Below are 288,358 nucleotides of genomic sequence, written 5' to 3'. Positions count from 1 at the left end.
AAGTTTCGTGCAAATCCATTCAGCCGTTCGGGCTAAAAGTGAGGCCAACCGCCCTATGGAAAACTCAATGTTAAAAACACGTTTTGGGACCCCCCTTTTTTCTCGGCCCCCCCTTGACGAACCCCCCCCAAATTTTCAGGGGCTGCTCAGAAACAAAATGTTCCATTTTCCTGAAAATTTCAGCCAATTCCGTCCACAAACGCCAAAGTTATTAGACATAGAATTTTCAAAAATCCCATAGAGAAAAAATCCTAACTATATATACCTACTGGCGACCGCCAGTAGGTATATATATATATATATATATATATATATATATATATATATATATATATATATATATAATTGCATATTCGTTACCCTCAAGACGACGCGCCCGTAGTCCAGAGCCATCACTCCAAAGGAAAAACGGAAGACCCAGATGCAGTGAGTTACTTTATTTCTTAGCACGCCACGGCAGCATAACGTTTCAGCCTACACAGAGGCCTTGGTCACATGGCGCACAGACAGAGTTACGTGAAATTTAAAGTGCAAATGCATTCAAAAGACAACAATTTGATTGGTTAACCAATTTCAACCTAGGGGAGTGTCCTTAAAGCCATACACAGCGTAATGCGTTTCCTGTTGGACTACAAATTTATCTTTTTTTATCAGCTATTGCATTGATAAATGTTTTAAATATATATATATCCGACACACTAAACAATTATTTACATATAAAAATATACTATCATAATAGAAAAATATATATATATGTCTATCCAAAGTATTTCATATATTTACAACTATTTACATAATGTGCAAATAATGATTACTGTTTTAAAAAATAAGTTAATGTGTACAATTCATTATCTCAATTGCTCGGATATATGTGCAAAATACGCTGTTTGCTGTATTAGCAGTTTGTGCTAAACCTGACAAATTTGGAACCCATTGGTAAAATCCAAGAAATGCCATTTCAACATCAATGGTTAGCACAAAACAAAACCCCTCTTACGTTGTAAGATTAGAATGCATTACTAAACAAGTGATTAAAAACAAATGTTTTAGCTCAGTTAGTTTTTTGCTTTATATTCTTAACCAGCTATACCTCCAGGTATGGAACACAGTTTCTTAACGGATGTGGATCAAACAACTAAGTTCTTTCTTTCATGTGTGTTTGTCCTGGCCAACTACAATTAAACTTATAAGGGACATAATTACTGAAGCCAATATGCAAATAGGAGAGATGGAAGAAGATAGTCTGAGAACTAGAGGCAAGTGTAAAAATCCTCAGTGGAATTGAGACCATTAGGAGCCTTACTATCCATTTCAAGGATATATCTAGTCTCAAGTGCTCTTAAAATACCCTCTCTATTGCCGCCTCTCCTAAGAGGACCAACACAGTCTATGGCAAAGTATCTAAGGAGTCCACTTTTATTGTTGTGGAATTCCCTAAAATGCCGGGCCACTGGATATGCGGTATCATTTGTGTTGATGGCCCTTATGTGCTGGAGTACCCGCTTGTGCACCTGCAATTTGGTGCTACCAATGTATTGCAGACCACATGGGCACTCCAGCACATAAACCACATATTCTGTCTTACATGTCAACTGTTTGTTGATTTTCCTTGGCACTGAGGAGAATGCTGTTAGGTACTCTGTTTTATTCAGCCCCTGTGAGCATGCCTTACAGCTGGAGCACTTTTTGAAGCCTCGACTTGCTGCTAGCCAGTTTTTGGGTGGGATTACCTCCGGACTCGATTTGACTAATGCATCATTTAATGAGTATGCTTTGCGGTAGGTAATAATTGGCTTGTTAGGCATGCGTTCTCCTATCACCGGATCTAGTTTAACCAGATCCCAGTGATGGTTGATTATTTTACGTAGTGCCATGTGTTGACTATTGTAAGTCCAGATAAGTCTGACTGGTTGGTTGGCCTCATCTTTACCAGCCCTGTCTTTTTTCTTTTTGTGGATCAGTGCATCACTGCGAGACAGGCCATTTGCTTTCCTTATAGCTGTATCAATAAGGTTTTCTGCATAGCCCCTAGCCAGAAACCTTCGTTTGCTGGCTGCCTGTGCTGTTTTGCAGTGAATATCTGTACTGCACACCCGCCGAATTCTGAGCATCTCCCCATAGGGGATGCTCCGAATTAGGTGAGGCGGGTGGTGACTTCCTGCATGCAGGATAGTATTTCCTGCAGTCGGCTTTCTAAAGAGCTTTGTTTCAAGCCTGTCCTGACTGACCTCCAAGGTTATATCCAAAAAGTGGGCTTCCTTTTGACTGATATGTGATGTGAAAGACAGATTGAAATCATTACTGTTCAAGGCAACAATGAAATTTTCAGCTTCTTCCCGTGTTCCCCGCCAGATCATCAAAATATCATCGATGTATCTATACCATCGTATGATATTGCGAGAGCACAGTTCATGGTGAATACCATTGAGGACCTGTCTCTCCCAGTATCCCATGTGAAGACAGGCATAACTGGGAGAGAAGCAGGCCCCCATGGCAACGCCCCTGACCTGCTGATAATATTGGTTCAGAAACATGAAATAATTGTTGTGCAAGCAAAAGCTAATCATGGTGAGCAGCATTTTGTTATGCTCGACCAATTCAATTGGCCGCTTCCCCAAAAAGAACTCAACAGCCCTTAATCCATCTGCATGCACAATACTGGTATACAGTGATGACACATCCAAAGTAATCAACCAATAGTCACTACGCCATTGCAATTCTTCCAGCTTCCTTAGGAGGTCACTGGAGTCTTGAACATAAGAAGGAAGTGCCAACACATGTTCTTGAAGAAACAAATCAATGTACGCAGTGGCTTTTTCCAACAACCCCCCACACGCCGAAATAATTGGTCTTCCCGGCGGCTTAGCTGTGTCCTTATGCACCTTGGGAATTAGGTACAACACGGGGGTGATAGGGTGATCATTCTTTAGACATTTAAGTTCATCCATGCTTATGAGTCCACCAGATCGCCATCCCATCAATAGCGAATGGAAGTCTATTTGTGCTTTTTTAAGTGAACCCACATCACAGTGTCGGTAGCAGTTTGGATCATTTAATTGGAGGTAGGCCTCTTCCAGATATAATTTCCTTGGCCAGAGCACAATGTTGCCTCCCTTGTCGGCCTGTCTCACCACTATATTGTTGTCTTTTTGTATTTTTTTGACCAGATTCTGATATTCAATGTTGCCCCTTTGTCTGTGAAAATCAGATTTGAGAGTTTTTACATGTAACGCCTTCACTTCCTTGATAATTGCATCTTGAAAAATGTCTATATTATCATATGGTGTAATGGGGGTAAATGTGGAACGAGGCTTAAATTCACTCAGTCCTCCACTGTAGGTCTGGGCCACCTCCTGTGTATTTTGGGAACTTGGGGCTTCTGCCCGCAACATTTCCAGATCTTGTATCAGGGGGATGTCATTTGCTACTAACCCTGAAGTGGTTGGTGCCATCACAGACTTTCTACAAGTATTGCGTGTTTTACTGTTGGAAAAATGCTTCTGTAATTTAAGCTTTCGTGTGAATTTAAAAAGATCGATCCTTGTATCCACATAATTAAATCTATTCGGTGGACTGTATGATAAACCCCTTGATAAAATGTCAATTTCCAAGTCAGTGAAGAAGCTATCCGTTAAATTTAACACAGAGAGTCCATGCTCCACCATATCAGAAAGTTTATTTGTTTGTGGCACTTGTGTTATTACTTTTTGTTTGAGTTCCATCGCCTTAGATTTCTCCTCTTGGGTTTTGCGTTTTGCGGAGCTTTTCCTACGCTCTCGTCGCCTTGTGTTTGGGGTTTTCTTGGGCGCAGTGTTTCGCGCCTGTCCTGCCGGATACATTCTAATTCCTGTTCCAGAGTCAATCGTGTAAACCCCAAACGGTCTGAAATTCTCACTGCTTCTGTTTCAGACCCACTGTCGATATTGGAACTCAGATCAATGCTACTTGAGCCATCAGGGGAATTATGACGCACGTGGGTCATTGCTCTTGCCGAGCTCTGTCCTGCCTGCAAATCTGATGATTTGGATGCTTTAATTGCGTCATATTTGCGAGCGAAAGTGAAGATGCGACCTTCACTATAGTCGGTTTTGTCGCGCTGGAATTTGAAGGCTTTACGCTTTCGAATAATATCCTCCTCCTTTTGTACTTTCTGCTCCATTATTTCCCGATGCTTTTTACATGCCAATGTATTTTCCACACTATCTGCACATAAATCAGTTATTTCCTTCTCAATTGCATCAATTTGTTCTTGAATATTTGCTCTGTCCCTTTCCGCATGGCGTACCAACAGTGTCACCAAGCGTCTTGATGAATCTAGGCTCCACTCTGCCCAATCCTTCAATAAGAGAGGGTCCATATATTCATAGGTTGGAGCAAGCATTACTCTCAGCCCCCTCGGTATCCGGTTCACATCAAGATACCTACTGAGGGAGCGGTGCTCCCACCATTTGGACTGCTCTCGCTTTGACAATTTTTCCAGCAATTTAAATTTTTCACGAAGGCTAGGAACCCCACTCACATCCGGTTCCTCGGAGGTGCTGGCTGCCGCCTCCCCAGCCGGGGAGTCATCAAAAGCCTCAAGAGCCGCAACCTCTCTCCCTTTGCGTGCGCCAGCTGCCATGGCGTATACTCTGATTTCAAATGTCAATATCGTACTCACTCAGTACGGGGATGCCGCCTCAATCGCCGCTCGTCCTCCGACTGCGCACCAAACTCCTCCACCGGGACAATTCCACAGCCGCTGTTGTTAGAATGCAGGCGCACCAGTTCAGGACAGCCGTCCTAAACAAACACCCGACAAACACGACCTCAGCTTTTTTCCGCGGTCCCGCGGTAATATATATATATTACCTACTGGCGATAGCCAGTAGGTATATATAGTTAGGATTTTTTTCCTATGGGATTTTTGAAAATTCTATGTCGAATAACTTTGGCGTTTGAAGACAGAATTGGCTGAAATTTTCAGGAAAATGGAACATTTTATTTCTGAGCAGCCCCTGAAAATTTGGGGGGGTTTCGTCAAGGGGGGGCCGAGAAAAAAGGGGGGTCCCAAAACGTGTTTTTCCCATGCAATTTTCCATAGGGTGGTTGGCCTCACTTTTAGCCTGAACGGCTGAATGGATTTACACCAAACTTGGCAAAATTGTAGGGACTGGTAGCCCGATGTGCCTTTGCTATGTCTCAAGATATAGGCTCCAGTGGTTTTTACGAAAATTAACTTTGAAAAATATATATTGGGCTACATTGGGCTATATATATGTTGGAGCCCAAATGTAGCCCAATGTAGCCCAATGTAGCCCAATGTAGCCCAAAGATGGCCACCAGAGACAAAAAAAAACAAATGTAGCCCAAATATCAGCCAGATGTAGCCCAACTATAGCCCAATGACAGAATGTCCCAGAGTGTTCTAAAGAACAACTAGAGTGCTAACAGTCCTACTTATTACAAAGGTATGGCACACCTGAAGCCATCTTGATTGGAATAAAGTGGTAACTCTTAAAACATTTAATTTAAAAAGGAACAAAATGAGGGGGTTCATTTTGCCATAGAAAGTATGATTAGCGAATATATGACGTAATCCCGCATACCATCAGTCCGCAAAAAAAATCCCGCATGTACTATTAGGCCGCCAATTAAAATAACGAAAACTTTTAGAACGAATATGCCTTTAGCATACACTAAACAACTAAACTACCCTAAACCCTAAAACACTACCCCCAGCATGACCCTACACTACACAAACAGTACAACACTACCCTAAACCCTAAAACACTACCCCCAGCATGACCCTACACTACACAAACACTACAACACTACCCTAAACCCTAAAACACTACCCCCAGCATGACCCTACACTACGCAAACACTACAACACTACCCAAAACCCTAAAACACTACACCCCAGCATGACCCTACACTACGCAAACACTACAACACTACCCTAAACCCTAAAACACTACCCCCAGCATGACCCTACACTACACAAACACTACAACACAACCCTAAACCCTAAAACACTACCCCCAGCATGACCCTACACTACACAAACACTACAACACAACCCTAAACCCTAAAACACTACCCCCAGCATGACCCTACACTACGCAAACACTACAACACTACCCTGAACCCTAAAACACTACCCCCAGCATGACCCTACACTACGCAAACACTACAACACTACCCAAAACCCTAAAACACTACACCCCAGCATGACCCTACACTACGCAAACACTACAACACTACCCTAAACCCTAAAACACTACCCCCAGCATGACCCTACACTACGCAAACACTACAACACTACCCTAAACCCTAAAACACTACCCCCAGCATGACCCTACACTACGCAAACACTACAACACTACCCAAAACCCTAAAACACTACACCCCAGCATGACCCTACACTACGCAAACACTACAACACTACCCTAAACCCTAAAACACTACCCCCAGCATGACCCTACACTACGCAAACACTACAACACTACCCTAAACCCTAAAACACTACCCCCAGCATGACCCTACACTACGCAAACACTACAACACTACCCAAAACCCTAAAACACTACCCCCAGCATGACCCTACACTACGCAAACACTACAACACTACCCAAAACCCTAAAACACTACCCCCCAGCATGACCCTACACTACGCAAACACTACAACACTACCCAAAACCCTAAAACACTACCCCCAGCATGACCCTACACTACGCAAACACTACAACTCTACCCAAAACCCTAAAACGCTACCCCCAGCATGACCGTACACTACGCAAACACTACAACACTACCCAAAACCCTAAAACACTACACCCCAGCATGACCCTACACTACGCAAACACTACAACACTACCCAAAACCCTAAAACACTACCCCCAGCATGACCCTACACTACGCAAACACTACAGCACTACCCAAAACCCTAAAACACTACCCCCAGCATGACCCTACACTACGCAAACACTACAACACTACCCTAAACCCTAAAATACTACACCCCAGCATGACCCTACACTACGCAAACACTACAACACTACCCAAAACCCTAAAACACTACCCCCAGCATGACCCTACACTACGCAAACACTACAACACTATCCTAAACCCTAAAACACTACACCCAGCATGACCCTACACTACGCAAACACTACAACACTACCCTAAACCCTAAAACACTAGCCCCAGCATGACCCTACACTACGCAAACACTACAACACAACCCTAAACCCTAAAACACTACCCCTAGCATGACCCTACACTACGCAAACACTACAACACTACCCTAAACCCTAAAACACTACCCCCAGCATGACCCTACACTACGCAAACACTACAACACAACCCTAAACCCTAAAACACTACCCCCAGCATGACCCTACACAAAACAACCACCACAACTCTACACTACACTAACACAACACTACACTACACAACACTACACTACACTACACAATCACTAACCCACGAAAAAATTAACACAAACCCACTTACCTCTCTCGTCATCGTGGTTTTCACAACGCAAATGCATTTACCATACATGCCTTTAAAACGTAATTCTTTGTAAAGGCATGCGCGATAAATGCACATGCGTTTTGAAAAAATGCGGGATAATGGTATGCGAGGTCAATGACCTTGCGGGATAATGGTATGCGGACTGAAAGTCTGCGGGATAAAAAATGCGGGAAAATGGCTGCAAACCATGATTAGCAGCAGACTTCCCTGGTGAGCACTAGCTTTACTACAGTGATCTAATGAGCAACTAGAGTGCTAACATTCAGAATTTATGGCAAATGTGTGACACATCTGAATGCCTTCTTGATAGAACCAAAGTAAACAAGCATTGAAAATGCAATAGATCTCGCCCTCGTTTAAGTTAAAGCCATTCTGTTTGTAATGAGGTGGCTTTTTAGCTTTGCTTTTATTAGTGTTTTTAAAACTTTCATGTAAATAACATGCATATGTATGCATATATGTATATGTATGCATGCATTTATATTTATATAGATATGCAGATTATATATGTTTATATATGTATATTACCTACTGGCGATAGCCAGTGGGTATATATAGTTAGGATTTTTTCTCTATGGGATTTCTGAAAATTCTATGTCTAATAACTTTGGCGTTTGTGGTCGGAATTGGCTGAAATTTTTCAGGAAAATGGCACATTTTGTTTCTGAGCAGCCCCTGAAAATTTGGGGGGGTTTCGTCAAGGGGGGGCCGAGAAAAAAGGGGGGTCCCAAAACGCGTTTTTCCCATTCATTTTTCCATAGGGCGGTTGGACTCACTTTTAGCTCGAACGGCTGAATAGATTTACATGAAACTTGGCAAAATTGTAGATATGGTTTGCCCGACGTGCCTTTGCTATGTCTCAATATATGTGCTCCAGTGGATTTTGAGAAATTAACGTTTAAAAAAATATATATATCTGTGACAGCGCTCCGGTTAGCGCCCCGGTTCGCGTACCTGACGCGTAACGGAACTTCGCGAAGCGAAGCTGATTGGCTCTCCGGTGTCTGTCAACATTCTAAACAGTCCGTAGCGGCCGCCATCCTGTCTCTCGGTACGATCGAGAGACAAGATGTGGTGAAAAACGAAGGGGGAAATGAAGGAAAGGGGGCAAGGTAGACCACTCCTGACCCCCTAGGATTGATGAGGGGGATATTAAAGTGCCCCGCGGGGCAAAAAAAAAAAATATATTTTTTTGCGATTTTACGCCGTAGAGGCGCGTCCCGGTACGCGAACCGGGCAGCTCACCGGGCAGCTAACCGGGCAACTAACCGGCAGCGTAGCTGTCAACATTGTAAACAGTCCGGAGCGGCCGCCATCTTGTCTCTCGGTAGGTTCGAGAGACAAGATGTGGTGAAAAAAGAAGGGGGAAATGAAGGAAAGGGGGCAAGGTAAACCCCTCCTGACCCCCTAGGATTGATGAGGGGGATATTAAAGTCCCCCGCGATTTTTCGCGGTAGAGGCGCTTCCCGGTACGCGAACCGGGCAGCTAACCGGCAGCGTAACGGGAGTCCGCCATCTTGTGTTTTTGGAGCGTCCGGTTCGCGTATCGGGTAGCGTCCCGGTAAGCGTAACAAGGGGAAAACCAAGAGAAACAGTAACAAGCATTAGAAATGCAATAGGTCTCGGATTTTTTTGAGTTGGAGGTAATGGCATTGTAAATGGCAATGTCTTGTAGCCATGTGTTATGGAGTGTATGCATGTGGTGTGTAGTGGAAATATGTGTGTTGGATTGGACTAGTAGCAATGGTGCATGCTGCGCTTTAGATGAATATTTTTAAAAGTAAGTGCAGCATAGTGCGATTGCTACAATAGTTAATTGTAGATGCGTTAACAATTGATGTGTGCACTGATGGGTGGTGGTGTGTGTGCCTGTAGAAATTGTGCACTGATGGCTGGTGGTATGTGTGCTTGGTGGAAGCATGCAGTGCCGGGTGGAGGTGTGTGTGCCTGGTGGAAGCGTGCACTGACGGCTGGTAGTGTGTGTGCCTGTTAAGTGTACAGAGATAGTTGGTAATGTGTGTGCTTGGTGAAAGGGTGCACTGACGGCTGGTGGCAAGTGCGCCTAATGAAAGTGTGCACTGACAGCTGGTGTTGTGTGTGACTGGAGAAAGTGTGCACTGACAGCTGGTGGTGTGTGTGTGTGTTTGGTGAAAGCATGCACTGACATTTGGTGTTGTGTGCGTGGTGGAAGTATGCACTGACGCATGGTGTGGTTTGTGCTTGGTGAAAGCGTACATTGATGGCTGGTGGTGTTTGTGCTTGGTGAAAGCGTGCACTGATGGCGTGTGGTTGTGTGTGTAGTGGTGAGTCTGTGGGGGTGAGTCTGTGGGGGTGAGTGTGTGGTGGTGAGTGTGTGGTGGTGAGTGTGTGGTGGTGAGTGTGCGGTGATGAGTGTGTGGTGGTGAGAGGCTGGTGTGTGTGGTGTGTGTGAGTGTGGTATGTGTGTGTGGTGTATGTGTGTGTGGTGTGTGGTTTTTATGTGTGTGGTCCTATGTATGTGTGTGGTGAACTTAGTTTTAATGTTTGTCTCCTGCACACTCACACAGTGTCCCTACACACATACACTGCTCACTCTGCACATCCACACTGTTCATCCTGCATAGTCACACACTGTTCATCCTGGACACTCACACACTTTGCACCCTGCACACTTACACACTGTTCACCCTGCATACTCACATACTCACATACTGTTTACCTTGCAGACTCACAGACTGCAGTCACTGTCACTCTGCAGTCACTGTTACTCTGCAGTCACACTCACACTGCAGTCACTCGGCAGTCACTCTGCAGTCACACTCACGCTGCAGTCACTCTGCAGTCACACTCACTCTGCAGTCATTCTGCACTCGCACTCACTCTGCACTCACTCTGTACCTGCACTCACTCTGCACTCACTTTGCACCTCCACTCACTCTACACTCACTCTCCAATCACACTCACTCTGCAGTCACTATGCAGTCACACTCACTGCAGTCACTCTGCAGTCACACTCACTCTGCAGTCATTCTGCACTTGCACTCACTCTGCACTCACTCTACACCTGCACTCACTCTGCACTCACTCTGCACCTGCACTCACTCTACACACACTCTGCACTCACACTTATTCTGCACTCACTCTGCACTCACATTCAGTCTGCACTCACTCTGCACCTGCACTCACTGTGCACTGACTCTGCATCTGCAATCACTCTGCACTCACTCTGCATTCACTCTGTACTCTGCACTCACTCTTTCTGCACTCACACTGCACTCACTCTGCACCTGCACCCACTGTGCACTGACTCTGCATCTACACTCACTCTGTACTCTGCACTCACTCTTTCTGTACTCACTCTACACTTACTCACTCTGCACTCACTCTCACTCTGCACTCACTCTCACTGTACACTAATCCCACATACTGCTTACTCTGCACACTCACACACTATACGTAAAATATGTGTTTGTAACTTTGATTTACAGTCTGTGAAAAAAAACACTTTTTGCAAGTAAAAGTTGTTTATTGATATTCGAAAAGGAAAACGTTTTCATTGACACAGTTGTAGGTAAGATCAGACATTATTAAATGTATCTATTGAAATATTGCAACTGTATGACTGTGCACCTGCACTCACCCTGCACTCACTCTGCAACTGCACTCACTCTGCCCCTGCACTCACTCTGCACTCACTATGCACTCAGCACTCACTCTGCACTCACTGTCACTCTGCACTCATTTTGCACGCACTCCGCACTCACTCATACTCTGCACTCACTCACTCTCACTCTGCAGTCATTCTGCACTCACTCTGCACTCTACTGCACTCTACTGCACACTGCACTCTACTGCACACTGCACCCTGCTGCACTCTGCACTCTGCTGCACTCTACTGCACACTGCACTCTACTGCACGCTGCTGCACTCTGCTGCACTCTGCACTCTATTGCACACTGCACTCTGCTGCACTCTGCTGCACTCTGCTGCACTCTGCACTCTACTGCACTTTACTGCACTCTACTGCACCCTACTGCACTCTACTGCATTCTACTGCACTCTGAACTCTACTGCACTCTGCACTCTAATGCACACTGCACTCTGCACTCAACTGCACTCAACTACACTCAACTGCACTCTACTGCACTCTACTGCACGCTGCACTCTACTGCACGCTGCACTCTACTGCACTCTACTGCACTCTGCACTCTACTGCACGCTGCACTCTACCGCACGCTGCATGCTGCACTCTACTGCACTCTGCACTCTACTGCATGCCGCAATCTACTGCACGCCGCAATCTACTGCACGCCGCAATCTACTGCACGCCGCACTCTACTGCACGCTGCACTCTAATGCACGCTGCACTCTACTGCACGCTGCACTCTACTGCACTCTGCGATGGACAGCGGCAGGCGCGATACTTACATTAGATCTCCAGTGGGGGAGGAAAGGAGCTGCAGTCTGAAGAGGACTGGCAGGCTGGTAAGAATATCTAGGACTGGACCGCAGCATCGTGCTCACAAGCTTGGATTTCTGTACTTTAGAAAGTTACTGTGCTTCAGCCTTTGTGGCACTGAGCACCAGAGGCTCATAGTACTGGTGCTGCACACATGTGTTACAACAGTGAAATGTGCTGCGAAATCTAAGTTGGCCCTGTCTATATTCGAATATTACCCCTGCAGGTTACTCAGATCTCTGTAGCAGGCACTTGACCCACCGAGTTGTCCGACTTCTATTGTAGCATGCTGGTACCCTTTCCCAGGCTCCTGATAAACTCACAAAGCTCCACCTTGAGGGAGGATTTAAATTGTGGGATTATGAAATGTCCTTACAAGAGCACTGAATGCAAATAGGAATGCAAAGACAGGGCCACCGCAGGCACGTACTTACATGTGGGTGGCACCGTGGCAGCGCACATCCTTCCCTGCCCTGAGACGTCAGCTAAGTGAGCCCGGGTTCCTACGGAATGAACTCCCAGGCCGAGACATGTAAAGTAGCCAATACTGGGCGCGGGAGACTTACATCTGGGATGGGGGAGCTGTGGGGGTGTTGGAGGGGGGCGCTAGCGGCAGCTGCCAATGTACCGACCCAGTTCCATATATGCTGCTTAACACGGGTATACGCTTGCTTCTAAGCGCTCCCACCTTTGCCAGAGATCGGGGACAAAGGAGGGGTGGGCGATGTGTCCAGGATCACACAGTTTGAACCCGTGATGATCAATACAAGCGTTTTGGGGCACAAGGCTATGGCGAGGTGTGAAGGGAGCACTGATACAAATGTTGCATGGTTGTACATACATCAACAAATGTACTATTGCCACCTGAGTTGAAAAGTGCTGTGCTGCTTACCCTCTCCGATAACACCCTCAAATAAGTATAGAATGTAGCTGACCTGATTAAAGCAGGACCAGGTGCTGACCATCCGATTTCATAATCATCTGTAAGAAATATGGTGCTCCTGTCATTTCCAAACTTTCATCCACATTAGTGTGTGTCTTAAAAAAAAACGTGTCTTACTTGACATACCTTGTGATAGCGAAAAAAAAATAATCCAATGGTCTGGAAAATAAACAGTCCTTCACACGCTCGTGAGAAATAGTGCCTTTAAAAAAACAACAACATATATTCATGAATTGCCGTGAATAATTCGTAAGCCTGGACCATTAATTTTGCCAATACCTTATAAATGCCTCATGAACGTACCTCAGCGAATCTGTATTAAAGCGGTGATCGCATCTTGCAAAAAAAGGAAGCTGCGCGCTGAGCGCTGCAGAATTGTGAACGCGCCCGGCCATCTCAGTGGGTGGCACGGAGCGGTGGGCAGGTCTGCACGTTCCAGGGGCTCGTATGAAGCATCTCCCTGCAAAGCATGGCGCGGTGGCCTCGTCCGGGCGGTGCATGCGTGCACAGCGGGAGGCAAAGGGTGCGCCGGGATTCAATGCATCCGAGCGGGAGCATCAGTAATTACACAGCAAGCGACCCCCCCCCCCTCCTCCAGATTACACAAAAACAGACCAGTCATAGTTTCCAACCACAAGTGTGCCAAGCTGCGGCGGGGCCCCGGGCTTCCAGGACCGGATTCAAACCGCGGCTGCAGGCGGGGAACAATGCAAACTACTTCCCATGTACTCTTTGCAACTGGGCGATTGTGCGTTCATGCACGGCCCCACTCGCTTCCTTTTTGTTATTTTACTTAATAACTGCGGTGCAGTGTGTGTCTTAAAAAAAACCGTGTCTTACTTGACATACCTTGTGATAGCGAAAAAAAAATAATCCAATGGTCTGGAAAATAAACAGTCCTTCACACGCTCGTGAGAAATAGTGCCTTTAAAAAAACAACAACATATATTCATGAATTGCCGTGAATAATTCGTAAGCCTGGACCATTAATTTTGCCAATACCTTATAAATGCCTCATGAACGTACCTCAGCGAATCTGTATTAAAGCGGTGATCGCATCTTGCAAAACAAGGAAGCTGCGCGCTGAGCGCTGCAGAATTGTGAACGCGCCCGGCCATCTGTATTCACTAACGGAGGCACCCTGACAGCTCCTAATTATAATTAATGTACTTCTTTGCGCGAGCACGCACGAAATATGCCTCAAAATGGCGGAACAAAACTACATTTACCCTATCACTTCAAGCCTATTAAAAAGAAAACACAAGGAAGACGAATCACTGACCAGATGACAGAAAACGCTAAGGAATGTCTGGAATTTCTCTCTCCAAGGCCCTCTTCTTCTTTTTTTTCTCCTTTAACATTAGTTCTCAAACTCCTCCCAGTTTCACTGGGAAAGGAGTCCGAGCCCTAAAAAAAAAATTAAGGGAATAGATTTCCAGCAAACTTGGCAAAATTGTAGGGACTGTTTGTTTGATGTGCCTTTGCAAGGCCTCAAGATATGTGCACGTGTGGATTTTGTCTAATTAAGGTTAAAAAAATATATATATATCTGTAAGCGTGCTCCGGCACGCTTACGTTACGGGTTTTGTTTGCGCTGCAGAGCCGATACGTCACGGTTATGCGACGCGTCATGAGGCGTCTCACGTGGCTACGTGATACGTCACGTAATAAAGAATATATTTTACAGCTATAGATATTAGCTTTTAAAAAACCAATGAAATTCACTGAAAAAACCATAGGTTATAGACCATATATAGTTAGGAATTTGCATTTACAAAACCTTGAAAATTCACTGAAAAAACCATATGTTAGAGACCATATATAGTTAGCTGGACATTTTATTGACATAAAACCAATGAAATTCCATATATAGTTAGTTGCACTAACTATATATCGCGCACCCGCAATCCACTGCTGATGATGTCACATATTACATCATTCATGACATGGTCAGTGACATCACTGATGACATCACTGATGACATCTCAAATGACATCACTGATGACATCACTGATGACATCTCAAATGACATCACTGATGACATCATGACACACCAATACCAGTTACTACATACGCACTCACTGATTCCTACTTCTACACACACATTCACTCATTCACCCATACAATCACTCATACATACAGTCACTCATTATTACAACACTATCATATGCACTCATACACCTATGCAGACACTCACACACTGCCACTCATCCATGGAGTTACTCACACACCTAGTCAGTCCTGTAAAGAATCAATCACACTTCCATTTCCTCATCTATACAGTTAAACACAGAACACCATACTTCAGTGACATCACTGATGACATCACTGATGACATTTCAAATGACATCACTGATGACATCATGACACACCAATATCAGTTACTACATACGCACTCACTGATTCCTACGTCTACACACACATTCACTCATTCACCCATACAATCACTCATACATACAGTCACTCATTATTACAACACTATCATATGCACTCATACACCTAGTCAGTCCTGTGAAGAATCAATCACACTTCGATTTCCTCATCTATACAGTTAAACACAGAACACCATACTTTTCACACATATACTAACACATACTTACTCTCTTATACAATCACTGATACAAGTACACATTGATATGCACAGAGTCACACACCTCCCAGCCAGCCACACACACACTCAGTCTTCCATACATCCACTCATTCTTCAATATGTAAAACATATTTAAACTTTACAAAAACACACAGACACTAGATGATGTCATCAGTGATGTCATTTGAGATGTCATCAGTGATGTCATTTGAGATGTCATCAGTGATGTCATCAGTGATGTCATTTGAGATGTCATCAGTGATGTCACTGACCATGTCATGAATGATGTAATATGTGACATCATCAGCAGTGGATTGCGGGTGCGCGATATATAGTTAGTGCAACTAACTATATATGGAATTTCATTGGTTTTATGTCAATAAAATGTCCAGCTAACTATATATGGTCTCTAACATATGGTTTTTTCAGTGAATTTTCAAGGTTTTGTAAATGCAAATTCCTAACTATATATGGTCTATAACCTATGGTTTTTTTCAGTGAATATATATATATATATATATATATATTACCTACTGGCGGTCGCCAGTAGGTATATATAGTTAGGATTTTTTTGAATAGGGATTTCTGAAAATTCTATGTTGAATAACTTTGGTGTTGATGGACGGAATTGGCTGAAATTTTCAGGAAAATGGCACATTTTGTTTCTTAGCGTCCCCTGAAAGTTTGGGGGGGTTTCGTCAAGCGGGGGCCGAGAAAAAAGGGGGATCCCAAAACGTGTGTTTAACATTGAGTTTTCCATAGGGCGGTTGGACTCACTTTTAGCTCGAACGGCTGAATGGATTTCTATGAAACTTGGCAAAATTGTAGAGACTGTTTGCCCGATGTGCCTTTGCTAGGTCTCAAGATATGTGCTCCAGTGGATTTTGAGAAATTAACGTTCAAAAAAATATATATATCTGTGACAGCGTCCCGGTTAGCGCACGGTTCGCGTACCAGACGCGTAACGGAACTTCGCGAGGAGAAGCGGATTGGCTCTCCGGTGACTGTCAACATTCTAAATAGTCCGGAGCGGCCGCCATCTTGTCTCTCAGTAGGATCGAGAGACAAGAGGTGGAAATAAACGAAGGGGGAAATGAATGAAAGGGGGCAAGGTAGACCCCTCCTGACCCCCTAGGATTGATGTGGGGGCTATTAAAGGGCCCCGCGGGGCCAAAAAATAAAATAATTTTTTTTGCGATTTTTCGCGGTGGAAGCGCTACCCGGTACGCTTTTTAGAGTGCTTTGAGGTAGGGTAGCTCTGAATAGAGCTGTTGTGTTGTGTGGGTGATGTAAGTACCAACATGTAGGTACCAATGAAGAGTCTACAATTCAATGTACACCGTCTCCTCTGTAGATATTTTGTATGTTCTAATATGGGTTATTTAAATGTATATGTGTGGAAAAGCACTTCATGCTTTAAAGCAATTGTATTTTTGAACTGATTGTTCTTTCCTCTTAGTCCTCCTCTTTGGTTTTTTTTTCCCCACACTCTTCTTCAGTATGATAGTTGATAAATTCGTTCCCTCAAAAAATTTATATACATAAAAAAATTATATTAAATACATATAAAATATATTTTACCTTTAAAAGCAGAATACATTTTACAGCTTTTGATATTTGCTATTAAAAAACCATTGAAATTCACTGAAAAAACCATAAGTTATAGACCATATATAGTTAGGAATTAGCATTTACAAAACCTTGAAAATTCACCGAAAAAACCATAGGTTATAGACCATATATAGTTAGGAATTAGCATTTACAAAACCTTATTTTACTCACACAAAACCATTTAAATTCGCATATATAGTTAGTTGCACTAACTATATATCGCGCACCCGCAATCCACTGCTGATCCTGTCACATATTACATCATTCATGACATGGTCAGTGACATCACTGATGACATCACTGATGACATCTCAAATGACATCACTGATGACATCACTGATGACAACATCCAGTGACTGTATGTTTCTGTAAAGTTAAAATATGTCTTACATATTGAAGAATGAGTGGATGTATAAGTGTCTGGATGAATGATTTAGTAGGTGCATGACTGACTGTATGAGTGAGTGATTAAATGTGTCTCACTGAGTGCATGGGTTAGTGACTAAACTGTCTTAATTGGTGCATCATTATGTCTGTTGTTCTGTAAACTGCTGCATGTGTTGATCAGTAGCTATATGAGTAAGTTTATGGGTTATTGATTGGTTGCCCAAGTATTTGTATGGGAGACTGAGTGTGTGTGTGGGTGGCTGGGAGGTGTATGACTCTGTGCATAGATGTGTGAGCAGTTGATTCACTAGATGTATGGGTTCAAAAGTGCATGTGGAAACAGCTGTATGGGCGGTTGACTGTGTGCATGAGTGTATTGGTGAGTGAATGGATATCTCAGTGCTACATGTCAAAGTAAGTACATATGTAAAACACAGTACATGTGAGAGTTGACATATATAAATAACTGTGCATAAGAGCCAGTGAATGTGTGAGTGGCTGTATGGATCATTGTGAACTTGTATCAGGGATTGTATAAGAGAGTAAATATGTGTTAGTATATGTTTGAATAAGTAAGGTGTGTATAACTGTATAGTTGAGGAAATGGAGGTGTGATTGATTCTTTGCATGACTGACTAGGTGTGTGAGTAACTCCATGGATGAGTGACAGTCTGGGAGTGTCTGTTTACACTGAGTGTATCTAAGGTTATATTAGAGTCTGAAGAGGTTCATCGTATTATCACATGAATGATGTCATCAGTGATGTGATCAGTAATGTCAAATGAGATGTCATCAGTGATGTCATTTGAGATGTCATCAGTGATGTCATCAGTGATGTCATTTGAGATGTCATCAGTGATGTCATCAGTGATGTCATTTGAGATGTCATCAGTGATGTCATCAGTGATGTCACTGACCATGTCATGAATGATGTAATATGTGACATGATCAGCAGTGGATTGCGGGTGCGCGATATATAGTTAGTGCAACTAACTATATATGCGAATTTCAATGGTTTTGTGTGAGTAAAATAAGGTTTTGTAAATGCTAATTCCTAACTATATATGGTCTATAACCTATGGTTTTTTCAGTGAATTTTCAAGGTTTTGTAAATGCTAATTCCTAACTATATATGGTCTATAACCTATGGTTTTTTCAGTGATATATATATATATATAGATATAGATATAGATATAAGTCGCAAACAGTTAACAACTTTATTTTTTGGTTTTTAGGGGGAAGATGGGCAAAAGGGGACAAAGCACAGGTACACAATGCATCAGCAAATTCATGTTACAAAGGTAATCATACACGTGAAGTGTGACGAAGTCTAATTTGCAACAAAAAGGCATTCCAAGTGTATTCTAGTAGGCTGGCAGTGACAGTTATTATTTTGAGAACTGAGCAGTACTCAGAGATCTAAGAATCGAATGTAGGGCAGGTCTCTAGTTCTCTATACACAACCAATTGTTTGCAATCATGTGGTTTTCGACTATGGAGCCTTTTCACGAAGCCATCTTCTATTACGTAAAATAGTACTCTTGCAGAACTCTTTTATGTACTATTACAAACCTTTGTTAATTGACCCCAAAACATTTAAAATGGGAATTTTCATAAACGATTGGTACTTTATTGGTATAGTATGACCTCTTTACACTTTTACTAATATAGAGTTGGACGATTCGGGGCTGGTTGATGAAGCCATGTAAGAGAGTGTGTAAAAGAGTATTTCTGTAGCACTGCTTCCTGTACTCTTAAATACTTTTGTGAATTGGCCACTACGTTCTTAATTTACATATGTTTGAAAGAGTCCAAATACTATTGTATTTCGATAGTATGTCATGAGCCACTGCTCGCAACCACTCCATTGCACACAAACGCCACACCCCGATCCACCACAAATGGGAGGGTTGTGGGATATCAATTGTGAGCCTTGCAGCAAAAAGCGTAAAAGTATGAAGGTGATTAAGTTGCAAATAGGCTCTATCTTAACTATAGGAGCTTGTGCTTAACTGAAACACTTGTATATATTGCCGGGGTGGCTCTTCCGCTATGGCAGAGGAGCATCGCCCCACTGCTGGAACCAGCAGATGCATGTAAAATAAAATAATACAGCAATTAATAAAACTGCTATATTTTCATTTTATTTTACATCGGAGCAGTAGCCGAGTCTTGAGGGTGAGGCCATCATCGGAGGGCGTGCAGAAGGAGGAGTGGTGGGCAGAGGGCACTGCAAGTGTGCTTGTCGATTTTGCCGGCTGTCTTAGGGCGTCCACACCGACGTGTGCACTTGGATATCTCCAGGCTGTTGCTTGGAAATATTAGCAGGGCTCAGGTTCACTGGCTCCCAGTCCCTGCTGGAGCGTGAAACCAGCCGACTCTGCCCAATCCTGGCACTTCTCTCGGGGTAATACCAGCATGAGAGCAGTGTCTGGATTGGCGCAGGGGAGTCTGGGAGCCTGTGTGTGCATTGTCGGGAGCTGAAGAGACGGTGGGCTACAGGCTGCAGTAAGTTTTATTTTTATGTTTTTTTCTGTCCCCCACGCTGCCTCACCTCTTTTCCCTGCTAGCAGCCGCCATTAGTATAGTGTTCTTGAATCACTTTCAAGAACACCCATCCTTTGTTCCAACCAATAGGACTGGTTTGCGTTTTGCTTGCTACCAGTGCCTTACAGAGCATAACATAGCGTAGTATTACAAAGCCTGCTGTGATGGAATCTAGCACAGGAGGACATCTTCCTTGTACAAAAGAAACTCAGAAACATCTGTAATAACAATAAATATAATGTACAGTACTAGTTATTTTTCCTTTCAGGAAATATCAATTATTCAACTGGCTTCGAAATAAATAAAAGATACTTGAATGTTTTTCATTTACCTGTAAACAACAGATATGTGTGATTGATTCTTTTGATGGAGAATGTATTTAACTAAAGAGGAAATTAAGCTTCAGAGCATTCCTAATTAATTAGAGTGGACCAACTTACCATCAGTGGTAGGAGATACCCATACCCGCACCCCTCGCGCACCGCTACAGCAGCACGCAGTGGGAGATGGACATTCAGACCTCCTGGAGCACTCGGGTAGTCCCTTCGAGCTCACTAACGCTGCTGTTGCTTGCTTGTCATGTGAAGGCAGATCTGTAGAATGCCCCTGACTTCCCTAGACATCACCCTGGTAGCATGTGCCTCTGTCCTCTGTACATAGATGAGGAAAAGTAACGAGAGAATTTGCTTAACCTCTTCGATGCTCATGACGGCTCCCGGCCGTCATGAGTCACGGTGGCCGTGTGCTGTTGACGGCCGGGAGCCGTCATGACCACGCCCGCGATTGGAATGTCAGCACTGCGGCGGAATTTGCGCCGCAGTGATGAGGTTAATACAGTGCTGGCCCAGGGTATACTTGGTCCTGAACCCTCCCCCAACACAGGAGCTGGGAAATGTAGAAATGTATAGGATTACAGCCTGTAAATAAGATAGGCAACGCTTTGTAAAGTCTCCAGTGACCATGTACACTTTCCGTAGGCTTTTTGTTTTATATATATTTGCATATTAGATTTGCGCGTGGGTACAACATGGTTAGTGGTCCTAAGTCCTAACTTTGGGCAATTTGCCAGCAGGTCCTTGTGATGTCCATCATGCTGAGAAACCTGGCAGTCTTTTACTATTCAATAAACTGAATTAAGGGTCACAACCTCGGACTTGCCCTTTGTGACACCTGGTATCACAGGTGGCAAAATCAGTGCCCAGAACAAAAGCGTAGCTTGCTGTTATGGTCGTTGGAGCTCTGCTTTCCTTGTTTGCTGCTCATTTTTTATATTACACTAATAGTTAATAATACTTTATCATTCACTGTGAGTGTAATAAAAAATGGAGCACCTGGTGCGGGAATTAGGTTTTGTTGATAGCTAATATAAGTAGATTTTTAAATGCATGTTGTATGCATGTAGCAGGTGCAAGTTTATGTGTGAGAGACAGAGTGTGTATATGTGAGTATGCTGATCTATACGTGTAAGCATGTCTTGTGTGTGTGGGGACGAGAAAGTGATTGGATGCAAGTCAGTGACAGGCAGTGAGGGACAATGACTTAGATTGTTTCTGAGTAAATACTTATGAGTGAGTCAGAGTGAATGACAATGAGTGAGAGTCATAGTAACTGCAAGTCAGTCAGAGTTAATGAATGGGAATGAATGAGTATGAATGAGTGTGAGGGAGAGTGAGAGTGAGAAACAATGAGTGACAGCAACAGTGTGTGCTAGTGATTTTAAATGTGGTGTGAGTGAGCTTGAATGAATGAGGGCGAATGGGTGAGTGAAAGTGACACTAAGAGAGTAAGTGAGAATGAAGGAGTGAGTGTATGAGTGAGTGTGATTGAGTAAGGAAGTATGCATGGAACATAAGAGTATCCCCTGGCATATAGATAACATTAATGGAAAAATTATGACGCAAGCATATTGCATGTAGTTTTAAGCATTCGAAGCACCTGTGGCTTCTGAGGGGCAAAATGCTGCCATGAAATAATTAAGGTAATTTTTAGGTCTCGCTAGACCTATAGTAAACACTAATATGGAGTGTAATTTCTCTTGTTGCTCGCCATTGGTTGATTCTGGCATAAGTCTTTTTATCTGGCTTATGGTTGGCTTTTGATCCCAAACGTCACTTCCGTTTTGCCTTCGTTTTGCAGGAAGCAGCACCGACCAACTACAGTATACGTCCGTTGCTGGCTTTTATGTACTCATTTAGGGACTACTTGTTTAACCTCTGGTCCCTGGTCGTTCTAAACAGCTGCTCTTCGCCCCTTCTCGGGCTGCAGATGCCCCCACCTCCCTTCTGCATGGCACTGCTGATTCGCCACCCCTTGTTTTTATTTACAAGCACAACGTATTATTTTTTTACTTTACATCAGAGCGCGGCGCCCACTTTAGGGACACCTCGATCCATTTATGTATTTATTTTACACCGGTGCCCCTGCGCCAGTGCTTCTTATACCCGGGGAGGGATTTGCACGTCCAGCTTTCCGCCCTATACATTTTGTAACAAAGGCATTCTCAATTCAATGGCTGCCCTCCGCTGGTGCACAGCAGCCGGTCATTGCAGGGTCCTGGCTTCACAACCCCTGCTGCTTAGCAGTCTTGTTGCACCTCACTCACCCTCCTCCGCATACCAGCATCTGGGGGACAGCCATGTTCGTAACTGAATCTTCCTATAAGTAAACGCACCCGGCTCCTCGAGCCGCCCCCTTTGGATAAGTTTGTTGTCATTCCTGCCCTAGACGCCTCTCGCACTTTTGGGGGAGGTAAACGCTGAGGCCCTCTCACGCCACTGCAAGCATGATCTCCTCCCCACAGGCATCTCTGAGCTGTAGAAGTCACAGCAGAGGCACCCCCCACATGGTCGCACCACCCGAAACCCAATAAATTCAGACCACACAAGGCCGCAGTTTATTAGGCATTTCCAACTTACAAGCGACCCTTTACACACCATTATTTTGTCCGGCGAGCCTGTGTCCTTACACCATCCGCTCTGCACTGTGCCCTACATTCAGTGCAGCTATCTTTGCCAAGGTGACCTATCACCATCCCTAACCCCATTTGCTCTGCACTGTGCCCTACATTCAGTGCAGCTATCTTTGCCAAGGTAAACCCATCACCTGGGGACGCACCGTTTCCTTTCTCTCCGGGCAAGCTTCTGCTTCTAGCCCGACCAGGTACCCTTTTACTTCCGGTTGCCATGCACTCCTTGAGTAAGCGTCTGCTTCAACCCAACTGGATGACCCTTTTCGCTTCCGGTGCCCACTCACTCCCAGGTAACCAGCCGGTTGCCACCCGGCCGGGTGACCTTTCACTTCCGGTGTCCACACATTTCCTTCCGGGTAAGCGTTTGTTCCCAACCCAGCCGGGGCCTCTTCCCTTCCGGTGTGTACCCTCTTGTTACCTGGGCAAGCCGATGTGCTTCCCGCCCGCCAAACCTGGTTGGCTGTTCCCCCACCCATATCTGCGAGGTGCCCCGGTAACCGGTACCCCAACTTCCTCCATGTCACAGGCTCTGCCCTCTATGGTGTAATTGTTTACTTCCGGTTCAGCTGAACACAGAGGGCTCGGGGAGCTAACCAGTGACCCCCTGGGTCCTGACTGCCCCGTTTGCGGTCTGTGCCCACTTCGCAACCTGCTTTTTGTACTATTATTGGATCGCTTTGTACGTACCGCCTGCAGTCCCTTCTTCCGAACCAAAGGACCTCTTGCAAGTCCACTATGTCTCTGTGACAAATCTCACCTCCTTCTCCAGCCCCCCCCCCCCTGAAATCTTGTTCCTCAGCGGGTGGGTGGACGGGTCTTCTCCTGACAAAATTCCCCAGAGAAAGAGGACCTTGTGCCCGGTGCCTACATTTAAATACCCCTATCTCCCTACCACATTCCTAACCCTAGATTTATGACTACGCTGGCCCAGCCCTATTATGTATGGGCCCGCTCTTTCTCCTTCCTTGTCTCCCTTCCCTTATCTCCTGCCAATCCTCTCCATTGGTGTTCGGGTTCTGCTTCCCGGGGGTGGCCTCCACTCAGACCCCCGGTCCAGCCACTATCCCCCTCCCCCTGGGGCGTGGGGGGCCGAACCAAGGGGCACTACGTGCTGTCAGCCCGCATTTGTGGAGAGGAGGCAGTGAAAACGTACAGTCACTTGAATGCTTCCATGGAGCGGATCATATCTGCCAGCAATCCGTTGTGTCCGGCTGTGTGAGGCAGCTTTTGGGGTTCGGCGTGTCTGAGAACCGTACCTCAGTCTGTGTGTGTCACAGTGGTGATTAACTGTTCATGTGTTTGTCCGTGTGTGTGTGAGACAAAGAGAGATTTATTCTATCTGTCAGTGCCTGTCGTACGTGTTGGTAGAGTTCAGTGTCCTCCAGCCTGTGTGTGCAGAAGCAGTGATGACGTGTGTTCTGCGCGTGTGTTTGTAGTGTGAAATGTGCCCTAGTACGCTTCTAATCGTGTTTTTGTGTACAGATTACACTGCTCAGGAATGTGATCACAAACAGGGGCTCATTGCCTGCTTTTACAATCCATCAACTCCCTTAGAGTCTTAGGGGGAACACAGGTATAGGCCGCCCCCCACTCCAGCAGTACCAAACCAGATTGTGACCTATCCCTCAAGACACTCTTATTTTGCAATTAAACTCCAGGAACCATGTGGATGCGTGCACAATAGTATCACTACCCCTTCCCTATTATATAGAGGCTCTTAGTTCCTGCATAGGTGTCAATCTTTGTCAAAGTTAAAATTTCCAAACAACCATCACCCAAACCACAAAAAATTGTGGAGAAAGAGAGTGAGCCCCTCACGGTAGAACCGCCAATGGGGTTTTCTGGCTAGTGATTACCAGTGTACCCACTTATCATCATAGGTAGCTCACTCTCATGAAAGTGGAAAGAAAAAGGCACAAACACAACGAAGAAAAGGACAAACCCCATATAATAATCCTTTTGCTTCACAACAGTCAAGCAATGTACTGAGTGTTCGTGACACAGCGAATAACAAGTACCAATCGCTGTTTAGTGTACACATTCACCATTAACCCCAGTGAGAAAAAGAAAAAGTGAATCTCACAACATTAAAATTGCAGAACTCACTGGCCCCTCATGCTTTTATTCTGGGCTGTGAGTACTCCAAATTAAAACAGACTCACATTAAACCATGTTTGGTGTGAGTCTAGGTCGCCGACATGTTTCGTTGCTAAATTTTACGCAACTTCGTCAGGGCAAACAGGGGTTCTCCGCTTCTCAATTCCACTTATGTATTATTGTGACCTGTGATGGTTTTTAAAACAATTTGACAAAAAAGTAAAAATAAAGATGTTATAAGCCAATATGTCCAGAACCTGAAAAGCCCATCGGCCAGATCAGGTACAGAACAAGAGTTAAAAGAGTTACACGGTGTGGCACTTAGATCGTTTACAGCATTTTCACCTGGGGGTTGCATCTCTACTGCATACCTGCTACCTCTCTCAGGTGGACTTCCGTGTCAACAAGATCACGTGTCCTACTGGAAACCCGCCTCAGTCCAGGCTTCTGTAAAGATATGTGTGTAAATACATAGGTGAGGAAATGTCCCTTACACTCCACTACACGATATGCCCCTGGAGGCTGCTGAGCTGTTCCTTACAGTGTCTCTCACAAACTGCAGGTTGCTTCTCGCACCTACTTAGAAACACTACATATCACCAACTTTGTTCACTTCATTGCAAAAATTCCCGGACTCAAGCAGCCCCCACAGCACTACCTACTTACACAAATGCAGATATGCACCAGATTGACTCACTGGCCACACCCGCAATCTGTACAATCCAGAATACCGGCATAATCTCAAACCACATCCAAGCAAACTTATCTCAGATATGCCGACATCTGTTTCAAAAACAATCAGGGGCATAGAGGTCCTGTCTCAAACGGCACGCCCGTCTTACCCGTGCCGCTATACAAACGCTCGGTCACTCAGCCACGGTTCTCCGCGTCTGCCGCTGGGCTGGTTTACTTACACGAGGCTCCACCCCTGGTGTCCCGTGTCACGTGTTGCCACTGGTCACATGGTATGTTAGTTTACCAGTGCAGCAACGATCTACGGCGGCCATCTTGGAGTGGACCCTATACCACTACCCAACACCATAACGGAACAATCACTTCGAATTTATTAAAATAACACAGGGAATTCAGTGTCACCATCGCGTTGTTATCACATTGTAGACAAGTTGCCGTTCGCTCCTATCTAACGTGGAATTCATTGCGCAATGTATTTAGAAGTGGCAAATGGTGCGTAATATATTTTTAAAAAACGGTAACTCATGCCATTCAACTCAGTAAGTACTACCACTCTCTAAGGGCACAGAAGTTATTCTATGCTGAACTGGGATTGTTTTACAGTCAATCCCCAATGGTCAACCCTCCCAAAACCAATGAAGTGGAACTCACTATGGGCTCTGACTCGGTCAGGGTTCTGCACATGATGGTTAAAACCAGTGGGAAATATAACCAATTCCACAGCGCAGGTACTCGAAAGGACGGTACTTCATAGTGTAAGGAGGGGGCCTAGTGTGTATGTATAGGGATCACCTCCGGCTAATCTTATTCCATTCAATGGAATCATTTAATCCCACCTGATCCACTTGTTCCTGATAGATCCATTGGCCCTCCTTACGGGCCAGAATGTTCTCTGCATTATGGCTATTGTAGATCTTTAGGATCCTGTCCTGCGTCACTGAAGTGTTGTACTAAGCGTGTGGTTAGTTTTTTCGCTTTCAGGGTGCTTAAATGTTCTTGAATGCGCACCTTTACCTTTCTGGAAGTCAGTCCAATTGCTCAGTATGTAGTTTGACAAAAACAACTAAGTTTTTAGGGTTTTCAGCTGGAACGTGGCTGGAATAGCCAGGAAGCTCGCCCTGCCCGACTGGAATGCTCTCGTGGAGGAGTATTCGATTTGCATCTTCCAGGAGACGTGGAGTAGGGAGCCCATCCACAAGGCAGGATACTCCTCTTACTCCACTCCAGCTGTCTATCCAGAAGCAGGTAGGGGACGCCCCTCCGGTGGTCTCCTCGTCTGGGTGGCTACCTCTTTAAACTGTAGGGTAGAGATCCACCAGACCAACAGTCCTGATCTCCTCAATATCACCCTGAAAGATGCCCGGGGTCGTCCCATTCTGAATATTTATAACATCTATGCACGGGGCACAAAGGGTGGTAGACAGTCGCCCACAATTGCCCTATTGGAGGGCTTGTTAAGGACATCTCCTTATAAGTCATGTACCTTGGTTGCAGGTGATCTAAATTGTACGTTCGAGCCCTTGGATCTCGAGGAGGAGGATCAAAAAAGAGGGATCCCAGTCCTAGAGCTAACCCCGATTAAGAGGTGGACTGAAGTGGCACTTCAGATCAACACCCTTACTGTGGAGTTTGATCTGAGGGCGCTCAATGGGAGGTCATGTTCGGATAGGGCGGGCGTCCACACCTACAATAGGCCCAAGCACACGTCAAGAATTGACTACATCTTGCTCGACGTGTGTTTATGGAGGTCGGCGAGGGACATGGTAACTATTCCGTCCGTCGAGAGCGATCACAACTTGCTCTCGCTGACGCTGACTCCATGGTGGTTAGACAGCATAGGGGGCCCTTTTCCTATTGCCACTGCCAACTCTGGGTGTACATCTGTTTCGCATTGTGGCAGGCGGCTGAAGTGGCCAAAGCTCAAGCTCTCTTCTGAGAAGGTTGAGGCAATAACGCTACTCCTGGCGGCAGCCCAACGTAATTTGGTTAATCCCGAGGGGGGCCCAGTGGGGGTATCCGGGAAGTTCTGTGACCTGACCAAGGCCTTAAGCAACTTGTTTATTGCACCAACTAGGCATAAGGGAGCCAAAACAAGGCCATTGAGAAGACAGGGCTGGTATACCCATAACTGCAGAGTAAGGAAGAAAATGTTGGTGGAAGCAGTTAAGTCAAAAACCTAAACCAGGATTAGGGAGGCCAGGAAGCTCTACTCCCAGAGTTTACAAACAGCAAAAAAAGAATGGGTGGAAAAGTTTTGGGCGAACCTTCTGGCCGCCAGCAAAGGAAAGGATGCCAGGGCTTCTGGAACCTGGTGGGATCTAGGAGCCGACCTGATGACACACTGAGGACTTGTACCATCCCGTCCCAGACCTGGTCCAACCATTTTGGGGCTTTATATTCCCCGGTAGAAGGACCCCTTAATGAGCCAGTTTTACCCTCCACCTCGGGATGGGATAGTATCCTTGACTCTTTCACCGTCCAGGAGGTAGCAAATGTAATAAAGTCTGTGGTACCCTTGAAAGCAGCCGGCCCAGACGGGCTTCCAGGGGACTTACTCAGAGCTTACCCGACTGAATGGGCCATTGTGATCTCCACCCTTCTGAATGCCATCATGGAAGGTGGACCTGTCCCAGAATCTTGGAAGGGGGCGGAGGTCGTCCCCATATTTAAAAAGGGATGTCGGGAAAACCCAGGGAATTATAGGCCAATAAGCTTAATTGACTCGACACAAAAAGTGGCGGGGAAGGCGATTTTAGGGAGGATCCTCCACTGGGTGGATGAAAATCGTATTCTATCTGACTTCCAGGCAGGATTCCGCTCAGGAACGGGCACTATAGAACAAGTCTTCAGACTAATGCTTCTGCACTGGAAGGTGGTGGAGCTGGGAAAGGGCAGTCTCTATTTGGCCTTCATCGACCTAAAGACTGCCTTCGACCTGGTTCCCAGGGAGGAACTTTGGAGGGTCTTGCAGGGTCTTGGGTTGCCCCCCTACATTCTGTCGCTCCTGATAAAACTCCATACTGATAATTATGCCCAGGTGCGGTGGGGTCAGAATGGGGAAACGACCGAAAGGATCCCGGTGTGTAGGGGCGTCCGCCAGGGCTGTGTCCTGGCTCCCACCCTATTTTCCTTGTACATAAACGGTGTGGTAGAGCATCTGCTTCAAGAACCAGCGGACGCACCCTCCCTGGGGGGCGTACGGATCCCCACACTGTTGTTTGCGGACGACACCCTCCTCATCGCCAAGACTCCACAAGGTCTCCAGAAGCTTTTGACCCGATTCCAGGACTTTTGTTTGGCAAGGGGACTGGTGATCAATGTGTGTAGGAGAGTAGGGTCTGCAATCCTATGATCACCCAGATTTTTGCTTTTTGCTGCACTGGTTTACGACTTTCCCTGGCTGTGGGCCTGCTAATCAGACCCACAGCCTAGCTGTTCTCTCTATCCAAATTGTACTCAGGTACTGAATTGGCACTGGGCCCTCTCCAAGTCCCTGTACCCAGGGCTGAGGTGTACCCAGAAGTCTCCCAGGGGCTGAAGCATGTATTATGCCACCCCTGGGCTGACTAACTAAACTGACACAACTGGCTGCACGACAGCTGGGGCAAGGTGGTGTACTCACCCTTTGCTTTAGATATAGTATACCTATATCTAACCCTAAAATGGACACACAGATCTCCTATCAGTCACTCCTATGGCAGGCCTTAACAATCCTGAAGGCAGAGTGCTTGGAATCGTGTGAGATGGTGCTCTGGCATGAGCTGAGCCTGTCTGCGGCTTTCGGGATCCATCCCTTAGCCGTTTCCATGATATCGCATACCATATACTCTTAAGTGCATTATAATCCTCGCGGTTATATGCCAACTCTGGTATCGCTTTATCAAAACATGTCGAGTAAGGTGTCATACGAATTGGAATACTAACCCCTCGCCAATTCTGGCGACGGGGTTAGCATTCCACCCTTCTAGAGGGACACGACATGTATGTAACCCCTAACCCCGGTTAAAGTCAAACAGAGCCTCAGCTCCACAAAATGGATGCTGCCACCGAGACACAAGTCTGCCCTCCTGCTGCTGGGAGTCCTCCCAGAGCAGGAGATAAGGACAAAGGGTTTCCTGCCAGGGGCGGTGCCAGCACCGTCCCAGACAGGGTTTTGTGTATTGTAGGTAGGCAGGGCTTTAGAGGAAGGTGACTGCACGTGGCACCCCGGTGCTCACTGTGCATAGGCTGGCTGGAACCAGTTCCAGGGTCACTCCAGACCCTGTGCTGGGGAAAAGCCCGCCAAGGAAGTGGGTGTAACCACCCCCCTCCTAGTCCCACCCCTAGGGCAGGACTTAGTCGCGTGCCAGCCCCTTTTTACAGGATAAAGGTAGGAACTGGCCCCCTTCCAAATCAGATCATCTTTGAATCCTGAAACTACTTTCCACGAAAGGAACTCAAGACTTCTTCCTAAGATTTCTCCCTTGTGACTAAGGAGTAGTCACCCTGCATCCGCAGGCACCATCTTAAGAACACTGCGGTCTGCTGCAAGTCTCTCCTCCGGATCAAGACTGCCCAGCTCGACGAGAACCGGCTTCCCTGGCACCTCTGACCTCTACCTACATCATCAGTCACGCTGAGATTCGTGGGTGTGACGAGACCTCGAGGGACCGGCCATCTTCAAGACTGCACGACTTCTGCACAGCAAGCCCGCCGAGTAATTTCCTGGTGAGTGCTTTGGGGTCCGAGAAGCCCCGACCCTGAGCAGCTCCAGCACCGAAGTGCAGCCTCCCAGCATCTCCACGATCTGCGTGGGGCCCTTCTGCTTTTTGCTGCTCACCGCGTTGTTTGGCTACTAGCCCGCTGGCTTGTGGCCTTCTGAACGACGCCCGACGACATCACTGCTGCTAGTCTGGTTGCTCCAGACTGGCCCTTGCTTCCCTCCATCGGAGAAGTACCCTGGACCCTCCTGGTCCGGCTAAGACGCCATTTTAGGTCCACCGCGTGGGCCTTGCATTTGCCAAGACTTGTTGCCCAATCCTGGGTCCTGCGACGTCGACAGCAAGAACCTTCGTGGGACAGCTCGCACCTCCATCCTGGTCACCGACAACGCCTCCTGGTCCGAGAGACTGCAGAGCCCAGCAGCGCCCACTCACCTGACTGCGGTGACTTCGCCCGGTGCCATCCTGGTGCCCACTTAATCACTGGCTAGTGATTCAAGAACTTGGTCCCCTCTGCTTTCAGGTTTTCTTCTTCCTTGATCCAGGCTTGGATCCATCGAACTTTTCTTCACTGGTCGCCTGCCAGCAACTTCCTTCTTCCAGGCTCCTGGTCCGGCAACGAGATTCCCGACGTCTTTTCAGACCTATGCAGCTGCAGCCCCTGGGCTAGGTAACTTCGGCACTTCGGTGTCCCAGCATAGCCTCACTATCCTAGGGTCAGGATCCACTGTCGTTTTCTTCCTACCAGGTCGGGTTCGCCCGTGAACACTAACTTTGCCTTTACTAGCTTCCATAGACTTTGTCCCGCATCCCGCGTGAGAGTGCACACTCTGCACCCGAGTCCCCTAGGCCTCCTAGAAGTAATCTAACGATTCTATAGTCAAGTCCTAGCGATTCCAAAGCCTATTAGTACTGTACTTACCTGCTAGTAATTTCGCATTCCACTGTTAGAGTATATGGTTTTTCGTGCCCCTCGGGCATTTGTGTATAACGTGCTAACTTAAGTATTTTCGTAAGAGTTTTGTTGTGTGCCTAGCACCCTGTCCTCATAAAGAGTACAGGGTTGTTGTGATTCTAATAAATACATTGTTTATTTTCATAACACTTGTGTGGTGTCCTTTCACTGGGTGTTCAAGGGGTAATGTGATGGTAAAACAGCTGGCTTAACACGCCCTCTAGAGTCTTAGCCTTAGACTGCTCGTATCCATGCTACTAGGATAGCTGGTCTATAAGGTTGACTTACAACCAATCATCAATAAGGGTTGTTTGGACTGATATATAGTGATCACTAGAATAGTGAACACTGCACATCAGGCCAACTTCTCACATTGGTGAGCAGCGGTTGGGATTTGAGCTTGCTGTTGTTTTACCACACATGCCCTAAGAATATCTTGTGAAAGATCACATAAGTACTAAAGGTACATATAACTTAGCTTAGAATACTCTGAGTTCTACTGAACCAGCTGTTGTAGCTCCTAGGGCCTAGCACACCCTAAACTACAACTCTAGCAAGGGATCAGTAGGCAAACATATAGTGTAGGTAAGTGCACCACTTACACCTCACTAGAAAAGCATGTCTACCCAGGGAGATTCTACTGAGACTCCCTTGGTCAGTGTTGACCCTCCACAGGTCACTTCAAGATATGCAGCTCTCAGTTTCCAGGAGATGAGACAAATCTGTGTCTCCAGAAAACTGAAGCAGGGGTCTAACCCCACCATTCCCTTTTTAATAGGTCTCTTAGAGACTTATGATGCGAGAAAGCTTTCTCAGCTAGATGGGAATATGCCAGCCTTAGAGGGAACCTCTGGGGATCCAGACCTCCCCAACACTGCTACTGCAGTTGAGGAGGAGGAGGATCAGGAGGAACTCTCTGGGGATGAGGTAGACAAAGGTCTTGAGGTAGTCAGAAGGCTAACCAGGACCAACTTAGACTTACTTGGGCTAGGATCTGGGGGACCCCCAGTACTAACCCGAAGTGGGCCTAACCTTGGAGTTAGGAGAGATAGATCTCTTTCTAGGGACTCCAATAGATCTCTGCACTCTAATGCCTCTTCTCAGGGGAGAAGGAATCCTCCACAGAGGAGATTTACTTCCCCTCAGAGAAGGGAGCATGAAGCTAGGATGAGACAAGCTGAACTGAGGATTGAAAGGGAAGAAATTGCCCTGGCCAAAGAGAAGCTTGCCCTGGCAAGAGAGCAGCAGATGAGTGGGTTAGCTCCCACTGGTGGCAGCAATCTCCCAAGAGATAGAGAGAAGGGTTTAGATACTAAACACCTGACTAAAATAGTGCCCCCCTTTAAGCAAGGGGATGATATCCAGAAATGGATGGCTGCTCTGGAGAGGGCCTGCACTGTGCAGTGCATTCCCCAGAGTCAGTGGGCAGCTATACTGTGGCTCTCCTTTGATGGTAAAGGTAGAGATAAGCTCCTCACTACAAGAGTAGAGGATGCTAACAATTACCAGGTCCTGAAGAATACACTGGTTGATGGGTTTGGTTTAACCACTGAGCAGTACAGGTTGCTGTTCAGAGACACCCAGAAAACTCAGTCTCAGGACTGGTCTGACTTTGTGGATTGTGCCACTAAGGCTTTGGAGGGCTGGTTGCTGGGTAGCAAGGTTACAGATTACACAGGATTGTATAATCTAATGATGAGAGAACACATTTTAAACAATTGTCAGAACCAGTTGTTGCACCAGCACCTTGTTGATTCAGATCTGACCTCTCCCCAAGAATTGGGAAAGAAGGCAGACAAATGGGTCAGGACAAGGATCAAGCAGAACCAGAACCAGAACCAGGGTGGTCAGAAGAAAGCAGACCAGAAGGGTAATGTTAAGAATGAGCAAAATGACCAGAAGTCTTCACCAGGTCCCCAACAAACCAAAGAGGGTGGGGGCCAGGCTTCCCAGAAGAAGAAGACTCAAGAAGGCCAGTCAAAAAGGTGGTGCCAGTACTGCAAAAGTAAATCTCACTGGTTTAGTGAGTGCACCAAAAGAGGAGGACAAGCTCCTGCCACTACAGCCCCTAAGGCAACTGCACCCCCTAGTACAGTCAGTAGTGGTAGTGTACCTCCCAAGGCATTAGTTGGGTTAACCTTGGGTACTGAGGGGTCTGACAACTTAGTTGGCACACTCACTCAGGCTGTCCTTGTCTGTACAGGGGATATGGATATGTCCCCTGAAATAAGTCCCAATACTTTGGGCAAATACAGGCAGACACCTTTGATAAATGGCAAAATGGCTCAGGCCTATAGGTACACTTGTGCCAGTGTCACCATGGTGACACCTAACTTTGTGGACCCTGGACAGATCATGCCAGGTACTGATTTCCTGGTGACCAATGCCAGCAATGTCACTACTAGTCATAGTGTGGCAATTGTGGCTTTCTCCTGGGGTGGAGTGAAGGGACAAAAGAAAGTTGTAGTCAGTTCAGACCTCCCAGTTGATTGTTTGTTGGGCAATGATTTGGAGTCATCACAATGGTCAGAAGTGGAGCAGAGGACTCACATGGAGATGTTAGGCTTGCCAGCACATGTGCTTGCTGTGACTAGGTCACAGGCCAGAAGATGCCCCACTGAACAGGTGCTGGATCCTGAAATGATGGACCAGACACCTTCCAAGAAGAAGAGCAGTAAGGGTAAGGCTTTGCCTTCCCCCTTACCCCAGGTTGAGGATCAAGTCTCTGAGGAGGCTGATCTGAGAGAACTGAGGGAAACTGAGCCTAAAGAGCTTGAACTTGATCAAGTTGAGTTTCTGGGCTCAGGGGGACCCTCCAGAGCAGACCTGGGGAAGGAACAGTTGAGCTGCCCTTCCCTTGAACCCCTCAGACAGCAGGCTGCTGCTGAGGCTGCAGGGAATGCCACAGGTGCCCACAGGGTATACTGGGAAGATGGACTCCTGTACTCTGAGTCAAGAGACCCCAAGCCTGGTGCAACCAGGAGGCTGGTCATCCCCTTGTCTCTGAGAGGTTTCCTTCTCACCTTGGCCCATGAGATTCCCCTTGCAGGTCACTTAGGTCAGACAAAGACTTGGGACAGGCTTGTCTCACACTTTCACTGGCCCCATATGAATGAGAATACCAAGGAGTTTTGTCGCTCCTGTGTCACTTGCCAAGCCAGTGGTAAGTCAGGTGGCACAACAAAGGCCCCCCTCATACCACTACCTGTGGTGGGGGTTCCCTTTGAAAGAGTGGGGATTGACATTGTTGGTCCAATGGAACCCCAGACAGCATCAGGGCACAAGTTTATACTGGTGGTGGTGGATCATGCCACCAGGTATCCTGAAGCTATTCCCCTTAGGACCACTACAGCACCTGTAGTGGCAAGAGCCCTAGTTGGAGTGTTCTCCAGAGTGGGTTTCCCTAAGGAGGTCGTTTCTGACAGAGGTACAAACTTCATGTCAGGATATCTGACTGCAATGTGGAAGGAGTGTGGTGTGAACTACAAGTTCACCACACCCTACCACCCACAATGCAATGGGCTTGTTGAGAGATTCAACAGGACCCTGAAAGGGATGATTCATGGACTACCTGAAACTCTTAGGAGAAGATGGGATGTCCTGATCCCCTGCCTCTTGTTTGCTTACAGAGAGGTCCCACAGAAGGGGGTTGGCTACAGCCCTTTTGAGCTTCTGTATGGGCATCCTGTAAGAGGACCCCTGTGTTTGGTGAAGGAAGGATGGGAGAGACCTCTCAAAAAGCCTGCAACCAACATAGTGGACTATGTACTTGGTCTCCGCTCCAGGATGGCTGAGTACATGGAAAAGGCATCTAAAAACCTTGAGGCCAGCCAGGAACTTCAAAAAGCTTGGCATGACCAAAAGGCTGTTCTGACTGTGTACCAGCCAGGGCAGAAGGTGTGGGTGCTGGAGCCAGTGGCCCCAGCAGCTCTGAAAGACAAATGGTCTGGGCCCCACACCATCATTGAGCAAAAGGGAGAGGTTACCTACTTGGTGGACCTTGGAACTCCCAGGAGCCCTCTCAGAGTGCTCCATGTTAACAGGCTCAAGGCATATGTTGACAGGAAGGACATGAGCTTGCTCATGGCCACAGATGAGGGACAGGAGGAAGAGAGTGACCCTCTCCCAGACCTGCTCACTCAGAATCCTGATGATGGATCAGTTGATGGTGTTGTCTTTTGTGGCAGCCTCACTGAACATCAGCAACAGGATTGCAGGCAAGTTCTGCAATCCTACAGACATATGTCTCTGACACCCAGCCAAACTGATTGGTGTACCCATGATGTTGACACTGGAGACAGCCTGCCTGTCAAGAGTAAAATCTACAGACAGCCTGATCATGTTAGAGACTGCATCAAAACTGAAGTGCAGAAAATGTTGGAGCTGGGAGTCATTGAGCCCTCAGATAGCCCTTGGGCTAGCCCAGTAGTTCTAGTGCCAAAGCCTCACACCCAGGGTGGTAAGAAAGAGATGAGGTTTTGCGTAGACTACAGAGGCCTCAATGCAGTCACTAAGACTGATGCCCACCCAATACCAAGAGCTGATGAACTTATAGATAAATTGGCTTCTGCCAACTTCTTAAGTACATTTGATTTGACAGCTGGGTATTGGCAAATCAGGTTAGCTGAGGAGGCCAAACCCAAGACAGCATTTTCTACCCCTGGAGGGCATTATCAATTTGTGGTAATGCCCTTTGGACTGAAAAATGCACCTGCCACCTTCTAAAGGTTGGTGAATCAAGTCCTCACTGGGCTGGATGACTTCTGTGCAGCATATCTAGACGATATTGCTGTCTTTAGCTCCACCTGGGAGGATCACCTGGTCCACCTGAGGAAAGTGTTAGAGGCCCTGCAAAAGGCAGGCCTCACTATCAAGGCCACCAAGTGCCAGATAGGGCAGACACAGGTTGTATACCTGGGCCACCTTGTAGGTGGAGGCCAGGTTCAGCGACTGGAGAGTAAGATACAGGCCATCAAGGACTGGACTCCTCCAATCACCCAGACTCAGGTTCGAGCTTTCTTGGGCCTGACTGGGTACTATAGGAAGTTTGTCAGAAATTATGGGTCCATAGTGACCCCTCTTAATGACCTGACAAGCAAAAAGATGCCAAAGAAAGTTCAGTGGACAGCAAGCTGTCAGAAAGCATTCAATGACCTAAAGCAGGCCATGTGCACAGCACCTATCCTAAAGAGTCCAGATTACTCCAAGCCATTCATTGTCCAAACAGATGCTTCTGAGTTGGGTGTGGGGGCTGTTCTGTCTCAACTGAATTTTGATGGTAATGATCAGCCTATTGCTTTCATTAGTAGGAGGTTGACGCCCAGAGAGAAAAATTGGTCAGCTATTGAGAGGGAGGCCTTTGCTGTGGTCTGGGCCCTGAAGAAGCTGAGGGCCTACTTGTTTGGCACTCACTTCACCATTCAGACAGACCATAAGCCCCTCTTGTGGCTAAATCAGATGAAGGGTGAAAACCCCAAACTGCTTAGGTGGTCCATTTCCCTACAGGGGATGGATTTTACAGTGGAGCATAGACCTGGTACTGATCACAGCAATGCTGATGGGCTCTCCAGGTATTTCCACTTAGAGCAAGAAGACTCACCTGGTCAAGGTTAGTTTATTGTCCCAAAGTTTGGGGGGGGGGTCATGTAGGAGAGTAGGGTCTGCAATCCTATGATCACCCAGATTTTTGCTTTTTGCTGCACTGGTTTACGACTTTCCCTGGCTGTGGGCCTGCTAATCAGACCCACAGCCTAGCTGTTCTCTCTATCCAAATTGTACTCAGGTACTGAATTGGCACTGGGCCCTCTCCAAGTCCCTGTACCCAGGGCTGAGGTGTACCCAGAAGTCTCCCAGGGGCTGAAGCATGTATTATGCCACCCCTGGGCTGACTAACTAAACTGACACAACTGGCTGCACGACAGCTGGGGCAAGGTGGTGTACTCACCCTTTGCTTTAGATATAGTATACCTATATCTAACCCTAAAATGGACACACAGATCTCCTATCAGTCACTCCTATGGCAGGCCTTAACAATCCTGAAGGCAGAGTGCTTGGAATCGTGTGAGATGGTGCTCTGGCATGAGCTGAGCCTGTCTGCGGCTTTCGGGATCCATCCCTTAGCCGTTTCCATGATATCGCATACCATATACTCTTAAGTGCATTATAATCCTCGCGGTTATATGCCAACTCTGGTATCGCTTTATCAAAACATGTCGAGTAAGGTGTCATACGAATTGGAATACTAACCCCTCGCCAATTCTGGCGACGGGGTTAGCATTCCACCCTTCTAGAGGGACACGACATGTATGTAACCCCTAACCCCGGTTAAAGTCAAACAGAGCCTCAGCTCCACAAAATGGATGCTGCCACCGAGACACAAGTCTGCCCTCCTGCTGCTGGGAGTCCTCCCAGAGCAGGAGATAAGGACAAAGGGTTTCCTGCCAGGGGCGGTGCCAGCACCGTCCCAGACAGGGTTTTGTGTATTGTAGGTAGGCAGGGCTTTAGAGGAAGGTGACTGCACGTGGCACCCCGGTGCTCACTGTGCATAGGCTGGCTGGAACCAGTTCCAGGGTCACTCCAGACCCTGTGCTGGGGAAAAGCCCGCCAAGGAAGTGGGTGTAACCACCCCCCTCCTAGTCCCACCCCTAGGGCAGGACTTAGTCGCGTGCCAGCCCCTTTTTACAGGATAAAGGTAGGAACTGGCCCCCTTCCAAATCAGATCATCTTTGAATCCTGAAACTACTTTCCACAAAAGGAACTCAAGACTTCTTCCTAAGATTTCTCCCTTGTGACTAAGGAGTAGTCACCCTGCATCCGCAGGCACCATCTTAAGAACACTGCGGTCTGCTGCAAGTCTCTCCTCCGGATCAAGACTGCCCAGCTCGACGAGAACCGGCTTCCCTGGCACCTCTGACCTCTACCTACATCATCAGTCACGCTGAGATTCGTGGGTGTGACGAGACCTCGAGGAACCGGCCATCTTCAAGACTGCACGACTTCTGCACAGCAAGCCCGCCGAGTAATTTCCTGGTGAGTGCTTTGGGGTCCGAGAAGCCCTGACCCTGAGCAGCTCCAGCACCGAAGTGCAGCCTCCCAGCATCTCCACGATCTGCGTGGGGCCCTTCTGCTTTTTGCTGCTCACCGCGTTGTTTGGCTACTAGCCCGCTGGCTTGTGGCCTTCTGAACGACGCCCGACGACATCACTGCTGCTAGTCTGGTTGCTCCAGACTGGCCCTTGCTTCCCTCCATCGGAGAAGTACCCTGGACCCTCCTGGTCCGGCTAAGACGCCATTTTAGGTCCACCGCGTGGGCCTTGCATTTGCCAAGACTTGTTGCCCAATCCTGGGTCCAGCGACGTCGACAGCAAGAACCTTCGTGGGACAGCTCGCACCTCCATCCTGGTCGCCGACAACGCCTCCTGGTCCGAGAGACTGCAGAGCCCAGCAGCGCCCACTCACCTGACTGCGGTGACTTCGCCCGGTGCCATCCTGGTGCCCACTTAATCACTGGCTAGTGATTCAAGAACTTGGTCCCCTCTGCTTTCAGGTTTTCTTCTTCCTTGATCCAGGCTTGGATCCATCGAACTTTTCTTCACTGGTCGCCTGCCAGCAACTTCCTTCTTCCAGGCTCCTGGTCCGGCAACGAGATTCCCGACGTCTTTTCAGACCTATGCAGCTGCAGCCCCTGGGCTAGGTAACTTCGGCACTTCGGTGTCCCAGCATAGCCTCACTATCCTAGGGTCAGGATCCACTGTCGTTTTCTTCCTACCAGGTCGGGTTCGCCCGTGAACACTAACTTTGCCTTTACTAGCTTCCATAGACTTTGTCCCGCATCCCGCGTGAGAGTGCACACTCTGCACCCGAGTCCCCTAGGCCTCCTAGAAGTAATCTAACGATTCTATAGTCAAGTCCTAGCGATTCCAAAGCCTATTAGTACTGTACTTACCTGCTAGTATTTTCGCATTCCACTGTTAGAGTATATGGTTTTTCGTGCCCCTCGGGCATTTGTGTATAACGTGCTAACTTAAGTATTTTCGTAAGAGTTTTGTTGTGTGCCTAGCACCCTGTCCTCATAAAGAGTACAGGGTTGTTGTGATTCTAATAAATACATTGTTTATTTTCATAACACTTGTGTGGTGTCCTTTCACTGGGTGTTCAAGGGGTAATGTGATGGTAAAACAGCTGGCTTAACACGCCCTCTAGAGTCTTAGCCTCAGACTGCTCGTATCCATGCTACTAGGATAGCTGGTCTATAAGGTTGACTTACAACCAATCATCAATAAGGGTTGTTTGGACTGATATATAGTGATCACTAGAATAGTGAACACTGCACATCAGGCCAACTTCTCACAATGTGGATAAAACAAAATACCTGATCATGCATCCACCGCGGAAACCAGGACGCCCTCCAGTCTTGAACTCTGTCCCTCTTGAGAAAGTTTCCGAGTTTGACTATCTGGGAATACGCCTGTGCGACACTATGAGCTGGACGTCACATATCAACAAGATGGTCCTCAGCCACAAAAGGGTAGGGGGTGCATTGCTAAGGGAGTATCGCGCCTCTTCCAAACAGTGTGTGGCACCCGCAATTGACATTTATAAAGCAAGAGGAGTTACTTCCGCACTTTATGGGGCGGAGCTATGGGGCCTTTGTAACTTGGAGTCCCTATCCAAGTCTGAGAGCAAATTTTTGAAAGACCTACTTGCTCTCCCCTTGAGCACTCCCACAGTCCCGGTATGCTTAGATGTGGGCTGCAAGTCGATCAAGGACCAGGCTCGACTTCGACCATTGCTATTATGGGCTCGTTTGTGGAGGGTTCCAGAGCTAAAATCATATGCTGACGGGCTGTCCGAGGTGATGGAAATGGGGGGCTGGCACAAGATCAAGTGGCTGAGGGAGATAAAAAACCTCTTGGGGGAGTTGGGGTTGGGAGACTGCTGGGTTACAAAATCTGCCCCACCCAAGGTTATCCTGAAAAAACTGTATTGGGACTGGGTCTCCTCCCAACTTATTGGTAACCCACGCCACTGCAATTCGACCGCAGCATTTCTTAGAATGAAGGACGTGGTGGCATATGAACCCTATCTGGATTTGATCACCATGCCAGTTGATAGGGCTCTTTACTTCAAGTTTAGAATAGGCACTCTCCCGATTGGGGACTTCTTATCCCGATAGAAATCGCCAGTGCAGCTATCGCCCTTTTGTGCCTTCTGCCCTACAAGGCCTGAGACGGTGGCGCATATCCTCTTTGAGTGTCCAGTCTATATTTGTCCAAGGAGGTGCTGGCTCAAACCCCTATTTAAACGCCTAGGGACACATGAACACTTGGTGGCGCTACGAATTTTGTTAACTGACACTTCACCTCTCATAGTTTGTGGTGTCTCCAAATTTTTTAAATGGTCTTGGATACTTCGCAGAAACAGATTGTCTATCTCAATTTAATCTAGTTTTAACTAATTTATTCCATGCATCAAATCGCATTTTTACTTGATCTTAACTTTTGAGACTTTTGTATTGTTTATCTGCAGTTTCCATTTACATGTAATGCTTTTAAGATACAATTGAATATCGAAATAAAGCTTTCAACAACAAAAAACAACTAAGACCGTTGTTTTGAGGAATGGAAGAGTCTGGCATCTTACGAGGTTTAGTAACTGTAACACTGTTAATGTGATTTACAGATTAACCTGTAGATGCGGGCTCCATTATATTGGACTGACTTCCAGAAAGGTGAAGGTGCGCATTCAAGAACATTTACACTGGGGGGTCCTTTCGAGTACCTGCGCTGTGGAATTGGTAATGTTTCCAACTGGTTTTAACCATCATGTGCAGAACCCTGACCGAGTCAGAGCCCATAGTGAGTTCCACTTCATTGGCTTTGGGAGGGTTGACCATTGGGGATTGACTGTAAAACAATCCCAGTTCAGCACGGAATAACTTCTGTGCCCTTAGAGAGTGGTAGTACTTACTGAGTTGAATGGCATGAGTTACCCTTTTTAAAAAAATATATTACGCACCATTTGCCACTTCTAAATACATTGCGCAATGAATTCCACGTTAGATAGGAGCGAACGGCAACTTGTCTACAATGTGATAACAACACGATGGTGACACTGAATTCCCTGTGTTATTTTAATAAATTCGAAGTGATTGTTCCGTTATGGTGTTGGGTAGTGGTATAGGGTCCACTCCAAGATGGCCGCCATAGATCGTTGCTGCACTGGTAAACTAACATACCATGTGACCAGTGGCAACACGTGACACGGGACACCAGGGGTGGAGCCTCGTGTAAGTAAACCAGCCCAGCGGCAGACGCGGAGAACCGTGGCTGAGTGACCGAGCGTTTGTATAGCGGCACAGGTAAGACGGACGTGCCGTTTGAGACAGGACCTCTATGCCCCTGATTGTTTTTGAAACAGATGTCGGCATTTCTGAGATAAGTTTGCTTGGATGTGGTTTGAGATTATGTCGGTATTCTGGATTGTACAGATTGTGGGTGTGGCCAGTGAGTCAATCTGGTGCATATCTGCATTTGTGTAAGTAGGTAGTGCTGTGGGGGCTGCTTGAGTCCGGTAATTTTTGCAATAAAGTGTACAAAGTTGTTGATATGTAGTGTTTCTAAGTAGGTGTGAGAAGCAACCTGCAGTTTGTGAGAGACACTGTAAGGAACAGCTCAGCAGCCTCCAGGGGCATATCGTGTAGTGGAGTGTAAGGGACATTTCCTCACCTACGTATTTACACACATATCTTTACAGAAGCCTGGACTGAGGCGGGTTTCCAGTAGGACACGTGATCTTGTTGACACAGAAGTCCACCTGAGAGAGGTAGCAGGTATGCAGTAGAGATGCAACCCCCAGGTGAATATGCTGTAAACGATCTAAGTGCCACACCGTGTAACTCTTTTAACTCTTGTTCTGTACCTGATCTGGACGATGGGCTTTTCAGGTTCTAGACATATTGGCTTATAACATCTTTATTTTTACCTTTTTGTCAAATTTTAAAAAAAACCATCACAGGTCACAATAATACATAAGTGGAATTGAGAAGCGGAGAACCCCTGTTTGCCCTGACGAAGTTGCGTAAAATTTAGCAACGAAACATGTTGATGACCTAGACTCACACCAAACGTGGTTTAAAGTGAGTCTGTTTTAATTTGGAGTACTCACAGCCCAGAATAAAAGCATGAGTGGCCAGTGAGTTCTGCAATTTTAATGTTGTGAGATTCATTTTTTCTTTTTCTCACTGGGGTTAATGGTGAATGTGTACACTAAACAGCGATTGGTACTTGTTATTCGCTGTTTCACGAACACTCAGTACATTGCTTGACTGTTGTGAAGCAAAAGGATTATTATATGGTGTTTGTCCTTTTCTTCGTTGTGTTTGTGCCTTTTTCTTTCCACTTTCATGAGAGTGAGCTACCTATGATGATAAGTGGGTACACTGGTAATCACTAGCCAGAAAACCCCATTGGCGGTTCTACCGTGAGGGGCTCACTCTCTTTCTCCACAATTTTTTGTGGTATGGGTGATGGTTGTTTGGCAATTTTAACTTTTACCTTGTGTGTACTTTGACAAAGATTGACACCTATGCAAGAACTAAGAGCCTCTATATAATAGGGAAGGGGTAGTGATACTATTGTGCACACACCTACATGGTTCCTGGAGTTTAATTGTAAAATAAGAGTGTCTGGAGGGATAGGCCACAATCTGGTTTGGTGCTTTTACAATCCCCTTGCTAATTGAACACCCCCTCCCCTGATCAAATAAGACCCCTCCCTCCCCCACCTTTCGCCTGCCTTCACAGCCGGGAGCGCAGCCTCTTAACAAGGCGCCCAGAAGCTGCTGTCCTGCATGGGTCAGGAGAGGCATCTGCGCACTTTATCCCCCTCCCTATCTCCTACTCTTTCTCTCTCTGTTACTTTAATTGCTTGCTATCATTCTCCTTTTCTCTCTCCGTTCTTCTCACTTTCTGTCCCTCTCCACTTCTCCTCTTTCTGTTACTCTCACCTTTTTCTTTCCCTCCCCATCCTGCTGTCTCCCTCCACTCTCCTTCCTCAACTCTTTCTCTCCACTCACGTGTTCTCTTCATTACTTGCTCGTCCTCTTCTTTCTAACTCCTTCTGTCAGTCTCTCCTTTTTAGGTCTTGTTGTAGCCAATGCGCTTTCGCATTGCTTCTGCGAGAAATTATGTAGGGGCTCCAGAAAAGCCTAACAAGAGGGCTTTGGAATGCGAATTATCGCCAGTGCATGAGCCTCACCATTTGCTTCCCCCCCCCCCTCATCTGACTTCAAAGGCTGCAGTTCCCCCGCCCCCCCATCAGACTTGAAAGTAATGCACTCCCTGCTATCTTCTTCTTTTATGCCTACACTCGCCACGCATTAGCTAATGCTCACCAGTGGGCCTTTTGCCCCTCACTAAAAGCTCCTCTCCTCACGTCTCTTTCTCGGTCTCGCACCCACGCTCTTTCTGTTACTCCTTGCTCTCTTTATCTCCATTCCTCCCCTATAGTTCTCTCTCATTCTCGTGCTCTCCCTCACTCTCCCCGTAACATCCCTCTTGCTAACCTACTTTCCCTTTCAATGCTGAATATTGAAAAATATAAGCAGTCATCAGGTGCTTTTAACTCAAATTTTTTCCCTTTCTACATACACACCACTCGTGTGTTATTTTATTTCTCCTCCTACCCCTCTCTCTACGTCTCTTTCTTGCTCTCGCACCCACGCTCTTTCTGTTACTCCTTGCTCTTCCTCCAACTCCACCCTCCAACTCCAACTCCACCCTCCAACTCCACCCTCCAACTCCACCCTCCAACTCCACCCTCCAACTCCACCCTCCAACTCCACCCTCCAACTCCAACTCCAACTCCACCCTCCACCGCCAACTCCACCCTCCACTTCTAACTCCAACTCCACCCTCCAACTCCACCCTCCAACTCCACCCTGGGCACCACTCGGGGACACCACCACATCACTCGGGGACACCCCCACATCACTCTGGAACACCACCACATCACTCAGCCCAACCACAGCATCACTCAGCACCACAACAGCACTGTCCTTGCTTGCTACCAACAAGCATGGCCATAGCCAATAGGACTCGCATTAGGAAAGTGTAAGCTATTGGCTTTGTGAATAACAATGCTATTAATTTATATATTTTCAAAGCCAACACATTAAAAAAAGTGTCATTTACAATACCAATAGCTCACACTTTCCTAATGCGAGACCTATTGCATTGCAAATGCTTGTTTACATATAGGGGCACCAAGAGCATCTTTTGAGAAAATGGGATCAACTCTGCGGGAGCGTCAGAATTCTTTGGCTCGACACACCATGAAAGGGCTTCAATATTTAATGAGAGCAATTTTCATTAAATATTCAAACCTTTGATTCACATAAATGTAACACATTTTTATGGGGCACATGCATTAAGCTATTTACCGGTCGCAAGCGGGCCGATTCGCAGAATTGACCTGTTTGCGACCTGTAAAAAGGCATTTCCGATGCATCAAACCAAAATGCTTTCGCAAAATAGGTAAATACAATTTTTGCGATACCTATTTTGCGAATGCAGGTAGGGAATCGCAATTTGCGATTTCCTAAATGCAATGCAAGAAGCATTTGAAAAATGCGAGTTTGCATTAAGGATTCGCAAATTACCATCAACTTCAAGTTGATGGTAACTTGCAAATCCTTAGAAAAATGCACAAAATTGCATTTTTCAAAGTGCCATGTGGCGCACACACATGCCCTTAGGACATGTGTATGCACCACATGTGCACACTTATCTGTTTTGGGGGTGCATCAGAGGGGCCTTAGGCCCTGCCAGCACCCTTGAAATTGCATTCGCAATTTGCGATTACCTATTTGGTAATCGCAAATTGCGAATGCTTTCCCATTCATTCGCATTTCGTAATAGCGAATCGCAATTTGCGATTCCCTATTAAGAAAGGTGTACGAATCGCTATTTTTTTGTGATTCCAGCATGCATAAGGAATTGTGACTCCTAAATAGCGATTCGTTAAAAATCGCTATTAAGGAATCGCAATTCCTTACCTTGATGCATGTGCTCCAATATGCATGTTTATTTTTGTCTATGGTACTATGACATGCAGTCACATGAAGTGACCACACCCCACTGTCATGAGTCTGTGATGAAGTAAAAAGCCCTACATAACCCTGGGCAGTGGATGGCCTTCGGAGGGACAACAAATTACAAACATCCACTTAATGGTGACAGAATTGCTAGAAGAGTTCAAAAATGCACCGGAATCCACCGGCCTAAATTAAGCACTGACTGGCAGGCAAGGCTTGGAATGATCTTCCTATTTCACTTGCTCGATCGGGGGTGAGACACGCTGCAGGAAAGAATTAAAAACTCATTTATGCTTGTTGGACTGATTGGGAGTGCTAAATGAAGCGTTGGCTGGGTAGCACCAGGACACTTCAGCAGGGTGGCTGCACGCTTCATTTATTCATTCATTTGATGCACCTGATGTAAGCGATCAACCCCCAGATGCATCAAGAACCCATTTTGCTATTCCTTAATAGCGAAAAATAACGATTCGCTATTAAGGAATAGCAAAATGCAATGCATGAAGAAATCACTAAAAAAATAGCGATTTCTTAAAATTCCTTAATTGCGACTCTCAAATTACGAGTCGCAATTAAGGGATACCTCCCCATTCATTCCTATGGGCCTAGAGGCCCATAGGAATGAATGGGAAGAAATTCTCAATTTGCGAATTGCAATTTGCGAATCGCAAATTGAGAATGCGATTTCAAGGGTGCAGGGGTGTCCAAAGGACACCCTGTTGCACCCCTGAAATTGATCTGTGCACATATGTTACGCACACACATGCCCTTAGGGCATGTGTGTGTGCAACATGAAACTTTGAAAAATGCACTTTAGTGAATTTTTCAAAGTTTTTGCAAATTACCATGAAGTTCAACTTCATGGTAATTTGCGAGCCCTATTAGCGAAATAGCTATTTTTTAAACTTTAATGCATTTAAGGAATCTCAATTTGAGATTGCAAGTAATCGCAATTTTGCGATTTCCTAATTTACGATTTTTGCATTTGGGATGATGCATCCCAAATGCAAAAATACCGGTTGCAAAGGGGCAGATTCTGAGAATCTGCCCCTTTGCGAGCGGATTTGACCTTGATGCATCTATGCCCAAGTCAGGAAGCAGTACAGGAACTGGAGGACAGCATCTTTGGAGGTATTTTGTAGACGGCTCTGCGGACAAGACAAGGAGCTTGAAATTGAATTCTGGTCTTACCAGCTGCCAGTAGAGAGTGTGGTGTGTCTCTGAGACGTGATCAAGTCCCTTGAGGCCACAGACCAGATGCACCATCATGTTTTGAATTCTCTGGAGTTTGGCAATATGGTACTCTGAGGGGCAAAGTAGAGGGTGTCTCTGCAGTCTAGACAGACAGTATTCTAACACTAGTTAGGGGATTAAAAAAAACATTAAAATGTTTCTCAGTTATCAAAAAAAGGACAAAACATGATGTGCAGGTTTTCTGTATCTGGGTATCCAGGGATAGCTTGTGGTCGAACTAGAAGCCCAGATGTTTAACTTCGTCGGCCAGGCTGTGAAGATTGCCCAACAAAACAGGCCAAAGGGTTGGCTCCAGACAGAGGGATTGTCCCCAATAAGGAGAACTTCCATCTTGTTCCTGTGTGTATCCAGTTCCGTTTTTTTCTTGTAGCCCTACATTTAAAATAGAAAAAAATAGTTTCTTTCAGAATGTAAAGTAATAGAAATAGGTCTGCGTTGCCCTAATGGTTAAAAAATATGCAACATACATATTCTAAATTCTAGTAATTTAACGCGCCTTTAAAAGAATTCACAGAGAATAGCTAAACTGCTAATTCAGCAGGAAATGCTGTCTAACAGAAGGAACAGGATAAAACCAGTTCTCTCGGGGACCATCCCTAGGAGGAAATGATTCCTGAAATAGGCTGCTTCTCCTGCAGTGATGAAGCTGATAGAAACAGGGTGAGCCATTAAGCCACAGGCAACCTGGGTAGTAATACTCACAAAATACATGTTCCATATGAGAGTAATTCAATTTTAACCTGTCAGAGTGCAAAATGCACAGTAGCAATACATTGGAAAGCCCATATAGTCCATAATCACTGAGTTTCTTCACCAGAAACAACATATTTTAGAAAAATCAATATGAACGCAGGAATTGTGGCAATACAGTGCATACGGCACAGTACATACAGTGACTTAGAGCCTCATTATGATGTTGGTCAGAGCTGCCTCTGACTGACTTCACTGCAGTTGTGCGGTCGCAAGCTACCATTTTACAATGGTCCGCAGCACAAGCTCCCATTGTAAAATCAAAGCTTTTGCACATCCCTGCCACATGGTGCAGGGATGTGAAGGGCCATGACCTGAGGGCCAGGGGAGAAGCGGGCCCTGTTAGGGGCCCCCAAAGTCGCTTTCCAACAGCCTTTCCATGTCAGAAAGTCAATATTTAAAGTCTGTTGGAAACTGACATCCTAATCCCGACGGCGGAAAGACTGTCCTTAAGGGATTATGAGCGGTTTCCGATGGCTGACACCGGGCTCCTTGAAACAGGAAGGGACAACAACACACAGTTGTCAGAGCAGCAATTGCAAGTCAGTACTGATCTGAATCAGATATTTGCCACACTTATACATCCACAAGCTTCAATCAACAAACATACCGGACTGATGCATAGGTTACCCGCAGCGGCCACCTATGCATCAGGCAATTAACAAACTTAATTGTCTATAGATTCGAAGACACACATTCTTGACGTCATGCCTTGTGGATCACTATTCGTGTAACAGAACTTAAAACTTTTGGCGACTTAACATCAGGACCTAAAACGTTAACCAAATTATCAGGTTGGACAAACCACTGCAGCAACAAGCTAAGCAGACTATGAGCATAAGAAATACCACACAAGGCACTGAAGGGCTCCTCGAAGCTGCCAGCGTAGTGAAAACCACAGACTGTGCATCTCTCTACATCACCACTTCATCCCCACAATGCTTATCACTGCATCCCAGAACGATAACCACACCTTGGTTGAAAAACGTCCCACACAGAATCCAAAAACACCCTTCAGGCATGTAATCAGTAGCCCACATAAGGGTAGTAAGCGTTAAATAAATGCAGCAATTCAATAAAATTGAGGACCCGTGATAACCTTCTTAACTCAGAATTTTTAGAGTGAAGGGGTCACGTTTGTTGTTTATCCACAAGAGGGCAGCACGAACCTAAAAAAAGACACAAACGCAACTATAAATGCTTCAATTTCCAAATCTAACCATTCTGTACAAAGGTACAATCTCAAAGTATTTTAATGTTTCTGGTGCCTGCTATTTGAAGATGTATGTATTTATTTCATGACATGGTTTTGCTGCCTTGTAATAAAATCGTATAATGCCTAATTACCAATGCCATCCTCTATGAGTAATAGTGTACGCTCTGGAAGTTTAAAAGTAAGTCTCCAAACTTAGTTTTAGCATATCCAGACATCTAAAGTACCAGGGTGTTTGTGTTCTTGATCTGTCTCTTCAAACTTCCAAATGCCCCTCTGAGGTCAGTGTAAGGCAGAGGCACCATTGTAACAATAACACCCATATTACAACCTTGGTGCATGCCACGCTCACAGTAAATATTGAGGGGCTTATTTACAAGCCCCTTGCGCCACTTTTGCGTCACTTTTCCCATGTTAAAAATGACGCAAAAGTGGCGCAAGGGGCTTGTAAATCTGCCCCTGAAAGTGCAAGGAATGGTAGATTCCATATTTTACACACCATTCGTTTTCCCCATTCTGAGATCTGCAAAATCAAAACAACGCGTATTTGCCCGCGCAATTTGCACCCGATTTCTTCTAGCAACAATGATATGGCCAAAGCACAGGATTTGCAAAGAGAGCCTGAGAGTTTTGCACGCCTATCTCCTCTGAGCATTTTAACATTTTCCAACTCTAATGCTATTAAGGTGCCCTCCAGAAAGGCCTGACTCTCTGAATCTGGTATGTTAAGGTGTTTCTTTAACGAATAATTTACAAAATATTGTGAACTATGTTGATGCAGTGAAGAGAAGTAAAAAGGAAAAAAAATGATAATAATAAAGTTACTATCGTTTTATTTATGGTTTTTGGTTGCTGGAGCTGGTTTTAGGACGAGGCGGGCTTAGGGGCTCAGGGTGGGAAAAGGAGAGGACTGTGCACACTAGGTTCCTTATTTATGAGAAGTGACGCATCGCTGCCTGAAAACAGCAATGTGTCACTTCTCAGTACGGCTTCCTTGAGACATGCAGGATGTGTCATATTTACTGTATGACGCATCATGCCGCAGTATTTCTGATGTATCTGTAGGTGCAAAAGTGACACATTGCTGGGGTGTGTCTGAAAACAGACACAACTCCAGCAATGGAGCAATGTCCTTTCACATGGGGCAAGCCCCTTGTGAAGAGGCCTTCGTCAGTCTTATGCCTGCTGTGAGGCAGGAGTAAGATATTGACGCAATGGCTTCCTAGAAGTGGGCCACTGAAATCTCATAGATTTCAATGCGTCACTTCTACGAGGCTTTATTGGGGGGGAACTCCCACCTTGCTTACATTACACCTGGCACAGGTATAATGCGGCGCAGGTCTTTACAAAGTGACGCAGCTGCCTAGTTGCCTCACTTTGGAAACAGGGCTCAACATGGCACATTTTTTATACCACTTGTGCGTCACAAAAAGTGATGCACCGGCGGCGTAAAAGTGATGCAAGGCCTCATAAAGAAGGCCCTAAGTGCGCATGACTGCTTGGGCGGCTGTTTTAGGCTGGCCAAGCAGGCAACCACACTTTGCATATTCCCCACCAGGCTGTAATGGACACTCTTGGTGGGAATATGCACTGGCTCCCTGTTCGAGACTGTGCGCCGATCCAGCGCCTTCAATGGCTCCAGCCCCCTGGGATATGTGCTATGGAATAAATGGCCAATCCAGCCATGCACACCAGACAATCAAGACTTTTAAAGCAGTGACAATCCGAAGTCATCCTATGCTGTTTTACGCCTATAATGTGCTTCACACAAGTACAAAACATTTTAAAGCAAGCATTGGCAAAGCCAATAGATCTCGCCTACGGAAGAGTTATTGACTTTGGCAATGTGTTTAAACCATTTTGTACACCAGTGTGGCTGCTCTTCAGCACAGCTAAAGGTTAGGGGCAGATTGGAGTGAAGCTGATTGAGGTAGAGAGGTATGGAGTAGATTAGAGAAGTGTGGAGTGGGGTAGATTGGTGTAGAGTGGAGTGGGGAAGATTGGGGTAGAGAGGAGTAGGAGTAGAGTGGGGTAGATTGTAGTGTGGTAGATTAGATAAGAGGTGTGTGCCGAAAACGCATCCTTGGTTTGATGATGCCTGCAAGAAATTAAAAAAGGAGCTTCTTGCGGCAATCAAATCGAAAGATAAAGCGAACATTAGGGCTACTAGACTGATGTATAAAAAGGAGCTGGCTAGGGGCAAGAGAGAGTGGGAAGAAGCCAGGTGGGAACAATTGAGGGGTGCCCTCGCGACAAAGGATGCAAAATTATTCTGGGCACTTGTTAACTCTGGCGCGAGAGAGGGAGGCGAGACTCTTTTACCAAATATTGCTCCCTCAGTGTGGAAGGTGCATTTTGCTGCACTCTACACTAGCCCTGTGACTGACACCCCTGAATATTTAGATAGGACCGGGATATTAGAGCCAGATGGTCCCCTTTGGACTTCCCCAGTCCTAGGCCTCCCGCACGAGTGTCGACTGCGGGGGGCCTCGGGCTTGGGACACCAGACAGATCAGTGGGATATCGGGGCGAGGGTGGCCTCTGGAAGTGTTTTGAGTATCTCACTCAAGGAGGTAGAATTTGCGATTACTAGGCAACTCCCTAATAAGGCACCAGGCTATGACAGGATACCAGGTGATCTCTTTCGCTCTCAGCCAAAAATTTGGGCACCGTACTTGGCCGTATTGTTTAATGCGGTCCTTTTGGGAGCTAAGTTACCGGATACCTGGGCGGGGGCTGATATCGTCCCCATTTTTAAGAAGGGCTGCCCTCTAGTCCCCTCAAATTATAGGCCGATTAGTCTCCTGGATACCACTCAGAAGCTAATGGGCCGGATTCTTCTGGATAGAATACTGGGATGGGCGGAGGAGCATAAAGTAATGACTACCCTCCAGGCCGGCTTTAGATCCGGGATCTCGACCCTGGACCAGCTTTTTAGGCTGCAGGTCCTTTTTTGGAAGACAGTAAGTGTTGAGGGTGGTAGCCTCTACCTGGTCTTCGTAGACCTGCGGGCCGCTTTCGATCTTGTGCCCAGGGATAGTTTATGGAGGGTTTTGAAAGATCTAGACCTCCCGCCCTATCTGTTAGATGTCCTGAAGCGTTTCCATGCAGGGAACTATGCCCAGGTCAGATGCGGGAAGAACGGGAAATTATCAGCCCGCTTCCTAGTAACTAGAGGCGTACGCCAGGGCTGCGCCCTGGCACCTACACTTTTTAGTCTCTATATAAATGGCCTGGTGGGTGAACTAGACAACGTCAGGGATAGTGATGCCCCTTGGTTGGCGTCAGGTCAGGTGCCTGCTCTGATGTTCGCAGACGACACTCTATTGTTGTCTCGAACATCAACGGGCATCCAGCGGGTCTTGGATGGTTTTGTATCATTCTGCGCCTCGCGGGGACTCGAGATTAATCTAGAGAAGACGAAATTTATGATTTTCGGTCCCCCGAAACGCACCCGTCCTAGCCCTGTACTAAATGGCACCCCGCTTGAAAGGGTGAGGACCTTTGTATATCTGGGTGTCACCCTGACTGAAGATTTCTGCTGGGGCCCACAGGTAGCCAGGTCTGCCCTGAGGCTTTCGCAGATCGTAGGGGGAATTCGCAAGTTCCAGAGTACAACCCAATTCAAGCCAGTCTCCCCAGCGTTTGAAATCTACGGTGCTCAAGCCAGACCAGCTGTAATGTATGGTGCAGAGCTCTGGGGTCATACGCGTATATCAAGTCTCCTCAGGGTTGAGCAGGCCTTTATGAGGAACTTGATTGGTCTCCCCCAGAGTACTCCGCTCATACCCTTGAGACTAGATCTGGGTTTAGAGCCCATTTCAGAACTGTTAGCGGCTCGACCGCTCCTGTATTGGAGAAGGCTCTGGACAGTACCCGAGCTTGATGATTATAGAGCTGAGTTCTCCGCAGTTTGGGGGCGGTTGAAGAGCAAAAATATACCCTGGCTATCCCATATTAAAGCTGTTGTATACCAAATAGGTTTGCCCCAATTATGGGAGACCCCAGAGGAGAGTTGTCCAGCGGTCCGGAAAACTGAGCTGCTGGCCTCCCTGAGACAGTATAATCTAGGTTTGCTGCATTGTTCGTCAACTATGGGCAGGTTGTCTACAGAATTTCTGCAGGTTAAACTTGTGCCCAGGAGGTAGGAATTCATGGATTCAATACAACCTCCCACTGCAAGAAAACTATATACACAATTAAGACATGGCTGTCTGCCGATTGGGGCACTGATTTTGCAAATGGGCGGGACGAGAAGAGGGAATATGCCCAGTTTGCAACAACAGTAAGGAAGATATGGTTCATGTCTTGTTCTTCTGCCCTGCCTACAGTGCAATACGGAGATCTTGGCTGGCTCCGTTGTGTAGAAATTTGGGTTTAAAACAATGTGCTCAGGCCTGTAGAATTTTAAGATTTGATACTTCACCCCCTACTGTGTTCTCGGTCTCCCGCTTTTTATATGGTATGTGGCGTAGAAGGTCTACTCTGATTAATCGTGTTAAATTGTGATCAAATGAATTTACCTCCATGAACCCGTGGTAGTGATACTGACAAATGCTCAGACCCGCGCACCTTTACGGATTTAATCGCCTGGAAACCACACCGCCTCATTGATGTGCCCTTTAAAAATGTAAAACAATCTGGGATCCAAGGCCCACCAAGACGATATTCACGCTGCGAAATTCATACAGTGCAAGAGTGATTTCCACAGCTTAGACGACGTTGTAAAGGTCAACGCGCTCCCTGTTTTTTCAAAAAAAAGTCTTGAAGGATTCGATTTATCATGCCCTGATGAGAGTCCTGCGATTCAGACAGTGGGACTCGAAACACGTAGGCATTCATCCATCTAAGACATTCAATGACAGTTACAGCTGACGGTTACATGTCAGTTTTTGTCCTGTACCAAAAAAAGACATTTTGAGAATCTAACAGGGCGTCTGGCAGCAGCCTAAAACTCCCTCTGTTCGCCCCACATAAACTATACGCATGATTGAAAAAATTCTTTTTCACTGTTTTGGTAATTTCTTCTACATATACATTTGTGATTTTGAAACACATTTGTTTTTGTATAATTATATGTTCACTTTTCATGTTTTTCACTGTACCAAATATTAATTTGTTGTATAGGATGTTGAAAAAGGTATGGCAATACGTGAAGTTGACGACGTTTTTGCTCTGCCTTAAAATGTGTTTGAGATATGACTGAAAAGAAAAATGACACAAAAATAATTGTTGGGATTTACTAATAAATTATGTTTATCCTTGTTCAAAAATCGGTTGTTTGAATTCATATTAGAGGTCTAGGTAAACCCCCTTGTTTGAGAACAAATGAATTTACCGTCATCCTTCATTTGATAACTCATTGTTTAATATTTTTTTTAACCATGGTTTTTAACTATTTATGACTTCTATGTATTTTATCTTGTATGTACATATCTTATTTGTGCTTTTATGGCCTTCGGCCGAAATAAAGTTATCAAATTGAATTGGTAGATTAGGGTAGATTAAGGTAGACTGAAGAGGGGTAGATTGGGGTACATTCTACAGACAGAGTGTGGTAGACTGGAGTGGGGTAGATTGGAGTGGAGTGGAGCGAGATACACTGGAGTGTGGTAGATTGGAGTGGGTAGATTGGAATGGGATAGATTCGAATGGGATTGATTGGAGTGGGTAGAGTGGAGTGGGATACATTGGAGTGGGGAAAGAGTGGAGTTGGCTAGATTGAGTTGGGGTATATTGGGGTGGATTGGGGTAGACTGGGGGCGAGAGGGGTAGATTGGAGCAGGGTGGGGTAGATTGGGGTAGACCGGAGTGTAGTGAGTAGATTGAGGTAGATTGGAGTGGGATAGGGTAGATTGGTATGGATGGTGGTAGACTGGAGTGGAGTAGATTGGGGTAGATTGGAGTGATGTATATTGAGGTAGATGGGAGTGGGTAGTTTGGAGCAGAGTAGCATAAATTGGAGTGGAGTCAAGTGGTATAGATTGAAGTGCAGTCAAGTGGGGTAGATTGGAGTGGAGTGGGCTAGATTAGGGTGGACTCAATCAGACAGATTGAAGTGGAGTGGAATGTGTTAAATTTGAGTGGGATAGATTGAAATTGATTAGATTGGGGTAGATTGGAGTGAGATAGATTGGTATCTGGTAGATTGGAGTGGGGTACATTGAGTTAAAGAGTAGTGGGGTAGATTGGAGTGGAGTGCAATGAAGTAGGTTGGGTGGATTGGAGGAGGTAGGTTGGAGTGGGGTGGAGCGGAGTGTACAGGGGGTGTATAGGGGTAGGAAGGAGTGGGGTGGGGTAGATTGGAGGAGGTAGATTGGAGTGGAGTGGAGCGAAGTGTACCGGGGGTGTATAGGGGTAGGAAGGAGTGGGCTGGGGTAGATTGAGGTAGACTAGAGTGGGGTAGGTTGTGGTAGATTGGAGTGGGGTTTATTTCGTTAAAGTGGAGAGGGGCAGATTGGGGTAGAATGGTGTGGGGTAGATTGGAGTAGAGTGGAGTTAGATTGAAGTGGAGTGGGGTAGACTGGGGATAGTGGGGTGGATTGGGGTAGATTGGAGAGGAGTGGAGTAGATTGGAGTTGGATACATTAGGGTGGAGTGGAGTGGAGTGGGGTAGAGTGGAGTGGAGTAGATTGGAATCAAGTAGGGTGGATTAGGGTACATTAGAGTGGGGTCATTTTGAGTGGGTTACATTGGAGTGGGGCAGTTTGGGTGGATTAGTGTAGGGTAGATTAGAGTAGAGTGGGGGTAGATTGGAGTTGAGTGGGGTAGATTGGAGTGGAACAGATTGGAGTGGTATAGATTGGAATGGAGTGGGGTAGATTGGAGTGGAGTGGAGCTGGGTAGATTGGGGTAGATTGGAGTGGGGTAGAGTGGGGTGGGGTAGATTGGAGAGGAGTAGTGTAGATCGGAGTTGAATGGGGTAGATTGGGGTAGAGTGACATGGGGTAGACTGGACTGAAATGTGGTAGATTGGGGAAGATTGAGTGGAGTGGGGTAGACTGGAGCGGAGTAGTATAGATTAGAGTGGAGTGAAATGGAGTTGGGTAAATTGGGTTAGATTTGAGTGGATTGGGGTAGATTGGAGTGGATTGGGATAGATTAGAGTGGAGTGGGTAGATTGGAGTGGAGTGGGGTAAGTAGTGTAGGGTGGAAGGGTTTAGAGTAGAGTGGAGTGGAGCGTCATTGAGTGACGTGGAGTTTCTTATAGTAGAGGGGTGCAGAATGGAGTGGCATGTCGTAAAGTTGAGTGAAGTGTCAAAGAACTGAGCGGCATGGGAAAGAGTGACAGAGCATAGAGAGGAGTGGTGTGGTGTAGAGTTGAAATTTTTATAGTGGAGTAGTCTAAAGTGGAGTGTAGTGGCGTAGTGTGGAGTATGCATGATGTTGTAGGGTTGTGCCATTACAGAAAAAACATTTGCAATTGAAATGAACATTATATTTGCACATACAGTTTTACTGAGCACACAGGATTAAAATATTTGTTTCCACCACACTTCAGTATTACAAAAAATGTGCTTCATTTCTACTTCCAAATTCTGATGTAGTTGGAAATATCAGCAGAGTTCATTTTTTGTTGTGTACTGAGAAATATACCACCTTACAGCATGGTTACTCAGCAGGATGGATTGTATCTCTCACTTTCAAGTCCTGTAAAGAAAAGTAAACACAGAGCTACTTCGTAATATAGAACCTGACATTTGACCTCTGTCTTTGAATGCATAGCAAATGTGACAAGATGAGGACAAGATTTAAAGGCCTGTTTACAGAAAGAGAGTACTCGGAAGGATACATTAAACAAGAGATGCTCGTGGGAGGGACCCGTTCAAGCTGGGTAGCCTAAAACAAATAAAGTCAGCAAATAGATAGCAAGCAAATGTGAGCTACAAATCACAAAGCCAACATTAAGCAATGGGGAAATGCATTCCCAGGGAAGCCTTCCGAGTTCCCACAAGAAGTCGTAAGCAAAGCAGACAAGGCTTCGACCTAAAATGCCTGCAAGCAAAAGCAAAAATTGTAGTAAAACATATATTAGCAAGCACTTTGCACTTTAATAAAAAAATAATAAAGTTTTTAGTGACAGGCTTAGAGTGTTATTGGAATGGAAATAGCCTGATGAACATATAGAGTAGCTGGGTCTCAGATCCTGCGGACAAAGCCGAAATGTAAATACATTTCATTCGTCTCTGCCCTTCTCCATGCCTGGTCTCTCTGCTTGGAACACTCTGGTGGCTCACCTCTTTTGCCTGGCTCAGCACACTCTGCAAAGAGTTTTTTACTCTGCATCCAAGTGCAATATGACAAGTAAAACCCCATTTTCAGCTGCGTAGAGGCAGACCAATTGTTTCAAACACATAACATATATTCTGAGTGGGTGTTTGGGTTGACTCCTTGCTCATTATTGGATGGCTTTGTTGTCTATCTTAGTTGTCTACTTTTGATTCAATCACTTTCCCGCTTATTCTTGTGTTTGTTCTGCCAGGAGTATTTCAGTCTCGTAGTATCCGAATGGATGAATTGCATCCCTCCACAGCATGCTCGAGGTGGCTCTTTTTAGGTATGGCATTAGCAAACATCTTTTGATTTTACTACAATTACATGTGTAATATGATTACATATAGGGGCTTTCATTCTGCCTCCTTCATCCATTGGTCTGTTGTTGTGTCATTCACATTTTAGTTCCGCCTACTACAGCATATATCATGGGGCAGTGGGCCAGCCAACTTCATCCATTGGCTAACTTCCCTGTGAGTGACAGCATCTGCTCTTTCAATGGAGCGCATCCTCACCCAAAGTAGTTACCTTCAGTGCCAATGTCTACTTGGCAATGTCTGCTTTTTGAGACCACAATGTTTTTTGCTTTTAACAATGTTTTTTTCATATTGGTGAGGGCTAGGCAGTTCTCCCAACAATATTATCTTACAAAAACCATGTCAAAAGAAAACAGGCTTTGGGAAAGGCAACAGGCTGGTAGCCAGCATCAGACCTAGTGGCTTTGCCAATGCTTGTTTTATTTTCCATGGGGAAGTCATTAGGAGTGCATGTATTTCCTTTCTCTTGCTCCTTGTTTTTCTCTCCCCAAATGGCCTCTTTGCTTCCCCCTCCCAAATGCCCCACGACCTCTTCCTTTTGTTACTTATTTTCTTATTTATTTTTTCTTCCTCTCTCTCCCCATTTTTACTTCTAACATGTGCTTAATTTTGCCTGCCCGCTCACCCATTTCCTGATGCGTCCGACCCTGTATGCCTTACCGCTCCCCATGTTATTTACTTATTTGCATGTGGTTCCAATTGTTGCAAAGAACTGAAGAGCTGCAGAGCTGCAGAGCCACTCATAATCTTTTTTTCATGCTTAGGGCACACTTCCTACTCGCTTTATACATTTTAATTTACTATTCTAACATGGCCGTCCACTATGTTAGAAAAGTAAATAAAATATGGTTGCCATGTATATAGCTGCACATTTTCATAATTTCTGCGTAATTATGAGTGGCATTACATGACTATAAGTGACACTATCTCGCAAACAAAAATCAAGCAATGTAGTTGAGGGAAACATATAAATATCAGAAATTACACCCATTTCAGCAACGAGAAATTCTAAGAAGGTCTTAAAACTGCTGCAAAGCACAAGCAATGGAAGGGCACTAACCTGGTGCACTTGTAACCTGATCTTACTGTTAAACAAATGTAGACTGCCAGACATTGACTGCAGTCAGTGCAAAAGAGCTGTAACTTTACTTACAGACAGTAACAGGCCGAATGATGAGGCGCTCCTCTAAAAGTAAATTAAATAAGATGGTGACACAGACTGACTGCTGCAGACAGACTAGGGACTGCAATGCAAAGCTCAGCAGCTGTAATTTCACTTACAGTACTGGCAGGGGCATAACACAGGCCCCCGCCCCACCACGGGGGGCCTCCGAGCTGCAGAGGGCCCCCTCAGTACAGTACTCTCAAGAGCTCCTGATAAAATCCGGAGCGGGCCCCTCCGTGCACCTTGCAGGGGGGCCACCTCAAATGTTGTTACGCCACTGAGTACAGGGTGAATGATGACGTGCTGTGTTCCTCTATAAATTAAATTAGGTTCAATGAGTGACACTTACTTGTCATCGAGCACCACGACAGATGATACGGGCAGGCCGTGATGTCCCCCGGGCACCGGGCAGCACCACAGTCCAAAGGAATCGACTCACGGGGCACTCATGGCTCCGGTCACTGGACTGTAGTGCAGGGTGGCCACAGTGGCGTAACGAAACTTGAGGGGGGCCCCCTGCAAAGCACATTGAGGACCCCCCACAGCGGGCCACCCCACCACCTACCACTTTGCCCTACCACGGGTCAAAATTCAGGACAGGAGGTCAAAATTCAGGACATAACTTCTGGACAAAAGTTAAGTTTTACAGACACATCAGAGGAGGTCGTGCAATAGTATATAGGTAAGCCCATCCATATCCAAACATATTCAACCATTTGCAAACCTATCCATCATGTATCCTTCCATCTATCATTTCACTCATCCAGCCCTCCATCCACCCTTTCACTCATCCATCCATTATCCATCCATCAACCCTTTCACCCTATCCATCTGTACACTCACCAATCCACTCTTCCACCCATCCATCCATCCATTCACTCATCCATCCAGCCATTTACCCTTTCACCCATCCATCCACCCTTTCACTTACTCATACATCCACCCAGTCCCTCATCCTTCCACCCATTCACCCTTTCAGTCATCCATCCATCCTCACTTTCTCTCTCCATCGACTCTTTCACTTTGCCATCCTTCCTCCCACCCATCCACCCATACATCTACTCACCCACTCATGAACCCATTCATTGACCCATTGCTCATCCATCCTTTTTCTCATCCATCTATCCTTTCACTCCTTCACTCATCAATCCATCCTTTTGTCCATCTCCCCTCCCTTTCACTCACTCATCCATCCTTACATCCACCCTTTCACTCATTCATCCATCCATTCACCCTTTCACTTATCAATTCATCAATCCATCATTTCACTCATCCACCCACTCACTCGCTCATCATCCACCCTTTCACTCATCCATCCATCCTTTCACTCATCCATCCATCCTTTCACTCATCCATCCATCCTTTCACTCATCCATCCACCCTTTTACCCATCCATTTACCCTTCCACCCATACATCCACCTATTTACTTTTTCTCTCATCCATCTTTCCACTCACTCATCCATCCTCTCTCATTATCCATCTATTCAACCTTTCATTCATCTATTCACCCTTTCACTAATCCATCCAGCCATCCACCCCTTCACCTACTCACTTGCCCACCTTTTCATATTAATTATGAGCTGAACCTTTGTCTGCAGTGTTGCAGACAGAAGAGGCCTATCAAGAACTTCGCCATAGTTCCTAATTCAAGGGGCAGGGTTCGGTGGGGGAGGGTTCACCATGCCTCTGCACATAGGCAATCTGGAAACCTGTCATGAGTCATGCATGAAGCACAGTGCCAGGCCATGAGGTGACAGTGACATGGTGTTGTTTCTGGGGCTTTAAGTGGGATGATGAGTATGGGGGGGTCGCTCCAAAGTTTGTGTTCAATGTAATTAGGGACGTGGCTATAAACACCTAAGCTAAAAATATGTACTTAGAATAGTGTACCACCCACCTCCCCTGGGGCTCTGCAGGCAACAAAGCACTGCCCATCTCCCCTGGGGCTCCGCAGGCAACACAGACACCACCCACCTTCCCTGAGGCTCTGCATCCAGCACATACACTGCCCACCTCCCCTGGGGCTCTGCAGGCAACACAGACACCACCCACCTCCCCTGGGGCTCTGCAGGCAACAAAGCACTGCCCATCTGACCTGGGGCTCCGCAGGCAAAACAGACACTGCCCACCTCCCCTGGGGCTCTGCACCCAGCACAGACACTGCCCATCTCCCCTGGGGCTCCGCAGGCAACACAGACACCACCCACCTTCCCTGAGGCTCTGCACCCAGCACATACACTGCCCACCTCCCCTGGGGCTCTGCAGGCAACACAGACACCGCCCACCTCCCCTGGGGCTCCGCAGGCAACAAAGCACTGCCCATCTGACCTGGGGCTCCGCAGGCAAAACAGACACTGCCCACCTCCCCTGGGGCTCTGCACCCAGCACAGACACTCTCCATCTCCCCTGGGGCTCCGCAGGCAACACAGACACCACCCACCTTCCCTGAGGCTCTGCACCCAGCACATACACTGCCCACCTCCCCTGGGGCTCTGCAGGCAACACAGACACCGCCCACCTTCCCTGAGGCTCTGCACCCAGCACATACACTGCCCACCTCCCCTGGGGCTCTGCAGGCAACACAGACACCGCCCACCTCCCCTGGGGCTCTACAGGCAACACAGACACTTTCCACCTCCCCTGGGGCTCTGCAGGCAACACAGACACCGCCCACCTCCCCTGGGGCTCTGCAGGCAACACAGACACTGCCCACCTCCCCTGGGACTCTGCAGGCAACACAGACACTGCCCACCTCCCCTGGGGCTCTGCACCCAGAACAGACACCACCCACCTCCCCTGGGGCTCTGCAGGCAACACAGACACCGCCCACCTCCCCTGATGCTCTGCACCCAGCACAGACACTGGCCACCTCCCCTGGGGCTCTGCAGGCAACACAGACACCGCCCACCTTCCCTGAGGCTCTGCACCCAGCACAGACACTGGCCACCTCCCTTAGGGCTCTGCAGGCAACACAGACACCGCCCACCTTCCCTGAGGCTCTGCACCCAGCACATACACTGCCCACCTCCCCTGGGGCTCTGCAGGCAACACAGACACCGCCCACCTCCCCTGGGGCTCTGCAGGCAACACAGACACTGCCCACCTCCCCTGGGGCTCTGCAGGCAACACAGACACCGCCCACCTCCCCTGGGGCTCTGCAGGCAACACAGACACTGCCCACCTCCCCTGGGGCTCTGCAGGCAACACAGACACTGCCCACCTCCCCTGGGGCTCTGCACCCAGCACAGACACCACCCACCTCCCCTGTGGCTCTGCAGGCAACACAGACACCGCCCACCTCCCCTGATGCTCTGCACCCAGCACAGACACTGCCCACCTCCCCTGGGGTTCTGCAGGCAACACAGACACCGCCCACCTCCGCTGGGGCTCCGCAGGCAACACAGACACTTTCCACCTCCCCTGGGGTTCTGCAGGCAGCACAGACACTTCCCGCCTCCCCTGGGGCTCTGCAGGCAACACAGATACTGCCCGCCTCCCCTGAGGCTCTGCACCCAGCACAGACACTGCCCACCTGATGAGTTCAGGCCTCAGCAAGGCCCAAAGGTACCGAAAGGGTTCGCCCTTCTGTGTACAAAGCCCTTAGACTTACAAATGAAGTTGGCAAGGAAACTGGAAATACAAAAACATAGTTTAATAAACCTTTAAAGGTGGTGATACAACCTCCACAACACTTCTACAGTATTGTACAGAGTAGCACACTGAATACAAGCACATGGCCCCTTTTATACACAGTGGAAGGGGTTCAGCTTACAGCTTAGACAGAGGTTACAACCACGTAAGGACATTTCCAAATATATCAGTGGGTGGAGCTAACAGTATTTCTAGAACATGGGAGGGCTATGCTAATAAGGAACAACTGTTACTTCTGCTGAGCATGCGCTATACTCTCAAGAAGGACTAATAATAACTGTTGCTAGGTAGAATCCACAGTGTAACTGGCAGAGAGGTAGGACAATCAGAACATTGAGCACATGGCAATGTAGGGCATGAAAAATGGCGGACTCGAAATACAAAATGGAATCCCTATACTAGATATTTGGACTGATGCATTATGGCTTCACCTAATGCTTAATAATACCGTTGTTTTATTTACAACAGACGACCCTTTCAGCGTTAGCTGAAGCCATTCCATTTCATAGGGTAGTCATCAAACTCATCTTGAATGTCAATGCTCATAATGTTAGAAATCTCTTTAGTTAGACTCTTTTGATAAGCAGCTTTGGAAACAGCTTTCTTATTGGGTATACAAGAGGTAATGCAAAGAGAACATATCATAGGACCACATTGAATACACATACAGCAAGTGAAAAGAATTACTACTATTATACAAAGGCCAGTGAGGATCCCCCATGTAGTAAATAAGGTCCAAAACCAACTAGAGAAGGTCCATGTACCATTATCTACATGTATGTCAGCAGCTATTTTATGCAGTTTATTTATGGCATTATAAACAGAAGGCGAGTTGTCTGGGATGAAGACACAACAGCTACTTCCAATAAGTCTACAAGCTCCTCCTTTTTCTGCTAATATGACATCTAACACCATTCTGTTTTGCAGGGCAACAATTCTAGTAATTTGCAACTCTTCAGTTACGTTTCCTAGTGCTGCAGCAGTTTGGTTGGTCACTGCCTCTACAACTCTAGTTAATCTTCTTATCTTTCTACTGTTTAGGGCAGCTCCAACAAAGAAGAATAAACCTAGGTTAAAATCTACATATTGCTGCAAACTAGTGTCGGTCTGGTCCACATCATCAATAGATAAAGTACGTTTGTATCTATTCACAGTGGCATTATTCAACAATTTCAAGTTTTTATGATAAGTGGCAGGTGCTAAATACACTGGTGGTAATAAAAACGATACATAGCATACTCCTGACCAGCCAGCTGGTAATCGATAATATCCTCTATTACCGCATACAAAATATGTATTATGGGATGCTAAAAATGTGCTATTATTCAGACCATCTATATTTAAGATTTTAATACAATCACTAACACCTACAGGGATGTACCCAACACTTTGTACGCATAAGTCCGCTTGTGCTTGTGCAACTGAGATCACAAATTTTTCACTTTCGACAGTGTCTCTAGTGTTCGTAAAAATGTAGGGAGTAGACTCATTGTCCGGTCGATATTCTTCCCACTCCCATATAGTTCCATTGGCTTGTGGATAGCCTTCTTTATTCTGGTGACATTCTTTATTTAATCTAAAAAGTAATCTTCCAACAGCAGGCTTTCTTGTGGCAAATAGAAGAGTATACCAGGCACGACAAGAACCATTATGAGAGAAAGGGAGAGGTATAAACGGTGTTCCCCCCTTCTTCTGGTGCGCTGGCATCATACCACATATCCAGCAATTTGTTTCATTTTTAGCAGTGTGGGTATGATGTAGCATCTGAATGAAGGTGACCAGCCTGACTCCTTGTGAAGCGGTCGCTCCACCCTTCCTCCCGACCTCGTAGCGCTTTAGTGGTATCGTAGCGCTGCTTCTCCTCACTGCCACACTTTTAATCAAATTGATTTGGAACCCGGTCTGTAGTGTTAGCGCTCCGCACTGCTTACATTGTGTTTATTATTTAAATTGTGCCTGTGTGCGTGGCGCTGCTTCTCCCCACTGCCATACCTTTAATCACATTGATTTGGAACCCGGTCTGAGGCATAGTGCTCCGCATTGCTTGGTTTGGTGATTTCATTTATATTGTGCCTGTGTGCTCCACCGCTAGATCGCATTACCCGCATTGCCGCCCTGAGCACAATTGCTGCCTGATTGCGCCCATAGCGTCCTGTTGTCCTTTTTGTTGTTGTTTGTCCACCATTTTGTTGTGCCTGCAGCCCGTCCCTCCCCCTACGCTCCCGCCTCCTCCCAGCTCCCCCTCCCACGCTCCGCCCCCCTCCACTTCTCTACTTATGACAGATGCATCAACGCGCAGCGTCCACGCGCTGCGGCCGCGCCGAAGGTGCGCCAAAGGTAAGCCCGTCTACCCCCGTCCGCGCCTTGACCGCGCCCAGAGCCAGACCCCCTGGTCCCCGCTTCACCCATCCTCCCCGCATTACATACAACGCCTCCTCCCTCCTTGCTCTCAACCCCGGACGACTCACTAACTGCGCCCAAGCAGCACCAGGACACACCCATGGACCCTTCACCTGCCACTCCTGCAAATTCACCTGCGCCAAGTCCCAAACCAAATGGAGAAACACCAAACAGAGAGCCAACACCAACCACCTCAAATGCATCCTTCTCAACACCCGCTCGGTTCACAAACACGCCATCGACCTTTGGAATCTACTCGACACCATTTCTCCGGACATCGCCTTCCTAACAGAAACCTGGATGAACGCCTCTTCAACTCCAGACATCACCATAGCCATCCCGGACGGCTACAAGATCATCCGTAAGGACCGCCCCATCCAAACAGGGGGAGGCATCGCCATCGTCCATAAGAACTCCATCCGCGTCTCAACCAGCTCAGATGACAACCTCACTATCGCCGAACACCTTCACTTCCAGATCCACACCGACCCCAAGACAACACTCAGAGGCACCCTCCTCTACAGGCCACCAGGACCCCGTACAAAATTCAGTGAAGACATCACTGACTTTATCACCCCACACGCCCTCCCTTCGGAAGAATACATTCTACTGGGAGACCTCAATTTCCATCTGGAAAAGAGCAACGACAGTAACACCACCACCCTTCTGGACAATCTCGCCAATCTCGGACTCAAACAACTTGTTAACACCCCCACACACTATGCAGGACACACACTCGACCCTATCTTCACTTCCAGCAAGCATATCTCCTTCACTCATACCACACCCCTCCACTGGACGGACCACAGCTGCATCCACTTTATTTACAATAAGACCTCGATCCACAACAACCCTCAACCAACTCTGCGAAGAAATTGGAACAAAATCACCATCGACCAGATCTCAACTTCGCTTCTTCAAAAAACCCCTGCCTATTCAACGAACCCTAACCAAGCCGCCATCAACCTCACACAATGGTTAACCCAAACCGCCGACAAATTAGCACCCTTGAAAAAACATCAAATCAAGCAAGGAAGCAAGAACGCCCCCTGGTTCAACGATGACCTTAAGAAATCCAAGAAGCTCTGTCGTTCCCTTGAGAAAACTTGGAAAACAGACCCAAACACTATCACCCAAACCGCCTTCAAAAACGCCACCCGCAAACACCACCAACTAATCCGGACAGCCAAGAAATCAACACTCAAAGACCGACTAGACAACAACGCCCACAACAGCAAGGAACTTTTCAACATCATCAAAGAATTCACCAACCCCACCGCCAACTCTGACGACATCACCCCCTCTCAAGTCCTCTGCGACTCCCTGGCCTCATTCTTTCATGATAAAATCGCCGACATCCATAACAGCTTTGACAACCAACCGGTATACCAGTCCACTCCACTCACCTCCGAACCGTTACCTCCTCCGAATATCCTTTTCGAAAGGAACCCAATCACCACAGAAGAGACCATTCGCCTGATGAACTCCATCCACTCAGGATCCCCTACAGACCCATGTCCCCATCACATCTTCAACAAAGCAGACTCCATTATCGCACCCCATCTCCGAGATATCATCAACTACTCCCTTAACTCCACAACATTCCCAGAAAGCTGGAAACACGCCGAACTCAGTGCCCTTCTGAAGAAACCCACAGCGGACCCCACCGAACTCAAAAACTACCGCCCCATCTCGCTCCTCCCATTCCCTGCCAAAGTCATTGAGAAAGCCATTAACAATCAGCTCGCCACCTTCCTCGAAACCAACAAATCACTCGACTCCTCACAGTCTGGCTTCCGAGCCAAACACAGCACCGAGACCGCCCTCATCGCAGCAACAGACGACATTCGAACACTACTGGACAACGGAGACACAGTCGCCCTTATCCTCCTTGACCTCTCCGCAGCCTTCGACACAGTCTGCCATAGCACCCTGATACAACGCCTCAGAAACATCGGAATTCAAGGAAAAGCATTGGACTGGATCATTTCGTTCCTCGCTGGAAGAACTCAGAGAGTCCGCCTCCCCCCTTTTAAGTCAGAGGCCACCGAAGTCATCTGCGGCGTCCCGCAAGGATCATCACTCAGCCCCACCCTATTCAACGTCTACATGAGCCCCCTCGCAACCATCGCACGTCAACACAATCTCAACATCATCTCATACGCTGATGACACTCAGCTGATCCTCTCACTCACCAAAGACCCAACCACCGCCAAAACCAACCTACACGAAGGGATGAAAGAAGTAGCCGAGTGGATGAAGCACAGCCGTCTGAAACTGAACTCGGACAAAACGGAAGTCCTCATCTTAGGCTCATCCCCCTCCACCTGGGACGACTCTTGGTGGCCAACGGCCCTAGGAAAAGCCCCCATACCGACGGACCACGCACGAAACCTGGGCATCATCCTGGACTCCTCACTCTCGATGACCAGACAAGCCAACGCCGTCTCATCTTCATGCTTCAACATCCTACGCATGCTCAAAAAAACATTTCACTGGATCCCCACCGAAACAAGAAAAACGGTCACCCACGCACTGGTTACAAGCCGTCTGGACTACGGAAACACCCTTTATGCCGGTTCCACCGCGAAACTACAGAAAAAACTCCAACGCATCCAAAATGCTTCAGCCAGACTCATACTAGACATCCCCCGCACAGACCACATTTCCGCTCACCTGAAAGACCTTCACTGGCTCCCCGTCAACAAGAGAATAACGTTCCGTCTCCTCACCCACGCACACAAAGCCCTATACGAACTTGGACCTGATTGTCTCAACACGCGCCTTTCCTTTTACACCCCCACCCGCCAGCTGCGTTCGTCCAACCAAGCCCTCGCCGCTGTTCCGCGCACCCACAAAGCCACCATGGGAGGAAGATCCTTCTCCTACTTAGCGGCCAAGACCTGGAATTCCCTTCCCATCCACCTCCGCCTTACTCAAAACCACCTAGCCTTCAGAAAACAACTTAAAACATGGATATTCGATAAGTAAACCTCCCCCCCCTTCCTCAAGCGACCATGTGCCATTTGAACCATAGGTTGGACAAAAGCTGTGGGCAACTTCCACCTATCCATTTGTTTGTTGCGCCAACAACCTTCATCATCCAGTTCTCCATTTTCAGACCATTGCTCTCGTTCTTTATCAGAAGCAACTCTCTGTATTTCCCTCACTTCTTTCCTAGCATCATGCCATCGTTCTGCTTGTGACTTCACAACATACATTGAAGTGGAGTCAGGTCTCATTGCAGTTTCTCGTGCTACTTGGTCAGCGAAAGCATTTCCTTGCCCTACTTTGTCAATAACTTTCTTATGTGCACTGCATTTCACTATAGCTATCTTCTTAGGAAATGTCAGGGCAGTCAAAAGATTGTGCACCAATTCTCCATACATAATTTGTGTTCCGTGTGATGTCAGAAAACCTCTTTCCTTCCAGAGCAGGCCAAAGTCGTGCGCTACTCCGAAAGCATAGCGGCTATCTGTATAAATATTCACACACAACTCTGCACTAAGCTCACATACTCGTGTCAATGCTATCAGCTTCGCTGCCTGGGCTGATTTCTGTGGCATGCGTGCTGTTTCCACGATGGTATACAAAGTAGTGATGGCATATGCTGCCGAAGTCGTACCATCCGGTAGCTTCAGGCAGGAGCCATCCACCCATAATTCTCCATCTACATCTGAGAAAGGCGTATCCTGGAGATCGATACGACCCTTTGTCTGTTCCTCAGTCACAAAAATACAACCATGTGCTTCTTGTGCCTCAGGCTGAGTCATCAGGAATGGTAACAATGTTGCTGGATTTAACGTAGCACATCTCCTCAATGTGATATGGGGAGCCAGCAACGTTAGTTCATATCCGGTCAGACGGGCACTTGTTAAATGCTGCGTCTTTGTTTGATTCAAAAGGGCATCAACAGCATGGGGAACCAACACTAACAGCTTGTGAGATAACACTATTCCCTCACTCTGACGTATTGACACAGGTGTCGCTGCGACCGAACGAAAACACCCCGGCAATGCCCGAGCGACAGGATCGAGCAATGCCGAGAAATATGCACACGGACGCTGCCTGTCCCCGTGCATCTGTACTAACACAGATGACGCACATCCATCTCTCTCATGTACATATAATGTGAACAGTTTCGTGTAATCAGGAGTGCCTAACACTGGTGCTGAACAAAGGGCCTGACGTAACTGTTGGAAAGCGGTTTCACATTCATCTGTCCAAGGAAGGGGAATTGGAGTGTCTTTTGTCAATAGCGCTAACAGTGGTTTGACTATATGTGAAAATCCCAGTATCCACTGCCTACAAAAGGACGTAAGACCCAAAAATGCTCGAACATCTTTCTGTGTAGAAGGTGTTGGTGTGTCCAGGATGGCTTGGATACGATCTGATGTAAGTGCACGCCCCTCCTTAGACAAAAGGTGGCCTAGGTAGGTCACCTTAGGTCTACAGAATTGCAATTTCTTCTTAGATACCTTATGATTGTGAGAAGCCAAAAAGGAAAGCAAGGACAACGTACAAGTCTCACATTGCTCAGGGGTGTCAGCAGCAAACAAAATGTCATCGACATATTGAATAAGCACTACCCCCTCAAGCAAGACAAAGGAATCCAACTGTCTTTTCAATGCCTGACTGTAGATACTAGGGCTCTCAGTATAGCCCTGTGGAATTCTACAAAATCTATACGATCGATTATTCAAAGTGAAGCCGAAAAGGTAACGGCTATCAGGGTGAATAGGGATCGAAAAGAAGGCGTTCTTCAGATCGACAACCGAGAATGTTGTCGCTGTTGGTGGGACCAAGGTAAGGAGTGTCGTGATGTCAGAAACAACAGGGTATTGGGGCACCACTATCTTGTTCACCTCCCTCAAATCAATAATAAATCGATATACCCTGGTATCAGTGTCTTTCTTCAAGATTGGTAAAATAGGACTTTTACAAACATTGTATGGGACTTCTTCCACCACCCCCACTCGGATGAGATCCTGCACAATCTGTATGAGCGCCTCCTCACCCTCCTGTGAAATCCTATATTGAGGCAGGCGTGGTAACACAGCTCCTTCCTTCACACTAATGTGAACCGGAGGAATGACCTTCTGTCCCACATCAGTGTCTGAAGTAGCCCACAACGTGTGAGGTAAAGAGGCTAATGCAGCACTTTCAGCGACCATACACTCTCTTTTGCAGGATAATTGTCATTTAAAATCACGCGTACTCCTTCAGGGGAGCAGCGGATTGTAGCTCTAAAATGTTTCAGCATGTCTAGACCCACAATGTTGTCAGGCGTGTTTGAGGAAAGCAAGAATGGACATGGTGCTGTAAATTTGTCGACATGAAATGCAAGGGGTTGGGATAATGGGCTAAGAGAAGGTGTTCCATCGAACCCTACAGATGTGATCGTTAAGCCAGACAGGGGAGCCCTCGGAACCAATTGTTTAGACAAAGCGCTACGAGTAGCCCCTGTATCAACCAAAAACTGATCAGTAGAACCCAAAACATGTGCTGTAACATAAGGACCCCTCTGATCTACTGGTACTTCAACTGATTCCTCCCCCCATCCTACGCAATCCTATGCATATTGGGAATCATGACTTTCGGGGTGCACATAGTCAGACATCTGATACTGATTTCGTCTATCAAAGGTATTAGACCCTCCTTGTTGTTGCTCCCTAGATTCGAATCTAGCCCTGTCATTTAGGTTACCTCGTGGTCCAGAAAACCCCCCACGATTTCTCCCAAAACCTCTACCCCGTCCCATAGCCCTGTGTTCTCGCGCTAAAGGACACTCATTGGCCCAGTGGCCTCGTTGCTTACAATATGCACATTGATCTTTAGCCAAGTCTGTGCGGTTATATGTAGAATCATAAAAACCCCGACCACCTCTATTATTTCCTCTCTGGGGTGGTCCATACACTTGTGCTAACATAACTTTTGTTTTCAAATCCTTAGATTTCTTATCTTCATTACTTTTTGCTTCTAATTCCTGACGCTCGTAATACTGAGCCATTGTCAGGAGGGATGCCGGAGTCGAAGTCGTCCAGGAGCTTTCACTCGCTTTCAACCGAGCTGCTACTCCCGGTAATAAATTCGAAACATATTTGTCTACAAACAGATGTCGACCCGTGTCATCCGTCAGAGACTGACCACTGAAATCGTGAAAAGTTTCTTCAAATCGCGTAAAGAAGTCAGAAACTGATTCATCTGTCTTTTGCTTGCAAGATGCTAACATAGTCCAGTCAATCTTTTTAGGGGGAATAATCATCTTCAATTTAATCAAAATAGCAGCAGGGAGGTCTAGAATGAGCTGGGGTGGTTTCTGCGCAGGTTTCCTAGCTCTGTCCTCCTCCTCAATGTCTTCCCATTTAGCTTTAAACGTCACTAAATCATCAATTTTCCGTACTGATCTCCACATGTCAGAGGGTAATATAAGACCAAAGAATAAATCAACGTCAGCTAATGTCATAGTACAAGAATTCAAAGCCCCCTCAACTTCCTCATAAAAGGCAGCAGGATTTTTCCGTGGGTCAGGTAACGCTTTCTTTAAGGCCATAACATCCGCTCTATTCCAAGGAGTATATACCCAATTATAGATAAAATACCCTCGGGCATCAGCTGAATCTTTATCTGAACTAGTACCCGCTCCTTTAGGAGGAACATACAAAGGCGCTGCCTCTCGCATAGGTTTAACATGCACAATATCGACCTTATCTGAAGAAAAGATGATTGTTTCCCGTCGCCACTCAAACCCGTCTCTTTGTCGTCCACCGTCTTTTGTCGTTTTTCTTCTCGTAACCGAGACGCCTCATCCCGCAATACGAATAACCGTCGAACTGCATCAGCTGCCTGGGAAGGAGAAAAGAGACCTTTACGCAATTCTTTCTTATCTTGTATTATGTCATCAGGTTCAAGAACAGGAGAATATTTTCGAAAAGCCCCGACTACTTCATCAGAAAAGGTTTCAAGAAAATACATTTTTTCCCTGTACGGCCATTTTTCAAGAGACAACAATATTTCAGCAAGAAGAATTGTACCCTTAAGAATACGGTAAGAAATTTGTCGGAGCTCCGCCATACGATCAGATGTTAGCTTAGACCGCGTGTCTACCTTATCTTTAAATGATCCAGAATCCTCATCTTCCCCTTTCGGAGCAGACGGGCCAGCATACGGAGGCGGAGAACGATCTAGTAATGAAAAATCATCATCAGAATTATTAAGGACAGGATAAAGAGGCCGACGAATGGGATATTGGCCAGATATCTGCAATCTACGTTCCTTTTCCCGTTTTTCTTCCGCGTCTTTTTGTTCACGTTGTCTCATTTCTTGTGCCTTCTCACGCACATTCTTCCTCTGCTCTTTCTCAATCAGCGCATGTTCACGTTTCTCACGCTCACGTACTTCTTTCACCCACATTCGCACACTCTCAAACATATCTTGTCTCGCTCGGCGCTTACACAGGCACTGTTCCACATACTCAGTTTTGCGCACATCAAACGAACCATACAAAGGCCATCTCAACTCAGGATCCTTCTTGGTATACTTCCTCCACAATGTGCTGTACATTATAGGGGAAAGACCAAACTTAATATACATGTCCCTATTCGGCGTCCCTTCTGGGGGAGCCGGCTGCGATTCTTCAAGACTTAACCGGTTTCCACAGCAGCACCACTTACGTAGTGCGCTAAAAGCAGGCATGCTAGAAATAGTGCGAAATACGCAATATTATACCAAAAAAAATGGCACTTAATCGTTGCGCCACTCACAACCATATGTTGGAGAAAAATCTCCACATTGCCTGCCTAAATGTGTTGCAACGCATATATACCCATATTCATAATCATAATATGATCGATCATCCAAACATCTCCATATCCATATTCATAAGCCACAGCAAGCGTATCCTAAAACTGCCTTGCTAATCACTGGCTACCATAAACACTCACAGTAATTACCATACATTGGTCCTTACCAAGCACGAGCGTCCAGATTCCACTTGCCAAGTTCAACAATTTGCTCAAACAGCTTATCCACAGCAAACCGACAGAAGAGGGCTCATTCGAAGACCGGCGCCACCCAGATGGTCAGATCGGAAGGAAGGAAGAAATACCTCAGGATGCCAGGACTAAAGACGCCGCTGGCAGTGATCACTTCCCCGGCAGAGTTCCATTCCTTCGTCACGACCAGTCCTTCGAGCCTCCGAGTCGCCGATGAGCCCCACGTGACGGGCGCCAATTGATGAGTTCAGGCCTCAGCAAGGCCCAAAGGTACCGAAAGGGTTCGCCCTTCTGTGTACAAAGTCCTTAGACTTACAAATGAAGTTGGCAAGGAAACTGGAAATACAAAAACATAGTTTAATAAACCTTTAAAGGTGGTGATACAACCTCCACAACACTTCTACAGTATTGTACAGAGTAGCACACTGAATACAAGCACATGGCCCCTTTTATACACAGTGGAAGGGGTTCAGCTTACAGCTTAGACAGAGGTTACAACCACGTAAGGACATTTCCAAATATATCAGTGGGTGGAGCTAACAGTATTTCTAGAACATGGGAGGGCTATGCTAATAAGGAACAACTGTTACTTCTGCTGAGCATGCGCTATACTCTCAAGAAGGACTAATAATAACTGTTACTAGGTAGAATCCACAGTGTAACTGGCAGAGAGGTAGGACAATCAGAACATTGAGCACATGGCAATGTAGGGCATGAAAAATGGCGGACTCGAAATACAAAATGGAATCCCTATACTAGATATTTGGACTGATGCATTATGGCTTCAGCTAATGCTTAATAATACCGTTGTTTTATTTACAACACACCTCCCCTGGGGCTCTGCAGGCAGCACAGACACTTCCCACATCCCCTGGAGCTCTGCAGGCAACACAGACACTGCCTGCCTCCCCTGGGGCTTTGCAGGCAACACAGACAGGGCCAGATCCCCACATACTGCTGTGTGTGATGGGCCCTCGGTTCTGAAGCAAAGAGCTTCACCATCACCACTGACCCACCCCACAGCATCCATGGCTCCTCTCCATAAGGGGCGGATTCAGTGTCTGCCCTTTCACCCCACGCCCTGGCCAAGCCCACGGTACACCCTGCTCTTGAGAAGCATCATTAACTGTGACTTACCCGCCAGTTTAAACATTGTGCCCCTCTACCCTAAGTAGTCTTTCTTTAGTCTTTGAATAAATGTTGTGCATGCTCTGTTGCACTGGCTGCATCGACAAAGTCGTTGTCATGAGTACTCCTCCTTTCACTTAATAAATGTGTGCAATATACTTAAGGCCCAAATTTGTTTACTTTCAACTTGAAACCCATGGACAGGATGTACTGCCCTGCAATATTTCAGTGTTGAAAGTTACCATGGCAAAGTGGTTCTTTTCTGAGAACCTTTTTTGACTGTGCGCATGTCACAGGCACAGCAGCACACAATGCACTGTCCCACAAGGAGACAAATAGCTGCAAAGACTGGAGCCTTCTGGTAGCAATCGAATGATGAGGTGATCGAGGGAGGCTAAGAAGCCAAAGAACAGACAGGGAGGTGAGGCTGAGCAGCATAAGACACACTATATTTGTTTTACTTTTATTGCCGGCCGGGCCCCACCATGATGCCCTCCCTGAATCCAATCCAAATTATCTGACAATTCTGATTACCACCCCACCACCCACCGAGACCCCGGTGGCCTCGCCGCCACCCACAGACACTTACCTTGCACTTGTCGCATCACCTAACCCCCCGGGCCCCAAATTTATGAACATGTTATATCTGCGCAGCTCTACAGACAAAAGCTCTTAGAAACACAGTCTGGAAACCTATTACAGAGGTGAGGGGGACAAAATAAATCACAATAAAGGGGGCCCAGGTGGAGAAAGGAAGAGAAAAATAGGGAAAGTGGAAGAGAGAGAGAGAGCGAGAGAGAGAGAGAGAGAGAGAGAGAGAGGCATGAAGGAAGAGAGAAAGGAAGGACATACGAAAATAGGGACTGAACTGTTACAAGAAGGAAGGGTCAAAAGGATTTTAGACTAGAGGCAAGGATGAAAATATTGACGGATTGAATGGTAAAAGAATATTTACATGATAGGGTGAAAGAAAGTATGGAAGAATTGATAAAACATAGGATGAATGTGTAGTTGGAAAGAAACCTGATTGAAGAGTGAAAGGATGGGTGTGTGGATTGATAAAAGGAGGGTGAAATAATGGGTGGATGCATGAAAAAGAATGCATGGATGGGTAAAAGGATGGATGAATGGTTGGAAGGATGGTCGAAGAATGTAATGATAAAAGGGTGGATGGGTGAAAGACTTAAATTCTTCAGATATTGATAGACAAAGGACGGATGAAGGTTCCTCTTCTTGATTGGGAAGGGCGTATTTGCTTCGCTCTCCCAAAGACATTCGAGGCATACATCGAAGTGAGGGTGTATTTTAAATGTCTGCCTACACCCTTGTACTATTTCCTGCATGGTACTGAGAGAGCAAGCACACCGAGTGAGCAAAACAAGCGGTCCCAAACTTACCTATCATTTTTCATTTCCTTCTTTGCCTCTGCCTTGCTTCTTTCTCCTCAAGTGTCGCCTTTCTCTGTTTCTTTTTCTCTGAAATGTTATAGTTTTTACAGTCATCCCTTATTTACCCCCGTCATCTTTTCGATCATATCTTGCCTCCTCACTATGTTAGCCTTCTTTGAAATTGACAGCCCCCTTACCTCTCACTTCATTCTCTTTCATGTTATTTATGGGCGTGTGACGCTGATGCTTCTGTGCAGTCTCAGATCAAAGCTAAAAAGGCGGTACACTGCAGTTTAAATATCTTAATGTGACAGAACGACGATGGCACCGGGGAAAGCTCACTGCCCCCTCCCGCCGAATGAGGGGGCCCTGGAGCGCGGGCCCCCCCGCACCGGGGGGGCCTGTGTTACGCCCCTGGGTGGCCAGGATGCAGTGCTAAGGCACAGTGATGCGGCCCACCTCACTGAAATGCGTAAGTCTAACCCCTGATGCATGGTACTTAGCAGGGCTGCATGTATCACAAGGCATGTAGACCCACAGTCATGACGCATGTGTTCTCACACATCAGGATGCATGATGACCTTCATGGAATGACCTTTCAATAGAAAACCGATCTCAATATTGCTGGTCACGGTGCGTATGCGACTTGACACACGCACTCACATGACCACGGCAAAAAGCATTCTCAACGCCAATAACTTCGAATTTTAGAACTGAAACCTATAATGCTTATGTTCATACGGTTTCCTCTCTCTTTACTTCTCCAGCTGACGTAGCTAAATGGCCGCATTATTGCAATTTGACTTTTACTAAATAGTTTTTTCTTCTCACGAATCTGTATATAAGTAGTAAAGTTCAGCCATGAGTACACGCAGAACATTTCAGACTGACATAAATGCATGCCCTGAGGATCTCTATCCCTAGACAGCATTGTTGTTTTAGAAAGGAAAATCCTGTTGGAAGGAGCGGCTGGTTAGCAGGAACATTAGTGCTAAATTTAGATGACCTTTGTCAAAAGATGAATGTAAGCCCATATTAGGAAAAGTTTATGTGCAGTTGCAGACAGAAATAAAGTTTAGACCACTGTTCAGTTAAAGATCTGACTTCGTATAGGCTGAATTTAAAGCGCTGACTTCGTACAGGCTGAATTTAAAGCGCTGACTTCGTATAGGCTTACTAGACAATACTTCTCTCCATACCGGTCCTGGAGGGCCGGATCCATGCCAGATTTTGTGCATATCCCCATTTAGATACATGTAGTTATTTTAGAAATCTGGCATGGATCCGGCCCTCCAGGACCGGTTTGGAGGAACCTGCAAATCAGAGATCCTTTGCTTACATGTACTGCATGAATGGAAAAACTCGACTTGTGTCAGATACAGCCTTCTATCTTGCTGACCTCTCCATTGGCCCTTCCGCCATAATATTACACATACGTGAAGCTCGCTTCTTTTAATTTATTCTGAAAGAATTCTTTAAATATTATGTGATGAGGAACATGCTTGCACTTTCGAGACTGATTCTCTCTATTAACGTAAAATGTAATTAATATAATTCCACCTGTCCCCATTTATGAACCTGTTTGATTTACACCAGTCCATAAAGTTCTCACTTAGTTAACGGGCATGGAGTCTTTGTTTTGAAATATTGATTCACTTTAGGATGGATGAGGACAGTCTAGGTCAGAACTTCAGAGGCGCACAAGTGGCAAATTGCCACGGCGCCTTTGCCTCACCCGTTTCCTATGAGGCAGACTGAAGAACAAAAAAGGTTATAGGCCCAATGTAAACCCACTTGACTCCCGATCAAAAACAATTGTGAAAGATGACCTGTATGTAACCATTTATGAGTCGATGAAATGATAACAGAAGGGATCTGTCAAACCCCAAGATTAGGTCCTGATGAAGGCCTGGACCCTTAAGGGTAACAAGAGCCGAAACATGTTGACTATGACTTTTAGCACTTCCGGACAACATCACAACCTCACTTTTTAATCTCTTCCCTATACACTTCACTCATATTAAACATCCCTTTTCAAGTGTAGGAGGTAGTTTTGGACACCACTGCATGAATCCCACCAGTAATTTCCCTCGGTGGAGGCGGTACTCACGTAGGGAAGCGAGTACCTAGGTGAAAAACACAATGATGACGCCTCCCAACACAACACCATAGCCGTGATTACTTAACACCACCAGTGATCAATACTGGTTGATGGTTTCAGGTCGGCACTATAGACACCCAGACACATAAAAACAGGTTGAGTTCACTCCCCTTTTGATTATTGACTTTACCGCCTATGGCAGGGAATTATTTTATTGGTTTTAACAAGAAAATTGGCACAGGGACATGAACGTTCACATATTTTTCTTTGTTCAGCCAAAAAAATAGTTGACAAGGTTTTTAATTTGCGGTGAAGTGTCCATTGGTTTAATCTTGAGACAGTGATTGCCCTTTATGAAAATAAGTCAAGTGCTTAACAATCTTGTATCAGGGGGCACTTGTTTATGATCCTAAGACGAGAGCAGCTGTCCCAATAGTCTATAATCTGCCATCTGTGTTAATGTCCCACTGACTGCTGCTGCTATAATGTGTGATTTGCATTCTAGTGCGGTGATGTGAACCACCACACTGAAATGCGTCACTCTAACGCCTGATGCGTGGTACCTGGCAGGGCTGAAGGTGTAGAGTAGCACCATCCAGGGGAATGGTTGTAGGGGGCGCTGTTTGCATCCCCACTATTGATGAGTATTATGGCTTAGTCCAGTGACACACCGAACAATTTAAAAGAAGTGTGGTTTGGGGGACATAAGAATAAAGTAATAGAGCTGTGTACTAAACAGTGGTCTGTGTTTCCTTGTTGCATAAAAGCAACATTTGAGACTAGGATGGGGAGTGAGCCCCATATAGAAACATCACCTGCCAATGTTGCACCAATTTCGCTGACATCGGCACAGTGCCTCCACAGTGCCCTTACCTACAGGTCTACTGGCGAGGGGCATACACGGATAGTGCCACCCTTCATAAGAGTGTGACACTCAAACCCTACATTGCTCAGGTAGGCAGCAGGTGAAGAATGCTGCAAGAACCCAGTGAGCCGTAGTTAGGACAGCGGTCGCAACAAGAACAAGTGTGTGACTCTGTAGCAGCAAAGTCTCTGTGGTGTAACCGAGACACCGTCAAAGGGTGTCAGAGGCACTGAAATGCACAACTCTGCTATGTCGCTGAGAGGAGGCCTCGTCCTCTCGGCGAGTTGATCAACATCACAGGTGTCCCATGACCTTGATAAGCCCAGCAAGCAGGGTTAGGGTGACCAACCGTCCGTAAATTTCACGGACAGTCCGTAATTTCGGCCATCTGTCCGTTGTCCGTGAAGTATTCTTTAACGGACGCCATTTGTCCGTAATTTTAACTGGTGGCACAACCGGCACAGCTGGCCCCCACCTCCCTTCTTGACTCTAATGCTGTTTAGGTCGGGTGTGACAGACTCCGATGCTGTGTGAAAGCTCAGATACTCAGCAGCATTGGAGAGGCACAGCGGGGTGGCAACCCTCACACCTTCAGCCCTTGATGAGCTGTTAATAGGTGCCTGAAGGTGACTGAGAGGCGGGAGGGGGGGCTGCAGCTTCGGGAGCAGGGGCATCTATTCAGATGCAAACAGTCCTGCTGAATGCATCTTGTATCTGCAATTGGTGTGAGACATTCTCCCTTTCTGCCCAGGGCCCCAAACATCCTAGAACCGGCCGAGGCAGCACGTGGTTCTCTTCACAGAGCTTAAGTAGTCACTAAATTGTAAACAAACCTCGATTCTTCAAACATGCAGTCTATATTGTAATAAAATAAAGAAATGGCACAATCGCACCCACACTGATTAACAAAGTATGGAGGACAATCAGTTAAATCAGTTCTCTTGGAGTATCTCCTTTCAGTACTGTACATCAGTGTGGGAGGGGGGCAAAACTAACATTTTGGAACCGGAGCCTGTCTTCTCGTTGTCTTGTCCAGGAGGAGGTGGGGAGCCCTCCCCCACCCTGGAAGAGACCAAGGTGATACTAGAATACTGCATACCCAACCCTGTTCCCACCCAGGGGGATCCTGAGTTCCCATGTGGTGGCTCCTGCCGTCTCCCCGCCTGTGATGGCTCCTGTCCCCCCCTGTGGTGGATCCTGTCTCTGCCCTGGGCGGCTTCTGTCCTAGTCCTGGGATGGCTCCTGCAGCGAGGGTGAAGTTCTTGATGGCCCTCTTCTCAAAAAGGCTCAGCTCAAAATTAATATGAAAAGGTGGGCGAGTGAGTAAGTGAAGGGATGGGTGGATGAATTAGTGAAAGGGTGAATAGATGAATGAAAGATTGAATAGATGGATAATGGGAGAGGATGAATGGATTGATGAGTGAGTGGAAGGATGGAAGAGAGAAAAGGGAAATAGCTTGATGTAGGGGTGGAAGGGTAGCTGGATGGGTAAAAGGCTGAATGGATGGGTGAAAGGATGGATGAGTGAAAAGGTGGATGATGAGTTGGTGGATGGATGAGAGAAATGATGGATGGATTGATGAATTGATAAGTGTAAGGGCGAATGGATGGACGGATGAGTGAAAGGGTGGATGTAAGGATGGATGAGTGAGTGAAAGGGAAGGTAGATGGACAAAATGATGAAAAGATGAGTGAAGGAGTGAAAGGATAAATGGATAAGAGAAAGGATGGATGAGTGATAGGGTCAATGGATGGATTCATGAGCGGATGAGTAGATGGATGGATGGGTGGGTGGATGAATGGAAGGAAGGATTGCTAAGTTTATGTTTAGGTTTATGTTTATTGGATTTGTATTGCGCGCAAATACCCGAAGGTGTCTCGGCGCATAGGATTATCGAGTGGACATTCAGGACGCTGAAGGCAGTCATTGGTTGAAGAGCCAAGTTTTCAGTTGTTTCCGAAAGATAAGAAGCGTGGGGCTGGATTTGATGGAGAAAGGGAGGGTGAAAGAGTCGATGGAGAGAGAAAGGGAGGATGATGGATGACTGAAAGGGTGGATGGGTGGAAGGATGTGTGACTGGGTGGATGGATGAGTAAGTGAAAGGATGGCTGAATGGGTGAAAGGGTAAATGGCTGGATGGATGGGTAGAAGAGTGGATGGAAGAGTGTACAGATGGATAGGGTGAAAGGGCGGCTGGATGGATAATGGATGGATGAGTGAAAGGATGGATGAAGGGATGGATGAATGAAATGATAGATGGAAGGATACATGATGGATAGGTTTGCATTGGCTGAATATGTCTAGATATGGCTGGGCTTACTTATATACTATTGCGCGACCTCTGATGTGTCTGTAAAACGTATCCAATTGTCCTGAAGTTTTGTCCTGAATTTTGACCTCCTGTCCTGAATTTGTGTCCTGAATTTTTACCCTTTGTCCTGAATTTTTACACTCACCGTCCTAAATTTGCACCAATGCCAGTTGGTCACCCTAAGCAGGGGGCAGGCACAGGCTGTAATAGAAATTAAAGAGACCCAGTGAAAATGCACAAGAGACTTTTCAATAAAGTGAATCACACCAAGCAGTGCCTTATTTGGGGTCACGTTGCCGAATTGTTGGCATTCCAAGAAAACAACACTGCATAAAGACCCACATGGAGCGGTGACATTTGGAGGATTGCTGGCAGGATTTGGAACCTAAGTAAAGGAGTCCGTCTCCGGGCACCAATCACGCGCACCCAGTGCAAGGGAGGTGGAGAAGTTTGAAGCAGCCAGGAGAGGCCTCTGAGCCAGTGACTGGGGGACCCCCATCAGTGTGCCTAGAAAAGGCCAACAACATGGCTGCTATACCACCCACCATAGCATGCTTGGTGCAAGCCCAAAATGGAAACTGTGGATAGTATGTTTAGACATGTACTTTGCCCAAAAGCAGTAGAGGACAATCAGAAAGCCCTTTCCTCTTGCACCTAGTCGGGGCAAACATTTATAAGCTGTTGTGGAGCCTACTGTAAGCCCCACACGTCCACCACCATCGTTGATGCTCACAATGCACACTTCGTACTCATTGGCAAATTCAAATTATGAAAGGTTTTTACTGTGGCAGACAAGGCTTGACCTGAAGAGTCCATTAAGTCTTTTTATGCCCAACTAAAGAAGCTCGCTAGCACCAGGGGGCATATTATCAAGGGATTTTTTGGCTTTAAAAGCAGAGGAAGCGGAGATAAAATTATCTCCCTATCAGCAACAGGGTGCTAACACGCAAATTCGCATGTTAGCACCCTTTTTCTCTACGCTTCCCCTTGCATCTCTAATGGGATGCAAAGGGGGCGTTCCAGAGAAAAATAATAGGAGAAATGTTGTTAAGTGACATTTCTCCTATTATCAAGGATTTCGCTAACCCTGTTAGTGATTAAATAAAAGCAGCGCTAACCGCGGTTAGCACTGCTTTTTTTACACCTGGTATTTTCCTGACTTAGCCATGATATCCTATAGAAGGTGGATATCATGGCTAAGTTTGTGAGCCCCTATCATCAAGCTAACGCCAAACTTCGAGAGATTATCGTTGGTTTTCCAGCGATAATCTCTCATTTGGCAGTCAGCGCGAGGATTTTTATCACTTCTGAGATAAACCTTGCCAATAGCAAGTTATCTCTGCGATAATTTCCGGCGATGCTTAGCGTTACAAAATTTGTTGCTAAGCATCGTTAGCGATAAATATCGCTAATCGTTGGTAATACGCCCCCTGTACACTCCGAAATGCGAACAAAGAAATCTGTGCACAGATCACACAAGAGTAAGCATCAGAGGAAACTATAGGAGCGGGTATTACAGGAGGCAGGCAAACCTCTGTTTGGATGAACCAAAGAATTATCCAAGAGAAGAGCCATGCACATGGCGCATCCTGAGTAAACCTATGAAGAGTGAGCTGGACCACCAGATCTCCAAAGGAACAGGAGGGAAGGAAGGGGACAGTCTCATTGGCCCTGTGGGCACTGCAGGAGACCATTGACACAACAGGGAGAATTCCCTGCCATGGGCAAATGATGCTAAGGATATGGAAAACCCACCCATTTCACAAAGGTGTGCCAGACCCCCGAAAAGCAAACAGTGAGAGCCTTTGTCCTCTGAGAGATGGAGGCAGTTGACCCAGACATGGATTAAGACGAGGGCGAGGAAATTGAGCACATTGTGCATGCCTTCGACCGAGCCACAAGAAAATCCACTAGGCCCCTAGATGCCAGGTGCTGATCAGGAAGACGTCGGAAACAACAGCTGCATCAGTGTAATGGCCCTGAAGTTATATAATACTTTGGAAGAACAGCCACGACTGCAACCAACGCAGGTATAAGTGTGGATGTTTGATGGTACAACGCGGTACATAACACCGCGGTACCATCACAACGCAGGTTTTACAACGCAAGTCGTTACCACGACTTGCGCTGTAGGGTGCTGGACTTAGGAATAGTAAGATTTACTATTCCAACACCAGCCTATGTACAGTAGGGAAGGTGTTGGAATAGTAAATCTACTATTCCTTAGTCTAGAGCGCCCTCCAGCGCAAGTCGTGGGAACGACTTGCATTGTAAAACCCGCATTGTAATGGCACTGCGGTGTCATTACCGCGTCGTAATGGTTGTTTACCGTAAGTGTGCGCCAATGGACACCTGAAAATTATGCCATTGGCAGGCATGTTTATCACTAACAATCAGCATAAAGCAAGTATCAAGAGAGCCAAAGACTACATTATGAAAGGAGCCCAGGGAATGTTATTGAGTTGTCAGACTGCCAAGGAGCTTCAACTCATCAAATCTGCTTTTCAAGTGCCCGTCATGAAGTTAGAGTAACTCTATGAATAGACTTTGGAGAGTTCCAAAGCCGAATAGGCTTTGAAGAGTTCCAAAGCCTATTCCGAAGCATTGGGTGCCTCACAGGAAAACAAGTGCAGCTACACATCAAATTTTACAGCTCAGCCTACAGCCTTAAGACTTTGGTGACTGGGCTTCCACCTTTGCCCTAGGGTGGAAAAAAACCTCCAGAACTCAAGGAAGCTGATATAACGGAGGCAGTGAAGAGGCCCACCCTGTAGATCTCCCTCAAAGTAGTGACTCATAAGCCAAAACAGCCTGGTGAGGTAAGGTTGTGTGTGAACATGTGGCTCCCAAATGCAGTGATGAAAAGACAACTCACCACGACCGTGGTCGACATTGTAGGACAACTAAAATAGAGCCACTAACAGTCTGGATACAATCAAGTCTTATTGGCTTCAGAATCTCATTACATTACTAATTTCAACACATCTGGCCCTGAGTCGATACTAATGGCTGACCTTTGGCAAATAGAGTGCTACTTGAGTGTTTCAGAACATGGTGAGAGAAGTGCAATCAGGTCTGAAATGGATACTGAATGGGAGCGACGATATACTAGTACATGCCTCCTCTCTGGAAGAACACTAGTTGGGGTAACACGAGTTAAAACGACTCCAAGACAGTGGCTTCACTCTTCACCCTAAGGACAAATGTGAATTTCTACAGTACTCCATCAGTTTCTTTGAGTACCAGTTTTCTATTGGGGGATCGCCCGGACCGTGACAGAGTATGAGACATCAAAGCGGCCAGTCCGCCCTCCACAGTCTCCGAGGTGAGGAGTTTTCTGGGGATGGTGAATTATAGTGGTTGCTTTATATGAAATGTACTTCCCTCGCAGCCCCCCTTCATAAACTAAGAAAATCTACCACGTTATGGACCTAAGAGAGGGTGCCCAGGAAGAGTCCATCCAGAAAACAAAAGAAGCTCTCTCAGCAGAGACCACGTTGATGTACTTTGACCACACTAAGGAGACTGAGTTGTTAGTAGACACCTGCCCAACATGGGTCAGCACAATGCTGTCTCAAAGCAGGGCTTTGGTGAGTGGACTCAGGTAGCATATGTGACCAAGCCCTTACCCCAATGGAGCAATGATATTATCAGATAGAGTAGGAAGCCATAGCAATCCATTGTGGATGGGGCCAGTTTCATTTGTGTCTTTATGGCCAACATTTTACTGTCAACACTAACCATAAGCCCCTTACTCCATTGTCTAAAGGCTCTGCATCCAAACCTCCTCCTGCATTGAAAAATGGGTACTGCAATTGCAGGTGTACTCATTTAATGTGGTGCATAAACCATTGAGCCAAAACTCTGCAGACTATTTGCCCCACCATGTTCAAGCAGCAGCAGCTGAAGAAGGACATCTAGCTTGGGACATGGAAGAGTATGTGAGAAACACTCCAGACTACAGCCCATTCATCTACCGGACATTGTTAGCCCCACGACTCAAGATGAGTGTCTCAAAGAGGCGCTGAGCACTCTGTGGACTGACAACTGGGCTACACTAAAATGACATCTGGTGCTGGGGACTGCAGGAGCCAGCAGACATTGATCTCCTTGCTTAATGTGAGTCAATTCAATTCAATTCATGAAGCTTTATTCGGTTCATACAAAATGACCATAAAAGCACAAAACATATAAAATACAGTTATTACAAATTTCACACACTGTTCTTAAAATAGCATACTTTTACGTGCCTTTATACACCGATTTAAAAAGGTAGCAGTATAAAAACAAATATCAGCAGTCTCCATATTAAATAACAAACTCATTGCCTGGTTAGCTGTACATACACCATATTTAACAAACATGGGTTTCAGATAGGTTATTCTAAAATTCTTGTACAGTTTACAAATCAGTAAAAAGTGCAGAGTGCTTTGTTTGGTGACGCCATCACTAAGGCACGGCCCAATTGGATGTTTTTTAAGATTTGGCAGGGCCACTAAGTGATGTGCTACACCAAACCTCAGCCTGGTTAGCACAAACTTATGAGATGGCCTAGTCACCATGGCTAAATAACATGGGAAACCTTCATTCGCATTGTATTTACTGTAAAACATGACTGTGGACAATGATCCATAAGCAGAAACCCGTTTCCCTGCCTTTTGGGCCAGGAATGTAGTTTTTAGCTCAACTTTGGAGATCTTAGATGTGGCACTAGGGTCAGTCAATACATTTATATTAAATATTTCTAAATAACAGCCAGCAACATACTTTAACCAAGGGATATTGCGAAATGTATCAAGTGATAAACAATCCTCGATTATAGATCTATTGAAAGACTTTTAATCCTGAAGCCAAATCGATCGCCATAACATAAGTGGCCTCATGGATAATAGATCTTCTAAAAAAGGGATGTCCAATTCCCGATGGATCAACTCAGTGGGGGCGGATATAGGTAAACATAAGAGTTTTTTTAAAAAGGAGTTCTCTGTGATTGCAGGTTATGATAACATGCATGACCCCAAACACCCGCTCCGTACATTGCAATGGTGACACATCGTGCTTGATAGATATTGAGCATATCCCTTGTCCGTCTGTCACCAACGTTTGCCGCAAATCTAAAAACACCATGTGTGTTTTTCGCCATTTTGTTGCTGATATTATTAAATTCATTAGTCCGCTTTCTGTCTTTCGAGAAGGTTAAACCAAGATAGAAAAATTTGTCCACTTCTTGCATCTTTTCACCCTCAATAAAAAAGGCATTAGAGGTTTTACTTCTGGCCCCACAAGTCATTGTATGCATTTTCCCCTTGTTGATAGACAGTTTTCTATCCTTAATAAAGGCAGAAAATCTATCGATCAGACGCTGTAATCCAAGGGGTGTTCTTGAGAGCAGGACAGCGTCATCAGCGTATAATAACACTGGAACAGGAACGCTTTTAATTTTAGGGGCATTAGCATTTACAACCTTTAAAATGGAGTCTATTTCATTAATAAAAAGTATAAAAAGTAGGGGGGCTAATACGCAGCCCTGCCTAATCCCACGTTTAACCCTACATTTCGGGGTACATTCTCCTTTAGTGCCATAGCGCACACATGTTTCTAGTTTTTTGTACAATCTAGCAAGAAAGAAGATTATACCCTCAGGTGCACCGAACTGTAACAGGGTTGGCCACAATAAAGAGTGGTCAACCATATCGAAAGCGCTGCTTAGATCTGCAAAGCAGAGATATAATTAACCCTGTTTAGCTTCAGTGTATTTACCTATTAGTAGATCAAGATTTATACACTGGTCGAGTGTACCCCGACCCTTCCTAAACCCTAACTGACTATCGGCCAGGACGCCCTCTTGCTCGACCCACTCTTCTAGTCTGACCAGCATAACTCTACTCATGATCTTAACTGAGGAGTCTAGAAGAGAGATGGGGCGATAGTTTTTTACATCAGATCTACTGCCCCTTTTTTTGAATCGGGATTATGATGGATTCCCCCCAGGTTTTTGGTGCCACTGTACATACTGCTACGTTAAAAACAATGGCCAAAAGAGGGCTCCACATCTCTGGGGCTGCTTTATAAATGTCTATCGGGACCCCATCAGGTCCCTGGGCTTTGCCCCCCTTACTAGCACCAATGCCAAGCTCGACCTCTTTAACGGTTATGTCCAGTGGGATGGTTGGCCATCTACCCGGGTTGTTGTCAACACAGTTAGATGAGCCAAAAATTTGAGAAAAATGCAAGACCCAGTCATCACTAGGTACGTTAGATGTTAGCTCAGGTATGTTTTCCTCCTTAAGAAATGCAGAGTTGACTGTTGTCCAAAACAGTGTGCTATTAGATAGCTCTGCCGCTTCATTAAGTGAGTCCCAAGCCTGCTGCTGCAGCTCACCCTTCCTCCTCTTCAGTGCTTGCTTGTACTCTAGTCTTATTTTAACAATTGGGCCGGGGTCCCTTGGCTTTATTGCAAGAGCATGTTTTAACATAATTAATAAACTGGTACATGTATGGTCAAACCATCCCGGTCCTTTTCTACATTGGGCGTTTTTAGGTCTAGTGAATCTGGCATCGATGGATTTATTGATACCATAAAAAGCAATTAAAATCCGTTCGTGATCTGTGTCATTATCAAGAATAAGTGTAATATCCGTCAAATTTTCTTTGACGATAGAGCCTAACTGTTCTTTAGCCTTCTCCCCTACCCATCTTATTCTAACTCCGTTAGGCCGGTGTGGCTCCACGTTAGCAATAGTGGTACCTGCCTCGACAGTGCTACTCCCCCACAGGGTACATTCCAATATTATACGATTATGGTCACTTAAAGAAGTGACCTCGATCCTGGGGGGGGCACAGTATGGGGAAATATTAGTTGAGATGATTACATGATTGATAACTGAACTGCTCGACTTGTTCTTAAAAGTAGGGATAGTCTGACCCAGATCATCTTTAACAAAATCTAGGATTTCCAGGTCATAGCAGCCCATAAGCTTATGTAATAATTTGACATAACTATTGTGTCTGAAATGCAAGTCGTCCAAACCAGCGTTATTAATAACCCCACAGACCTTTTGTGCCAACAGTTCACACAGCGGTGAGTTAAAATCACCCACCCAAATAAAATCAAATGAAGCATTTAATTCTGCGCAAAAATTATCAATTACACTAGCCAGATTGTTGACTACTGTTGTCCTGGAATTATCAAACACATTGTTGTAGTAATTAACAAGTAATATATTACGCCCTTTGTCCGCAATGAGCCAAAGAATCTATACATGCGCACCCATGCTCAAATACCTTTTTACTACAATTTTTCGCTTAATAGAGACCAAGATCAAAAGGCCACCTTTTGCTCTCCCTGAAGTTGACTCTTGTGCCACCAAGCTATAAGAAACAAACCCCTCATAATTTACTTCTTCCCTACACCACGTTTCCTGAAAGCAAAGAATATCATGACTATTAATAAAGCTTTTCCAGCCCAAAACTATCCCCTTGGACTTTAGTCCTGCAATATTCCAGCTTACAATAGTAATACCATTTGGATGCATAGTATTTAAAGCAGCCGATGAAGCGATGGCATGTGTACCATCCCCCGTCCTCAAATTACCATTTGGTTTGTCCCCACAGTCATTGAACACTATTGGATCACCCGTCAAAAGTTGATCTGTGACTGTATGCAGGACATATGGTTCGATTGCCCAACTATTTGTAATCGCCCTTACAGGTAACCCACTATCCTGGTTATGTCAATCGTTAGAATCCAGGGAGCTTAAAGCTTGGTACCTGTTTGACAAAGTTACTTCAGGAACAGGGCGATGAATAGGTGTAAGAGGTCTACTTCTACTAATGTCGTGGGGCGCTTTAATAAGATGGGAGTAGAAATAGCCAAGTGGGCGCACACATACACTATTCACGTCATATACTAGGGAGGCTGCTCTTAACAAGGCTGTTGCAACGTGTTGAGGATGTTTAAAGTTAATGATAACACAATCACCCCTACATGTCTTTCTAGAAGGGCCAATCAAATTAACCCTTCTAGTAGATAATATTTGATCAGAGTAGGTGATTGGAAAACCGCATTGCTTATTCAGCCATGAAACTGTTTTATTTTTTAAGTGATTCATGGGATTCCTGGTGGGACTGAAGGGGATGATGATCGATAGATGTGACATTGGTTAAAACAACCACATAGGGTGCACAATCAGGGGGGAGATTAATAAAGCGGCTTTTCTTTATTTCTCTAAATCCCAGTGTGCTCTCTGGTGGCGCTATAGCCTGCTTATTCTGGCATGTAATTGGTATTGGATCGGGCATAGCAGGTTCAATTATGCTAATTCTCTCACTAGGTGTATTTAATAAGCTTTTACTGGTTCCACGACCGTCTTTATCGGGGCCCTTGGCAGCAACCTTAGAACTTTCAGCCAATGCCAAATGTGTTTCCATAAGGCTTCCTAGTCTTTTAACTTCGGAGGAAATAGTATCCAGTTTAAGCACTAGGGGTTTAATGATCTCTTCCAACTTAGCTTCTAACTTGGCTTCGATGACGCTGACTAGAAGATTAAGTTGCTCAGTATTTGAATTAACTGCACCTTTACTTTCCAATTGCTCGTTTTCACCCAGGGAGCTTTTTTGGGGTGTTTCTACTCTTTTTTTGCTACGATTTCCCCCACGTTAGATTTGTAGTTTCTACATGCCCTCACCGCTCTAGGGACCGGCGGACAGTGCTCCGTTGCCTCATTAGATATATCCAGGGTATCCTGGTCAAGCTCAGAGTGAACCTGTGCTACAGTCGTTACAGCTACCCGATTGCCTTGTTCAAAGCTGTCATCTATTGTGAATGCGGCCATTGGGGAATGGGTGACTAGGGGTATAGTAGGAGGGCTCCCCCGTCCTAGCGAGGCTCTCCGGTCATTATTAATTTTGTTGACCACTTTCACTAGATCATTATCTAGAGTAGCTAACACTGGTGCAGTTTTATCGGGTTTTTGTTTAGACATAGTCAGAACTAGCAACAATTCCTTAAATGCTCAGTTATAATTTAAAAGAACAAAGACTATCATGAATTGCGGATTACACTGAGGCCGGAATCGGCTCACAAACATAAAATCTAAAATATATATTGGATAGCTAGAACAAATCACTGTCCATAGTCAATAAAGAAAATAATAGTCTCACTTGGGGGTATTGAAAACCTCAACCGCAGGACCAAAATCCGTGGCCCAGCCCAGACTCGTCCTGCCCCGGACGGCCACAGACGGCCCGTCCTTTGCCCTGGCTTAGCCTGGCGAACGCCCGCGCGCATCTCACGACGCGGAGGGAGCCTGGTCCTTTTCAAGCACCTCCGGGCGCGCTGACAGGCGGAAGTGCTCGCCGAGCAGCTGGGAGCTGTAGTCCCCCCCCCCCCCCCCCCCCGCGGCGTCCTCTTGCTGCAATGGACAACTGCGGCAGGGGAGAACTACAGCGCGGGGTCCCCAAAGATGGTGAGTTGCTGGTGGTGATATTCGCTGCCCCCAAGGTTCGTGTCTGCCTGCAGTAAACTCTCCCCGCTCCACCGAGGGAGCCTGGTCCTTTTCAAGCACCTCCGGGCGCGCTGGCAGGCGGAAGTGCTCGCCGAGCAGCCTGGGAGCTGTAGTTCCCCCCCACCCCCGCGGTGTCCTCTTGCTGCAATGGACAACTGCCGCAGGGGAGAACTACAGCGTGGGGTCCCCAAAGATGGCGAGTTGCTGGTGGTGATATTAGCTGCCCCCAAGGTTCGTGTCTGCCTGCAGTAAACTCTCCCCACTCTTAATGTGAGTCAATAACTAGTGGCCTCTGAAGAACAGTGGGCCCGATTCACAGAATGAATTTAAGACTCAATCCTAAACTTACTACCATTTTGGTATTCACAGACTACACTTACTACTTTTGGCATTCACATAATGAACTTACTACTTTTGGTATTCACAGAAGTTAGGATTTTGTCTTAAGTTTGTCTTAAAACAAACTTAAGACAGACTTAAGACAGACTTAAGACAGATTTAAGACAGACTTAAGACAGACTTAAGACAAAATCCTAACTTAAGTCTGTCTTAAGTCTGTAAACTTAAGACAAAATCCTAACTTCTGTGAATACCAAAAGTAGTAAGTTCATTCTGTGAATGCCAAAAGTAGTAAGTGCATTCTGTGACTACCAAAATAGTAGTAAGTTTAGGATTGAGTCTTAAGTTCATTCTGTGAATCGGGCCCAGTGTCTTTTGAGAGGACATTGGCTAGTAATTTCACACCCGCAGCACACAAAGCCCTTCGTAGTAGAGGGCTGAGGGAAGGAGAGAGAAATTACAGGGGTACACATTTGCGCGCTTCCTTACAGAATCACAATACGCACAAGGCAAGCCTGCCCCTTAGAGGTTCTCATATTTAAGAGCCTCAAGCCCATTTGGGGTAACTACCCAGTCCAAATGTTTTCAAATACCCAATTCCTGTGGATAGGACCTAGAGGATATATTATAAAAATATACAGGTTGTCCTCCCCCTCCCCCTGGGTGTCTTGCTTCATCACTGACTAACCCCGGCTCGCAAGAGAATCCTCTAGTGGCGGGCGGGCCCTCGAAGCACACTTAGGGAAAGTGCAGGGATAGTTCAGACGAAAGGGAAAGGGATCCAGACAAAACATCAGGTCACCTACCCAGGATTGTATTTGCATTTTATTGAAAGGGTGGTGAGGGGATGATTAAAATAAATAGGAGGATATATAAGACCCCAAAAGGGGTCGACATGTTTCAGCCCTAAAAAGTCCCCCAGAAGGAGTCCAGGGATTTCCCCAGTACCTGAATTCAATTTTTCCTTATAGTATGTCCCTATCTATGTTGTCACACACATACAGTCCACATACAGACATATAGTACCAGTTCCTTAATCCTAGTAGTAGAAAATGATTACCTGTGGCCAGGGGCGGATTGGCATTACGGGCACTCTGGCATGGGCCGAAGGGCCAGTGTCTCAGTGCACTCTGTGGGCCTTTTTTTCCCCCTTTACCAGTCCACAGAGAGCACTGACAGGGAGAGGAAAGCAGCTTCGCTGTGCGGCCAGCCGTTCAGCAATGATCAGCTGTGGCCTCTCCTTGACCACTTGCCCTGCCAAGCAATCATGCTGATGGTGGGCTGGGGAGGGATAATTGTGTGCCAGAATCGGCCTCCAAGGGGGCCAGGTGTTGCTCAGGGCTATGAGCCATTTTCACCTCGGCCCCCAGGCCGAGGCGAAAATGCTGGCTGGGGAATCCTTTTTTAAGAGAAAGGGGCCTCACTGTTTTCAGGTGCTCCTGCGCTGGAGGGCTGGGGAATAATTTTGTAATAGAAAGGGGCCTGGCTGTTTTCAGGTGCTCAGCTTGTAAGACATTGTCACCTTGGCCCTGTGTCCTTCCCGAGAACAATATCCTCCCACTTACATTCCTTGTGTGTTTCATGAAAGGGCATTCCCATGAATGTGGGCCACGCCCGTGAATGTGGGCCATGCCCCGCAAATATGTGCCACTTTTTTCGTCAGTGCCTGGGCCAAATTGTGATCCCAATCCGACCCTGGATTTGAAGGTCCTGCAATGACGTACATACACATGAAGTCAAATTGAAGAACATATATAATAAACAGGTATTATGCACACGAAAAAAAATTAGAAACTGGGACATGGTTGAAGCATGGGAGTTTCAAGCATTCGCATACTTTGAAGAATGTGCCGTGCTACTCTTTTGTGTACCTGCAAGTGTGTACGAACTCTGAAAACAATCAACACATGCATGTGGAGTCTGATACAAACAAAAACCATGTGTTGAACATTCATGCAGTAGTAAGTCATGTATAAGAAGGCATACTTGGCTTCTGAGCTGCCCCTTACTTTACCCTTGCAAGACAACCACACTTCATGGAGAAGTAAACAAGGTTGGCCTTGTAGTCCCACACTGCACAGAGATATGCAAAGAGAAGGATATGGACTCAATAAGTGTGAGGCCAATGCGTTATGTCAAAACGCTATGGGCGGATATTTACATAGTAAAAGTTGCCTCAAAACACAGACAATACAGAATGTAATTTAACCTTTTATTTCTCCATCAAAGCACATAAACACTGGTGTTTCCGGGCATTGTGGAGAAAGTTTCAGAGGGTATAAGCAATGGTCCAGTGGGCGACTGCCAACTCTCAGAGAAACTTTTTTTTAAAATAAAACTTTTTTTAAAAGCAGCTCCCTTTCCTTTCATTAAATCTAGGTTCTTTAAAATAAAGCAATCTTGGATTTGGGGATCTGCTGAGTGTTTCAGGCCACCCTTCCTGTGGTTGTGACCATTCGCAGTGAGTGAGCCACAATTTGCGACCTTCCTAATTAATATTTATTAGGTAGGTTGGATTGTGACCACTCTTGATTCAGAACTTTGTGAACCATCTTATTAGTAAAAAAGGTCAGTACGCTAAATTCTATACTGGTTGTAAAAATACTGTTCACAAATTACGACCAGTAGAATCATGCATCCGCCCCCTGGTTCTGTATCCAGGAGTCGAGAAGGGCAACACAACATCTTTATTGGCAGTAGAGTCAGAACAGCAGCACACCCCTTTCTTCACACTTGGGCCTTGTTTTGTCTAAGTTAATGCTGATGATATGTTTGTAGTAATGAGAAAATGAATAGCACCGACCTTGTTCCATCAAACATCGTAAGAGTGGTGGATGTGACCAAAAACACTCTTAGACGCATGCCCCGTTGGCATCACACAGCATTGGCACCTCATAGAATCATATGATGTGGATTTAAAAGTCATACCTCAAAATCCTATGAATGAGGAAGGAGGGCATAGACGGGTCATGAGGACAGGGGCTACAAATACCACTGCTTGTACCGCCCTGTAGTCCCTAGTTCCTGTGCCATAGAATGCCAGCCAGTCATTATGTTCCTGGTTCACATGGGAGAGGAGGGTGCACGAACACACCTGTATCTCGTCTCCAGTGATGGCTCGAGAGTCAGGTGGGCACTCATCTAAGCGCTGGGCATCAAGGGGGTTGAAGAAGAAGACACAAAGTTTGCAAACCAGACCATAAGGGAGTTACCACCCTTAACTTACACAGAGGTCTCCACACAAAAGACCAGAACTATCTAATTATATATTTAATTTGTGGCCCTATTAGTGGCCTTATTCATGATCAGCAAGAACCATCTCATCCCTGTGACATCATCTGATATGTGTCAAATATGGCTAGTTTTAGCTGTATGTAGACAGAGCTATTCTTTTTAATACATAACATATTGAGTGGGCTCTCAGTCAGCCCTTTGCTGATGACTGGATGGCGTTTTTGTCTCTCTTAGTTGTCTGCTCTTGATTTGATCGCTTTCCTCTCTATTCTAGGATACATCCTGCCCAGAAAGGTTTTGGTCTCACAATGTTCCAAATGTTCCAACTGGATACATTGTAACCTTCCACTGCATACTTGAAGGGACTCTTTGTTAATTTAGGCTTGGGCGCTCATGAGAGTGGCGTGTTTCTCCTTGCTCCCTCTCCCTTTTTTTTTTACACTTTTGTCCTTTTTAACTGCCCCTCACCCACCTGCACTTTATTTCCCTCCCCCGATTCCCCATGTTATGCATTTTTTATTACGGATGCATCTTGCACAAAAAAGAACTTTAAATTAAAAATGACCATCGTGGGCCACAAGCACGCACACACATCCAGATGCAGGTGTCATGTCCCCCGTGTCTGCAGACATCACACTGCACGCTTGTGCCTCGGCAGACATCTTGAAATGGGTGTTTGTGGAGACGATGCGGCCCTTACCTCCCCGGGGTGGCGTCCGAACATGGGGCCCCTGACCACCGGGACCGGTCATGCAGTGTCCCTAACCACCAGGACCCCTCCTCTCTCTCTTCCTCTTCAGGACCCGGCAGCATCAGCCGACCGCGGACAACCGGAAGCGAACTCCCGTGAACCCGGAAGTCAGGCATCCCTTGAGGAACCGGAAACCAGCAACCCGACCCCGGAAGTGCTAGGCTGAAACCCTGCCCGGAACACAGAAAAGCCGACATCGAGGAGGACAAGCGGTTCCCAGCAGCGGACTCGTGGCAGGAGGCAGCAGCAAGCAGAGAACCACGGACAGAGAGCCGAGCGGAGGTGAAGAACCAGGACGAGGACGAAGAGGAGGACGTCTAGACCGAAGACTGGTGGCGTCCTCTGGAGGTGGCTGGAGAGCGGCCGCAACTCGGAGAAGAGTTGCGGCGGGGCACGTGAGTACCCTCTACCCTTTCTCCGTGTTCCTCCCTGTAGATAAATGTAAATAGTGTACATTCGCCTCACAAGCACAAAGCACTGTATGTAGCAGTATAGCACCTGCACTGTAGAGAAGACCCGAGCACCGTTTCCCCGACACGCTAACCCACTTCCTGTTCCCTATTGCGTGACTATTCCCAGCCTACCCTACCGTCCCCTCCTCACTGTCATATTTCAATTCCCTCACTCCCCGGTGAAGGTGGGAGTACTCTGAAGACCTGGTGTCAAGGACTAATCGCCCTGTATTCCTCTCTCCCTTATATACCTCCGAGGAGTGCCAGTGTTCTACCGGAGTAAAGACGACATCAGCCCAGGAGAAGAAACCCTCCAGACGACCTCGCCGCACCAAACCATCGTTCCTGTTATCCCTGCCCTACCCATCCATCCGGGACACTCATCCTACTCCTCTACGAAAAGACCATTGTCCTGAAGTCAATAAAAGTCGCTGATCATAGCACAATATATCCGGCCTCCCCGCCTGTTATTCCGGTCCGCCCGCACCCCTACTCCACAGTGTTCTATAAAAGAAACCCCATTTCAAGAACCAGATCATGAGTGCGCATACGTCGTCCCATAAGTGCACATACGTACTTGGTAAGAAGCATTGGCAAAACTAATAGATTTGAGTTTTAGAGGTCTGACCTACTGGCTTTGCTAATACTTGTAAAACGGTTTTCAATTTTATTGCAATCCTCATTACCATGCCTACATCTGCACATCTTTCAGGTGTTCACCACCATTATCTCTGGAAGTAGTATTGTGCAACTGCCTTTTGTATTTTCATCTAAAGGCGATCAAAACCAGATCCAACTCTGCCAACACAGAATAACAAACTGGTGCTGCTTGTGACATTCTTCAGCATCGCCAGCTTAATACAACCCCTCACCTGCAGGTTTGACACACATCATGATACACGGTGCAGGAGTCTCTATTTACCAAGCAGCATGTGCCCCTTTGTTTACTGGATGATAGCTGTACATGGGATTTTACAGGAGAGTGCATGAGAACAGGGATGTCGTACATGGGTCCAGGAAGGCCAAATGCTTGCCAGATTTTCAGGATAAATACTAATATCTAATTAACCCTATTTTTACCAACTAGGAACACCATTCAGTCTATGCAATGGATTACAGTCAGACCATTATATTGTGAAGGGTTACGGTGTTTGAATAGTGCTTACTACCCCTCAATGTATATAAGTAAGTAATTTTATTTGCATAGTTAATTAAAACCATTGGAATACAACCATTAAAATTACGTCTACACGCAAGAACTGTATATCACTAGAAACATTAAAATTACATCTACCTACATAAAACGGTATATCACCTGTCTCCATTTTTCATTTACAATTTAAAATCATAAAATATCAATTATTTAGACGACCATTAATAGAGTGAGATATAACTTGTATTATAATGTTATCTGAGAGGCAATTAAGATGTAGGAATATGGCATTTCTACAGTTTGAATCAAGCCAAAAGGCAGCGAAGCATGTCACATGGTCAAAGACAAGCACAAAGTCAACAAGCAATAGGAAAGGAGAGGAGGCTGGCCTGTGGACGGCTAATGCACTGGGATGTAGTGTTCTTTAAAGTCTTCAACTGTGTCCTAAACTGGAGGAGCATTGGGGAGGCCCTGATGGATACGGGAATGTTGTTTCAGATCCTGGGTGCATAGATGGAAAAAGTTTGTTTTTCTAATTTACACTTCTTAGCCTCCAACCTAGTGGTCTCCTGACTGCAGATGTGCTGAGAACCACCAGAGATGTTGAACTTATCTACAAGGTAAGCGGGGGCTGGCCATTATGGCTTTGTAAATGATACAGTTGTTTTGCAGATGGTGTGGTCTGGCAATCTGAATGAGTGGAGTTCCATAAGATGGTGTTGATTTGATCATGCTTCTTCAGGCCTTGGATGAGATGGGGTGCAAATGTGGAGTCTGGAAAGCCACGGAGTATGGCATGACTACCATCCAGATGTAAGTATGAGGGTCTGAACAGCCCTTTCCAGACAAAACTGTTTGACTTTCTTTTGAAGAGAGAGCTGGTAGCAGGCTATGTTTTGGCAATGTGTTCCCTGAGGTTGCAGTTGGTGTCCAGGGTAAATCAGACTGACGTGGCCTTCTGTGAAAGTTGGCGTTCGAAGGGTAATCGCTCATGTCTTTGAGCCAGGTTTATACTGTATCTCGTTTGTTGTTCTCTGCATATTACAGGAATTCTGTCTTGGAGGAATGCCAAACCACTTGTTCTCATGGGCAGCATGCACCCCAGTGTGGGTGTATGGTTGGGATGTGTTGTCTTTGGTTTGAGCCTCTGTAGGAGGTTTTTCCATGTCATGAGTGATGACCATCAAGGGGGTTATGAGATGCAGCGCTTAGCAGTTTGATGGATGAAGAAGTGTGAATGAAAGACGCACATTTTTATTATATGTCATGCTGGCAGCACTAATTAGCTCTACAGGCCCCTTTATTGTGTTGGTTGTTTATTTTCTATGTTCCTCGTCTGATTTCCTGTGCTGGTTGTGGCTGGAGTTGGTCTGTCCTGTGATCTTATGGATCCACAAGAGGTAGCAGGTGCTGATAAAGAGTGATGTGGTATCACAGATCCAGTGAATATACATTTATCTCAGGTGGTTATTCTAACAATCTGGCATGGATCCTGCCCTCAGTGGCATAAGGTGGACCCCCCCCCCCGATATAGAATTGTATGTTGAGTGTAGATGGTGCCTCAAGGATAAGTTATTGAGATATGCAAGAAGAAAGAAAAAGTAGGAGGCAATATTTAAAGCAATCAGGGAGGCTGTTGTTGGTTCTATATGTAACATGGGTGGATACGAATGTTGCAGTATTTAATTTGAGCCAGGGGTTGCCAATGGGGCCCACCAGCACAATTTTTTGGGGACCAGCATTTAATTTTTCTCTTCAGATAATGACCAGAAGTAAGAGAGGTAAAACACATGAATGGGAAAGAAAGAAGAAGAGAAGGAGAGAAGGGGAGAGAAGTTGACCCACGGGCTAGGGCAGTCGACCGCGAATCTGGTTCGAGTCTCGGCAATGACGCTGAACATCCTGTGATTCTGGGCAAATCACTTAATCTCCCCGTGCCTAGCAAAAAAATTAATGTGTCCTCATGTAACAAAACTGGTGCTATGTAAAGCGCTCTGATACCCGGTACCGGGTCAAATTTGCGCTATATAAAACTCTGTTAAAACAAGCATTGGAAATGCAATAGGTCTCGCATTAGGAAAGTTTGAGCAATTGGTATTGTAAATGACACTTTTTTTATTTATGTGTTGGTTTTGAAAATAGCAAAAGTAATAGCTTTATCAGTTACAATGTCAATAGTTTTAACTTTCGCAAATGTGACACCTATAGCTTTTGTAATGCAATGTGTGTTGTATTTACGTGACTTAGATGTATTGATGTTGCAAATAACAATGGCTTTTAATTTTGTAAATAATTAATACTTAAATAAAATGTATTGTAATTTATAATGGCAATAGCTTAAACGTTTGTAAATAACTTTTGTGAAGATTATGTTCAGTGTATTTTATTGTGACGAAAATCCAAGAACATTGCATTTGCACCTACACACACACACAGCCACACACACACACACACACATATAGATGTGGTGGTGGTGGATCTGGGGGAGGATGTGGTGGTGGTGGTGATGGTGGATGTGGTGGTGATGGTGGTGGATGTGGGGGTGGATGTGGTGGTGGATGTGGTGGTGGATGTGGTGGTGGATGTGGTGGTGGTGGAGGTGGTGGATGTGGTGGTGGATGTGGTGGAGGTGGTGGATGTGATGGTGGTGGATGTGGTGGTGGTGGATGTGGTGAAAGTGGTGGTGGATGTGGTCGATGTGGTGGTGGAAGTGATGGTGGTGGGTGTGGTGGATGTGGTGGTGGATGCGGTGGTGGATGAGGTGGTGGATGTGGTGGATGTGGTGGTGGATGTGATGGTGGTGGATGCGGTGGTGGTGGTGGATGTGGTGGATGTGGTGGTGGTGGATGCAGTGGATGTGGTGGTGGATGTGGTGGTGGTGGGTGTGGTGGATGTGGTGGTGGATGTGGTGGTGGATGCGGTGGTGGTGCATGTGGTGGATGTGGTGGTGGTGGATGTGGTGGTGGATGTGGCGGTGGATGTCATGGTGGATGTGGAGGTGATGGTGGATGTGGTGGATGTGGTGGTAGATGCGGTGGATGTGGTGGATGCGGTGGTGGTGGTGGATGCAGTGGTGGTGAAAGTGGTGGTGGATGTGGTGGTGGATGTGGTGGTGGATGTGGTGGATGTGGTGGTGGATGTGGTCGATGTGGTGGTAGAAGTGATGGTGGTGGGTGTGGTGGATGTGGTGGTGGATGCGGTGGTGGATGAGGTGGTGGATGTGGTGGTGGTGGATGTGGTGGTGGATGTGATGGTGGTGGATGCGGTGGTGGTGGTGGATGTGGTGGATGTGGTGGTGGTGGGTGTGGTGGGTGTGGTGGATGTGGTGGTGGATGCGGTGGTGGTGGATGTGGTGGTGGTGGATGTGGTGGTGGATGTGGCGGTGGATGTCATGGTGGATGTGGAGGTGATGGTGGATGTGGTGGTGGATGCAGTGGATGTGGTGGATGCGGTGGTGGTGGTGGATGCGGTGGTGGTGGATGTGGTGGTGGATGTGGTGGTGGATGTGGTGGATGTGGTGGTGGTGGATGCGGTGGTGGTGGATGTGGTGGTGGTGGTGGATGTGGCGGTGGATGTCATGGTGGATGTGGAGGTGATGGTGGATGTGGTGGTGGATGCGGTGGATGTGGTGGTGGTGGATGTGGTGGTGGATGTGGTGGTGGATGTGGTGGTGGATGCAGTGGATGTGGTGGTGGATGTGGTGGTGGTGGGTGTGGTGGATGTGGTGGTGGATGTGGTGGTGGATGCGGTGGTGGTGCATGTGGTGGATGTGGTGGTGGATGTGGTGGTGGATGTCATGGTGGATGTGGAGGTGATGGTGGATGTGGTGGATGTGGTGGTAGATGCGGTGGATGTGGTGGATGCGGTGGTGGTGGTGGATGCGGTGGTGGTGGAAGTGGTGGTGGATGTGGTGGATGTGGTGGTGGATGTGGTGGATGTGGTGGTGGATGTGGTCGATGTGGTGGTGGAAGTGATGGTGGTGGGTGTGGTGGATGTGGTGGTGGATGCGGTGGTGGATGAGGTGGTGGATGAGGTGGTGGATGTGGTGGTGGTGGATGTGGTGGTGGATGTGATGGTGGTGGATGCGGTGGTGGTGGTGGACGTGGTGGATGTGGTGGTGGTGGATGTGGTGGTGGTGGGTGTGGTGGTGGGTGTGGTGGTGGATGCGGTGGTGGTGCATGTGGTGGTGGTGGATGTGGTGGTGGATGTGGCGTTGGATGTCATGGTGGATGTGGAGGTGATGGTGGATGTGGTGGATGTGGTGGTGGATGCAGTGGATGTGGTGGATGCGGTGGTGGTGGTGGATGCGGTGGTGGTGGAAGTGGTGGTGGATGTGGTGGTGGATGTGGTGGTGGATGTGGTGGATGTGGTGGTGGTGGATGCGGTGGTGGATGTGGTGGTGGTGGATGTGGCGGTGGATGTCATGGTGGATGTGGAGGTGATGGTGGATGTGGTGGTGGATGTGGTGGTGGATGTGGTGGTGATGGTGGATGTGGTGGTGGATGCGGTGGATGTGGTGGTGGTGGATGTGGTGGTGGATGTGGTGGTGATGGTGGATGTGGTGGTGGATGTGGTGGTGGTGGATGCCAGTCAATCGCCAGTCTAGGTAAAGCTTATTTAAGCCCCTATATATCTCGCTCCCGCTCAATGCGCATGCGCATTGAGATGGGTCGCTCGACCTAAAAAGGGCATAAACTGTTCAAGCAGAGAGACTGTAAAGGAAAGAGGTGTGAACGGTAGTGATTAAGACTCAGAAGACCTCTACCCTTACACAAACCTTAGTAATATTTAATTCCCATACACAAACTTCAGAATAGAACTATTTGTAATTCTAATTAGTCACAAGATCATTGATACTTATCTATCTTATACAGCTAATAAGCATTGGCAAAGCCAATAGATCCATCTTATTTTAGGCTTATGCCAGTTGTGATTTGATCGGATGTGATAACCGAAAGCTCACAAAGACACCAAAATACTCGTCGGGTAGCTGCAATGGGAAGCACGGGGTTTTAATGTACATGCTTTAATTTTAAATCATGCTCTTAATTACGTAGCAAAGGATTCCACATTTTAATCAACTAAAGCCCTGCCACAAACTAGACATGTTTACGGGCACCAAACCATGCCCGCCTCGCTGCCAGCTCAAATGTGTGTACTGATAAACAACCGGGCTTTGCAGACAGCGTGAGTGGGCAATCCTCTCCAGTTCGACAGGAGCGGGCAGGGGGCCAAGCCCGGCTGTTTACCACCACACCGAGTGGCGCACTGTAATATTATACAGAAAAGGGGGTGGTGATGAACAGAGTGTCTGAATTAAGCAGACCACTCTTACCCAGTCCAAAGATCAGGGCTTGATCCATCACCGTTATTTATCTCACTGCCCCATCCCAGCTCAGAACCTGGCTATATGCAAATTACGGAGCAAAAGGATAAGTGGATAGTATTGATCACAGTCACTCTAGTTGAGTGGGATCACAGTCACTCTATTTGAGTATGAAAGCCCTCACACACCGACCTAGTCAGTGTCATGCTTCATCATCGGGCCCCACCGAAGAGACCGAGTGTCTCTTCGGTGTGCTACGACGCCAGAAAGACTGCGGAGCTGGTTGTGTGGGGAGGAAGTGTTGTGAAAATTCTCAAATTAAAAGTGACTAACAGGGTATCAAAAAAACTTTAATGAGTGATCCCTAAGACACGTGTGAGTGGTATATGTGTCTGAATTTAAAAGCCAAGGTTATTAGGATTTTGTTTAAATTCAGCTAAATACCACAAATTTATTAAAATTAATCAGTCAACATGTTTCTGCCTTCAGTGTGGTATATATTCACCATGGCATTCTTCAGGACTATAACCCCGGCGGTATGGACACTCTAATAGTCCACCCTAACCTGGGGGCGTGAAAGTGAAAAGGAAAAGTGAAAAAAGTGCTTAAAAATTGGGAGAGCAATTTGCTCAATCCAAAAAACCCAAATTAGGGGTGTATCAGCACTTTAAAATTGGGCACTACTTGCACCATGGGTCTCGGGAGGGGGGTTGGAGCGCGCTTGGCACATCGCCCTCAGCGCTCACAGCCCGCTTGGCAACCTGTTAGAACCCTCTAGACCGGGGTATACTCAGATGTGAGTCCCTTGCTCATTGCACCATCAGGATTCAAGCAAGCCGGGCCGAAGACGCCTGAAATGGCAGAAACCGGTCCCCGGAAGCTTGTTTCCTTCCCAGTGTAAGAATTGGCTTTTGTAGTCTGGTCTGCCCTGTTCCCATGATGCACTGGGCCAGGGACAGACTAATTTGCATACAGCCAGGTTCTGAAACTGGGATGGTGCAATGATCTAAAAAACGGTGTTGGATCTAGCCCTGATCTCTTGACTGGGTGAGAGTACTCTGCTTAATTCAGAGACTCTGTCCATCACCACCCCTTGTTGTAAATTATTTTGTCCACCCTAAGCGTGGAAGGGTATACTCAGATGTGAGTCCCTTGCTCATTGCACCATCAGGATTCAAGCAAGCCGGGCCGAAGACGCCTGAAATGGCAGAAACCGGTCCCCGGAAGCTTGTTTCCTTCCCAGTGTAAGAATTGGCTTTTGTAGTCTGGTCTGCCCTGTTCCCATGATGCACTGGGCCAGGGACAGACTAATTTGCATACAGCCAGGTTCTGAAACTGGGATGGTGCAATGATCTAAAAAACGGTGTTGGATCTAGCCCTGATCTCTTGACTGGGTGAGAGTACTCTGCTTAATTCAGAGACTCTGTCCATCACCACCCCTTGTTGTAAATTATTTTGTCCACCCTAAGCGTGGAAGGGTATACTCAGATGTGAGTCCCTTGCTCATTGCACCATCAGGATTCAAGCAAGCCGGGCCGAAGACGCCTGAAATGGCAGAAACCGGTCCCCGGAAGCTTGTTTCCTTCCCAGTGTAAGAATTGGCTTTTGTAGTCTGGTCTGCCCTGTTCCCATGATGCACTGGGCCAGGGACAGACTAATTTGCATACAGCCAGGTTCTGAAACTGGGATGGTGCAATGATCTAAAAAACGGTGTTGGATCTAGCCCTGATCTCTTGACTGGGTGAGAGTACTCTGCTTAATTCAGAGACTCTGTCCATCACCACCCCTTGTTGTAAATTGCACTGTAATATTAGCCACCAAGCTGCCTGTGCCACAACATCATAAATTACTCTAAAATTAGACATAATGACGCGCTTAAAGCAGCGAGGGTGTCCTCATGACATGGGGCGAAAGCGCGAAGATTAAACCTCCATGTGTCAGGAAGGTGGGGGTGGTGAACCCAGCATTTAACAAATGAGGTGGAGACAGAAAACCGTTTACAATCTAATGCCGGTGGGGAAGGGTGTCGGAAGGGGCGGAAAGGTTACACCCATTTCCCGCCCACCCCATTCGCCACCGTTAATATTCAGTAGTGAAGACAGTGGATTATTCAAATGTGGCAAACACAAGAGTCATACCGTATTTTCTACGGATGAAAAAGCCGAAGAAGAAAGAAATATATTCACTCAGAGTCCTGACCATACAGACTCCACTTCTGAGATTAACGGATAATGCAAGAATAAAAAAGCAAGCAATTGAAAAATCAACCCATTTTATTATTATTTTTTATAATAGGCCAGTTTACTGGTACCCGAAGCCCAAGATAAATCGTGCGGAAACTTACCGTGTTCCTAGAAATCGAATCAACCAGTCGGGGGTGACAAACTGTACGTTCTACTAGAGGCCAATCCATGCAGTGTGCTTACGGCTTTGCGCGTTGTTTGTTTTTTGTTTTAAACAAAATGCACCGTTTGTGCTTTTAAGTAAATTTTACTTAGTTCTGGAATTGCAACGAGAGTGAGGAACGGCATTTTTCATTTTATGCTTCTTAAAACAACTTTGCTGTATTTGATTTTCTGGGTGAGTCTGTAGCTGTCTTCCACTGTGGTCTGAAAGAGGTAAACAAGACGGAGGGCATTGCTGTGGGGAGGGGGGAGGAGAAATGCGACACGGCGGGCAGGGGAGGGGGCTGAGCGGGGAGAGCGGCATAAGGGTGTGAAGCAGCAGGGGCCTGAGAAGTGCCGCCTTTGATGTGGTAATGCGAGGCAGGCAGGCAGGCGGCTGGTGGCATTGTGCACGCGCTTTTTAGGGCTTGCGCTTGCGCAATGACCTAAAAAAGCACATGCACTGCAACAAATCGCCTGTGGAATCGCCAGTTAGGTAAACTCTCGATAAGCCCCTATATATCTCACTCCCGCTCAATGCGCATGCGCATTGAGATAGGTCGCTCGACCTAAAAAGGCTGAAAAAACGGGCACAAAAGGAGAAAACAAGAACCGTCAAAAGACATAAAGGGGCAGCAGAGCCTGGTAGTGGATTAAAGAGGCCTGTGGTGAATTCAACAGTACGCAGCCTTGGTATGCGGCAGGCCTATTTCTACTAGCATCACCAGAGCAGAGCTTTGTGCCCCGGCACTCATTCTTTTATAAATTAATCACTACACAAGGAGCTGTCTGATTTAGGTCAAAGAGAGCTGGTTCCATTTAGGGTTGTTCAACCTAGCTAAATTTACTCTTTTTTTTATGTTGACAGTGATTATCCTGAAAATTTCACATAGATCCGGTTGCTTGGGACCTACCTTTGACACCCCTCCTATAGCACGAGATTTCAGTTTAGATACACTAATTAAGCAACCCAAAAACTTTCTCCAAATTGTGGAAAAAACAGAATGGAGACATCTGCAAATTTTAACATCAATTTTAAAATACCGTTGGATGGGATTATTTTAATGTGAAACTGATGAATAGGACTACATTTTAATTTTAGTGGAAGCATATGGGCCAGTAATGATTCATCCCTATTCTTGCGGAAAAGACCCCTTTTACATTTTGAAATGGGCCCCATCAAACCTTCAGCTGGTGATGTTGGTAGCTAAGCACAAACGAGACCACGATCTTGTGCAGCACACACGTAGCGCAATAGACTCTAGCACTCACTAGTCCTATTACACATATGAAAGTCCACACTCACATTGCACATGTGAATGCACCTCTCATACATGTCCCAAACATGATGAAAGTCAAGAGCCCCAGAGATGGGAAACTGAAGGAAGGTAAAAATATGCATAAAGTGCATGCCTCTAATTACGCAAACATTCTGCCACCACCATCAGTCTCATGAAGCCTGGGTAGAGTGGGCTATATTCATTCTCCGAAAAGGGGTACACATTGAGGAACCCCTGCAGGACAGCCCAGGACTGCGGTGACAACAATTCATAAACGTCTGGTGATCTTGCAAAATTGTCAAGCTCGCTGGGGGGAAAGCACACAGGACTACCCAGAAATGGACATGGGCAACAATTTGTCCACCAGAAGTCAGTCTTCCTGGAAAAAGAAATATGGGTTATGCATGAGGTTACATGATGTTTTCTCAGCTGAAGCGCTATGGTGGCCTTGTCTGAACTTGGTCATTGACTTTGCACGTGTGGGTGCAGCAATGGCAATACTGAAACTGAATGAAAAAGGACTGAGAATTTCAATAGGTAATTGTTAGTACTGTTTCTTTGTTTTTTTTAAAGTAAATGATAATATTTTAAAGCACAAAATTAATTTGCTCACAAGATACTAATGAAAATTTACTAGACATGGGAACTAGGCTTTGCTGCTGGTCGGGCATGTCCTTAGAGGTACTTGGTCAGATTTTGCAGACCTGACTGGTACTCAATAGTGAATGAATATTCTTGGAGTTGTAATATCGATTTCAATCCAATGGAGTGGCTTGGAAGCTAACCAACGGAAAAGTGGGATGAGTGGCTTATAGTTGGTGTTTATGATGAACCGGTGGCTGCAGCAGTGGAGATGGAAGTGCAGAACCCCCAGTGGACAGTAATCGCCTCCTTCTCTATGTTGGGGTGAGAGTCCGGCTTACATATGCTACAGTTGCCCATTCTCTCTAAGCTTGAATTTGGGATAATGTAGCTCCTAGTCCGGCTTGGCTAGCATCCACCGACATTTCTGACCCTTTTCTGTGGTTGAAGTAGGCTAGTGTTATCTCTTCTGAGAGTGTGTTTTTGGTGTCCTGGAATGCCTTGTTTTGTACTGGCACTCCGACCCACGTAGTTGAGGTCTTCCTAGGCTCGCACAGCAATGCCATAAGGTCGGCTAGGTCCTGAATGTGACCGTTCCGAGAGAAGCTTTGGAACTCAGATACTGATGTCGGGGTGGGGGTATCCTGGATGTCTTTTACATTGGCGGGGTCAGGGTGCAGCACTTTTTTGATTACGTTCTGAAAGATTTTGTTGGCGCTGGAGATGCTGAAGTTCAGCCGCTTATGCTGGCTGAGTACAATGTGTGTCGAGAATGTTGTTATCTGGTGTAACTCAGGATGAAGCTGTATGTGGTGATGCCCTAATCTTAAATCCTTTTTTGAGAACAGTTGGGACCCTGCAAGTTTATGTATGCGGTCATCCGCCATTGCAGTCAGGTAGCACTCTCTATCAATGGCGAGGTTTGGGAAGCGCATTTCAACGCAGATCCTTACTTCTCCTGGCTATTCCAGCTTTCTTGCCACAGTGATTGGAGGGACCAACGGGTTGGATCCAGTCACCTTTTCGATAATGCCTGTTTCTTTGAGTTTCCTTAATTTGTGCTCCACTTTGGGGTATTGGTGAAAAATGACTCTGCAGTTGTGAAGGTGAAACAGGTTGTCTTACATGGTAAGTAAAAAACTTAGTTTATGGATAAGTTACAGAGAACAAAGAATGAGCTGCCAGCCAGAGATCAACTGCCTCCAGCCTCCGGCCCCCTCAAGAGTTCAAGAATGCTGACTCAACATTCCCCAGAGAATGGTGAACAGCATTTTCTCACAATCAAAATATAACAGAGAGGCGACAGACTCTATGAATTTATCACTGTGGAGGCACCTTTTAATCCCTTTTTGGCACCTGACACCTTGGAACAGAGGGACGATCTTGTGCACTAGTGCCTCAGTCCCGGTTGTGTGTATGCTGAGGGCGAAATGGATGAGGGGAGGTCCCTTTCTTTTCAAATGTCTTCCTTGATGAGTACTGTGTGTGTGAGTGTGTGGCTTTGATGGAGGGCTCTTTATTTATTTATTTATTTATTTAAAGAGTTTTATATAGCGCTGGCTAGACCCTGAGGTATCAGAGCGCTTTACATGAGAATCAACAATGTAACAGAAAAAGTTCAACAATTACACAATAAATCCTAAAAAAAAAAAAATAGACAATACAATTAGGAGAGGAGAGAAAGGAGAGAGAAAAGTAGTGGGGGGGAAGGGGAGGTGAGATAGGGAGAATAAGGGAAGAGACAGTACGGAAAGATGACGAGAAGTCTGTCAAAAGATTATTCCGTTTCTTACAAAATATGTGCTCTGCAAGCGCCATGCATGCAGGTGGAGATGTGGGTTCTCCCCCGAGCTTCAAGTCCAGTTCTGCCAAAGACAAAATACCACCCAGCGTCTCTTGGTCTAGAAATTTACAGACAGAAGACAGTGTGACACTTGTAAAGCACCGGAACAATTTCCCCGAGTTTATCCTGCAGGTGGTATACCGCCACTCATAATTCCAGCCTAAGATGGCACTTTATGTCCATTACACCACCCACCAGTCCGGGCCCCAAACCTTACAATTCCAGTCACTCAGCACTGGGAAGTTTCCCAGGTCCATTTATGATGTGCTGCTCCAAGTCGGGTTTTTTTCCTTTGAATTCTGGGGCGTGTCGTTTTGTGTGATCCATTATAATAATTAGGGCTCCCGGTTTTATGGTATTTATTTTTTGCCCATTTCCGTCTGTATTTATCCATATATATTTTTGGCCCATTTTTTCTGCATTTATCCATATTTATTTTGTGTTTTGTATATAAATGAAGTTGTAAAACTGTAAATTTCCATATTTACTTAAATGATAGGAGCGCATTCATACTTTGATGTCTGTTGTGTTTAAACTATTTATGCTGCCAAATATTATATAACAATACATCCAATGGTAAATACTACCATTATACCACAAATGTATGTTGACATATGCTGTTATTTAAAGAAATGTCATCATTTGTTTTATGCTGTCCATCTGCTCAGCGGCTGGCCTATAATTCATAAAAGACAGCACAGAGAGTCACTTAAAAGAAGCACCATTTTCTGTATTTATCGAATTTAAAAATAAATGCAGACAGGAAACACATTGTTGTCTGTCTGTATATCTGTAAAAATCCAAAAAAACTGAAAACAGGGAACCTTAATTATAACACAGGACTGCAAGTCCCAGAAATCAAAAGAAAAGATCTGGACTGGACCTAGAAACTTGGCGGCTATGCGTATTATATACAGCGATTATAGACCTGTAGCCAAGTCCTGGGAGATTTTCTCCAGGCGTTATTTTTAGCATTAGAAAACTGGGAAAAGAAAATTGTGAGCTAAAAAAAAAACAGTAATTTAAATAGGGAGAACTCACTGTCAACGAGCAACAATTTTAGCAGCTCCGCTAAGCGCGTGTGGTCAGTTTAGTCCCATGCTGCAGGGCAGTGGCGTCACTAGGGGGGTGCGGGGGGTGCGGACCGCACCGGGTGTCACCCCTGTCACCCCATCATGGGGTGACACCAATCTGATTACGCCTGCTCGCTGTGTAGCACAAACACAGCTACAGCTCTGCACTGCAGACAGACAGTGCAGCCTGATCTCTGCTCTTAAAAATGTTGTGTCTGGATGTTTTCAATTTCAAATGCCAGCTTCAGCCAGCCCAGGCCACCTAAAATTGCTGCGGCCGTAAATTAAAGGGAAAAGAGTGTCCGCCTCGGCACGTGCTGCCTTCCCAAGCTTGTGTGTGGGGGCGGTGTTCCGGGCTGTGTTCAGTAACGGTGAGACAGAGTTGCTTCCAAAAGATTTGGAAGCTCGCTAACTTTTCATTCAGTTCTCTTCGAAGGCATTCACCTGTTGGCATTGCTTGCGTTGTTGCACTAGTGCACTTCCTTTCTTAAGTAATGTAATCCTGGTACATTCTGTCATTAATTCTGATGTAATAAGATCACTTTCTGTGACTGTCATTAGTTATGACGTAATCATGGCACTTTCGGTCTTTACTCATGAGCAATTCAGTGTTCTGTGTGTTAGTGGTCTGCCTATTATTAATAAGTCTCCCCCTATCAATTAATGGAATCATGACACCTACTGCCATGAAATATTATATTATTAGGAAACGTTGTCATTAGGTCTGATGTGATCATGGTGCTAGCTATTACTAAGTATGATGCAATAACGACACTGTAATTTATTGTGATGCAATTTCTGTCATCATGTATGAAATAATCATGTTACCAATACCACTGGTCAACTGTGAGGCAATCAGGAACCTGTCCGCCATTAGTTATGATGTTATCATTGCACCTCGTGCCAATTATTATGTAATCAGGACACGTTTTATGATGTAATCATTCTGCTACCTGTTATTGATGAAAAGTAAAAGACACGTCAATTCTTGTGACATCATTATTTTCACTTTGTAAATTTCACTGATGCTGAAAGTTCCTCAGCACTGTAGAAAAAAGGTTGCCTAAGATGGATAACTATACATATTCAGCACATTAATTCAAAACAGCATTCACCAAACATTAATTATTTTAACTTGCACAAGGCACAAAGCACAAGGATGCTACGTTAACAATGCTTTTTCTACCACCAACAGTTTCTGTTAAACATAACAGAAGACCCAGAATGCACACCCTTCTTTTAATAAAAGAGGCGGCCCTCTTTATCTGCACAAAGGAGTTTGTCCCCAAATAGGGCTTTATTCTGTGCCCCCCCCCCCCACTGAGGCCACTGAGCGCACCTGTGTCCAATAAGAAACAATCCTGCAGAGCGAACTGTACATTAATTACTTATTTATTATGCATGTGTCTCACTAGGAGACACTTTGAAATTCAAGACATGGGATATAAAAAGGTATAACATATTTGAGATTCTTCAAAACGCGCAGGATCCTCTCGAAACAACTGATACTCTGAGAACATTGTCTATGATGCAATCATGAATTTCAATGAGAAGCGAAGACAAAAGTTGTAACATTTCATTTGAGAAAGATGGACTCCTACTTTTCACTATAAATTGCATTTAAATATGTAAGGATTTTGTTCCCAGCAAAAGACAAGCCTATCCCGAATTCATCCTTTGACGATATTAACAAGATCTGGGAAAGCCACTCACATTTTTATGCCTGGATATTGCAAAGAGTGGGTGAAAGTGGGCCAGTAAACTTTAGCACACTCAAATAACTTCAGTGGCCCAGACTGGCAAGCGTGAGGTCCAGGCATTGGGTAGAGCACAGGACACAAGGCAGTCAGGTATGGGGGCGCGATTCTTTATTTCGCGGTTGTGTCTTGATCCATGGGCATGTGTGCATGTTCTTAGGAGGTGCCGACTAGGGCCTAAAGGCTTTCTAGACTGCGCGCCATGCCCTTTTCAAAGGTGGTGAGTATTCCACGTTTGATTTATCATCACGTTTTTGGAGATGAAGTGCTAAAATGTAGCGCTATAATGCAGTGCTTCCCATCACTTGTGTAAATTTGCCTAAATGAAGAGGCATTCGAAGTTAAAATGATCGATCCTGCATTGATTTATTACAGTCTCTTATAAAATGGGGTTCTGGTTTAAAAAGCAATCGATAACGAAGATTCTCCTAAATGATCAGAACACATTCCCAGTTAACACAATCACTTCCTATTACATAGGCCTAAAGGAGCTGTAATCCGCTAACTATAGTTATTAGAAAATGAGATCACTCTGACTGAGTGAGATCAGAAGTTGTACCGTTAGGCAGATGTAAAAAAAAATGTTGAACAGTAAAGAAACACAGCATAAATGGGGCAGTTTACCATTCTCCCTAATTCTCAGGTCCAAACAAGCAGAGTAATGCTTAACCAGCGTGAATGCGCTAGACATTGAAACAGATGTAGAAATCCTTTGTCCCTGCTTTGAAAAAAAGCATGCTGTTCCCTCATAGCTAGTTACTAATTCATAATCTACTGCTAATATGTGTGCAATTTCTTATGTTTTTCACTCGCCTTCATTTCTCGATTTTGCTCGTGAGAAAGTGTCACTCATAGTCATTGAATGTCACTCATAATTTCACTGAAATTATGAAAATGTCACACATGGGCAACCTGAAACCTTGGCAGCTATGCACGAGGCACCGCTGAACTTCTTCCTTTAGCAGCATTAACACTGCCTGTCAGTAGTAAACGTCGTTGTGTGGGCAGGCCTAGAGCTGAACGCACGTGCGCACTGCTACTGACCAATTAGTGCCGGGGGAGGTAGCCAGCTCAGCGTGCGCTACGTTACGCAAACGAAACAGTTCAATCCGGGTGAAAAAGCCCGGTCCCACCAAAAATAACAGAACTCGCATTGGCTGCTGTGTGCCACCTGGAACCTCGCAAAATATTCTACTCAACAAAGCAAGAATTCAGGTAATACACTCAGTCTTTTAGTTCGCTGATTTGCGTGACAATATTTTTACATGCCGTTATGCGGTATTGTGACTTAAAATGCGTTAGTGTGACGCGAGATGTGTGACACTTGGCATGGCTGAATCTGGCACACAAACACAATCAGATTGCATCGCAATCACATTAGACTCCCAGTCCCCAAGGCCGACCCAAGAGAGTCACAGTGCTATAAAAAAGGAAGGAAGCTTTAAAGACGTGTCAAGGAGCGATTTATTTTCAGAGCTGGCTGGTGTTCGTTATCGCTATATGAAGCATCTGTGTCTGGAGCAGCACCTAGCTTTGTATCTAATCTATTATCATATGTGCTCCAGGGTTTCTTCTGCTTAGGGAATCCCTTCGGATAAATCAGATATAGAATGAAAAAAGATGGTGGGCTCAAGGCTGCACTGTGTATTTGGAAGATCTGACGCATGACTGTGTCGGCCTACCTTCTGGAGCGGAGGAGGTCCATGCGGTAAGTCGTGAGGGGGTGACACCATGAGTTACCAGCGCCGGGTGACACCAACCCTAGTGACGCCACTGCTGCAGGGTGTCGGATGCTTACTTTAGAATCGAGTGCTTTGTAAAGTGTGCTTGTGCGTGAGGACGCGCAGGCCGCCGGATCGGACTTACACTGAATGTAGTGTCTGTTTCAGCCAGGAAGTTTTTCGCCCCCCTGGCCCCTCCCTGCTCTGCTGGGCGTGTACGTGTGGGCAAGAGGCAGGGACCGAGGCCTGGAGGGGCGTCTCATACCAGCAGTAAGAGCCAGCATCCTGCGGCGGGCAGGACCGGGGGCCGGGTACCGGAGGCCTCCGCCAGGCAAGGGAGGCACGGGGTCTGTGGAAGGGAAAACTAGGGTAGGGGAAGCAGGGAGGGAGTTTGGGTGCGGCGGTAGACATAACAAGAAAGAGAGAGCAGGAAACTGGGGGAAGGAAGGGAGTCCTGGGGCGAGAGGGCAGCGACAACACGTGCGGGGGATGGTCGTAATAGCAACAGAGGAAGTGTAGGGGGCGGGCCTGGCAACACCGACCGCAGGAAAGAGGAGAAAGTGCTGCGAAGGAGGTGGGCACGAAAATACAGAGCAGAGGAACGCACGGGGGAGGGGCTGCCAAGAGAGAGGAGGGGTGCAGGAGGGAACCTGCCAGGGCAGAGGCTGCTGTGGCAAAACGTCGGAGCAGGGCATCTGATAAAGGAAGGGCACTTTAAGAACCACGCGCAGCGTATGGCGTGCGCTCTTTAACTTTGAGAGTCGAGAGACCGGGTCCTCTGAAACTTGCCTGTTTTTGGACAAAGCTGAACTTTGAACTAATGATGATCGAGAGCTCACAGATACTGAACGCAGAGTAACTTTACTACCGTGGAGAGACCCCGAGGTCTATGGAGTACGAGGAGGGGTTGCACGGCGCTGAAAAAGGGGGATACAGTCGGCGTAGGCAGATGGGTGGGGTGATGCTATCGGCCGAGTGCTAAGGAAGTGCAGGGCAGAGCCGGAGAGCGATAAAAGGGGAAGTAGGCTGTGGGTACCGGCAGAGGAAGGGAGGAAAGGCTGAGAGGGCCGGGGAGGGACGCCAGGGGCTGCAGAAGTGTGGAGAGAGCGCCAGGACTTGAGTGAATGTGAGAGGGAGGGTGCCAGAGGGCTCGGCAGCTGTTGGAGTGAGAGAGGGGGCAGCTGTAGTGACAGGGCAGGGTGCTGCGGCACCGGACACCCCCGGAGCAGCCATGAGTGTGCACGTTGTCCGGACCAGCGCCAGCACCGTGACGGTGTCCCAGGACTCCGGCCCCATCGACAGGGGCTACCTCCGGACAGTGCAGGCGATGCTCAAAGTGGTGCAGATGGTAAGTGCCACCCCCACGGTCAGGAGGTTGACCCTCTTTGTGTTTTAACTAATTTACTGCCTGGAGACGTTTCGGACATGAGATGCCAGACTGTAGCATCGTTTTCCGTAGCGCCGATATAAAGCCCGGAGGCAACTTTATAGCGCTATGTTGATATACAACGCGTTATTTGAACACGGTGTATTTTTTTTATTGCCTGTCAAGCGCGCTGGGAGGCTGTAAACGTACAGAAATGTTAATAACAGTAGCAGGGAGCGGTTTTATAATGCCTATAAAGCAAAACTACTAGTACCAGACTGCAAGAGGGATTCTGTATTCTTCTCTCAAATGACACGAGGTCACGTGACCTCTTTGATAGCTCTAACATGTTAGCCTTACTCGTGAAATCACATCTACAATGGCAATGCGTTTCGAAAACTGACTGTACAGAATACATCTGGAAAAAACTGTATTAGTTGAGCTTTATGAATGCTGATGCAATTAGAAGTTACGTGCAGTGAAGGCTTTACTTGGGATGAAAAACCTGTGGGCACTCTCAAAGGGGGTGACTGATGTAATTATGGGTGTGGCTTAAAACCACGTAAGCTGAAAATCATCTTCTATGCTTAGCTTAGTGTGCCGCCCGACTTTTTTTTTTGTGGGGGGGCATGATTATATAAAGACACTGCTGCCATCTTTCAAGTATTCATCTTACATAGTCTCAAACTTCCTTTTTGTGCAAATTCCCTCTGCACTTTCTGTGGGCATGTAATATATAGACAATTAATAACCTGTCTTCTATGTCCCTCTCAAATGTGTAAGGCGCCCATTGCGTTTAAAGGGACATGTTATGTTTCGACTAAGCTTTATATGCCACAGGATTTCCGGTACATATTTACGAGGTTTAGAACTGTTTATAATCTGCTCAGTGTGATATTAGTACTGTCATGACCAAGCACTGTTTGATCTTGGGCTCTCGCTGTTTGATCATGGACCAGCAGTGTCGGATTCTGTGCCGCTGTTTTGCGATCAGCAAGGGATGTATGATCTTGCGCTGGTTTTGAGTAAAATTGGGTCAGTGAGAGGCAAGAATGAGCCATACTATACTGGATTGACTCAGTGCTTTGAGACCTTGACTCAGTCATGCATGATTTTGACTGTTCTTTTGCTCTCCAGTGTGTGATCTTGGCTAAGCTCTGTGTGGTGTTGTTTTAGCATCACCTGACCTTGGGCCATCAACTAGTTGAGTTTGGCAAAGTAGTGTCTGATATTGGTTCAGTACTGTGTGACCTTGACTCAGTGTGTAATCCTTGGCCAGTAATGTGTGTTCTTGGCGCAGCACTGTGTGATCTTAAGCGACTCCTGGCCTAATTGTGAGCCATTGCATTGATATAGGCCAGTACTGGATGATCTCTGGTCCAGTTCTGTCTGATCTCGGCTCAGTTCTATCAGATCTCTGCCCAGTGATTTGTTTCCCATAGAGGCACACCCAGTGCTTTAAATGGGCCACCACTGTCCAGTACTAAGTACCAGCACTTTTTAGGTTTCGCCTAAGCGAAAGCTGCGCACTGCGCAGCTTTTTCGCGCAGGCGAAACCTAATGAGAACAGTAGAGTGGCTTGGGAATCCGCCCTCTGTTCCATTGGCTAGCTCCATAAATGGAGGCTAGCCATTGGAACGGAGATCTGTCCGTCATGGCCGGACCAGATTCGTGGGCGTTCCCGCGATTTCTTCCCTCCGCAGCGTCATGCGTCCGTGGGCGGGGTTTATTTATTTTTTGTCATTCCGCGGCCGACCGCCGCCGGAGGAAGTCCAGGTGAGTGCTTGTTTTTCCTTGCCTTCCCGCTCCCGCTGTCCGTTCCCGCCCCCCCTCCGCTGTCCATGTGCCCGTGCTTCTTGTATCCTACTGCAGCGGCGGGAGGAGAAGAAAGCTGTGTCGGTATGTGAGATGCTGGACGTGGGGACGGTGTATGCGAGTTGTGTTTATTGTGGTACTGCTGTCTGGGGAAGTATGCCAATAAAGTTCTCTCTGGTGGCGGTGTAGTATTTTAGAGGCTAGACGTAAGAGGCCCCTTGCTCGATCGCTGGTTGTGACCTGTGTCTGTGGGTGAAGGGACATTCGTCTCTGCTGCCGTTTTCAACCCAAAGGCGCCGACCGAGCACACACAAGACTAGAGCTAGTGTGTGTATGTGTAGCACACGTGCCCTGTACACAGACATGTAGAGGTAGCGCATTGGCATGGCACAGCATACGTTTGTTTGTCTTCCCGCTTTCTTGTGCATATACCTTACGTTTGATCAATATGTATTTACGTATACTATAGTAATGGTTATAATAACGACATGGCGATCAGGTGTTTCGGTTACAACTTTAAATTCAGTCATTTATTTATTCCACGCTCTTTACTGTGCCACCTGTGATACAGCTGTTGTAATGCTCTATGCGCTTGTAAGACTTGCACTATTATGCGTAATTGCATGTCCATTTGCATAGCGCCCAATCTGCCGCTAGTATTGCATCGAAGCTCTTTTGTAATAACCGAATGTGGGCATGAAGTGACGTGCCAGCCTAGAAGTCTCTCTGTGGGAATGGGTTGTTTGTGGTGAATCCTGCCAGGCTCGTGCCCGGTGGGGCACTTGCTTTTCCGGACAATCGGCTAATCCTCATTTTCTGTCGGGCATCAGGTGAGATTTCCGGATAGCCACAGATATCCGTGTTTTTGGCATCCGAGAAGATAGCTCAGCGAGCCACGTGCTTGCTCGGAAACGAGCAGATCCCAACAGGGCTTTTCAGTTTAGCCAATAAAACGAGTGGCAGTTAATTCCAGACAATGTCGTCTGTTGTTCAAGTGTCAAGAGGCGGAGCAGTGTGTTATGTGCGCTATATAATGGGGCTTTTAGATGAATCGCTGAATTATCCGCACCGTTATTTTCATCAGTTCCTTGCAGAGCAAAGTGGTCTCAGAGGAGCGATCAACCTTCTAGCAGTGGGGGGAGGGCAGTGGTGCGGGGAGGGGGGGCAAGGCTGCGGGGAGGGGGCGCTCCAGTTCCCACGTGCTCAACGTACATAGAAAGAAGGCTTGACAGCTCTGATTGCCCAAATGTCCTGTTATATGACACCACATGGCTATGTGATGATATATGATGCACATGAAGGCATTTAATGTCCGGCCATATCTCTATGGTGCTGTAATGCTCGGTCACGTAAAGCCGTGTCATGCTTGGTTCGTGCTGTGTCATGCTGTGTGACATAAACTCATGTCACATTGGAGCGTTCTTTTAAAGCGCAGTCATGTGCCACAGAGGCGCACAGTGGCGCAGGGAGAGAGGCTCATGAAACTGGCCCCCGTCCTTGGCGGTGACACAGGACCTCTTGTTATATGGGCTACAGGTGCCCGTGAGCATCAGATCCTGTGCATGGGGAAGCACAGGCGGTGGGACATGCTTAGGGGCTCAGCATCTCTGGCTCCGGCACTGAGACAGATTCAGGGTGCAGAGATGGGCCTGGAGGGAACCTCTAAAGGTGAAAGTGACCTGGAAGGATGGGTCCCTTAACAGAATTGTTAACATTCCTTTGCTGTGCGGCCGTACCGAGATGACTCGACCACCTTAGCGGAATGTCACGAATTTTAGCATCACAAGAGGTCGGGTGACCTTTCCGGAAAGGACCTTCGTTATTTGATGGAGAAAAGCTCTCCTTGAGAGGAATTATGGTTCGAGTATACGTGTGGGGAAACTCTGGGCTAGAGGTGTCCAACTTAGATCCAGGCGGCCGGATCTATGCCAGGTTACAGGATTTCTACAAAAGATTTCACATCGAATGAATCTACATGGAACTCATTTGTCAAAAGCAATACCAAAAGCTCAAACTTTAACAAAGGCGAAACCATTGCATTGTAAATGCTTGTTTTATTTTGAGAAGGAGAGTACCAGCACTTCTCAGAAACAAGCATGTACTCTGTTACAGAGTACCTGCACTTCTATTTTTCCATTTCAAGCACTGGGCACAGCCTATGAAAAGATAAAGGTTCCCTTACAGAAAGCTGCACTCCTCTCCTAATGGCAAAAACTCAAGCTGTAGTTGGGAGGTTGTTGGCTTCATATTATATTTTAACGTTCTCATAATTTTCTCTTCCTTCCGATGAAAGCTGACTGGAAAAAACAGTTATTGAAACTTATCCTGTCTAAAAGTATCCCCAAGTCTTCCCTCTCCTGCCATCTATACAATGGGCTCTGTTGTCAGGTGTCATGGTCCTTCCACCTACCGTTACTACCATGGAGGGGGTTGCAGGGGCAGTTCCTACAGAACATCTTCAACGTGCACAAACACATCACTGCATTGTCAAATGTTTAATTTTCGCTAGATAATACCTGTACACCGCCCCCACCTGCCCCACAGTTTTCAAGTGGTCCTCATCTGAAGGGCGCCATCCTCCGTATCTCTTTTTATTTTATTTTAAAAGTTTTATATAGTGCTGGCTAGACCCGTTGGTATAAGAGCGCTCTACATAAGGATCAACAATGTTACAACAATGATAGCAATTACACGTTACATCAAATATATGTGACATCTCTTATACGCACTGGGCATATTCATGCAGTCCGCTGTGTGTATGGGGGCGGACCACACCAGACCGGGCCAAAGGATCCTCGAATCACTTTGATAGATTAAGAGCTGTGCACATTGGTCACCACTGTGGGGAATGTGGGGCCTGCACAGTGTTGTAGCCAGCATATGTGACCCCAGGACCAGAGGATGTTGGGCGTTGGTGTGATGGTTGGTGAAGTTGGGCCACTGATATACTATGAACGAGTGCGGTCTCAGTAGGGCTCTGCTTTGTAATACTTGGCCTGTGCCTTGTGATACTGCCACAACTCTGTGTGACCTTGGCCTAACTCTGTGTATTTAGATGGACTGGGCCAACATGGTGTATTGAGATTGATGGTTTTACTACACCAACATTATGTACAGGGAATTGGTTTTACACCCCATTAAATGCTGAGAAGCGCCACTTCGATTGCGTTTACAACTCTGGTTTGTTTGAAAAGCCTTTGTTCTTTTATGGTTAATTCCAAACGGAGAGTTATTATAATTACTGTTTGTGCACATTTCCTATCCAGTTGAGTTACCCAGATGCACTGATTGTTTCAGTTATTGTTATGAACTTACACAATAACTGGCATTATAATGAGTTGGTTTATTAAAATTGAATAAAAATGCATCTCTGGTTCTCAGTTGAATTTGAAAGACCCCTGCAGGGGTGGACCAAACTGTTCCATGAGTATGTAGATACACACTGTGAATAAAGTGTGAAAGGATGCCTTCCAGGGGCCAATCCTTCTTTACATGGTGACATGGAGAATGGTTTAACTTTAGATATGCTAAAGAGGGGTGTGAACACCTGCTGGGAAGAGGGCCCCAACCCAGAAGAGAGGGAGCCTCTTAACCCTCAGTGCAGCCACGCCCTCCCAGCAGCAGCACTATTGAGTTAATGGTCAGATACCTCCATGCATTAAGTGAGACTTCAGAATAGCAAAAAGAATGAGTTACAGCAGTTTCAGCCCATAACAAAACACACGATAAATGTATTAACCTAAACTGGTTAACTCCTTACAAAAAATGAAATAAAGGCCAAACAATGTTATGCTTTAGTTTCTGCATTTTGTGATATTTGCACCTTCAGTTCTTATTTGTTTGTATTAGGCACACCGTTTATACATTATCTTTCGCATGAGCACATGCATACCCGCAGGCACAAGAATTAGCAGACATGCGTACACCAAGCATCCCTCACTTTTTTAGGTCTCGCCTAGCGTTGCCTTGTATGTGCTGCTCGCTTGGCGATATTTATTGTGAACAAGGACTTTGAGAAGAAGGCTTGAAGCCCCGTCCCTCATTTCCATTGGCTTGCATCACCGTTTATGATAAACGGTGAGCTGCCATTGGAAATGAACTTTTTGGGTGGCCTTCCTTTGGCCTTTTGGTCCAGCCCATCTGGACTGGATCGCCTGCTTCACGGCTGTCGTGAAGCAATTTCTTATTTCAAGAGGCGTTTTATATAAACAAGCCGCGAGATCCAGTCCGTATGGGCTGTCCCAAAAGGAGACAGGGCGCCGCGTGTTTATTTTTGCATCGCGCTTTCACATAAAAGTGAAAGCGTGATGCAAAAATAAACAGCGGGAATGGCGAGCGTTTGTCTTTTTTGTGGGGGTTCCCAGTCTCCGCTCCTGTTGTTTCGTGACTTTCCTCCTCTCTGCTTGAAGAGCCGAGTAATTATTTTGTCTGGATTTTCTCAGCCTCTGACTGCGCGTCCCTAGTCATTGGAGCTTTGTTGTCTGTTTATTGCTCTTGAATTGTGGCTGCAAGTTTTTCTCCCTGTGTGGGCCCGATAGTGTCTGCAAAAAGGAGTCAGGGCGCGCTTGTTTTTTTTTTGCATCACCATTTCACTTTAAAGTGAAAGCCCGATACAAAAATAAACAGCGGGAATGGCGAGCGCTTGTCTTCTTTGTGCTGATTCCCAGTCTTCGCTTCTGTTGTTTCGTGAATTTCCACCTACCTGCTCGAAAAGCAGAGTAATTATTTTGTCCTGGCCTATAAAATCCTGCCTTGCACCTGTGTTGATGAAAGCAATGGAAATAAATTGTATTGCTTTCCTGGGCCCTGATCTTGGACTTCCCAGATCCATTTTAGCCGGATTTCACTGACTGTCCATTACTGACATGGCTGCCAGATGTGGACAGTTTGAGAGGGCAGGGACCCTCTGGGAGAAGCCGGACAGCTTCCTTATTGACTTGTTGCTTGTACTTTAATGAGAATAAATCTCTTCGCTGCTAGCACGAAGGGGACGCCCAGTCCTCGTCAGTACTCCATCATTCATGCGTGTCTGTGATGTGTAGTATACATTTACGCGCTCATTCACTCTGGAAGACTCCAGACACGAGCTGTGGAATAATCCTTCAGGATTAAACCCTGTGTTTCTTTCTATGCTTGAGTCCTCTTGTTCTCATGTCCAGGTGAGTTAGTCTCCACCCTAACTTTCCTCAGACCTGTTGTGATTCATAAAAGCAACTCAAACAAAGAAATTATGATCTACTGAAATTACCAGTGAAAATGCACATATTTCTGCTCACCTCTCCTCTTTTTCACCTGCTGCCTTTCCCTTGTCTTATCCTTGTCCTTCTCTTAAACATACTAATAAACCACTTAGTTTTGCATGCATCATCTCTTTGGATTAAGGAGTTACCCCTCGGAAATGTGAAAATCTGTTGTAAGCAGCAGGAGCCTCTTATTTAATTAGCATTGACAAAGCCAGTGTCACCCATTGCCTGCCAACCTTTAGACTTTCAGTGCTTGTTTTGCCTTAGTTATTGTAAGCCTTTGTTGTTTGGATGCTGTTGGAATCCCGCCAATAATTACAATTTAAGCAAGCATTTGCTATGCAATAGGTCTCACATGTACACAAGTTTAAACTATTGGCATTGTAAATGACAATGCCTTTTATTTATGTTTTAAAAACAAAAATAAAAGGCATTGCCATTTGCAATATTGATAGCTCGAACTTCCGTAAATAAGAGACCTATTGCATTGCAAATGCTTGTCTTTTAAATACCTTCAGAGAATGTCCCAATGCTCTCGCAGTCATTTCCGTTCTCACACAAAAGCCTCTCAGCAGGATTAAAAACGTTTTTTAACGCTTACCTCCCACAGCTTTCTTCTTGCCGACTCGGAGCTGACCGCCTGGACTTCCAGTGGGTGCACAACGTCACACCTGTGATTTACTGTACCATGCCTGATTGGATCCTGTTCTGTCACTCACAGCGTGATCCTGAGCTTGCCAGCACCTAAGCACACTAACATAATGTAAATGAGCCGCCCCGGAAAAATTCAGCAGCAGCCCGGCACAGGGCTACAGCGGCACTTTGGCTGTCAGTGGTGTTCAGCAGTGGTGTAGCTAGACCTTTGGCCGCCAGTTGCGGTCCTTGAGTTTGCCACCCCGGCTGCATGTAAGAGTGGGGGTGGGGGGGGGGGTGGGGTGTTGGCAATTCCTGCGTTTGCCGCCCCTACTACTGCGCAGGTAAGAGCAGGGGGAGGAGGCTGCCTCCCTCAAAACTCATGCCGCCCAGTGCGTACCCCCCCTTGCTACACCACTGGCGTTCAGACAGCTTCCACTCTTACAGCCTCATCCTCAGCAGCACTAGTACCACTGAGGCATTTAGGAGAGTGGAGTAGAGTGGCATAGAGAAGAGTGACTTGGAATGGAGAATAATGGCGTAGCTGGAGAGGAGGAGCTTAGAGTAGTGTGGCACTTTTCTGACACAATTGTTACATTTTGTCGAAACAATGTGTGGTCTTTGCTGAATATCTGCCGCCAGTGTCGCATTGTGAATTCCTCATCACGGTAACATTCCCCAATGGACATTATTTCAGAAAAAAACAATATAGCAGCAATATATTGTATTGACTGTGATATTAGCACCCACTTCACAAGACCCCACATCTCCAGAGTACATGGACTCGTCCTGAGACAGCTGGCCTCTTTTCTCTCCAACAGGATCCAGCAAGTCAGGCTCCCACCCTACACTTCTGAACCCAAAAACCTCATCTGTAGAGTCCCTCAAGGATCATTGCTGAGCCCTACCCTCTTCAACATCTACACAGCACCACTCACCAATGTCATTAGGTCCCACAGAATCAACATCGTCTCCTACACCGACGACACCCAGCTTATCCTCTCCCTTACTGACCACAACCACACCAGCAGGACCAACCTTACCACCTGCATGTCAAAGGTAGCAAACTGGATGAAACAGAACTGCCTAAAACTCGACACAGATAAAACAGAAGTTCTGATCTTCGGGGACATGACCTCTCCATGGGATTCATCCTGGTGGCCAACAGACCAGGGGCTCACATCCACCTCCAATGATCATGCCAAAGTCCTCAGCATAATCTTGGACGACACTCACGATGGCCAAGCAATTGAACACCATACCTCTTCCTGCTTCTTCATTCTACGTATGCTCTGTAAAATATTCCAGTGGCTCCCCACTGACACCAGATGCAGTCACCTAGGCCCTGATCACCAACTGACTAGACTATGGCAACGCTCTCTATGCAAGCATTACTAATCAACTCTTACAAAGACTTGATCACCCAGAATGCCACCGCCAGACTTTCCTCAACATCCCCTGCAGCACACACATCACGCCCCACCTCAGAGAGCTACACTAGCTACCAATCCAGAAGCGATGCCAAATGAAACGGCTCACCCACGCATACACATCCCTACACAATGCTGAATCTGCCGACCTCAACCACCGCATCAACTTCTACCAACCCACCAGGTGACTTTGCTTAACTAAACTCCACCTCACCCCAATACTCTGTTTCCGCAGGAGCAAATCAGGAGGATGCTCCTTCTACATTCCTGCCAAATCTTGGAGCAACCTTCCACGCCACATTAAGACTTCCCCATCCTTACTAGAGTTCTGGAGTTAACTGAAGACCTGGCTATTCAACTAGAAGCCTGATCGGCCTACTCATCTACTCCAGAGCCTTGATACCCCTCAGTTGATAAGTGCGCTATAGAAATCGTGCTGCAGTTCAAAAATGTTGTGTTTTCTTTCCAGCATATGTTATGTTTTCAAAACATTAGGTATAGTTCTACTGGGAAACAGCTCCCAAATAGAAAGAGAGCTGATGCATGTGGCATAGTGGCCAGAGCTGCCAAATCTGAAACTGGGGACTCTCCCCGTACCTACAAAAATGAATGTGTAATGTAACTGGTGCTCATGTAAAGCACTTCAATACCTTTGGGTCAAGATTGTGGTATGTGAAACAGCAAGCAAAAATAAAAACATCCTTGAGTGCCATCTAACACTCAAGCGAGCAAGTGCAGCAACGTGCCACATAATCTTCAAGTAACTGGCATATTTAGCCAGGGGGTAAGAGCGGGATCGCGCTGCCTGTTTCAGACCGCGTGGTAGGAATATGTTTTTATTACAAACTAGCTTACCCGTCGCGCGTTGCTGCGATCTCAGAAGAAAGGAAGTTCAAGGAAACTTGTTATGATAACATTCAATTTACATTGTAATTTTTATTGAAGCTTATTCATTTTAATATGGAAAACATTTCAAAGTGTTGTTTTAATTCTTTTTACTTATTCGAGTGCTTGTGGATACACTATATTTGTTTTTCCGTCTGGTGCGTACACAAATAAATCCGGTTTTCCGACGCGTGAGCTGGCCACATACAGTTGTCCATGTGAGAAGCACGGATTCTCCAAATGAAGTCCACACACTTGCAGCGATTGTCCTTGTGCTTTGTTGATGGTCATTGCAAAAGCGAGTTGACCGGAAACTGTAAACGTTTGAATTCAAATGGCATATCTGTTGGGATCATTGGAATACGTGGCAACAGTACATCTTACCCCTTGAATTTCCCATTCAAAATTGTAGCTTCGATGACATTGTTAATCATCTTTTTCACTGAAAGTCTTGTACCGTTGCAAAGTCGTGGTAGATTGATGTTTCTGAGAAGAATGATAGGCACACCAATTTTTAATGTCAAAATGTGCGGTGGCATACCGGGCAAATCCAGTGAATTCAAGAATTCCGTTGGGTAATTGACAACTTCGTCTTGATTCATCACAGTATGGATGGACTTATACGTTGTCGCTTCGCCTGGTATTCCATTTTGAATGCTGAAATTGATGGCATTTACATCGTTGTTCGTAGCTGCTAATATTGCACGTGCACTGAGCCACTGATGATTTTTGTAATTCCGCGCAATATTCTAAAGATTATGAGGGCCCTGGATGGCCGATATTTAAACAACATTTATGCCAGAAACCTTCGCGTGAGTGTACTCAACAACTTCCCAAAGTTTCATGGCGATCGGATGAATGGTGTTTTAAATTCTATTTATTTATTCGAGTGCTTGTGGATACACGATTTGTTTTTCCGTCTGGTGCGTACATCAGTATTCGAAAGATTATGAGGGCCCTGGGGGGGGGGGCGATATTTAATTTTATGCCAGAAACCTTCACGGGAGTGTACTCAACAACTTCCCAAAATTTCATGGCGATCGGATGAATGGTATAGTAATGCATAAAGGACAAACAGACAGACCGACAATCATTCGTTTTTATATACATAGATGTCTCAATTGTGCCCGCCGGGCAGTAGAATACATTCCGGAGGAGCCACCTCCCACTAGTTTCTTCTCCCGGAGGTGGCCACACAGCGCTTGCATTGTTAAACACTTGTCGTCCTCCATCCACTTTGGCATCCATTCACTCTGCCATCCACTATACCATCCATTCATCTATCAATCAATCAGGGAATTTTAAGCACGCTACTCACCCGTGAAGGTCTCCAGGTGCTGTGGGGTGGGGGAGCATCTCTGGTTAGTTGAAGAGCCAGGTCTTGGCCATGATCTAAGAGAAGGTTCTCCCATCTGTTCCTGTTCTGCAGATGCGCGGGGGTTCAGCGAGTTCGGCTGATCCGAGGTTCCTCTTGAGTACATGGAAGGAGATTCTATTGTTGAGATATTGGGGTCCCCTTTATCCATCCTGCCATCTTTTCACCAAATTATCCATCCCGCTACTCTGCCATTCTTTCACCTGTCTATCCACCTATCCATCCTTTCCTTTATTCCATTATTTAACCTGCACATCCACCTATCAATTTACTCACTCACTGTAAGAAAGTGGCTCTGTATTTACTGAACCAAGTAAGGTACAGTATGCACAGAGTCCACAGTCTCCAGAGGTTAAAGTCAGATATGACCTTACTCTCTAAAGTGGTAGCTTGGTCGAGCAGTAAGGCAGTATCAGAGGACTGTGTAAAGCATTTGTTGTACACACTCAGTCAGCAAATGGTCTCACACACTCAAGAACTGAACTCTAGGCTAATTGTTTTGTATCAAAAGATATAGTAGTTTTATTTTAAAACCAACAAGGTATCAAAAGATACTTTCTCAGAATGAGTTACTTTAATTAAATACTTTTTCAAATAGGCAATAGACATTTTGATAAAAATAGTTACAGTTGTTGCCATAGGCAACACAATTTCAAACACAATGCAACATTGAGCTCAATGGGAATTTCTAGTTAAATGCAATTAGTCCCTTTTAGATTACTTTTCTAACCTCAGGACTGGATCCTAGATTTAGTCCTGGGACATGTCCTGTAAACAGTTAAGTAAAAGCTTTTTGGTTACAGTGGTGAATTTTAAGGAATATTATGGTATTTTAAAAGTTGACACTTTGAAACCTTTTCACATAGAATCACCAGTGTTATCCTATGGGAGGAAATTCACTTAGCAGGTAAGTAGGGTTATGAGTACTTTTTCTTACTCAGGGTTGGATCCTGGATCCAGCCCTGGTGCATCTCCTGTAAACAGTTGAAAGAATGCGTTTGTCATACAAGCGATTTTTAGGGAATATTTGTAGTTTCTAAAAATCGACACTTGGAAATTTTTCTGATGAAAACCAGACAATGGATCCCTATGGAATCAAATTCAAGTTACTGGTAAGTACGGTTAAAATCACTTGTCCAGGTCAGTGCTGGGCTAAAAGATGAGATGGGTTCTCTCCTGATAAGAGGTGAGTAAATCGGAATTCGTTGTTCGGCTGATTTTAGGTGAATATTTTAAAGTTCTAAAACTCCACACAGATGAATTTCCAAGTGAAACCAGTCAATGTTAGCCTATGGAAGAAAAGGGAGTTATCGGCTTTCAGGTAAGTACTCGACTGCCAGAGTTAAGGTTCTGGGCATGGACTCTGGGGTCTCCCAGGGTCAAGTAGGTACAGTTGGTACACCATCAGCGGCATAGGGGCAGCCGGGTGCAGAGGTAGTTAGGCCCAATGTTATCCAATAAGAGGCAGGGGGCCGTCGGTTGGTGGATGCTGGCTAGCCGGCCACGCGGCGGTGGGAGCTGGGCTCCTGGTCACTTGCTCAGGGCAAATGGGGAAGTAGGTTAGGACCAAGGTTGCACTCGGGTGGCTGGGTGCAGGGTGCTTTTGAGCCGCCGGGTAGCTCAATGTTATTTAATGGAGATCTTGGAAAGTGAACAAAGACTGCAGGCTCGGGGACGTAGATTCTTCAGGAGCGACCAACACTTCGAGGGGTATGTTGTGATCTTGGAGGATAGGTAGGCACCCCGGAGTTGGGCACTGGGGGCTGGGGGCGCCGGGTGCAGGGGTGTCTTTCGACGTCGGGAAATCTTACCCTCTGCTGGTCGCGGTTGGGGGGTCCCTGGTTCTGAGTCTGCAGGCATCGTCTGGGTTGTCGAGGAGGGTCCTGGGGCACTGGATTCAAGGTCAGAATCGCTGGGGGGACGTCCCCAGGGTCTTTATCCACTTGGGCACAGGCCCGGCTCGGCGGGTGCAGAGGGGGCTGGATTCGCGGTTCCTGGCTGGCACCACGGGTATTGCTGTTTGAGCAGAACCACTGCTCATGGGAGTCCCAGTCTTTCAGAGGGTCAAGGCAGGCATGTCCTCCAGGGTTCTCGAGGTTGCTGTCTGCAGGAGACGCCGGGATTTAGCAGGAGCAGGTTCAAGGATCAACAGGCCTTTAGGGCTGGGGCCAAATCAGTTGGTGTTGTCCTCTTGTTAGCAGCTGCACGGCAGGACGACTTCTTCTTGGTTTTCTTTCTTGTTTCGAAATCTGGATCTGAGGAAGGAAGGTTCAAGGTGCCCCTAAATACTAAATTTAGGGGCGCTACAGGTAGAGGAAGGGCAGGGACCAATAGGTCCCTGTCCTGGGGTGAGTACACCCACTATCCTGCTCCTCTCCTGAGGGAGGGGGACAGGAGCCTATCTCTGATTGGGCAGGACTCCCCATCCTCAAGATGTCCGGAGCCCGGAGTAGTGCTTCACCTCACCTCTCCCACCTGAGGGGTGGAGTTGACACAGGCTGGCACACCCCCTTTCCTCACATAGGGTTTACCCCCAGTCTTCCCGCCAGAGTGGGGGTCAGAACCGGTGGGGCCAGTTGCTGAGTACAGCAAGTGGCCTGGAGAAGCTCACAAAGGCGGTATGCCTTTGAAGCTTCCCCCTGCCCATCCTGGGAGGAGCCCTCGCCCAGGATGTGCATTGTTGTAGGCCCAGGAGAGTGGGGGCTCTCCACCCAGGAGTCCAGCAACATGTCTGCTGTGTGGCAGCCTAGGCAGCCTCTCAGACAAGACGTTGATTGTAGGTTAGGTTTCAGGGGGCATCTCTAAGATGCCCTCTGTAGTGCATTTTACATTAAATCCCACACTGGCATCAGTGTGGGTTTAATGTGCTGAGAAGTTTGATATCAAACTTGTCAGTCTTCAGTGTAGCCATTAGGGTGCTGTGAAGTTCGTAATGACTACCTCCCAGCACCATACAGTCCTAATGGCATCACTGCACTTACAGTGCCCAGGAATGGCCCTGGGTACTGTAGGGGCACAGGGCTCATGCACCTGTGCCCACACCACTGGCATAGGGCACCCAGCTAGAGGGGTGACTGATGTATGCCAGGGCAGTGGGTTTGTGGGCATGGCACACAGGGATGTGTGCCATGTCGACTCTTTGTTTAGTTCTGCACCAGGACACTCCGCCTGCAAAGGCAGTGTGTGTGTCAGGGTTCAGGGCCCCTAAGGGTGGCACAATAAGTGCTGCAGCCCTTAGGGGTCTTCTCTGGTCACAATGCCCTGAGTACCTAGGCTACCATTTACCAGGGGCTGACATGTAGCCAGAGATGCCAATTGGGTTTTAGCTTCAAAACAGTTTTAGGGAAGGAACACAGGCCCTTGGCACCTGATTGGCAGGAGCCCAGGGCACACTCAGTCAAAGTACATCGGCAATTCAGCAAAAAGTGGGGGCATACCATGCAAGAAAGATGGCACTTTCTCACACGCATCCATCTCTCTCTTTACTCTGCCATCCTTTCACCTGTTCATCCACCTATCCATCCATCCTTTTACTCTCCCATTCTTTCACTTGTCCATCCATCTATACACCCATCTCTTTACACTATCATTTCATCTGTCCATTGCCATACACATTCACTCACTCATCCACCCCATTAATCTGCCATCCTTTTACCTTTCCATCCACCCATCCATTCATTCTTTCACCCACTAATCCTTTTTACCCATCCACCTACACCTGCATCCATCCTTCCTCCCTTCCATTGAATATTCATTCCTTCTTTCCCTTTTCTCTTTACCCATATTTCCTTCTTCCTTTCTCCTGCTTGCCCTTTAGCTTATGTCTGCGAGTTGCAGAGGCCCAGAAAGAACCCCACTCCTACTATAGATGCTAAAGCAGGGATTTACGATGCCCTTGCTTGGCGGTGACCGGCAATACAACATATATATATTTTTTAAACATTTAAAAGCCATCCACTCTATAGAGGGTGGGCAGTCAAATAGCTTACCTCCGCTGACCCCTTCTCCATCGGGCTGTCACAGGAAGTTTTCTACCAACTGAGTAAATTTTACTCCGGCGTAAAACTTGTGGTTCGTCTGACTCGAAATCGGGTAGGCGGACCTCGAGTTTGGCAGACAGGGTACTCCGTCGCGTTACAATGGATTGCCTGTCCACCGAACTTTAAAATCTAATGCAAATCAGTAATGACCCCGCTCCTCATGGGTACAGTTCATCCCCAACCTTGGTCACCTCACACATTTACCCTGCAGCCCACTGCTGCTTTAGTTTTGAAATTTGAGATCGCACCCCCTGAATCTCACTGGCTAAGCCACGCCCCCTGAGCAGATGCACACACCTGCAGTGCCGCCGGGGAACTTTATGTAATATGGGCCCAGATGTTAGCATAACTGTTTTGTGTTGACCAGGAATCACCCACCTTCAGGATGAAAGCTCTCCCAGCCCGTTTTTAAGCCATCTGCAGGAAACTGACCATCAGCCAAGGCCAGGGGGCATAGACCATTCAATGAATAAGTCCCTTCACTGGAATGGCGGCCTAGTCTTATACACGCCCATGCTCTTAGCAATGCGCGCCCTTTGCCCAAGGTGTAGAGGACCCTACGTTTTCAATTACAAAAGGCACAATTGTTGCAACACTCGCTGTGCTTCTGTTTTGAATGTCAACAGACGAACTATTTACCTCCGCATTTATTCCTTTTGTCTGAAAATGTTCATAGACGACATAAAAGTTCGAGTTCTTGGCATTACCAATGTTTGTTTTTAAAGGCAGCAGCGTTAGTGTTGCGCGCCTGTATATGTTTTTGCAAGACTATTTTAACATGTATTTATTATGCACTGGCGCAGACTAAATTGCCTCCGGTCGCCAAGGCGCACGTTACAACGTGATAGTAATCATATGTGTTTTAATGTTTTTCTGAACTGTATTAAAATGGTGACTTTCCTCCTGTTCACACTGGCAGCGTGTTCCAAAGTATGGAAGCACCCGAGCCATATCTCCAACGTCCCTGCCCTGTTTGTTCCAAGTACACATAAAAAATATATCGGCTAACCCGAGTTTTCTTCCCCATACATAAGGAGTTGGTGCAATCGAGTTCACTGACGTCACACACACACAGACCTGTGTTGTTGAATTACAGTACAGTCAGATTACAGTAAGGAGCACTAGGGTTAGTATCCTTCCATTTCTGGTGCTCTGCAGCAGTTTCAAGAAGTTCTTGGAGTTTCTTGTTGCACAAATGGCTGAAATGTCTGATATTTATATCTTTCCCTCGTCTTCATTGCATGATTTTGCTAGCGAGAAAGTGTCACTCATAGGGGTCGATTCCGATCCGTTAAAATCACCGTCCGTACGACTCGCATCCGGAGCCGTTTCCGTACGACTCGTACGGACGCCGGACGATTACGATCCCGACCGGGCAACCCGGACGCGATTCGTACGGTCCACGCCAAGTAAGGGCGATTCGTACGGAAAAGCGTACGATCGCCTACACACCGTACGGCGCGTACACCCCATGATCGCAGGGGTACGCGCCGTACCCCTGCGATCATGGGGTGTACGCGCCGTACCCGGGGTGGGCCGTTCCGTACCTGTTTCGGGGCGAACTCTGACTGTACGACAGTTTCCAGCTCCCGTAGAAAAAGGGTCATACGGAGCGTACACAACATGGATCGTACTTGCCGGGTCGTAAAAAGCAGCCGCGAACCGTATCGTGTACAGCGGCTTCCGAGGGCGATTCGTACGGGAATTTCATTTGTACGGTCCCTGGTACGATTCGTACGGATAGCTGCATCGGGTGTAGATCGTACTACGTCGTTCGTACGGGGACGATTACGGGTACGATTCGTACGGAAAAAAATGCTCCGTACGACGATTCGGATCGCTTTTTACGGGATCGGAATCGACCCCATAGTCGTTGAAATGTCACTCATAATTTGACTGAAATTAAAAAAATGTCACTCATGGCAATCTGAAACCTTGGCAGCTATGAGTTGTGAGTGACGGCACCGAATTGATTGACGTCACCACCCCAGCCACCCGACAGTGTGAATGGGAGGTCCAAGGAGCAAAACTACAACTGCTATTTAAACGGTGAAAACCAAACCACAACACAGTTTTGATTAAAACTAAAATTAGCATTGAGCAGAAAGGAGCCATTTATTTCAGCATGCTTCTTTTTAGCTCTGCAATAGTTCATTAAACAAATTTCACGATAATCGACAAATAATCAACGATATATTTTTCTAAATGACTTGCATTAATCTGTTTATGCAACAGAAGGCTACTTATGTGTTTAGTTTCTCATTCATTATATATTTATGTTTTCAACTATATTCTTTCATCTGAAAGAACAAGATGCGTTTAGAATTTTTAGGGGGGAGACGATGGCAGCAACCTGTATGCAAAGAATATTATCAGACCCCCCAGTATATTGCGACATGGATTAGCAAATTTAGTGGCACAAATATGGAAATTTTGCGGCACAAATATGGAAATTTAGCAGCATTTTTGCGACACTTCATTTTGATCATAATCCTTCATTTTCAGCTTTAAAACAATGGAAACTGTTTTAGCAGAGTATTCCACTTTGACATAGGCCCTGATCTGATGTAATTTCCTGTGATGTCCCTTCAACTACCCCAAGCATTTTAGTGAATTGACGCCCATGTTCTAGTTGGCCATGTTACCCCCTCACCTTCCATGTCCAATGTGCTTGCATTTAAAATATATCTTGAGACAATCCATACTTTCATATATTAAAGCAACTTCTGAATTTGAAAGGTGTATTAAAAAGGGCTTTCTATTTGAGCTTTTACGTATATTGTTAGCAAGAAATAAATATACTTGAAGGAAAATGATATTCGTAGCCTTTCCCTAACAATGCCTGGCATACTCGCAAATATATTTTAAAGAGTACTTTTTAAATGTAGAATGCAATTCAATAAACTATAAATAACATATTTTGTAATTGTATTTATATAAGGCTTACTACCCCTAATGAGGCGTTAAAGGAGCCTTTAATAGAAGTAAGCTCTTTTCTGCTACGTCATTTTGTATACCTTCATGAGTGGTATTCAGGCCTACAAAATGACGAACAGCCATGTCAAAAGCTTTTATTTTTAGGTCTTTAGTCCCATGTCACAGGTTCAGGGGATGTTGTGGCGAATAACTAAAACCATTAGTAAAGTCAATAGATGCCAAAAGTGAGAATTATTGCATTTGCCAATGCTTTTTGGGTGTGCCTGCCATGCACTTTGTGACTGAGGCTCTTACTCTTCATACAAGTTGAAAAAGGCTCAATCACAACAGTTTTGACTCTAAAATAAAATCTATTTATTTGCAGATTAAAAACAGTTCTGTAAGGTGGTAAACGCCAGAACCAGTGAGAACAATTATGAGGCTTGGATGTATAATACATTGTAATCAAACCAGCAAAGCCAGCATTCCAATTTTTAACTATCCTTTAATTTTTATGTTTAGCTAACTTTACAGCAGGTTTTTTAAACTGGTGCATGTGATGGGGCAAAAATTTACCTCATATGTTGTGCTATATGTAAAAAACAGAAACAAACTAGTTTCTCAAGATTTACTTGACACGTTTGCAAAACAAATTTCATTAGACGAAAGTGAAGAAAACTCTGTTTAGTATTTTCTCGCTTACCTATCAAGTATAGTGGCAGACTGTGTCTGCAGCACATGAAACCCAAAAGATGCTTGGGGTAGCAACTGGTTAGTATCCTCCTCCTTGTATAAACAACACCAATAATACATAATTCATTTGTTTCATATTTGCCATAGTTCAAGACACAATGTAATATGCCATAAAGCAAAACTTTTTTAAAACTCTTATTACGCAGGCAGCAAATATGATATGAGTTGTATTCCACTACTGTGCACCTTATTGCCGTAGAGGTATTGGAATGATCATTTTGATGGACTTTTTGGCATTGGAAGCCTCTCGGTTCAGTTTAGTGTAATCTTGGTAACGCCTTCTGTGTTAAAAATATTCATGGAAATAGTTCATGTCTCGCTGATTTCCCCCCCCCCCCCCCCACCCCCCTTTTGTATGAGTAACTCCGTTGCAGGGACGGATATAGATTTTTGCTGAATCACCAGATGAGTGAGAAACACCTCTGCGTCCACATGCAGATTATGAACTCAGCGCTTTGTCTTAAAATCTGAGCAACATTACCTTCTTCAGGACAAGGTAAATGGGTGTTGCAGGTGACGGTAACTCTTAGTATCTAATTCATTTTCACTTTAGATATGGGACTTTGCTAAATGTGCACATTAATTGCTGCATTTGTACAAAAGGGACGATTTCGCAGGCACTTTTGTAAAAATACGCAGCATTTTTACAAGAGTGCAGATTTTGCGGCAAATTGCGAAATCCTGGAGGGTCTGTACAATACGCTGTATTGTATGTTGAAAGGATATTGAAAGTCACCTCAGCGTTTTCTGATCTTATAAAGGAACTCAACCTTTGGTCTCGTAAGTTTACATGGCAAAGAACTCCTCGATTACTTGTAATGTACAACGGAGTATGTGTGTATGTGTATATATATATATATATATATATATATATATATTTCCAAACGAAAAACCTCCAGTCCTGGGTTTCAAATACAAATGAGAGCACTCCAAGCCATATATCGCGTAGGTTCATTCATGCATTTTAGTCTCCTCTCTTTAATAACGGATTGGGTTGATGTGAATCAGATATTACCCCTTGAACAAACTGGCTTCCGTAAGGGACATGGTACATTGGATAACCTTACAGCCCTTCAGGTTATTACGGACAAATATATAAGAGTTCGGGGGGAGGAGTGTATGCGGCTTTTATTGATTTCTCCACAGCATTCGACAAAGTTGACCGTCCCTTGCTGTGGAAAAAAAAAAAAAAAAAAAAAAAAAAAAAAAAAAAAAAATATATATATATATATATATATATATATATATATATATATTACATACTGGCGGTTTCCAGTAGGTAGTTATAGTAAGGTAGTAAGAACATAGTTTCCAAAGACAAAGTGTTTTTTGTTTTGCTAATCAATTTGGTTCTGTGTGACCAATCTTCACTAAATTTAGAAAACTTGTATGCCAAGCACTTCAGCTGCTGTCTGTAAAGTTTCAAGGTGATCTGTCAAGTTGGGGGCTGAGAAAGGGGGGGTCCAAACCGGTTTTCCCCATGCAATTTCCCATAGGGATTTTAGACACGACTACAGCCGTAACCGCTAAACGGAATTACACCAAATTTAGCAGAAAGGTAGCTCTTGGTCTAGAAAGAGCTCTTTTTGTAATTTGGTGTAAATCTGTTCAGTAGCTTTGGTGTTATTAAAGAAAATCTTTTATAGGTATTGAGGTGCACAGCTCCTCTGCGGATCCGACAGATCTCGTGGTGAGATCAGATTGCCTGCCACCCCTTAAACCAAAAAGCAGTGACTGGCATCTTGAGACTCTGGCCTCAGCCCGAGCCCCAAAAAACCATAAAAAAAAGAAGGGGGCGGGGTAGGAATACCCCGTCCCCCTTGGCCTGGTGTTGGGGGGCCAAAAACATTTGTTTTTTTCCTGGGAAGTTGCGGAGGCAGGGCAGATCTAGTTCCCGGATCAGACAATTTATGATGAACCGCAGGAGCAGTCCTCTGATGGGAACTTTTCTATTTTTCATGAGCTGGACCAGAGTATCCGGACCTTTACCTGTTCGTATGAACTCATAAACTCTATCCAAATGCTTCGTTATATCAGGGACCTTCTGGAGTTGACCCAGGGCTTGTCTTAATCTCTCTGACATCGTGGCCATTGGGCCAGTACCGGGTTCGGGGTCGTAAGGACACTCAAGAGGCGGGACATCGTCTTTATCCTCAGCCCCGTTCCCAGACACTCCTAAATCAGAGGTGGAACCACCGGCTACTAGTTCAGGAGCACGTGTAGACGGGCGTGTTCTAGGCATGTTAACATAAGCGGGGGGTGGTTCCGACAGAAAGGCAGGGAGAAAATTGTCGGGAGCAGTGGGAATTACTTTCACTGGGGATTTGGGATGTTCTTCTATAATTTCTTCTGACAAAACGGGATAAATGCCAGTAACAAGGGCGCTTCTTCCTCTATCTGTCTGTTCAGCTAAAACCTTCTCACCTTCTTCCTGTAATTGCTTTTCTTTAGCCTGTTCCGACATTCTCTTACTTTTCTCGACTTTCCCTAGTTCTTTCTGGGCCCTCCTATGTGCTTCCTTACGCCATTACTCAATGGCTTCTGTCTGTGAGGGCCTCGCCTTTCGTTTCCATAACTCTTCTTCTACTCTCATAATACATTCTATGTCCCAGGTACCTGCGGAGGGCCATCTATGCACCATTTCTAATTTTTCGGTATAGTCTACCCAAAGGTCTAAGAATAATATGGCACTCAATCCATGTTTGTTATACATGAAATGTCCAGGTGTATCTCTAGGCGGGATTTTAACTGGTTTCTCTAATAGATTCTTTTTGGTGCCGATCGTACGTAATTTGAAAAACAGAGGCATTCTTAAACTCAACTAATTACGGTTAAAAAGACTTGGAATATACAAAAACAAAACAAACACTTTATACACTAGAATATAGTGCAACTGTACCGGTCTCACGAATGAGACACGTCTTTACCGTTTTCCAAAAATGGAACCCGTCTTTATACTTTCCCAGTGGTACTCACCAAGAAGCAAAACTTGAAGACCTGGTCATCGGACTCTTGACGCTTGCGCAGGAATATCGGGGCTCCAAAGACCTCGGACTCGGCGTTCTCACTGGTCGGGCTCTGGGTTGGGACGCTCCGCTATCTTCTTCACCGCCTCGTGTGGATGATCAGTCGCAGTCTGTCTCCTCCTCGTCTCGAGGGAGTTAGCGGGAACACCCCGCTGTTGTGCACTTGAAGTCCGTCGAAAGTATGGAAGGGACAAGGACCCGACTTACATCGCCGGCGCGTAGGGAAGAGGGAGCGTGCCTGTGCAGGCGCCAATTAATGTGGTAAATAAAAACTAATTATTTACGCTGTCGGAATTTCTATAATTACCCAAGAAATGGTAATACATAAAATGAGGAGCAGAGTCCGTGGTCTTCGAGTTGAAAGGGTTTTATTCCAGAACTCGAGTTAAGGGAGAGCTCCTTCACCAAGCGGGTTCAGGAGTAGTCTGCTTTACTTGGAACATAACAGCACTTATATACATTATGAGTACAATCAAAAGAAGGAGTTCCCCCGGACTTGATTCAATCATTCATGATGTAATCATACGGAAGACATAGCATGCTTGTTCTCGTTTAAAGAATAACTTGGATTACATTTACACATAGACAAACATATTGCATTGGAGTGATTGTGGTGACAAGTTACAGAGTTACTAGTGTCTGGGGACGGAGAATCGAGGCATTGTTACAGGGTCGTTTCTGTCGGAAAGGTAAAGAGGACGAGGCATTGTACGTTCTTTACTTCTTACACAAAGGCGGTGATGTCTCACAATGGTATAGCTGGGAGGAAGGAGAATGGGCTGTGGTTAACTATTCTTCTTCATGGCTGTCTCATGTGCTTGATCAGGTTTTCCCTTGATTGTTGACCCAACCCGTGGCTGCCCCCGCAAGCTGAGAGATCATTGACGAGCGAGAGCTGCTCATTCTGTGACAGAGTTGGAGAGGGGGGGTTTTGGCGAGCCAACCATCTTAACTGACTCCGTTCTGATCTAAGGGAAAATATCGAACGGGACGGAAACCCGTAAGATACACGATGGCTGGTCATTATTTTCTTTGCATGTGCCAGTACAACGAAGAGAAAAATAGGCAAGAGGGGGTATAACAGGATCTGTGCTTGAAGTAGGAAAATCGGCTTGCCTGGTCGGTGTTAGGGTGAATAGGGTGCATGATGGGACACCAGGCGGAAAAGGGAGTTTTTAGTCAACTTCCACATTGTGGGCACGGGTAAAGTTAGCGGAACAACAGGAACAGCAGTTAAATAAATTGGCCAGTAATCAGAATCAGAGCCCCGGGGGTGGGGGGGAAGCCCAAAGTAAAGATGAGCCGAGAGGAGGCCAAAAAGAAGTTCCCCTGTCACGGGTGCGGACAAATAGGTCACTGGAGAGACGAGTGTCCACATGTACAGAATGGTAATGTGCAAATAAATGATTCAAATCCACAGACGCAGAATGAGAAATCACGAAAGACCCAGCAACAGGTAAAGCAGAATCAGTTGCCTCGTGCACCTAGACAAAATTATAGGAGCAAAGCACAACAGGGTGAAGACACCGAAATATGGGAAGTAAGGGAGAATAAGAATGCAGCAACCTCACAATTTCTGTTAAATGGCACGTTTCTCTGTGATGACACCTACTGACGGTGCCTGAGGGGGGAGGACGAGGAGTGTGGCTTGGCGCCTCCTTGCCGGTGGACCAGTCAGGGCCATACATTGAAGGAAAGGTTGAAGGAAATGACATCACCTTTTTGTTGGACACTGGTGCTACCCGTTCTACTGTGAGAACAGCAGACGTTCCAAACCTACGCCTCTCGGGAGAAGCGATCCAAGCAGTGGGCGTTTCTATTGGTAAAGATGGTACATTTAATAGTAGGATTCGGTTCAATTTGAGAACCCGAATGAATGATTTACATCCCAGACTAACACAATATGAGGCCTTAGAAGAATGGGAAATAGAGGCTTTTGAGCGAGACAGACCCAGAATGGATAAGGGGTTGACTAAATGGTATCCAAAAGTAAATAAAGAGACCAGACAAAAAAGAATGAAAGAGTGGAGACAGAACATGATAGTAGAAGGACTGTACCCTGTAATAGCACTAGAAGCGCCAATGGGAAAGAAAAGGACAGAAAAGACAAAGCATTTGATGACCAGTGGGGATTCAGATGATGATTATTTGGAAGAATTGTTAATGAAGAATCCACCTCCTTATAATGAAAGATCAAGACCAGTAAGTGCGAGAGACACCTGTCTAAGACCTCCTTATCAGGAAGAGCCAAGACCTTTAAGTACAGGGAATCCATTCCTGAAACCTAACTATGGGGAGGGACCAAGTATGACACACCCAACTGCTCCGAATTATACACCTACCCTAACTCCGCAAATAGTGCTAAGTAATCAGCTAATTAGTACCCCAGTTACAAAACCTATGGAGATTAAAATTGGGAATTTTAAGGAAATGCATAGGTTTGTTGTCTGTGATTCCAGTCCTGTAAACCTGCTAGGACGAGATTTGTTGTGTAAAATGAATTGTACTATCTTTTGCACACCAAATGGTGTCGAAATTCAGACCCCAGACGAAGACAGAATTTACAAATTAATGTTAGCAAGACCCGACTCAGAAATTAAAAGACTGACAATAAAGGACTTACCTGAAGAGCTCCAAGAAACAGTGAAACCAGAGGTGTGGGATTTTACTGGAAAAGATGTAGGATTAATGGCAAATGTTGACCCAATTAAAATAGCCATAAAAGAAAATGCAGTATACCCAAATATTAAACAGTACAAAATGAGTGCAGAAGTAAGAGCAGGAGTTGCCATTGAAATAAAAAGATTGTTAGAAGCAAAAATCATACAAGAAGTGATGAGCAGCCCATGTAATTCGCCCATAATTGGAATCAAGAAACCTAGTGGGAAGTACAGGGTAGTACAGGACCTGCGCAAGGTTAACAAAATTGTGGTTCCTTGCTGTCCTGTTGTGCCAAACCCTGCAGTGATTCTATACCAAATTCCATGGAATGCAGGATGGTTTACAGTCATTGACCTAAATCATGCATTCTTTTCAATTCCATTGCATCCAGACAGCAAATTTCTTTTCTCATTTGAGTTCGACAGTCATGTCTACGTTTGGAATCGCGTCCCTCAGGGGTACACAGAAAGCCCCTCAATTTTTAATCAGATTCTGAAAAAGTGCCTCGAAACCCTAATATTGCCCGGAAAATCTGTTCTAGTGCAATATATAGACGACCTCTTGGTGGCGTCTAAGAGCAGAAACGACTGCGTTGTTGACACCATTGCCTTGCTGAACCATTTAGGTGAAGGTGGACATAAGGTGTCACCCAAAAAGCTGCAGTTCTGTACCACCTCAGTGAAATATCTGGGGCACCAGATAGAGAGAGGTATCAGGAAAGTCACCACAGAAAGAATCAGGATAATTCGAAACATGGAATTGCCAAATACCCAGAAGGAAATCAGAATGTTCCTTGGAGTTGTAGGTTACTGTAGACAGTGGATTGTGGGATTTGCAGTCTTAGCAAAACCATTGATAAAAATGACAAAGAAAGGAGCAAGTGACCAGTAGAGTGGGATGACGAAAGCATGACAGCTTTTACAAAATTACGAGAATGTCTGTGTACTGCTCCTGCACTAGGAATGCCTGATTATTCAAAAGATTTTGCACTGTTCTGTGACACACGAGACAATTGTGCACTTTCAGTCCTAACTCAAAGTCATGGTTTGACTCGATGTCCAGTGGCATACTTTTCTTCCACATTGGACCCAGTAGCAGCTGGATTACCTGGATGTTTGAAAGCTGTAGCTGCAACATGCATGAGTCTTAATCAAAGTGAGTCCATTGTTATGGGACATCCAGTAACTGTGTATGTTCCACATTCTGTTTCAATTTTACTGACAAGAACAAAAACCCAGTATCTCACACCTAGTCGGCTGACTAAGTATGAGAGAGTCATTGTAGGTGCAGGAAACGTGACCCTTGAACGATGTAACATTTTGAATCCAGCCACCTTACTACCTAGCTCATTCGCAGCAGAGGTGAGGGAAGAATTTGCACATGATTGCATTGATTTGACTGAGTTCAGTACCAAACCACGCCCAGACATAAAAGAGAACCCTCTGTTTAGTGAAGATTATGAATTGTTCGTAGATGGATCATGCATGAGACATGAGGATGGTGGCCTAAGCGCTGCCTACTCTGTGTGCACTCTAGAGCGCCCAGTGGAAGCATCCTTTCTATATGGAGTCAAGTCTGCACAAATAGCTAAATTGGTTGCATTGACAAAAGCTTGTAAATTTGGGAGGAATTTGAAAATAACCATATACACTGATAGCCAGTATGGTTATGGGGTTGTGCATGACTTTGGCCAGTTGTGGCTACAAAGGGAGTTCCTGACTTCTTCAGGTACGCCTATCAGAAATGGAAAATATGTGCAGGATTTACTAGAATCAATCCAGTTACCAAAAGAATTGGCTGTGGCCAAGTGTGCTGCTCACAAATCTGGCAATGACAAAGTGACAGCAGGTAATAAATATGCTGACCAGTTAGCCCAACATTGTGCAAAATACCGAATTTCAATCAATATCAAGGTTGGGGGAAACGGAAACAGCTGCCAACTTTTGATGCTAGAGTGAGTGAATACATGGGAGGAAGTAAGAGACTTACAGGAAGCAGCAGAGCCACAGGAAAAACAAAGATGGAGAAATTTCGGTTGTCGAAGGAGAAATGCAGATGGTGTCATTGTTTACCTTGATGATATGCCTGTGTTGCCAGACTGTATGCTTGCTCCTATGGCTAGGCTAATTCATGGAGACACACATGTAGGCAGAGATGCGATGATTCGCATGTTCCGCCAAACATGGTTCAATTCGAAATTCAGAAGCGTAGCAGAGGCTCTCTGCCAGAGGTGTTTGACCTGCCAACAATTTAACCCTGGAAAGAAAACCATAGTGTTACCAAGGAAAATTGGAAAGGCAGAAGGCCCTTTTATTAGATTACAACTCGACTTCATTCAGTTGCCCCCTTGTCGAGGAATGAAATACCTACTTGTCATTGTCTGCCTGTTTTCAAAATGGGTGGAAGCTTTCCCTGCATGTAGAAATGACAGTATCACAGTAGCAAAATTATTGCTTAGGGAACTCGTACCTCGTTACAGTTTCCCAGTCTTAATTGAATCTGACAGTGGAAGTCATTTCCAGAATGAAATAATAAGTCAAGTCTGTGAAGCATTCAAAATCACGCAAAAACTACACTGTGCATATCGCCCAGAGGCTTCTGGAGTAGTAGAACAGATAAATGGCACAATCAAATCAAGATTGGAAAAGATGTGTGAATACACTCAGCTGGAATGGCCAGATGCTCTGCCTCTTGTGTTGATGGGACTCAGAAGTATTCCAGACCGGAACACAGGCTTGGGTCCCCATGAAATCCTGATGGGAAGAGCAATGCGGCAAGCATGGGTACCAGGATACCAAATAATAAGCATATCTGATGATTTGGTACTGGAATACTGTAAAGAACTGGCTGACCAAGTACGTTCTATCTCTCGCCAGGTTGGGGGAGAAGACGTCGCCAGGCTAATGACTCCAGCACATGGCCTGAATCCAGGTGACTGGGTCGTAATAAAGAAGCACACTCGGAAAAGTTGCCTTAAACCCAGGTGGGGAAAGCCACGACAGGTGATCCTGGTAACCACCACAGCTGTAAAGTGTGCAGGAGTACCTCGCTGGATCCATGCCAGCCATACGAAGAAAGTGACTGAACCTGACGAAACTGAGGCTGAAGGTTGCGCAGCTGAAGGATCCCAAGACATCGGTCCTGAAGTAGCTGAAGAAGAACAACCGAGCTTCAGTCAAGAAGATTGGGTCCCATTTATCGATCTGATAATCGACCCTATACGAACTAGAAGTCAAGCCCATTTAGATAGACAGTGGGATAGAGAGGACGAGACAGGTGAAGAAGAAGCTACTCAGATCATCGAAATACACGTTAAATCTGATTCTGAGGAGGACCAGGTAGGGAGAGAGCAGGTAATAGACACTCCTCCAAGAACACCTGCACAAGAAGAGGGACAGATAGACACTAGGGCGGACGTTCAAGCGGAAGAAAATCAAGAGCTCGAAGAGCTTGAACAGGAACAGGTAGGATTAGACAATTGTGTTCAGGAAGAAGAGATCGAAACAGATCAAAACCAAAATCAGCATATACCTGAACAAGGCCAGTTTAGGGACCAGGCAGAAGAAACAGATGAAAGACCTGGACCTAGTCAGTTAGGGAGCAATACTGAAGACGAACTTGATCCCAATGTGCCACAACTGAACGAAAACAAAAGGGTGTTTGAAGAAGGCCAAGAGACAGTGCCAGTTAAAAGACTAAAGAAAGGTGACTCAGTACCTAGATTTGTAAAAAGGCTGAGATTGCATCTGAAGACGATAACCGAGGAGCCTGAACAGATAAATGAGGTCTCGAGTCAAACTGACCCAGTGGTAACAAAGCCAAAGAGAAGAAGTGCTTGAATCAAGAAACTGAATAACAAGTACTCGAGCCCTGAATGGACTTACTTTGTACTGGAAGAATTTGAGAATTTGGAAATAAGTGACGAAAGTAACGAAAGTGATGAAGAATTGATTGCTGAACAGACCAGTGAAGAAGCAAACCCAACCTGAAAAGTTACTCGAGTAAGCAAGCTGTACAGAGTTACTAAGAGGGGTTGAAGCTCCTTTTGAGCCAAAATGTCTGATTCTTCTGAGAATGGGAGACCGAGACGAAGTTGTTTAAAAACATGCTGCCAAGTATGTATATGTAGTGTAGCAATAGTACTGATACTTTGGATAGGACTAACAATAACTATTCCTTCTATGATGAGTAAAAACCCAAGTCTATACCCAAATAATAACCTACCTGATGACACTGTAGAATCACATACTAGAAGTACACCACAAAGAGTAGATGCATTGGACAAACCACTTAACCTGAAACAGACACAATTAGATTTAGAAGCACTAGATGAGGAAGGATTACACTTTAACAAAATCAAGAATAAAACTCATTTAAATGTTTTCGCAAATCTGTTAGTACATTATGTAGAAACTATGGAAATAGACGGCTGTTATGTCTGCATGAAGCTACCTACTTCTGTGGCTGAAGGCGTGACTTACCACCACTTGCCCTTAACCTATGGAATTTCCTGTAGTATACTAACTAGTTTATTTTATAAAAGAGGACCTTTACAGTATTACTATTCAAACTCTGACGTGACATTTTCGGAACTTCCTGTTCGAAGAAACCTGAATCCTGTACATACAACTAGAGACGTAGCTAAATACATGAGTGATTATTTTCTAACTGTAGAAAAGATAGATATAGATGACGCACACAAAAATAACTTGACCTGTTCTTTATATAAAGAAGAAAAAGACTTTCTAGATATGGTAGAAAAAAGAAGAGAAAGTTTCCAAAAGAAAGCAAAGGACAAGAACCAGAAAGTTCCCAAATGGGCAGAAAGTATAGGGAGCACCTCAAATGGTAGAGCTAACGCTGCAATGTTGCTGGATTTTGAAAAGAAGGGGAAACTTTGTCTTAAAAGAGAAAAGACTAGTTACTATAACAATATTTTCATTGGTTCCAGTGAATGTGAACATAATTACAAGGTAATTGGAGGTTGGGGTTTCAAAGATGGGACTGAGCCTGTGTTTCCTGGAATTTATTTTATTTGTGGGAATAAGGCTTACTTCAAATTGCCCGATCATTGGTACGGGAGTTGTTATTTTGGTATTGTCTTCCCAAAGATATACCATGTGGGGAAAATCACTGGAAGCACTGAAAAGACTAATCAATTAGCGCGTACTAAAAGAGAAAGTGCTGGTGAAATTGTAGGAGATATTTTTAGTGCACTGATACCTGCAGTGGGAGTGACTCTGAACACACACAGAATTTGCAAATTATCAACAGTAGTGGATCGGTTATCTACTGACACTGCTGGAGGTTTCCTGATGGTCAATACTGAAGTGGTTGCGATCAGATCAATGGTTTCACAGAATAGACTTGCTCTTGATACCCTATTGGTAAAAGAGGGCGGAGTCTGCAGAATGCTGAAAGCGCAACATTGTTGCACCTACATACCTGATAAAAGTGTAGAAATCAAAGGGTATATGAGGAACATTACAAATTTGGGAAAAGAGCTCAAACCACTTGAGGTTGACAGTGCCTGAAAGAGACTTACTGATGGTCTCTCCGCCGTAGGTCATTGGTTTGCTAACTTAGGTAAAAGTTTTTTTATTAAAGTACTGATGCCAATTGCAGGAATAGGTTTAGTAGTATTCATCATATTCATTTGTTGTAAATGTCGAAAGCACCAAAAGAAGTACACTGTGAACAAGAGAGGAGTAAAGAGAAATGTGGATGAACTTGAATTAGAGGAACTGAATAATCAGATTTATAAAAGGGAGAAAAATTCTCACCGTAATAAAGAAATTAAAGAAAAACTGAACAGAATGTTTGAAGAGATTGAACTTGGGAAAATGTGAGAAGTTGGCATCTGGTTCCATAAATTTGTGATGATATAAAATATCATCAAAGAGGGGATTGATGGAGCAAGGATTCGCACGTAAAGCGACTTGCTTGGATCAAGAACCTCAAGTAACGTTAATAAAATGTAATCAACCTGGTCGTATTACTAATATTGCATATTCTACACTACACGGGGTGTCCTAGTGAAGCTTGCCTATGTGTTTACTTATCCTAATACGCTTGCCTCTAAAAATGGCCGCTGCTTAGCGGGAATTTCTTCTGCGCATGCGTCGGTCACACTCACGTGACGTGGCGTACTTGCAGTTCTGGTGGGAAAACGTTGCGCCTGCGCACTAGTTTAAAATGGCTGCTTTGTGTTCTCACATGTCCGATGCTTGCACCACTGCTCTTTGCTATATTGTTCGTCTTGCACTAATCCTAATGCTATAATTAGTATAAAGTAAGGGGAGTCATATAGGGATTCCTGGTATACAGTGTATTCATTTATTTCTATGTTCTAAATTGTTTTCCTTTACTTTTCATGTGGCGAATCTTTTGTGCCTGGGAGGTGTTTGAAATTCCATCTTAGAAGTCCCTACTGCGCATGTCACCCTGGCAGAGGGAAGAAAACCTTATATCAGTGGAATCCAGCCAGCTGGCAGCCACAGTCAAGATGCTCATGAGAACCGACCTGTGACCCAGCAAGACGAAGATGAAATGTACTACATTTGAAACAATTGTATATGAATTTTGTATTGAGCATTGTTATGTGAAAAGCACATGTCATGGGAACCCCAAATTCAATAGGCGGTCCCAAAAGATGTAAATTGGGGCTTGTGAGAGTCAAATCCTGGTTGGTGTGTTGACCTGTCCTACTTGTGGACCAATCGAAATTGGGGATTCTTACACTTGCAACATTTGGGGGGTGGTACACAGACCCGCAAACAGTATAACTAGCCTAGGTTTAGCTAGAGAATTCGTCCGACTTGTCCGAATAGCTGACCTGTCACTGACCCAACGCACTCAATAGGTGACTGATACAGAGAGCTGCGGAGCACTCTGTCCGTGATTTCCATAGACCCAAGCGGGGTTTTGAGAAACTTAAGTGCTGGCGGAGCACTTTGCTGGGAAATTCGATAACCCAATCGGGGTTTTGACTGATAACTGCAGAGAGGGTGGAACGCAGGCGTTGCTACCAAACTGCGGGTGGTGGTCTTACCTTGGTGGTCCTGTCCTGATCCTAATCTGGTCTTCCTGTCCTGTCCTGGGGTTCCATTCTGCACCTATTGGCCTACTGGCGACCATTTCTTCCTTGGGTTTCTCCTGTCCTAAACTGACCGTTGGCCAGGGTTGGTCTTCACACAGTTCTAGGTAAATATAGCGCTGGGGGAACTTATTCTGCATCCTTCATTCTTTTCCTTTGCTTAATAAAGACGTTCTTGCATATTGATTTTCCATACTTCCTCTTTTGGCTGACAAATGATTAAGTCTTACATTATAGTTGTTATATTAGCATGTTCCATTCTTCCCCGTCCTATAAAGGCAATTGCGATGTATGATTTGTGAAATATAGAATGTTCCTTTTCTTTACCCGATCCTTTAGTTGATTTATATTTTGGGTACATCTGAAGTATATAGCGTGTTCCATTTTTCCTGTCCTATAGCTACCTGATACCTTCGAAATTTAAAGACTGATTAAGAGTTTCCTTTACTTTACCCACTTTTTGAGTATACAGTGACATTATAGCATGTTCCTTATTTTTCCTGTCCTTTTAGTTACTCCACGTCAAGTCTAAATTCCTAAAAACCTTGTTAGCATGTTCCCAGTCTTTACCTTCCCTTTAGAGTCCTAAATGGTTGGTCTGATTTATTTCCTCTATGGATATGTGCTCTTTATAATCTTAGTAATTGACAGTTTACTTCCTGTGAACCTTATGCTTTCTGAATCTAGCGAAATCTAGATAAAGGTTTTAAAACTTCCTGAGTCTGTGGTTATTATACAAGTGCAAATAGAGTAAATAGTATTTGTATTTTGGTATCTGCCTTTCTTTTACAGCTAGCTCCCTGATCCATTGTGATCATAGGTACCCGTAACAGTGGATTGGTAAGTCGGGTACATTGGAAATAAATAGGAAGGAACTGGGTTACTGGTAGTAGAGTGTAAGGTTACCCGATTAATAAATATGGTGAATTAAATTTATGGGCCCAAATGTGCATATGGTAAAATTGTTGGTCGGGTGACCTGCGCGCTCTTATCAGCCTCATGTAATGTAACTTTTGCAATTTGTTCACTTGTAATGTTCTCATGTTTCAGTTCTGTTCCTAATGTGAAGCGCTCTGACACCTTTGGGTAAAGTCTGCGCTATATCAAAACGCATAAATAAATAAATAAATAAATGAGTAAACTGGGCTAAAAATAGTTAACTAAAAAACAGACAAATCAAAACAGGGTGAGTTCACAATCACGGATCAACTATTTTAGCAGCTCCGCTAAGCGGGTGTGGTCAGTTTATCCCCATGCTGCAGGGTGTCGGATGCTGACTTTAGAATCGAGTGCTTTGTAAACTGTGCTTGTGCGTGAGGACGCGCAGGCCGCCGGGATCAGATTTACACTGAATGTAGTGTCTGTTTCAGCCAGGCAGTTTTTCGCCCCCCTGGCCCCTCCCTGCTCTGCTGGGCGTGTACGTGTGGGCAAGAGGCAGGGACCGAGGCCTGGAGGGGCGTCTCATCCCAGCAGCAACAGTCAGCATCCTGCGGCGGGCAGGACTGTGGGCCGGGTACCGGAGGCCTCCGCCAGGCAAGGGGTCTGTGGAAGGGAAAACTAGGGTAGGGGAAGCAGGGAGGAAGTTTGGGTGCGGCGGTAGACATAACAAGAAAGAGAGAGCAGGGAACGGTAGACATAACAAGAAAGAGAGAGCAGGGAACGGGGGTAAAGGAAGGGAGTCCTGGGGCGGGAGGGCAGCGACAACACGTGCGGGGGATGGTCGTAATAGCAACAGAGGAAGTGTAGGGGGCGGGCCTGGCAACACCGACCGCAGGAAAGAGGCGAAAGTGCTGCGAAGGAGGTGGGCACGAAAATACAGAGCAGAGGAACGCACGGGGGAGGGGCTTCAAAGAGAGAGGAGGGGTGCAGGGGGTACCTGCCAGGGCAGAGGCTGCTGTGGCAAAACGTCGGAGCGGGGCATCTGATAAAGGAAGGGCACTTTAAGAACCACGCACAGCGTATGGCGTGCGCTCTTTTAACTTTGAGAGTCGAGAGACCGGGTCCTCTGAAACTTGCCTGTTTTTGGACAAAGCTGAACTTTGAACTAATGATGATCGAGAGCTCACAGATACTGAACGCAGAGTAACTTCTTTACTACAACAAAGAGAGACCCCGAGGTCTATGGAGTACGAGGAGGGGTTGCACGGCGCTGAAAAAGGGGGATGCACGGCGTAGGCAGATGGGTGGGGTGATGCTATCGGCCGAGTGCTAAGGAAGTGGAGGGCCGAGCCGGAGAGCGATAAAAGGGGAAGTGAGCTGTGGGTACCGGCAGAGGAAGGGAGGAAAGGCTGAGAGGGCCGGGGAGGGACGCCAGGGGCTGGCAGAAGTGTGGAGAGAGCGCCAGGACTTGAGTGAATGTGAGAGGGAGGGTGCCAGAGGGCTCGACAGCTGTTGGAGTGAGAGAGGGGGCAGCTGCAGTGACAGGGCAGGGTGCTGCGGCACCGGACACCCCCGGACCAGCCATGAGTGTGCACGTTGTCCGGACCAGCGCTAGCACCGTGACGGTGTCCCAGGACTCCGGCCCCATCGACAGGGGCATGGGCGTAGGAAGTGTGGGGGATGCGGGGGACATATCCCCCCCAGATTTTGTAGTGGGGGGGATGCAGGGGACAAGGGTGGGAGGGAGGAAGGGACGAAAGTATTTCCCCTATCTCTTCTGTCTGTGGCAGGGCCATTGGTATGTCAAAGCGCGAGTGCTTTGACGTGCTAATGGCCCTGTACTTGACCTGTGACCTTCCCTTTTGTTCTGCTGCAAAAGCTACAGGAATGTTTTCACACCTCTCCCTCACCAGCCACTGTCTGCAGTCTGCATTTCCAGTTCAAGGAAGAGGTAGTTTGTTGATTGCTGACTCTGCAGGGCCAGCTTTAGAGTTGGTGGCGCCCAGTGTGATCATCTCTGTGGGCGCCCCAACAAACTTTTTAATTTTGAGATATGCGGGAAATCAATGTTGTTGTAATGTTTGCTGCTATTAGTTGTGCGTGAGTGCCCGAACTATTTTTAGTATTTATTAAATAATGTTGTTCCGTTGGTGCATTACACTGTGGCAGGCGCGGTGCGTCCATTGGGGCGTAGGGGCGAAGCCCCACTAAGCCCCATGGACCCACCACGTCGTCACTAGAAGCCAAACACAATTATTTTTAAAAATCGCGCTATCTGCCGGCCGGGAAACCGGGAGACATCCGACCTTCCCGGAGTGCGCAAAGGGGGGGGGGGGGAGAAGGATCGGGCTGCTGCAGCTGCGCAAGTGTATTTTTGGGCACAAACATGCCCGCGCATGCGCAGATCGTTTTCTTGTGAATTCCCCCTTAGAGAGAGGACCAGGGGGCGGGCCGCAGCCCCCGGGGTTACACAGGGCGACTGGGCGAGGAGTCATGGTGCCCCCCCAGCCAATCCTGGCGCAGGATTGGCTGGTCACTACATAGCCCGGTTACATAACCCCTGACGGATAGCACGGCCGACTTTGGTGCTGGGAAACCAGGTTCGAGCCTCTTATCGAACCATAAAAATGTATACATGACTTACTTTGGTGTTAAATAAATGGATATTTTAAAAACAAATAAAAATGATGTTCCGACTAAGGTGTGAAATTGGTGTCGAATAAATACATGTTTTTAAAAACAATTAATATTAATCATGTATCATTGGTGCTGGAGTACAAGGTTCGAGACTGGTATTAAACACTGACAAGCTGTGTGCAAGTTATATGGTCATAAAAATACATGAATGATGGATGCAGGATGGGTGGATGCATGAATGGATGCAGGATGAATGATGGGTGGATGAATGGATGGGTGGATGCATGAATGATGGATGCAGGATGGATGCAGGATGGGTAGATGAATGAATGATGGATGCAGGATGGATGCAGGGTGGATGGATGGGTGCATGAATGAATGATGGATGCAGGATGGGTGGATGGATGGATGGATGATGGATGAATGATGGGTGGATGAATGGATGGGTGGATGCATGAATGAATGATGGATGCAGGATGGATGCAGGGTGGATGGATGGGTGCATGAATGAATGATGGATGGATGGGTGGATGCAGGAATGGATGCAGGATGGATGATGGATGGGTGGATGGATGGATGGGTGGATGGATGGATGGGTGGGTGGATGGATGGATGCATGAATGAATGAATGATGGATGCTGGATGGGTGGATGAATGATGGATGGATGCAGGATGGATGGGTGGATGGATGGGTGCATGAATGAATGATGGATGGATGGATGCTGGATGGGTGGATGGATGGATGGGTGGATGAATGGATGCAGGATGGATGGGTGGATGGATGGGTGCATGAATGAATGATGGATGCAGGATGGGTGGATGGATGGGTGGCACATGAATGGATGCAGGAATGGATGCAGGATGGATGGGTGGATGGGTGGATGGATGGATGGGTGGATGGATGGGTGGATGGATGCATGAATGAATGATGGATGGATGCAGGATGGATGGGTGGATGGATGGATGGGTGGATGCATGAATGAATGATGGATGCAGGATGGATGGGTGAATGCATGAATGAATGATGGATGCTGGATGGATGGGTGGATGCATGAATGAATGATGGATGCAGGATGGATGCAGAATTGGTGGATGGATGGGTGGGTGGGTGGATGGATGGATGGGTGGATGCATGAATGATGTATGGATGGATGCAAGGTGGTTCGGGCTCGCTCGCTGCGGTGCAATATGCAAATTAGTTTACGCCCCACCACTTTCAACTGTCACCAGCCGCCCCTGCGTAAATATATGGAATGTGCAGTCAACCCTTTCTACCACCAGGGTAATTGTAAAATTTGAATTACGATGATTTCATGTTATATGTTATTGAATGTATTTTTTTAATGTCGCTTTTATGGTTGTGTCATGCAAACCGAATAAATCTTTCCAAACTGAACTGTTAAGGGACTCTGATGTACGGCGCTCTGAGCACATGAGAAGTAAATGTGCTATTTACTGCATTCCTGAAAACAAGGAAGGTATTTGGACTAGAGGCACACAAAGTAAAGGAATAGAAAGAGGTGCCCAAAATGCAATAGGCACACACTGCTGAAAGGCATTGTGCGGCACACACAGTGACAGGTGCAAGGCTAAGTGAAGCACAGCTACTGTACGGTGTTTAAACCAATGAGACTTCTAGAATGAAATGCAAAAAAATGACATTTGATGCTCTATAAGACACGAAGACAAAGTATTAGCAGGTTAGGCCAAGGTGTCCACCCACCATTTTATCCAATTTTGTAGTTTTCATATTGTGCAAACTTGGCCGGAGGGATCACAGTGCTTCATGTGAACACTAGATTATAGTATACAAGTCAGATTCCTGTTTTTTCCAGGTATGGGGAAATTAAATACTTTGCCCTCAGTCACAGTATAGTGAGCCAATGCCGGGACTTTAGCCTAAGTGCCCAGTTGCAAAGTTAGAAGCTCTACCCGTTAGGCCACGTCTAGTATCCTAGCCACTTGAATTTGTTGGATGGCAGACTGTATATGCATGGAAAGCGGTGTAAAAAAATTCCATACCAGCCTGTACACACCTTGATAGAAGCGGAAAACTGGTATGGGGCAGACAGTACACACCAGAGCAGCACAAGCCACAGCAGTGTAAAGAGGGTAAAAAAACAGACTGCATATAAGGGATAGCACTTTAGACACACAAGTAGGCTGTACACCAGAGGAGTAGCGTAAAGAGAGATGAAGGCATACTATACACAGCACACAGGGTTGCTGGGACCCTATGGCCTGAAGGGCCCATTTTCTTTTTGCACTGGGGTCCATGACCCACTGATAGACAGGGCCGGTCCTAGAACTCTGGGGCCCCGGGCAAAAAGAAAGATGTGAGGCCCCTTGAATTTGCATGTAACATCCAATCGCGGCCGGACTGATGCGCGAGTGGGGGGTCACGTAGGTGTTCGCACGCGGGGCGTAATTTAAAAATAAAATAAACTTACCTTCCCAGGTCTCGCGTCGTCTCTGCTCCTGACCTGCTCTCCTGCAACAGGAACAGGAACAGAACAGGAAGCCTCCCTCCCCTAAGCCAATCTCAAGGCTGCAATGGCAGCATTGTGATTGGTCGGTACGCAGACAAGCCAGACCAGCCAGGCGTACCTGCCAGCCAAGCCATTCTTACAGCCTTGGGGGCATGAAATAGTTCAAATTATCGCGCTTGCAGTAATGTGGTGGTTAGTAGCTCTGTTGTTACTAAAATTGGCAGCGTGGCGAGGGCAATGTGTGGTGCAAGCTGCAGTGACCGCCTGATGAGAGCCCTGGCACTTATGTTGTTACAAATTAAGCACTCACTGCTCTGTTCTTTGAAAATATTCTGCCAGCTATAAATAAACTACTGCAGACCACTGCTGGCTGGGTGTGTTTATTTGTGTCTCTTTTATTGAAAGGCTGCATGCTACATCGTGCGTTTTTGGTGAAAGGACAGGCCCCGTACCAAGGAGCGATATACCCGCTTAATACATACATGCAGATGGTATTGTCAGACTTCTCTCTTTTTAAATAATGGACAAAAAGCCTCCGGCAAAGCTCATTTATGCAGATCAGATAACTGGTCTGGGACCCCAGGCTCCTAATCCATGACTCAGCGAGAACCACAAGGGTCATAATGCTTAAATATGACTGCAAAATAAGAGTCTTTGGAAGTTCAACCATTAATGGAGAGGTGAAGTTGGTCTCTCACTTGCAGTGCCAGATGTCATGCAAGGCAGACACACTGTGGGTCAAAGGTTACACAGGAGTATGCCATGATAATTCTCACTGAGTAATTGTTATGGTGAACAGTGCTATCACTGGCTCTCTGTGCAACTAATATGCTTAACTAGACTTAGTGGGCAGGCATCAAGCAGATACTTAGAACTCTATAGTTGCCTCACACATGTGCATTCTGGCACCTGTAGTTTTACTTCCCTTCTGCGGCGCTCGGAGTGCCAGAAGGAAACAAGCATTCACAATGCAATAGGTCTCCCATTTGCGCGAATGTAAGCTATTAGCATTGTAAATAACTATGCCTTTTATTTATGTTTAAAAAACCAAAATATAAATAAAAAGGCATTGTCATTTACAATGTCAATAGCTCAAACTCGCTTAAATGCGAGTCCTATTGCATTGCAAATGCTTGCTTTACATGGAGCACCAAGATTGAACATTTGATATTAAATCAATGCCAAAAACCATTCAGTTCTTTTGCTGTTCAAGGACAATCGAAAAACGAATTATTTATATGAAAATGGGCAGGTCACAGCAGCAGAGCAAGCCTCAACATAAATGAGGAAAAAAAACGGCCCACTTAAGCCTCTGGGACTGGGCCTCTCGCACCAGCCGAATAACTCCCTTCCCAATCCAACCCTGGCACTGCATAATTACTACAAGGCCCAGGGAAGGGGGCCCCCACACCTGAACCTTGCAGCTTGATCCAGTGCTTCAAGGCCCAGGGAGGGGGCCCCCTCCCCTGGGCCATGAAACAATAAGGACACACTTCCCACAACACTCAGTTTATACACAAAGAACGGTCAAAAACAAGTTGATCTGGCTGTCCCCCTCCACCCATCACCCACCTCCTCTTACCTGTGTGCGCCTTCCCCTAGAAACAAAGGGGCCTTCTGTCGCCTGGATACAAAGGGCCTAGAATGGCTGATACTGCCTGCCTCTGACACTGAGCCAAGATAGTTGCTGGCCCAGCTGGTGTGCTGTCCCCCATTCAGTTTGTACCTTCCCCCACCCCTGCACCTCCAAGAATATCACCACGCCAGCAAGTTCAAGATGTAATATGATCAGCTGGGGCAGGGGCCTCGCAAGAATAGGTTGGCTAATGAGAAAGTGTGGCCTTTCACACTGATGGGGGGGCCCCCTAATCTTTGGCAGAGCACGAGGCCCTGGGCCGCTGCCCACACTGCCCATGCCTAGCACCGGCCCTGCTGATAGGCCTCTGGTAGAAGGAGAGCAGTGTAAATAGGCACAGGCAGACTGTCCACCATTGTAAAGTAAGACAGTATGTATCATAACAGCAGTGTAAAGGGGGCAGGCTGTAAAGTAAAAACATTGACAAGCAGACTGTTCACAATGAAACGTAAAGGCATGAAAAACGGCGAGACAAGGAAGGCTTGTAAATACCAAAAGACAAGAGCTGTGTTTTCAGCCACAGTGCTTTGCCTCAATTTCCTGTAATGGATGGTCGGTGAAGGCCAGTGCTGTTCCTCTCCTGTATGTGAGGGTTGCTCCTGCGAGGGCCCTCGGGCTTGTTGTCAGAAGCCCAAGGGTGCACGCCTGCTTAGACTAGCTGTTGTTGCACAGCACAAGCACTGGTACAGTGGTGGTCTCAGGGCCCAACAGCAGCGCTTGCTGCATGTGCAGCGGCAGAGGAGGCATCCTCAGAGGGTCATACTTATTGTCCGTGTACATCCATCTGCAACCACGTGAGCGCATTTGTCCACCTTCTATTTTCACAATGTTGTGGAAATGGAAGAGGACAGTGCATGCATTTTGATCAGAGGCAAATGACCCCACCTAAGCTTGGTGCCTGGTGCAGTGGCATTGGTCGCACCACCCTAAAGTCGTCCCTGGCTGAATGCATACTGTCCCTCATCAGCCCAGACCCTACCTCATTTGACTGTTTCACACTGCGCAATTCAGCAACTAAAAGCCTAATGTTTTGTTGGAATGTTTATTTTGAGCAGTTGAACCTTGCCCTGGAACATGAGAACAATTAGCATCAAACATAGTCGAAGCTATCTTACATTATGTTGTGTCAGATGTGTTGGTCTGTCCTAATATTTACACAAATAACTATTTAAATACCACTAATCCAGGCTGTTGGAGCGCTTTAAATCACACATACACATTATACATTCACAATAAACCATATGTGTGTAAATCAATTTTCAGGATGTGTTACATAAGATAGTGAGGGTTACAAGGTGTAGGAGTCACATGTCCTTTCCTTTATAATTAGTTGTGCTATATTATAAGGATTACAATTCATGAACTGCAAGTAAATAAAAGATCTCTGTGTTAAAAATATTAACCCATAAAATAAATATTTGTCATCTGTATATCACATGATATGCTTTGCTTGAGACATATTAACCCTCTATGCTACATTTATTCAAAACTGGGACTAGACAAAACAACTGTCTCTCCAGCAAGAGCATTCACCTCCAGACCTATCTTACCACTATTATCATTGTTTCCTGAGATTTACTGGGTACATACAGAGCAGTGCACCAGGTGCCTTAACCCCATAAGATATTTTAAAATGCAGAATTTCCAACCAATGAAGCAGAACAGATATACAGCCATGTTTCTCCTTGTTGCCAATTTCTTTCTGGCAGAGTTTTAATATATAAATATATAAGTGGAGGCCTAGTCCTTGCACCAGGGTTGCATCACTTTTTGGTACAACTTCGACGCAAACTCTAATTTGTTAAATATTGTAATGCGCTTGATTGTACTCATGATAGACCTGCTTAACATACGCGAGGTCTTAGAATCTGATGTGATTTTTTGTGATATCATTTCCAGTGAGGTCATGTGTTGTGATGTCACGTGTGATGTCATGCGCTGTGATGTCACTTACATACTGCCTAACTTGGTTAGTGCCCCACTTCTTTTTTTTAGGACTTTTGCCCTGTTGGGAGAAGTATATTAGAGAAGTGGTGTTGGCGGTTGTGGGAGGCTGGCTTAGTATATGGTGCACATGCACATTCTCAGGAGTGATGCACCTTGCACTAATACAGGCAACCCGTATGGTGATTATAGTGGTCTTTGATAACCATATGAAGCTCTCAAAGTGGTAGCTGTGGAGAGAAGCCTTCAGGCTTATCTTGAAGGAGTATAAAGCAGCATGTTTTACCACATTTAATCAACAGTGTAGATTAGATGAAAAAGAACCACACAATGTTATTAAAAAAAAGGCTTTTTATTATGCAACACAATCACTAACACATTGGTATATCTCCTACCGAGAGATATCAACAATACACACAAGAATACTTCAAAATAAATAGGTAAGTAGCACAAATATACACTGCTGTCCATGGGAACACCAAACAATATGCAAAGAAAGTGCAATGCAAACTTCAAGGAGAATGGGACTTGGACCAAAAAACTCATAGGAGATGGGAACACAAGGAACTACCCAAGGTAAGTACCCAGGAACCCCAAGGGGCTATGTGCAGAGTAGAAACACAGTCGCATGCCCGATGGAAATCAATGGAGAAGTTACGGTTGCAGTTTTACAGAAGAAGGACCCTTCCCAGAGGACCCCGAAGAAACCCTTTGGAAGTTCGGGAGGTTGGAGAGTAATCCCACCCATGGATGCCCCAGGAACCAGGTTCCCTGCACCAAGGAAGCCAGGTGCATAGGGGTGAATTGATGTCGGAACCTGCCATAGACGACAAAGGAATTCTTCAAAGAAGATGCCTCTGAAGAAGCATGTGAAGGTGTCCGGTGGAATCCAAGAATGGATTCTTGAAGAAAAGAACCTGCAAGCAGAGGGGATAGAGTCTATGCCACTCAGAAGTGACCAGGAGGCAACGTAGCACATTCCCCACCAATGTTCCGGGAAGTTCAAGAGGGAAGACAGTGACCGTGTTGCTGCAGCTGCGAGGACCAGGAGATGCTGAGGCAGACCAGGAGCCATGCACAATCTGTCCCATATCAGGTGTCGGTGTTCAGGTGGTCGGTGTCTAGCAGGAGGACCAACAAGCCTTGGTAGCCGCAAATGGTGTGGAAAGTAAACAGATGCAAACATTGGGACCGGTAAGATCCGAGCGACTCACCAAGTGCAGGAGAGTCAGAGCAGGACCTGAGCAAGCAGTGGAGCCCACTGAAGCAAAAGAAGACACTCAAGAGGACCCACATGCTGAAGGCACAGGAGTCACAAGAGGACTTCAGGCAGCTCATAAAAGATGGAGGCCCACAGTGCAGAGGATGCAGTGAGGATGCTGATCTTCGGGGGATGAGGTTCTGAAGGGTCTTGTAGCCCAAATATCTCTGGAGTGCAGAGCCACCAAGCCTTGGCCACAGCAATTCATTGCAGTGCACATGAGTTTGGTCCCAGCGGCTTCGATAAGCTATACTGTCCTCAAAATTGCAGAGAAGACAGCTCAGACCTCTAGGGGCTGCAGAACCAGAACCTGAGTTGCTGGGCCACGTGAAGTCCGTTGGATGACAGGAGCAGTAGTACGGTCAGCTTTGTTGCGGTGCCTGCTGATGCAGGGGAGTTACTCCTTCATGGCAAGAGAGATTACTTCGAATGTCCTTGATGCCCACAGGCCTTCTGGAGAACTTTAGTGATTCACAGACACAGATGACGCAGAAGACTTGAAGAACAGCGAGACCAGGAACAGCAGTAGCCTTCCTTGATGCAGTCTCGGGTCCAGTCAAAGTCCGACGAAGTCCAAGTGCCCAAACGGTAGAAGAGTGGCTTGGTTTCAAAGGTGAGTCTTGTTCCACGAAGAATCTGAGGACCTACCCATGGGGGAGCCCTTAAGTACCCTAGGGAAAGGGTTGGTACAACTTTGGGGTCCCTCCCAGAGGAGGGGCTGGAGAGAGGGGAGGATACTCCCCTTTTCTTTGTCCATTTTTGTGCCAGAGTGGAAACCAGGGGTTCCTGAACTATCTCAAACAGAAGTATGCAAGGCAGGCACCAATTTGGCCCTTCAAAGTAGTCTGGTATCACTCGCAAGCACCCCTACCCCAGTCCAATATAATAAGTCCTGTCTGGGTGGTGGTCACACCTCCCTGTGACAGGAAACCTATTGTTCTACCTTCCCTTGCTCAAGTTGAGCTCAGCAGCAGTAGGGCAGAATCGGGTCTGTGGTCGGCAGCACTAGGTTGCTGGCAGACCCTAAAAGGCTGTTACTTGGAGTACAGGGGGGGTCATCTCAGGAGCCCCCAGTACTTGCGATCAATCTTCTAGCACCAGAGTCAGTGTTGGGGTATGATTCCAACACGTTTGATACATAACATGACCAGGTCCAGTGCAGCCATTATTTAGTTAGACATCTCATAATAACTGATTTCCACTTTATACCTTTAAATGACTTATCGCTCTTACAAAGCCTGGAGAATCAACTCCGGGGCCTGTAGGGGTGTCCTGCTCATGCAGGGGCACCCTCACATTTGTAACCAAGCATCCTGCCTACCATAGGATTGACATAGTTTTTAAGTGCAGTGACCTCAGATATAAGGAACTTAAAGCTGTTGTGAGAGGTGCAAGCACCATCTCACACAGGCTTTAATGGCAGGCCTGTAGTCCAGTTTAAGTGGACTCCCACGAGTGGCAAAATACATGCTGCATACCTTTTTGGCATATACTAGCAACATATAATGTTGCACCAGTAGCCAATTGTGGATGTACCAAAGTACTTACCAGAGCCAATTTAGGGCATAGAGCACAGTTGCTGGTGTACTGATTAGTAGGATCCCAGCAGACTACAGTCAAAACACAATGACCCCAGGAAAAAAGTGGGGGTAACCAAGAAAGCAGATCCTACTTTCCTACACCCCGCCCCAAATGTAAAGATGAGGCTAGCCTTGCCCATTTGAGGCTTCTTTGTCTTGGTTGAAATATCTGGAAAGTCCATCTTTGTTGGCATGGTTACTCCCAAGTCTATGTTCCACTGAAAAGTCCATCCCCTGTAGGGAAATGGAACACCTCAAAAGTTTGAGTTTTTCACCCTACATCTGTTTAAGCCATAAGAGGGGCTTATGGTCTGTCTGAACAATGAAGTGAGTGCCAAACAGGTATGGCCTCAACTTCTTCAAGGTCCAGACCACAGCAAAGGCCTCTCTCTCAGAAGCTGATCAACGCTTCTCCCTCGGGTAATCTTTCTGCTTATAAAAGCTACTGGTTGACCCTGGCCTTCTGCATTAAACAGTGACAATACTGCACCTATTCCTATCTCAGAGGCATCAATATGGACAATGAATGGTTTGGATTAGTCTAGACTTCGCAGAATTGGAGCAGAGCACAATGCTTGCTTCGGGTTATCAAATGCCTTCTGACAGCTAAATGCTGCACTATAAGCTTCCAGACCTGTTAATATATTGTTCACCAGCCTCTGAAATGTGGTAGGTGCATTTTTTAAACCAAAAGTCATCACAATAAATTGATAATGTCCGCTGGGGGTTGAAAATGCTGTTTTAGGTTTGACATCCAAATTGAGTCTGATTTTGTCAGGTCAAATGTACTGAGATATTTGGCAGGGGCCAAAGTATCAATCAGTTCATTTGCCCTTGGAATTGGATGGGCATTAGCCCTAGTGACTGCATTGAGGCCTCTATAGTCATCACAAAAAATTATTTATTTCTTACCATCCTAGCTGTGAGATTCGGGTACAAGGACTACAAGTCTAGCCAAAGGGCTGCCTGAAGCCTCAATGGCTCCCAACTCTGGCATCTTTTGGACCTCTGTCCTGATGCAGTCTCTGACATGGTCAGGCTGTCTGTACATTTTACTCTTCACATGTATGCTGTCACCTGTGTCCACTTCATGGGTACACCAGGTGGTTTGACTGGGTGTCAGAGAAAAGAGACCAGAAAACTGAGAACCTGTCTACAATTAGCTTGCTGTTGATCAGTGATTCTGTCTGCCAAGGCTACTCCTTCAACTGAGCCATCGTCAGGGTCCTGAGAGAGGAGATTAGGGAGACGATCACTCTCTTCCTCCTGTCCCTCATCAGTGGCCATGAGCAAGCTCATATCAGCCCTGTATACAAAAGGTTTTGAGCGAATCACACAAAGAACCCTGTTTGGACTTCTTGGAGTACCTAGGTCAACTTTCGGCCACTCCACTTGTCTTAGAGAGCTGCTGGGGCCACAGGCCCCAACACCCACAATTTCTGTCCTGGCCAGTGAACAGTAAGTACAGCATTTTGGTCATGTCAAGCTTTCTGAAGCTCCTGGCTGGCCTCAAGGTTTTTGCTGGCCGCCTTCATATGCTCAGCCATGTGAGAACGCAGGCCTAGAACATAGTCTACTATGTCCTGTTTAGGAGGCTTGAGAGATTGCTCCCATCCTTCTTTGACCATACATAATGGACCCCTATCTGTATGTCCAAACAGAAGTTCAAATGGGATGTAGCCCACCCCTTCTGAGGAACCTCTCTGTAGGGAAAGAGAAGGCACCGTAGTAAGACATCCCATTTTCCCATCAGCTTTTCTAGGAATCCCATGATCATATCTTTGAGGGTATTGTTGAACCTTTCAACAACCCCGTTGCCCTGTGGATGGTAGGATGTGGCAAACTTATAGTTTACACCGCAATCTTTCAGCATAGCAGTGATGTAGCTAGACATGAAGTTAGTACTTCTGTCTGACAATACCTCCTTAGGGAACCCAACTCTGAAAAAAATTCCCAGGAGAGTCCTGGCCACTACAGGAGTTGTAGTGGTCCTAAGGGGAATAGACTCTGGATATCTAGCGACATGGTCTACCACCACTAGATACAACTATGTCCAAATGCTGTTGGAGGGTTTAAGGGACCTGCAACACATATCTCTACCCTCTTAAAGGGAACCCTAACCACTGGCAGGAGGATTAAGGGGGCCTTTGCAGTGCCACCTGACTTACCATTGGCTTGGCAGGTGACACAGGACTGACAAAACTCCCTGGTGTCCTCAGACATGTGGGGCAATGAAAGTAAGGGGCAAGCTTGTACCATGTCTTGCTTTGCCCAAGATGTTCTACAGGGGGAATGTTGTGTGCCAGGGTCAATAAGAACCCCCTGAACTTTATAGGTATGACCAACATCCTTTTAGCACCAGGCTTGGGGTCTCTACTTTCAGAAAACAGGAGCCCTTCTTCCTGATAAGTCCTGTGGGACCTACTGAAATGTCCTGCTTCCTCAGCAGCAGCTTGATGTCTAAGTTGTTCAAGAGAGGAGCAGGCCTTCTGCTCCAGACTGAAGTCTTCCCTTGAAGGACCCCTGACCCCAGTTGCTCTGACTTGTCAGGCCCAAGCTCCTCTAGTACAGCTCCTTCACAAGTACTGACATCATCTCCCTGAGGAGGCTGATTCTCATTGTAAGCCTGAGAGGAGGATACATCTTTATCCTTCGTGCTCCTTCTCTTGGGAGCTGGTTGGTCCATTTCTTTAGGATCCAGGGCTAGCGTATTGGCCTCAGCCATAGAGACAGCAAAGACACTGGCTGAAATTCCCATAATTTCTACATGAGTCCTGAACTCCACTTCAGACCAGTCTGAAGTTTCCAAATGATTGCCCAGTAGACAGTCCAACGGTAGGTTGGGGGATGACACAACTCTCTTTGGGCCAGTTACCCCTCCCCAGGTGAGATTGACATCTGCCATGGAATAATCTGTCCTGGTATTGTTAGGCTTGGTCACTTGGTAAATCTGTCCAAGTAGAATCTGCTCAGTACACACAAGATTTTGTCACCATAGTGACAAAAGGCCCCTGTATGCCACAGATTCCTGACCATTGATGAGAGGCTGTTGTCTGTATTTGCCCAAGTTAGTGGGACTTACAATAAGGATTGCAAGCTCAGGGCCACCATCACAAACTAAAACAGCCTGAGTGGATGTCCTGTCTAGGCCAGAACCCACTTTAGTACACAAGGTTAACCCAGCTAAACTCTTGGGGGCCCTATTACAACCATTGCTATTGCTAGTGGCACAAGGAGGTTTAGGAGTAGAGTAACAGTATTGGTGCTAGACTTAAAGCAATCAGCATCCATTGTCCTTTTACATTTTTCCTTACACAAATAGCACCAAGGTTCTTGTTAGAGTAGTAAAAGGAATGGGACCTACCCCAGAGAAAGATTTTTGAGGACCTTCAGAAGACTCTTTAGATTTCCCCCCACCTTTCTCTTGGGCCTTAGAATAACCGTGCTTCTTCTGGTCAGCACCACCATGAGACCTTTGTTGCACTAGGGTACAGACCCACTTGTCTGCCTTCTTTCTCAATACTTGGGGAGATGTCAGATCCGAGTCCACCATGTACTGGTGCAGTTGCTGATTTTGACAGTTGTTAAAGAGGTGCTTCCTCACAAGTAAATTGTACAGTCTCTCACAATCATGCACATGTCGCAAAGAGCATTCAGTTTATTCTTCCTTTTTAGTCCCATCTTTGTTTGCTTTGTGCATGAAAATGTAAGATTCAAAAACATGTTTTTTCACATTTGGTCTAATTACTTTGTGAATCGAGCATACTTGCAAACTGTGATTACATGCCTGCCTTTATCAATGTTTCACTACAAAACAATGCGATTGTATTCTTTTAACGGAGTGCCCGGTTCCAGGCAATGGTCGATTTGTAGTGGGATACTGGAAAGACCAAACGGTTGTCCCTGTCCCCCCCAGAAATTTAGTGTCTCCTACGCCCCTGGACAGGGGCTACCTCCGGACAGTGCAGGCGATGCTCAAAGTGGTGCAGATGGTAAGTGCCACCCCCACGGTCAGGAGGTTGACCCTCTTTGTGTTTTAACTAATTTACTGCCTGGAGACGTTTTGGACATGAGATGCCAGACTGTAGCATCGTTTTCCGAAGCGCCGATATAAAGCCCGGAGGCAACTTTATAGCGCTATGTTGATATACAACGCGTTATTTGAACACGGTGTATTTTTTTTTATTGCCTGTCAAGCGCGCTGGGAGGCTGTAAACGTACAGAAATGTTAATAACAGTAGCAGGGAGCGGTTTTATAATGCCTATAAAGCAAAACTACTAGTACCAGACTGCAAGAGGGATTCTGTATTCTTCTCTCAAATGACACGAGGTCACGTGACATCTTTTGATAGCTCTAACTCGTTAGCCTTACTCGTGAAATCACATCTACAATGGCAATGCGTTTCGAAAACTGACTGTACAGAATACATCTGGAAAAAACTGTATTAGTTGACTTTATGAATGCTGATGCAATTATAAGTTACGTGCAGTGAAGGCTTTACTTGGGATGAAAAACCCGTGGGGACTCTCAAAGGAGGTGACTGATGTAATTATGGGTGTGGCTTAAAACCACGTAAGCTGAAAATCATCTTCTATGCTTAGCTTAGTGTGCCGCCCGACTTTTTTTTGGGGGGGGGACATGATTATATAAAGACACTGCTGCCATCTTTCAAGTATTCATCTTACATAGTCTCAAACTTCCTTTTTGTGCAAATTCCCTCTGCACTTTCTGTGGGCATGTAATATATAGACAATTAATAACCTGTATTCTATGTCCCTCTCAAATGTGTAAGGCGCCCATTGCGTTTAAAGGGACATGTTATGTTTCGACTAAGCTTTATATGCCACAGGATTTCCGGTACATATTTACGAGGTTTAGAACTGTTTATAATCTGCTCAGTGTGATATTAGTACTGTCATGACCAAGCACTGTTTGATCTTGGGCTCTCGCTGTTTGATCATGGACCAGCAGTGTCGGATTCTGTGCCGCTGTTTTGCGATCAGCAAGGGATGTATGATCTTGCGCTGGTTTTGAGTAACATTGGGTCAGTGAGAGGCAAGAATGAGCCATACTATACTGGATTGACTCAGTGCTTTGAGACCTTGACTCAGTCATGCATGATTTTGACTGTTCTTTTGCTCTCCAGTGTGTGATCTTGGCTAAGCTCTGTGTGGTGTTGATTTAGCATCACCTGACCTTGGGCCATCAACTAGTTGAGTTTGGCAAAGTAGTGTCTGATATTGGTTCAGTACTGTGTGACCTTGACTCAGTGTGTAATCCTTGGCCAGTAATGGGTGTTCTTGGCGCAGCACTGTGTGATCTTAGGCGACTCCTGGCCTAATTGTGAGCCATTGCAGTGATATAGGCCAGTACTGGATGATCTCTGGTCCGGTCCTGTCTGATCTCGGCTCAGTTCTATCAGATCTCTGCCCAGTGATTTGTTTCCCATAGAGGCACAGCCAGTGCTTTAAATGGGCCACTACTGTCCAGTACTAAGTACCAGCACTTTTTTTATTTTGAGAAGGAGAGTACCAGCACTTCTCAGAAACAAGCATGTACTCTGTTACAGAGTACCTGCACTTCTATTTTTCCATTTCAAGCACTGGGCACAGCCTATGAAAAGATAAGGTTTAGCTTACAGAAAGCTGCACTCCTCTCCTAATGGCAAAAACTCAAGCTGTAGTTGGAAGGTTGTTGGCTTCATATTAATTAACGTTCTCATAATTTTCTCTTCCTTCTGATGAAAGCTAACTGGAAAATACAGTTATTGAAACTTATCGTGTCTAAAAGTATCCCCAAGTCTTCCCTCTCCTGCCATCTATACAATGGGCTCTGTTGTCAGGTGTCATGGTCCTTCCACCTACCGTTACTACCATGGAGGGGGTTGCAGGGGCAGTTCCTACAGAACATCTTCAACGCGCACAAACACATCACTGCATTGTCAAATGTTAAATTTTCGCTAGATAATACCTGTACACCGCCCCCACCTGCCCCACAGTTTTCATGTGGTCCTCATCTGAAGGGCGCCATCCTCAGTATCTCTTTTTATTTTATTTTAAAAGTTTTATATAGTGCTGGCTAGACCCGTTGGTATAAGAGCGCTTTACATAAGGATCAACAATGTTACAACAATGATAGCAATTACACGTTACATCAAATATATGTGACATCTCTTATACGCACTGGGCATATTCATGCAGTCCGCTGTGTGTATGGGGGCGGACCACACCAGACCGGGCCAAAGGATCCTCAAATCACTTTGATAGATTAAGAGCTGTGCACATTGGTCACCACTGTGGGGAATGTGGGGCCTGCACAGTGTTGTAGCCAGCATATGTGACCCCAGGACCAGAGGATGTTGGGCGTTGGTGTGATGGTTGGTGAAGTTGGGCCACTGATATACTATGAACGAGTGCGGTCTCAGTAGGGCTCTGCTTTGTAATACTTGGCCTGTGCCTTGTGATACTGCCACAACTCTGTGTGACCTTGGCCTAACTCTGTGTATTTAGATGGACTGGGCCAACATGGTGTATTGAGATTGATGGTTTTAATACACCAACATTATGTACAGGGAATTGGTTTTACACCCCATTAAATGCTGAGAAGCGCCACTTCGATTGCGTTTACAACTCTGGTTTGTTTGAAAAGCCTTTGTTCTTTTATGGTTAATTCCAAACGGAGAGTTATTATAATTACTGTTTGTGCACATTTCCTATCCAGTTGAGTTACCCAGATGCACTGATTGTTTCAGTTATTGTTATGAACTTACACAATAACTGGCATTATAATGAGTTGGTTTATTAAAATTGAATAAAAATGCATCTCTGGTTCTCTGTTGAATTTGAAAGACCCCTGCAGGGGTGGACCAAACTGTTCCATGAGGATGTAGATACACACTGTGAATAAAGTGTGAAAGGATGCCTTCCAGGGGCCAATCCTTCTTTACATGGTGACATGGAGAATGGTTTAACTTTAGATATGCTAAAGAGGGGTGTGAACACCTGCTGGGAAGAGGGCCCCAACCCAGAAGAGAGGGAGCCTCTTAACCCTCAGTGCAGCCACGCCCTCCCAGCAGCAGCACTATTGAGTTAATGGTCAGATACCTCCATGCATTAAGTGAGACTTCAGAATAGCAAAAAGAATGAGTTACAGCAGTTTCAGCCCATAACAAAACACACGATAAATGTATTAACCTAAACTGGTTAACTCCTTACAAAAAATGAAATAAAGGCCAAACAATGTTATGCTTTAGTTTCTGCATTTTGTGATATTTGCACCTTCAGTTCTTATTTGTTTGTATTAGGCACACCGTTTATACATTATCTTGTGCATGAGCACATGCATACCCGCAGGCACAAGAATTAGCAGACATGCGTACACCAAGCATCCCTCACTTTTTTAGGTCTCGCCTAGCGTTGCCTCGCATGTGCTGCTCGCTTGGCGATATTTATTGTGAATAAGGACTTTGAGAACAAGGCTTGAAGCCCCGTCTCTCATTTCCATTGGCTTGCATCACCGTTTATGATAAACGGTGAGCTGCCATTGGAAATGAACTTTTTGGGTTGCCTTCCTTTGGCCTTTTGGTCCGGCCCATCTGGACTGGATCGCCTGCTTCACGGCTGTCGTGAAGCAATTTCTTATTTCAAGAGGCGTTTTATTTAAACAAGCCGCGAGATCCAGTCCGTATGGGCTGTCCCAAAAGGAGACAGGGCGCCGCGTGTTTATTTTTGCATCGCGCTTTCACATAAAAGTGAAAGCGTGATGCAAAAATAAACAGCGGGAATGGCGAGCGTTTGTCTTTTTTGTGGGGGTTCCCAGTCTCCGCTCCTGTCGTTTCGTGACTTTCCTCCTCTCTGCTTGAAGAGCCGAGTAATTATTTTGTCTGGATTTTCTCAGCCTCTGACTGCGCGTCCCTAGTCATTGGAGCTTTGTTGTCTGTTTATTGCTCTTGAATTGTGGCTGCAAGTTTTTCTCCCTGTGTGGGCCCGATAGTGTCTGCAAAAAGGAGTCAGGGCGCGCTTGTTTATTTTTGCATCACGCTTTCACTTTAAAGTGAAAGCCCGATACAAAAATAAACAGCGGGAATGGCGAGCGCTTGTCTTCTTTGTGCTGATTCCCAGTCTTCGCTTCTGTCGTTTCGTGAATTTCCACCTACCTGCTCGAAAAGCAGAGTAATTATTTTGTCCTGGCCTATAAAATCCTGCCTTGCACCTGTGTTGATGAAAGCAATGGAAATAAATTGTATTGCGTTCCTGGGCCCTGATCTTGGACTTCCCAGATCCATTTTAGCCGGATTTCACTGACTGTCCATTACTGACATGGCTGCCAGATGTGGACAGTTTGAGAGGGCAGGGACCCTCTGGGAGAAGCCGGACAGCTTCCTTATTGACTTGTTGCTAGTACTTTAATGAGAATAAATCTCTTCGCTGCTAGCACGAAGGGGACGCCCAGTCCTCGTCAGTACTCCATCATTCATGCGTGTCTGTGATGTGTAGTATACATTTACGCGCTCATTCACTCTGGAAGACTCCAGACACGAGCTGTGGAATAATCCTTCAGGATCAAACCCTGTGTTTCTTTCTATGCTTGAGTCCTCTGGTTCTCATGTCCAGGTGAGCTAGTCTCACTTAGTCTCCACCCTAACTTTCCTCAGACCTGTTGTGATTCATAAAAGCAACTCAAACAAAGAAATTATGATCTACTGAAATTACCAGTGAAAATGCACATATTTCTGCTCACCTCTCCTTTTTTTCACCTGCTGCCTTTCCCTTGTCTTATCCTTGTCCTTCTCTTAAACATACTAATAAACCAGTTAGTTTTGCATGCATCATCTCTTTGGATTAAGGAGTTACCCCTCGGAAATGTGAAAATCTGTTGTAAGCAGCAGGAGCCTCTTATTTAATTAGCATTGACAAAGCCAGTGTCACCCATTGCCTGCCAACCTTTAGACTTTCAGTGCTTGTTTTGCCTTAGTTATTGTAAGCCTTTGTTGTTTGGATGCTGTTGGAATCCCGCCAATAATTACAATTTAAACAAGCATTTGCTATGCAATAGGTCTCACATGTACACAAGTTTAAACTATTGGCATTGTAAATGACAATGCCTTTTATTTATGTTTTAAAAACAAAAATAAAAGGCATTGCCATTTGCAATATTGATAGCTCGAACTCCCGTAAATAAGAGACCTATTGCATTGCAATGCTTGTCTTTTAAATACCTTCAGAGAATGTCCCAATGCTCTCGCAGTCATTTCCGTTCTCACACAAAAGCCTCTCAGCAGGATTAAAAACGTTTTTAACGCTTACCTCCCACAGCTTTCTTCTTGCCGACTCGGAGCTGACCGCCTGGACTTCCAGTGGGTGCACAACGTCACACCTGTGATTTACAGTACCATGCCTGATTGGATCCGGTTCTGTCACTCACAGCGTGATCCTGAGCTTGCCAGCACCTAAGCACACTAACATAATGTAAATGAGCCGCCCCGGAAAAATTCAGCAGCAGCCCGGCACAGGGCTACAGCGGCACTTTGGCTGTCAGTGGTGTTCAGCAGTGGTGTAGCTAGACCTTTGGCCGCCAGTTGCGGTCCTTGAGTTTGCCACCCCGGCTGCATGTAAGGGTGGGGGGGGGGGGGTGTTGGCAATTCCTGCGTTTGCCGCCCCTACTACTGCGCAGGTAAGAGCAGGGGGAGGAGGCTGCCTCCCTCAAAACTCATGCCGCCCAGTGCGTACCCCCCCTTGCTACACCACTGGCGTTCAGACAGCTTCCACTCTTACAGCCTCATCCTCAGCAGCACTAGTACCACTGAGGCATTTAGGAGAGTGGAGTAGAGTGGCATAGAGAAGAGTGACTTGGAATGGAGAATAATGGCGTAGCTGGAGAGGAGGAGCTTAGAGTAGTGTGGCACTTTTCTGACACAATTGTTACATTTTGTCGAAACAATGTGTGGTCTTTGCTGAATATCTGCCGCCAGTGTCGCATTGTGAATTCCTCATCACGGTAACATTCCCCAATGGACATTATTTCAGAAAAAAAACAATATAGCAGCAATATATTGTATTGACTGTGATATTAGCACCCACTTCACAAGACCCCACAACTCCAGAGTACATGGACTCTTCCTGAGACGGCTGGCCTCTTTTCTCTCCAACAGGATCCAGCAAGTCAGGCTCCCACCCTACACTTCTGAACCCAAAAACCTCATCTGTAGAGTCCCTCAAGGATCATTGCTGAGCCCTACCCTCTTCAACATCTACACAGCACCACTCACCAATGTCATTAGGTCCCACAGAATCAACATCGTCTCCTACACCGACGACACCCAGCTTATCCTCTCCCTTACTGACCACAACCACACCAGCAGGACCGACCTCACCACATGCATGTCAAAGGTAGCAAACTGGATGAAACAGAACTGCCTAAAACTCGACACAGATAAAACAGAAGTTCTGATCTTCGGGGACATGACCTCTCCATGGGATTCCTCCTGGTGGCCAACAGACCAGGGGCTCACATCCACCCCCAATGATCATGCCAAAGTCCTCAGCATAATCTTGGACGACACTCACGATGGCCAAGCAATTGAACACCATACCTCTTCCTGCTTCTTCATTCTACGTATGCTCTGTAAAATATTCCAGTGGCTCCCCACTGACACCAGATGCAGTCACCTAGGCCCTGATCACCAACTGACTAGACTATGGCAACGCTCTCTATGCAAGCATTACTAATCAACTCTTACAAAGACTTGATCACCCAGAATGCCACCGCCAGACTTTCCTCAACATCCCCTGCAGCACACACATCACGCCCCACCTCAGAGAGCTACACTAGCTACCAATCCAGAAGCGATGCCAAATGAAACGGCTCACCCACGCATACACATCCCTACACAATGCTGAATCTGCCGACCTCAACCACCGCATCAACTTCTACCAACCCACCAGGTGACTTTGCTTAACTAAACTCCACCTCACCCCAATACTCTGTTTCCGCAGGAGCAAATCAGGAGGATGCTCCTTCTACATTCCTGCCAAATCTTGGAGCAACCTTCCACGCCACATTAAGACTTCCCCATCCTTACTAGAGTTCTGGAGTTAACTGAAGACCTGGCTATTCAACTAGAAGCCTGATCGGCCTACTCATCTACTCCAGAGCCTTGATACCCCTCAGTTGATAAGTGCGCTATAGAAATCGTGCTGCAGTTCAAAAATGTTGTGTTTTCTTTCCAGCATATGTTATGTTTTCAAAACATTAGGTATAGTTCTACTGGGAAACAGCTCCCAAATAGAAAGAGAGCTGATGCATGTGGCATAGTGGCCAGAGCTGCCAAATCTGAAACTGGGGACTCTCCCCGTACCTACAAAAATGAATGTGTAATGTAACTGGTGCTCATGTAAAGCACTTCAATACCTTTGGGTCAAGATTGTGGTATGTGAAACAGCAAGCAAAAATAAAAACATCCTTGAGTGCCATCTAACACTCAAGCGAGCAAGTGCAGCAACGTGCCACATAATCTTCAAGTAACTGGCATATTTAGCCAGGGGGTAGGAGCGGGATCGCGCTGCCTGTTTCAGACCGCGTGGTAGGAATATGTTTTTATTACAAACTAGCTTACCCGTCGCGCGTTGCTGCGATCTCAGAAGAAAGGAAGTTCAAGGAAACTTGTTATGATAACATTCAATTTACATTGTAATTTTTATTGAAGCTTATTCATTTTAATATGGAAAACATTTCAAAGTGTTGTTTTAATTCTTTTTACTTATTCGAGTGCTTGTGGATACACTATATTTGTTTTTCCGTCTGGTGCGTACACAAATAAATCCGGTTTTCCGACGCGTGAGCTGGCCACATACAGTTGTCCATGTGAGAAGCACGGATTCTCCAAATGAAGTCCACACACTTGCAGCGATTGTCCTTGTGCTTTGTTGATGGTCATTGCAAAAGCGAGTTGACCGGAAACTGTAAACGTTTGAATTCAAATGGCATATCTGTTGGGATCATTGGAATACGTGGCAACAGTACATCTTCCCCCTTGAATTTCCCATTCAAAATTGTAGCTTCGATGACATTGTTAATCATCTTTTTCACTGAAAGTCTTGTACCGTTGCAAAGTCGTGGTAGATTGATGTTTCTGAGAAGAATGATAGGCACACCAATTTTTAATGTCAAAATGTGCGGTGGCATACCGGGCAAATCCAGTGAATTCAAGAATTCCGTTGGGTAATTGACAACTTCGTCTTGATTCATCACAGTATGGATGGACTTATACGTTGTCGCTTCGCCTGGTATTCCATTTTGAATGCTGAAATTGATGGCATTTACATCGTTGTTCGTAGCTGCTAATATTGCACGTGCACTGAGCCACTGATGATTTTTGTAATTCCGCGCAATATTCTAAAGATTATGAGGGCCCTGGATGGCCGATATTTAAACAACATTTATGCCAGAAACCTTCGCGTGAGTGTACTCAACAACTTCCCAAAGTTTCATGGCGATCGGATGAATGGTGTTTTAAATTCTATTTATTTATTCGAGTGCTTGTGGATACACGATTTGTTTTTCCGTCTGGTGCGTACATCAGTATTCGAAAGATTATGAGGGCCCTGGGGGGGGGGGCGATATTTAATTTTATGCCAGAAACCTTCACGGGAGTGTACTCAACAACTTCCCAAAATTTCATGGCGATCGGATGAATGGTATAGTAATGCATAAAGGACAAACAGACAGACCGACAATCATTCGTTTTTATATACATAGATGTCTCAATTGTGCCCGCCGGGCAGTAGAATACATTCCGGAGGAGCCACCTCCCACTAGTTTCTTCTCCCGGAGGTGGCCACACAGCGCTTGCATTGTTAAACACTTGTCGTCCTCCATCCACTTTGGCATCCATTCACTCTGCCATCCACTATACCATCCATTCATCTATCAATCAATCAGGGAATTTTAAGCACGCTACTCACCCGTGAAGGTCTCCAGGTGCTGTGGGGTGGGGGAGCATCTCTGGTTAGTTGAAGAGCCAGGTCTTGGCCATGATCTAAGAGAAGGTTCTCCCATCTGTTCCTGTTCTGCAGATGCGCGGGGGTTCAGCGAGTTCGGCTGATCCGAGGTTCCTCTTGAGTACATGGAAGGAGATTCTATTGTTGAGATATTGGGGTCCCCTTTATCCATCCTGCCATCTTTTCACCAAATTATCCATCCCGCTACTCTGCCATTCTTTCACCTGTCTATCCACCTATCCATCCTTTCCTTTATTCCATTATTTAACCTGCACATCCACCTATCAATTTACTCACTCACTGTAAGAAAGTGGCTCTGTATTTACTGAACCAAGTAAGGTACAGTATGCACAGAGTCCACAGTCTCCAGAGGTTAAAGTCAGATATGACCTTACTCTCTAAAGTGGTAGCTTGGTCGAGCAGTAAGGCAGTATCAGAGGACTGTGTAAAGCATTTGTTGTACACACTCAGTCAGCAAATGGTCTCACACACTCAAGAACTGAACTCTAGGCTAATTGTTTTGTATCAAAAGATATAGTAGTTTTATTTTAAAACCAACAAGGTATCAAAAGATACTTTCTCAGAATGAGTTACTTTAATTAAATACTTTTTCAAATAGGCAATAGACATTTTGATAAAAATAGTTACAGTTGTTGCCATAGGCAACACAATTTCAAACACAATGCAACATTGAGCTCAATGGGAATTTCTAGTTAAATGCAATTAGTCCCTTTTAGATTACTTTTCTAACCTCAGGACTGGATCCTAGATTTAGTCCTGGGACATGTCCTGTAAACAGTTAAGTAAAAGCTTTTTGGTTACAGTGGTGAATTTTAAGGAATATTATGGTATTTTAAAAGTTGACACTTTGAAACCTTTTCACATAGAATCACCAGTGTTATCCTATGGGAGGAAATTCACTTAGCAGGTAAGTAGGGTTATGAGTACTTTTTCTTACTCAGGGTTGGATCCTGGATCCAGCCCTGGTGCATCTCCTGTAAACAGTTGAAAGAATGCGTTTGTCATACAAGCGATTTTTAGGGAATATTTGTAGTTTCTAAAAATCGACACTTGGAAATTTTTCTGATGAAAACCAGACAATGGATCCCTATGGAATCAAATTCAAGTTACTGGTAAGTACGGTTAAAATCACTTGTCCAGGTCAGTGCTGGGCTAAAAGATGAGATGGGTTCTCTCCTGATAAGAGGTGAGTAAATCGGAATTCGTTGTTCGGCTGATTTTAGGTGAATATTTTAAAGTTCTAAAACTCCACACAGATGAATTTCCAAGTGAAACCAGTCAATGTTAGCCTATGGAAGAAAAGGGAGTTATCGGCTTTCAGGTAAGTACTCGACTGCCAGAGTTAAGGTTCTGGGCATGGACTCTGGGGTCTCCCAGGGTCAAGTAGGTACAGTTGGTACACCATCAGCGGCATAGGGGCAGCCGGGTGCAGAGGTAGTTAGGCCCAATGTTATCCAATAAGAGGCAGGGGGCCGTCGGTTGGTGGATGCTGGCTAGCCGGCCACGCGGCGGTGGGAGCTGGGCTCCTGGTCACTTGCTCAGGGCAAATGGGGAAGTAGGTTAGGACCAAGGTTGCACTCGGGTGGCTGGGTGCAGGGTGCTTTTGAGCCGCCGGGTAGCTCAATGTTATTTAATGGAGATCTTGGAAAGTGAACAAAGACTGCAGGCTCGGGGACGTAGATTCTTCAGGAGCGACCAACACTTCGAGGGGTATGTTGTGATCTTGGAGGATAGGTAGGCACCCCGGAGTTGGGCACTGGGGGCTGGGGGCGCCGGGTGCAGGGGTGTCTTTCGACGTCGGGAAATCTTACCCTCTGCTGGTCGCGGTTGGGGGGTCCCTGGTTCTGAGTCTGCAGGCATCGTCTGGGTTGTCGAGGAGGGTCCTGGGGCACTGGATTCAAGGTCAGAATCGCTGGGGGGACGTCCCCAGGGTCTTTATCCACTTGGGCACAGGCCCGGCTCGGCGGGTGCAGAGGGGGCTGGATTCGCGGTTCCTGGCTGGCACCACGGGTATTGCTGTTTGAGCAGAACCACTGCTCATGGGAGTCCCAGTCTTTCAGAGGGTCAAGGCAGGCATGTCCTCCAGGGTTCTCGAGGTTGCTGTCTGCAGGAGACGCCGGGATTTAGCAGGAGCAGGTTCAAGGATCAACAGGCCTTTAGGGCTGGGGCCAAATCAGTTGGTGTTGTCCTCTTGTTAGCAGCTGCACGGCAGGACGACTTCTTCTTGGTTTTCTTTCTTGTTTCGAAATCTGGATCTGAGGAAGGAAGGTTCAAGGTGCCCCTAAATACTAAATTTAGGGGCGCTACAGGTAGAGGAAGGGCAGGGACCAATAGGTCCCTGTCCTGGGGTGAGTACACCCACTATCCTGCTCCTCTCCTGAGGGAGGGGGACAGGAGCCTATCTCTGATTGGGCAGGACTCCCCATCCTCAAGATGTCCGGAGCCCGGAGTAGTGCTTCACCTCACCTCTCCCACCTGAGGGGTGGAGTTGACACAGGCTGGCACACCCCCTTTCCTCACATAGGGTTTACCCCCAGTCTTCCCGCCAGAGTGGGGGTCAGAACCGGTGGGGCCAGTTGCTGAGTACAGCAAGTGGCCTGGAGAAGCTCACAAAGGCGGTATGCCTTTGAAGCTTCCCCCTGCCCATCCTGGGAGGAGCCCTCGCCCAGGATGTGCATTGTTGTAGGCCCAGGAGAGTGGGGGCTCTCCACCCAGGAGTCCAGCAACATGTCTGCTGTGTGGCAGCCTAGGCAGCCTCTCAGACAAGACGTTGATTGTAGGTTAGGTTTCAGGGGGCATCTCTAAGATGCCCTCTGTAGTGCATTTTACATTAAATCCCACACTGGCATCAGTGTGGGTTTAATGTGCTGAGAAGTTTGATATCAAACTTGTCAGTCTTCAGTGTAGCCATTAGGGTGCTGTGAAGTTCGTAATGACTACCTCCCAGCACCATACAGTCCTAATGGCATCACTGCACTTACAGTGCCCAGGAATGGCCCTGGGTACTGTAGGGGCACAGGGCTCATGCACCTGTGCCCACACCACTGGCATAGGGCACCCAGCTAGAGGGGTGACTGATGTATGCCAGGGCAGTGGGTTTGTGGGCATGGCACACAGGGATGTGTGCCATGTCGACTCTTTGTTTAGTTCTGCACCAGGACACTCCGCCTGCAAAGGCAGTGTGTGTGTCAGGGTTCAGGGCCCCTAAGGGTGGCACAATAAGTGCTGCAGCCCTTAGGGGTCTTCTCTGGTCACAATGCCCTGAGTACCTAGGCTACCATTTACCAGGGGCTGACATGTAGCCAGAGATGCCAATTGGGTTTTAGCTTCAAAACAGTTTTAGGGAAGGAACACAGGCCCTTGGCACCTGATTGGCAGGAGCCCAGGGCACACTCAGTCAAAGTACATCGGCAATTCAGCAAAAAGTGGGGGCATACCATGCAAGAAAGATGGCACTTTCTCACACGCATCCATCTCTCTCTTTACTCTGCCATCCTTTCACCTGTTCATCCACCTATCCATCCATCCTTTTACTCTCCCATTCTTTCACTTGTCCATCCATCTATACACCCATCTCTTTACACTATCATTTCATCTGTCCATTGCCATACCCATTCACTCACTCATCCACCCCATTAATCTGCCATCCTTTTACCTTTCCATCCACCCATCCATTCATTCTTTCACCCACTAATCCTTTTTACCCATCCACCTACACCTGCATCCATCCTTCCTCCCTTCCATTGAATATTCATTCCTTCTTTCCCTTTTCTCTTTACCCATATTTCCTTCTTCCTTTCTCCTGCTTGCCCTTTAGCTTATGTCTGCGAGTTGCAGAGGCCCAGAAAGAACCCCACTCCTACTATAGATGCTAAAGCAGGGATTTACGATGCCCTTGCTTGGCGGTGACCGGCAATACAACATATATATATTTTTTAAACATTTAAAAGCCATCCACTCTATAGAGGGTGGGCAGTCAAATAGCTTACCTCCGCTGACCCCTTCTCCATCGGGCTGTCACAGGAAGTTTTCTACCAACTGAGTAAATTTTACTCCGGCGTAAAACTTGTGGTTCGTCTGACTCGAAATCGGGTAGGCGGACCTCGAGTTTGGCAGACAGGGTACTCCGTCGCGTTACAATGGATTGCCTGTCCACCGAACTTTAAAATCTAATGCAAATCAGTAATGACCCCGCTCCTCATGGGTACAGTTCATCCCCAACCTTGGTCACCTCACACATTTACCCTGCAGCCCACTGCTGCTTTAGTTTTGAAATTTGAGATCGCACCCCCTGAATCTCACTGGCTAAGCCACGCCCCCTGAGCAGATGCACACACCTGCAGTGCCGCCGGGGAACTTTATGTAATATGGGCCCAGATGTTAGCATAACTGTTTTGTGTTGACCAGGAATCACCCACCTTCAGGATGAAAGGTCTCCCAGCCCGTTTTTAAGCCATCTGCAGGAAACTGACCATCAGCCAAGGCCAGGGGGCATAGACCATTCAATGAATAAGTCCCTTCACTGGAATGGCGGCCTAGTCTTATACACGCCCATGCTCTTAGCAATGCGCGCCCTTTGCCCAAGGTGTAGTGGACCCTACGTTTTCAATTACAAAAGGCACAATTGTTGCAACACTCGCTGTGCTTCTGTTTTGAATGTCAACAGACGAACTATTTACCTCCGCATTTATTCCTTTTGTCTGAAAATGTTCATAGACGACATAAAAGTTCGAGTTCTTGGCATTACCAATGTTTGTTTTTAAAGGCAGCAGCGTTAGTGTTGCGCGCCTGTATATGTTTTTGCAAGACTATTTTAACATGTATTTATTATGCACTGGCGCAGACTAAATTGCCTCCGGTCGCCAAGGCGCACGTTACAACGTGATAGTAATCATATGTGTTTTAATGTTTTTCTGAACTGTATTAAAATGGTGACATTCCTCCTGTTCACACTGGCAGCGTGTTCCAAAGTATGGAAGCACCCGAGCCATATCTCCAACGTCCCTGCCCTGTTTGTTCCAAGTACACATAAAAAATATATCGGCTAACCCGAGTTTTCTTCCCCATACATAAGGAGTTGGTGCAATCGAGTTCACTGACGTCACACACACACAGACCTGTGTTGTTGAATTACAGTACAGTCAGATTACAGTAAGGAGCACTAGGGTTAGTATCCTTCCATTTCTGGTGCTCTGCAGCAGTTTCAAGAAGTTCTTGGAGTTTCTTGTTGCACAAATGGCTGAAATGTCTGATATTTATATCTTTCCCTCGTCTTCATTGCATGATTTTGCTAGCGAGAAAGTGTCACTCATAGGGGTCGATTCCGATCCGTTAAAATCACCGTCCGTACGACTCGCATCCGGAGCCGTTTCCGTACGACTCGTACGGACGCCGGATGATTACGATCCCGACCGGGCAACCCGGACGCGATTCGTACGGTCCACGCCAAGTAAGGGCGATTCGTACGGAAAAGCGTACGATCGCCTACACACCGTACGGCGCGTACACCCCATGATCGCAGGGGTACGCGCCGTACCCCTGCGATCATGGGGTGTACGCGCCGTACCCGGGGTGGGCCGTTCCGTACCTGTTTCGGGGCGAACTCTGACTGTACGACAGTTTCCAGCTCCCGTAGAAAAAGGGTCATACGGAGCGTACACAACATGGATCGTACTTGCCGGGTCGTAAAAAGCAGCCGCGAACCGTATCGTGTACAGCGGCTTCCGAGGGCGATTCGTACGGGAATTTCATTTGTACGGTCCCTGGTACGATTCGTACGGATAGCTGCATCGGGTGTAGATCGTACTACGTCGTTCGTACGGGGACGATTACGGGTACGATTCGTACGGAAAAAAATGCTCCGTACGACGATTCGGATCGCTTTTTACGGGATCGGAATCGACCCCATAGTCGTTGAAATGTCACTCATAATTTGACTGAAATTAAAAAAATGTCACTCATGGCAATCTGAAACCTTGGCAGCTATGAGTTGTGAGTGACGGCACCGAATTGATTGACGTCACCACCCCAGCCACCCGACAGTGTGAATGGGAGGTCCAAGGAGCAAAACTACAACTGCTATTTAAACGGTGAAAACCAAACCACAACACAGTTTTGATTAAAACTAAAATTAGCATTGAGCAGAAAGGAGCCATTTATTTCAGCATGCTTCTTTTTAGCTCTGCAATAGTTCATTAAACAAATTTCACGATAATCGACAAATAATCAACGATATATTTTTCTAAATGACTTGCATTAATCTGTTTATGCAACAGAAGGCTACTTATGTGTTTAGTTTCTCATTCATTATATATTTATGTTTTCAACTATATTCTTTCATCTGAAAGAACAAGATGCGTTTAGAATTTTTAGGGGGGAGACGATGGCAGCAACCTGTATGCAAAGAATATTATCAGACCCCCCAGTATATTGCGACATGGATTAGCAAATTTAGTGGCACAAATATGGAAATTTTGCGGCACAAATATGGAAATTTAGCAGCATTTTTGCGACACTTCATTTTGATCATAATCCTTCATTTTCAGCTTTAAAACAATGGAAACTGTTTTAGCAGAGTATTCCACTTTGACATAGGCCCTGATCTGATGTAATTTCCTGTGATGTCCCTTCAACTACCCCAAGCATTTTAGTGAATTGACGCCCATGTTCTAGTTGGCCATGTTACCCCCTCACCTTCCATGTCCAATGTGCTTGCATTTAAAATATATCTTGAGACAATCCATACTTTCATATATTAAAGCAACTTCTGAATTTGAAAGGTGTATTAAAAAGGGCTTTCTATTTGAGCTTTTACGTATATTGTTAGCAAGAAATAAATATACTTGAAGGAAAATGATATTCGTAGCCTTTCCCTAACAATGCCTGGCATACTCGCAAATATATTTTAAAGAGTACTTTTTAAATGTAGAATGCAATTCAATAAACTATAAATAACATATTTTGTAATTGTATTTATATAAGGCTTACTACCCCTAATGAGGCGTTAAAGGAGCCTTTAATAGAAGTAAGCTCTTTTCTGCTACGTCATTTTGTATACCTTCATGAGTGGTATTCAGGCCTACAAAATGACGAACAGCCATGTCAAAAGCTTTTATTTTTAGGTCTTTAGTCCCATGTCACAGGTTCAGGGGATGTTGTGGCGAATAACTAAAACCATTAGTAAAGTCAATAGATGCCAAAAGTGAGAAATATTGCATTTGCCAATGCTTTTTGGGTGTGCCTGCCATGCACTTTGTGACTGAGGCTCTTACTCTTCATACAAGTTGAAAAAGGCTCAATCACAACAGTTTTGACTCTAAAATAAAATCTATTTATTTGCAGATTAAAAACAGTTCTGTAAGGTGGTAAACGCCAGAACCAGTGAGAACAATTATGAGGCTTGGATGTATAATACATTGTAATCAAACCAGCAAAGCCAGCATTCCAATTTTTAACTATCCTTTAATTTTTATGTTTAGCTAACTTTACAGCAGGTTTTTTAAACTGGTGCATGTGATGGGGCAAAAATTTACCTCATATGTTGTGCTATATGTAAAAAACAGAAACAAACTAGTTTCTCAAGATTTACTTGACACGTTTGCAAAACAAATTTCATTAGACGAAAGTGAAGAAAACTCTGTTTAGTATTTTCTCGCTTACCTATCAAGTATAGTGGCAGACTGTGTCTGCAGCACATGAAACCCAAAAGATGCTTGGGGTAGCAACTGGTTAGTATCCTCCTCCTTGTATAAACAACACCAATAATACATAATTCATTTGTTTCATATTTGCCATAGTTCAAGACACAATGTAATATGCCATAAAGCAAAACTTTTTTAAAACTCTTATTACGCAGGCAGCAAATATGATATGAGTTGTATTCCACTACTGTGCACCTTATTGCCGTAGAGGTATTGGAATGATCATTTTGATGGACTTTTTGGCATTGGAAGCCTCTCGGTTCAGTTTAGTGTAATCTTGGTAACGCCTTCTGTGTTAAAAATATTCATGGAAATAGTTCATGTCTCGCTGATTTCCCCCCCCCCCCACCCCCCTTTTGTATGAGTAACTCCGTTGCAGGGACGGATATAGATTTTTGCTGAATCACCAGATGAGTGAGAAACACCTCTGCGTCCACATGCAGATTATGAACTCAGCGCTTTGTCTTAAAATCTGAGCAACATTACCTTCTTCAGGACAAGGTAAATGGGTGTTGCAGGTGACGGTAACTCTTAGTATCTAATTCATTTTCACTTTAGATATGGGACTTTGCTAAATGTGCACATTAATTGCTGCATTTGTACAAAAGGGACGATTTCGCAGGCACTTTTGTAAAAATACGCAGCATTTTTACAAGAGTGCAGATTTTGCGGCAAATTGCGAAATCCTGGAGGGTCTGTACAATACGCTGTATTGTATGTTAAAAGGATATTGAAAGTCACCTCAGCGTTTTCTGATCTTATAAAGGAACTCAACCTTTGGTCTCGTAAGTTTACATGGCAAAGAACTCCTCGATTACTTGTAATGTACAACGGAGTATGTGTGTATGTGTATATATATATGTGTGTGTGTGTGTGTGTGTGTGTGTGTGTGTGTGTGTGTGTGTATATATATATATATATATATATTACATACTGGCGGTTTCCAGTAGGTAGTTATAGTAAGGTAGTAAGAACATAGTTTCCAAAGACAAAGTGTTTTTTGTTTTGCTAATCAATTTGGTTCTGTGTGACCAATCTTCACTAAATTTAGAAAACTTGTATGCCAAGCACTTCAGCTGCTGTCTGTAAAGTTTCAAGGTGATCTGTCAAGTTGGGGGCTGAGAAAGGGGGGGTCCAAACCGGTTTTCCCCATGCAATTTCCCATAGGGATTTTAGACACGACTACAGCCGTAACCGCTAAACGGAATTACACAATATTTAGCAGAAAGGTAGCTCTTGGTCTAGAAAGAGCTCTTTTTGTAATTTGGTGTAAATCTGTTCAGTAGCTTTGGTGTTATTAAAGAAAATCTTTTATAGGTATTGAGGTGCACAGCTCCTCTGCGGATCCGACAGATCTCGTGGTGAGATCAGATTGCCTGCCACCCCTTAAACCAAAAAGCAGTGACTGGCATCTTGAGACTCTGGCCTCAGCCCGAGCCCCAAAAAACCATAAAAAAAAGAAGGGGGCGGGGTAGGAATACCCCGTCCCCCTTGGCCTGGTGTTGGGGGGCCAAAAACATTTGTTTTTTTCCTGGGAAGTTGCGGAGGCAGGGCAGATCCGCGGAGAAAAAAAAGTTGGTTTTCCTGCACTTACTAGCTCCTCAGCGGGTCGGCCAGGTCGTGGGGGGAATTTTTGAATTTTTCATTGGGGAGGGGGAACATGCAACGATTTCGGCCCCGGAGACCTCATTCCCAGGGACCCAGCATTTTATAATATTGGGAGGGGGACGCAGCCCCACACCTAGGCCACATTCGTCGCCTGGAGACTCCCACTCCCCAGCCAAAATAATGAAGGGGAGGGGGACACTCTGCACTCCCTTCCCAAGCTGTTTTCGGCCCCGGGAACCCCAACCTCGAAGGCCCGACACAGCGTGAGGTTAGTTGCATGGGGCGTGGGGGGCAGCATTTGCTGTAAAATTATTGATCCGAAAACTCTGCATGGCAGGGAGCTCAAGTTCTAGTTACCTTAGGGCACAGGTTATAGTTACTAGAGATAGCTGTTGAATTTGTATGGTTGTGTGTGTGCATAAAGATGCTAACAGTACATCTCATCAAGGCTGCTAGGCTGTAATAAGTCATGTTATATTGGTGGTGCCACTTGTATAGCACACTCTCTGCCAAGTTTTATAATGCTGTTGGCTGCCTAGGGTTTCCCATCGCTGACTGGGGTCTGTTTTGAGGTGTGTGAATACCAAATTACGCTGCCACAGTTTTGAAAACTTGACAGCCTTCTGAAGCCTATGTTTATCACCTGTAGTATAGCTTCACCTGCTGGTAACACTTACCACAAAAAGTGCTGTGTGTTTTTCTTGAAAACCCATATTTGGGGTGGCTTTCCCAAGTTTAATGGTTGTCAAGTTGGCAAACATTTAAAATACGTAACAAAGTTGGCAAAATCAAACTTTGTACAACCCTCACCTATAATGGCTCCAGGCCAGTCCATCTCAGGAGAAGTAGTATATTGTAAGGACAGTACCAGCATTACTTGGTATAAATGTTCTCGCTAATTTTTCTTCATCATGTGCGGCAACAGAAGGTTTGTGCGAACACCTCTCTAGCTTGTGCACCGCTGAGGGATCAGATGTCCAACCAGGAAAATTGAGTAGCCACCACTTGAAGGTTGATAACAAACATTGGCAAAGTCAATAGGCCTGGCTTATAAATGAAAGTGCTTCCCTATTTATTGATGGGTTTAGGCACAGAATAAGTCGCTATACATGCATTCTGTTACTCATGCTTGTACTCCTGTATCCATTCGGCTCTGACTCCCTCCTGCGTTCACCCATTTACACAACCACAATAAAGTGTATGCATAATCTGTGCTACCAATGCAAGATACCGATAGATCTTTTAGGACCCTAAGTGAACAGCGAGTTCCTCTTCACTGTTCAGTCCCCCTGGAAATTTGCACTGGAGGTCTATTGGAGCAGGATCTAGGCAGAAATATTGCAGGAGCGCCCTATTGCTCTTATGATGGTTCGCAAAGTGCCGGGCAACTGGATAGTTGGTGTCGTTGCTGGCTATGGCCATCTGATGCTCTAATATCCTCATCTTTACCAGATTGATTGTGCTCCCCACATACTGTAGGAAGCATGGACCGATCAAGCACTGTACCACAAATGCGGTGCTACTTGTCATAAATTTCGTTATCCTCCTTGCTGTCTTCGTGTGTGTGTGTGTGTGTATATGTGTATATATGTATGTGTGTGTATATATATATATATATATATATATATATATATATGATGTATATATTTTTTATTACAATATGCCTGCAGACCACTAAGCCATTCAGACCTTACGAAGAGATTTTAGGAAGACGTGTTACAGTGCAAATCTTGTACCCCTAAGGTTTTTCAAAGGGGTAATAATCAGAAATATTCTTGTCTAAAAACGAATCTGTGAAATTGCATGTAACAAAATGCATCTAAAGGCTTTAACAGGGTGAGGTAACAATTCATCTTTAAACACCTTTTGGCTTTAACAGGTGTGTTTCAGAATAAATAAATCAGGTCTACTGCCTGTGTCAGAACTTTTCATAGGAGATAGGACAGGCGTATGGCATATGAAATAACGGTTCCCAATGAACCAATCAGGTCTATTGCTTTCGTCATTGGATAATCACTGCAGGCAAGGCAGGCCAATAAACTTGCAGACAAGGCAACCAATATTAAAATTGCAAATATATACAAAAGTACAGTTGACTAAAAAACTAATTAAAAATCTCCCATAAGAAGGCCCAACAAGGATAGTGCAATTCTTCTATCTTCACAGTTTGGTCACAGGAAATCCTTTTTTCTGGTATTTATAAAGTGCGTACATGCAGTGCAAAGCTTGCCATAAAGTGCATCTATTTTGATCATTAAAACTATTGCATTCACATAAAAGCAAATGCTAACATATTAGCCATATAATGCGACATAGCCACTGAAGTGTACTGGTTAGAAACATTTGATCAGTCAATGCAAACTATCATAATCAGCTAAAGTGCTATATCCAGTAAGGTGAAAAATACTGACATCAGCTTCATAGAAAACCATTTTTTAGGTCTCGCCTGAGCCAGCGCATGCGCTGATGGGTGAGACATTTAGTTAGTGGGGTTTTCAAAGTGCAACCCCTGCTTTTGGTGGCCCAGCGCTTGCGGTCACGCGCGCAGCCGCCAGCTTTCACCGGTCTCTCTCTCACTTTCGCGTGCGTTTTCACACAACTCCCGTTAGTAGCACAAGCGTTGGGAGCTCCTTGTTTTCAGCCTGACATCATGCCCCTGCTTGTTTTCTTTTTCATTACGCACTCTGGTTCTATTATACCCACAATTACGCTTAATTGAAAAAAAATATTGTACACACTGGGTCGGCAGTGACATTCCTGCTGATTTTATCTTTATATGTTCACAACTTTCCCTCTACATCTTTTCTTCTGCCTGGTCCCTAGACTCAACACCGCCTCTTTAGCCCGCTCTTTTGCCTTTTATATCCGCTTCCTTCCCAGGCCCATGACTGCCTCAATCTACTCTGTAGTTCACCCTCCCCAAGATGTTTTTCTTCTCACCCGCCAAATCCGCTGTCGGGCTTCCTCCACCTGCAGGATCCAAGCTCTTTGCTCCGCTTTTTTTTCCGTACAACCCATTTTCACCAACCAGTATAACCACACCGGCAGCAGTCCGCTCTTGGCTTTGAGTTAGAGCTAAAAAGAGGCTAAAAAAATGCATGAATTCTATACTACTCTGAGAAGACAATACGTTTATCTTTACCTGTACCCAGGCGCGCAATGCCCATAGAGCAAGGGCTTTAGTTGCCCCCCATGTTTCGGCCGGCTGAGACAGCTTTTGGACCCACACAGAGCTTGAGCTGCTGTATGGGCAGTGGCTGCCACCTTATTACGGCCTTATCTATCTGTGCATTTCACAGGACATTAAAACCATTTATATTCAAGGAGGCTTTCTGGTTTTTCCAGTACCCCCTGCGTTCACACTCTGTCTATTCTGTGAGTGACCACACCACAAGGCTTCTGAAAGCCCTCCATTGACTCCTGATTGAATTTTATATTGTGTGCATTTTGCTCAAGGTATTCCGTGCCACTTTCGAGGACAGTTGCTCAGCTTCTGCCAATCAGAGTTCACTGAAAAAACTACCAGTCAAACCCAATGGTGTGGGATTTTACCAAATATCTACTTGGCCAAGGCCAGGATGTTTCAAAAATGTACTTATCCTCTAAAAAAAAAAGTGCAATGCAGTGATGCATCCTCCTACATCACAGCTGAGTTGATGGGTTTAGCTGAAGCTAACAGTGGGCTCTTTTTGGAGTCCGAATGTTTTTTTATTTATGTTTCATGAACAAATTATTGATAAAGTAAAACAGGAGTGACCACCAATGGACAAATGCTATTCTTACAGCATAATTGTGGATTTACATCATTTACCACACAGTTTGCAGATTTCACAAACAAATGTGGTACTAGTTCAAATGGTAGGAAATAATGCTGTTGGAGAATGTGCCACATATTTCTTTCCACATTACTTGAATAATCATACTGCGATATTGTTTTATACGAGCTGTGTAGACCATACCTTTCCGTGACATAATAGTGGATGGCTAATGTTAATGTAACTGTTGTTGCTACCTTTTGACAAAATCAATGAAAAAAATCTATTTTAAAAAAACAACCTTGTATAATCTTGGGAAATAACACTAATATTTCTGACAATGGTAAGACTCTGCCGAGTGGCTTGATGGCAGTCATTAAGATGGTGAAATCCTATTTCACAGGGAACCATGAAATATTTCTCATATTTCACGGTGCCTTGTGAAATATCGGTTTTGATACCACTCCAATTGTGCACTAAAAGCACTCAAACCAGTAAAATATCCATAGGGTCAGTCTGCTCTCTTGCACTGTGAAATAACAGCATTTTGCCGAAGCTGATGGTCCAATACTTTACATTGCTGATGCTTTGTTCTTTCAATGTTTTGCCCTTTGTTTACTTTTTTGGTCATACTTTTGTTTTTAGACGTCTTACGGTTGCATTAATTCACAGCCAATAGTACTTTTGTGTGCACCAATAAAAATTCTATTTTACTGTGATGTGCTTTAAAAACAACATTTCTGCACCTATTCTGAGTGTACCTGCCTTAGGAAACGCCCGTTATAAGATTAGATGTGGTATTTTATTAAAATGTGTTTATTGGAAGAATGTGACCTACACTTTTAAACAGCGACATATTATTAGCCAATAGTACTTTTGTGTGCACCAATAAAAATTCTATTTTACTGTGATGTGCTTTAAAAACAACATTTCTGCACCTATTCTGAGTGTACCTGCCTTAGGAAACGCCCGTTATAAGATTAGATGTGGTATTTTATTAAAATGTGTTTATTGGAAGAATGTGACCTACACTTTTAAACAGCGACATATTTTCATCTTTTTCTATTGGTGAATATGTTTGTAATGAAGGAAACAAACATTGGCATAGCCAATAGGTCTCCCCTTTGGGACCTTATAAGTGTTTAGTCATACAACGGTTGGTGTTGTTGCACCAAGGATATTGTGCTGCATAACGAAATACTAATAAGGTCCCAAAAGCGAGAACTATTGGCTTTGCCAATGCTTATTTATTTATAAAATTTTATATAGCGCAAACTTGATCCTGAAGGATATCAGAGCGATTTACAATTTGAGGCAATTAAATAGCTTCCCACCCTATTCCCCCTATAAACCCACATCCCACTATGGAACTAAAAATTCCTACTGGTAGTAAGGTGTATACATGCTGTGCAAGACGTTTGCCATAAAGTGCATCTGTTTCGCTATTAACCTACTAAATAAATACTGTTCTCCAACTCTAAAAGGGCTTCAGTTTTTGAGGGGCATGCAATTTTAATGTATACTTCATTATAAGAATTATGAAACATGAACCAAATCACCAATGTTTTAATCTCTGATCGAGACACAGAATAAAAGTCAGATACTGGTTTGTGCCAACTCCTTAGCTGCTGAGTTCAGAAATGTCACTGTTTAAAATGGCAGTTACACGGGGGCTCAGTAATGTAATAACAGCAGGTCGACGTGACCTAATTTGCAAAGTTCTTATGTATGTCGTAGGAGTCTTCGTCTCTGTACTAGCAAGGCTGGGCAAACACACCGTATATGGAGCGAAGATGTGTTTGTTTGGCCACAGAGCTGACATTCTGGAGTTGTCTAGTGCTTGTTTCCAGGGGGCATGTGGTCCTTTGATGCAAATACCTCAAGTCGTAGTTGCAGGAGTTCATTTTTCTTGTGCCATGAAATATGCGCAGATAGCTACAGGTGGGAACCCCAAGCTGGGTAGGAAGGCAAAATCGCCCAGGCATGGCTTTTACTTGCTGCTGCAGCTTTGTCCATGACAAAGTATGATAATTTTGCAGCTTTGTTTGTAATGCGTTTAAAAGCGGTGTAATCCATGGAAGTGTGCCAGGCATCTTCTAGTTGCAGTTTAGCGACTGAGTCCTGTAATACTGAGAACATAAAGTTCTTTGTGTGAGCTATTTCAGACATAATGTTTCCTAGTGACCAAATCCGGTCTATAGTCTTTTCCTTTAGCTGCACACCGTAACCGACAGTGTGCCAAAGCTGATAACCAGCGTGCATAAAGTTATAAAATTACAAGTGTGATTAGAAACTTCTGTTGAGTCTCACAGTTGTCAACTTTATTTTAAAAAAAATACAAAGACCGCTGCAAAATTCTGGTACTTGCAGTTTTTCTAAGCATATGCAGACTATAAGCAGGGTCACTGCACTTATGTGATTTTGCAGGTGCAGCATTTTCCGCATATTTGTGAATTTTCCGCATTTGCCACACAATCCACCAACTGCTACATAATATGCAGATTTTAACAACAAAAAATTGTTTCTAGCTCAAACAGATCATATGTTACTAAAAATGCGGAGACATTCTCACACAGCAGAAGACCTTTTGCAAAGGTTGACTGACCCCCTTTCTGTTTATTACAGCATAATTTAGTTCACCCTGCCACATAATTTGGTCCTCCCGGGCCACATAATTCCGGTGGCCCTGAATGTAAGGAAATAGGTTACCCTATCACTTACTTTGGATAGACAACCCTGAAAAAAGAATTACCTAAGTAGTAGGACAGACTCTTGAGGATTAATTTTGAAACTATGAAAATCTGCAACTACAAAAATCCGAGGAGTTATGAATCCCACTTAAACTTAAGAGCTGCCAGAGGGTGTCCTACAGACCTCATGACCCAGGACACTTAAGGCACAATTTCTATCCATGTCACCCTTTAAATCAGGAGGAGTTTCATTGGTGAAAATGCACAGCCCTGTCCGCTGCTGAGTTTTAAAACTATCAGAGTCCAAATCTGATGTCCTTCATTTAGTTATACAATTTTGGCCTCTGTGATGTTACCAATGCCTGACATCTGAATGGGCAAGGTGTGCCCCAACTTCCAAAGTATGTTAATATCTGGGACCTGCCACAATTCCCAAGGTATTCCACAGACAGAACTCTGGGCTGCATTGAAGGCTCTGGGGCTGCTTTCCTGCTGCATCAGGACTGCCTTTTACTGCAGGAGTTTACACTTCCTCGATTAGCGTTTTTAAAGACAATAACATGTCTTTAAAAATGCAGGCAGCATTACAGAGGCTCCAATTAAGCACTTTACGAATGCTAAGGAATCCTTTGTGGTGCGTGGTGTTTGCAGGTCTTTGTGCGGAGAGAAACCGAAGTGTGTGCGCCCGCTCGGGTGCGTGCTTTAGAGGGAATGATGCTTGGTATAGCTATCAGGCTTTTAATAGCAGTGAGACGGAGCATATCAAACACTATTCTCCCAGAACTCTCAAGTTTCCCGGTCCATGCATGCGTAATCCATCCATTCTAGTGTTTTCCCTCAATGCATTCTGGTACTTGGAGTCCTATTTATCAGATTGCATATTCTGTACTATTTCCAGAATGCAGAGAAAAAAAAACCTGGACTGGTTGAGATACTCTTGCATGGACTGGGTACAGTTCAGACTTACCATCGCAATATTAAGCTTAAAAAGAACGGAGCTTGATGACTACATTCAGACATATCTGGGTCCAGCTCTGACCTATGTATTGTTGGATGTCTTTATCTCATCAGGACATTATTTGAAGCGTTATACCTACCGCACTCTTTTTTTTCTTTTTTTTATAACTTATCTTTATTTTTTCTTTCAATTGCTGCATTTGAAGTCAACCAGGACTACGTCTCCCAGAATACAGTAGGTTGTCAAATGAAAGCTAAGCGGACTGTCAGGCTGCCACCTTAATCCTTCTAAAACTCAAATACTCTCGAACCTCAGCACCAATAGACCTGGTGAGAGGATGGTTGAGACAGTATATTTTGATATTGGGATCAGCCACAGAATCGAAACTGTATTCAAGATAAACTATTACACTTTATTTAGAGAAAGTGTAGTATTAATGCGTAATTGGCAAAGACTACCTATGAGCCTTGTTGGTAGATGTAATCTGATCAAGATGACAATTCTTCCTAAATCCCTCTTCCGATCTATCCCAGTGCTAGTACCCAACTCAGTTTTAAGGAAACTAGAGTCTGCCATAAAGAGTTGGCTATGAGGCTACAAAAAAAGTTGACGGGTGGTTACATTTTTTAAATTGCCTATTGCAACAAGAACCCGCAATGCCAATAAGTTTGGCTTAAGAAAGCACTGTAAAGCCAGACCTAAAAATCCTTGTAGGGTAAGGACTGCCCTTCTCCCATCTGTGCCTTTGCCATAGAAAGGCACCATAAATTGTCTTGTTGTCAAGACACTTTAATAGCTTTACAATGTCATGTGGGTGCCCCTAAAAGTGCAACTTCAGGCAGCTGGAAAAATAAACAAAATGATCACAGCTGTGTGGAGGGCAAGAACTTTTTCTGTGGAGGCCTACAATTTCTGCCCAATGAAAACATGTACTTCTGGCCCCCAACGTGTGGACGGCGCTAAAGCCCCTCTCTAGTGATGCTCACGTAATTGTCTGGCGACAGCTGCGCTGTCAAGTTAGACCAATAAAGAATTTCAGTTTTATTGTGGTCTTTTATAACCGAAAATTCCCCCTCCCCCTTGATCTATCATTTTTGCTTTGGTAAATTTGCTAGTGGCTGTTTTATCGAGATCATTGACACCAATTTTCACAAGAGTCGAATTTTAGGTAATGTAAGCAGCTATTTTGATTTGGAAGTGGATGTTCGACTACGCTTAACTTTACTCTAATCACCAGAATACTCTCCTATGGGAGATCATTCCCACCAACTCCAATTAGTGTACTACTATTTCATTAAGAGATATTTGATGTAAAAATAAAAAGACATAGCTATTCCCAAAAATATATTGGTTATTTGAGAACTCGCCCTGTTGTAGTTTAGAATCACTTGAATCGTGCTGGAGCTAAGATTTAGATAGTGCAAATAGTAGTGAAATTATTTCAAATTCAATTATTGTAGGTCAGAAGCAGTTTGGTGTGCAAATTTAAAACTTCACCACTTCAAAATAATTATTAAGCTATACTACGCTATACTATACTACACTCCCTTTCAACTATTCAAGTGGAGAGTAAGGTGGAACTCTACCTGTCCAAGATGTGAGATCAAAGATGTTGCAGACATATTGCAAAAGCTAAAAGCCGTACTGGGATATTGTTTCACAAACAATGAGCCAAATAAATGGACAGGAAGTATAATATAGACTTCTAGCCCGCCGTATCGGGCTATACCGGTAATAAAGGCCAGCTCCAGCGTTAGAGGCCGGAGCCGAAGGTATAGCCCAGCTACGAAGGGCTATAAGACCACTAGAGGGCAGAATGGTCCAACAAATAAAACAAAGGCCTCTTAGAGTTCGAGGGATTTAAATTCCCTCGGGCTCCGAGAGGCCTTTCAAAACAACAATGGAATGTTGCTCTGCAGGCCTTTACCGGCCCGTAAAAGCATGAAGCACTCCATTGTCTGCAATGGAGCTCCCAACATTCCAATGTTCTAATATAGCCTTATAGCCCGCTGCCAAGGGCTATACTGGTTGTCTCCATTGTCTTCAAAGGTGCTCTCGACATTCCAGTGTTCTAATTACTAGGGGACCAGATGAGCAAATAATGGAAGAGATCCAAGGGTTATTGTTCATTGCCGCTATTGTCGGTCTAATCTGGGCTAAAAACAGTTGGAAATAAAATAGGGACCTAAGCAAAGGTGATGTCAACAATATTTTAATAATATAGATCATGCAAGATGAGTTCTTAATAGAACTAATCCAATGGAATTTGCTGTATTATGTTCCCATATTTTAAAGCTTTTTTATTCTTTCCTGTCCTTCCCTATTTAACTTTTTTATCTGCTCTCCATGTCAGACATATTGTGTATTTCTCTCTCTCATTGCTGCTGTATCAAAATACTAAAAATAGAAAAAAAACTGAGTGGACTAGCAAAGCGGTGACTTGGTAGCTGGTAAAGTTGGCAATATTTGACCCCATATCCACTCTTGTGGCAACCTCTCCATCGTTCTAAACTGCAATTCTCAACACTACAATCGATTCACACCTGAAGAGTAGATTTTCCAGGCACATTACTAATGGAAGTAAAGGTATCCGGAGGATGCGGAGAAGGGGAGCAAAGCTGGACACAGAAGCAGAGCAGGCTGTGGAGAAGTGGAATAGAATATTTACATCATGGAGTAGCAGCAGATTTTGCTGCTAAGTTGTTTCATGTCATGTGGTCACTTTGAGACAGCCCTGGCATTTGCCTAGCCCCGCTTCAAATTCTGGGATATGCATGCCCATACCTCTAGTTGGAAAAGTATAATTGCAAGTCCCAGAATGCAAAGTGTTGTTGGTTTCAATCTACAAATAAGATCCTGAAAAAGATATTTCCTTTAGAACTTAGAAAATTTGTGATTACTGTTCTCATCCTTTCAAAACGTGAATATTGTAATGAATATTAACCTGCGGAAGCGGCTACTTAATAAAGTAAGGATCTGGCAGAATGCTGCAGTCCATCAGTTAGTAGGTATTCCCAAACATGAATCCATCGCCCAGGCCCTATTTCCATTTCATTGGCTGCCAGTGCATAAGCATATTGATTTCATGGCTTTGCCCCCAACTTTTAAAGCCCTGCGCGGGATAGGCCTAATATACCTTTAAAATTAATTTATCGGGTACACTCCCCCAAGAGCCCTGCGCTGTGCTCTAGCACATAATCTGGTCGTCCCTAGATTTAGGAGAGCCCCCTGGGGAGGCAGAAGTTTTGTTCTTGGCATGATTCACCATTGGAATGCCATACCACTATATTCTTTCAGAAAGAATCTTAGGACTTTGTTTTTTAATCTTAATTAGTCCCCTTTTGTGTCTTCCTTTCTGTTGTCTCTGGTTCGCCTCATGATGCCTCGGGCATATGACCGTGCTCTACAAGTCTCATTTCCATTCCAATTAAAGGTGAACTACTTGCAGTCCTGGGAGTAGATGGAGAGAGATAGATCAAAGTAATCCTAAGTCCTAAGTCATATTTGATACTTTCAGCCAGTCCGGGTTTCAGTCAACATGTTGCATTCTGGGACTTGTTAGGGCTATTTTTAACACTTTTAGAATGGGCTGAAAAATCCCAGCATGCAGAGTCTGGCTGCTAAAAAGTCAGGACTGGCGGAAGGTGTCATTTGGGTTACCAAGGACCACTCATTTCCATCTTGGGTTTGTTTCAATGGCGTCACCTTGTGGCAAGGTTGAGTTTTACAAATGCACCATTCAAATAAACAACAATGGTGCATTTTTAACCCATTTCATGCGCCCGCGATTTTGCGGAAGTGCGGCACTTCTGCAAAACAGGCGGGGCCGCGTCGGCCATTGGCCGACGGCAGCACTGGGCAGGTAGTGCTGCCGTCGGCCAATGGCCGATGGCAGCATGGAAAGGGTTAAAACGCAGGCTAACAAATCTCACTTACAATGAAAACAAATGGAAACGTATGCTGAGCTGCAATCTTTCTCTTTGTAATTGCATTAAGGGTGCAGTACCTTACGTGACTAATGGAGGTCCCTTTACAACTCCACAGGGACACCTAGTAACAGCCTGTGGTACTGCATCCTTTCCTTGCTTTGTCGAATATCTTTTATTACTTATGCTGGGATATTTTTTTAAACCAAAAAAAAATAACAGACGTTAGCATTTGCAACGACATTAGCTCAAACGTTCAATATTGCGAGACCTATTGCATTGTAAATGCTTGTTTTGGCAGCGTGCTGGACGATTTAAGGTCTGTCTGTGCTGTTCAGATCCAGCCAGCGGCCCAGCTGGGGCATGAGCAGCCTTTCTAAAGGCCTGTAACTGGAGGCAGAATGGCCACTGTTGCCCCTCTTTCACCAAGGGGCCTGGGGTGTCAGTGCCAGTCCCCAACATGGGCCGGCCAATTGATATAAAGAGCTGATGTGGGCTGGCTACGGACACATTAATGTATGCAGAGTTGGCAGGGCCCTTAGCAGAAGTGGCCTCGCTTCTATTCAGATGGTGTTCACCATTGGTAACTAGAAACATTTGCATTTTCTTTTACCTCGATGAAGTTAAGAAAACCTACTTCTTTTAGAGAACCCTCGCCCTCTCCTTCTTGTACTACTGAAAACACTGAAGTAATGTTGTTTTGCGAAAAGGCGCAATCTGCAAATGTTGACTACTTTTTGGTTTGCCCTGCCTATTTTTGTTCCTAATCCAACCCTAGCGGACACCTATGTATTACTCGACTTCCCCTTATTTTCCCTGGCAGAGGCTTCTAGAAACGACCTGGCTGTTCTAGAACAAAGGAAATGTCACATTCCAGCAATGGTTGCTTTTTTGCATCAGCTCAGCACAAACCCAGTCTGCAGGGGACACCTGTAAAGCCGCCAAGAGCCAATCTACCTAGAAAGCATCGTGTTTGAAGCTTCCTGCTTGGGGCTGACTAACTTCCTTTTTTTAATCACAGTAGAAAATCTGCATTCCACGCGGCGCAGCAGCAAATAAAAAAGGCCTCTTTCTCCCTGGTTTAGTAGTAAAATTCAACCATGATTGGGACACATTGGGCTCCTGGCACCCTGTGGCCCCGGTTCCACTGCACCTTCTGCACTATTAATGGCTACGCCCCTGCTTCAATTCCATATAAATGTTCATGCACCACTCACCAGATATGGAATCATTTTTGAGCTTTCGTTCCAGAATGAAGTTACAAAATTGCACATTGTCATGTGTAAACATGAAGACTGGAGCAAATCCAACCAGGGAGGCCTAATCTATGCTGTTGTGATCCATCCAGGGAACTATTGTGTTGTTTGAATGATTACTGACAGACTGTTTTTTTGCAAGCCTATTGTTGCATTCTCGAAGTAAGACCAACTCTGTTTCAGGCTATCAGTGACCAAGGCCTGTATTATGTATGTATTTATGCGTACATTCAAGGATCAGTGCTGCGGCTCACCTTTTGCGTTGGGCAACCTGCTCAGTGCGCCCAATTAGTTAATACACCTGCCCCAACGCAACCGCAAACTTGTGCCTGCCCTGAGGGTAGCACAGTAGTGAAAGACAAGCCGGGTGTTTGAAGCAGCCTTTCACTGTCCAGGCAGGAACCGTCCTGCATGTCAAAGGGGAACAGAGATCCAAGATCGGAAGGCCATAAGACAGACCGATATGTGTGCTTCGAAATCATAGCTATGCGTTGGAAAAGATCAGGTTTGAGAACATAGTGGTTCTTGTAGTGATGACTAAGGTACTCTGAAAAGCTCCTTTTCCGTCTTCCTGCTGAATTGGAGGAGTGAAGACCTGATGTGAGATGAAATGTCGCTCAGCGTCTTGAGTGAGTAGCTAGCGTACTCTCAGTCTGTTTTTTTTCCTTTTAGTATTTCCAGACTACAAGCCTGGTGGTGTAATGGATTTATGTGTTGCACTAGCCTTCTACATTGTGGTTTTTGTGTTTGTCAATTTCTTGTAGCACACTGATCTTGGATGCGATGGGAGCTGTCGGGGTACCGACCCAGAACAGATCGGTCAAGAGGGAAGTGGCGTAATCCTACTTCATTAGTGTTTGGAGTTAGACAGTTGCGTTCAGGACACTCTTCACTGGATCCATGTGAAATTAGGACATGCCATTGTGTAGGTTGTTGCCACCATCCAAGAATGATGGGGGAAGACCAGCCCAAAATGGTGTAATACCAGCATCCAAAGTCTCTGTCCAGTATTGTTGAGTTAATAAATGGCAGCTATTTGGGGTTTTTTATAATATGTTGAAATGCAGGCACCTAATAAAGCACAGGGTTTCATTTAAAGTGCTCAACTACCTGCATAAAGCCTTGCATGATCATGATCTGAAATTCATAAGCTGAAGTGTTGTGCTAGGTACCTAATAAAGTGCTAAAATCCAACGTAACGGAATAGTTGGTCTGCCTTTCCTTCATTGTGTCCCCTTAACTGCCCCTCCCAGTCGATACGCTTATAAATGTAAGGTTTATTAATATCTGAGAAGATGTATAATCATTAGCTGCATCAATTTTTCATTCATATGTAGCCTTGATTGAAAACTAGGCACGAGGACATACCTGCATCCCTGGAATATAATTTACAGGTTCCTGGCTAGATAGCATCGAACCCAAGGCGTAATCCCTCATCCCCCTTAGGATCACAAAGTGCTTGTCAATTTCCACCGTGCTATTCTAACCATGGTGGCCAGAGAGAGGGGGTGGGGATAGGTTGAGCCAATTCACTGCTGAGAGCAAAATCATATGACCCTCCTCCCAGGTCCTGAAATCCAAGGCCGAGGTCAGGTACAGCAGTCTATGATGGGTTCACTCTACAGCTGACAAACCATCCAAAACCACTTCAATTCACCCTTCACTCAGATCTCCCCTTCAAAGAAAACATCACCTGGAAAACTAAGAAAGCATAGTACCAGCCCTCCTTCCTGAAAAAAGTCAAACTCTTCTTTCCAGAAATGTATTTCAGAACGACGGCTCGAGCCCTTTCAGACATTGATGGAGGCAACGCTGTGCTCAACAGTCTCCTCAGCATCACTTTGGCACCCCAGAAGGGCATCCGGCAACACTTCTGATCAAAGGCTTGAAGAAGGTTAACCCGTCTCTCCATTTCTGAAATGAAAGGCGACCACTCCAGTTACCTTCCACAAATGGCCTAGCGTTGCACTCTATATGGAGCATTTTTAAGAACTTTTGGATCGTTTCAACGAAAAATTATTTTGGGGGGGGGGGGGTCCAGGCTAAAAAATGCTGCGTTCGATCGAAAATGTGACCAGTGTCTATTACATAGCTGCCGAAGGAACATGTAATTCCAGTGGCCCCGGTATTGGGTTAGGAGCAATGGGAAATAACAGTTGGGACCAGGGAAACCAAACCCTTTACCACCTGCAGATTCCTGATTATGGCAACCTTAGGGCTTCACCATTGCCCAAAGTGCAATTCCTACTTGTAACACACAAGCGCGAGGCCTTGTTTGCGTAGTCAAATGTCCTCCTCTCTCTGACTCCGAGTCCTGTTTCCATTGATAATATATCAATAGGCATCAGCGTTCTACCAGTTCATCTCTTTGCTCTTCGAGATCCGGTGTGGTGGCTTGCTCTCCGGCTCTGCAGTCTGAGGACCTGAAAACCAGTCTTGGCTTCTCCATTGAGTTGTGGGATCCGGGGACCATCACTATATCGATGCGTCGAAGTGCCATTCGCTACAAAACGTGAAATTCATTGAATAGGCTAATTGACAGTGTTAAAACTCTGAAATTTCATTTCTCCTCATGACCTTGAACACATTAATCACCTGACCTTCAAAAACGTTTGTGCGCCTAACATTTTCCTCATATCTATTATATCTTCTTAAGTCTCAGTTCATGCTGTTACTGCCTCACCACCTCCCTACTTTCCTTCCTGCCTGATATGAGAAGTTAGCTTCTCACCTCTCTGCAGCACACTTCCGCTTTCTGCATCACCATGAATGTCCCTATCACTCCTTCCTCACGCAGGCTTTGTCTGGCGCCCTATTGGTGTCATTGTGAAATCTCATGAGAGTCTGTCGAAATGGTTCAGTGCCAGGTGCCAGGCTTTGTGGGCACGGGTGAATGGCTGGGTGAGGCGGTCAGGTGGTTAGTGGAGTGTCTCAGTCTTGCACTCTTTTACCACTGATCGTAAGCATAACCACAGTAAGATTTCAGTACACCACCACATATTTGTGTCCACACGCGTATCCCTAAATGTGTGTTATTTCCTGAAATTACAAAAAACCCTTTCTAATGGGAACATGTGGAACAGTTTGGGGAAATAGCCAGAGCACTGTTTTCTCCTAAGTTGGATCTACTTAATGCCTTGGGTTTCAACAGCATCCATTTTATGAAGTGCTGGGTATCTTGGTGAAGCCATTTGCCAAAAGCATGAGTACAGTTTAGGTACACACCTCTAGAAAAGGTGAATTCATGGCCATTTGTATGGTGAAGACACTTACTCCACCGGCCTCTACGCTATACACAACATGCTCGACCATCCAGTCCATCAACTTTATCTTTATGAGTTTGTTAAAACATTAACCTTTTTCTCATGCATTCGAAATGTAGAAATTCATTGTTATTAGTCGAAGAAATATTGTAATCAGCCACTTCTCTGTTACAGATCTGGCCCTTGCTACATTATTTAATTAAACGTTTAAAAAGTATGCTTCATCATTTAATGTCATTATTTTCCCTAAACCTATAACATTAATTGCTGAAACTGCAAGAGTGCATTGAGGAAAGAAAAAGAGGATGCAATATTATTCAGAAAATTGAACAATTGTTAGTGTCCTACTTTTTTCAGAGATTCATCAAGCCTTTATTTAATTAATTATTCAACATATAAAATATTATTGTGGTCTTTTTTTTATTTTTACATTTGTGTAAAAAAGTAAACCAGAAGGAATGCACATCAGCTGTGAACAATGACCGCTGAATACATCATTTGTCATAACCTGTGAAATGTATCAGAATATTTATTTACTGCACTGATGGCATATGCTGTACTAAAAAACTGTATAAAGAGTTAAAAAAAAAATTATAACATGTATTTCAAATACTTGCTCTAATATATATTTACACTGGCAATTTTAGCCAGATAGACTTTCCCAGAATCATACAATGAAGGTCAAGTGTCAAACCTGGGATAAGTCCCTATTTTTCATATACCACTTTCAGCAGCACACCCATATGTCCTCGATTCGATTTTGGTTCACATAAATATTTTAGAATTTATCACTAAAACATTCAATAAGAGTTCTCAACACTCAGTTACCTCCAGTTCTTTGAGAAGACAACGCTCCAATTTGAACTTTTATTTACCCTAATTTGTATGTCAGTACTATCTCGAAAGGAATTTACTTTTATCTTTCAGGCAAGTTAAATGCTCCGATAATAATCAGAAAAAACACACTTCCTCTTGACCTCATGGAAACTGATGAATCATTTCTTCAAGTTAGAGCTTAAACATTTTTGAGAAAGCAGAACAGACTGTTTTAACATGCTGTAAGGTTCCTATGTTTTGCCCTGGAAAATGCATTTTTCCGGTATATTTGCTCAGAAATATTGAGATTCGGGGTGTGGACACCGGCATCCTTAGGCTAAGAGAATTACAATATGGGCTTGGGATTCTCATCTGATGTTTAATATTCCTGAAGATCAACATTGAATGGTAATTTTAAGGTGTTCATTGTTAGTGGCTCGGTGTTGGCACGATTTTTACTGGAACCAATTTTTATGGAGCCTGATAAAATGCGACTCTATTGGGTCTGAAATGATCAAGTCCGATAATTGACTCCACATAATCGGGGCCCCACATGTGGATTTTGGTGCACAGCACTCCAAAATCTGCATTTCTTATTAGTTAGAGAGCATTTTTCTCCCCAATAAATTTAGGCAGGTTTGATCTGCTGAAATTTATTGGCGAACAACTGCTGGAGTCGGTTTTGACTGCCATGCTTCCAATTGCGATATACACAGCAGCAGAAGTTAGAGGATTTATTTGTGTTAAAGGGGTGACTAACAATGAGGGCCTAGGTAGTGAAGTTTATTAGCAGTGTATTCATTTTGATCAGGTCAGAAGCTCTGTCCTTAATTGAACTACCAAATGTGACATTTAAAAACATTGCAGATGAAGGGATAGAACTCGTTACTTGTGTCCGGATAATCCAAGAAAATGCTTCTAAATCGAAGACCTCAGACAGAAGATCCTGTGTTATACTTTTGGAACATCTCGTGCCCCAGTTCCATTACTAACGCCCCTATGGCCGTGTTGAGTGGAACTTCCAAAGCGGACCTCTATACCTTTCGCTCTGCAACATGAAGTCCTTTTTTTCAAATCTCCAACCCAAACTTGTGACTAATGTAAAGGTTTTGGCCCACCTTGAGAGTGGCTCTGGCACTATAGTCTGCTAAAATGTCTGAGGGCCCTCATGCTAGACAAATATCCTCATGTTTATTTCTAAATATGTGAGCCTTCTTACAACACAAAACACTGTGTAACTAAGGTGTTTGTAGCTGTATAGTATTTCAAAAGGACACCATTAACTAGCCTCTCATGGTTTAGCTTTGATTAAACACATCATTACTTTATTTGTGAATCAGTTTGTCCTTTAACGTGAACTTGGCCAAACCATCCAAGTACTATTGTAACAAGCTCCTTGTTTGAACCAATAAAAAGGCACCCTCAGCGTTTATAAATAGATGCATCATTTTGGGCCTAATGTACAAAAAACATTTTGCGATCACAAAGTCTGTGTTTCTCAAAAACCCAGGGGGTGCAACCACCCAAGGTATTTTTGTTATGTACTAAACCCATTTTGCAATTCAGTACCAAGTTACCAAAATGCACAATGGCTTTAGAAAACCATAACCAATCACTTTTTGGACGAGGCATGTTTAGGGTGTCCCTACCATATCGCGTTTCGTAAGCTATATTTCAATGTTTTGTAATGGAAATTCAGCTGCATAACATTTGCATTTTACCTAAACTTCAAAGGAGGTGGTAACCCTTTGGTTTATTGGAAGGGGGCCCAACTGGACCCCTTCTCCTTTGTTAATGGTAAAAAAAAGTAAAGTTTGTTGGGGAGGAGTAGGCAGTGGTCCATGGGACAACTCTGAAACAAACTAAAGACAACAAACTTTTCTTTTTAACCCCTTGCGCGCTCGTGACGGAACCATTCCATCACGAGCCACGGTGGGGCTGTGCTGGTGGCGGAATGGTTCCGTCACGGCCCGGCCGCCGCGCCTGCTCGGCGCGTTTTTTTGAGCGGGGGGAGGGGGGCGGTGACGGAACCATTCCGTCACAAGGACAGCGCCACGGCGGCTCGTGACGGAGTGGTTCCGTCATGAGCATGGCGGTGCCGTGCAGCCCCCCCTGCCCCCTATCGCCACGGCGGAATTACCGCCGTGGCCAATGGGGTTAAATTAAGCACAGTTTCTGTCGAGAAACTCGAGATGCATCTAAAAAATAAAAAAAAGTTGACTCGTTTAAAAAGTGATCACAGGCACCTTGGTTTAACTCTAGCAGGCCATCAACACCGTGATAGCATCCAGTCCTTTTGAGTCTCGATTTGCAACCTTCCTCATGAGTATCAATGCGGTAGGTAGGATTGTGACCCATACCGATTTGGAATTTTATGAACTGACCTATTAGTATATAGGTTGGATTGCAAAATTCCTTGGCATTTGCAAAAAATCGGTGCGCAAATTGCGACGACTTTTGCGAATGGAAATTTCGTACATAAGGCCCTTATTCTATAGTTGTAAGGAACCAACCCCATTAGTAGTAACAATGTAGGAAGTGTTACTAACAAATTGCCCATAAGAGAAGCTACCAAGTACTGATGTTTCAGGCCTTTTATCATTTATTTTTTTCTAGAGTACATTTTATGAGCATGCAAATTTCTGCTGCTATCTTTTGTCAAACTTTGCAACTTTATGAAGGGTGTAGAGTTTTATTTTCTTCCAAATTAACATACAAGTTGTGGCTTTTGCAAAAAACTATGTTGAATGTATCCTAGTTTAACAAAAAAAATCAGATTCACAGAAATAAAACATTAGTATTCTCTTCCTGTGCAATACCCATATGGATTGAAAAGCTTTGATAAACGTACACAGACTGTCTGCATACTATTTTCAGCCTGGCTTGGTCACATCACAGCGAAAAGTATCTCACGATGTGGTGCAAATTACCTTGCAATAAACAAACATTTCCTTGGAAAAAGGTACACTGGGAAACTTCACAAAGGGCACAAATTGTGAATTGACACAACTTTTCCAACGAAAAACCTTGCACCCTCCTAGCAGTAAGTTGCCTATTTACAGCTATTTCAAACCAGTCAACCAATCAACTTTGAGAAGTGGGTGCCAAAACTGACATGCAGGATTCTATTAAGAATTTTATGAAACAGGCCTGTAGTGCACTTCCCAGGACCCTATTTGTTTATTTATTTAAGGTTTTATACAGTGTTATTCTTGCTCTGAAATGTGTTTGTACTCTTTACGAGTAACCAGAAATGCAGATCTTTGTTTCAGAAATACATAAAATCTATGGAACCTCTAAAGGAGGATTTGATATTCATAAGCCTTAGCAACAAGAACTTTTATACAAGGACAAGGGAACCCAAAGGTAATTCGGTAGGGTCCTTGGGTAGCATCATATTATAGAGAACAGTGGTCCCTATTCTAAAGGAATAAACAAGGGGAGATAATCATACACTAGATAGAAAGTATGACTTTTGTCCAGCCGGACAAGAATTTATTTTCATAATATTTTTCAATGAGTAGTGTAACTATCAATAACAGGTGGGCACAGCCGTGACCCCTAAAACACAAGTAAGAACAACGAAAGTGAATGGCCAAAAGGCAAGCCAAAGTGGGTCTGTATACTTGTACTCTGTTTACACAGACACAGATCAACTTTTAAACACCATTGCACACTCTAATACAGCTTAATCTTAGTGCATAAGCTGTATTGGTGTCATTAGGCTTATTGCCCTATAGTTGCCTAGTAGTGAACGATCACCCTTCTTGTGTCATTAGCAACAAGAACAACATGGTGGGACATGAAGGCAAGTACTGAATGAAGAAGAGAGCATCGGGAATGTGTGGGGAGGATTAAGGTAGTGGATTGTTGCTGTTTGGGGGCAGTGAAACCCAGTTAGGTGAGTTAGAATTGAATTCACTCCTCCAGGTGTAGTCCGTGAATATCATTCAGTACTGGAGTGATGTCACTTCCGGAACTCATTTTCAGTTTGGGAAGTGAGTTTTTATTTTCCATCTTCTATTTGGGCGCTAACAACCAGTTGCACTGCAGCATAGAAATCAGTTTGTTTTAATAATGGTTTGAGTCTTTGTAGGGAAAAGAGTGCTCCTCTGGATGATTTCACTGTGAATGCAGTAAGTTGATCCGAAAACCAATAGATTTGGTCTCTTGGGTGAAAAAACACATTCATTTTGAGTTCTTTGATGAATTTGTATTATATTTTTGCTAGTGTTCTACTGTGATAAAAACGAACGAACTGTTCTCTAATCTTAATTTTAGTGAATTTAATGATTTCTATTTCAGAAAATGCAACAACATCATTTGTGACTGTCAGATAGTAGCAAATCTATCTGATCTCTCGACTTGAGTTTGCATTTTGTTCGTGTGCATGCACGAGAAGTGTGGCTCACTGGTTAGAGGAGGCAGACCCTGACGCTGAGATCAGACCTTGGACCATGGTTCAATTCCCGACGTGGCAGGGTCTTGAGCCCAAAATGTCCACGGACTCGGTAATTCTCGCTTCGGTGCCTACTCGAATCACAGGTTCACACTCTGCAACTCTGGGCAATAGCTTGCTTAATCTCCACTACGGCCCCCCCGCGGCGGGATGCCTGGCTTTCACCTTGGGGATACCCAGTAGGGGCTATCTCACAGGGAAAAACCAGGACGGGTTCCCAATGCAAAAGCGCTTTGAGACCTGGCGGTGATATTGCGCTATATAAAAACCCATCCATCCATGCACACACTTCTTTAAAACATAATGAAAGTAAGTGTGTTCAAAAACAAAATACAACGTGGGAAGGCCAAAATCCAACTGGCATATAATGCAAAATGCCAGAGAGCAGAACAAAATGTCAAAGACAATTGTCATTTCAGCTAACCAGGGCTGCTGTTAGAAATGTAGTGGTAAACGTAGTCAAGACTCTACTTTTACCTGTTTTTGGGATGGCCCGTTTTCTATTATTTTCATTTAAAAATATGCACCAATACTTTTGCGGCATTGCATTTTTCATTTTTATTACCTATAAACATGTATTGCCTTCTTTATATGTTTGTGGAAATGATGGAAGCCAGTGGTGCTGGCTGGAGTTTGGGTGCGGCAATCCGTGTTACTCAACTGAAGTCATATGGGTTAGGAAAAACCCAAACGTTGCACAAAGAACAAATGTAGCAAATGAGCCACCCTCCCCCATTCAGCAGGAGAGTGGTAAAGGAGTGTGGTATGTAGCTTGTGGTGCACTTTCGAGTATCACAAATATATTACTTAAGCATGGCAGTAGCGCACTGTTCTCTACAGACTGCATATTTTCAGTTGAAACATTTGTAAGTCAAACATGCAGGTTTATGTTTTACTGACACAACTATGGTGCACATTCGATACTATGTGGAAATTTGGTTTCAGCACATATGTATTTGTGCATCACCAAGAAAAGTGACTTGATATTTTTTTTTGAGGGTTCTAATAAAATATTTGATATATTCACAGATCAGAATTACAGTTTCTGTTTATTTATGTCCTTTATTTTGTTTTACAAAAAAATCCTAAAAGACAACATGCATCAATAAAACATAGGGCCTATCACCGTACCAAAATGACCACTGTAACCATTAAATATGTTAAAATTACCTAATGAATAAAATAGATAAGAGATACCTACAGTACAATATTACCTCAGATTGGGTGTAAAACCGATCATACTTCATACAAATAGCTAAAATCACAGAAATTTTACAAATGGCATAAAAGACAGTAAAGGAAATTTGGGCATGATGCATGTGAATTATTGTAGACTATGGCAAATTGGTGGGAGTAGCTCCTACGGGGGGGGCAAAGACTATATATTAAGTATGAGGTTGTGTTAGCAAGCCCTCAACTTTTTCAGAAATTTAGCCACTGCTATGACAATAGGGTCATCAGTGTTGGTTTTCAAAATCCTAAGAGCCTCCATAGCTACTCTGATGCCCATGTTCTTACAAATAGGTTTCAGCCAGGTGTGCCTAGGTGACCTATAGGCAGGGCATACAAAGAAAATGTGAGCTAGTGACTCGATCTCGGCTGGACAAAACGGACATTTGTCATCTGTAGGGGGGTACCAGCTTTTGGTAAACACTTTGATAGGAAGAGAACCCACCCTGAACTGATGATACAACTTTCTGTCAGTAGGTCTTGTAATGATGTCCCAGTGTGGTTCGAGTTTTGGCTCGTGTTTGTGATCGATAAAAACACGTGTCAAGGTGCTGCAATGGTGTTGTGTAAATTGATGCAATCAAACCATACTCCAATAGGATGCTTTCAAGTCCTTTTTAGAAGGGAAAGCGGCAACGTCTGGACCCTCCCACAGTTTGCTCATCCCCATACTAATCAGAGTGTGATTTAGATTTCTTATCCAGGGTATTTTATATGCGGAACCAAACGCTCTGACTTCAGAAAAAGCTTGGGCATACGGGGAGAGCTCCGGAGTGGTCCAAAGTTTTCTCCAGAAAGCTACCGGTCTAAACCGTGCCTGGTCCATGATTTTGTTACATCCTAAATCCAGATATAAAGTTTACAGTGGAGTAGACTGAGGAAGGCCAGTCAAAGCTCTTAAAAATTTGTTTTGGGCAGCCGCCAAGGAGGATAAGTCGTTAAAACCCCATAGTTTCGCTCGGTACAATACTGAAGAACCTACTTTAAGGTTATATATTTTAAGTGCCGGGGCTATGGGCTTAGTCTTGGAAAGCCTATGCTCTTTTAACACTGCTCCTGCAAGTTGGGAATGTTTGAGTGTCAGCAGGTCAGTCTGGGATTTCCAACTGAGTTTCTTCCCCAGAGTTAACCCCAAATAAGTGAAGGTGTCTGTCTGTTCCAAGGGGACATTGTTCATGTGAACCCTCCCCCTCACAGCCTTTGACCTGTGGAACACCATGAACTTTGTTTTGTCCACGTTTACCTCAAGCTCATGCTCACGGCAGAAAACACCGAAACGCTCCAGGGCAACCAGCAAGCCTTTTTGGGTCCTGGAGAGCAGCAGGGTATTATCCGTGAACATGAGCAGTGGTATTTTCATTCCTGCCAGCATAGGAGCGTCAATGGGCTGGGATGTAAAATAGTCGTCCACCCTGTTGATAAAAATTGAGAACACGATTGGGGTCAATACAAACCCTTAACGGACACCCTTAGTTACCGCAAACCTTTTGGTGACATTCCCCTGCTTACCCCATCGGACCTGCGCGTAATTTGATTCATGTAGTTTGACCAGGATACTCCGTAATTCATTGGGCATATCCAGAGCCTGAAGGGCACTCCACAGTTTTGTGCGTGGGACTAGATCAAACGCGGTCTTAAGATCTACAAAGGCTGCGTAGATCGTACCCCCTCCTATGGCGACTACCTTCCAGTACACAAGAACAAACCTGAACACCTGATCAATGGTGCTTATGTGGGGACGGACCCCTGCCTGTAATGGGGTCATAATATCCTTCTTGTCTATCCAAGACTGTGTTCTTACTAAGGCAAGCCTTGCGACTATTTTTTGGATAGACTCGATTAGGCTTATTGGCCTATAGTTGCCTGGTAGTGAACGATCACCCTTCTTGTGTATAGGTAGAATTTCGGCACCGGACCACATTTCGGGAATAGGTGCACCACTGGCTGCTGCGTTTGCAAGGTATTTTATGTAGGGGACCCAGTGCTCTTGGTCCGAAACAAACAGGTCAGCCGGGATACAGTCTGGCCCTGGTGCCCGACATCGTGGGATTGATTTTAGCACATTTTCCACCTCAAGGCGAGTAAAAGATGCACTGATATCGGGTACGGGTTGGTGGATGGGAGGGACATTACAACTAGTGGCTGAAAACTGAGCCTCGAAATGACACACCCACACCTCAGGGGCGACATGATTTGTGGGTACTTGGGAAGTCACCCTGCTGCCCCATTTAACAAGATGCCAAAAGTGGGTCATATTATTCTCGTTGCTTGCTACAAACAAATCATGCCATTGAGACTCATCCCAGTCCTCCTTCGCCTGCTGCTGGGATGCCTTATAACTAAGTCTGGCTTTTCTTATGCCCCCCGATACCTGTGATCTAATGGCCTTAGCCAATAACTTGTATGCCTCCCTACAGGTTTTGTTATACCAGGCAGCTGACTTGGTGTATAGGGCCCTTGTTTTTTTATTGGGTTTGATGAAAAACATTTTAAGCTTCCCAAACAGCTCGTTATGAACCTCTGCGATAATACGGTTAACCTTTTCCTGGGAGTCGCAATCGTGTAAGATGGAGAGTGAGTGACCAACGAAGGACTTCATCTCAGCCAATTCACCCATGTTGTCCACCATCACAGCCCATCTGACTCGCCTCATATCGTTGGAGAGTACGGCCTCCACTAGCCTCTCCTCAGCAACCCTAGAACCACTACTCGATAGGCCAGGAACCTTAAGGGTTAAGATTAGCGGATTGTGGTCACTTTCGTTCCGCTCCTGGATCTCCATGTCTAGCATAAGGGACCACATTTCAACATTAAGAAGTATGTAGTCAATACGGCTACCTCTAGTTTCAATGTTGAACGTGGGGGTGCCCTTGCTATCCGAAAGCGTCCTCCCATTGACTGCTCTGAGGCTCCTTTCCAGACATAACCCTTTGAGCTGTAATGCAGCCTCAGTCCACTTTTTAATGGGGCTTAGATTTAATTGTGGGATGTTCCATTGAGCGTCCTCTTGCAGACTGAGATTTCCATCATCCTGGTCGAGGGCCCCAAAGGTGCAATTAAGATCAGAATTACAAAGAATGTGCCTTGTATTTGCTTTCCTAATGGTGACTATATTTTGAAATATTTTTACAGTACATTTACAGGTATTTAAATGTTGGTGTGTTAGAATATCATTGACATTCTGCAGCCTTTTCTTTCACACTCCTTGTACCACAGCAAGATCCCCACATAGTAAATGTATAAATCCTCTCACTTTGCGGTCCGAGAAAAAGAAAACCTAACTCTCCATGTTAAGAGAATAAGCAGCAATTTGTCAGTCCTAGCCTGACATTTGATCTCATTGTCTCTAAATGCACAACAAATGTGACAAGGTAAACAAAAACTTTAAAGGCTTATTCATTGCTCATTCTGAACTCCAGCATGATTATTCTAGGGGTGCTGCAGCACCCCTAATTCCATCGCTTATTGACGGAAGTTTGCAAGGCAAGACCTATCGGCTTTGCCAAAGCTTGTTTCTGGTAGGACAGACAAATCATCATAGAGTAAAACAACTGAAGTCTTGAAAAAAACGAGCTGAATTAAGTTGGCTACTTCAGTTTCATGTGGTTACCTGATCCCCCCCTTCCCCCACGCCCCCTGGCAGTGGTGTAGGGAGAGGGGCGTGTCCACTACTGAGGTGATGTGGAAGAGAGCTCTGGGCAGGGGAAGAAGTGTTCCGACTGCACAGGTGGTAGTGGAGAAGTGTCCCTAACGGAGGCGCTGAAGGAGAAGAGTCCCCATTCCAGATGTTTGGAAGGAAGTCTGAGGTGGAAGTGGCTCCAGCACAAAGGTATTAGATGAGGAAGTGGCCCCAGTTTTTAGTTAGTTGTGGGAGGGGCATCCAGACTGGTATGTGGATATCACTAGTCTAAACACACACAAAAGTTCCAAAATTTTGTGGGTTCTGGATCACACCATTAACGTGTTTTAATTTGTACAATTCTAAAACAGGTGACTCGAATCAGGCCAGAAACCCCATCAGGTGTTTAAAGGAAGTGGTATTTGAAACCATACGTGGGTGGATTGCACTGCAATCCCTTGAGGACTGAATGAAGAACATGTTCTCAGCTGTTTCCTGTGACTCCGCATGCTCAACTTGCAATCATTGTTTTTGCTCCAGCACAGTTGCTTCAGACTCTCTATGTAGATGGGTTGTTTGAGAGTTGTAATAACCACTGGAACTAATATGCTATTTCTATTTGATATGGCATGTTTTCTTGTTAAAATATTGAGCATAAAGGGAGACCATGAAACTCCGATGGCACTGGAAATATTTGCGATTTTGATTACTTTCAGGAGTCTGAGGATACCAGAATTAAGGTCTACTAAAATGTCAACAGACTTTCATCCTTTCCTACTTTCAAGTGGGTCCTATGTAAACATTAAACACGCCTACTCATATTAACCATCTTTAGAGTGTTTCCTGAGCATGTGTATTAATGTCAGTGGGCCCACAAAAGTTTTGCTTTCTCACAACCATTTTGCACTTTTTTGTGTGCATATTTTTGAATTCCTGCTCGACATCTTAGGGGTCATTAGGATGACGGGCGGACTTTGTCCGCCCGTCATCCTAGCGGGGATAAGGACCGCCCGCCATTAAGGCCGGGGTCCCGTGGGCGGCATTAGGATGTGCCCGCCACAGTGGCGGGCACATCCTGCATTTCTAGCATTGTGGCGGGCGGTGCTCTGTTTATGCAAATGTGGGGGGGTACCACAGGTGCAGCCCCCACCCCTCCTTCATTCTGGGGGCCGGCAGGGGCCCCCCAGAGTGAAGACCGCATGCCTTTCCGTGGGGGCAATGGGCATGACTGACAGCCCATACTAATATGGCTGGCGGTGTCTATGAGACACCGCCACCATATTAAACATTCTCCGCCCCGGCCGCCTAAAAGCGGCGGACGGTCTTTCCCTCCACCGCGGTCCCCCTCCCACCCTCCCCCCCCCCCCCTCCCGCCATCCTAATATGATGGGGGGAATTCGGGAATGGATGTCAGGCGGATTGCCTCTGCCAGGCCGGCGATGGCTACCGCCAGCCTGGCGGAGGCAATCCGCCCGACATCGTAATGGGCCCCCTTCTGTTCTTCTTCTTAATTATGCCAAACAACTTAAAGCAATATTTGTAACGTTTAGGGTGTCTGGTACTAATCAGGCCTGCCGTTATTTTGTTTACAATATATTTCTGATTAAAAGTGCAAATTTAAGGGTGAGCACAGTACATCTCCTCCTCTGTTACTCTTAAATGGCCATGGTGTGAAATACCCCTTCCTCATCTCGTGCTTTATCCGCCTATTTGTTCTGGATCCGGCCAGCGCCTTCGACACACTAATGCCCACAGGCTATTGTGCACCACCTTCTGCAAAAGTGTACATTTGTATCTTGGTGATCACAGCAGCCAGCTTTGCTAACATTTTAATGCATCTCTCATTCTGACACTGGTGATTCTGAAATTATTTCAGCAAGATTGCATTGCTCATTTTTGTTGAAGTTGGAGATTGTTACCTTAACTTGTCGGTCAGCTAAGGACAGTACACAAACTCATGGCAGGGTCTGACCTGAAGTGAACTCTACACATGTTCATGGTCCTGCTTTGGACTTCTGTCACACCCCACTACATTCCAATTTTGTTCACACATGTTAATTCTTTTGTTCTGAAAAGGGAAATGCGAATCCTGCTGGCGAAGAACTCTTCGGTTTTGAACTCTAGCCAGCCTGACCTATCAATGACCTTCTCTTTTATATAGGAGAGGTGTGGAAAGAGTACCTCTAGCATTATGTATGAATAGCCAGTAGAGAGAGCTCTACAGGGAACTATTAATTCATTTTGTGTTGTATAAACAAATCATGACGATTCTATTGTCAACGGGCTACTGTTTCATTTATATGAGGCCCCATTTCCTGTATTAAGAGGACTGTTCCACCTCATCGTTTCTTATCGTGAATTGCTTTAAATTGCACTTAAAAATGAATGTATTTTTAAATCTGGAAATAAGGCAACCATGGCTTTCGAATCTGTGATTAAAAGTTTGCACACAGCTTTCTTCAAAGACAAAAATATTTTGTATTTCAGCAATTTTTTATTGGCATATCAAAAGATCTACAGTCCCCCCCAAGTGCCCATCATAAAGTGCACTGGACAGAAAATCAATAAAGCAGAAAACAACAAATGATAAACAAAAAACATAATTTATAAACTTATCTCATTGAGCAAATAAAGGCTTGCTCTAGGAAATGTATAGAAGTACAAGAAACCTATTTTAATGATTTTCTCAAGGCAAAGCCCCCGCTCATTTATTTTTTAAACCCGTATTCTTCTCCCCCTACCCTCTCTTTCACCCTGGGATTAGTTGGCAAACCCTCGTTGGAAGGTTCTACATTCTTCCAATCTTCTGAATACGACTTTGAATCTAATCCTCTGTGACCCACCACCCTCAAAAAGCATGCACAGGAGGTGGGACAGTGCATTGAGTGTTACAGTTGAGCCATGTCGAAAAAAAAAAAAACTAATACTTCAGCTCCTAGATTATATTTTTCAGCATTATTGTGTTTACATAGCACTATCGTAACCGCTTATACCAAAGATAACAAAATTATAAAAATGTAAACTTGATTTACAAACACAACAGAAAGTTAGGCTTAACAAAAGATCTACTTGAAACTTATAGGAGGTGGTGTTTTGAGAGGAAAGGATTAAGAGTAGTGCCAGAGCGAATAAATGTTAACAAGCATTGAAAATGCAATAGGTCTCGCAATAACGCGAGTCTGAACTATTAGCATTGTAAATGATTATGCCCTTTATTTTTGCGTTCTGGTTTTTGGAACATAAATAAAAGGCTTTGCCATTTACAAGGCCTATAGCTTAAATTTGCGTTAAAACGAGACCTATTGCATTGCAATGGTGGTGGTGCTGCCGAGTTTTCTCTGAATCTGCACCCACAATCTGCACCCACAATGTGTGAGTGGCGTTGTGTGTGTGGCGATGCGTGTGTGAGTGGCGTTGCGTGTGTGAGTGGCGTTGCGTGTGCGAGTGGCGTTGCGTGTGCGAGTGGCGTTGCGAGTGGCGTTGCGTGCGTGAGTGGCGTTGCGCGGGTGAGTGGCGTTGCGCGGGTGAGTGGCGTTGCGTGGATGAGTGGGGTTGCGTGGATGAGTGGGGTTGCGTGGATGAGTGGGGGTGCGTGGATGAGTGGCGTTGCGTGGATGAGTGGCGTTGCGTAGATGAGTGGGGTTGCGTGGGTGAGTGGGGTTGCGTGTGTGAGTGGTGTTGCTTGGGTGAGTGGCGTTGCGTGGGTGAGTGTGGTGTTGCGTGGATGATAGTGGGCTTGCGTGGGTGTGAGTGGCGTTGCGTGTCTGTAAGTGTTGCTGTGTGGGTGAAAGTGGCACAGAGCCTTTGATGTGGCCTGGCGTAGGAGAAATGCTGCTGCTGCTAATTAAATACAAGAGCGGCCGGGAAGCGGCCAGGAAACACAAGTACGGCCGGCCACATAATTAGGGGAGGAGAAGCCGCACAGCACACGCTGGGAGAAGCCCTTTGATGTGCTGTGCGGCCGCGATGCGCGCTCTGTGCTGGGGGAGGGGGGAGGGCCATTAGCCTGAACTCGCGGCAATATCAAACGAAGGGTGGGAGGGACATTGAGGAACAGGAACAGATGGCCATGAAAGTGTATGGGCCAAAAGGGCGTGCCTGTACGTGCACTCGAAGAAAACGCCACGAAAAAAAGCGGTGGTTTGACAATCAGTTCGAGCACTTGAATTCTCGCCATTTCCCATTCCTTCGGAATGGTAAAGGACGAGACCTAAAAATGACCTGCAAAGCCCAAAAGCCATGACAGCCAAATGAAGAAAGAAGGGTTTGACACAGTTTGGTTAAGAAGAGGGAAGTGAACCAAAAATAAAGCAAAGAGTCCAGGCTTAGGGTGCCTGAGGTGATACAGAAGGGCTGGAATGCGGAAATATCAGAAATGTACTCTTATATGGGGTTAAGATGAAGCAAATGTAAGACATCCATTCATTGGCCGGAGCTGGGCATGGATTAAAATGGTATTGTAAAGGTCAGAAGAAAAGTAAATAAAAAATCTGAGAGGCGTCCGCGTTAAAGTGGGAGTTTAAGGCCAAAAAAGAGGTGATAGAAGGTGTTCTTAGGAATCTTTTAATGCACGCATCTCTTTCCGAAGACCATCCATGCTTGGAGAAAGGGTGCGCGCGGGAAGCCTAGCAGGGAGAAAAGTAATATTTGTTTACCCCACCTGGGTCTTTGCCACGAGACACAGACTGCTCCTCTGGGACAGTGAGAGGCTGAGTTCCATATGCTTGTCCCTGTCTTCTGTAATGGTAGATCCCAGGGTTGGACTGCAGAGCAACTGAGGACTCACATTGATAAAAACCCGTTGAATTAAGCATGTTCCACCTATTATTTTGTCGTCATCACATCGAGTCTCACTGATTGCCACCAGCGCGTGCCCTTGCATGGGCCATGTGCTTCCTCTTTATCCGGGGTTCAGTGTCCATCACACCAGTGAGTCCCAGTCAGGACACATCATGGAGTTGTTTGTGTTGATGTGCAGAGCGGGCGTGGCCTAGCAATTCTGTCTTGGCTGCTCTCCTTTTGCCAGTTTGCAAATGGTTGGTACCCACCTACAAAGACGCAAGCAAGCTAAAAAGAATGGAATGGCATGTTGCCCAGAGAAATCACAAGTGGACAGAATGATTTATTTTGAATTTTCTTTAGTACCAACATGGAGACTTTTAAAAACTTCAGGGTAAATACGCAATAACATGACATAACTGGAGTATTTGTAAAGCGCATGTTCACCCAAGGCTATCTTGGCGCTGAATAATATATGTTTATTGTTACCTAACTCAATGGTACTTATTTTATCGACCTCAGCCGGATGAAAGGCTGAGTGAACCTGCCGGGAGTTAAACCTGTGACCATTAGGCCGAACACAGGCCCCTCCTGCAGTGGACGCATTAGTTCACGAAGCCACCAGACCAGGCTGGAAGCAACAGGCTCGCTTGGGAGGTCAAGAAGGACAGAGGAGAGGAATGTATATAAAGATGGAGAGAGAGGATAAAGGCTAGCAGTAACAAGGAGCTCAATGAGGGTCAAATAGGCACAGATGTTAAGATGAGGAGGGAAAGAGGAATCCAGAGGCCGGATAACAAGGAGGAGAGTGGGCAGAGAGAGCATAGAAAGGGAGATGTTAGAATAAAGATGAGACGTGGTGGTGCAGGCTGGGACTCAAGTAAAGATGAAAAGAACACAAGAAGGGTACAAAGATGAGAGTAAACATGGAGGTGCCTGATTAACAAATGGCAGGGGGTGGGGGGAGGGGTGGTGGGGGAAGTTCTAAATGTGCTCCTGTGTGAGATCATTTCTACATCTGAAGCATATGTCGAACTTATCAGGGATTCACCGAGAATCCAGGGGGCTCACCTGGAATCTGCACAAGTTGTAGGATACTGACATACATCAAATGTACTCATCCAGAATTGCTACAGGTGGCAGGCCTGCAAAATGTGACGTCAATGTGCATTACACATTTTTCTTTTGTTTCCACCAGGAAAAGATTTTACCTGGTGTAGAAGCCCGCCTTCATTACCGTAGGCTGGTTTGTCCCATGTTCCCATGTTCCCAAATGAGAAACGTGCTCCCCTCTGCTCTTGACAGATGTAAATATATGAGAGATTTCTAGATATGAAACGCCCTACAAAAGGTTGCGAGTTTGCTGGTGTTGCCCTAATTCTGCAGGCAAGATCTCACAGGTACACCCAGAAACCTACAACACATCCAATGTCTGCGATTGGAGACATTGCACCACACTGGTGGAGTTTCCGCATTTGCAGATCATTCATAACACTTGCATTTTACCAATGCTGATCCTGTAATTACGATTTTGTTCTTTTAATGGTTGTGATTAACACTTAAGTTGAACGTAGATGCAGTGGCGGCTGGTGACATTTGAAAGTGGTGAGGCGGAAACTAATAATCATACTGCACCGCAGCGAGCGAGCATAGCTCGCGAGCCCGAACCCCCTAAGGAGGGTTTAAAAAATAGTGGAAAAATGGTGCATTTTCAAGCAAATTTGAGAAAGCAGGAAGGTTAATAAAGCAATTGTGAAAGTGCAGGTATTACATTATTAAAGAGCTGTCATATAACATAGGTAGCTGCTTATTCAGTATAACCACAGCCACAGAGCTTTCTAACAGCCTTCTGTGCTACCTTTCCATGAATCAAAACTTCAATTAGACAAAAAACTCTGATCTCTCTCTCTCTCTCTCGCTTGTGCAACTTAAATGTGGCATTCATCAGTGGTAAAAGCAAGAGTGTGAGGGCTGCACTGGTTTCTCTTAGGCCTAACACTGAAGGGTTGGAGTTCCTCATGTAATGCAACTGGTGCTATGTAAAGCGCTCTGATACCCTATATAAAACTCTATAAAAAAAGAAAAATACAGACCAAATAAATAAGAGATCCAGAATGGAAGACCCCTCAACAGAATCACACACAGTGTGAACCTAATCTGCTTCTGGGCACGCAGCACGGTGCCCACAGTAACACCATAAACTGGGGCGTGGCAAGAAGAGCACGATGGATGCCCATGGAGGAGTGGCTCTTGACTGTGGTATATTAATATAAATGAAGTAAACATTTTACTTGAGGGCAGAAGCCGCAAAGCTGTCAGAAATAAATGAGCACATGGGCGGGACTGCACATAAACCACAGTCCCAAACTGACAGCGTAAATCGAATTTATTTGGACAACAAATCTGCAGCTTTAGTTCAAGGACATACAGTATGGCAGCCAAGCCTCACTATTACAACAACATACCCTAACTAATAACTCCCCCTGCTTTGAGTCACCCCAGAGTGCGAACAGTGCCCATAAAATTAAAAAATACCCCAAGACCTAATTTCTACATCGTCATCTTCCATCTCACAATCATGCTTCACTAACCCACCCCTCACGAGCCACAAACATATCAAAATGACACAAAAACATGCTCCGCTGTGCTTGCAGTGTATCTAGAAGTGGGCAATCGGCCAGAATGTTACTTTGCAATAATGTTCATGCTAAGAGCATTCACTGAATTTTGGTGCAAGGATTCCACACTCAGGACACCTGCCCGTAGCTGTCCATATGCAGGAGGCTGCCTAAAGGAACCAGATGCTTCCTTCCCTCCAACCTGTACTAAATGTGGATGTGTGGCTGAACTGCCTTCCTCTCTCTCCATTTCCACACTCTTTTGCTCTCCTAAACATAGATGTCCCACTCCACCTTTGCTGCTTCCCCTTATCCCTGTATCCTGTAGCGTACCAAGGGTTCAGTGAACCACAATCCAGGAAGGAAATCGGACCCTCACCCCACTGACCACTGTCCCATAGTAAAAAAACACAACCACTAACCGTGGTGAACATTCCCGTTCCCTCACCCCTGGCGCCGCTGCACCTGCAGCACGTAAGGAATAGCCCTCTGAGTCCGCAGTTGAATGATGCATCCCAAGATCTCTCCTTTGATAACTTGGCATCGACTTCCACTCTAGATCACTCTTAGCAAAGGAGCAGAGAAATATAGGTACAGGGGTATGCAAGGAGAATAAGACACAGACATGATGGAGGCACACGGACGTAGAGGCACACATGAGGGAGGCACAGGGACGCGGAGACACTGTGAAACAGAGGCACGGGCACTGAGAGTTGTAGGTACTGGAGGAATGGACATAGGGTGGAATAGAATTTCAGGCATAGCCGGCCATGCATTAATCCTGGCAGGCATGGGTCATTCCTGTTACAGACGCTGTGGGTAGGTAGACACAGGCTCAGTGAAGACACTGACACTGTAGGCCACCATTAGTAGTTTATTAGCAGTGGATCACAGATAACTTTTACACTGTACCCTCTTCAAATCTGCACATAACTTTGAATTTTTTTTATAAAAAATGGCAGTGTTGTTCTTTTATTCATTGTCAGCAAGCCTGCACTGTTCAGATTTTAAAACCTGGGGTTGTTTTTCATCCCAGGACAGTGAGACTTGGAGACGGACAGTCACAGGGAGATACAGGGAGATGCAGGGATCTTGGCATATGGGGAGATGCACAGATGGGGGATTTGTGAATGAGATTGCTTGGATAATGATTCACGAAGGCATACAGGGGAAAAGGAGATGTGAGATTTTTTAATGTGAGGAGAGTGTGGATGGGAGGTATGGAGGTAAGAATTCATTTGAATGAGGAGGCATGTCAATGGAGATGATCACTGATCTGAGAAGTGCAATATTGAGGCATGGGGTGCATGCAAAAGAAGCCACTGACGCAGGTTGGCACAGAACCTGACTTGTAAACAATGGGATTCTATCAATCTGAGTGGTGACTAATTTTATGTGATATTCTCTAAACTTGTGAAAAACTACAATGTGAAAATTAGGCCTCTCTGCGGGTGGCAGAATGAGGGCACTGTGTGTTTTTAAAATACCCCTCACACACTATGAATACCATAGTGTCATTCTCCCATCATTGGGGTCTTCCCGTCCCTGGGCGGGGCGTGCTTCAACCTACGAGTGACACGGGAGCACTTCTATTTTTTGACAATAGGCTATGTGATGTGATAAGGATAGTGATATGTGTTAGGGAGTGTAGGGACCTGATTACGTGAATGGTGGTGTAAAAAAGGGTAACAATTCCCTGGCTAGTCGAAAAAATTAATTTTAATGGCTTCGCAAGCTGAGAACATTAAAAAGGGGTTAGTAAGTAGAATCACAAGTGTAGTCTACTTTGTCGGCATGACATGTTTCATAGGCAGACCCCTCCTGCCTGCTCATTAGGACCTCTGTTGATCCCTACAAAAATGCTCAATTCTAAACTAAATGGAAAATGCCTATGGTCCTAAAACTTAACAGCAATAATCGGCTGCTAGGTTTTGCCTCTGGGCTTGAGTTGGCCCTTAGTGAGGCGTTATCATGAAAAATTGTCATGAAAAATGACCTAATATGGTCTATTTGAAGCGTGGTGATAGGACCTCATGAGCCTGCGTCTCAGGGTGATTAGTTGACTGGTTAGTGACCGCATGCCTAATCTGGCTTCATTCCATACCCTTCAGCAGCTCCGTGGCACAGAACCTGCACACTGAAGAATGTGAGTTATAGAGACACCGGGTAAGTGGAGGATTAAATGACCCATCTCACTCGAACAACACACTGCAAATGTCTGTCGCGATCCGAAATGCCTCTACCTGATAGAAGTACTATGAGCAAGAAGACAAACAACCTGTACATGGCACTGACCACAATCATTTGGGTCAGGTCTGTGGAAGGTCAAAAGACCTCAAGGATAGAATGCAGAGTGCAAATGCAAGTCAGCCATCGCAGATACACAACAGCATGGAGGGCCCATAGAACTGGAAAACACGAATCTATACACAAATTGTTCATTAGTATTAGTATTGCAAGGGTTCGTCATGATTAAATGTGGAAAATGTCCCTATTACAGTGCTCAGGAAGGAGACAGAAGTGGAAGGAGGAACAAAGAAGAGAATGACGGTAGGTAGGCAAGTAGGAAAGGAATCTCAAAAGGAAAAACAGCTAAAATATGAAATACAAAAATAATTTTAAAAAAGTAGAAGAGTGCAAGAAAAGGGAGAATACGAGAAAAGAGAAGAGAGGAAGGAAGAAGGTCCGTGGATACTCCTCTCGCTCGACAAATAGCCAAAAACCTACCAGTTCTGTGATCAAATTAGTGGACTAACTCATGTTTTTAATTGAGTGCATAGAATTACTGGCATATTGAAGTTCATACTGTGCTGCCCCACTGGTTAGCGGCATTGATGAGTATACAGTAGGAAATTCGCTTTGCTGTGACTTAAATGGCCATCTGCAGTATACCATAGACAAACGTTTTAAACTTGCAAGGGTCATGAAAGCCTGCTTGGAAAGTCTGCTTAAAAGCTACTAATTACAACAAATCGTGGCATTTTCAAACATATTGTGATACAAGCTGTCATCCCATCAGAACAGCCAGTATTTACTTGTTTTTAATGTGCATTGATGGCTCTAGTGAGAGCAGTTCTCATACTATGAAGCCACCCATTGCGCTTTTTCGACTGTGCGTCAGAGTAGATTTGAATACCTGATTGGGACAACATTACACAAACCTTGGACCGATGGAGTTGGATTTTGTACACCAATTGGCATGCTAAGCCCAATCAATTAAAAAATTAATTTTTGCATTTACGACGGCAACGTACATATTACTTTTTCGGTTAGAAATTGCCCAGTTTCCGGTAATTTGTATTTTTTTTCTATACTTCATAGCCATCAATTACAGGTTTGTTAGTCACTCGCTCTAATGGGATTTCCATTTATAGATCAAGACAGCCTGAACGAGGGCCGTACTGGGCAAACAAAAGCAGCCCATGCAAAAATTATCAAAGCAGCCCACTCCCTTTGTCTCCTTCATGATGTGAGAGTGGCAGTGGCCCGTGGAGGAGAGCAGGGTCGGCCAATAGGGTCACCAGGCAGTCAGGGCCCGATTGGCAGGTCTAACAGCCAGGTCATTTTTTTGGGGGGGGGCTGACTGTGGGCCGGGTTATAGTCCGCTGACTGTGCCGGTTTCTACTGTTGCTAATTTTTAATATTACCACAACACAAACTTTGGCGGCAGGCACAGCAAGCACAAATCAATGCAGCAAAACAAATTAAACAATTATATGGCGTGCAGTCTTTAAAAGTTCCCAACTGCCCGATTTGCACACATGGCCCATGGGGCCACTGTTTAGCTATCCTATCCGCTAACGGCCGGGGGTACTTTTATTTTGGTGCCCGGACTTGCTTTCTAATTCTGTCCCAGTCGGACCCAGGAGGTGGGGAGGGAGGGAGGAAGGAAAGACCGGCACAGCAGCAGGCCGCAGACGCTCTGCCTGCTCAGTTTATTTCTCTGTCCCAATTAGGCCTAGTCCCAATCCCAAACCAGTGACCTTGCGCAAATAATACTATTATTGAGCAGCACAGGAGGAGCAGAGCCGGAGCCGAGGCTGATACTGGGGTGAGAGAGAAATAAGGAGTGGAAGCCAGGCAGAAGAAGAAACGAAGCGACTGAGCGAGGAACAAAAATAAAGAATAAGAGAGAGCGGGACACGGGGAGCACGAGAAAGTTATCTTGCGAGAGTCGAGAGACAGACGGACGTATAAATAATAACGAAACAAAACAGCAGATTGGTCATCATGACATGATCAAAAAGTAAAGTTATAACTTACGTGGTGGGTGGCACTGGCAGCAGGCGGTCGAGTCCACAGACTGGGCATCTGGAATCATGATTCCAGCACGCGCAGAGACGAGGGACAATGAATAGCCAATCACCGACGAACACCCACGCGCGGCACCATCCTGCTGCAGCAGCCAATCCTGGCGCAGCGTTAGCAGCGCCACTGCGCCAGGATTGGCTTAAGAGCAGACTGAAATCTGCCCATTTTGAGACCCGGGGCCCGGTCCATGCCTAGTATAGCCATAGTGCTAGAGGGGGGGGGGTGGTGGGGGGGGGGGGAGTCTAAAGTGTGCGCATGCGCGGGCCAGTCGAAATCAGGACTACTCCGGCCTTTTGCATGCGCACTCGCAGACTGTCACCCACTAACCTGTGCGCTGCCTACCTGTCGCAGCGCCAGCCCCGCCCCCATGGGCCGGCCCACTTCCTTATGAATGCCCGATCCTGTCGGGCTTCGCCCAGGGCATTAGTGCGCTCAGCGCGATTCATTTTTTAATTGGATTCAATTATACTTATTTTATTAACATGTTGACACTAGTGCAGTCGGCGGTCGTCCAGGCTAGTGGGGCAACGTCCCAACGCCCCCAATGGACGCACCGCCACTGCGTAGATGCACAAACACCTCTGTGAATCAGCCTGGGGGACCGATTCGACAGGCGAGCCGAGAGAATGCAAGTGCATACCTGGGGAAGGAAGCTACAGAGCAGGTAGCAGGAGTATTCTGGCTTCTGAATGTTTTGCATCTACCAGGGGGACTGAATCATTCTTAACTAATATTTTAACTGGACTCCAGCACATTTCTTTATTTAAATCAGATATTCAGGATATGAGTTATGTTCATCTTAAAAATTATCTAAAACATATTATGAAAAATTGCTCCACTGAAAAAGATAGAGGTATTTAGAGGAACACGTTGATTTAAAAACCTAATTCAATCATGTCGGGCAGCAGTTCGTCAAATGTATATGAACTGGAATTGGGAACACAAAGTAAGAAGATGTATAATGCTCTGTAGAATGAATTGTTTCTTTTAAAAACTGTGACGGATGCATGGCCTAATGCAATCTGGGAGGAGAGAATATGCACTTTGTTATAATGATGCACAGACTATTGACCGTGTCCTATTTGCATGTCCTGCTTTGAAAATGTATCAACAGATTTCTAAAACCACGTTTTTTTCTTCTTTAAATGGTAGTGCAATGCCAAGAGCTTCAATTGAAATGATAAATTGCCCAGTTAATGAATTAATGTGCTATACAATATTTACGTTTTTTAGCTCCTTTTAAATTTGTATTAATAAAAGTAATTTTGTATACTGTAGATTTCATTGTAAGATCTAAATATTTAATAAAACTTGAACTTGAGCAGGTCTTGGGAAGAATAAAAGTAAAGATGGGGGACCATAGGGTGTGGAATAGGGGAAGGGGTGGAAATAAAAATGGGGAGAGGGGGAATTGGGCCACATTGGGTGAGAAGTGAAAGTAAAGATGAGGAGAGGAGGGGTTGCGCCACAAGAGAAAAAGTAAAACTTGGCAAGCTGGAGCTGGGCCACAGTGGGGGTTGTGACGCAGAGAAGTGGGCAAGGAAAGAGGGGGGCAGATTGGGAGGAGGGTATGCGGAGAGCCAATGGAGGGGGACAGGAGAAGGACAGTGACTGAATTAAAGAGTCAGAGGGCTTGAGATGCCTACAGAAACTGACCGGGACCTCTTTTCAAACGCTCACATTGCTCCTCCTCTGCCTGTGCGCTTATGACTCCGCCCTCTTTTCTTTCCCTCCCAGGTGTGCCTGCTGATCGGCTTTCTTTGTGTTCAGTGCTCTCGCTGGACGGATTACACCGCATACAGCTACTTCGTGGTTGTCGCGCTCTACGACTTGATTGTGATTTTCATCTTCTTCGTGGTGTACGTCTTCCGGGTGTACAGACTGATGACCTGCCTGTCCTGGCCGCTCGCGGTGAGTATCCTTAAGACCAGGCGGTCCTCGAATGTAAAAACTGCACTAATGAAAGGTGGAATCAATAATCAAGAGCATTGGTGTATTGATCACCTAACCAAATTTATACTTTGCACAAAGAAACATAATTAATAGCAGGACATAATACATTTCATGATCACAGATATGAATGTTGATAGGGAACAATTGTAGCCTTTTGTGCCTCACTCTGGTCCAGGATCATACTACAATCTCATGTGAACAAAGTCTCGCACACAGTGTGCTGGGGGCTCTTACTTGGATCTTGATTGGTCCCCAATACAGAGAGGGTCACAGGTAGACTATGAATCCAAATAGGTCTCAGAGAATAAAACTACTGACATCCATTTGCTGGTAATCTTTATTCAGGAAAGCATGGAACTTCAGGTGCTGCCCTGGTTACCCTCACGCGCTCTGAGCAGATGCTCCTATTATTCCCCTTAGGACTAGGGCTCGTGCACCCTGCCTTTTGGATCTTAAAAGGTCTACATTAAACTTAGCCCATCACTGCTAACATTCCGAAAGCATCTTAAAACCTGGCTTTTTAATCAGTAAACTCCCAATAGGAACCTTTTTGCAATCTGTAAGCTCTAGCGCCGAGACACCGGAAGATATTTGTGCGCTATAGAAATTTTATAAATAAATAATCAGTTCGCCCCAGAATTTTCCCAGGGGCACTTTCATCTTCGTTTGGGCAGCAGACTTGCAGGCAATTGTGTGAGCTGTTGGGGATTAACACTCCTGTGTCCCGTGAGGATCAGGCGAGTAGTTTGGTAGACCTTGGATGCTTGGCCAAGAACCTACAGTTTTGCACTCAACGTATCTTTCACCGCTCCACAATATGGTAGTGACCTTGCTGATGCCATGGTAAGTCTACACCGCTTGAGGAGAGGGTTTGACCACATGTTGTAAGCCGGGGATGTCTAAACCACGTCCAGAAGGACAGGGCCCATGCCACATTTTCAAGAGATATACGTACATATGTTACTTGTGCATGCAAATGTCATAGACGTAGCCGGAGGTTATCCCAACCTGGTGTACTTATGTTAAACAAGATTCACACGCCCGTCCACCCGCTGCAGATAAACATTCCTATCCATTAAAGTCCTAAAAAAGGTCTCTAGGAGAAAATTCACCTAGGAGTTTGCTGAGAGTATTTAATTAGTTATGGCTTCCCCAACGAGTAGCTCATGAGCTGCTAGTAGCGCTCCAACTACCTGTAAGTAGCTCTTCGGCGTGGCACCAAGCCTAATAAATAACAAGCCTTTCCTTAGTAGAATTAATATACGTACAACCAAAATGGAAAAACTTGATTTGAGTTGAAAATGTATGTAGTTTCAAAACTCAATAACTGATGTTATGAGAAATTAATTTCCAAAATATTAAAGCTGATATTTCAATAATAAATCATGCAAAGTTGAGGAGATGACCTATTAATATTATTGCCTTGGTGCCAGGAGCACTGCAGCTATGGCTCTCATTTGTTACTCATGCAGAGGCATTTCAGAGGGATAGTCTTTTTTTGCATTACTGCTGACAACACTGCCTGCTGCACTGTGGTGACCATGGTGGGGAATCTTGCATGGGGTCGCCACTACTGTCATCTTGTCTGACGTGGTCACTATTACAACACGAACAATAGCTTGGGATGATTTTCGCTGAACATAAGTAGCTCTTATTACAGAAATAGTTGCGGACTCCTGCACTAGTTACCGGATCAAATGTAAGCAAAATCCACATTTTTCTAAGGGAGTGTGAAAAATATTAGGATTTTATGAAAGACACAAATGTACAATTATGCACAACTTCTTTATTGCTGTTCACGGAGTCCCTTTCTCTACTTGAGGCCTGGAGCCCAAAAAATACCTCTGCTTTCTCCTTTTATGATCCATCAACCTACCTTCAAACAGAAGAACTTCTTCAACAGCATTGAACCACCATTTGAATGTAGCAGCAAAGTAACTAAGTCTACTCCTTCATGATTACACTGCTACACTTTCCTCCTGTGAGCAGGCTACAACAACAGAACAAACCTTGGCAGTGCCAATAGGTCTGGCGTTGGCTACCAGCCATCTGGATTGGCAGTGCCCATTTGGTTTTGTCATGGTTTTCAAGGTTTTTGGAAAACTATATTTTTGGGTGCTCTGCCAGGCCCTTGATAACCTAAAGAACACTAGTTGAAAGGAAAAATATTTTTTCACTAACGGAAACTACTTTGTATGCGGATGTGCTCGCGTGAAAGAGGATAATGCAGCTACTCATAGTAAAGTTAGCCAATGACTGAAGTGGGATGACCCATTGCGCATGATGTATGCTGTAGGGAGAAAACGTAAATGTGAATATACCATTAATAGACCAATTTATAAATAGGACTGGATAAAAGACCAGATAGGTTTGTTATAGAAATAATTTCAGTGAAGTTAAAAGGTCTTGGCTAACACAAGACCTAAAAATTCTAGCACCACGATGGGACGAGACTATCAACAGCAAAAGATATTAAACTCAATGTCTTTAATTAAATCACAGTTTTCTTCCTGCTCGATGGGGAGGATTACCATTTTAAGACAGGGTATGGGAGTTAACTGCAAAGTCTTGCTACTGCCAACAAAGCTACTCAATCCCAGGCTTGATGTAACTTCTCCGACTGCACTCAATCCCCCTACCTAGCCACTTGTAAGATCTCTTTCAGACTTCCTGCTGGAATAACTGTTGTTGAAAGCATAATACGTCTTGGCCAATACGTTTCAAGCAGAGCCATATCCACCCGCCTCCTCTGTCTGCACACAGCCACAGCGCTACAGCAGCAGAAGATGCCTGCCTATGGTGGATGTCGGAATAAACCCAACCGTTGCTCTCTGGTGAGCTGTAAGCTCTTTCTCCTGCTGGCTTACACAATGCACCGCAAACAGCTTCTTGCAATCAATGAAAGAGATATAAAAAAGACTCTACAAGATCTTTGTAATCGTTTGAAAAGTGAATTTATATAAACCAAGTTATCCGCATTCAAAGCTCTGGCCCCGACAAACTCATACACATGTACCTTCTCATGTTGGATGCTCTTTTTCATGAGACCAATCAAAGCAATCTCTGGGAGAGCTTCCCAAACAGAGCTTAAATGAGAACAAAAAAAGTATGCAGTTCCTAACAGAGGGTGCAGGATTTAGTAGTGTTAGGTGCGGACGCTCAAGGAGAACCGCAAGTTACAAGGTGGCACCTATCTTCGGAAATAGACCCTCACACACCCAGCTAGCTAGGTGTCTTGCTTCATCATCGGGTCTGCTCCTTATCGGGTCGGCGGTGCAATACCCGATCAGGCACCGGTGAAAGGGCCTACTTGGCGGGGGGCCCTAGGAGAGAGTAGGTATGGGTGAAGTGTAAATAGGGTGTGGTAAAATAGGGCCGAAGGTCCACTCAGAACAATTTTAATGACTGTGGCCCCTGTCCTAGTTAAAAATACAGACAAGACTCGTATCTTCACCCTAAGGATGTGGAGTATACGTGCTTGTGAAATCAGGTCAACATGTTTCTCGCCTTTCAACCTATTAGATGGTGATTCATCAGGACCAGAAGGATCTACCTACACTTTTTGGTAGCGGTCTCATGGGAGAAATTAGAGTGAATAAGTGACCACCAATACAGCACCCTAAAAAGTGGTACCTTGTAGATCATATGAACACAACCTGCAATAAAAACAAGGAGAACATTAAAACAATGATAATTGCATATCTCAGTATTCTCAATGGGTTAGAGATCGTACATATCAGACTTTCTGGTGACATGTTAAATTCAGGCTTGAGAATGTAAGTGACACGTGGCATGCACAATGTGGGCACTCTGTGTCACTTCAATAGGTATGGGGTCATAGCAACGACAGAGGAAGAGAGCACAAACCGAAATTAACTCACCCAAATGGGGTCAAAACAATGCTTAAGCAGTACCGGCTTGTGTAGACACTCAATAGTAGTGTCCTGCTAGAGGGGATGTGGGCAAAAGAGAGAGAAGGTAAGTGAGTCCCAGGTAAACCAGCCACGGGACTCCACAAGGTAGGAATTGCCTAAGGATAACCACATGGACGCCGCAGGTGTGTTCTTCATCCTTGGAGTACGGTATCTCTGAATGACGGAACAATGGCCACCAGAACCACCCGATGGTGGCCGTGCCGGACCGCGAGTAGGCTCAGTGCACGGAGTTAGCGGACCCGGCCGAGCCGGGTCATAGCTCGCACACTTAAGGAGACTCACATGCCCACGCAATCCCACCACGGGCTGATGATGGTGGAGCTGCTCGGTCTAGTGAGCAGGTGTCACGAAGCAAAATGCGGGGAAATGGTCTAAGCCCATATCACGGGTCTGACCGTGCAGAGTAGGCCTTCAGGACGTCCTCACACCCTGAGGTGAAGTACTCACGTGCTAAGTGCAAACCAGGACGAGGATCCTACCCCCACGTAGCCGGTCCGGGTAGAGGGAGTGCGCTCCCTTTGCCTTCATTAAGTAACCCTGGCCGTTGCGGGGGCGGGACACCCGGTGGAAGTGCCGGTGCAACCCTGGAAAGACTAGAGCACAGGTGACACGTTGGGGGCCATGTTGGAATACCCAGAAGCAACGGGAGAAAGCCGGGTTGTGGCTGGCGAACCTGGGACCCATTTATCTCAGTTCGGCTCAGGTACGAAGTGAGTTAGATAAGTCCAAGAAACAGGGGGTAATAGATATTAATAGGCCTGGGCGACTCCTGACCGTGGAAGGGGATGTGAAGAAAAACTCACACTCAAGATACAGTCAGGTTGCAAGGGCAATGGGTGCAACAAGAAGTACGGGGGTGGACATACCCCTTGTAAGAAATATATCACAGTGCGATGGTCATGACAGGATGACTGTGCGCCTGTCAGAATGCTAAAGGTTGCAGAGGCAATGTGTGTAACTCACAGTACAGGATGTAAGTATACCCCTTATTGACAAAATATCACAGTGTGTGGGTCATGTCAGATAGCTGTGCGTCTGTAAAAATGATATGGGGGGACCAGTGGCATGTACTATACGCCGTAAGTATATGGACATGGGGCGTATAGCATTGGTCGCTGTGCCGTTTGTTGATCACTATATGAGGAAGGGCTGTTCAAGTCAGTAAGCTCCAAGGTATATTCTCATTGAGTCCTGACTGGTCGGTGGCTAGTCGTAACACCTACCGTTGCTCAATGCGGAACAGTGCATTTTTAGATAGCCCTGGATGCACTTCCAGAACCCACCATTCAAATGCGTCTGGTGAGTGACGCGTTTCTTTGTAGTGGGTGGTCATTTTGGTGTTGCTTTTCTGTCATCTAAAGTTGCTCCTATGTTCCATAATGCGTACTTTTACCGGTCTGGTGGTCATCCTGATGTAGAACATGCCACAAGGGCACTTGATGATGTAAATACAGTTTTGGGTATTGCAGTTTGTATGGGAGGCCATTTTCCAGTGGACTCCATTCACGAAATTAATTTCTTTGGTAGCTTTCGTGAGGTGGCAAACTGCGCATGAACCACATTGGTAGTGCCCTGTGACTGGGGGAAGGGCCCAAAGAGTTGTTTGCCCTTTTCTTCATTGTTTCTTAGGCATAGTATTGATCAGCATGTCTTTGATCAGAGACGCTGTGTTGAGGATATGCCAGTGTTTACGAATTATTTTCTTTATTCTGTTTGAGTCGGGGGTAAAGGTACTGACACATGTGATAGGACTGGGGACTTTGGTCCTATCCTCCAAAAGGCTCTCGCGGTTATTGTTCTGTGCTCTTTTACACGCGGTCTCTACAATGTGTCTGGGATATTCTCTCTGTATCAGGTCTTGTTTAAGTTTGTTTGATTCTTTTTTGTAGTCCTTCAATGTACTACAATTCCTTCTGATACGTAGGAACTGCCCGAAGGGTAGGTTTTGTCTAAGGGCCATCGGGTGGTGGCTACTGAATAGTAGAAGGCTGGTTCTGTCAGTAGTTTTCCGGTAGAGAGTAGTAGAGATACTCTCATCCTCAATTCTCATCAAGGTCAAGAAAGGGGATCTCTTTTTCTGAGATGGTGTTTGTGAACCTTAAATAGGGTTCAAGGTGTTAATCCAGGTGCAGAACTCCTCGCGTTTGTTGCGGTCACCTGTACAAAGGATCAAAATCATCTATGAATCGTTTCCACATGAGCACATTGCTCAAGTATGGATTTCTGGGGTTTAGAATCTCTTTCCTCAAATGCTGACATGTACATACACGCCAGGCTCGGCGCAAACCTGCTCCCCATCGATGTACTCTGTGTTTGGTGGTAAAGCTGGGTGTCCAATTGAAAGAAATTTTGAGTAAGTGCTAAGGTGGCACACTCGGCCACAGGAATGGGTGAGTTCCACTCACTGCTGGTCAGAGCGTCTTCAATGACATCCAGTGTGGCCCTCTGGGGGATGTTGGTGTAAAGGGCCTCAACATCCAGAGTGACCAGAAGGTCTACTAGTTCTGGATGCTGAGTCCCCTCAATCAATCGGATGACGTCAGTGGTGTCCCTGACAAAGGACGGAGTTTCTCTGACCAAGGGCTGAATGAAATGGTCCACAAATTTTGATAGTGGTTCCAGTAATGATCCAATTCCTGATACAATGGGGCGTCCTGGAATGGGGGACGTCTTCTTGTGTATTTTTGGCAGGCAGTAGAAATAGGGGGTGATGGGTTCCCTAGTCACCAGGAAGTCTGCCTCCCTCTTCGTGATCCACCCTTGTGTTTCTGCCGCGAATACCATAGTGGAGATGACCTTGCTCAATCTAGGTGTGGGGTCCTCTCTTATAGGAGTATAGTACTTCCTGTCACTCTGTTGTCTCTGGCATTCTGTATTGTAATCAAGGGTGGACATGATGACTGTGGCACCACCCTTGTCCGCCTGTTTGATAGTGATCATGGGATCATCTGCTAGGGACTTGATAGCTGCAGTCTCACCGTTAGACAAATTGTGAAAGGCAGTGGTGGGAGTCATACTGTTGAGGTCATTTATTACTGCCTTCTCAAAAGTCAGTATTTCGTTGGGGACCATGCTGCTTGTAGGTGTGAAAGTGGATGGTTTGTGCAGGCCAGAGTCATCGGTGTCACGTGGTGCCTGGTCTTGAAAAAAGGCTTGTAATCGGATTTTACGGAAAAAAACTTGTATTTCACATGTATCACGGAATTTGTCATTTTTGGGGGTGGGGACAAAGCCTAGGCCTTTTTGTAGTACCCTTTCCTCAGTGGCAGTCATAGCTCTTGGGGAGAGGTTAATAACTAACTTTTCGTCCCCCTGGTGGTACTCCTGGTTTCCACTGACCATGTTGGTTGATCTTGCCATTGGACTCTTTTGTGCCTTCTTCTGCGCCCTCTTCCTCTGCCCCAACCTCTGTCTAAAAAAGGTGGCTCAGATCTAGGAGGAAAGAAGGGTGGAGGGCCTTGTTGGTACATTGGATATTGCCAATAAGGAGGTTCCGGGTAGTGGGGGGTGCTGTATGGTGGATAAGTAGGAGGTTGGAACTGCCGGTTCCTCCTGTTATTCCAACTCCCATCGCTAGAGTCGCTGTTGATAAATGACCCTCACTTCCTATTACATGACCATCGTGAAACATAATGGCAAAATACCATTCGCATCCCAAAAAAACAAAATATCTAGTCTATCAAGGTCTGACCAACCAAACTCTTCTCAGCAAATGGCAAACCCATGGATAACAAGTGAACCACCAGGCATCCACCAATGTGTGCTCATCATTGCTAACCTATAGCTATTACTAACCAAGTATGGCAAACTCTTTAACTATTTGAGACAAAAAAGTTACCTCCATCACCAGTGGAGATGTAACAGGGTCCACACCTGTTTCTGAATTCTAGATAGAGCTCTATTGAGAGGTGGATAGTCTGGATAGTCGAGTAATCTACTTCTGCTAACTTGCTTAACACGTTGAACAGAGAAGTCCACCTAACTTATACATCGGGAGTTTGTCTTCCAGTCAAGTCAAATAGTTTTTTGTATATGATTACTTAAAATCGTTACAATTTACAAAATGTATTAAACTTAATCTTCCATTAAATACCACGTATCAGCAATAGGCTTGGCAATATTTAAAATCTGAATAACGTAAGTAAAACACATAAAATGTTGGCTTACCGGTTAAACGATCTGCGAAAGTTCAATTTATTCACAACTTTCCAAAGTGCTCAAGTGAACGAAATTGTCCAAAGATTAAATTATTTGAAATAAAATGTCCATAAAATACCAAACTTTACAATAAGATTTGGTCAGCTGCCTTTTTTCTGTATTGTTCCTGTTATCCGCTTGCTACTTGGGCTAGTGAAGCCACCCTTATTCATACTTTATCAATGTACTCTAAATCTGCTTTCTTTTAAAGTTCCCTTACTTTTGCCAGGTATTTTACCCCTCGGCAAGCAAAGATTATAGAGGAACCTTCCAACCAACGTATCACTGCTTGCCTGCATGTGCAAATGTTCAATTCGTTAAAAATCTGTTTTAAAAGCCCCCTTCTTATTTCCTTGACTACGGGGCATGCACACAGCAGGTGAGTTAATGTTTCATTACAAAAACCACATAGACGACAGTGTGCTGCTTGTTGGTTGCTTTTCCAGGACGGTTGTAGATCTTTCGAATCGTGCATGACCAACCGGTAATTGGTGAAACTCTTTTTTAACTCCGCACCAAAATGAGTTACTAAGTAGGCCCGTGGCTTTGTCATTTAGTGAACATTGTTTGTATACATTAAGTAAACCTCATACCTTCTTATTTTGTTTCCAACAGGAACTTATACATTATATAATTGGTACACTGCTGCTGTTCATTGCATCGATAGTCGCAATTACAAAAAGCTACGGCTTCTCTGGACTTATAGCAGGAGGGGTGAGTGATTTTTTTTTCAAAACCTATGTAATATGTGTGGTTTTTTTTTATTTTTTTACACTGAATGCTGGCCTGATTAAAAGCACTCTCAAATATGACAAGTAAGAGAACCCGAGGAAAGGGATTTACCCAGGATTGCACTAGTGGGACAGCTTGGATTAGAGCGTGGATCAAGCGGCACTCTGCGACCTCTTCAATGGACTAATTTCCTTCTGCAACTAACATTCACAGTAAGCCAAAGTACAAGAGAGTGCATGTCTACAGAACATGTAGTATGAGGACACATGTTCAGACATGAAGATTGACTGATGTCCTTCAACATTTAGGGACTGTCCACCTTTATTTATCCATCCATTGTTAGTCGATGGGTGAAGTTAGCACCAACTGTCACTCATCTACTGGACTTTAGTGCTCACTGTACTGTCCTGTTGTCATGGCATTCCTGCTGATTGAGCAGATCTCATGTTTTCATGGCATTCCCGCTGATGAAGCAAATCTCTGTTAGAAAGGCGACCCCGGGGGAGGCAGAAGATGTCTGACTGACCACCCCTAGGTCCACCTCTCCTTTGAGAAGTAGCCGAGCGTTACCGAGAGGCCTCCTGAATGATGGCCCTCTCCTAGGATCGTACAGCAGAGTAATCACAACACTACAAACGGACACCACACAGGAGGGCAAGTTCTCAAGTTTTATAGGTAATAAAAGGATGCGGGTTCTTGGCAGTATATACAGCTGGATCGAGGGATCCGTAAAGTCTCGGACAACCAGGGGGTAGGTAGCGGGACAGTCGAGTTCCGGACGGAGGAAGGGGTACCCTACGCACAGCTCTCAATCCTCGAGCTGGGGGGTACCGTGATGTCGACCCGCGGCAGCGCCAGCAGGTTCTCGGATGACTGAATGAATGAATGAATGAAAATATTTGTAAAGCGCGCGATGGCCAAACGGCTTCCTGGCGCTGAGAGCTCTAAAGAACCGGACAGACAGGGCCAGGAGGTTAGCGGGGGTAGGCCAGGGCAAAGAGGAAAGTTTTTAGCGCTTTACGGAAATGAGAAAAAATAGGAATCGAACGCATAGAGAGAGGGAGGGAGTTCCAGAACCGGGGAGCAAGAACAGAAAAACGGGTTCCACCAGTGCGAGATTTACGAAAGCGGGGAACAGTGAGAAGGGCAGAAGACGATGAACGAAGAGTGCGGGCAGGGGTGTGAAGGGAGATCAGAGAATTGATGAAAGCCGGTCCAGAGTGGTCAAGGGCCCGGTAAACGAGGCACCCCAATTTAAACAGGGATCTCTGCAAGATGGGCAACCAGTGAAGGGATTTAAGGACGGGGGTGATGTGATGGGTTTTGGGCAAGTGAAAAATAAGACGGGCAGCCTGATTCTGGATAGCTTGTAGGCGGCGGGTTTCATAGGCAGGAATGCCAGCGAACAAGCTATTACCATAATCGAGGCGGGAAGTGATGAGGGCAGAAATAATAATCTTAAGGGAGTCAAGAGAGAAAAAGCGAGAGATTTTCCGGATCATCCGGAGGGAAAGAAAACAGGAGGACACCACGGCACTGACCTGGCCATGCATGGACAGGTCCTGTCTGACCTTGATGCCCAGAGTTTTAACAGAGGGAACGGGGGTGGGGGAAGGGCCAAGAATGGGAGGCCAGAAAGCAGAGGACCAGGGGCTGGATGAGCCGCCAATCAGAACAAGCTCAGTCTTATCTGGATTAAGCTTGAGGTGGTTGGCGCTCATCCACCCAGAAATAAAAGCCATGGTGGAGTGAAAAAAGGATAGAGCGTGAGAAGAGGAGGAAAGGTCAAAAACGAGCTGGAGGTCATCAGCGTAGTTATACACAGAGACCCCCAGCTCAAGAAGGGAGGAAATAAGAGGGTGAATGTAGAGATTGAAAAGAAGGGGAGAGAGGGAAGACCCTTGGGGGACTCCACAGGGCACCGGGAGGGGGGAAGCAGAAAAGCCGGGAAGATGGACAGCTTGAGAGCGACCCGTCAGAAAGGAGGTAATCCAAGAGAGGACAGTACCTCGTATGCCCGCTGCGCTGACACGGTCCAAAAGAATATTATGGTCGACCGTGTCAAACGCAGCGGACAAATCGAGGAAGATTAAAGCCTGGGGAGAATTGACGTCGGCCTTGGCTTTAAGCTCGTCAAGGACGGCTAACACCACGGTTTCGGTCGAGTGACCTGCGCGGAAACCAGCTTGGTGGGATGCCAGAAGCTGGTTCCGTTCAACAAAAGCAGAAAGACAAGAGGTAACATAAGATTCAAGAATTTTAGCGAGATAGGGGAGAAGAGAGATAGGTCTGAAGTTAGAAGGAAGAGAGGAGTCGAGACCAGGTTTTTTAAGAATTGGAGAAACAATAGCAGATTTAAAAGAAGAAGGGACCAATCCGGTGGAAAGAGAGGCATTGAGAAGAGAGAGAGGGGTGTCAGGACAAGAGGAAAAAAGGGTTTTGAGGATGCGGGCAGGAGCACAATCAGTGGGGGAGCCAGACTTAATTTTAGAAAGCAAAGTTAAGAAGGTGTCCAAAGAGAGGGGAGGAAAAGAAGAAAAAAAAGATTTAGGCGCAGAGAGGACAGAGTGAAGAGGGGTAAAGGGAGTGACCAGGATGTTAGATTTAATATTAACAATCTTCTCGATAAAGAAATCGTTAAGAGAAGAGCAGAGGGCCTGAGAGGGAATGAAGTGAGGGCAGGCCCGATCAGAGGTGGCCAAGTTCTTAACCAAGGAAAAAATTTCTTTGGATTTGTTAGCCGCGAGCGCCACTTGTTCGGAGAAGTATTTTGTCTTGGCGGTCAAGATGGCCTTCTTATACTCTCTATGAAGTAGTTTGTATTTGGCCTTATCGTCCGGGCAGTAGCCACGGCGCCAAAGGCGCTCTGAGCGTCTAAGCTCTAATTTGAGAATCTTAAGCTCCGGGCTAAACCAACGATGAGCCTCATGAGGGCGTAAGGACTTGACTAACTTGAGGGGGGCTACTAGGTCACATGCGGAGGAAAGCCAGTTGTCAACTGCAACAGCCTGAGAGTCAGGGGAGATGTCAGTTAGATCTGGGGAGGAAGAAGCAAGGGAGTGAGAGAGGGAGGCCAAGTCAACATGGTTCCAGCTACGGGTGAAGACGTTCTTGGGACGACGGGGCTGGTGAGGGGGACCGGTAGTGATAGAAAAGGAGATGAGGGAGTGATCAGACCATGGGCATGGGAGGATGCTGGGAGACTTAGCAAGGTAGGCCGCGGCAGCGCCAGCAGGCTCTCCGATGGTTCAGCAAGGTAGGCCGCGGCAGCGCCAGCAGGCTCTCAGATGGTTCAGCAAGGTAGGCCGCGGCAGCGCCAGCAGGCTCTCAGAAGGTTCCGCAAGGTAGGCCGCGGCAGCGCCAGCAGGCTCTCAGATGGTTCAGCAAGGTAGGCCGCGGCAGCGCCAGCAGGCTCTCAGATGGTTCAGCAAGGTAGGCCGCGGCAGCGCCAGCAGGCTCTCACATAGGCTTCGGGTTACAGGAAGGATGAGTTCGTCTGGTGTCGGCCGTGACAGCGTCCGCAGGCTTCCAGTCCAGGATACAACTGGCGTCCTACTCCGGGGCTGGCCCAGATATAGGACTGGAGTCCTTTGATGTCCGGACCCTCTCGCCTGGGGGTCAGAAGGGCCGGGATAATGGTGTCCAGACACCCAGCAGGGGGGTGGAGCCAGCGCCCATGGAGGCTGGAGGGCGATCGATACCAGGCGTCCGGGGGCGGCTGGAGGGCCATCAAAACTCCTCTCCCTCTGGGATCTGTCGAGTGGCCACTCGACCACCTGGGTGGATCTTGGTGCCTCGAGGTCTGGGCTTCGCCGAGGCTGGGGCTGAGGCCACGTGGTCGTGACGTGGTGGGCCCAAGATGGAGTCGGGCACGGCCTCGTGCTTAGGTTGTGAGGGGCCTAGGCTGGAGCCAGGCCGGTGATGGGGATCCGGGATGGTAGCCGGATCTGTGGAGTTGGGGTGTGCCGGGTCGGGCCGAAGGGGCCGCCCGAGGTCCGGAGGAGGGCTGATGTCGTCCTGGGCCCGCCATGCGGGAGGGGTAGGGCCACGCCATGAGGCCGGGTCCAACACGCGTCCCCCCCAGCTGAAGGCAGGGGAGAGTCACCCATCTTCTTGGGGATTCTCCTCGCCGAGGCGGAAGAATCTGGACAGGCCGTCGGCATTGGCGTGGTCGTTGCCGGGGCGATGCTCCACGGTGAAGTCCATCCCTTGCAGAGTAATGGACCAGCGCAGCAGTTTCGGGTTTTCTCCCCGCATCTGCATCAACCACCGCAGGGGCTGGTGGTCGGTCTGGACTCGGAAGTGGGTGCCGAAGAGGTAGGGCCGGAGCTTCTTGAGTGCCCACACCACGGCAAAGGCTTCCCGCTCGATGGTACTCCACCGCTGTTCTCTTGCCAGGAGGCGTCTGCTGATGAAGGCCACCGGCCGGTCGATTCCTTCGGGGCCCACTTGGGACAGGACCGCCCCGATGCCGTGTTCCGAGGCGTCGGTTTGGACTACAAACTCTCTGCTGTATTCGGGGGCCTGGAGCACAGGGGCGGTGCACATGGCCGTCTTTAAAGTCTCAAAGGCTGTTTGGCACGCAGGAGTCCAGTGCACCTTCTGGGGTAATTTCTTGGAGGTCAGTTCCGTGAGGGGCCCCACAATGCTCCCGTAGTCTTTTATAAACCGCCGATAGTATCCGGTGAGCCCCAAGAAGGCTCGGACGGCGGTCTGGGTGATCGGGGGCTCCCAGGCCCGGATGGCGTCTATCTTGGGTTGGAGGGGAGCCACTTGGCCGCTCCCCACTTGGTGTCCCAGATAGGTCACGGACCCTTGGCCTATCTGGCACTTGCTGGCTTTGATGGTTAGTCCGGCCCGCCGGAGGGCCGTCAGGACCTTCCAGAGGTGGGACAGGTGCTCATCCCAGTGAAGGCTGTACACCGCAATGTCATCTAGATAGGCGGCGCTGTATTCCTCTAGTCCGGCCAGCACCTGGTTCACTAGTCTCTGGAAGGTGGCCGGCGCATTTTTCATGCCGAAGGGCATCACTTTGAAGTGATAGTGGCCATCTGGTGTCGAGAAGGCCGATCGCTCTTGTGCGCCAGGGGTAAGGCCGATCTGCCAATACCCCGCCGTGAGATCAAAGGTGCTGAGGTATTTGGCGGCCCCTAGGCGATCGATCAGTTCATCCGCCCGGGGGATGGGATGGGCGTCGGTCCTGGTGACTGCATTCAGTCCCCGGTAGTCAACACAGAACCGGAGTTCGGGAGCTGTTCCGGGGGAGGCAGCTTTGGGGACCAGGACAACGGGACTGGCCCAGGGACTGTTGGAGGGTTCGACTACCCCCAGGGCCAACATCTTGGCTACTTCCGATTGGATGCAGGCCCGAACCCGGTCGGGCACCCGAAAAGCTCGTAGTTTCACAGGGGGGCTGTCTCCGGTGTCTACATCGTGGACACACCACCGGGTGACCCCCGGCGTGAGGGAAAACAGATCCGCAAACTGCCCCAGCAGCTTCCGGCAGTCCTGTTGCTGCTCTGGGGTCAGGGTCGAGGAGAGCCGGACCCCTTCGAAGGAGCCGTCTTTCTCGGTGGTGCTGAGGAGATCTGGTAGCGGTTCGGAGTCGTCTTCAGCTCCGTCATCGGTCGCTAGCAGCAGGCTCAGTTCAGTGCGTGCAAAGTGTGGTTTGAGCCGGTTAGCGTGCAGAACCCGGAGGGGGTTCCTGGGGGACTCCATGTCCACCAAGTAAGTGACGGGGCTCTTGCGCTCCACCACTTTGAAGGGCCCCGTCCATTTGTCCTGGAGGGCACAAGGTTCGACCGGGGACATGACCCAGACTTGCTGGCCCGGTTCGAATTCGATGGACGAGGCGTTTTGGTCATACCAGCGTTTCATGTCCTCCTGACTAGCCTCCAGGTTTATTTATTTATTTATTTATTTATTTATTTATTTATGTGACTTTTAAAGCGCTACAATTACCCTTGGGTGTCTCGGCGCTAAGAGCTATGTATAGTACCAGTATCTTGAGGATAAGTGGGTTCTGAGTCTAAAAAGCTGAGGGCTTATTGAGAAAACAACCAAGTCTTAAGTTGCTTTCGGAAAGTGAGCAATGTGGGGCTAGATTTTATAATGAGAGGAAGGGAGTTCCATAACCTTGCTGCTGCAACGCCGAAGCGTCTGTCTCCCCAGTTTACTTTCCTTGTTCTGGGGGTTTGAAGCAGGAGGGTCGTGTTTGAACGAAGCGTTCTGCGAGTTGGGAGGGGATTTAAAGAGTTTCTGAGAAATTTGGGTCCCATGTTGTTTATAGCCTTGTACACAATGCACAAGGACTTGAACTTGGTACGGCTTCTGACCGGGAGCCAGTGTAGTTGGGCCAAATGTTTTGTAACAGAGGCAAATTTTGGAATGCCAAGTAGAACTCTAGCAGAAGCATTCTGAATCATTTGTAATTTGGAAATGACTTTTTCCTGCGCGTTGAGGAGAAGGGCGTTACAGTAATCGGTGCGAGAAAACACCAAAGTTGAGATGAGCGTTTTGCCTGTTGTGATGGGGAGGTATGGCAAGAGCTTCTTGATTTCTTGATTTTTCGCAGGATGTTAAATGACGATGAGACAACAGAATTCACATGGTGATGAAAAAGAAGTTTATCATCGAATGTAACTCCCAAGTTCCTTACTTTGCTAACCGGTTCAGGTGGAGTGCCCATCTCTTCCGGCCACCACAGGGGGGACCAGGCAGGCTGAACCTTGCCGAACAGCATAACCTCGGTCTTGGCAGAGTTCAGTTTTAAGCAGTTGGAAGCCATCCAACTGCTAATGGCTCGCATACCGTCCTTAAAGTTGGCCGCTATGGTGGATCCGTTTTTGTGAATGGATAATACCAGCTGGGTATCAGGTTGGCCTCGGCCAGTTCCTTGAACTTCCGAGTCGGATTGCGGAGGGTCAGGAGGTACCGGTAGACATCCGGTGGGGCATCTCGAACTGCTGTCTCCCAGCCCTCCTTGACCAGGCTAAGGGGGCCTCGAACCGGGTGTCCGTATAGGAGTTCAAAAGGGCTGAACCCCAGGGATTTCTGGGGTACCTCTCGGTAGGCGAACAGGAGGCAGGGCAGCAGGACGTCCCATTTGCGCCGGAGAGGCTCTTCCAGGCCCTTGATCATCCCCTTCAGTGTTCGGTTAAAGCGTTCCACTAGTCCATTTCCTTGGGGATGATACGGGGTGGTGAATTTATAGGTGACCCCGCACTGTTGCCATAGGAACCGCATATGCTTCGAGATAAAGTTGGAGCCCCGATCACTCACTACCTCTCGGGGGAAGCCGACCCGGGAGAAGATGCTCATGAGGGCTCGGCCCACCACGGGGGCTGTGATGGTTCGGAGAGGGATGGCCTCCGGATAGCGAGTGGCATGGTCCACCAGGACTAGGATGAAGCGGTGTCCCTGCGAGGAGCGAGGGTCCAGGGGTCCTACGATGTCTATTCCTACTCGCTCGAAGGGGGTGGTCACCACGGGGAATGGCTGGAGCGGGGCTTTGACTTTCCCCCCGCTCTGCCCGCTGGCCTGACAGGTCGGGCAGGTTTGGCAGTGGTTATGCACGTCGGTGCGCATTTTTGGCCAGAAGAAATGGGTCACCAGGCGGCTGTAAGTTTTGTCCTGCCCCAGGTGCCCGGCGAGGGGCACATCATGTGCTAAGTTCAGGAGGAAGTCTCTGAATCGGAGGGGTACGACCAGTACCCGGCCGGCCCCTAGCTCGGCAATCTTCTGCTCACTGTAGAGGAGGTCTTTGTCCCAGTAGACCCAGTGGGACCCCACGGGGTCTCCAGCGGCCTGAGTAGCGGCTTGCTGTCGCATCCCCTCGAGGGAGGGGCAGGTTTTCTGCTCCTGCCGGAACTGTTCTCGGGTGGGGCCCCCTTCTTGGCGCCATTGAGCGAGTTCTGGGAGGTGGTTGAGCTCGGGGAGATGATCTTGGGCGGACCCGTGGGGGCCGGCCTCGGGGTCGGCGTCCTCGGGGACGACTGGTGGTGGAGGCGCGGGCCACTCTGGCTCTTCGGTCGGCGCTTCCCCCGCTGAGGGGGAGGCTCGGGTGGACATGGAGCGGGTGGTCGCACAGACCCACTCGGGCAGGCCTAGCATCCCCAGGTGCTCTCTTCGTTCGACGCCAGCCCTGGGGGAACTTTCCAGGTCGTTCCCAAGGAGGCAGTCCACGGGGGCATCGTCGCGGACAGTTACTTTCAGCATGCCCGACACTCCTCCCCACTCGAAGGGAATGCGGGCCATCTGGCACAAAGTCTCTGAGTTGTCTGCGGACCGGACTGGGCATAGGACGTTAGGAAGGATCTGCTCTGGGGTCACCAGGTGGCAGCGGACCACTGTCACGCTGGCTCCAGTGTCACGGAGGGCTTCGGTCCGGCGACCATTGATGGTGACCCACTGGCGGTATTTCTGGGTGTTGCCGGGGATCGGACCTCGAGGCATCAGGTCGTGAGTGCCCAGGCAGGCTAAGGTCATGGCGGCGGGTTCCCACTCGGGCTGTTCGGGGCTGTCGTCCTCTTCCTCACTTCTCTCTTCACCCAGGGCAGCTGCCGCGATCTGGCGGGCTGGGGGCCCGGTGGTGCCGGGTCGCTGGTTCATCGGGCAGAGGGGGTCATTCGCATAATGACCCTGTCGCTGGCATCTGTGGCACGTAACGTTCGGCCGGGGCCCCGGCCTGGCTGGGGGGCCCCCTCTCCGGCCCAGGGGTGGCGACATGGAGGTAGGGGATGACCCCTGGGGGGCGTCTCGTCCCCGGCTCTGGCCCACTCCGCCGCCTCGGGGTCGGTGGTTCCCGGGGGATCCCCGGCCATCCCCCACCGTGTTCCGGGGGACTCGGGTGCTCGCCCATCGGTCTGCCTCGACAGCGAGCTTTCGTGGCTCAGTCAATTTGCTGTCGAGGAGGTGCTGCCGGAGTTCGATGAAACAGTTATTGGACAGGTGTTCCCATAGAATGAGGTCGACTAACTGCTGGTAGGTGGTGACCTGGCAGCCTCTGATCCACCCCTCGAAGGCTCTGCTGTAAAAGTTCACATACTCTACCCACGTGGTACCGGGGATTTTTTTGCAGTCTCGGAATCGCTGCCGGTACATCTCGGGGGTGAGTCCGTAGCGAATGAGGAGGGCGGTTTTCATGGGTTCGTACGAGGTTCTCTCGGTATCAGGGAGCTCCAGCAGGGCGTCTCTCCCTTCGTTGATAAACTTCCCCCACAGGCCGGCGCCCCAGTCCCTGAGGGGTACTCGATGGGCGGCCATGGCGACCTCGTAGGCTTTGAACCACTGTTGGATGTCATCGTTCTTATAGTACTCGTTGATGATATCTTTGGGTATGTGCACCTTCGTGTCCACCGGGGGGGGTTGGGGTCTTACCCCCGGAGGTGGCTGTCTCGTTTGCCTTGGCTTTAAGTTCCAATTCTTTGAGGACGCGCTCGTGCTCGAGCAGGAGTTTCTTCTCCTCAAGGGCTAGCTTCTTTTCTGCCAGTTGGAGTTCTCCTTCTTGTCGGAGTCGGGCCAAATCCAACTCGTGGAGCCGGATCCTCTCTCGTTCTCGGGCGTCTTCGTGGGAGAGGCCCATGTCTGGGTTTGCGGGTCTCCCTCCCGCTGGGTTCACCTCAGCCTCCGGGCCTCCGTTCGGGCTCGGGTTATCTTCACTCGGAGGTGGCGCCTCGCCGGCGTCCACCCAGGCCTGCAGGGCCGATTTAAAATCTTCTTTGGTGCTTAAGCCAGTGGTAGCGATGCCTAGGTTTTTGCAGAATTGCTTGAACTCCTTGTGACTGTAGTCTTCCATTTTCTCTTTCTGGAATTCTGTGCTCATGGTTGCAGTGGGTTTGTCTGGGTAGCGGGTGAATCACTCTCTGTACGATCTGCGTGGCTCGGATCCCAGCGCTTGCCACCAATGTTAGAAAGGCGACCCCGGGGGAGGCAGAAGATGTCTGACTGACCACCCCTAGGTCCACCTCTCCTTTGAGAAGTAGCCGAGCGTTACCGAGAGGCCTCCTGAATGAGGGCCCTCTCCTAGGATTGTACAGCAGAGTAATCACAACACTACAAACGGACACCACACAGGAGGGCAAGTTCTCAAGTTTTATAGGTAATAAAAGGATGCGGGTTCTTGGCAGTATATACAGCTGGATCGAGGGATCCGTAAAGTCTCGGACAACCAGGGGGGTAGGTAGCGGGACAGTCGAGTTCCGGACGGAGGAAGGGGTACCGTACGCACAGCTCTCAATCCTCGAGCTGGGGGGTACCGTGATGTCGAGCCGCGGCAGCGCCAGCAGGTTCTCGGATGACTTAGCAAGGTAGGCCGCGGCAGCGCCAGCAGGCTCTCCGATGGTTCAGCAAGGTAGGCCGCGGCAGCGCCAGCAGGTTCTCGGATGACTTAGCAAGGTAGGCCGCGGCAGCGCCAGCAGGCTCTCCGATGGTTCAGCAAGGTAGGCCGCGGCAGCGCCAGCAGGCTCTCAGATGGTTCAGCAAGGTAGGCCGCGGCAGCGCCAGCAGGCTCTCAGAAGGTTCCGCAAGGTAGGCCGCGGCAGCGCCAGCAGGCTCTCAGATGGTTCAGCAAGGTAGGCCGCGGCAGCGCCAGCAGGCTCTCAGATGGTTCAGCAAGGTAGGCCGCGGCAGCGCCAGCAGGCTCTCACATAGGCTTCGGGTTACAGGAAGGATGAGTTCGTCTGGTGTCGGCCGTGACAGCGTCAGCAGGCTTCCAGTCCAGGATACAACTGGCGTCCTACTCCCGGGCTGGCCCAGATATAGGACTGGAGTCCTTTGATGTCCGGACCCTCTCGCCTGGGGGTCAGAAGGGCCGGGATAATGGTGTCCAGACACCCAGCAGGGGGTGGAGCCAGCGCCCAGGGAGGCCGGAGGGCGATCGATACCAGGCGTCCGGGGGCGGCTGGAGGGCCATCGAAACTCCTCTCCCTCCGGGATCTGTCGAGTGGCCACTCGACCACCTGGGTGGATCTTGGTGCCTCGAGGTCTGGGCTTCGCCGGGGCCGAGGCTGGGGCTGAGGCCACGTGGTCGTGACGTGGTGGGCCCAAGATGGAGTCGGGCACGGCCTCGTGCTTAGGTTGTGAGGGGCCTAGGCTGGGGCCTAGGCTGGAGCCAGGCCGGTGATGGGGATCCGGGATGGTAGCCGGATCTGTGGCGTTGGGGTGTGCCGGGTCAGGCCGAAGGGGCCGCCCGAGGTCCGGAGGAGGGCTGATGTCGTCCTGGGCCCGCCATGCGGGAGGGGTAGGGCCACGCCATGAGGCCGGGTCCAACAATCTCATGTTGTGATGGCATTCCCGCTGATGGAGCTGATTTCATGTTGTCATGGCATTCCCGCTTATGGCGCAGATCTCATGTTATCATGGCATTCCTGCTTATGGAGCAGATGTAATGTTGTCCTGGCATTCCAGCTGATGGAGCAGATCTCATGGCATTCCAGCTGATGGAGCAGATATCATGGCATTCCCACTGATGGAGCAGATCTCATGGCATTCCCACTGACTGATCAGATCTCATGGCATTCCCGCTGATGGATCAGATCTCATGGCATTCCCGCTTATGAAACAGATCTCATGTTGTCAAGGCATTCACTCTGGAGAAGATCTCATGTTGTCATGGCATTCCCTCTGATGGAGCAGATCTCATGTTGTCATGGCATTCCCTCTGATGGAGCAGATCTCATGTTGTCATTCTCGCTGATGAAGCAAACCTCTTAGTATTTAATATCTTCCCTGATGTTGCTTGTTGTGCAAGTCCCCATCTGTCTACCTAAGCGATTGGACTTGGCTATGAATGAGGAAGGCTGCTATGTTTGCACCATTACCCAAAATAGAGCACGCAATTGTGAAACTAAAATCCTACTGCTTCTCTTATTAGTCCAGGTTCTGATATTTGGGTAGCGATTTTATAACCCTGAAGGATCACCTATACAAATCCTTAATTAACAAGTGTCTTTGAGCAGGAACACTGCCTGTGCCACTTGCACTCAGCCTTCTCTTAAGTAGAGGCATTCCTCAATATTCCATCCCTCATGTAAATATAACTTTAAAGTGTTAAACGCAGCTTCTTACCCCCTTGGAGCTGTTCCATCTCACAGCTGCAGATCATTACAGCACATGGTTTGGGCTGAAGGAAAGTCAGGATTATTGTATGTAATTTATTTAATGGGGGAATACTTTCAATTGATATTTCATATTTATAGGGTTAAATAAAAAATAAATGATTTTATTTCGAATTGACATATTAATGCATGGCCTCATTTATGATTTTCTTCATACATATTTGATCGAATTGCCGGTCATATGCTTGGACCCTTCACTAGACCTTGTCATGCATTTTTGTCCTCAAACCCACTATCGAAGCGTTCTGAGATAGGAACCTATGGCTTGTGTACTTACAACACCATATTTAACCTCGTTGTTAAAATTTACTTTGAGTACCAAGTTAAGCTGCTTTCTTCAAACATCTTTGTCCGATAAGTCTGGAACTACTAATATGTATCATACAAGGTAGTCCCCATCTATTGCGTGTCCCCTTAAGCTTGTGTATAAGCGTATTTAATTTGAATGAAGGCTTGTTCATAAAATCATGGTGGTTTCTTGCATTGATTTCTTCTTACTAAAGTGATGGTTTTTACTTAAGGGCTTGTGGTTACCTTCCATGGCCATTAGTTTAAGTTAGTTTAGTTTAAAATATTTATTAAGCGCACTTTCACCAGCGGTTTCATGGCGCTATGACCTGCAGATCTCCCGAGTGGAAATGATAAGGGAGGAACAACGTAACGAAGGGCTAACTAAAGAATTTGGTGAATAGGTGAGCTTTGAGTTTCTTTCGAAACTGGGGGTAGGGCGTTAGGCATCTGAGCTCAAAGGGCAAGGAGTTCCATAAGACTGGGGCAAGGGTCGCAAACTTCGAACCCCCCCATTTTTTTCTGCGGAACCGGGGAACTAATAACAGGGATTGGGATGAGGATCGTAGCTCCCTAATTGGAAGATATGGGACAATCTCTGAGGCAATGAAAGCGGGGGCCGTGCCCAGTCGAGCCTGGAAGGTGATGGAAGCAAGCTTGAACTGGACACGTTCACGGACAGGAAGCTAGTGTAGGGATTTAAGGAGGGGTGTAACGTGACAAGATTTGGGAAGTTTAAACACCAACCGTGCGGCCTGCTTTGGATCAGCTGCAACCGCCTAAGACTGTATGCAGGTATACCAGCATATAAGGCGTTGCCGTAATCCAGGCGGGAGATGACCATCGCAAGGATGATCAGCTTCAAGGCATCAAAGGAAAAGAAACGAGATACCTTCCGGATGGTGCGTAAGGAGAGAAAAGAGGAAGAAACCACAGAACTAACCTGGGAGTGAAGGGTGAGGTGAGAATTAAGTTTAATGCCTAAAGTTTTAACTGAGGTAGAAGGGACCGGGGAAGAACCTAGGGAAGGGGGCCAAAAAAGTGAGGACCAGGGACTGGAGGCACCACCTGTCAACACCAGCTCGGTCTTATCTGGGTTGAGTTTCAGGTGGTTAAAATCCATCCAGTCCCGGATAAAAATCATAATAGACTGAAAATTAAGAATGGAAGCAGGAGAAGAAGAGAGATTGAAAACAAGTTGGAGTTCATCCGCATAGTTGTATACGGTGACCTCCATTTGTTGCAAAGCAAAAATAAGGGGAGCAATGTAGAGGTTGAACAAAAGAGGTGAAAGGGAGGAACCTTGGGGGACCCCGCACTGAACCTTCCGGAAGTCCGCAGAAAAGTCACCCAGGCGAACCGCCTGGGTGCGGCCCCTCAGGAAGGAGGACAACCACACCAGAGCCGAGCCCCCGATCCCAGCCGCCCCGACACGGGAAAGCAAGATGGAGTGATCAACCGTGTCAAAGGCGGCTGAGAGATCTAAGAGGACCAAAGCCTGGGGTTGACTGGTGTCCATGCCCTCCCTGAGGTTGTCAAGGACCGAAAGCACTACGGACTCCGTTGAGTGTGCAGGGCGAAAGCCAGCCTGGCGAGAAGCCAAAGCCCCATGCGCCTCCACAAAGGCGCTCAGAGCCTTGGTGACGTGACGCTCGAGCACCTTGGCCAAAAATGGTAGGAGAGAGATGGGGCGATAATTGGCGGGGACCGAAGGGTCTGCGCCAGGCTTCTTTAAGATGGGTAAAATAATAGCTGTTTTCAGTGGGTTGGGCACAACCCCCTGAGAAAGAGAACTATTGAGAAAGTAAAGAGGGGGATCCGGACAAGTAGTGTAAATGTGACGGAGGATGTGGGCGGGACAGGAATCCAGGAGGGATCCAGACTTAATGAGGGGAATTAATGAAGAGAGGGATTCCTTGGTCAAAAGAGGAAAGGCATTAAGCTGTCCTTGAGGTGGAGGACACTGAGGGTCCACAAAGGTAGGGGAAGGTAAGGGAATATTGGCTTTGATGGCGACAATCTTATTAATGAAAAAACTATTCAAGGAGTCACAGAGGTCCTGGGAAGGGGAGGGTTTGAGGGATGTCCGATCCGAAAATGCCAAGTTGTGGATAATCGAGAAAATTTCTCTCGATTGGTTCTAGACTGTGAGGATCTTGGAGGAGAAATAGGCCGTTTTAGCGGCCAAGATAGCTTTCTTATATTGAGCCAAGAGAGCGATAAACTCAGCTCTAAGAATGGAACAATAATTTCTCCTCCAGGCCCGCTCAGCGCGACGTACCTTAAGTTTGATGGTTTTAAGGTCATCAGTGAACCACAAATTGGCATCCTTCTCCCGCTTAGAGGTCAACCGCTTTAACGGAGCAATGGACTCACTGGCTGAAGAAAGCCACTGCTCAATAGCGTTTGCCTGAGCCAGAATGGAAAGGCCTTGTAAGGTGGGATAGGAATCAGCTAAGAGGGCAGATAAGTTATTCGGTTTCACTCTGCTCCACGAGCGGACCCAGACATTTTTGGGGAGAGGGAGCCTGGTAGTAGAACTTATGGGGAGAGAAAAAGATATTAAATGATGATCAGACCAGGTGCAAGGTGAAATGAGCACGGAATCTACCGGGTAGTTTAGGGACCAAATCTGATCCAATATATGCCCCTTGACGTGAGTTGAGGAATGAACGTGAGAAACAAAATTAAGAGATTGAAGTGTATCTGAAAACTCTCTTGAGGATGAACACTTTGCTGGGTCAGAGGGCCAGAAATTAAAATCACCCAGTAGTAAAACAGAAGAGTTATTAACCGTGAGGGTGCCCAGCACCTCTTGAAAGTCAGCAAGAAAACGTACAGGAGACTGGGGGGGCGATAGATGAGGACACAAGTGAGGGGAGGGGAAATGGAAGTAGTGCGGATAACAAGGTGCTCGGTAGTAGCAATGTCTGGCAAGGAAAGCAATTGGAATGGGAAATCAGACCGGGCAATAACTGCAACGCCGCCCCCAGTTCTGCCAGATGGACGATCAGCCCGAAAAGCATAATAAGGAGCAGGAAGAGAGGCTAATAAGGCAGGCAGTGAGTCATCACTGAACCAAGTCTCAGTTAAAAAGAGAAGATCAGGTGCGTGGAGATCCAACAACACCGATAGTTCATGTGAATGAGCCACTGCTGACCGGGTGTTTAAATAATAAGCCTTAAGAGACCTGGCTATAACTGGGTTGACGTCCTCCTTGGGATGCAGGGGGGAAGTAGAGGACAAAGGTGGACAAAGGCAAGGAGAAGCAGGGGACAAACCAAAAGAGGAAATACGTGAGTGTATGGAGGCAGGTAGAAACCACGGACCTTGTAAATTTTGAAGTTGGGAGGAAGAGTAAGTAATGCTTTGGGCAGGGAGAAGCGCCCCTAGCCCCGGTCGGCCGCGGACGGGCGCGGACGGGCTTAACTTAGGCGCAACTGCGGCGCGCCCGCTGCGCCCGTCCGCTGCGCCGCCGGTAAGAAGTGGCCATAATGTAGGGACACATGAGGGAGGGATTTCAACGGGGCGTGGCAGGGGGTGGAGGAGCCAGAGAACTGCCGCGCCCAGCACAGACCCGCCCAAGGTGGGATGGCCGCCTGTCCCGCTCCCCACGCAACGCAAGGAGGGGGCGGTCAGCGGAGGCGGTCTGGGTCGCGGTTGCAGCGAAGAGGCTGACAGAGGATAGCTAAGCGCTCGTTCCTGGGCGCTGATCAATCAGGTAAGCACAAGTCCATTGTGTCTTCTTAATGGCTTGTGGCTAAATCCCTGGTTTCTGATGCTGGAGTGTGACTTAATTCCTGGTTTGTGTGTAATGCATCCACGATTCTACTTGATGCCTTGGGCAGAAAGCTTAGATTTCTACTTCAAAGCCTTCATCAAAATATCTAGGCTGTACACTAACTTATTGTTTCGATCTGTAAACTTGCTTATTATTCTGTTGTTTATGCTTGGGGACTTGTACTGAGGCTTGTGCATAAACCTAGAGCTTTTCTCTGGTGATGAGTGCCAATAATTCTACTGTTTCGGATTGGTGTGTTAAGTTGGGTAATGACTGTTAAACTCTATTTTGTGGTGTATTTATATACCATTTCTACTCTTTCCAACCTGCTTTGTGTGTCCTTGCACAAAGTACTCATCTTTTGTATTTTAGAGTGAATCTTCAAGACCTTCTAAACAATGCAAGAATGCAGTTTACAAGAGGAGATTCAATATTGAGGAGATATTCCATCAAACTGGCAAATCTTAAATTGTCCTATGATTCATGTTGACTTGGCTTAAGTGGTAGCCTCAACATCCAAGGCTTGCAATCCCTTTACTCTAGCTGCAATCTGATCCTTAATGCTGGACACACTCTAATGAAAATAGTGTCCATTTGCCATGAATCAAAATGTGTGGAAGGAAAACCTGTGAAGGTGTTGTGTGTCGATTTAGATACCGTATATAGATTTCCTGATTCATGCCCTTATATAGGTACAATTCATATTGCCCTTATTTAGGCATAGGAATCCAGCCCTTATTTAGGCATTGCTGATGCTAACCAAATACAGGCATGGTCAACTACATCCGATCTTTGTCACAATGAGTTCTTGGAAAACCAGACTCTTAAGCCTTTAGGACTTCCCCTTGCCTGGATATCGATTTCTCCAAGAACTAATTTATTATGCTTGAACATCTGTTCCTAAGGGGTTCATTCATGACGTTCGTATGCCCAACTTTTACATCAATACTGGCATACCTTCAAGGTATAAATATACCTTCACTTGCTATAGCAAGGCATGGTGCGGGTCGACTACCTACTTGCACGACGCGGCTTGCCCGAAGGAGTCAAGTCCCCAACTGACGCACTGACAAGACGCTGTCATCCTCCTCACCGAGAATCCACATCCAGTGTTTCTGACTCCCCTTACGGGGTGTTAGAGATCGAGTCCCGGAAATAGATACCAACCGCTCTCATTCTAAGGTATGGAGCTGATTAAAACCTAAAGAAACTTTTGGCAACTCTTGGCAAAACTAAAACTAGACTATAGCTAAAACAGCACCTACTTCTTCCCTCGCACTACACTTAGGTTAGGTACACCGGGGTAGGATTATTTTAGAAGCATCAGATGAGAATTTTAGCCTATGTTATTTATGTATGTATTTTAATGAATATGTAATAGCCACAAAACCATGCTATTACAGTATTATTTTATCTTACTGCTATGGCTGTATGTATTATACTTCGCGTTCTGTTTTATGATTGTAGCAGTTCATATCTCTTGCTTGCGAAGTAAGACTGTTCAATTAACCCTTTTATTGAAATGTCTGTCTCTCTATTTCTATGCAGCTCTGTAGAAACTAAGCTTGCACGATTGACTGAGTGAAACTATAATCTATTGTTTCTATGACTCTGAAGATATTGTTCCGATTCTAAGGGAAACAAAGTTGTCATGTTTATGCGGTTGTCAGAAGCTAATCCCTTCTTGTTTATTCGAGCAGTTTCTAGTGACCTCTGAGTTAACTGGCACGCACAAGTAATTAAGTTTAATGTACTCGATAGAGACATACTGACCTCAGTCCTATGTCAAATCTATAGTGTATATTATTCCAATGCGCAGAGCCTATCAGGGATATAGGAACTACTCTACATGGCGCCCAACGGTTTGGTAAGGCACTAATTTAACGCTAGATATTGAAGTAACTCAGTTGTGCTTTTCTCAGAGACCCCTACTCATAATACTCCATAAGACTTCTGGAGTGGGTAAGGCATAGCTGAGGAGGACAAAAAATCCTATGTATTAGCCGTTTGGTTTGTTCACTGAAGGATACGGTGTTCCAAAATATTGTGCACCTTATCTTTGTTCGCTTGAAACTTGCTCTGCATTTTTCATTCAACAATGTCCAATTCCGAGACTAACACCGGAAATGGTGGGGTTCGGCCGACCCATTCGTAACGGCTTTTAATCGTCCAGGTTTTCAAGAAACCGACGAGGATGCTATAATCATCCCTCCAAATTTAAGGAGAGCCATCACTCTAAAACTTATAAAACAAGGCCTATCACCAAGAGGTGGTAGAGCAGTTTTTGTGATAGAGGCACATGAATCTCAACAGGCAGAGGTATTCTACTCATGGATAGTATTCCCTGAATCACATCCAGTAACAAAACTGTTTCACTTCTACGAAGATGATCCATCTGAGGAATATATTCCTTTCGGGGATATTGAAATTCCACTCACATGCCAGGAGCATGAGCTCTGGTTTAAAGGCGCCCTAAAACATTTAAATAACATTACCAGGCTCGGTCCACTAGGTAGACCAGGAGCAACATGGCCGGTTTAGCAGATTACACACCTCATCCTGAAATCGAAGACATGACAGACATAGAATTACTTGCCCAACTCAAAGAGTAAATCAAAATCTACAGACAATTGGTCCAATATGTCATGCTGACTTTCACAGTCCAACCACCAATAGTTATTCCATAACAAACCTCTCACCAGGGGAATACACTAAAAATCACTCCACAGACCTCACACGCAGGCATGGGTAAATTGCCCGCAAAACGTGAACAAACTCCATTCTGGATAGCTCAAAACATTACTCAAATCGAAGCAGTATTTCCTAATACTAGCCCTAATGAAAAACACAGAATTCTAACAATCTGTCTACCAATGGGGCTCACACCACATCTGGAAGACTGTACCACTTGGGGCGCAGTCTTTGCTACTATCTACACTAAAACACATGGTGTTCCTTCTATGGCGGTAATACCGGATGTCCTGAAACAAATTCAAAACTAATACGGGGCAGAGCCTGCTCTGAATTTAGGTATGAAGTTACTGAAAAATTTCGACCAGGTCTCAATGATAATATTATCTAATATTAAAGGAGAAACTGCATCGGTGGCGATCCGCCAGAAATTAAGGGAATTGATGTAACAGAACAACCACAAGAACTAGCCAGAATAATTGAAAAATCCTATGAAGAATTAGGCAGAGACAGTTTGGGTGGGGAAACCAGTTAAACTGCAACTATCTGAAAGTCCTGAAAAAGTCTTTACTAAAAAGGATCCTACATCTTCTAAAAAGAAGTGGGAAAATAGCAACCTTCCAAAGAGAAGCGTTCTCATTCCTGAGGTAGGTCTCCTCAAAAGGAGCCCTCTGAAAGGAGGTACAACCTCAGGAATAGGGATAATTTGAGAAAACCTGACCGGTATCAAGATACTGATACACGTTCCTCTCGTACCTTTCAGATATCATCAAAGACATCCGAAAGATGAGGACGGTCAGAAAACAAAGAAGAACGCGTGAAGTCCAAAGACGACCAATACGTTCAGAAAAACAAAAAACCTCAATTCACCTAGAAGAAAGTAGCAGGTCTAAAAATCAGACATGCAGAGGATATTGAGAACACAACTCAAGAACGGAGAATGGGCTCAGACTATGTTGGACAGCGCAGCAGAAGTAACAATAGCTCGCCGGAACCTGAAGGGACTTTTGGAGACAGTGGACTTGAAGGAAGACATTAAAGTTGAAACTGCAGATACCAGACTTAGTTCTCCACAAAGGTTATATGAAATAACACTCCAGATGGAGGGAGACATACCAAGAGAAAAGTGAAAGCACTCTTTTGGCAGCGACTTTAGAGGGGTTATGACATACTTCTAGCAGAAAAAGACTGGCCACCAGAATTTGTCAGAGAGTGCCCACATGGCGAAGACATCATTATGCCAGCCTTCTCCAATCATATTCCAGTACATTTAAAATACACTTATGCCAGAAAATGGGCAGTTGCCCAAGCTCCAGCATTATATAAAAATCATGTAGGATGGGATGAGAACTCCCCTCACCACAAAATCCAGTTAAAAAAATCAACCAACTGCACAAAGGCAGTATCCAGTTAAGCAAGCAGCTAAAAAACAGGTCAGGGAGATATTAGATCAACTTGAATACCAAGGGGTGATTTGAGACATGCACCTCCTCAATGAACAATCCTTTGTTTCCTGTTTCCAAAACAGACAATACATATCGTCTAGTTTTGGGTTACAGACATCTAAACACTTGTTGCAAAACATTTGCAGTGCAAAATGCACATAGTACAGCATTAATGAATAACATTGTGCGAAAAAATACAAAACCACATTAGACATTTCAAATGGTTTCTTTTGTCAAAACATTGCACCTGAAAGCAGGTATTTGACCGCTTTCTCAATAATGGGGACAAAGCTTCAGTTCTGTCGTCTCCCTCAAGGATTCAAGAATAGTCCGGGGTTATTCTCAGCAAGGGTAACAGAGTTACTACAAACTTATGATGACAAGGCATTGTCATATGTCGATGACATCTGTCTGACAGACGATGACTTGGATAGGCACTTGAACAGGGTGAGCACCATTATACTGGGATTCGCCTCTGCGGGTTACAAATTAAATTTTTTTTAAAATCAAGAATTGCCCAGCTCAACGTCCTTTTCCTAGGATATGAACTATCAAGTGAAGGCAAAAGCCTAGCAGCAACTTTTTAGAACAGTGTGCGCTGCTCCAACCTCCAAAAACGCTGAAAAACGTAGTCAATTCTAAATTTCCTGAATTTTGGAAGAACATACATTCTAAATTACGCTGAGATGGTTAAACCTCTCTACGAATTAATCAAACCTGATTTCAAAATCACAAATTGGACACAAGAACACAGAAATTTTGCATTCACTTCAAAGAGACATGTTGGCAACAAAACATTTACAAACACGTGTAAACGTACGCAACTTAGTGATCCGAATCATTCCGGGTCAATGCGGATTCACTTACTTAACTTTTAACGTAGGTGAAAAAGGGCCAATTGCATACAAATCACATTTGCACATACAAGCAGAAATGAAATTCACTACTACAGAACAAATTCTGACAGCAGTTCAAACCGCTGTAGCAAAAGAAAGAGCCCTAGCACAGGGAAAACGCATTAATGTTGTGACACCTGTACCAGCCTTAGAGGCAGTGACAAAAGCAAGCATTCCGAATGCTAAAGCTTTACATCCGAAATGGATACAATGGGTTATTTCTCTTGCTGCAACTGATGTTGAATACGTTTTTGATCCTTATTTAAAAACACAAGCATTCCTGCAATACGAACAAGAATGTCCTCTGCCTACTGAAATTCTCCCTCTAGACCAGTATGAATGTATAATTTTTACTAACTGATCTGCACAACCCGCTACGGGGGGTAAACAAGCTTATAGTGCAGCATGCGCGATGGCAAATTCAGACCTATGGTCACAAAAACGCAATCTCTAGGAGATTGTACAGCTCAGTGAGCTGAACTACAAGCATTTATAATGGCCCTTGAAAATTTCTCCAAGAACTCCTTTATTATGCATGAACATTTATTCCTTAGGGGTTCATTCATGACGTTCTTATGCCCAACTTTTACGTCCATACTGGCATTCCTAAACACCTTCAAGGTATAAATATACCTTCACTTGCTATGGCAAGGCACGGTGCGGGTCGACTACCTACTTGCACGACGCGGCTTGCCCGAAGGAGTCAAGTCCCCAACTGACGCACTGACCAGACGCTGTCATCCTCCTCGCCGAGAATCCAACTCTATTGTTTCTGACTCCCCTTGTGGGGTGTTAGAGATCGAGTCCCGGAAAGAGATACCAACCTCTCTCATTCTAAGGTATAGAGCTGATTAGAACCTAGAGACACTTTTGGCAACTCTTGGCAAAACTAAAACAAGACTATAGCTAACACAGCACCTACTTCTTCCCTCGTACTACACTTAGGTTAAGTACACTGGGGTAGGATTATTTTAGAAGCATCAGATGAGTATTTTAGCCTGTTATGTATGTGTGTATTTTAATGAATATGTAATAGCCACAAAACCATGCTATTACAGTATTATTTTATCTTACTGCTAACGATGTTCGTATTATACTTCGCATTCTGTCTTACGATTGTAGCAGTTCATATCTCTTGCATGAGAAGTAAAACTGTTCAATAAACCCTTTTATTGAAATGCCCGTTTCTCTATTTCTATGCAACTCTGTAGAAACGAAGCAGGCACGATTGACTGAGTGAAACTGTAATCTATTGTTTCCACGACTGAAGATATTGTTCCGATTCTAAGGGAAACAAAGTTGTTATGTTTATGCGGTTGTCAGAGACTAATCCATTCTTGTTTATTTGAGCAGTTTCTAGTGACCGCTGAGTTAGCTGGCACACACAAGTAATTATGTTTAATGTACCCGATAGAGACATACTGACCTCAGTCCTATGTCAGATCTATAATGTATATTATTCCAATGAGCAGAGCCTATCGGGGATATAGCAACTACACTACAAAGGAAACCTCCGCAAAACTTGTAACAACCTCCTGCTTCGACAATGGCCCTGTGGAGGCTGTGCCCATCACCATACTCTACATTAGCCCTACTGACTGTAAGGACCCAGAATTTACAGGATGCTCCTGCCATCCTCATGAAAACCCGGATTCCACAGGAAGCCTCAAAGATACTTTGAAGGGTTTAATAGCCCTCAGTAATGTTCAGCACTAGCACCAAGGGCTGGACAACATACGGTAATCATACCCTACAGAAGGTCTCTTTAATTCTTCTAAGCAATTCTTCAAAGGCCTTAAATACCACAGGAATGTGAAACAGTAGCCCTGGGGGCATATTAAAGAGCGTGATGCAGTAATAGAGAACCTGGGATATACAGAATACTTGGCTATACTCTTAAGATTTAATGGGCCAAGGAATGCAACAATTCCTTTGAGCGCCCACAGTTACGTAGAATGACCCAGTAAGTTTGCCCAGTGCTAGAGAGCAGGTAGTCGGCAGTGTGAAAATCCAGATTACAAAATACCATTGAACAGCCAGGTTTTCAGAGCTTTTCTAAAATGCAGATGATTGATGACTGGCAGAACATGAGGATGGAAGGAGTTCCAGAGCTTGTCCTCCTATTCTTACCCTGCGATAGTGGGAGAGGTCGAGGGGAATAGAACAGGAAAATCAAAAGTACTAATGTGTTTTTTTTAAACGTAGCTGATGAAATTGAGGCCCAGATTCAGTTAGGGCTTTATGGCAAATACCTAGACGTTGTGGGATCTAATGTTAGGCAATGTTTCCTAGATTTCCACCTGATACAACCAACATTTTTTTCCATTTATAAGTGGTCTTGTCGATCATATGGAACTCCTCTGAATATTTCAGTTCAGTGGTGTAGTATGAGGCCAGTTGTCTGGAAGTAGTTTTGACTCACTCCAAGACCATGATATCATGGAATGGAAGACTGCTTCTAAAAGGTGGTGTTATTGTCTGTGGACCAACCTCATTGAACAGCGCAAACAAAACACTTGACTAGTAAGTAAAGACCCATTGTTTTGGACATTGGTAGCTCCATTTGTTAGAAGAATGTAAAAAGCTTGAATTTCAGCATAGAAAATGATTCGCCGTTTGCTGAATCTTATCTCTACTTTTTCTTTTCAGGTATTTGGCCTCATAGTCTGTGTCCTGTGTTGTGTGAGCATGTGGTCATCTTACAAGGTGTCATTCGTCACTCAGTCCACCAGTGAGTATGAACCCTACACAGGTCATGTGGGTTTTGCAGTTTCATTTCCTAAAATCATTTTCGTAAACCGCTTTTACTACATTTCCGTTTCCAACACATTTAAAAATAACCTATAATAAAGTCCAAATTTACCACTGCATTCTATGTGCAAAACAAAGCGTTCCCTAAAATATGTATTCTAAATTGGACAATGTAGTTTGATCTGTTAGGTGTATTGACTATCACTCATTATATAACATTTTGTATGTGTTTCAAGATTTACATTTAAAAATCTGTAAAAACATTTCTTCACATTTTATTAAGTGAGTAATATTAACAAGCATTTGCAATGCAATAGGTCTCGCATTTACGTAAGTTTGAGCTATTGGTATTGCAAATGAAAATTCCTTTTATTTTTGTTTTCGTTTTTAAAATATAGACAAAAGGCATTGTCATTTACAATGCCAATAGTTTAAACTTGCGTAAATGAGAGACCTATTGCATTGCAAATGCTTGTTTTTACTGTTTTGCTGACTTGGACTAGAACTGGAGGGGTAAAGTACCCTTCAGGTGGCAAACCTACAAACAGCCCGCTGCATATTGCCCAATTGTAACCCATGTTTTGCTGACAATCATTTTTAACAAATCTGTGAAAAAAATAGTATAGTCTTTTTTCCATATTCACATAATTTCTATCACGGATTTTGGGTTAATGTTTTAAAAAGGAGATGGGGGTCAAAATATGTATGTGCCCATTCCAGAACAAGGGCATACAAATGTATACCACAGATCTTGAGGGCAGCACACTCACAAAAACATGGCTTCTGCCTTAGCACGTGGCATCAAAGTATGCTGCAGCCGGCTCCCGTTGACGAGCATTAGCTCAGATTTTTTAGCTCTTGTACCACTCACCCCACTGGACACGTACGAGAATTTAAATAATCTACAATTTGAGTTTAAAAGTTCTAAAATATATTTTGGAGAATGCGGGCATAGATCCTGCTACCTCTCGCATGCTAAGCGAGCGCTCTACCATCTGAGCTAATTCCCCGCCTAAATTCGCTAGACACTGAGCCCCCTCTACTCCCGTTCAACACAGGCATTCATTCCATATGTAATGGAGTTGGTGTTTTATTTAATCCTTTCAGTCTGCCCATCGAGATAACCAGCTCATCAGCAAACATGTTTTCTTACCTCAGTAGCCCAACAGAAAACTATGCTGACATTTATTCCAGTATAAAAATAAAATGTTAAAAACTGATAGGCATGAATTCTGACCCCTGTTATATGACAAAGAAGCATGCTGCCCCTCGATAGCTTGCGATAATGTAACAATGGATATAATTGTATCTCACAAACTAACAAGTTCAATTCAACTCATCAAAACCTTAATCAGCGTCCTGCTGCTCGAAACAAAGCGCCTACAGCGGATGCGCCTTAAGCAGACCACGTTTCATGGCTTCAGCCTCGTCAGTGAAGAGAAGTTTGCACTTTAACTTAGTTTCCCTGGTCTTTATCACCACCGTACGTTGTCGAATGAATGCTAGGAGAAGTATTAACTTCTGTTCCCAGATGAGGCATGTGTAAGTTAGCAATGGGGCGCGGGTGTGGCGTAACGGCCAGCGCTACCCCACTAGATGCTGGGTTCGAGTCTTGGCGTTAGCTCAACATGCTGGGATTCTGGGCAAATCACTCAATCTTCCGTGCCTACCAAAAATGAATGTGTCCTTGTGTAAGATAACTGATGCTCATGTAAAGCGCTCCAATACCTTCGAGTCGCGCTATATCAAACTGCAAAAAACACAAGCAATGGTTGGGGTAAGGAAGAGAGGAGACTGGGTGGACACAGGAGAAGGTATTAATAGGGACGGGGGTGTAATACCTCACGACGGTAGGGGAAATAGAGATGGGTTCAATGGAGCACACTCTTGTGATAAGCCCGGTATTCACACTTTCCACTACAATGAGATTCGGCTCACGGGCCAAGGTCTCCAGCGGTGAAGGGGTGGTGGGTGGCGGCTGGGACCGCGGGGCTCCTTTACATTTTTGTGGTGTAAATGGAGTATGGCTGTAGTCTAATCTTATGCTTACTGCACTCCCTGTTCTCTTGTCTGCCGATGCTGCTTCTGTGTGTCTAGCATGACAGAGTTGGTATTTTCACTGTAGTGATGGGATCGATGTGTTAATGATTGTCAGTGCAGGTGCTTGCTTCTGCGTGATGGCTTTAGTGGGTGCTTGTGAGTGTGCGCACAGAAGTCGTTGTTTGAGCCTGTGTGATAGTGCCCATGTGTGAGCTGGCTACCTGGTGCTTGCTGTGCGTGCACTTTAGTGCTAATGTGCGAGTACATAGGAGCGATGTGTGAACTAAATACACAACGGCGACGGTGTGAGCGCGTCCACTGGAGCGATGGGGGGAGTGAAGTATGGGTGCGCGTGCGATTAGGAGAGGTGTGAGTGTATGCTTGGTACGTAGAGTGGTAGAGGGCGTAGCAGATCATTAAGATGATGGAAACGCTTACGGTGGGTTCACTGAACAGCTGATATAAGTGCTGTATATCGTTAGCGCGTGCTTGTGTCTAGTGATGAGGTAAATGCCGGCTGTTCTAGCGCCAACTCTGCATAGTGGAAAGAGATGGGCTGAGTGCTAGTGAGGTTAAGAGTGCAACCTGGCCATTACAGTAAGTAACCCATGTGCCCCAGGGGCTTGCGGTCTACTCAGCAGCTACGAGCGGGGGGAGGATCTTGCACCCCCTAAACAGAGATAGGAAGGGGTTAAGGGAGAACCTGTCCTGCATGTGTGAGCTGGCTTCCTGGTGCTTGCTGTGCGTGCACTTTAGTTCTAATGTGACCTCTGTGCCTCTGGGCTGGTCACTCCTCCACGCACTGCGCACACTCCCCGTGGGTGTGCCCTTGCTGCCCCGTTCCCGCCGCTGCTCGCAGCAGTGCCCCTGACCACGAGGCGTGGTCTCTGCTTCTGGAGCGCAGCGCCGCTTACTGCTGCCTGCGTGACCTTTTTGTTCCTGCCTCTGAACTCTCGTCTGTCCCCCTGTGTTGGGGCTGCTTTCCCCCGCTTTGCCCTGCCTTTCTTTCTTCTTGTCAGTCTCTTGCCCAGTCCGCCGTTTTTCCCGCTGTGCCCCCGCCACCTCCCCGCTCCCCGCCGCTGACCCCCTGCGGCCCCGCCCCCCTCCACCTGGAGCCTTCCCATTCGCCGCCCCGCTCCCGCCTCCCAGCTGCCCCTCCCTCGCTCCGCCCCCTCCACTCTCCTCTTATGGCAGAGTGGCCAACGCGCAGCGTGCACGCGCAGCGGGCGTGCCGATTGTGCGCCGAAGGTAAGCCCGTCTGCGCCCGTCCGCGCCTGGACCGCGCCCAGGGCCAGGACCCCTGCACCCCGCAGACACCAGCCCACCCGCCGGACCTACGACGCCGCCACCCTCATCGCACTCAACACCGGCCGAATCCCGGGATGCTACCGAGCCACCCCGAGACGAACCCACGGACCCTTCAGCTGCCACGCCTGCAAGTTCACCTGCATCCGGTCCTGCCCCGCACCAGCACCCGCCAAGCCGAACACCAGCAGCAACCACCTGAAGTGCATCCGCATCAAGACCAACACCGACGACACCCTGACAACCGCCGAACACCTGCACTTCCAGATCCACACGGACCCCAAAACCACCCTCAGAGGCACCCTGATCTACCGACCCCCGGGACCACGCACACAATTCAGCGAGGACTTCGTCCACTTCATCAGCCCGCATGCCCTCCCCTCCGCTGACTACATCCTCCTGGGGGACATCAACTTCCACCTGGAGAACAACAACGACCGCAACACCATCACCCTGCTCGACAACCTCGCCAACCTCTGTCTCAAGTAGCTGGTGTCCACCCCCACCCACCTCGCCGGCACACACTCGACGCCATCTTCTCATCCAGCAAAGACATCGCCTTCAGCCACGCCACTGGACTCCACTGGACGGACCACAGCTGCGTCCACTTCACCTTCAGAAGAACGACGATCCACCACCACCAGCCACAAGCTGCTTGAAGAAACTGGAACAAGATCACAGCCGACCAGCTCGCCGCCTCCCTGAGCCAGCACCCTCCCGCCAGCTCAGCGAACCCCAGCCAGGCCGCCGACAACCTCACGAAGTGGATCAGCTACTGCGCGGACGAACTCGCCCCACTGAGAACCCCGCCCAGCAGACCCGGCAGCAAGAAGGCCCCATGGTTCACCGACGAACTCAAGAGCTCCAAGAAGAACTGCCGAGCCCTCGAGAAAGCCTGGAGAAGGGAACCAACACCGGACAACATGACCACCCTCAAGCTTGCCACCCGGAAGCACCACCAACTGATCCGCGCCACCAAGAAAACTGCATTCAAGGACCGTCTGGACAACAACGCACACAACTGCAAGGAACTCTTCAACATCGTGAAAGAGCTCTCCAACCCCAACGCCGGAAACAACGACATCACCCCATCGCAAGACCTCTGCAACTCCCTCGCCTCCTACTTCCACAACAAGATCGCAGACATACACAACAGCTTCAGCACTCAACCGTCGCACGCCACGACCGAACCACCGCCCCCCACCACCACCCTCCGCGCCTGGACTCCGATCAGCACCGAAGACACCGTCCGCGTGATGAACTCCATCCACTCCGGATCTCCGACCGACCCCTGCCCTCACCACGTCTTCAACAAGGCCGACGCTGCCATCGCACCCCACCTGCGGGACATCATCAACACCTCCTTCGACACCGCCACCTTCCCGGAGAGCTGGAAGCACGCTGAACTCAGCGCCCTACTGTAGAAACCCACAGCGGACCCCACCGAACTCAAGAATTACCGCCTCATCTCGCTCCTCCCGTTTCCAGCCAAAGTCATCGAGAAGACCGTCTACAAACGACTGGCCGCCTTCCTCGAGACGAATGGATCCCTCGACCCCTCACAGTCTGGCTTCCGAGCCAACCACAGCACCGAGACCGCCCTCATCGCTGCCACCGATGACATCCGAGCCCTGATGGACAACGGAGAAACAGCGGCCCTCATCCTCCTAGACCTCTCCGCGGCATTCGACACTGTCTGCCACCGCACCCTAGTGCAGCGCCTCTGCAACGTCGGAATCCAGGAGAAGGCACTGGAGTGGATCATCTCCTTCCTCGACGGAAGAACACAGAGAGTCCGCCTACCACCGTACAAGTCAGAGGCCACCGAAGTCATCTGCGGCGTCCCGCAAGGATCCTCGCTGAGCCCCACCCTCTTCAACGTCTACATGAGCCCCCTCGCGGCCATCGCACGCCAACACAACCTCAACATCATCTCCTACGCTGACGACACCCAGCTGATCCTCTCCCTGACCAACGACCCCGCCACCGCCAGAGCCAACCTTCACGAAGGGATGAAAGACGTAGCCGAGTGGATGACGACCAGCCGCCTGAAACTGAACTCCGACAAGACGGAAGTCCTCATCCTGGGCTCCTCGCCCTCCGCCTGGGACAACTCCTGGTGGCCCCCCACCCTGGGCACCGCACCCATACCGACAGACCACGCACGCAACCTGGGCTTCATCCTGGACTCCTCCCTCTCCATGACCAGACAAGTCCACGCCGTCTCCTCGTCGTGCTTCAACATCCTGCGCATGCTACGGAAGATCTTCCGGTGGATCCCCACCGAGACCAGGAAGACGGTCACCCAGGCCCTTGTCACCAGCCGACTGGACTACGGCAACGCCCTCTACGCCGGAACCACCGCCAAGCTCCAGAAGAGACTCCAGCGGATCCAGAACACCTCAGCCAGACTCATCCTCGACATCCCCCGACACAGCCACATCTCCGGACATCTGAGAGACCTGCATTGGCTCCCCGTCAACAAAAGAATCACCTTCCGTCTCCTCACCCACGCACACAAAGCCCTACACGATCAAGGCCCGAGCTACCTCAACAACCGCATCAACTTCTACGCTCCCAAACGCCATCTCCGATCAGCCAGTCACGCCCTCGCCGCCGTCCCCCGCATCCGAAGAACGACAACAGGAGGAAGGTCCTTCTCCTACCTGGCCGCCAAGACCTGGAACTCCCTACCGACCGACCTGCGCCTGACCCAAGACCACCTCTCCTTCAGGAAGAAGCTCAAGACCTGGCTGTTCGAGCAGTAGCAGCACCCCCCCCCCCCCCCCCAAGCGCCTTGAGACCCTCCGGGTAAGTAGTGCGCTCTACAAATGTCTTGATTGATTGTTTGATTAATGTGTGAGTACATAGGAGCGATGAGTGAACTAAATACACAACGGCGACGGTGTGAGCTCATCCACTAGAGCGAATGGGGGCAGTGAAGTACGGGTGCGTGTGTGATTAGGAGAGGTGTGAGTAAATGCTTGCTGTGTAGAGTGGTAGAGTGCGTAGCAGATCATTAAGATGATGGAAACGCGTACGGTGTGTTCACTGAACAGCTGATTTAAGTACTGTATATCGTTAGCGCATGCTTGTGTCTAGTGTCGTAGAAAGGCTGTGTTTGCGGGGAGAGAGAGGGGAGGTGCTGCTGTGGGAGGGGGGAGGTGCTGGTGTAAGAGAGGGGAGGTGCTGGTGTGGGAGGGGGAGGTGCTGGTGTAGGAGGAGGAGTGCTGCTAGGGCAAGGCTGTGTTTGCGGGGAGGTGTTGGTGTGGGAGGGGGGAGGTGCTGGTGTGGGAGGGGGGAGGTGCTGGTGTGGGAGGAGTGCTGCTAGGGCAAGGCTGTGTTTGCGGGGAGAGAGAGGGGAGGTGCTGGTGTGGGAGGAGTGCTGCTACGGCCTGGGGGAAGCTGGCTGGGGAGGGGGAGGAGAAATGCTAGTTTATGGCCCAAAAGCGCGTGCCTGTGGCCACGTGAACTTCATGAAAACGCCAGCAAAAAGCTGGTGGTTTCATGAGGATTTTGAGCACTTGAATTCTCGTTCCTCAATGCGCTTGCGCGCATTTAAGGTCACGAGACCTAAAAAAGGCCATTCACAACAACAAAATAGTATATTCAATGTTAATAAGTTTGAAAAGTTTTAGAATTTGTTAAACCACATAACCCGCGATTTCTGACCAATGCATTCAGCCAAGAGTAGTTGGGTAAGGCCATCTTATTTCTGACCTCAATTTCTTACACCTCCCAGGTAATCTTGATAATGTTATGATCCCCGTAAACTCTAACTCTATGAAATGTCTTGATAACAACATTGTATGTTCACTAAGTAATTCACACTTGTTGGCTCTACACTGCTGCAAAGCTCCTGCGTGTTGCACTAATCTTCTTCTGTGTTACTATACAATAAAATTCAAATTTTCTGACCTATACCATTTGTAATGGTACCCACTATACATGCTACCTACTATACACGCTGGAAGAATTACTATAATGTCCAGTTACAAACAATTGATGTTGCTTCATATTTACCCTCATAACTGTATTCCACATTCCCATAGTTTAGTGGTTCAGCTTTCTGTGCTCAAAGCATACCCAGAGCTTATCCTGCAGCACACACCACTTCACACAGAGTTTTTTGCAACCACAATACTTCATAACATCTCCCAAACAATCACATCAGTTGCACCACTTAACACTATGATTCTGCACACTATACGTTCCAAGGTTCTCTGATGCCTCTTACTCCCCAAAGTCAAAGACCTTTATAGCCGCTCACTATACTCACTACAATGTGCTTCCACCCTTCTCACATATCACTCTTCCAACTCCTCTGCCCCATTGTTCATGGTCTCTTCACGCTAATAATCAGTTCACCCTGTCACCTTGTCTTACTCCTTGAGCTTCCCAAAAAAGGAAACACTAGAATATAAGAGACGCAGCTCAGAACACTTTCCCAATCATTCTCTCTATGGAATAGCCAATTACCTGTAAGAAGACAACCTTACACTACTGACCATATTGACTCTTACCTCCCCATACTATAATTCAGACTTCACGAAAAACTTGATCTATCCAAATTACACCACAACACCAGTGGCTCTTAATACACTACTCTCCCCATTTTCTCACACACACCACACGAACATCCACATTGTGTCATCTATCGCCTGCCAGGAAAATTTGTCAATGACTTTGATGTCAATTACTTTGATGATGTGTTTGAATCTCTGCTGCCCCCCCACCCCAGTCAATATTCTTGGTGACCAACACCTCATTGCAAACCATCACCAGCATGTGATCATATTTGGCCAATTGCGACTGTCTGACAACTCTGAAAAACACTCTCCTTATGTACTCACCTGGCAATCCACTAAATCTGCTTTTACTGTCTAGAACACACTCCTTACCCACCATTATCCCTTCTCTCATGGAGCATGCCATTATATTTCACACATAAAGGGTGATGACAGTAGTGCTTAATTTGCAATTAAATGTCAAGGATCTTGTCAGGAGGCTGCTGCCGCGTGTACCACCCATTGCCCCTGCCACCACTGCCAATGACAGCACTAACACATCTACTAACCGTCATACACCTACAAGTGTGACATTTTAGACCATTCCGGGCCCCCAAAGCTATAGGAATGGATTGGGTGGCAGGTATTAGTAATTTTTAAAGCATATTGAATTGAGAAACAACTGCTGTTGTGCTGATCGCTAAATTAGGACAACTGCGCCATCATGTGGCAGACTGTCATACGTGCCTGTGTTGAGAAGTAAGTCCTGGTGCCAAGCACTGAAAACAATGGGCTCAAATTAAGCACTGAGTAAGAGGAATGCTTGCATATTCTCTAAATCGTTGGCAATTGGTCTGGGTAGCACCCATCATTTTTCGCCCACTGGGCCAATGGCTCTTCCCCATAATATCTCGGATCTGTCCTACGAGGATAGGACCAAGCTCTTATACTTGGGGAACCTTAATCTCCTGGTCACACCCATAATTTATGTGCATCATTCAGATTTCCGGCCTGCTAACTTCTGGGCCCAGCAGCCCTGGAATTATCTTCCTGATAACACACACTAATTCTACTTCATCTCAAGACTGCTCTTAATAAATACCTCATGTTGCAGTAATCTTGATTACTAACAACACTCTATTCTTTTTCCATTCCAAATCTGTATATGTCACTATGTATATATGATAAATAGAGGTTTTTATTTTCATCCACCTCCCTTCAACTCCACAACCACTTCTAAATGCCACCACTCTAATTGATAAATGGTAATTTACAGTGTAGGTGCTGCTCTGAACCGCAGTCCTTGTCAAAATGTAAAAAACAAAATATCTAAAATTAAAAAAGAATGTGTTATGGTCAAAATAATAGTATGCATAGAAAAACATGGTTATTCTAAAGCATGTTTTGGAAAATATTTTTTCCAGAGGATGCCTGCTACAGCTCCTAAAAGTCCGATTCCCACAACAGTTTTGTCTCGCTGAGACGGAGTCGATACGGCTGTCTGAATTGTGCATCGTACTCTCTCGTTCAGAAGCAGGCTCCATTGTGCGGCACGATTCGGCTGCGAACGAGTCAGACTGACAGGATCGGGTTCGGAAACAATTTGGTCGACGCGGACGAGATCTTCGCATCGTACGTGGTTGTTTGGAACGGGGGAAGATTCTGTCGGAAACATATGCTCCGAATCGGATTTGCTTGTTTCGGAACCCGTCTGGAGGCCTTCCTAATGAGATTGTAATCGGCCCTTTAGTATGAATCAGTGGATAGTCGGACAAGAGTCTGTTCTCTAAGCCAGTGCAAAAAGTTCTGGCCCATCTCCCAAAATCATCTTTTATATTATTTTTGGCATATACTCAGTATGGTCTAACATGACATAATGGGTCTGGATTAACAAAGATACATTCACGTAAACCAATTGTTATTCAAATACAAAAGATACATCTAGTAAACACCTACTTTGCTTCATATTAATAAAGAGATGTGCATAGGAAATGAAGATGACCTGTATAGAATACTGAAATACAGTATACCAGGGATCTCATAAAGTTTCTAGATTGGGTTAGTGGTCACCCCATGCAAGATTATCAGCAGTGACCACCTCACTGCATCATGCAGAGTTGCTAGCACTAAAGTAAAAAAGGTTTTTTCAATTTGGAATGCCTCTACGTGGCTAATACATGACAGCCATAGTTGGAACAAGGGTAATATTGCATGATTTATCAGTCAAATATCAGCTTTAGAGATATTTTGGAAATCCATTTTCCCCAAAACATCAGCTTATGTGTTCCTCAAACGCACGCATTTTCATTTCGAAGACACATCTTTCAATTTTGGGATGCATATATTAATTCAACTAACCAAAAGCTTCTTATTTAATACAGTAACCAGCACAATGAACAAGGCTTCTATTTTGCTGATTTTCTGAAATGGAAAACCATACAGAGAAACACGTGCATGTGGAGAATGCTTGTACGCATAAAATAAAAGTGCACTTTATTTGTGCAAATGTGAGATGATGTCAATGCAATCTGGTTAAAGCCTCGTCAGGCTAATTTAAACACATCCAAATTAAGAATTATTTCCTTTATTATTAATAACACTTCCACGTTTCCAAAGGGCTGCATTGCAGACAGTCATGTAGCTGGTCTGGACTTCTGAAGTCCAGTTCAACTGTATTGTTGACCTAGATATTCATAGATATTACATGCACATGATGGTCAGTGCAAGTTAAGATAACAAAACGTCCCTTACACAATAGCTCCTAAAGTATGTAGGTCTTAAGGCAAATATGTAATGTCATTGTACAGTAGTACTTAAGATTCATAAGAGAGGCACTCCTTCTCAAATGAAACACCTGAAGAAGGAATAGAATGGTTTTTTTTTATATATACATGCTATATTTGGGAAAACAGAGGAAGGAGATTCTTGAAAATATGGGAAATCAATGTCCCTATTGACATATATTGAATGAGAGGATTTTCCAGGAGGCAGAAAGATTAAAAACAGCCAATCTGAGTGAGAGCTGCATGTGTGGTTTGTATATTACAACCCACCCTTGTTCCCTGTATATGGCATCCAATCCTTTAGGACGGGTTGCCACTTCCCATCATTTGGAACAATGAGCCATTATGTCCTGTGTCTTCTCTAGCAAACTGAAAGATGTTTCCTCCATGCAATAATCGACAAAATGAGACATGTTTACATTGGATGGGTTTGTTGTGGTAACCTACCAAATTAGCCTAAGTGAGTGATTCTAAAAGATTCACGCTTTGGAAGGATGTGAATCCCTCTCCCATTGTTGTCACGAGCTTCATCCCCGGGTAGTCACTCCTCGTCCCAGACCTTGGTGATGTCTGAAGCTGGCACTCTGTTTGGGAGTCCTTGGCCTACTCTTGTTGGTAACGCAGTGTGCAGTGAGTAGCAGGAGCCGTTCCCCTGTGATTTTAGTGGGAGCTATGAGACAAAAATGTTCTTGAAGTAGACTAATACCATATTTATTGGTGTTTTCCATCGGCAATGATAAAATAGAGGGTTGTTTACGGCGTTTCATGCTTACTTTATTGCCCTTCTTGAGTCATAGGCACTTCATCTGGGCAGTGCTGAATACCCTACCAACTATATTCTTTGTACAGATGTTTGAGTGGTGTAGGAAGATTGTTTTTTTATTTTAGCCTGGGCGGTCAGTTCGGTTTGTGGAGTTTTCCACGCTCAGCGGAGCGCGCAGAGTTCCAAAAAACTCTGTTCTGCGGAGCAGAGTTTTTTCCGCGTTCCGAGCGAGGAAAATCCAATGCTAGGCCATGTCCCAGTGAGAGTTCTCAACACGTGTGGTCATGATTGCTCGTGTTGAGAAACCATCTGTTCGTGTTACAGAAGCTGCTGCTCAAATAGAAAATCTACTCGAGCAGCAGAAAGAAGCAGGGCCCTTTTGCGCTGTGCATGGTGCCATTCACGCTGATTTTCCAACGTGGGACAAACGCCCATTGCTGTAAATCGACCAGTACGGCGCGACCTAATGAACTCTGCCACTTGCGGAACTCCGCGTAGCGCGATGGAGTGTTCTGCTCACTGAACTCCGCATAGGCCTGATTGTATTAACAAGGTACATTTCATCGCAATAAAGTACTTAGCACCACTCCTATGGACTTTGCCCACAATGAAAAATATTTGTAAAGAGTATCGTAGAACAGACACACTTTGCCAGTTTTCCTTTTAATACCTCTTTGTATTAGTGAAATTGTCCGATGCCAACACGTGGCTTCATGCTTGTTTTTTTAGATATCCATATATTAACACTTAAGATAGTGTGCCCTCCATGCATTTGGTATCTAATTCAGCCTTGTGGCTGAAGAGGTGAAGTGCAGAACTGTTTCATGCATACCACTTTCCACCCTAGTCGCTTACTTCACTATGATTTGGGTCATGGCTGCTAGCATAGTCCGGTCGTCTCTGCAACCCTTTCTATATTGGGGCTCAGTCTTGGCTTTTTTTGTAGTGCTCTGGTTCAAATGGGTAGCACCTGGCACTCAGCAAAGAAATATTAAATTACTCTGAAGTAAGCAACGATGGGTAAGCAACGATGGACTGGAATGCAGCCTCCAGTTATCACCAGTGGCTGAGATTAATTAGAGCATTCCATCCATCACCTTGCTGTTTGTTGTAGTTGATGTCCTAAGTGCATCATGCATGTCCAGACTTTGGTCCTGTGCTCACGGTTCCATAGGACACAAGATGCACCCAACTGACGAGCCCGAACTAGGTCAAAAACAGTCTGGGCTTCTGGTGGGAGCCTCCTCTGGCAGTTCGAGGTGGGATTGTCCCATGACCAGCAGGAATGGTACTGATTTGCATAAGGCGGGCCTTTGTCTAGAGTTGCATGGTGGGTGAAAGAGTATATAGACTGCAATGAGGCTAGATTGATTGTCAGTGGCTGAAATGAATTCAAGAATAATTAAAGCATTCCATCCATCACCCTCTTGTTTGTTACATTTCATTTGTAATCCATCATCTTCACTAGAACTAGTCCTTGTCTGAAACCATGTTGAAGGGAGGATGTTTTTTGACAGGCCCTAATTTGTAGTTGTGATACTTAAATGTAAATATTTGTGTACGGTCAACAGAGCTCCTTTCCACTCTGCTTCTCTGCTGTATTTCTACTCTTCTTAACTCTGCATTGTGTGTGTTGGGTTTGATTACTGATGGACGCAAATTCTAAAATATGATACCAGTCAGGCGCCATATCATAACCATGTTTTGCGGCCCCATGCTTGTGAATGGTTCATTTTAGCAGAATACTTCCCTCAAGTCATATTGATAAGTGTGTGTTCCTAGATTCTAATATTGCTCATAACACTAGTTCAATATGTCAAAAATGTATTTCAAACAAAAAGGTTTGAGTTAGTTGCGTATCTTGGTAAGGTGGGTGGTTGACAGAACTCAATTACAATCCTCTTTGTGAGTGGATTTTTCCTTAAGCTACAGGCTAAACACTTGTGACTTTATTGTTGTGTTCTTGGCCCGCCACTACTAAAGCTGAACTCTGTCTCTTTTTCAAAGGTTCGACGGTATGAATATTCCAGATGTGTGCGAGGTGGACATGCGCATTGGAGGAAGGAGGCAAGAAGTGTCCTAGAGGCTGCACAGGACACCCCCAGGAGGGACCTGACATTCTGCAAGCAAAATATAACTATATTGTATAGAAAGAGCTACAAAACCAAAGTATTCTGCCAAAAAAAACTACGCTTTGAGAATCGATATGGATCTATTGTCATGGACCAGCCACATTTTATGAAATGTGATTTCCAGAAAAAAATAAGTGGGATGTTTCTGATCACCTTTAAAGAACTGGTGCCACTCAGAAGTAGTGTGATAACAAAACCAAAACAATTGAGACAGATTCTCTTGTTGACCCTACAGAAACATTCTTGGATTGACAACACAAGCATACCCTTGGAATCACACTATAAACAACAAAAAGTTTTTTTAAACCTGTCACTTTCAAGTGAAAGGGTTCTACCCTTGTGGTCTGCTCGCTAGGTCTTCAAGCAGATTGCCATGACAAAGCTACTTAATGTGTGCTAGCCACAACTCTAGAGCTGGGGGCCAGTACCCAGTGTGCCACAGTGAGCGGAAAAACCAACATCCATGACTCTACAGGTCCACGCGCAGTCATGGATTTCCTTGTTTGCTAGTTTGTGTTGCACTTACAGTATTATCATTGGGGCACCAGCCAACCCTTGTACTGCCATCCTTAACTGAAGTATACGTTTTGCTGTGCACTCAGCCTCCTCCGTGCAGGCAACTGAAAAATATGTATATGAGGGAAAAGGGAACAAATATCATGGGACCTATTTAGGGATCTAGAGATTTATAGTTTAAACATTTGCAACTGGGATGTGTTGGTGTATGTTGAGATGATCACGTATATTAAAAGCTGAGGTGGTAGGGCGGCTGAGTAATGAGGACATTGAGGATGGTGAGTAGGTGGTGAAAGGATCAATCTGTGGGGTGGCTAGGTAAGTATTCTGGTAACAGGGTAAGCTGGGTGGTATTAAACAGTGAACAGAGTAGGTGGGTGGTTATCCGTGGAGAACAATAGGTGTATGGTGTTCTTTGTGAACAGGTAGGTGGGTGTAGTCTGAACAGTTAGTTCTTTGTGCATTGGTGAGGCCGATAGGAGATTGGGTACCATAGAGCGGGGTAGGTACTCTGAGCTGGGTCGGGATTGGTGAACATGGTAAGTAGGTGGGTACTCTGCGCACAGTAGATGGGTAAAAAATGGGAGCAGAGTATACGATTGTCTGCTGTGAGGTTTTGGAGACTTGCTAAGGTGGGTAGATGAGTGCTACATGACCATGGTAAATGGATGAGATTGTGCGCAGGCTAGGTTTGTGGGTGTATTGTGATCAGGTTAGTGGGTGGATATCGAACAGAGTGGTTGAGTGGTACTCTGAGCAGAGCAGCTTGGATAGAGTAATCCAGGAGCATGGTAGTTGGATGGGTATTACTGAACTTGCTTTGAGTAGGCGACTTGGATTGGTACTCTGAGCAGTGTAGATAAGTGGGTAGTGGTGATAAGGCTAGGGTGTTGGGTCTGTTAATGGGTACTCTAGCAGGAAAGATGGGTGGAGGCTTTCTGTGACCAGGGTGCCAAAAGCAGGGTTTAAAAGTTGTCTTGTGGGCAAGGTTCCTATAGTAGAAGGTTCAATGTCAACATAGTGGCCCTGTTATTGAGACTCAAAGATTAAGTGAGATTTGTATCTGTAGTTTCCATTTTCCAAAATGTTTTCCATATCTGCTGTAGGGCGCTAAATGGAAAAACATATAAAAGCAAAGTGATGCATCCTAACTGCACTTCACATGCATCAATGGAAGACTGCTGGAAGGGGTTGCGGGCTGCTATGGCTTCCTCTTTTTGGAGAGTCTGGGAGAGAATCTGTTGCCTAAGAACGTGACACTTGCAAAAGCCAAACACAAAACGCAGTTCGCTAGAGCTGTTCTGTTCCAAACCTTGGGTTTCATGTGAAACTTGCAGCATCTAGGCACAGCCCTTTAATTAAGTGAGTATTTTGTTTCAGAATCTAAATAGAACAAAAAATTGTAACTATGAGGTTCTGACTTACTGGGCCTCACTTAACAATACAAAAAAGTGATGGGTGCAGTGCTTAAATTAATCTCAGGGACTAGTAATTACTCTAGGCGACGTCCCAGTCCATAATTTATTTGCCAACTATGCCAAATTCGATCCAGCCACGTCCCTGTCACTCTTGGTTCTGCTTCAGCAGGAGCAGTCCAACCAGAAGTACCAAGCCTCTGCATCTCTCAACCAGAGTGCAAGTAATCCCAAGACCAGTTTCAGCCTATTTGGGCTCCTCTGCTGGGTAGAGCTTGGTTCCAGTGGCACAGGGAGCACTGGACCCATATCTGGGCATACTCGTCGCACTTAGGTCATCGCAGTGTAAAATATAATAAAAAGTGCCTCATAGCTGTTCGCACATTTCCTGAACTTTTAGCTGCGTTCCACAGCTGTATCTGTTCCACTCCACTTTGGTACAGGTGTTGGTGTAGTAGATTCAACGTTGCGCATATGTTTCAGTACATTAGTTCTGATTCACAAAAGTACATTTTGTTTTCAATGTAGGTTTATGACAGAATTAACTAGTTTTTCTTCTCTGATGCACCAAGAAATGTATTTCATGGAGGCATAAACAGGTTTACAAGAAAGGCTGATGTCCACTACCTGTGCAGAGAATCACGTACACAAGGAGTAGGAAATCAGCATTCCAAGAACTGGAATGTCTTGGAGGTTTTGGAATGTGCACAAACATATACTTTGTAGACATTGTCCAACTCACTCCAGCCTTTTCTCACTCTTGAAATTGTTGGATATGGATTGGAAGGGGAAAAGATCAATCCCACATTTAGTAGGGTGTAGTGGATGCGTGGTAGAAGGGCTTTCTCCAAGGGATAAATAAAGTGTCTTCACAGAGGGCTCCATTCTACCTGTGCGGACTTCTCTGCTATGGAGAAATCTGCGCAGACAGGATTGGACCTGGAGGGAATTGTTGCCTAATGATCCCAGAAGTGTGCCTGGATACCTGCACCCGGTGCATCTTTACAGGTGTACTATTGGAAATTGCACAAAGTAGTAAATCTGCACCACCACATAGGCATCACTTTATGGGAGCAGGATTAGTAGATTTTTTCATGGATAGGGCCCATTATGTATCAGTTAATTGCTTGCTTGGCCGGACCCTGCTTGCTCCCTGCACTTCACCTAAACCTGTGTCCTGCACTTTGATAGTTATTTAACTGGAACACCTCATGGCCCAGTTTGCCGTTTCTCCTCCTACTCATGCCACATAATTAAGCACAAAATGATCATGTGCCCACCCCGCTAAAGATATACAAAGGTCTCGCCCCCTTGCGCACTCTCTTACCCCGTGACATTACCCGACGTCCTCCCCTGCTCCCTCCTCCAGCCCTGTCCTTGCCACATAGCCAGTCTCTCTCATTCAACACCCATCACACTTCCTGGTCAAACTGTGTTGCAATGATCTGATACCACCCTCTGGGAACTGTCCTTCACTAGCGGCTGCAGGCACGGAAAATCAGTGGGGCATCGCGGGGGTAAAAATAAAAACAAACAAAACTTACTGGCAGCCTGACATCCACCGCCTCGTTGCCTCTCCAGCTCCGATGCTCACACAGACTCCCCTGCAACAATCTAGACGCTACACATGCTGGTCTTCACCACAATGAGATAAACGTAGGGATTGGGCGGACGGGCTGGTTCCACGCTCCAGCAGGGGCTGAGAGCCTGTGCTCCTGAGCCTGCCGATATCTCCAAGGAACATGTAGTTATCCTGATGTTATGGATTGCCTCTCTCTTGTTTCCTTGTCTCTGACTGCTCAGCCTGTGTGAGTGTTCTGAATGGACGGGCGCGCCAAAGGCATGCCCGTCTGCGCCCGTCCGCGCTAGGATGTCGCCTCTCGCCAGAGACGCTGGCCTTAGTGCGCTGGATAAGGGGTTCTACTCACGAGAGGCCCTGTTTAAGCTATGCCCCCTTGAGTCTCATGAGAGCTGTGCCATCTTTCATCCGCTGAGGGGCCTGCTCACTTGCCAATGTGGTCAGTTTTCCCTTCCTATGCCGACCACTATAAAAGCTCTCTCTAAACCTCAGGTGCAACAACAGATAAAGGTGCTCCAGCTGAATGTGCGCTCATTAGTGAAGCACCACGCGGAAGTACTTGAGCTTATAGAGGATGAAGCCCCAGACATCCTCTTCTTAACTGAGACTTGGATGAGGGATGATCAACAGACTATTCCTAATTTATCCATACCCCTGGGCTATGTGATCTCTCTGGTTAATAGAGCTACCAGAGGAGGCGGCATTGCTATGATTACGAAAGCTGCCTACTCTTGCCGCTTTGAGTTAGTCAACATGGAGGGGGGGGGGGTGTGCGTACTTCAGCGTTGCTATTAATACTCATTTCACCTTCTCAGGGCTGCTGATCTATAGCCCCCCTGGAGCTGTGGATGGTTCTAGTGCCTCCCTGTTGGAGCCTGTGAAGGCGTTTGCGGTAAGAACAACAAACTTTAACATTCTGGGTGACCTTAACCTCCATTTTGAATTGGAGTGTGATAATACGGTTCGTACCCTCACTGCTGATTTAGCGGCCTTCCAGCTCACTCAGATTGTTACTGCCCCCACCCATATTGGAGGTCATTTGATGGACCCGGACTTTACGAATATTGAGCTGTCCAGTGCGGTTACTCCTACCCAGATAGCTTGGTCTGACCACTTTTTAGTGGGTATGACGTTCTCTATTCCTGCCTCTAATCCTTTTAATACCCAAGGAGCCATGCTTAAAAGGCCCTGGCGTAAGCTCCGTTTAGAGGAGTTTCATGTCCTTTTGAAAGCTGAGCCCTGGGGTTCCATTGAGGATGTTGAGATAGAGTAGGACTCCTTCTGTGCGTGGATTACTCGGGTGCTGGATAAGCTTATACCTGCCACTTGGGTTCAAGGACGCACTCGGGACCTTAGTCCCTGGTATAACGATACTCTGGCGGCCCTTAAGAAGGCCTGCAAGAGACAGGAACGTGAATGGAGAAAAGAATACTCCCGGAGAAAAAAGCTTGCTATCTAAAGGAACTAAAATCTTATCACCGGGCTATTTGCAGAGCTCGGGCAGACTACTATGCTACCGAAGTTAACTCAAATCCTGCTAAAGTATTCTTTAAGATCCTGAAGGAGCTTAATACAAAAAAAACTGCTAATAATATACCCACCTCGGCTGCCCATTGTGAGGAATTGGCCACCTTCTTTGTAGAGAAAGTTCGCCGTATATACCAAACATTTGCCTCTGCAATAGAACCGGAGTCTCTCTCTCTGGCGAGAACTAGGCCGGCCTTCCAACTGTCGGCTATCCCCGAGATTGCGTGGGAGGACTTCCAACAAACTAACCAGGAACATTAAGTCAGGTTCTCCTGCTGATCCCCTTAAACCGGCCCAGTTTAGAGACTCCTCTTTGTGCTGGCTGCCTCCTCTGCATAGCCTTATCAATGCTTCATTTTCATCAGCCACTGTTCCAGCTAAATGGAAACAGGCGTGGGTTGTTCCTATACTGAAAAAAACTATCCTAGATCCCCTGAAGCCGGAAAAATTTAGACCTATTTCCCTGCTCCCATGGGCTGCTAAGATTGCGGGGTCCTATGCAAATTCTATTCTGTCTAATCTATTGAATACAAATAACATTCTGGATGACACTCAGCATGGGTTCCGAACCAGTCACAGTACGGAGACGGCTCTGTTAACTATGACCGAGCATCTCCGGAATACTTTGGATCGAGGTCAAACGGCGGCACTGGTCTTATTAGACCTGAGTGCCGCCTTTGACACCGTCTCTCATCGGATCTTGCTCCACCGGCTTGAAGAGGCTGGGGTGACAGATCGGGCTCTGGCGTGGTTTAGATCCTTTTTGTCAGAGAGATCCTTCCGTATCTCTACCCCTCCTTTTCTCTCCTATTGAGCAGGGTGTCCCTCAGGGCTCGGCTTTCAGCCCCACCCTGTTTAACCTTTATGTGCAACCGCTTGCTGCGGTCGCTAAAGTATGGGACCTTAACATCGTCTCATATGCTGATGATACGCAGCTGGTGGTTGCCCTTACGGAGGGCACGACTGGAGACATGTCAGATTCAAAGCTGGGCTGTCTGTGGTTGCGGACTGGATGACAACTAACTGTCTTCAACTAAACGCAGCTAAGACTGAGGTTTTACTGGTCGGCAAGAATACCCATCTGTGGGGAGAGCACTGGTGGCCTTCTACGTTGGGGACTGCCCCTGCGCCAAAAGTAGAAGTGAAAAATCTGGGAGTCTGACTAGACTCAACCTTAAGTTTTTCTACGCATACTAAAAAGGTTGCCGCTACTTGTTTTGGCATCCTACGTAGCCTGAAACCTGTCCTGAAATTTATTGACTCATGCACCAGACAGCTGATTGTCCAGTCTACAGTGTTGTCTAGACTGGAATACGCCTGTTCACTGTTAGGTGCTAATCAGGCATAACTTATTCGAATGCAACACATTCAAAATGCGGCTGCCAGAGCCCTTGTAGGCCTGCCCAGCTTTAGCCCCATTTCTTCTACTATTCGCAGGCTTCATTGGCTCCCAGTAGCCCAACGAGTACAGTTCAAAACTCTCTGTATTTCATTTAAAATCTTAAGATTGGCCACTCCTAGCGTGTTGAGTACGCTTCTGAACTTGTATGTTCCTGGGAGGACATTACGTTCGGCAGGTCAAAACTTGGTTGAAGTTCCCAGATTTAAGCGTACCAGAGCGGGAGGACGCTCCTTCCGCGTTCTAGCTGCAAAATTATGGAACGCCTTGCCTTCTTATATTAGAGAAATGGAAAACCTGTTTACTTTTAGGAAAGCCATAAAAACACATTTATTTCCGTAAAAATTCCTCTTTTGACCTTCTCCTCTGGACATTCCTGATCTGTTCGTCTGGATCTAGCGCCGGGACGCCCCTTGGCTGGGGCAGCTGTGCGCTTTACAAGCTCGAATAACATAACATAATGTTTGGTGTGTGGGCTATGAGTGGAATGCTTGGGTGACTGAATGAGGGATGACAGTTGATTGATGGGGCTGAACAGCTAGCAGGCTTCTCCCGGTGGGGTTGCTGTGGCATTATACCTGGATTTGTTCTACCTGTTTACCTGCTACCTAAATAAACCTACGTTGACTTCATCACTCCAGCGTGGTCCCTTTTTACTACATTTATTTTGGCGACGAGTTGAGGACATCTCAGCCTCATCGCCAAAATAAATGACAGAACGTTGACACAATCCAACTTGATACGCAAATGGACAATAACTCATGGCAGCTTATTTATTTTCCCTGCTTTCAGTATTAAAATATTTTAAATGTATTTGCTTGAATACGCTCCTCATGTTTTGAATTACTTGAAGACCCTTTTGTCAAGTGAGATCTCTCCTTTATTCAGCCAATCTTTATTTGGGTCTGTATTTTCCGGCACACATTATGTTTCACAGTGTTGTTTGTGTACAGATTGTGAACCGGTTACATGTCTGAAGGCAATGTACAATTACTGCACCATTAAAATGTTAAGTATTCAAATACATGCTCTTTTCTTCTACTAAAAGTATGCATATATATAATATACACACTAGCAGCCCGTCCCGACGTGGTCCGGGTATGAATTGCTGCCGGCCAGTAGTATATTGTTTCGTAGGATTTCGTTTTGATAGCATTTCTTATCTGTGACAGGCCTGTGAAACGCTCCGATTCACAGTGCACGGCTGATGAACTTAAAAGTGCGCGTTCAGTAGTGTGTGAACTCGAGTTTCCCTACTTTATTTTTCCTTACAATATTATATAGCGCAAACTTGACAACATGGCATGAGCACAATTTACATTACAGAAGAACACATTCATTTGTGGGAGGCACGGGGAGACAGTGATTTGCCTGGAATCACAGGATGTTGAGCTGATGCCGAGATTCAAACGTAGCTCCCCAGCTCTAAAGTTCGCAATTCTAGAACTTGTGGCGGGAGGTGTGTCTAAAACTGTATGTCGGTGCTGGCCATCAATGAGAGAGACCTGTGCATTTTTCAAATGGGTGGTGAAAAAAATGAGTATGTTGCTTGAGATGTGGGCCGCCGTGCCACCAATTTACTTACCGGGGGAGGGTAAACACCCATTATTCCGCAACTTTCTTTCCGCATACCATCACTCTGCATACTTAGATTACGAAAGTGCCATGACTCCGCAATGCCATTATAACGCATGGCATTACATTTTATATGCTTTACCACGCATACATTTACTTACTGAGGTATATGTTTTGGGGTGTTTGGGTATTTTAAGGGTTCAGGTATAGTTTTGGGTTATGGGGTACAGGGGTAGTTTTAGGGATAGGTAAGGGTTTTGGGATACAGGGGTATTTTTAGGGTTCAGGGCTAGGTTTGGGGTATAGGGGTATTTTTAGGGTTCAGGGGTAGGTTTGGGTTTTGGGGTATTTTAGGGTTCAGGGGTAGGTTTGGGTTTTGGGGTACAGTGTTATTTTTATGGTTCAGGGCTAGGTTTGGGTTTTTGTGGGTACAGGGGTATTTTTAGGGTTCGGGGTAGGTTTGGGGGTACAGGGGAATTTTAAGGGTTCAGGGCTAGGTTTGGGTTTTGGGGTACAAGGGTATTTTAGGGTTCAGGGGTAGGTTTGGGGTACAGGGGTATTTTTAGGGTTCAGGGCTAGGTTTGGGTTTTGGGGGTACAGGGATATTTTTAGGGTTCAGGGGTAGGTTTGGGGTATAGGGGTATTATTAGTGTTTAGGGATATTTTTAGGGTTTAGGGATAGGTTTGGGTTTTGGGGTACAGGGTATATTTATAGTGACAAGATGGGTTAGTGTTTAAGGGTGTTGGGGTATTTTAAGGAGTAAGGGTGGGTTATGATTATGGGGTGCAGGGGTATTTAAAGGGAGCAGGGTGGACCCCCGGAGCTAGAATTTGAATTTAAAATATTTATAGAGCGCAACATACACCGAGCGGTTTCTTGGCGCTATGGAGTCAGAGTTAGCAGAGGAGAGGCAATGGATACTGGTGCAATGAAAAAAAAAAAAAAAATAAAGACAGTTTACAGAGGGAAAGCCTGATTGAATAAGAAGGTTTTGAGATCTTTGTGGAAAAGAGAGCAATGCTTGGCTAACCGTAAGTGGTCGGGGAGGGAGTTCCAGAAAGTGGGTGCCAGAGTTGAAAAATTGGCCCCTCCCCACTTTTTGCGCTTATAGCGGGGTACCTGCAAAAGAGATTGTGATGATGAGCGAAGCTCTCTGGCAGGGACATACTCCCTTATCAGAGAGGTAATGAAAGCGGGAGCTGAACCCTGGCGCGCCTGGAAGACCATACAGCCAGTTTTGAAAAGGGATCGCTCCCTGACAGGTAGCCAGTGGAGCGCCTTCAATAAAGGAGTAGAGTGATGGGAACGGGAGAGGCTGTACACTAGTCGGGCCGCCTGGTTTTGGATCAGTTGTAGCTTCCGTAGGCTGTACGCCGGAATGCCGTTGTATAGGGCATTGGCGTAGTCCAGCCGGGAGATCACCAAGGCGGACATAATCAATTTAAGTGCCAGGGGAGAAAAGAAGCGGGAAACAGTGCGAATGGTGCGAAGAGTGAGAAAGCAAGAAGAGACAACAGAACTAATTTGTGAATGTAGGGTGAGATGGTTATTCATTTTAATGCCTAAGGTCTTGACTGTGGAAGAGGGGGTGGGAGGGGGACCAAATGAAGGGGGCCAAAATAAAGAATTCCAGGGACTGGAAGAACCACCCGTGAGAACCAGCTCAGTTTTATCCGGGTTCAGCTTTAGATGGTTGTGGCTCATCCAGTCCCTGATAAAAATCATAATAGTCTGAAAGTTAGAAATAGAATAGGAGGAAGAGGAAAGGTTGAAAATGAGCTGGAGGTCGTCCGCATAGTTAGATACGGTGACCTCCAGCTGCTGGAGTGCAAAGATTAAAGGATAGATATAAAGATTAAACAAAAGAGGGGAAAGAGAGGAACCCTGGGGAACACCACAAGTGACTTTAAGCGGAGTAGCCAGGAGATCCCCCAATCGGACCGCTTGGGTGCGGTCCCTCAGGAAGGACGATAACCAGACCAAGGCTGAGCCCCCGATTCCCGCCACTCTGACACGTGAAAGCAAGATGGAATGGTCCACCGTGTCAAACGCGGCGGAGAGATCGAGGAGAACCAGGGCCTGGTGTTGATTTTGATCCATGCCCTCCCTGAGGTTGTCCAGGACCGACACCACGACGGACTCAGTGGAGTGCCTAGGCCGGAAGCCCGCCTGACGAGACGCCAGGCCCCCATTTGCTTCTACATGGGCGCTGAGTACCGATGTTACATGGCGCTCAAGCACCTTGCCCAAAAAGGGCAACAGTGAAATAGGGCGATAGTTTGCTGGGGCGGAAGGGTCCGCACCGGGCTTCTTCAGGATAGGCACTATTGTAGCAGATTTGAGTGCTGGGATCACAACCCCCTGGGCAAGGGAGCTGTTGAGAAAAGTGATCGGGGGCTGGGTACAGACAGAATAAATCTGTTGGAGAGTACGGGCCGGACAAATATCTGCCGGGGAGCCTGATTTTACCTTAGAAAGTATTGCCAAGAATATTTCTTCAGTAAGAAGGGGGATCGAATAAAGACAGCACTGGACAGTAGGAGGAATAGGATCAACAAAAGTAGGAGAGGGAAGTGGAATATTGATCTTGATGTTAGTAATCTTTTCCACAAAATAAGAATTTAACGAATCACATAAAGACTGGGTGGGGGGAGGTTTAAGTGTGGCCCTGTCCGAAAAGGCTAGATCGGGGATAATTGTAAAAATCTCTCTGGATTTATTCTCTGCCACCATAATTTTTGTTGAAAAGTAGGCGGTTTTGGCGCCTAGTATGGCTTTTTTGTAGCCGCTTAATAGTGTGAAGTAATGGGTTTTCAGTAGAGGACAATAGTCCCTTCTCCATTGCCTCTCGGCCCTCCGGAGGGTCAACTTTTTTTCCTTCAGATCTTCCCTGAACCACCGGTTTGACTCCTTAGGTCGTCTAGTTGAAATCCGGCGTAGGGGGGCTACCGAGTCGCAGCCTCCAGCAAGCCAGGTGTTAATGGCAGTGGCTTGAGATGAAGAAGATAAGCCTGCCAGCTTAGGTGAAGAGTTCAGGAGAAAAGAAGATAAAGAAGGGAGATCGGCACAATTCCAGTTCCGCGCCCAGGTGTTTTTGGCAAGCGGGCCTTAATAACAGGGTTAAGGTGGAGGGAAAAGGAATGTACTGAACCTGGGAAGAAAAAACAATGAAATATTGGGCACAACGCTCGCTTTTTTTCCCTAATCCCGCGTCCTGCCCACGCCCCCAGCACACGCCCACAGCACACGATATGAGACCTGGCATGAAGGGCGGAACGTACCACACGCCCCCCAGCGTTTGTCACGCCCACAGCACCATGCAGACACGCCCACTAGGGACTACTTTGCTGGCACGGTTCTTTTACCTTTTAAATGTATATGGTGGGCGTCTGCATAGCCCATGTCCTTCTGCTGCAACTGCCCTTTCCAACGCTGTATTGGGTGTTGTGATTGGTGCTGTGGTTCCTGAGATTACCCGCCTCAAAGGTTTGGGCTCTCTTTATTATATTAGTATAGCTATACTGTTTAACCTTCACATATGTGAACTTGTGATAGATTAGCTGGTAACAGCTCTGTGCACGATGGAAAATTATAGTCTATTTTTGGGCTTCTTACGATATAATTACTCTACAAGCAGTTGATATTGATGGGATAGTGTATGTCTTTGCTCTTCCAATTTTTGATAGATTTGGGGACTGGAGCTCAAGAAGACAGCATCATTTCACCTGTATCAGATAACTGGGTGAAGTATTGAGGCCAACCATTCAGAGCTGTGATGAAGGTCACTGAAATGTGGGACAACCCTTATTTCCACTTTCAGGTGGAAAATGCTTTTAAAGTGATGACAGGTACTACACACCCAGTTCGAGAGGCGACTGTTCTGACATGGTTAGCTTGGAGTATGCAGTACAAAACTTACTAATCAAAATGGCCATAACAACCCAATAAAGAGAACATTATTGATCAACTTGCTATTGACAACCTATTGAAGGTGATGCTTACTGGTAACCTAAAATGACCCAATAAAGAATACAATCACTTTACATAGGCTTGACCATTCACTACTGATACCAAACAGCAACATCCTGGAATCCTGAAAGTATGATTTTTCTGTTACTTCAATGTGGTTGACAGAGGATAGTGACTTAGGGCCCGATTTAAAGTTTGGCCAAAAGGGTACTCCATCGCAAACACAACGCATTACCCTGCCCGCCAAACTGTTGCTCCTCCTGTCTCACTTATGGATGGTTCAACCTTAAGTATTCCATTAGCGTGCCACCCCATTGGCTCGATGGATGGCATGCTTCCTGATGCCACTAAAACACACCCTCCAGCTGATATCCTACAAATAATAATAATGATCACATTGGAGGTTTGCATGGCCAATGGTAGGTCATGTGACAAGTTGAGGACTTTGAGTCAGGTGTTAACTATTTGTTGAAGTCCTTCTGAACTAAAGTAACTGATCAATTGAGCATCAGAAAATAATGTATTTATTTATTCATATAGCATGAGCCAGTCACAAATGGTAGAAGAGCGCTTTCCAAATGGCTATGGGGATAGATGTGCAAAGCATTTATTTGTTTGCAAACACTCAGATTCGGACTGTATGACCCTAGAAATGCTTTTTGCAATGTACTTAACCCATTTTAGGAGTCTGTAACCTTTTTCCAACTCCTAAAATGGGTTTAGAAATCGACAAGGAACCTCTATTTGAAAGAACCGTGTTGTAGGCATCGCTTCCAAAGGTAATCCTTACCATATGTAACAATGGTTTAAGATGAAAATAATGTAAACCGTTGAAATGTCACCGACAACCAAGTTGTGGGGGTAGTGGTAACCAATTTGCAAAAGGGAAGAGGTCAGATTGAAACCCCTTGAACTTTGTGAATGTAATAATTTAAGAAAAAGTTTGTTGGGGGGCTGATAGTGCTTCACAGGACCACTGCCAACTCTGAAACATACTTTTTTTTTTTTAAGTAACTTTTTTTTAATGCAGCCCTGTTTCATTTAACCACATGCGTGCGGGCGGAATTCCGCTCGCACGCTGAGAATTTGTAAAGCGCATGTTACATGACGAGCTGGGCTCGTCATGAGCGTGCGAGGAGGCTACCTCATGACGAGCCCAGCTCGTCATGAGCGTGGAAGGGGTTAAGAAAAATGGGCTGTACATTTTTTTAAACGTTTACTTTGTGGAAAGGGAATTACGGACATAGTCCACCATCCCTGTGATTGATTTAATCGGACCGAGTCACAATTTGTAACCTACCTCATAAATATTAATGAGGTAGATTGGATTGTGACCCACTCCGAATCTGAATTTTTTTAAACCTACCTGATCATGGCCGGTTGTGAAAATTATCTAGCGACCAGTATTTTGCAAGCTCTAAATAATACATGTGGCCCATGCTTAGAGGCAGAGGGAATATGAATAATAAAATACACATTGAGTGCAAAAAAATAATAATAAGATCACCTATTCTGCATAAGTGGGGGGTTGTCATTGACCAGAATTAACACAACATATAAACAAGTAAGTTTATAGTAATTGTGGCAAAGAACAGTAGGGTTGAGGTCCGTCAGAAGTAGCCATTTGCCCAATGCAGGCCACGAGGTAAATGACGTTGGAACAACAAACATTTCCTCTCTCTTTTACATGATCCCTCTGGCCAATTTCATCAGCATGCACGAAATCAACATCCTCTCCTATGCTGATGACACACAGCTCATACTCTCCTCTTCAACAGGACCGCACACACAAGAAATAAGTTCACCACCTGCATGACCAAAGTCACTAACTGGATGAAATCCAACTCTCTCAAGCACCGTCAAGATGGAAATAATGATCTTCTGCAAGAGCACCTTACCATGGCACTCCCAACTGGTGGTCACTCTAACTCTGACCAGCACCCACACCAGGAACCTAGCAATAATCATCGACCGCAAAACTGCATCTTGCTTCTCCACCCTCATGATGCTGAGGAAGATATTCGAATGACATTCAAGCAAGACTAGAAAAACTGTCACTCCTGCCCTACTGGCAGATGCATCAAGGTAGCCTTTTGCTATTCCTAAATAGCGATTTTTAAGGAATCGCTATTTATGAATAGCAAAAGCCTATGCATGTAGGAATCGCTATTAAAATAGCGATTCCTAAACATTCCTTAATTGCTACTCGCAATTAAGGAATGCTGTACCATTCATTCTTATGGGCCTACAGGCCCATAGGAATGAATTGGAGATTGCATGAGCAATTTGCGAGTACCAGTAGGTACTCGCAAATTGCTCATGCAATTTCAAGGGTGCAAGGGTGTCAAAATGACACCCAGTTGCACCCCTGAAATTGATCTCTGCACATATGTTGCACACACAGGGCATGTGTGTGCGCAACATGAAACTTAGAAAAATGCACAAAAGTGTTTTTTTCAAAGTTTTAGCAAATTACCATGAAGTTCAACTCCTATTAGCGAATTCGCTATTTTTTTGACTTTCATGAATTGCATTTAAGGAATCTCAATTTGGGATTCCTTAAATGCAATCGCAATGGTAATCGCAATTTAGAGATTCCTTAAATTGTGATTTTTGCATTTGGGATGATGCATCCCAAATGCAGAAATACCGGTCGCAAAGGGGCAGATTCTGAGAATCTGACGATGGCGACCGGTATTTACTTTGATGCATATGCCTGTTAGTCACCAGCAAATTGGACTAGTGGGAACACCACACCGGGATAACCACGCAACTCACTAGAAGACTACAAACCATTCAGAACACGGCAACTGGACTAATCGTCAACCTCCCACACAGAACTCACATCACACCTCGGGTAGCACCACTGGCTCCTGATTCATAAACATGTTAACTTCAAACTTCTCCCACACATTCAAGACACTACACAACTTAGGCCCCTCCTCCCTGAACAGTCACATCTCTTTCCACCAACCGCCTCCACTCCACAGGACTACTACTTGCACACATACACAGAACCAGATCAGGAGGACCGGCGTTCTCCTACATCACTCCTAAACCGCAATCTCTCTTCTAGAATTCAGCAAGAAGCCGCAGACATGACTTTCAATGAACTAATCTACCATAAGCATGGCTATGCACACATACCTGCTTCAGGCGTCAGGATACCCATGCAGGTGATAGTGCCTCTTACAGATGCATATAACCTAACACTAATGTGATTATACTTTCTGAAAACAGTAACCACCCTCGATATAGCCTGCAGAGATGCCTGCTAAAACTAGTAACCCTGATTTCACAAGAGCGGGGGGCGGGGGGGTTCCTTTAAGACCTTGATATGACCTTGCTGCACGGTGAAAGTGCATTCATCGCGATAATCTCCAATTTACTCATCAAACTTCCTATGCCTTGAGGACAACCTAGTGTGTCATGAGTTCAACCAGCACAGCGTAAAAATTAAGAAATACGTGTAGGAGCTGTGGTCATGGGTACCTGTGAGTAGGAGTGGGGACTGCGTCTGAGTTGTCTTTAAAGAGCAAATAATGTATGAATTTTGTTAGCTTAGCACTTAAATGGAACTGCAGTTTAAAATATTCAGTCCAAACATACACACACCTTGTTTTATCTTTCTGATTGACTCTATACAGGAGACTTATAATGGACGTCCGCTTTAGAGGACTCTGCTAAACCTTAGGAGAATACCCAAAGGTATACTTGTTTTCTCATGGAGGACTGCTGTCCCCCATGACCAGGAGTGACCTGGTTAACTGTTGGTGGCATCTGGTCTGTAGTCATGGGTTATTGGCCTCTACAGGCCTCTTTATCTCCACCCCAGTGAACCTGCTAGCTCGTTTGGTCAGTCAGTGTAATCTGTCACTGGGACTCCCAACCCCCCCTCCCCCAGAGTGAAAGAGATGTTTGTGCTTGATACTCAAAGTTTGAGGGATCCCTCCTTTATGTAGGTACCCCCAGTGATTCTGGAGTGGTTCATAAGTTCGGTAATAATTGTGGATCTACTGATCTACACTTCCTGAATGTTCTCATGCAATGCTTTCCTCCACACTTCCCTCCTACACGAGGCCTGTGATCACAGCCACCTATGGTCGCTTTTCTGTATCCAACACTCTGAGCGAGCTGATCACAGCCACCCACGGTCGCTCCTCTATATCCAACAATCGGAGAGCTGCAAACCTCCGAAAGAGACTATACCCACCACAGGTTTACCACTTGTGACTTGGCCGTCTCAGTCTGCAAGAGCTTTCCGAGCACTCAACTTTGCTCCAATTGCTGGGGACCCCATCGCTCCAATGCGAGTTAGTGATCTCATGAACTGTGAAAGCCATAGTTTGCCCAAATCAGAACCCACAGCCTCTCTCCTTTTAAAGACTGAGGCTGAAGATGCAAAAGTGAGTGACTCTTGTCGCCCTTTTAATGCAACTGTAGCAGTAACACAGATAACATCATTATAATTGCTAGCTGATTACACTTAACTGAAATAGATCTTATTTCTCTTATAAAAAGATTTAAAAAACTGCTTTAAGACAACCTATGTTCCAGAGTAATGCTTAACTGTTCCATTTCACTAACTTCTGAAAAGTAGGTACCTGGCAATTTAGGAAGCTCACAGTAGCATCAGTCTCATGTAGTTCCAGGGATAACCGTAGTACATGTGGAAAGGTTTAACTGATAGTGACAGAACCCTGAGAATTGTGATTTTTAACTCCCAAAGATGGTCGATTCTGCGTAGACAGTGCAAGAAACCCATTTACCGGGTTGGTGAGTCAATGTTGTGGATTAAGTCTGAACATTCGAGAAATGTAGCTGCAGCAACGAATATCTGGATTATATATCTGTGCCAGGATTTAACCACTTGAACGAGTAAATATTTATTTATGCCAGGTAAGATTTTGAAGCCTATCCACAAAGGAATTGTGGAGTAGGTAAAGTAATGCATCTGTAATACTCTTTGATCTACTCATACATGGCTTTGGGAATGGGCTCCGAAACATCTAAATTGGAATTTTCAGAGAATATTCATATACAATTAGTACAAATAGAAAGAAATATACCCTCTTTGCAGTTTTGCCAACAGGAAGTTGGACATTCAGATCCAATAAAAGTAAGTATGAAAAAGAGCACTCTTGTAGTGTTATTTCCTGTACTTATGAAATGCTTTTGTGATTTAGCCGCTCTATTTTTAATGCTTTTTAGTTAACACCTTCGCTGCGACGGCTATTCCGCCGCAGCGCGAAGGGGCCGGGGGGCCGCGCGGCGCTCTCCCGTCACCAGCCTCGGTTGAGCTGTGCTGATGACGGAGTGGTTCCGTCATGGCCCCGCCCGCTCAAAAGAACGCGCCGCGCAGGCGCGAAATCTGCGCTGCACCGGCGCGTCGGGCGGGCTATGACAGAACCGCTCTGTCATCAGCACAGCGCCACCGCGGCTGATGACGGAGCGGTTCCATCATCAGCATCGAAGAGTTTAAAGGGGAACCACCGGCCCGGTCTGTGAACAAGACGGAAAGTCCCTCCTGCAGAGAGTGTATCTTCAGATCGGTGGTTTAATGACTTCTGAAGCCATCCTTCTGTGGAGGAGAACAGCAACCTTTTTTGTGATGGTTCCAGTGGCGTAACGAAACTTGAGGGGGCCCCCGTGCAAAGCACATGGAGGGGCCCCCCTCTGGCGGCCCAGCCCAGCACCTACAGTATATCATCTCAACATCTCAGTCCAGCAATTCCTCACAAGTGGTAGAAGTACCGCATTTATCACAGATGGGTATATATACACATTGCTCCCCGTAGAACGCTCTGAGGCTTTGATAAAGGCAGCTCTAAGTTTTTTCGGGGGGGGGGGGGGGGTGGGGGGGGGGGTGAATAGCCAAACTGCTGGAATGTCTTTCAGGAATAACTAATACATGACTGAGGCATACGTGAGAAATGAGAGCACAGCAAACATTTAACATTATATCAACCAAAACTTAAAGCCACATTAAAGACTTTAGTATGTCACTGATGACCTAAAATAGGATTTAGTACGACAATGATCGACTAAAGTAGATAAACAAGTCAAAGCGGGAAGCAAATTAAGGAAACATTGCCTATTACAGGGATCGTGATGTTCATTAATATATACTGACTCCGTTAGAGCCCCGATGTGAGATTAGACAACCACCAGTAGAAATACTAAAATATAGATATAGTTTGGAAAGGCTTTCATTTTGCTTGTAGGTTGATCCATTGATTTTATAGTATATGCAGGTGAGTTTCCTTCAGGTGTATGACCGGCATGAGATGGAGAGTGGGTGACGTATGTACCGCCCTACACTAGGTTTTATTTTTATTGCCGGCCATAATGCCCACCCTGATTCGAAATTATCAGATTACTACTCGCCACCCACTGAAACTGCGATGGTCCTTAGTGGTGGGACAAGGTGGATGATCCCTCATGGTCAAGGGCCCATGCTGACCAAGAGCTTACCAGAGCAATTCGAGGACTGGATTCAAAAGGGGAAACCCACTGAGGAAACATGTAGGACCGAAGTGACTGCACACATTTTTGATGTAGCTCACACATGCCATGGAAGATGTCGCAAGACACTTAACATCTGCTCTCGTTAGTGGGAAGAGGGAAGCGTAATGCAATGGGGGACATTTAAATCCTACCAACCCACATGCTACTCGAATAGAGAGGGCTGGCAATAGAAGCTTAACTGGGAACGACCCAATACTATTTCTTTGGTAATTCCAAACAACTGGTGTAAAAACCACACACTTGCAGACAAAATTGCCCTGGCAACAATCATTAATAGATATGGGTGAGCAACAGCCAGCGAGAGCAATAGGGCCGCATTATGAGGATGCTCACGATGGGGCGTGGCTTGGACGCCGATGTAGGCGGCAGCGGACTCCGGAGCTCCTCCGCGGTCGCCCTTCTCCCGCATTCATCCTGCACACAATACTGGGTCCCCTGCCCAGAAAGGGCTCCCCCTGAACCTCGTGCCCTTGCTGGAAAGAGAAGCACGGGAAATTGCATCCCGTGAGCGGTGCAGGAGAGCTTTTCGGCGAGTTTGGAGACTCTTGAGCCCCGCGACTACAAAATGGCAGCCGGAGCGCGAGGAGAGAGCGCCTGACCGAGGCTCCCCCTTGAGAGCGGGGAGGCCCCTGTCGTCCGAAAAAAGAGCGGGGGTGCGGGACCATCGCCCACACGAAAATAGCAGGTGGGAAACCAGCAGCGTTGCCCTGAAAGACCCTACAAGTGGCCGGAAGGTGGGTTGCCTGACCCTAAGATGGCGGTGCCCGCGAGGCTCCAGGGGGGACATTTCCACAGTGACCAAAGTACCAGAGTTTGAGCCGCGGAGAAGCGCAATTCCCTAGTTGGAGTAATGTTATGGGAGCCTCCACTGGTGCAGAGTGAGTGTAGGTGTTCTCGACACTGGTGACTTTCTGCTGATGACGCGGTTGAATGGGGGGCCTTACGTGTGGAGCCCTGGACTCAAACTCGCCTAGACGCTGGCCTATGTAAGCACTGACCTCCTAGGGACCTCACTGCACTGCCTGGAAGCGGAGGAGGAGGGGAAGCGATTCAAAGCGGCGAGCGGCGGAGGATCCTCACCTTGCGTGCCCAAATAACGCAGAGACCTCAGCGGAGCTCCTTGAGGTCGGTGGCGAGTCTGGTGGGAGCAAGGAGTGGCACAGGTCATTATAGCGTTGGGCCGTTGGGAGCGGACACCCCAATACCAGAGAGAGGTTCCCACGTGTTTTGTACTGACTACTGCTTGAGACACTGAAGAAGTGTGCTTCAACTGTTCTGACCTGGGTTGTTGGGAAGCACTGTGGCATGGCAAGGAGGCGCTGTGAGACCAGTCACTTATTCATATATCCAAGATGGTCAGGGGGAACAGGAGGAAAGGCTTTGAAGCGCTACGGCTCAATGATCCAGGGCACGCCTTGGAAGATGAGGGCATGGCGACTGGCTCTGGCGCCTCCGCGCAACCACAAGATCCTTCATTGAGCGACATCATGCAGGCCATTGTGGCCTCGAGGGAGGCCTTGGAGAAAAGGATGGACTCCATAGGCTCCGACCTCTCTCTCTTGAAGGATGACCACAGAAAGCTGAAAGAACGGGTGGCGACTGCCGAGATGGCCATAAAGGACGTTCCAAATGAGGTTGATGCACTGAAGAAGACGCTGACTGAGGTGGTGCAGAGAGTCCGTGTGCTGGAGGCTCGAGAGGAGGACAGCGAAGGGCGTTCTCGACGGAATAACCTCCGATTAGTGGGAATTCTGGAGCGTGCAGAGGGATCAGATGCTGTCCGATTTGTGGAAACCTGGTTAAAAGCGGAGGTGGCCCCTGAGGGCCTTTCCCCCTTTTTTGCATTGGAGAGGGCCCACAGAGTTCTGGCGCGACCACCTAATCCTGGAGCCCCGCCGCGCCCAATGGTGATACGACTCCTACACTACCGAGATCGTGATCACATCCTGCAGAAAACCAGGGAGTTACAGAATCTGCAAATCGACAACAGTAAAGTTATGATCTTCCCGGATTTCACCAGAGAAGTACAACGGCAAAGGGCCTCCTTTATAGCGGTAAAGCGAAAATTACGGACCCTGCACCTTCCTTATGCAATGCTGTTCCCAAGTATATCGGCCGAGGGATCCACGCACTACTTCCTCACGCCACAGGCAGCCTGGGACTGGCTGGAGGCCCGTGGGGGGCCCGATGGGCGCTCCTCAGCTGCGGCCTCGCCTCCTCGTCGTTCACCCGTCGCGATACCAGCGCGACGGCCCGGCTCTCCCACGGACTGGCGCCAAGAACGAGACAAGGCGGTACTGGCGGTGGCGGCCATCAGCCAGGGAGAGCTCAGCCCAGCCAGCAGCACTCCGGAACACACAAGGAGCGGGGACCTGAGCCCAGGTTCCAGTAGTGCCCAGGGAATGTCGGAGGCTGATCTACCCGAGGTCACCCCACAAACAGCAGACGGAGTATTTGGCTGACTGCATGGACGATAAGACTGCCTTCATGAGGTACCGGGAGTACATGCTGGGCCCTGGGGCTTCAGCTGTGAGAGGGGGGAGATGATTGCTGTAAGATTTGCGGTTCTTTTATGGGGACCTGGTTCAAGGAGATGAACACATGGGAGGGGGTGGGGGGAAGACATCTGGACCCTTTGGTTTGATGTTCCAAGCAGTCTGAACTGACTTAAACGATATAAGAGTTTCTTCTTACTTGGTTTGGATGGGGATGCCACGTTGGACGCCTGTCCTGGGGAGGGGGAGTTGGGGAGGTTTTGATTGTTTTATTTGTGGGATATGGATCAGGAGACCTGGGCGTGTCAGGGAGGAATTTGGGATGGAATGTTATAAAGAACACTATCCGCAATGGGACCCGCATTAGGCTACACATGTCTCCCGTGGAATGTACGAGGTATGCACACTATGCATAGGCGCCACCAGATTCACTCCTTTCTGATACGAAGGGGTATTCAAATCGCCTTTCTACAGGAAACACACCCCATGGCAAAAGAAGGGAAAGCTCTGCAACGCTGGTGGAGGGGCAAAGTTTTTCACACTACGTTCTCGGCCTATGCCAGAGGGGTTTTAATTTGGATACGGGCTGGGGTTCTTTTTCAATGTACAACACAATTGATTGACCCAGAAGGCAGATATGTAGTGATACAAGGACAATTGGATGGTAGGAATTTAACACTGGGATGTGTGTATGCCCCTAACGTACAACAGCCCGCCGCCTTCTCCTCACTGTCCCGTAAATTGGCTTCAGTCCTGGTGGGTCCGTTGTTGCTTGGAGGAGATTTTAACTGTGTTGCAGATATTGCCCTAGATCGCTCACACCCCCCCACTACCAAATGCACCAGCGGGCAAACTGGCAGTTGCGCGCTCTACCTGGCAGCAAAAATGGGGATTGATTGACACATGGAGGGTTCAGCATCCTATAGATAGAGATTACTCCTTTTTCTCTGCCCTTCACGAATTGCATGTGTGTATAGACGCCTTCCTTTGCTCCCCCGATGTGCATGGCGCGATTTACACAAGTGAGTATCTCACTCGCACCATTTCTGATCATAACCCGCTTAAGGCCCAGTTGAAGTGGGTGCGACTGCGTTCTAGAATACCTACCTGGAGATTGCGCCCGGAGGCGCTTGAGGACCAGGTCTTCCAAACCACTCTAGCCTCGAGCATAGAAAACTACTTCCTGATTAATGAGGGGTCTGCGGGGTCAGTAAATATTGAATGGGATGCCTTCAAAACGGTGGTGCGAGGGAACTGTATTGCGGCGGTATCAGGGACTCGGAAGACCTTATTACAAGACATCCAAAGGGAAGATGAGAGGTTGCTCACCAAGGAGAAAGAGAGACCTGAACACCCAGATAAACAGGAAGAATTAATAGAGGATAGAGAGGCGGCTGCGGCAACGGTAGAACGCCTTCGCTGTTTTGATCACAATTCCTATCTCATACGAGCACATTCTGAGCGCGATAAATCGGGGGCCCTCCTGGCCTGGCTGGCCAACCCTTCTCGCTGTGGCTCAGTCATATTAGAACTGAGGGATCAATCGGGTGGGGCCCGTTTTGATCAGCAGGGGATAAATGAGTCGTTCTTTGATTATTATACCGAGCTATA

At 46.1% G+C, this 288,358-nt stretch overlaps 1 protein-coding gene across 2 annotated transcripts; it reads left to right on the top strand.

Annotated features, from left to right (window-relative positions):
- The first annotated feature begins 111,984 nt into the window (after positions 1-111,984).
- On the top strand, positions 111,985-273,195 carry CMTM7 (CKLF like MARVEL transmembrane domain containing 7). Of its 2 annotated transcripts, none has more exons than XM_078663932.1 (5): positions 111,985-113,102; positions 219,165-219,338; positions 228,128-228,226; positions 252,111-252,192; positions 265,619-273,195. In XM_078663932.1, exons 1-5 carry the CDS (start codon positions 112,986-112,988, stop codon positions 265,630-265,632), a joined length of 486 nt encoding a protein of 161 aa, XP_078520058.1. In that variant the 5' UTR covers positions 111,985-112,985; the 3' UTR covers positions 265,633-273,195. The 2 variants fall into 2 exon arrangements, with proteins under 2 accessions (XP_078520058.1, XP_078520059.1); XM_078663933.1 differs by lacking the exon at positions 111,985-113,102 and adding an exon at positions 161,367-161,411.
- Positions 273,196-288,358: the final 15,163 nt, after the last annotated feature.

The sequence above is a fragment of the Lissotriton helveticus genome, chromosome 10 (genome assembly GCF_964261635.1).
Source record: "Lissotriton helveticus chromosome 10, aLisHel1.1, whole genome shotgun sequence".
Taxonomy (NCBI): Eukaryota; Metazoa; Chordata; class Amphibia; order Caudata; family Salamandridae; genus Lissotriton; species Lissotriton helveticus.
This window is presented reverse-complemented; position numbering and strand designations above follow the sequence as displayed.

Coding starts and splice junctions, on each gene's coding strand:
- CMTM7 (XM_078663932.1), top strand. CDS start 112,986: ATGAGTGTGCACGTTGTCCGGACCAGCGCCAGCACCGTGACGGTGTCC. Junction 219,339..228,127: donor GCCTGTCCTGGCCGCTCGCG/GTGAGTATCCTT, acceptor TGTTTCCAACAG/GAACTTATACATTATATAAT. Junction 228,227..252,110: donor CTGGACTTATAGCAGGAGGG/GTGAGTGATTTT, acceptor TTTTCTTTTCAG/GTATTTGGCCTCATAGTCTG.